A 205079-nucleotide genomic window follows, 5' to 3' on the forward strand; every position below is an offset into this window, starting at 1 on the left:
AACAGTTAAAAAAAAGGCAGATTAAGAAATACAAATAAACTATAAAGTGTCTTAAGTAACAAGTGAAAACCAAAGTGTCTTAAGGTCTTAAGTAACAAGTGAAAGATAAGGAGTGCACAACAGTATGAAAAAATATTGTACATGTAGCTGTTATGAAATATTACACAGTTAAGAACGTATATATAGATAAACTATTACAATTTACAGTAAGTGGGTGAGATTTTTTTTTCTTTTTAAGGTTTTAAGATTTTAAGATAAGAGTATATGATCTTGTAGTTAATAAACCAACCACCCCAAACACTGACTGAATTGTGCACGCCCAAAATTATGGCATGTTTACTTTCTCCAAATCACAAGGATATGAAACTATTTTTCTACTCAATGTCAGTTATTAAATAATCTTTCTTCATGAGTTATTACATTCTTTATTATAACTGGCAAATTGACTTTTTAAATGTTTTTATAACCTCTACAGGAGCTCTGTTTAGGCTGCGGTATCATTTATCATCATTACTGTTGCTTGTTTGTAACAGCACATGAACCACTACCGCCGCTGGTTGCTTTGTTCCCTCAAAAGGCCCGTGTTCAGTGCAAGCACAGCTCCCTCAGGATAAAGTGATATATTTCATAGGAAGACTGAGACAGTTTACAATCTATTGCAAAAAACAAAAAAAGCAAATTGACTCATTTAATACACAGCCAAATTCAGGTTTAGAACTCTAAATTGTCTATTTGATCACAACACTTTCTTTTTTGCTTCCTGCTCATACTAAGATTTGTGACTTATCACAACTGGATGGTCCAAATGGACAAGCATCACTATTTTCACCAGTTTCCCTGAAGTAGCAGGTCTTACAGCCATCCCCAACATTGTGGAGCTGTTACATACCCAGTAACTCTTATTTTGGCCATCACAACAAAGCTTGTAAGCTAAAACTGAATGGCATAGCAAAGCGCCCATTTGGTGCTCTGTGCAAAACACCCACACAGCTTAACATTGAATGAATTTGCCGAAATTTAAATGTCTCCAAATTTCACTCCAGAATTTTTATTCAGTTATTTGATACATCACTCCATAAATCAAAATCAAGTATACAATCAATATTATTATTATTGACATAATATATGCAGCTATGCTGTGGGTATATTTTGGTTAACAAAAGATTTCCATTTACAGTAAATAACCAATTTATTTAAAAACTTTTAAAATAAGATATCTTGTAAATGTATTCTGAGTATATCTGGGGGTGGGTGTGTGGGGCTTCTTGTTTGGGTCTGGACATTTGATGGAGACACACTGAGATAAAAAACAAATAATGTATACTTTCCCAAGTAGAAATATTCTTTATGCTTGCATGGGATTAAACCTTGGGTATTTTGATGCCAGTCAACTGGTTTGGAAGAGATTTAATAGATTTACCTCCAATATATCTCCACATTTTTTGTATAATTATTATGCCTTTGTCTTGTCACGATCTATAAAATGGTTGCCACTGTTTATTGCCCTTGATTCTCCAGTCATATGATTGTCTTTGTAATGCTATCCATAAATATTAAAATTTAATATGAATGTAAAATTATTCACTTTTGTTCATGATATTGCATACACTTTAGCTCTTCATTATCGTAGCATTATCCCAGCAGCTGTTTCATTGCAAACTGAAAGGATAAGGCTCCCTATTAAAAAAAGAAAGTTGCATTCTACATGACACTTTTCAAAGCTTGTTTTTCATCTAGTTGTTTTAAATATGCCATAAATATAACCTTAATGATTTGTATCTATTATGTTTGGGCATACAAGGAGAGGATTCTTGGCTTGATTCTACCATTGAATGATTTCCTCCTCAACGGTGTTCTCTGGCCCTGCTGAGCCCTCTGGCAGCTCCTATCTCCTCCTTTAATTGCTCACCCTGGAAGGGAATCGAGGGAGCTCGGCATTTAGGAGGGGAAAAACGTCTCCGTTTTTATCATGGGGCTCGAATGATGCTCACCCTCAGATGCTGACTGGGGAGGAAAATTGCCACAAGGGTGAAGATAGGTTGTAAAATATTGTAATGATGCTCTGTCGGGCCTCTGAGACAACAGGATTTTTTTTTTAAGATGTAATAAGTGAAAAACATTTTTATATAAAATCCAAAAATACTATGGGGTTCTGTCTCAGTCATGATAAATATTGCTGAAGATATTTTTGATGCATACTGTTAACCTGTAATGACATGAGGACCAGAGACAGCATGTGAGAAGACACTTTGACAAACAAGTTAAAACTCATCTTATGAACAAATGTTCATATTTTGATGCTTTCTGAGCCGCAAATTTTGGCTTGTGATAAGTTGCTGGGGTAATAGGTCAGGTTGGTGAGGTCAGACAAGGCTCAGGTTGATTCACGGTGTCACTGAAGGAACATAGGTTGTTGAGGTAGATGCTGCAGGAGATGCAGGATGAGGAACACATGACCTTACAACCATTTCTCCCACTACTGTCAGGATTCACCTGTTCTAATTAGTGGAAAGATAAAATGTCTCTTTTTGTGTCCCTGAGGATAACTCTGCACAGCCTCCTTTATCTCTGCGATCGTTTACAATGACTTCAGTGATGGAGGAGTATAGGTGTAAGCAGGCCTTTAATGAGAAGCCAAGGTTAGGGGGAAGATGGGAGGAGTCGACAGCCTGCTGTGATTGAGGACAGAAACTCGGGGCTGTGAGGTGGAACTCCTGCTGTGGAGAAATTAATCAGGGTATCAGCCTATTTTGAGGTTTGGCACCAGAAGGAAATGACTGCAATCTTAGTGTGTGTGTAAATATTACCATCTTCCAAACATGATCATTTTATTTTGTAATGTAATGTTATCTGTTTTTAGAGTCAACCATACACACAAATACATGCGTATGTAGCATAAAAACACTATGTAAATTTATATATCTATAGACTCTATAGATATATACATTTACATTATGTTTTTATGTAGATAAATGGTGGTGGGCAATTATTTTGGCTGGCAGGCCACATTTCTTATTTTCATGCACGGGCCAACTAGGTATCATGTAAATTGAACCACATTAAAATTGCAATTTTGAATTTAATTTCATGTCATTTAAATCAAATTACTAATTTCATATTATATTATATTATATTATATTATATTATATTAATGTTTAATGATTTATTTTTTGGCATTTTATTTCATCTTTAAAATCATTAATGATCATATCAATTTCCCGACACCATGGTATGGAATCATCCACACTAAATTAAACAAAAGGAAAAAATAAGGAGTTTCTGAATTCAATATGGATTGAAAATACTTATTTGAATATTCAAAGAAAATTGTTTGGTGAGACGGACAAAAATCAAAACGGGCCATGAAATGCCCAGGTAGAGACACACATAGACATATACAGGATATGTGTATATAAATAGACAGATAAAATATATAGATTTGTACATGGAAGAGGTTTAAAGCATTGCAACTAACAAATATATTAATCTTCATACGAATTATAAGTTGAGAATACTTTTATCAGACAGAGGTAAATATTATCCAGTCAAAGTCAACGTTCAACATGTAGAATGTCTCAACAATCACATTCAAAAGTAATGGGTAAATTTGTGTTTCTCATGTTTCCTATTTATTGTAAGTGGTTACTTGAGGGTTCACAGCCGCTGGTTTGTGTAACTGCGGTTGAACTATTTTTGTGCGTATTTTTACCATTTGTCTGCTTGCTGCTGCGTTTATTGACTCCAAGATATCCAATAATATAATAGGTGGTTTGAGAGGAAGTGGTTGTTCCCCTGGCGACCGATGACAATGCAAGAGCAGGGTCAATGTCAGAAACTATGAAACTGAGGACAAAAAATATGAAGGAACAAGAAGATGGAAAAGAAAAAAATGTACCAACTTCACAGTTCACAGCCTGGATATTGCTTTACAATCCTGAAACCACAGGATGCGACACAAATGTAATTTCAAGTGAAACACACACACACTCACACACACACAGGTGGGGATAATTGCTGCCTGTTGATGGAGCTGATGCTGGGCACCGTGTCTTAATCACAAACTTTCTGAAACAGATCTCCCAGGCAAACATGCTTGGATTAGAGTGTTTCAGATGCAGTATTGTTTACACCACAAAGGGTGTGGCCACTTTAGGTTTCGAGCCTCCAGTCATTCCTGGCCTGATTTTTCCTGAATAACAACAATATCAATATCAAGATAGGTTGATGACTAACAAGAGATTTAAAAGGATTATGTGTTCATGTTTGGTGTAAACTCAAAAATTAATCACCACTTTAGTCAGAGATGTAAATAGGTCAAAGTATCATCAAAACTGAAATCATTTATGATATAACATGGGATAACTGCATTCATTGCAAAATGCTACATAGTAGTCGTGTTACTTTCAGCCAAAGAGCTTTCTTACCTTGTGCTATGATATTAAACAATACATATATGCAAACAACACAAACCTGTGAGACAGTATTGCCGACACATTTATATTTGCTGTAAAAAACAAATCATGGTAGTTAGTTTTCTTTTCGATTGTGTTCTAGTTCTTCAGAAAAATGTTCCATTTTCCTTTTACACTGTTTTGCCAATATCTTTTCATATAACAGCTTATTTATATGTAAATAAATGAATGGCAACTTAACCTGCTCAGTATTTTGCTGACATAAGATAATGCGGTATAATCTCAAAGGGTGCGGGAGATCGATGATACGCTGCGTCACCACTTGCGGTAACGGTCGTTTGTTAATAAACATCCAGTCGAGCTGGTTCATCCCAGTGTGATCCGGCAACCAGAGCAGGGTCAGGGAGCGAGTAATCAAAAAAGTTGATCGGTAACAGGCAAAACGTTTAATTCCCAAATTATAAGCAAGACAGGAATGTGACTTATTGCGCGCCATGGCGAGCGCGCCATGGCGAGCGCGCCATGTCCAACTTCCATCGCACACTTGTGGCTGAGGCTTAAAAGTCTTGGATGTGGAAGGTTCAAGCTGTAATTCTATTTTTACTAATCATGTAATAATTGTTACAATTATTATAGTACTTCTCAGGGCAGTGACGTGCAGTCAGGGGAAGCAGGAGAGGCCGGGCCTCACTTGCCAATCTTGGAAAGTAAAAAATGGTTTAATGGTTAGATTTATCTGTGGTTTGCGCAACAAAGGTATTTTTCATTTAACTTCACCAGTTTTCTTTTTCAAAATTGCTGGATTTACACATTTACTGTTCACTGAGATGAGACGTGCGGTGAGGCTGCGGACTGTTGAGCCTCAACATAGAATGCGCAATGACGGCCGACTGCTAGCATGCTCAGCATCAAGACCGTATTACTGTCTCTCTTAAAACATTTAAATACTTTTGCTTGATGAATAACATTTTTCAATGTAGCGTTTTTTTTTTGTCAACCATTGTGTGTGTGTTACTAGTTTCTTGTGCTGAGCGATCATAAAACGGCTGCGAGGAGCCACTAAGTGAGGCACCCAGTTCTCCTGCCTCATGGTAGCCGGTGCTTCACCAGACATGAACCTCATCATGCGTCACTGTCCCGGGCATCTCTTCATCTGCAAGCCTTGTTCCCATTTTTTGTTCCTCTTTCAGCACCTGTTGATGGACAGCGACATGAAATTTCGATTACACGCTCAGGCAAAACGCAACCCACGCCACACCCCGCACCAGCCAATGAAAAGTGTCCACGCCCTTCCCAAACTTCTCTCAAAGTATTTATTATTATTATTATTATTATTGTTATCAATTTAAATTTTCAAATTGAATCTCCTCTAGTTGTTTTAAGTCGTACAAGTATATAAAGTTAAAAAAATAAATAGTGAATACTTCCATTGATGACCATCAATTCATCAATGACTTTTTCAGTCAAATTAAAGAATAAAAAGGCAAAACGCCAAATTAACAGGACGGGTCAACAAAGAATAATAAACAAGAGTTATTTTTGATACTACTAAATTCACCATGGACTTTCAGCAAGGCGCGCCGGGTTCACTTTTGGTTGTCCAACATTTTCCTGCCGGCACGAATAGTCCCACGCTGCAGTTCTTATCGGAGAAGTTTGTTTAGAGTAACTGGATTATTTTATATGAAGACTTGCTTAAGATTTGGTAATGAGGAGTTTTCTGTTGGAGAAGACCATTTTGTATTAAAGGAGACCTTCGAAAACGTTAGCAGCGAGTTAAAGAGTTTTTTTTCCTGTCTTTATGTGGTAAACAACTCCTAGCAAGAACGTTGTGCCGAAACCCGAACCTGCACAGAATTGTTGAATCTGTTGAACTAGGAGGTAAATATTCGTGTGTTTGTTTTTTAACTATTATTGAAACGAAAGAACAGGGTGAACGACCGTAAAATGTCGAATTTACCTAGTTTTGACGTGGTTTTGTTTGATAATTCCGAGTCTACAGACTTAGCTTAAGTTAGCATAGCCTTTGCTAGCTCAAGGTGAACTCACGTGTAGTTTAGTTGTTTTGATTTGACAGTGTTCGAGATGGTGCAGTTTAGCAGCAATTATCGTTTGGTAGCTTGATTTTGTACGATGGAGCTCACTGATAAAAGTGAGTGTGTCGAAGAGGCTGTCGGCCTAGTTGATCCTTTCTTCATAGAGGATCCTAGTTCTTCTGAAGATGAGGAATGGACTTGTTTCTTGAATCAGAAGCGTCACAATGGTTCTAGACGAGCCTCTCAGCAGAACAGGGAAAGCTCTCCCCCGATCCTCCTTGCTTTTTCCACCACGCCTGTGCGGGGAATGCGGGACAAAACCCCGAGTTTGGTGTCCAGCTCTGAGGAGGAGGATGAGGATACTGATGAGCATATTGAGGATTGGATGATGTTGGATGGAGAAGTGCAGGAGGGAGACTCGAGTATCCAGCTCAACTTGAGCTACTGGAGCGACATCAGCTCTGCAAAGAGCTCTGAGGATGAAGGTTTGTAAACATTTTTTTCTCTCCATTTTCCCCACCAGCACATCCCTGAAGATTTTAGGAGCAGCGAAGCCACAAAGATTATGCTATTAATACGATATTTTCATTTTACTGAAGGTTTGAGTGTAAAGCCTGTTGACGGTGGCTGGGCTGTATCTCAGAAAGACAAGGTAATATGTTTATATATGTACGTCTATACATTTTCAGAGTTAACATAGGGTGATCTTTTACTTCAGAGAAAATAAATAGTCTTCTGCCTGCTTTTCTCACCAAGCATATACTTTGTTTTTGGATGGTATATAAAATTTGATAATATTATTCTCAAGGATTCCGCTGTTCAGCCTCTGCCCAGCCGCTTTTCAATGAGGAGCTATTCCCTGACCTGTCACATCTGCAGCAGAACGGGGCATCAAGCCAGAACCTGCAACAGAAAGGTACTGGAACATATATTTTTACTTGCACTCTCCCAGTATTCTATACTTTTGAACTGTCATTACAGTTAAAAAGGTAGATTTGCAGAGCTGTAATTTTTAAAATGTCATTTTCAAAAGTACTATTCTCTAGATATAAGTTTCCGCTCTGCTTATTAATCCATTCACTTTTGATTGTGTTCACACACCAAAGGGTTGATCAACATGCTACTTAACTGGCAGCCTTTATGTACTAATCCATCCATCCATCCATCCATTTATTTGATGTTGACTAGCTTGATAAATAATTTCCCTAGTCATACTTCATGTACTAATTTGCCCAATCAATCCTGGTTTAGCTGATTATTTTTGTGTTGTCTTAATAAATCACTACACAAAAGAGCACTTACAGGTGGGTGCTCTGTTTCCACTAATCTTGGATACATCAGATCACTTGTAACACATTCTTAAAATCCATTTACATGGTTGCAGAAGCGCCCCACTTGTATCCTTTGTGGAGTCAAGGGACACGTTCAGAGGGATTGTCTGTCCCGCATCTGCTCCAGTTGTGGATTGGCTTCACATGGCGTCAGGCCTTGTGAAGATCCTCCGGTATGGAACCAGTACTGCCAGCGCTGTGGAATAATAGGACACCTATCCCATGTGAGTTTTTATCCCCACATCAGACTCCTGTGAGTTTGAGCATGTATAAGTTATCAAGGTGAGGGAAACCTATAAGCATAAGACTTTTGTTGTTGTCGGCGTCATCATCGTCTTTTTCCTCTTCTTTTCCGTTAGTCTGTTCCCTTTCGTGGTTGCCATGGCGAATCGCCTGCCTCCATCAAACCCTCTCTTCTCCATTCTGTTCGCTAACATCAACTAACTTCATGTCCTCTGTTACATCCATGTATTCCTACCTCAGTGTATCCATTATCCCTCCTCTGCACATGTCCAAATCATTTCAGTCTGACCTCTGACTTATATTTCCATTTACTTCTAACATGTGCTGCCCCTCTGATGGACTAATTCCTAATCCTATCGATCATTGTCACTCCTTCACAGAACCCCACCATTTTAATCTCTTCTACCTCCACCTCTGCTTCCTGTCTTTTTCTCAGTGCCACTGTCGCTAAACCGGACAACATTGTTCATTTTGTCCGTCTTTCCTTTCGTTGTTGCTGATACTCTTTCAAACGAAAATTACACACTATACTGTTATCCACCAATTGTAACCTATTGTGCATACATGTGTGTATTTCAATTTTTACTGTGTTGGTGATATTCTAATTTCTCACTGAATTTGTGCCCATCCTCAGTGATGCATGCATATATAACAAACTCACTGAGCCAAACAGAAGTTATCTTGGGTAAGGAAACTTCAATGGTATTTGCTGAGTGAGACAAAAAGTTGTTGTATCTCAGTTTCATTTCAGTCTGAAAATATTTCTGAGCCTTCTGTCATTTAATCTGAGTTCCTGTTGGGTCACTTCACTGATCCAGTTGTCTCCTAAGGGGTGGATTCAAGACGACGATTGTACAATAACTACTGAGAGAAAAAAAGCCTCCGGAAATGCCAGAAGGAGCATCAGATACTCCCCGAGGCATTTTAGTAAACACAAGATGGCTGCTGTTGCCAAAACAGATTGAATGATTTGGATGGTTTATTTGCCTTAGATTATAAAACAAACAAAAAACATTCTTCCGATGAAAGCATCGAATAAAGTTGTGCATACAGTCCATTTTTTTCTGTACCATGATCCGTTTCTGGCATTGTTCATTCCTTTACCGAGGGAGACCACACCAGTTCTGGGTGATGGCTGGCAAGTTGCTTTCCTCTTGCATGTGTCCAACCTCTTAAATCTTGGGTTCACTGGTGTGCCCATTTTTGATTTCTTTATTTGTGTATCATTACTCAGACGAGTAATTCTCCGCTCTTCTTTCTTCAGGTGTGCCCTGATACATGGAGACAGTATCACTTGACAGTGAGTTGATATTTTAAAACTGATATCCCCCTTTTTTTTTAATTTACAATATTTGAAGCTTCAATACATTAGTCTTTCTGGCTCACTATGTAAATGCAACCAGCTTCATTTTTGGATACTTGAATGATTCTAATAAATGTCATATGTTGTAACAGGTTTTTATTAACGTAGTATATTTTACAGCATGTTAAGTTGTAAGGTGTCAGCTGATATCATTGTTTTGTGTGCATTTTTTCAGACCAGGTCACAAATTCCCCTTAAGCCATGGACAGTCCACACTAGTCGTGATAAGAACCGCTATGCTCATTGTTACAACTGTTCTGTCAGAGGTCATCATGGCTATGTAAGTTACTGATGACAGCAGATCCATGAGATATCACCTTCACCATTTCACATTAACACAAGCTTCTACATGTTTTTTTTCATTTCATCAGCATCCCTGATCTCACTGCTTTGTCTGCCTGCCTTCCTTCTTTTTCCTCTTCTTTTGTATCAGGAATGCACTCAAAGAAGGATGGTTAGTGGGCTTTTCCCCACGCTGCCTTATGTTTGCCACTATGACACTAGAGAAGACATCCTTCAACATCATACCAGGTTGCAGAAAGGAGCAAAAGGTAGTATTTCATAATCGAACCATGAAATGTGTATTTTCCGTAGCCGTAGTAGGAAAACTCAAAGAAAAATCTGTCCACAAATACTTCTTACCTGTAAAACAAAAAGTCATTTTCAAATCACAAAACCTCATTGTCTTGAAAAGTTGTCCCTCGCATAACAGAGCGGATCAGTCTGGGAAAGATTTCACTGCATTTTATTTCAATAAGCAGATACATTCTCAGCATTGTATATACAGTTGAAATTCCTGATAGTCACAGTGCCAGTTCTAATGAATCCCTACTTGCTTGAATGGGGGAACCTGAGAATTGTCATTCTCTGTAATCACTATGCACTTACAACTCTATTATTTTCTGAGTAATTGTGCTGTATCTATTTCTTGATGGCAAATAATGTATTTTGTTTGGCACTGCCTTGAACACAGTCAATTGTTTCCATAGATGACTCAAGTGGATGTTGAGATGCACTGATTACATGGTCAGCAGTTGGCTTATTATATTGTGTAAAGTGAACAGATAAAACACATATTCTAAGAACAGTTTATTTCACTGTTATACACGCCCCTTCATAATGCAGCAGTTTAATTACCTCTGCCATTGAAGCCATGGTTTGTACTGCAGTAATTCAGAAAAAAAGAGCAGAATCCTTGGTGAAATATGTCAGAGTGAGAATTGACCAATCATGTGGTTTCAGTGTTTTATCAGACTGCCTTGATATTTTCTGACCGAGTGAAGACTCGTCCCATTTGGCCTTTTATTCTCAGACCAAAAGTGGAAAATGAAGGATGCATGTTCTTGTTGAACGCTTTTCGTGGCAACTGGACTTGAATTCCTTCCCTTGAAGAACTTTTACTTCTCATCCGAGGACGAAAAGAGAAAGAGAGAATATTTCGACAAGCATTAACCATGACCTGGATGACAGAGAACATCTATAGACATAATATACTCAAAACAGGAAGCCGTTACTTAATCAGTCTAAAAGGAAAATAGGGAGGCATCAGTGAACTGTGACACAACAGTGATATTAGACAGAAACACAATTGAAATTTCAATGAAATTGTGATCGCAATATTCAAATCAAAGCATGGGCGGCACGTTTTTCTCATCAACATATAGAATAAATAATGTATCAATCCATGTTGTTTCCTTTTAGTACCTGTGAACAGCGGATCTCACCAACTATCAGAAGCACGACAGTTGTCTGATGTGACAGAGGGGAACACTGACGAAAAAACAACAATCCAGGGACGCAACAGGAAAAAAGAAGAGGCCCGCAGACAGGCTGTGAGGAAAAAGACCTGGCCAGAAAGGCGCAGAGAAAGACAGCAGGTCAAGAAGCTGAGAAAGGAGGCCCAAGCCAGAAGGGAAGGAGGACACATTGTGAGGTCCATGGGTCAATCTGATGATCATGCTTACAAGGCACATGTACTCAATAGTCATGAACGATTGATACAACCTCAAGGAAAAAAGGAGGAAGGAATTTGGCGGAAGAATCAAGAACAGCAGAGATCCAGAAAGCTATCTGCCTCAAGGTCCCCATGGTGGCTTTGACACAGATGGAAAAACTATTATTTCACCAAAGCAGTGGAAAGTTTCTTTTTTTTTCTTTTTTACTAATTTTATAACTTTGTTGTGTTGTTCAATATTTATTAATTTTAATACATTAAGTAAACCAGTCAAATGATTGTCTCCTGTGTATTTCAATGAATATACCCAGTAACCTTAATGTGGTCATAAGCACATGAACTTTTCTGGTACTCTCCCAGCTGAACACAATATTACAGAAGAAAAACCTTTAATTTAATTCTTAACTGCTCTTAAGGAGATCGGTGTACCTCCCCAAAGTTAAATGTTATTTTTGTAACATAAAGGCTCATTAATATTAAAATTGAAAGCCAGATTCAAGCCCTAGAAGATGATGTGGAGTGGTTGGAATTGATTATAATGAAGGGTAATACGGAGTGAAACGGAAAATTATGCTTTATAAAAACCGTTGTGTTTTTTTTTTTAATTTTTTTCGTGAAACGTTGGATTATTATTGTTTGAAGTTACAGGTAACTAGTGAAAGACACAGCAAATGGATTTTAATTGCTCCATCACGGACACGGCGACTTACAGTGAAGCAACCGTTCATGTCCTATTTTTGAGGATTAAAAGTTAAAATAATTACTGAGAGCTGAAGAGCTGTGTGAAACAATCGTGTCCAAAGAATTAACATTATTTCTGGTATGATGCTGCTAAATTATTAATGAGCCTGAACAGCTGTCAGAGCTGTACCAGACAGAAGCAATCAAACCGGGTAACAAATCCTCACTCAAAATTCATCGCCACGACTTAGTCTTTAATAAATATTATTTTTTTCGCATAGTGTATCAATTGCAAAAATACTTGCCGTTTTATTTTATACCATTTATCCGCATGTGTACAATATTTTGTGTTGTATCGATGAACATATTGCTCTGCTATCGATTGAGAGTGACCTGGCATAGATGAGAAACTCCCATTGATTGATCTCCACTACACTCCCCGCTGACCAGAGAAAACACTTGATACCGTATGCGAGAAGGGATTTAAATTGGGCAAAAAATGTTCATATTTGACGGTCAGGATACCCGTTTTCGTGTAAAAATTTAACTAACCCCTCAGTATCCCTAGTTTTATAGTGTAACATCGACACAGTGCGACGTTTGTTACCAGGTAATGTCGATACTGTAAGACTTGTTTTCCCTGCCAGATCCTGCTTCCTGTTAGCCTAAGGCTAGCTGGAAAGTCGCAATTATGCTAATGAACACGGTAAATGTTAGTCAAGGGAAGGGGGTGTAACCGTGCTACTTAGGGTAGGTAACTAGGTTAATTTTAACTGTAATCTACCATCGCTACTATTACAATAACTTTGTTTTCCAGCCAGTTATCAGCGCAGCTCGTTTCCATTGGTTTGCTAACGCTGGTAGCTAGCCATTTCGCGAGTGTTGATGAATTTAGCGTAAAGTACTAACGCTACCTAACTTGGTGTGCTTCGTGGGGACGTATCTATTTACCCGTTTAGTTCTAGTTATTATTAATGTTATATATATATCGGCACTGAGATTACTTGTACCGGGCACATCTGTTTGTTGTTACTATTCACACTATACTTTATTTCACCACTCCACTGTGAAACACACAAAAGAGAAGCTGAACCTTGTTGGACTGTTGCTCTGGTAATGTTAATGACAACCAATGTTAACTACCATTCCAGAAAATAGTCTTTTCATACCAGCTTGGGGAAATTGTGTGTCACAGGATTATCTTATTCAAAATTACTTGTTAGTGTGTCGAGGCGTTGTAATATATGAGCATTTAAAGTTGACTCACGAGAATAAATTGAGTTTACTGAGCTGATGTAAATGGTGCTTTTGCGACGTATACACTCTTGAATCCTCCGCTGGCCCCAGGTAACGCTACCTCATCTTACACCAAAAATAGCTTTAAATGCAGCGGAGAATACGTACGTGGTCGTTTTCGTAGGTCGTTTTATCTCGGTGGAAGGAAAACCCGTTCTGAACAGGGAGGTTCCTGTCAATTTTCAAACGTCCAGCTTTTGGGTCTACCTCCATCACGTTCATCCCCCTCCGCCCCAGCTATGGACCCCCCGAGGACACGATCGCGGTCTCGCTCGGGTTTCTATCATTTCGGCATTAACAGCAGTGCTGGAAGCAACGGTAGTGGAAACGCAGTCGGTAATGGGAGCGTAATGAACGCTAGCGGAGGAGGGGTGAGCTACCCACAGCAGAGCAACGCGGGCTGGGGTCCGCATCACGGTGGTCGCAGTTACCCGGAGAACCAGCAGCAGCAGGCGAACTACCTGTCCGCAGGGGCACAGCGCCACTCTTCCCACGGAGCTCACAGACACCCTGGGGCTGGTAAGCACTATCACCCTCTGCAAACAGGGCCTGCAGTCCATCTAAATGCTTCATCGCGCACACACACACACACACACACACACACACACACACACACCAAACAACCCTCGAGGAACAAGCAGCCCATTAACAGACTGACATTTTTAAACGAGGGGGCTCAAAATGTCCAATGCTAGCCGTTGCACTAATGGACAGCTCTAAAAATTGTACAGTGATGGAGTGTCTCTGAAATCAGGTAGATAGGTGTAACTTGAGTTTTGAAGTTTTGGGACATTATTATAGTTTGGCTTGCTGCTTACAGTCTTGACTTAGGGGACTCAGTTCGGCTGCATTTTTGTCACAATATGTCCTGAAAATTATGTTCCTTCTTGACCCATTGTGTTACTCTTGCCAAAGTAAGGAAGATGTTCAAAATCAACATTTAAGATTTTGAAATTCAATTGAAGTTCACCATAGCATTGCATGTAATTGGATCTATCAATAGGTGCTGAATAATAGTCACTTAACTTTTTAGCCTACCCAAATAATATATTAACCCATCACCTGTTGTTGATTAGGGATATAATTGGACAGAAAGGTGTTGTAGTGTTTAAAGTATCCAATTTCACAGGAATGGGATGTTTTGTGTTGATTTAATTTTTTTATGACTAGAGCCACATGTATTTGAAAAGTTTTGTATTCTAGATATATTATGTCAGTATGTTATTGCACCCTACCTGGACTTGTTTTATAAACTCTAACACTTGGAGTGTTTAATAGTTTCCCATGTCCTGACCACCGGAGGGTCTCTGGCAAATCCTAATGTGATCACACTTGATTGATTCAAAGGCAATTAAGAATGAATGAAACCAGCCTTTTAGTAGATCCCTGTTGTTATATCAATGCTGTTGCCAAACACCTCGAATAACCCCCACCGAAACATATTTTCCAAATGGAGAGACTGAACTAGTGTTTGTGTAAATTATTTCAACATTGCATCTCCCAGCTGTGTGATCCTCTATTAACAGCAGTACATTCCTCTTCTTTAACTGTGGGGCTCTGTGCATTCTATTTTTGCAGTATGTCCACAATATTCCACGTATGTGTATGATTATGCTGCACATCATGGCATCACTTTTTGAAGATAGCGTTTTGGGGGCATTTTTGAATTCATCCCTGTGTCTTACCTTTTTTGAAATTCATCCCTCAGCCCTTCTCTTCTGTTCATCATTCCTACCAACTTCACATCTTACTGTTAGCTTTGGTTGTCATTTTTGATCCTACAATTTTTCCTGGGAGCACTTAGTTCTTTCAGTTCTTCATTAATCCCTTTATACGTTAGACTGGTTATTGCTTTTCATCATCAAATAGTTTCTCATTGCTGGCTTGTGTTTCATAAGTGGAAATTAAAATTAGTTCTTGTTTCAGTTGGATGAAATCTTAAGTGGTAGCCAATAATCAAGTTTTATTATCTGATGTGGCACTGTCATTAAGAAATATCTTATTCTCCCCCAGTAGCGGCCTTCAGTGGAAAAAATGGTTGACTTTTCTTATAAACAGAAACAACCTAGTCTGCTTCATGATGCCCATGACCCCCAGGAGTTCCAAAGAAAAAGCGTGGTAGATGAAGTAAGATGTAAGCCACCATGATGTCTCACTGTTGGCTGGTCAGTCAATCGCTGTTCCTCTGTTCTTCACAGCCACTAGCAGAATCTTTGAGCTGTCACTATTGAGCAGACTTCACATGGCCCCAGAGTGGCTAAGCAAAGACAAGAAAAGGGTGTGGTGGGGGTGGGGGTGCTTAAGATCTGTTGTTTCCGAGGAGGCAGAAGAAGAGACTGTTTGGGTGCGGGAGACATGAAGGGAGAAAACACTGAGTGATGATGGAATGGGTTTTTTTTCTTCTACTTTTTGGCGATTAGAGTTTTTTTGTGGCCTGCTTAGAAGAAATTTGCGTCAGCTGAGTACAAGGACATCTTGAAAATTGCAGAGATGTCTGTGCATGTGCTGCATCCAGATTGCATATTCGAACTGTCAGATAAATAGTTTGGAGTGTATAGGGTTTTTTTGTCTAAATGTTTTTTGTGAATCACTGAATTGTTTTGGAATGGGGATTTTTTTCTCTGCATATGCTAGAAACATTTTTAGAGCTCCAAAGCCAGGCTCCTAAGGACAGAGATGCTCCATACTCATTCCAAAGATGTATCAGCAATGTAGGCTGAGTGTTTTGTTGTTGTTACCTGTGTCTGTCCAAAAAGTTACATGAACACTGCTAAGATTTCGAAAGCAGCAGTGCTCTTTTTTGCACCTCCTTACCACCAGATGGTGGTATTGTGTATATTTCGTACTTTTTCACATTAAAATTGAAACCATAACTCTAAGGACTGATGAGGATTATGTCATACTATAACTGAAAATTTAGAATAAAGAAGTTATACAGTTAGAAATGATCAGATGAGGTAGAGTTTTGGAACTAACCCTCTCAGGCTCAAATTAAGTTGTGGCGTAATTAGCTAAGTAGCATTTAGCTGTCGCAAATCTGCAACATCTGCCTGGAGAGGGTTAAATGCGCTCTTAGGTTACCTGGATTTTCTGAAGGTGACCTTACAATCAACGTCATTTCTCTCAGAGTTCCTCTACCACAGATTCAAAATGCTCTCTCCAAAATGCCAAAAGAGTTATAGAAGGCTGTAATTTAAGGGGGACACTCTTGTAGTTGTTGATCAACTGGAGAGACAACTATGAACCTGAAATGTGCTCAAACAAACCAAACCAATAATGTAATCATGTGCACAATCTTGAAATGAGACATTGTAAAAGAAGTTTTCATTCTCACTTATCACATGATTTTAGCAGGAATATTACTTCTTGATATTTTGTTGTACTGTGGATGTGTTGGGGTTTGTAGTTGGCTCAGAGGCAAAGACTTTTCTGTGGGAGTTGGAGAGGATGAGAATGTCCTTTGCACTTGTCCTGTAATAACTGGTGTATTTTACACTGTTGTGTTTGAGAAGCTTTGAAATCAGGTCAGTCAAACTGCATTGAAGTAGCCACTTTTTTCACATCTTTTGTTTTTCAAATCCCCAACAAAAGAAATAAATATGAAGAAACACTCTGTATTGAGTGTTGTCTGCCAGCTTAGCAAATGTATGTCAATGTGTCTTGTGATGTTTTTCTCAGCCCTGTCTTATCTGATTGTCTTCTTTCGTCTCTGGCCTGCAGGAGGAGTGCTACATTTCCATCCAGATAATATTTGCAGTGAGGATAGAGACAAAGTAAGCATAAAACATGCTGCTGCCTGTTACCTCAGTTTGCTGTTGGTTTGAATAGTTTTGCATAATTTTTTTTCTCTTCTTTAATCAGTCTTCTATTTTATTTTATTTTTTTTTCTCTTGACAGTCATTCTCTGCATTCCTCATCCTCTTTTGCCTCCGTTTGCAGATGGAAGACAGCCCAAGCCCCAAAAGGCAGCGTCTTTCCCAGCAGTCGATGTTAGATCTAAGCTCAGCCCCTCCTTCTACCCCTTCCTCTCCCATTCGGCCTTGGGAGCTTCCGCCCAGTCGTAGGCCACACCCCCACTACATGCCGGAGAGATGTCACACGCCTGTTCGCAACCGTCGCAGGTATTTGTCTGAATGTTGATTTTTTTTTTTTTTTATTTCTTTTTTAATTAATTGAAAATTGAGAAGAGATGTTTTATTTTGACAAAAAGTTCGAGCGCAAGAAAATATATCAAACATACTTAACTATCAGATGTTCAGAAGATTTGCCACTCTTCTCGTATTTGTCAGAATTACCATTGATAAAAATCTTAATCAGTTGTAGCACATTGGGCTCACTTTCAATTCGGTGTCATCGCAAAAAACACCACTGAGCCCATTTTACTACTGTAATTTAGGACGATAAGCTGCGACTTTTTTGCACTTAAACAACGATGCGGCTAATATATGGATTTTTTTGTGGGGGGCTAACGAGTTTCTCGCCGCTAAAACCTTTATCATCGTCACATCGGACCGATGAAACGACCTGGAAATTCGGAGTCCGTTCAACTCCCACACCAAAGAAGAGGACTTTGACAGTTATAGCGCACAGGAGGAAGCCCAAGATAGCGATCGGCTAGCCGCTGCGGCTTACATTGAGATGCGCTCAATAGTGCGGAAATAACGGTAATTGTGTTGTGAGAGATAATGTACCTGTTTTAAAATGATTGTTGAAAGGGAATAAGTCATTTATTTTTTCCTGGCCAGGAAAGTATTATCTTCATGGATACGGCTTTAATCACTATCCACACAGTGGGACTCATGACATTCGCCTGCCGACCTCTTATGTATGGTCACAATATTGCCTACTCTTATTGGCAGGCTAATTACCCTTTATGAAACTCGGTCATCTGCCCCTGATAGTTACAAAGCCTATAATTAATATTGATGTATATACCTGATCCTGCTGATCAGTGCTTCCTTTTGACTGAGTTTACACATCATTTAGCATTACATTTACCTGTGGTAGTTGTTTACAGGGATATGATGCGCAATACTGTACGTAGCATAACATAGCAACCCCATTCAACCCCATTGCTGCACATCAACTAACTCATTCAAATGACAAACCCACTCAACTTAGACCAATGCCCAACCGCAGCACTTCTGTACTAGAAATTCCCCATAGTCTTTTTAGAACTGAAAAAGGTCTTTGATGAGACGTTTAATGTCTTTTAGGATAGAAACAAAGTCTAGTTGCCATAGTAGATTCTACAATGTCACAGGTCAATTGTTCTTTTCTGCCTCTTCAGTTTTTTTTCTCTTTCCCCTCAGCCCCCCAATGAGACGGCAGCGTGGCCGGAGAGACCGCCTGACCCGCCACCACCACACTCACAACAATCACCATCATTACAACAGCAACGGCAACAATAATCACCACCACCATCATCACCCCAATGCTCACCACAATCACCACCATCACCACATGCACTCCAATCATGGACTGTCGCCAAGCCACCAGGATGAGAACTACCGTCACCCAGCTCCCCCTCAGGGTTACCCACCCTACAGCCAGCAGCCTCCCAGAGGGCTTGGGCCAGGCCCAGAAGAGCGACCTGGGTACCACCCACCGAACCCCTCCCCAAGGCCCCTTCATCAGTCACCGCACCTGTCTCCTAGATTGCTGCACCCTGCGGCACATCCACAGCATCCCCACCCATCCCAACAACAGAACAGTGTTGTGTTGGACCTTCACGAGCAGGTGAATACATTTATTGTATTTTACCATTGACAACCACAAGCAATCTTATACTTAATTGGAATTAGTTTACATTATAAGAAAACAAACTTTATAATTATTTTGTTATGCTTAGAAAATTTGATAGTTTGTAGATTAATAATTGAACTCCAGATTGGTGTTTTATGTTTGTCTACTGTAGTGGTTATTGATTGGTTTACAGGTTACATATGGACTCCAGTATTTGGCAGTTTTCCCAACAGTGGTTTGGTTGGTATGAAACTAGTAAAGCTAGCACCTTCCTGCAAAACTGCATGCTACTTTTTCTCTTTAATATATTTAGTGTTAGACTTTTTTTAAGATAGCAAGGTATGAAGTTGGTCTGGTATCTATAGGTTAGCTTTAATTCGCAGACTGAATAAATAAAGCTGAGAAACTGATCTTCATACTCAGGGTTCAGTTCCAGTATCATATCCTGTGTCTCCGCCGGGGGCTCCACCTGGACTACCACCTCGCTCTGCCCCGCAACAAATCCCAGCGTGCTCAGTGGTCTTTAGTGGACAGCATTATCCTGTTTGTAGCGTCCCTCCTCCTGTGCGTATTTTTATAAAACCAGTATCCTATTTATAATATTTCTACACATCCATTTTTTCTTTAATAACTTATAACATTAGACCATTATACAATGTTATGGTATGTTTTTTGTTGACTAAAATAAAGTGCTCAAATACTCATTGAGCTCATCTGTTTTTACTTTTAACATTGACCTGTTTTCACTTTGTTCTTTGTTAGGTCCTTCAGACTTGCTCTGTGCAACACTTACCGATGCCCTACCCATTCCCATCTCTACTGTCCAGCGACCCAGCCTTTTTGCTTCCCCCTCCTCACCTTCCCCATCCTCCTGCACATCTCTCTCACCACCCACCTCACTTGGCCACACCTGGACAGTTTGCGCCCTATTCAACTCAGCAGGCACGATCAGTGAGTAAACATTTAGCCAGTTCGTTTGTTCTTCATTATGTGTTTAATGGATTTCTATTTCTTACACCGTGATACAAAAATGAATCTCAAAGGAGTTCAGCATTGATAAGTTAGATACATTTTGCCAATATGATCCATTTTATTTTGAGCATCTGTTATATTCTGGTATCTTTTAAACAAAATTCTGTTCAGAAATAAATGCTTTGAGTTCAGTTAAAGAGATCATGTATTGCTCATAACAAAGCAGGTGATATTTAAAAAAAAAATTGTAACTTTTCTCTGCAAATGATACAAATGACTACGTCACAAGTGTCAAGTCAAATTCATAAGAATTGAATTAATGTTGTTTTTTATTCATTCTTAATGTCTGTGTTAGAATAAATTTTTCAGAGGATAAAATGCTTCACAAAATGCTTCGTAAAGGGCTGAAACTAGTTTTAATGCATGAATCCATTTTGTTTTTAGGCTTTAAAGTCTGATTATTTTTTTCTGAAAACAAACTTTCTGCATAAACCTCTCAAGCCACTTCTTGTAACAACAAAAACCTGTCTTCGGTTTGCCCCACACAGCCGCTACAGAGGATAGAGAATGATGTGGAGTTACTCGGGGAACACCTGTCTTTGGGTGCAGGGCTACATTACCCCCCTGCCACACACCCAGCCCTCAACCCACACTCAACACAGCTTCACTTCCTCTCCCATGATCCCCTGCCACAGGAGTTCTTTGGTGTGGTGAGCAAGAGGAATCATTTATCTTTGTTTCTGTTGATTCTCTTCGGTGCATTTTTTTTTTCAAACCCTTTGGCTGCCAAGTGAAGAAAAAAGCTTTTAGGCAATTATTTTTTCAATTGTTTTGTAGTCCTATCCAAACTTCATCCCTCGTCGTCTCCCGGGTCGGCGGTACCGTTCACAGCAACCATTGCCACCTTCGCCTTACCACCCAAGCCTCCTGCCTTATTTCCTGTAAGTAGAATAGTGAAGTTATTTAATGAGTGAACAGAAATAAAAAGGGCATTTCCTTTGGGTAGCCTATCAGTAGTTCATTTTCAAAGTAAATTTGGTGACCTTTTTTTCCAAGTTTGGATATGTTAATAATGATGTAACATAGTTGCATGCATTTCTTTCTTGAAAACTCAATGTTGTATTTCTTCCTCTGCAGTTCAATGCTGCCAGTCCAGCCCACTGGTCCTGCCATCAGTCTGGAGCTGGATGTTGATGATGGAGAAGTTGAAAATTATGAGGTTTTTTTTCATCAAATTTTGTAATTTGGTGGTACTGTTTGCTTGAATATGATTTCAAGCATTTTTTACTGACATGTCCTTCCCAGGCACTCCTAAACCTAGCTGAGCGTCTCGGCGAGGCAAAGCTCAGAGGGTTGACGAAGGGGGACATTGAACAGCTTCCTTCATATCGGTTCAATCCCAATAACCATCAGTCTGAGCAAACACTGTAAGTACCCTTGTTTCATTACCGCAGGGCTATCCTATATTGATAGAAAATGGTATTGCGAATGAACTTTTCTCTGTGTTTTATTAATATTTTTCTGTAAATTTACTGTCATTTTACAGTAGCTCTCCAAACACCAAGCAGCCTAATCATCCTGACTTATGAAAAAAGTGTGAACAAATGTTATTCTTCTAGGTGTGACAATACCTGTTGTGTTGCAGGTGTGTGGTGTGTATGAGCGACTTCGAGTCCCGCCAGCTGCTGCGCGTTCTGCCTTGCAGCCACGAGTTTCATGGGAAGTGTGTGGACAAATGGCTGCGGGTAAGTTCTGTTTGAAACCGGAAGATTTCTTGGTTATTTAGTGAATGCCTTAGCAAGAACTTGGTCTCTTAAACTAACCAACAGTTTAACGGTTTGTTGGTCAACACATTTTATATTTGTAAGTGATCCAGGCCGTCCTTTATTTCGGGATTTCAGAATGCCAATTCTATTTAATAAACATCTTGGTTTAGTGTTGTCACAAAACATGGTTATAATCTGTAAAACCACAAGATAAGAACATCAGAGGAAGCAACACTCATTCCACAGCATACAAATTGCATTAAAATGTTAAAAAAAGGACAATGTTGTTCTTCTAGTATTTGTAATACTTTAATGGTTTAAAAGTATTAAGATTGCAAGTCTGAATAGGACTATCCAAATAGTTGCTAATTAATTATTCTTGCCTTCTGAAAAAATGTAAATATCACCAAATTTAATCAGTCGTCAGTGGTTTACCTTTTGTGATGAACAACCTGTATAAAGAAATGAACTGCCTGTAGATACAGATCTTTCCTCTCGGTCCTCAGGCTAACAGGACGTGTCCCATCTGTCGAGCTGACGCTTCTGAGGTCCAGAGGGACTCAGAGTGACCCCATGATGGGCTAGACATGATCAGCACTGCCTGCTCCTGATCTGATCATACACTTGTGCATGCTTGTTTACATGCACACACACACTTGCACACAATTCACTACTTTTATGTCCTGTTCTTTTAATTAAGTCATACGATGTGACAAATTCTATCTTCCTTAACCTCTTACTCTTTGATTTCTTCACTTTTAGTCTCCACATTTAATACGCCTACAGGCCCATATGTTTTTTGCTGGCATTACCTGATATACTGTGTGCATGTGCGAGTGTGTGTCTACACATGCATGTACCAAAAATGTAAAAACGTTTGGTCAGCCTTAATGTGCAAGGCTGTAGGACACGACTGTGTGTGACTGAGAGAGACATTTCAGATGTCTTGGAGCATGCTTGTGTGTCTGTGCTGTATCAGACAAAGGTAATTTTGCTCTCATGAGGTACTGATTTTACTCCATTTGTTTCTGCACCATCTATGTATAATATGTGTGTTTATAGAATTTAATCCTTCTCTCTAGTTTGACACTAAGGGTCCATGTTGCCACTATACATATTTCTTGGTTGCCTATTTAATCATTTAGTTTTATTATATTCTGATTGTTGTTTTTATTACTCGACCATTATAGGTAATTTTCCTGCCTGACAGTTACCTCATCATTCCGGTTTTGGTCATTGCTCATCACAGGCACTTCACAGCACTACTTTGAGATTTAGCACATTCTCTCTGCATAATTTTTTTTCTTAGCAGAAAACAAGTTTGACTTTGCAGTGACACACACACACACACACACACACATATATATATATATGTATATGTATCTGTGTATATACATATATGTATATATGTATGTGTGTGTATATATATACATATATGTATGTGTATATGTATATATAGACATACATACACACCCACACAAACACCCACGTGTACTTATGTATGTATGTGTATATATATATATATATATATATATATATATATATATATTCGTAATGAAATCTATGAATATCTGAATACCAAATAAAAGGCTTGATATGAACTTTTTAAACATGAGTTTTATTCTTCATTTACTTTTGCAAGAAAATTCATAGCTTGGTTTGATGCAGCTTGTGCAAATTGCACACAGGGGACCCTTGTTGGGGCAGCTTGAGTTTGTTGTGCTAAAGCTTCATTCAGTATGCCACTAGGAGGTGTCGCTGCTCTTCCCGATAGCTATCTGTCCACGGATGAAGACTAGGATCTGTTCTGGAAGTAAGGAAAATCGAAGTCCAAAAGTAAGCATCATTCTTTGATGTTGCTGTTTTGCATGTTTGGTTTCAATCAAAATAAGTAGTTCAGTGTTGAAATAATTTAAAATAAGTAGTATTTCTCTCACATTTTTCTTGCAATCATTTTCATTAAAGGAAAAAAAAGCTATCAATTATTTTTCCAAAATCCAGTGCAATCATTCAGATATATAAGGTTCAACAGTGTCTCAGGGTTTCTTAAATATGTTAAATATAACTTTAGGAGCACAATTATTACACACGCTAGCAAATCGTGCAATTGAATATTAACATTTGCTCTATATTCATAATTAGTCCTGCTACTGAAGATAGGAAGGGCATATTATTTTTCAAATGGTTTAAATAAATTTTAATCAGTAATGATTGTACTAATTATTTCTACTAATCGGTCAGTAATACCCTCTGGAAAATACTTATTTCAATGATTAGAACATTTCATGTCAAAGAAGAAAATCTGAAAGATTTGCTAGAATATATAAAAAAAAGAAAACAAAATCTGTTGGTAATGATCTCAAATCAACTGCTTCTGGAGATACTTGCCATCACTATATATTTTATTGTTTTTACAACCTTGACATTTGAAAGCACCAGAATTTCACAATTCCATGTTTCAATATGAAACATTCCTTCTTTCCCTGCTGGCTGTTCCCTTCAGGTGATGCCACAGCAAATCATCCGTCTCCCATCTCACCCTATACTCCACATTCTCTTCTCATACCAACTAACTGCATCTATACTCCAAAGACACATCTAATCTCACTGAAATCAAAAAACCAAAACGTATCTAATCAGTGACCTTAAGCCAAACCTTATGTGAGGAATTTTGAAACCATCAATTGGAAGAGGCATATGGCAAGGATCCCTTGTTACAGCAAAGTACTGTATAAGTTAAATTCTCTACTGCATGTGTATATTTCTTTGCAGTGGAGAGGGAAGTTAGTGACTTTTTAACCTCGATGCTAACATGTACAGCTGAGTCACTGGCAGTACACACCTGTTACCTATACCCTCTGGCCATACCTAACTGGAACTGTATTTCTGAGAGGCTCTAAGTCCAAAAGGCAGATGTCACCTCTGGGCTCAAGAGGAAATGGCTCCATGTGACCAGCTTAAACACAAATGTCACTTATTTTTGCAGGAGAATATTTCATCAAGCATACTTTGCAGTTAAACTTTGATAAAATCTTTGTTGTTTTAAGTGTAGTATTTGCTTACGTTGTCCTTGGGCTCAGTATGTTCTTTTTTCCAGTGATCTGAGAAAGCTACAGAGAAATTTCCATCACCTCACCTCTGGTAATTACTAAAACAGCCATCTGCAATGGTTTTACAACAAAATCTGTTTTTAAAGATTTTGCATACTTCACACTTACACATCTGAAATCTAGAGTCGGATGTGAACTGCACACCAGTCAAAACCCATGGAATGATTGTCATAAACTTTGAAAAGTCACTTTACATCAGGGGGTCAATACTGTTTGTTTATGTTAAATTAAATATAAATTCTCTGACACATGACTTGCTTTCCTCTCCTTGTCCTTTGCACCATTCAACCTTTACACAACCCCTTCCTGTCTTTCCCTTAGAAGATTTTTTTTCTTTCTCTGATTGCATCTGGTTTCAGTATAGGCAAAGATTTTCAGTCTGGAGGGGATATAAATGTTTTATTCTAGGTAAGAAGACAATGTATTCAATGGTATTTAGGGTAGTGACCGTTTAGTTGTAGGAAGACCAGCATGGATGCCCCCTGCTGTTAAACAAGGATGCATGGCTCAGTCTGAGGTGCTGCATTTGTTATGTGACAACTGAATCAAGGCTTGATATGAACACCAGCACAACTGAAGTGGATAGTCTTTGGATTTTTGCTGATTTGATAACATATTGATTAGCAATGCTTACTTCGCCACAATTATCAGCTGTTCACGGATGAAGACTTATGAGAAGAACGCTGCTACGCATCCTGTGTGCTTCTCACTTGTAGTTCTGAGACAAAACTGAGCAGCTCCATTTGAATGATATGAATAATGTACGACGGTCCAACAAGATCATAAAGAGATTTTCGGGGGAGAAAAAAACATGTCTCGTATCTCATTTTTTGTATTTCCTCGTCCATCTGATTTTGCGATAATGGGATGAGAAGCTTGTACACCTCGGCTGCCTTTACCTCTCTTCTCATGAAAACACACCCCTCTAATGTGTAATTGTGTGTGTGTGTGTGTGCATGCGCGCATGTAGCACAGATTTTCCAAAGCTGACAGCTTACATGGATTCTCCATCCTGACTTTATATACAAAAAAAAAGTGAAAATACTGAACTCTGCCTGCATCGCTTACTGTATATCCACACCTAAACAAAGGAGCTGCCACACATACGCGTCTGCATGCACTATATCTGCCCTCTCTTGTCCCTCTGCTTGTTATCTTTCACTCTTTTGATTGCGTGGCACTGTGAGAGTTAAATATGAAGGCACCAGGTGCTTTTTTGGCATCTGTCCTCAAGTAAAGTGAGCCTGTGTGTGTGTGAATAATATTTATTTCATGGGGATTTCCCCTTCTGCACCCTGGAGGACTGCTGGCCATGCAGTCTTGCTCTAAGCTGTCAGAAGTCATCACTGTCATAATGTGTGTATGTGTGTGTTTCTGTTGAGTTCTGTCTGGACAGAAAAACAGGCTATAATGGTGTTCCAAAGGGAGTGCCAGTATCAGGTGCTGGCTTACCTTTTGATATTTTTATCTATCAAGAAAGAGAGAAGGTCCAACAAACATGTCTGTGGCAAATACAGTGTGCGATATAGGCTGTGCACCGTATATTGACGGAAGAATCCCCAGTCGGCTGGATGATTTCGTCTCGGGGGAGCTGGTGTGTGCCATGGTGAAAGTAACAAAGTCCACGAGGTAGTTATTGTCTGCTGGTTCTTACAGCTCATAATTTGCTTTTTATATAAGAGTTTCAGTCTAAAAGAACTATTTTCAACTTATCACAACATAAAAAATTCAGTATCACAAAGTGCAACTTTTTTTTTTATACAACAACATGACTACATAACCATTTATTTGTATTATCCTATCATGATTATTTACTCTAAATGAATATGATTAGGTTTCATGCAGTAAACATATCATTATGTTTTACTTTAATTAGTTTCTGAACCTTATTCTTCTTCCAACTGAAATGTTTGCCTCGATTCATGTCTTACTGCATATCCAGCCTTGCTTTCGTCGAGCACTTTATTTTGCTTGTAAAATATCTTCACAAAAGCAAACTACCAATGTGTTTGCTTATGGATTTCTAGACTACTTCAGTAGTTGAATAATACAGTATATGATGTATTGATGACTTTTTGCAGAAATTTTACCTCATCTTCTTTTATCCCTGGGATTGACACTGCAACCGCACTCATGCAGTGGACAAATGGCGGAGGAGCAACTTTCAAAACATTTAAAAGATTCATTTTGCCTGTAAATAATCATCAAATTCTTCTCTTTGAGTTTGATAGACCTTTGCTTATAAACCGTTAGATAATCCTCTGAAATTGATGGGTCAGAAGGTGACAGAAACGCATAACTATCCAAGTTGAAACATCTGACCTCCTGTTTTCCATGCTGTACGTAAATCTGTGCAGATCTTATGGGTCTTGCTTGCATCACAGCGTAAAGAACAAGATGTGAAGGAAGTATCTGGGGCAGAACATACAGTATTCTGTAACACATGAGCCCTATGGAATAGGTCAGAGCTGCAGGATGAAAAGGTTGCAGGACCGGTCCAAGTCACAGCCGAAAAGCAACACAACAGATGGGTAGAGCCCTGCTTTAGGCGGGTTGGGATACCAAGTGCAACCAAGGATCCATGACACCCCTTTTGTATGACTACATTTGCCAGCATTTATTTTTTTATTCATCTTATAATTGGACAGTTGGAGGACTCATAGAGGATTATTTCCATATTTTTACTACTCATAATTTCTCATGTGCTGCTGCTTTTTGTTTGACAGCCAACTGTCAACTTAATTTTCCGGAGTTTCAGAGCTGACTTTCTACTGTCTGTCAGAACTGCTTTGAAAATACAGAAAATCTATCTGCTTACTCTTGATTCTGTACTCTACTGTGAGATAAGATGGTGGGAAAGTTGCTCCGAGCAAATTGAATAGAATTCTATTCAAGTTAATTAGGCACAAAGTGAAATTAATGAAATAACAATGCTCTGCACAGTAATTACATTAATGCACTAAAACAGTGGAAGGAGGACTGTCCTTCCGGAGAAGGAGACAGTTATTATTCATATGTGTCTCCGTTCATGCAATTGCACCAGAAAGTACTGTCTAATTGCAGCAAAAGAAGGGTGTGCACACATTTTGTGTAGCGGCTGTATTTTTAAAAATCAAGTCGTGAGAAATACTTGAAAATGTGTAGAATAATTTTGATGTGAATTTCTATCTAGTCTTATAAAAAGAATGCCATCTCAACACAACTACTGATGCATGTCATAAGAAATTGATTTGGAGTCATTTGTTACTTGAATTAATCTCCCCTCAAAGTGTTTCCCCCCTTCATTGACACACATTTCTAGTAACATTGTTGTGTAAAAAACGGAAAACACTGGATCGTGTAACGCTGTCATCCTTCTTTCTGAGAACGTTTGTTTGGGGTTGAATCCTGTCACATTGTTGTTGCCTCCGGAGTGTGTGTGCAGTGTTGAATCTCCAATGCCTGCAGTAAAGACGACATGAGAGGCTTTATGTGGACAAGGACTGCCAGAGAGACTGCGCGGTCATGCATGTACACATTGTTCACACCCTGAGCACTATAGGAACATTTTAAAATTTGATCAACCTGAATACTCACATTTGTATGGTTGGAATCGTCTCCTTTTCGGCGAGAGTTCCTTTACCAGCATGAACAGGAAATCTAAAAGTATTGTGAATGTGCGTACTTGTGAAATAATGCTTTTTTTCCTCCTAGATTTAGCAAAGTTTTGCCTTTATTTTTTACATTTCAGACATTTATTGAATGTAAAAGGGCACGCTGAGAGGGTTGTGACATTAACCAACATTTGCCTCCCACTCACTAGGAGCTGAGCAATGATTTCTGTTCCCCCTCGGTTAAAGGTTCGGATCAAGAAGGACCCAGAAGGAAGTTAAAAAACAGCTACAGAGGTAAACAATGACTCAATGAGGAGGGTGAAATGACTATGGGAGTAAAAAGAGGAAAAGCAGAATATCAATGCAAATGTATTTTGCAATGAAAATACATCAGCATTTGAACAGGAAATAATGTTGATGAAATGCACTTATCGCCACACGTCTTGCAGGTTCCCTCATTTCGATTCTACCCCACCAGAGAGGAACAGTGACCAGCTGTGACAGCAACCCGTCTAGAAATTCCCAAGTGATGGCTCATACTGTCAGTCCAAGAGACAAATATCCTGTAGTGATATGAATTGATAATAAGATTAATGCAGCCCATCCTCTCCACACCTTGTGACTTAGTGCTTGAAGGCAAACAAAAATACTGGTAGATGGGAGGTATGGTGCTGAGGAACAGATTTGCAAAATGTAACATACAAAAACGTAATCTATATGATACAGTAAAAGCGATTCAGTTTCAGGACTCAATACAGATGCTGTGAGTTTGCTGTCATAAACAGTGTGCAGTTCAGGCTGAGGAGTGCATTTGTGTCTTAGTCCAGAGGATACATTACATACTGTAGACATATTGAGTTGTGTAGAAGTTAATTAGATTATGATGACTGAGTGGTACGGCTGTGGGAGATCTCATGTTAAACTTGCTTTAGGGGAAAAAATGAACGACTAAACATGCTTGCTTTAAATGCAAGTTGCTTTGGTTGTCCTTCTGAATGGTTTTACATATTGCCCTTTTTAATTCAGCGTCATTGGACTTGCTACATGAGTTTAAAGTGAACTGACTCCCGGTGACGGTGAAGAAGGTTGAAATCTGAAATATGTGTAAAGGGGATCACATACAGGTTTCTTTTATTTGTTTGGGATGTCAATGTAGCTGTATTTTTCTTACAAAACATTGTAGTCCCTCTTCACCAGAGCAATAACGATATAGTGTAGGACAGGAACAATAGAGGAACCAGATAAATGCTGTCCTTTTCATATTTCTGTCAACGCTTTCCAGCTCAGAGCTTCGGGGACAAAAACAAGTGACTGTGTTCATTGTCATTGGTGACTCTATAAAATTCCCACTTTCTTTCTAGTTGGGGGATTTATAAGAGCGGTTTCATCACTATGTCTCAATTAATTTTCTTATCGAGGTCCATTTCAGGGTTTTTTTTTCTTCTTAAGATCAATATTTGCATCTGTTTGCCAAGCTCTCCTTTTTTATAGAGATTACAAGAAAGCTGAAAAATATATTCAAAGATCCATAACGCTGCATCCAATTAATAAGCTTGTGAAATCCTTCCAGAAACTGTCATAAGACTTTAAAATAAATTACAGTTCTCCTCATTTAGCCAAGGACATGCTCAGTTAATTTGCTCAAAAGCATATATTAAGAGTAAAGCAAACTGGGCTGCCTGTGAGGACGATGACAAGTCTTTTATTTGACTTTGCGATGTAAAATTTTATAAATGTGCAGCATATGGGAGTGGTGTCTGGTCAGTTGTGTTTGTGTGTATGCATGAGGTCATAATCTCTTATTTATCACATTTTGTTATTATGTAAATGACAAGGGAACGATCTGTTCATTCCCTTGTGTTTTACCCCTTTTCAATGTTTTCCCTGACTCCTAAAACCCCCAGCAGACCCCACAGTGAGCTCTAAGTAGCTCTGATTACATTCTGCCTCCCCCTCCATTGCTTTTAGGATGCTGAGATAATGCTCATTAGGAGAGACGGGTGGGGACATTGGGAGGCAAGATGCTCACATGTTGCTGAAGCGTGGCTCAAATAGGGAAAAAAGGAGGTTAATACAATTTGGTTGCATTTGGAGCCATGATGAAGGATAGTTTTTTTTTTTGAGTGTGTGTACATTAATATATGAACCATGAATCATCTTTGGTGATGTGGGAGAGATTGAAGCCAAAGTTCAGATGGAATTTGGTGTTTAATGCTGCCGGTTGCCACATTATGTGAAAGGAGTTGGTACTACGATACGGAGGTAGAATAGTTTTTAAATAGGCTCGAAAGCGATTCGAAACTTTCTTTAAAAAAAACAGTCTTGCAACCATGACTATGTATGAGAGGAGTAGGTCAAAACTGTGGAAAAAAGAAGCTTATTGGTGTTGCAGGCAAATGTCCAATGAGAAGAGTGGTATCAAACAGCTATTCCTGTTCAGGAAAGGCCACATAATAAAACAGGAAAGGTAACTTTCATCATAACAGCAGTAAATTCTGCTTTATTTAATTTAATTTAATTTGATGTGATTTTATTTTATTTTATTTTATTTTATTCTTTTATTTGATGATGTTTTTTTTATTGGGTTTTCCCTTTTCCCTTCCAGCACTTGTATGCCTTTGCAAAATATCTTTGTAAGCTTCTGGAGCTTGTAGCAAAAAAAAAAAAAAGGATCCTCTTTGTAGCATCTAATGAGTCATCTTGTGTGGCGCAATGACCGACTAGCTTGTCTTGTGGCAGCATTAGTAATGAATATCCTCCGAGGAAAGGCTGAAACATGTTTGGGGAGATTTGCTAAATTTGAGAGAAAAAAAATGGGTCGCATTACCAGCTCTATAACATTTTGAATTCAAACTTTAATATGAAAATGATATTTTATTGTCAAGGCATTACCTGCCTGACTCATGTAAGAGAGCATTAACCTCAAGGAGTCCATAAAAACCTAGCGGAGATAAAAATGAAGGGCAAACAGGAAGATTTAGTAGCAGAACCCTCGCTTCAATGGATTAGACTAACATGATCTCACATCCACCCTCTGAAATAATTAGCTGGGATCATTTAAAATCGCATTTAAGATCATTTCTTTGACCTGCCTTCACCACTCATCACCTATGCTCCTCAGCACCCTGACCGGCGGTGCATTCCTTCAACTCATACACACAACTCTCACGACCCTGTATAAATGCTGATCAAAGCGATAAACCCACCAGCTAAAGCTGCCTCATCACATCATGAGTGTGCAATAAAAAATCGTACATGGTGACAGCTGGTTGATCTAGTGTTCCAGATGCTGCAGTCTATTTTATCTACACAGTTTCACTCTCCTTAATGTGACCTGATGCTCGCGTAAAAGTAAGAAGTAATACATATTTTCCCCGCAACTCATGCAGGATCTTGACTGACAAAGGCAGTTGTTGGATTTTTACTAAGTACGATTACTGCAGTTTGTTACTTTGAATTTTTGGTGAATTCTAAATGTGTTTTGATGCTCCATATTAGCCGGTAGCCTCCCCTCCCTCTAAATTTTTTTATTCTTAATATTATTTCAGTCGCGTGTAGTGTATGAAGTGTCCAATCTATTCTGCGGGTAAGTAGTATAATCTTATTCATGTTTTCATGCGTCTTTGTTTAAAGTGTGAAATATATTGCAAATACAAATTCTTCACCCTGTTACCTAAGTGCATCAGAGGAAAACCAGAATTTCAATACATTTCAAAGCTGAAACACGATTGCCGCCGAAAACCGAAAAACGGTGATTCTTAAAGGATCTAGACGGACGGGGGCCGTGACCAGTTCACTGATGGATTTTAAAGTCTGTAATATATTTGCAAAAAAAATGCCTCTCCTGGTTGTGCTGTTGGGTAATGACCCCTGACCCCTGACCCCTGACCTTCCTATGGCACTGATACGATTACCCACAGGAATCTAACACTTGTTTCATGGCCTGCCAACATCTAGAACACTCCACTTTCTCTTTTTTTTTTTTTTTGTAACTCCAACAAAAAAAAAAAAAAAAAACTTCTACTGTGCACCAAGCAGATAAAGCCAAGATATTAAAAAAAAAAAAAAAAACTGAAATATTTCCTGTAGCTGTAATCGATGAAAACATCTGTCGGCCAAGACGATGGAAGTGAAAGTGACGGCCGTCGGGGGAGCGCGCTGGGCGGGCAGGGAGTCGTGAGGACCGGGGGAGCTTAAATCTTTTATCTGAAGAACTGCCGCTTCGACGACGACAGGACCGACCGCTCTCCCACAACCCGTATTTATTCAGGAGGGGGAAAAAAAAAAACAACAAAAAAAAAACAAACACACATTCACTCACTCACTCACTCACTCACTCACTCACTCACTCGCACACATACAACAAAAACGTTTGCATCGCTCAAGAAGGAATCACGTTCTCTGCAACCGGTTTGCGCTGCGCAGAATCACAGCTGAGATCCAGCGGTGGATTCGGTGCGCATCTGTTCGGGCTCCGGCAGCGGCGGTCTGCGCTCCCCCTCCATGCCTCCCCGCCTCAGCCGCCGAGCCTCGCCTGCAGGAAGCCTCGAAATGACACTAGAATAGCCTTTTCTTTGTCTCACTCTCGCCAAATTTCACGCCGGGATCGAGGAAGATTCTTCTTCTTTTTTTTTTGGGCAAGTTTTTTTTTTTTTTTTTTTTGTGTGTGTGTGTTTGTGTGTGTGTGTGTGTTTTTTTTTTTTTTTTTTTTTTTTTTGGTTTGTTTGTTTTGGTGAGTCTGTCGCACTGGAGGGGAGGAAGTGATGGCAGTCCCGGTGAAAGAAGCGCTGGTTCTCCTGGTTCTCACCGTGGCAAGTAAGTAATCTTTTTTCTCTTAAAAAAAAACAACAACAAAAACTGGTGGAGGGGGGGGGACCTATGTTTGGACTTTTCTGTGGTGGAATTCAATATCTTATGTTACAGTTGCACCCCAACAGTGCAGACTGTTAAAAAAAAGCCTTTTCCACATTTATCTCCTAGTTAGAGAGAAATTGATAGAATAGTAAATACTGTATATTGACAAAAAATACAAGTCAATGGAAAAAAAAAAAAGTAGTGGGTTTAGATTGTCAAGCACGTGATTTTCCAGTAAGCATCAAACCAGCTTGACCTTTTACCCCCTTTCAAAACAAACAAACATATAGAATAGTTTTCTATTCACACGGGTGCGTTGGAAGGGCATTCATTCATTGAATTCTGCGACAACTTGACAGTTTGACTTCTGATGCCGTGACTCACCCGGCGCGGGGGTTCGAAACACCACGGTATACATGATGTAGCCCCTAATGGCCTGCGGCGCTGTCATTCCCCTCCACGTCCCGGAGAAGACCAGCAGAAGCCAAATGCACCAAATCCTTTTAAGGAACCTTAACCTCCATTACACTTTATGATGTAAATAAAGTGGAGCTGTCCGTGGTTCTGAATCAGGTTGATGAGGTGACGCTCGAGCTGTCCAGGAGCTGCCAGAGGCAACTTCGACACGAGGGAGAGCGAAATGGATTGACAAATGGAAAGATAGATGTCATACAGTGGATTTTAATGCATTGAAAAGGCATACATCCTTATTAGTTATGCAATATCATCATGTAAAGGGAATATTTTGTGTGAATCAGTGCAGAGAAACAGCTCCATTAAGTTATATTTACAAAGGTTTAAGCAGCAGAGATCCTGTCAGATCCAAAATGTCACTCTTACTTTTAGAAAGAATTAGATTCCCCACAAATAAATTGGTGTCTGGAGGCAATTATTGTGCTTGAAAATGCTCTTGTGTCTAAATACAATCAGTTTTGTGTGTTTCGTTGCATCACGGATTTGTATGGTGATCACACTCAGTCGCTTACACCCAATGTCCGTCTCTCTCTTTCGCAAATGCAACTGTTTTTCCTCGTCCTTCACTTTTTTCCCTTCTTCTAAATGACAATGGGTTACATTTGTATTTGACTTTTACATCTTAAAGCTAAAGCATCTTTAAGTGAGCTTGCCACTGACATCAAGTTATTTAAGGATGAAAGTATCAGCATGTTTCTATTTCAACCTGTCCCGTTTCCCTTTCTTCCTCATTTGAGCTCTTAAATTCTACATTTTATCCAGCAAACCTGAGTTGGTCACTGTTAGTAATGGTCCTTTAACTCTCTCCTAGAAGATCTGCAGCAGAGGCATTGCATGACTCTGTCACTCTCATCCAGAGTCACCCTGCTTGCTGCAGTAAAAAATAACCAAATCCAATATATTCACGCTCGTTTTATCTCCGGTCAGGCCCTCTTCCTCTTTTTTTTTTTTCTTCTTCCCTCCCCACTTATACTCCCGGGTACCACAGTCTTGGTTTTGTCCCTTTCCATCTGTTTATCACCAGATTATGCTGTAATTCATCTGCCATTATCATGCATTCTTCTGCCGTCTGTCCTTTCTGTCTGTCACTATCAGCTGCACGCTTTTGTTGCTTTGTTAATGTGCACTACAGGGCTGATTAGATGTTTTGGTCATTACACATTTGCACAATGCCTAGGAGTGCAAGGACGGGGATCACATGCTCGCTGCTTTTGGTGCGTTGCACGAAAACCCCTCACACAACCCCTAACTCTGCCTCTCCGTAGCCTCGGGTGAAATAGTCCCTGTGGGAGGACGGAAAGGGTCCAACTTTTGTCACAGTATGATTATCTTCTGGTGCACTTCCGCTATTTTAAGATCAGCTCTGTCAAAATGGCAGATATGCTTCGGCGTGACTTGTGTTTGTGTTGAAACTCTCGGTGTTCTTTGACTCCAGTGACTGTCATCGTCACCGAAGAATCGGCGAGAGTTGCAGGTGTTGCACGTGTCGGAGTTTAGAGGGCACTGGTTTATGATCGGTTGCTTTGTCTTTTCTTTTTTGACTGCATTTATTTCACTTATGTTCCGCCCACCACTTGTTTGTGCCACTGACTGGGGAAAGAAGCCTCAGTGTCAATTAAGAAATCACCATAGTAAATAAAAACCGAACATGAGACAAATAACTCACACAAAGTCTACTTAAGAGCTGTCTGATCTGAAATGTTTGGCTTTTTGCAGTAAAAATGCTAATTCTGATGATTTACTGATATTTGAAGAGAAGCAATGAGGTACACTGGATGTCAATGATAGATCAGCATGATGTCTGCCATTTTTGGCCAAATCTCAGTATTTATTTTGGCACGTTGAAGTTTAAAAGGAGGTTCTTTGGCGACAATGAATTACAACTGCAGGTTAAATCTTGGGTATCTTTTTCGTGTTACCCTTCAACCCTCTTGTTTATCAACTACCGTACAAAACATGTATTTCCATGTTATTCCGGTGCGTTTCACACTGGAAACGTAGACTGGGAACCGTAAGAAAGGAATGGCGGGAGATTTAAAGCACAGTTAGGAGTGTCTCTGTATCAAAATTGCCCCCACGGGCGATTTATTCAAATGTGACTAACATTATCCAGCCATTTTCACCAGTTTTGCATGTCACCTACAGACCTGTATTGGATGAAAATGCAGGTTACTTCATCATAATTGGTGTTGAAAAGTGTGCTAACTCAATGTCTGAGTAAAATTTACTTCAGAATAGTCCATATTTATTGATTGAAATATGGCATTGAAATTAACATTTTTTATTTGATGATGATTCAAGGCGATATATATCATCATTTTATTCCTATCAATTGATATTTTGCATAGCCAGCGTAAGAAGGATATGCTGTATATTTGTAATTCCCTTTTGCATTTTTTCAGGACACTTCTGGCCCATTTAATATCCGAATCATCCTCAAAAAAAAGTTTTTTAAACTTTATTCTTTTTTTGTTTCCATCTTGAAAATGGATTTTTACAAAAATCAATTTACAGTACAGCAGATTACTAATTCAATAACTTTGTCAAATCAATTTTCAGTTGCATTCCTTGACCTTTAGTGGAAAAAAAGAATCTGCTTCAAACCAAGAATAAATCACCCCCAAGAGGCTTTACAAATTTTTTTTTACAATTGTTGACATTCAAATGTGTGTCTTTACAGTGTCAACTTAAAGTACTAAAACCTCAAACTCAACTCAACATGAGTTAATCTGACATTGACATCACAACCTTGCTCAACCAAATATCAATGTTTAAAAATATGTTGGTATCCATTGTAATGGCTGCTGGGAATGTGGATATGCCTGATCACAAATTTTTACAATGGATACATGTATTGATAAGTGTTTATATCAGGGAAAAGAGAAACTTATACATACTGTGAAAGGCTTGCAGCCTTTTTTGACAAAAACTGGAAAAAAAAAAAAATGTCCATGTGGCTGAGGATGCATAAGAGGGGCACATGGTTGTCTAGTTAAATGACCAATTTGGGGAGTGTATTAAGCAAAGCGAGAGACAGCTGAAGCCTAAATTGTTTTGGCTTCGCAAAGGCCGCCCAGATGGTGAGACGATGAATAATTCACTTTATGAACCTCGCTATCCTAAAACCCTACAGGATGCAATATTTGGATGCCTTTTCATTTTGCTCTCTGGTGTGATGACACAGTTGCCCATCCATCTGCATCACTTTAAACGTCGCCGTGTGTCGGAGAGGGATGCCGTCACCTCATCCATTCTGGACATTCTCATGGAGAATGTTTTTTTTTTTTTTCAAGGTGAAGAAAGTAGGAGGGATTTTCTTGGATCGTGTTTGAGTCTGTGCTTGTGAGATGATGGCATTCTTATTTTTAGAGGCAATAAATTATTGAGGTGTGGAGAGTGCAGTCAGGCAGACACAACTGTGTATGTGTGTGTGCATACATGTGTGATAAGACCTGCTGGTTGACTCCCTACAGCTCTATTTCTAGGTACATCCAGCCCAAATTCATCTCATTTTAATCTTTATTGTTTTAGTATCTTCTCTCATATCAAGTCCTTACATCAGTTTATTCCGTCTATATTTTACTTCTGTTTTCTGTTATTGTAGATGTTTTTTTCAGTTTATGTAAACGTATTAAAACAGTGAGGTTTTTTTTTTTTTTTAACAAACTTATTTTCTTTCAGATATGTAAATAATGCTTTGTATGACTTTTTAGAAAAATATTTAGAAAACTCTTTGGAAAATGATCCTTATTCCAGCACATCCTCACTCTCAGAGTGAGAAAGTTGTGATTTTTTTCAAAGAAAAACGAGCTTCGTATTTAGACACACATAGAGAAGTGCAGACTTTTGGGCGCAGTGGAGGAACGTGATTTCTCATTTGCAACGGAAATGCGTGGTAAATACAAACCTCGCTTTTATTTGGTCTCGTCACAAAATGACGATGAAAGAAATGTATGAGAAGCGAAGGGAAGTTTTACATTGTGCAGGCGGTTCGGCAAACTTATAAACTTAAAGAAAATAAGGTTAAAGCTGAAAGGATAAAAACAGCAACACTTGGGAAAACAACTTTTTGAGGGACATTTTCAAATGTTGAAAAATTTAAAATATTTTCTGGATATTTCATATTATTGTAGATAATTGGTCATATCAAAAACATAGAACGTTAAGACCCATGTTAAGACATAAAAAATGAAAAATTCTAAAACTGCTTATGGGATGATAAAACTTGTGCTCTTAAAAAGAGCTTCAATTCACTTATTCCAAACACAAGCCCAAATCTCATCTCCACAGGAGTTTCTTTCAAGCGTTATTTCAAACTTCATTTTATCAAATTATATTTACTAATCCTACAGTCAAAATGTCCTTGTTTGTGTGTGTCTATGTTTGTTGTCTGACCTCTTCTCTCATGAGCTTTTTATTTCCTGTCCTCCGACAGACGGAGCTCTGTGTCTCTCTGGATTTTTAGTGTCACGTCACAGGCACTCAGACATTGAACACATCTCCTGTCTTCTCTTCAATCGGAGGTCTTCTGAACAGTAATGCAGAGTGACCAAGTGTGGAATATACCTTCTTGTTCAGCACCGAGCCGTTCAGTTTGAGCCTGACATATCTCAGAACACATTTCCAGCAAGACCGTGCTCTTCTCTGACAGCTGGCATCATGGCTAAAAAACAGTGTAAACAAAGTGCCAAAATGAATACTGAGACTTGGCCAAAACTGCAAACTGCACAGTTTTGAGATGGTCGGAGACGTACATACTGTATATTGCTGATGTTGAGACAGAAACGTTACAGAGCTGTATCTATAAGGATTCTTGACAATGCATAATATCTACACTGGCTTTTGCCTGAAGTAAAGCCACACAACTGTCATATTCTGGATTTGGCAAAAACACGAAGATATTGTCTGCACTCTTTTAACAAAAAAAAAAAAAAAAAAAAAAAATCACTTGCCACAGTAAAGTGATTAGGGCCATATTTAGGTAAAACTATCGAGTGTGACTTTTTTTTTGTTGAGAATTTTGATTTAATCTCATTATTACCAATGGAAGGTTTTTTAATTGGCTCATGAATGTAAGCACAACACAACCTTGCAGACTAGTAGGCAGCTCTTTGGGGAAAAAAAAAAAAAAGCAAAACAACAAAAAACTTGGGGTGGTTGTGGCTCAGTTAGAATAACAGATGTCCTTCCAATAAAAAGGTTGGTGGTTTGATTTACGCTCCCACCTGTCTGCATGCCGAAGTGTCCGTGGGCAAGATACTGACCCTCCAGTTGCTCCTGATGGTCTGGTTAGCATTTAGCATAGCAGCTCTGCCACCATTATATATGGCTGTGTGAATGTGAAACTGCAAAGTGTGAAATTGCTCAATAAGCGGAGACCACTTACATTAAAAAAGGCCCCTTTAAGTTTTTTTAAATAGCCATAAGTGTTCAGATCAGCGACAGATTGTCAATGGTATTGTCATTGTGCTCTCCGGTGCAAGCAAAAAATAAACACAGTACTTCACTTTAAAAAAAATCACTATCTGTTTATTTAAAATGATTTAAGTAAACCTCAATAGATATGTGGTTAAAAAATTTGGGAAAAACTGAAGGCAACTTTTCGGTACACAAGGTTAGCAATCTGATTTGCTTGAACCGGATATTGCCTTCTAAAGTGTAATCAAGTTTTGTATGTTGAAAATAGTCTCTGCACGGCGGTCGACTTGAAAAAGACATCACAAGCTGCAACGTCAGTTCCAGGCAGTTTCGTCCTTCATGACATCAATGCCTGGAGAAACAGTGAAGAGACAAAATTAAAGCAGCCAGTTTGGAACTGAGGAAAAAAACAATTACAGCATTATCATTGTCTGACGGTATCAGGCAGGGTACAGTTTAGAGGATTTTTGTTTTTCGTTATTAGGAAACAGTCTTTTCTCATCATGACATCAGATATGTCATCACTCCAGATCGATGTTTCTGCCCTCAAACTGTAAATGAGTATTTACCGTGAATATTCGCTGTCAGCGAGCTTCTTCGTAAAGTCTCCTATTATGGAAGACGCAATTAATTGACGCCACAGCTGAAATGTTTTGATTCCTCTGAATGTTTGTTAATTAAAATAGTGCTTTGGTGAGGGATTTATTCTCTTATCAGACTGCCAGTTATAATCTTTGTCCAAACTGATGAAGTGTCTAGACTGCCATGAATTTAGCACGTCCCAATCCTCCATATTATTTGATTATTTCCACAAGAATTCGACTCAGGTTGATGGCGTTGCAACATGATGCACGGTGTTTGTGCTCGATTTGAATCCAAGCCAACGTTCAGCTGCTACTCCATCACTGACTCCTTATCAGTCTTTCTAACCGCAGACTCAAACTTACTGGAATTTTCCTTCAAAGTTTTTCCTACACTTGACTGGATGAATGCATGATTTGTTGAGCTGCCATGGGCCTTTAGAAGCTTCAGATGCTAACGGGAGAGATTGCGCGGCGATCGTGGAGATTGTGAGGATTTATTTCATATGTTTAGATAAATCACGTATTTTCCAATGCGTAGCTAGTTGGATTCAACCGTTTAACCTTGCATTTGAAAAATAAAGAAATGTGTTTCAAATCATCTCACGTAAAGGGAGAGCCGACTGCGGGTTTGTAACTGCTCAGTCACGAATGTGTACCGAGAGGCTTGTAATGTGATTTTAAAAACTCATTATGGTGAGGTGAGGACTCGAGATTCATCCTTCAGATTAAATGGTCGGAGTTAGTTTTGATAAAAAGTGTAGTATCAGGCAGGAGGTAAGAAGAGAAGTGAGTAAAACAGCAAACCAAAGAACACACACACACACACAAGTAACCTATATAGGAAATTTTAAAGATGGCTATTTGTGCTGCCAGAATATGGCGTATTGACCTCTTGTTTAATCTACATGTCATTTCCACATTGCTGTCATTGCCTTCCACTTTACATGCTTCTGTAAGCAGGAAAAACCATGGCCAACAGTCATGCCAAGCAAAAATTATTCATGAATCACAAACAAGGCTGTCACAAATGCTTTAAACCGTTGGATATACAAACAAATAAGACCAAAACTGACCAAAAGAGAGTAGAATGATTTTAAATGGGAGCATGTGTGACAGAGAGTTAGGGGAACTGAGAAAAAGGTTGCTTTTGTTGAGAAAGAGGATGCTGCAGTTTAGAGCACAACCACGCAAGGATAATACATCTTAACATCTAGATTTGTGAATATTCAATGTCAGATGGACAGCAGACATATATCAGTGCCTGGTTGTGCAAAGCATACAGGTATGCATTTAAATATTAGATCAAAATAATCAGACCAGTAAGATTATTTTATGGTCAAAAAATAATTAGTTCCCTTAAGTTTTGGATCGTATGAATCCCCGGCAGCATAGTTTAATCCAGCAACTGCCACTGAGACTCTGTGATCCAGTCAGACATTGTTCTTGATTACATGGATGAAATTGCCCCTGCGGTGACTTTCTCTCTTTCTGTGTGTGTGTGTGTGTGTGTGTGTGTAAGTGTGTGAGCGATTTAAATATAGCTCATTATTGTCATATGAATGACAGATCGCGTGTTTTGTTGTCATGCAATGCATGCATTGTATTGGGAGAAGAGTGTTTGTGCTCTACTGATTTTGTGTGCAATCACTTGTTTTTTTTTTGTTATTTTATGAATGACATCAAATGCATTTTCTTTAGTTAGAGTTATATATGCAAGGCGCTGTCACGAACATGCATTGCCTAACTCTTGTAATAACCTATATTATTTCAACTGAATGATAATCTAAAAAAAAAAAACAGCTAATACTATTATATTATTTACTCTTTTGTCCTTGTACAACATTTTAAGAAGGACTTGAAATCACCCCGGTCTACAAGAAAACAATAACACCCCCAAGGTGGGCTCACGGTTTTCACATGTCAAAATTACAGCTAAAATAATCGTAATACAAGGCTCTAATCTCATTTCCCTCTCATCGGTATCATTATATTTGAATTACTGCTCATGTTAAATGGTGGCAGCATGACATTAAAACATCATTTCAACAACTACTGCTCCAGGCGTATGTGTGTGTGTGTGTGTGTGTGTGTGTGTGTATGTGTGTATTTGTGCACACGTGTCTGGACATCAGATTTTTAGCCTGATTCAAAACATTTCTTCAACAAGCACTTAAATCGTCCACACATGTCCAATCTTTCTACACATTGCCGTGAATAGTGTTATAATCTTGCTTGAGAATAATAAAGACGCCAGAATAGTAAAGAAACTTTGAACCCAATCTTCATCTCCACTTGTCTCCTCTCCTCTCCTGGCTTCCAAAACACAAGATAAGTATATTAAATGGAAAGGAAAGATACTTGAATAAATACAAAACAACAAAGTTGAAGGTTGGAAACAGTGCACACATGATATGGTTGTATTTACTTTTATTCTTTCTCTTTTTTTAAATACTTCGAATCACTGATTCTCAACCGTCGTGCCGCAGCGCACTAATGTGCCGTGAGAGGTCATCAGGTGTGCCACGTGAAATTTTCCGATTCCACTTAATTTATCTAAAAGAATGATCATTCGGTGACTGCAAATAATTTGCACTTGTTCGGTGTCTGTGCCTGCGATGTTTTGAGAGGAAGAGGAATTCGTTACTCTTCCAGTCCACCGGATGACAGCTGTATTAAGCTACAAAGTGTACATTTGTAACATTTTTGTTTGGTGTTGTACCTTTCGTGCATGTTTTAATTGCACGAATGCCCTTTTATTACAGTTTATGTCTTATTCTAATTTGTTTTTCTAAAATGTTGCATGTGGAAATAGGGATTCATAAAGAATGTTTCCAAGAAAATGAATCTAATTTTTTTTCTCTGCTAACTGTATAGCCAATGGAACCACTTGCATTTATTGTTTGTTGCCTAAACAATTTAATGCAAAGCTTGGAACAAGGTTAATGAAGCAAAAAAAAACCCTTGGACCTGCTGAGTTTTACTTCTGCCTGGAATAAGATATGTTTTGACAGAGCCAACTTTTTCAGTCGTTTATGTTAGTTAGCATCTCTGCTGGGTGAATGCTCTCATGTATATGTACACAAACTTGTATTTAATACATTTTCGGATACTTTATGAATCTTCCCATCAGACAAAAAAGGCTGGGAAAGTTCAGCACAAGGTCACGAGGCAAAATTTGTAAATAGTATCACTGGCATGAAGATCTGCCCACGCACATCTGTAAGATCAAATCATGTCAGTAGGACATTTCGTTGCCCCGGGAACTTGGTCACCATACGTAACCATTGGAGACACACATTATGCAATGTAAAGCACCCTCAACGTTCTATGTTTGCTCGATAAGAGCACGTAGATGCGGCGGTCACTCTACTGAAATGATGAAATTAGGGACGTCAAAATCAGAGACCTGGAATATTTTTTTAGAGGCACTTGTGCAAAAATTGTAGTTTGACATTTCTGGAATGGTGTCCAACAAACTGAGATTGCATAACAGCCAAAGGTTATTTTTTTCATGGTGAAATGGTATAAGTTGGTGGTGTCTCTGAGATTTAAAAAAACAAAAAAAGCAAAATCCTCAAATTTCTTTTCCATTTTTAAAGAATGATGCTTGAGTGAAATACTGACGGATCACAAACACAGTATTTTTACTTTGTTCTATCATGTTATGTAACATTGAAGATGATTTTGTGGGACTATTTATCAACTTGCATCAAGCAGTAAAGCACTACTTGTTAATTATATTATTCTTGGATGTATTGTTTATATTTCCTTTATTGGAACTGTATTATGTGCACATACGGTATTTATGATGTCAGCATGTACATTTGCATGATCAGAATTCACATTTGGTTAAAATTCAGAAGTATGTCAAAGGTTCCAGTTTCCCACTTTGACAGTCTTGAGGTCACATCAGACAATGGAAAGTTAATACCATCTCATCTACAGGTTTTTTGGTTTTTGAATATCAAAACCACTGGACACATGGGGAAGCTGTTTGCACAGCTGTGAAAAAGTTTAATCATGCTTCACTTGGAATGAGAATTTAATTTACCCATTAAACTACCCCTTTCACACCATTGCCTAAGATATACGGTACAAATGGGTGATTTGGACCAGTAGTGTTTCTGGTGGGATTTAACATCATGCAATTCTGGCACTGGACTGCAAGAGTATCATTAAATAGAACTACCTATGTTTTTTATGAGTCGGAAATGACAGCGGGAAATTACAATTATTGACTGAATAACACTTTTCATTAGTATGCTGTAAAAAATAGTGAATAAAAAGGAAATAAATAGAGACAGTGAGAAGCATATCAAGATGAATTATGTTTTTTCCACTAAACTCTCGCCTGGTTAAAACTATTTGCCTTTCTACTTGTTTGCATTATCTGTCTTGTATGTATATGTGTGTGTGTGTGTGTGTGTGTGTGTGTGTGTGTGCTAATGTGTGTGTCTGATTCTGCAGCTGCGTGGTGTGCAGAGGTGGAGGAGCGGCTGGTGAATCACCTGCTGTCATCAGACCGTTACAACAAACTGATCAGACCAGCTGTCAACAACACCCAGCAGGTCACCATTTACATCCAGGTGTCTTTGGCTCAGCTGATTAATGTGGTAAGGGAAATATAAAAAATCCTCATATGATTTCATTAAGATAGACATTCAATATCAATTTTGATTATTTTTAATTTTGCTCCACCATCCCACATTCGTATGAACACCCTCTCTCTCTCTGTGTTTCAGAATGAGAGGGAGCAGATTATGACCACTAATTGTTGGCTCACTCAGGTTGGCTCACTTGGACTGTTGTATTTTCTCTGTGTGTTCAAACCTTGTTAAAAGTGTCTTTCTCACATTTTTCTAAAACTCGCTCACACAAAATCCAGCTATTTCCCTGTGAGGAACAGGTTATCGTGTGAACCAAAATATGCAACATGTTACCGGTGGAACCAATGTCCAACCTGGTGAAGGTGAAAACTGATGCAACAGCAATTTAGGCTTAAATAACATCATTAAATTAAACTAAATAACTATTTTAATTAACTAAATGCTGTAAACGTGTCCATTTAATGCCTGTGTAAATGAGATGCAGACGATTTTTGGATGCATGTCTACATTTTGACACAACATCTGGACCTCTTTTGGATTATTTGCACATTATCTCAATTATTTATTGTAAGAAATTGAGATAGTCTCATCGATACAAAAGCTTGAAATCAGAAAAGATGCTTCATCATATTCCTGTACAAAATGCCGGAGTAAATTAATTGACCAAATCTTGAGTCTGAAATAGCCCACACAGTTGCGCTCTACCTGTTATCTTATAGACATCGGATTAGGCGCCGCAATCAGTTCACATCGGCTGAATTTACAAAGCACAGAATCCAAAGCGAATTTTGTCAGTTCAAGCGATCAGAGGCAGCGAGATGATAAAGCAGGTCTGGAACCGACGTGAGCGAATGTGTATTCAAGCGTCACTCAACAGACGATACACAATCAGGACCAAATGAATACATGACAAGAATCTGGATAAAGGAATTATGTTAAATATTGTATTTGAAATTGTAATGGAGATTTCTGCAGGAGAGGTATTGAGCGAGCTCTGGACAAATCTAGCACCCTCAAATCATATCAGACCATTACTGAGATTTAAGAAAAACTAAAGAAAACTGGTGATGGTGATCAGTAATACAAGGCGGGGAATAACTAATGACAGACATATTGTAACATGATATCCATTCATTTAACATTTCCCACCTTGGACAACTGCGCAAATTCTCAAATTCATTACAAAATAAGCCCTGCGGTGAGACACTGGACTGCTGTAACAACTTTATAATAAACTGGCTTGTTAGTGTTGCAAAATAGAGAAAGGAAAAAAAAGTAATATTGTAAGAAAAAAAAACCTACCTCACTTTAGATTTTGTATAGGAGTATCAAAAAATACAATGAAACACATGGAAACAAAATAAACATACAAACAAACAAAAAACATTATCCTTAAACGAGCAATCAAAATATACTGCTTAAAGACATTGACTAAATAAAGTATCCACTTGAGCCCTGTTTGAAAATTACAATATCTGTGCTTGTGCTATTTTTGATCTGCATGTATATCATTATCATATTATTTATTTACACATATTTTTTTATGATTTTTTTTTTATATTTTAAATGAATCAAAACAGGTGTGGAATGACTACAGATTAATATGGGATCCTGAAGAGTATGAGGGAATCAAGAAAATACGCCTTCCAACACAACACATCTGGCTACCTGACATTGTCCTTTACAACAAGTAAGGGTGTTTTCTAACAGACAGTTTGTGAGCCCATGTGTGTGTTTATGCGCTTCTACCTATGAAATCACACCAATTTTTCTAAAATGTTTTGTATCCTCTTATTCCTCGCATCCTCCTGGCTTATTCTAGTTTTTCTACTCTCCTCTTTTCAGTTATTGAACAAAATCAATTTCAAAACTACCACGCTGCACAGTTTGTCAGAAGGCTTTGCAGATGGTCTTACAGTGATGAATGGTCTTTTAGGGAATGAGGAATTATAGAGAAAAGGCAATGTGGGGACAGAAGTAATGAAGTCTGCAGGTAGAGAGGGTGACGGTATGAAGGATTTGTTGAATTTTCAGGACTTTTGGCTGCCGATGTCAAGATGCTGAAGGTCATACTTTGGGTGCATCTGCCCACTTTTATAAGGCTGAATGCAAGTTATGTGGTTGTGAAGACATTTCTTTCAGATCATTTGTGTTTTTATGTTCTCTCATCTCAATTTTAATTTTGAGATTACATTTCCCGTGTCGCTTTTATGTGGATATGTGGATGAAATCACAAAATATCATTCATACTATACAAAATGCATTTTTACCCAGATGCTTAAACTGGGCATTACCTTTCTTTGTATTACAGAGCGTATGCACTACTGACAATTTTCTTTTGGTTGGATAAACAACAAAAGTGACCTACAGCTAAAAGTTCAAAAAGAAACAGTGATCATATACACCGGCATGTGACCGAATATCAGGAATAAGGGTTTGCATCTGTACTGAAATATGTGAGCTGCAGAAGTATGTGCTGGAATATTGTATATCAACAAAATGCAAACAGAAAAAAAGATGAAAATTATTCCAATTAACAATTGGAAAAGGTGCACATGCTAATTAGGGTTAATATTGTGAGCATTAAAATCAAATTAAAATCAGATAATAATTTTGGAAACAGAAGTATGTCATTTTATGTTCAATCGTAAAATAATGAGTACCAAAGTACCAAGACTGGTTTGATGAGGTCGAACCGGTCAGAATCAAACCGATGTTTGCACAGTGAAAGCACTTTATGGCTGAGATTAGTTAGAACAAAGTGTAAAAACAGATCAGCTAAAAACAGTGAGAGGAAAAGATTTTGATTTCTAACAAAGAAAAAAAAAAAAAGAAACCGTGCTGTCGGCTGGTATTTCACACATTTTGTTGTGACATAATAGCTTTAGACTAGTTCGTGAAGACAATCTTAGCATAACTTAATCAGACGCCTGCTATGAAAACACATAATCTTTATCAGCAGCTTAAAGGATGAGACATAAAAACAAAAAAATTCATTAAAAATGTGCAAACTTAAATAGCCTCTTCCGTTGAAGATCCTGCGGTACGATCAAAATTTCTATTTATATTTCCAACTTTTAACCTCAAACCCGAGAATGAGATAGTACGATGGTCTCAGCTAATGGATGCGCTGCATTAAAGTGTGGGTCAGCAGAGGTACCGCATTGTTTGTACAGGGGACATTAAAGTTTTACCAACGTATATTGCCGCTCACCTTAAGACTGCACAAAAAGCCTAATGGCTTTAGAGGAAAAATGATAGGACATGATCAGCACAACTTTATGACTTTGGGTTGAGGTCTGGAGGGCTAGAGGTTACAGCAAGCAGGTCGGGCCTCTGCATTTTTAATTAGGCTGCGTATTCATACTGCCCCAAAAGCATTAGAGACATAGTATGATGGCTAAATTCCTGACCTACTTTATAATTGATACAGCACTTATCTATAATGTATCACCTTCTGCCTTGGTTAGATAAAGAAAAATTTAGCCTCAGCAGATTTGAGGCATTCAGGGAGATTGTTGGCATGTTGCTGAAGTTTGTCCTGCTATCCAGTCCTTCACTTTAGATAAAATAACTATCGTAAAACCTTGAATCATGCTTCAGAGTTGCATCTTGAAAAAAAAAAAAAAAAAAAAAGTCAAGAAAGATATGTCTGTGTCTTCAGTTATAGAAGAAACATGATTGTGCAAAGGTTCATTTTGACAAATGGTAATTTACATTTTTGGGATGTAGCAAAGTGTCTCGTATGTGTCTTTTTAATGAGTATTGAATAACAAAATTCAGTTAAAATGATCACGCGGTGTGAATTGGCTTATTATCTGCTTCTATAAAGGAACACATTCTCAGTTTCTCAGTATCTGATGGAACTACAAATTGTGTGTGTGTGTGTGTGTGTGTAGGAGGGGGCGAGGGGGGCTGTGTGTTTTGTGTATTTTCCCGTCCTGCCAGCCATCTGTGTTAGCAAGATAAACAAAGAAACCCAGATGCACATTTTTTACTGTGTTTTGCCCTCATCTATTCCGAGAGGAACCCCAAAGTGTTCCCACCCCAGATTGGAAACAAATCCGTTTAGTTTGTTTTTGAACTGGCTACAGGTCTGGTTTTAGTTGGGTATGCTTGATGTCCATGGGGGATGCATCTAAAAAAAAAAAAAATCAATAAAAATGAGCAGCTTAACTCTGGGCTCCTTCTTACCGACTGAGATTTTCATCATGTATCCAATCCAGCGATAATATTTGTATTTGTAGTTCCTAAAAAGTCTTTTAATAACATTCAATATGGTCTACACGGTAGTAATTGCGTCATTTGTCTCTATCTCCTCCTGCCCTCAGTGCTGATGGAACCTATGAGGTGTCTTTCTACTCCAATGCTGTGGTCTCTAATAACGGCGAGGTGGCCTGGCTCCCACCAGCTATCTATAAGTCAGCCTGCAAAATTGAAGTGCGTGACTTCCCTTTTGACCAGCAGAACTGTACCCTAAAGTTTCGCTCTTGGACTTATGACCACACCGAGATCGATCTTATCCTCCTCAGTGATTTTGCCAGTCGGGATGACTTCAAACCCAGTGGTGAGTGGGATATTGTTTCATTGCCCGGACGCAAGAACGAAGACCCCAATGACATCCGGTACCTGGATATCACATATGACTTCATTATCAAGAGAAAACCTCTCTTCTATACAATCAACCTGATCATTCCTTGCATCCTGATCACGTCCCTGGCTATTCTGGTGTTCTACCTCCCGTCGGACTGTGGTGAGAAAATGACACTCTGTATCTCAGTCCTGCTTGCCCTAACTGTGTTTTTACTCCTTATCTCAAAGATTGTGCCACCTACGTCTTTAGCAGTGCCTCTTATTGGGAAGTACCTCATGTTTACAATGGTGCTGGTCACCTTCTCCATAGTCACCAGTGTTTGTGTGCTCAATGTGCACCATCGGTCTCCCAGCACACACACTATGCCTCTTTGGGTCAAGCGTATATTCCTCTATCGTCTTCCGTCCTACCTGTTCATGCGAAGACCCGGCAGATCCAATATCCGTGAAAAGTTTCGCAAAAAACACCAGCAGCGATCATACTCGGAGCAGAAGTTGCGTGGAGCAGACGGGGGCACGGGGAGTTCCGTTGGCGTGGCGGATTCTTCTTTCTACGTCAATGAGGACTCTGCGAAACGCTACGGCTGGAAGATCAGTGACTTGTCAGAGAACACGGAATTCAGGAAGAGGACGACGCTCAAGAGTAACATCGATGTGGAGGATGCTGTGGATGGAGTGCGTTACATTGCTGAGAAGATGAAGAGCGAGGATGACGATGAAGGGGTAGGTCTTTCGAAAGAAAAGAAACTCCATGTATTTCGTCTCAAAGCGAGATTATTCAGATAAGCAGGATTATGGAAACGTTGCTTTTAAATTCGGTGAAGGGGTGTATTATGATGCCACATCCACGCTCGGCGTTACCAGACGGATGTGCCGGTTTCTCGTATAGTCAGGATGTTTTTGGTGTTTACATAAAAAAAGCTGGATTGCATGGCTGGTCGTGAGCTCGCTGACGAATCTTAAAAACCGACTCGCTTCATTTGTTGAGGACGTTTCGAAATGTGTTCAAGAAATAAGACATTTCCCCTTTCGGAGATTAAATTAATCAGTGACGGTAATAGCCGATGCGAACGAGAATCTTCACTTACGTGACTTTATGGTCTCCATTGCTTTCAATTATCCCTCAGTATATTATGAAGTTCCTTGTTTAAATGATTACTCCAAAATTAAATGAGGTTTATTTAACTTCCTCCGACTGAGTGGAGACACTAAGAATATCAAGAAGTGTATAAAATTGATTGCCTTCAAAATGAAATTGAAACTAATCCGTGAAATAATGCCAACCACAGCCACTTCTAATTCACACTCCATAGTGACACTGGGTTACCATTTTAGTGTTGACAAAAGATGTGTCAGAAAAGCATTCTTAACCTTATATTGCAGAATCTTGGGTTCAGAAAATGTCCATCAGTAACCTCTTAAATAAGGACTAATAATACTATTAACCTCGATACCTTTAAATATGAGAGCGCTATTTGGTCAGTCCGTTATTTGTTTGTTCAAGTGAACAATCCGACCTGAGCAAAAAAGTTGGTGAACCAAATCTCTGTTAAGTGCTAATGTATTAAATGCCAATTAAATGTATTTTATGGCTCGCGGGCTACATCCACCCTGTTTTGTTTCTTTATCCAGCCCGCTAAACTATTTTCTTTGAATATCTAAACAAGTATTTTCAATCAATAGTGAAATAAGAAATTTTATTTTTCCCTTTTGTTTTATTTTGTATGGATGATTACATACAAAATGATGCCGGTCGGTACATTTATATTATCGTTAGTAGTTTCAAAGTTGAAATAAAATGCCAAAAAAAATGGAAATATTTAAATTGCAATTTTCATTTTGTTCACCTAGTTGGGCTGAGCGTAAAAATTAAATAAGAAATGTGACCCGCCACCCAAAATAATTGCCCACCCCTGACCTACAGCATTGTTGTGCCCGCGTAGCACTTCCTGTCGCCGTTAGTGAGGCAAGAAATCTCCGCGCTCTGGCTTGAGTTGAAATGACTTTTTATCCGGAAAGTGTATTAAGTGAGATCTGAATTTGTCTCTTAATCTCGCTCTCATCACAGATCATCGAAGACTGGAAGTACGTGGCCATGGTGATCGACCGCCTCTTTCTGTGGATCTTCGTATGTGTGTGTGTGGTCGGAACGCTGGGCCTTTTCATGCAGCCTTTGTTCGAGAGCTACAACACCCCCATAGTTGAAGACATGGAGCATAACTGAAATGTGATATCTGACCGTAATGCTCCCCCTCCCCCGAAAAAAAACAAAAAAACACCTTGAATCCTCTGAAACAAAGCTCTTCTGACAGTTAAAACATGAACTTTCATGTCGACACCACAACGCACTCTCACTGGGGAAACAATGACGCGTATAGCCATATTTCGTCACCGCCTAACCCAAAAATTTCCAATGACCTCTTTATCATCCTGTTATCCTGCAATTGTCTGCTGGGATCCTTTTCACAGAACTTAAAAGATTAATCTGATTAATAATATAGTTGTTTTCGGGTTTGTAAATTCGGCCACAAATCTTGTCGGTAATAACTTCACCTCTATTGAATATAATGCTAAAATTCAACTCTGGTGATATTGCCGGATCCAAAATGTTCACTTATTCTGGGTTAGGAGATTTCACAGTTTTTTGGATGCCTCATGAAAAAAAAAAAAAAAAAGGATAACGTTCATATAATGTGAAAATGAACTTTCTATGAAAAACTTACCCGAGCTGCACTTATCTGTGACCCCACTGGCCATCATCTCACAACACGTTCCAGCTATCGCCACCTTTTTTCGATGAGGGTGTGTATTTTGGATATCGTGAGTAGCTCAATGCCTTTTCCCAACATTTCACCCCAGACCCGGTCTTTCATTCAGCAATCCTTGTTTACAATCCAACCAGCAACGACGCAAGAGGATGAAATGATTCGTGAAAGGAGAGGTCAACAATCAAACGATTCCACCTTTTTATTTCATTAGATGTATTGAGAATTTGTCAGTTTGTTCAGTCTCTTTCACAATATAAAAGGCCTTGTAACGTCACCGGACGATATTTCCGTGACTGCAAATGAAAATGATAATACTTATGATTCCAGACACAATGTGTTGTATAAATATCTGTTTATACAGGTAAGATATTCAGTTGGCAAAAGTTGAAACTAATCAAACAGCAGCAAACATACAGGCTGTACAAAACAGAACAACACTGTGGCATTAATTACAAAAGAAAAGTAGTAGATGGTTTACTCAGTTTGTTTGTTTTTTTTTTGGATTGTTTTTTAATCAGACTGCTGTCTGATTTTAAAGCTCAAGGTGGATTATTTAAACCATGGAATTTGCATTAATATATAGAAAACTGTTGATTTAAAATATAGTGGTGCATCAGCAATTCAAGACGAACAAATTGTGGTTCAAACCCAAAGTGACTGAATGCCATGAGACGCGGTAATCTTCACATAAAATAGTCTTTCTTTTTAAGATTTTCAGTGGGATTATAAATAATTACTTATTGGCATGATCTTAATAGATATGAATTACTTTGATGAATAAAACTGACATTCCTTTGTATTATACGTTATGTCAACTTGGAAACTCATGACAAATATAGCCATGTTTTGTTAAACAGGAATTATTCTTCAATTGAAAATTTGAAGAGAAATTATTTTTTATTTAGATTTAAAGCTCAATTTTGGCTTTCAATTAAAATCTGCACTCCCTACCTCCACAGAAAAAAAAAAAAAGCAACACATTGGTTTAGCCGAAATGGTGACACTGTCACTAACCTCTTTCAGTGTCCACCGAGACCCAGTTTATACTTGGCATTCAAATGCTCTGTGTCCTTGGATATATCATTTTGGATGGGAGAGTATGGGTTTTTATTTGCAGACAAGTTACGTATAAAACAACAAATACTTTGTGATACCTATTCCTAAACTTAAAGCCTTCTTTTGCCAAAGGGGATTTCTAAGTCAAGGGCATCTCATGTCATGTCCGTGGACATGTCATGTCTGCTGACAGGTGTGACAGTTTGTTCTAACTAAGCAAAGATATGTGGATTTATATTATTATGAAGTTAATAATTTCAGAATACATCCTAATGATGGGGCCAACTGCAACTCAGGATCATTTTCCTTATGGAAAAAGTTTTATTTTCTACAATCCTACTATCGCACTCGCACTGGTGCCATTCAGCATGCATATACTGAGGCCTAACTTTATTTTCGTTCACTCAAAGAGCGAGATGAACACATCCACAGAAAAAAAAAGATTAAATATGGGCCTAAAGAGAAGACTATTCCCCCTCTGTGTAGATACAAAGAAGAAGATCACCTCCGTCTGTCTATCCAATACCACGCATACTGTATGAAATTCTAATATTTGCCTTGAATTTGAAAGGGTATGCAAAAAGACTTGTGGTAATTGTTGTGGGATGGAGTTGTGTGTCATTGAGCGAGGGACAATATACTGTTTAAACTTTAAACTGAAGACCCTAAGCCTGTTTTTATTTTTTTTTTCTTCTTGCTTTTTCATGAGATAAAGCTGGTCAGCTCATCAGCATCTATCACAACGGAAACCAACAGCAATAATATTGTATAGTATTTATACACACTGCAAGGAATCTGTCCGGCTCTTCACTTGCTTTGCTGTCTTTCATATCTACGCTTCATTACTGCATCCTATTCTCAGAGGAGCCACATCGATTTGTGCTTCTCGATTATTTTTAAGAGGTACATCAACTTCACTGTCAAAACACTCATCTGTCACGGCTACCAATATGAGCGAAGGAAGGTTGTATTGAACCACTACAGGGGTTCTGTTTTCTGTCATTCCAAATAATTTATTTTCTAAGTGGGTGAAATGAAACAAGGAATTTTGATGTTATGCTAATTGGATCAATAAAGGGAATTTAAAGCAGTGAGCGGATCTGGTGACTCACATTTACATCGATTGCTTATTTCATAGTGAGAGCAGTCTGTCACTCAACATTTTGATAAAATATTATCTACAGGACTGTCTCAGAAAATTTGAATATTGTGATAAAGTTCTTTATCTTCTGAAATGCAATTACAAAAACAAAAATGTTATACATTCTGGATTCATTACAAATCAACTCAAATATTGCAAGCCTTTTATTATTTTAATATTGCTGATTATGGCTTACATCTCAAGAAAAAACTCAAAAATCCTATCTCAAAATATTAGAATATCATTAAAAAGTAATTTTTGTTTTTTTTAATTGCATTACAGAAGATAAACAACTTTATCACAATAATCTAATTTTCTGAGACAGTCCTGTATAAAGCAATAATAATTTTTAGAATATTTAAAAGTTTCAAAGACAATTATATAGCCACATTTATCATCGACAATGCATATTGATTCCTCTCATTCCTTTATGATTTTAGGAATCTGATTATTTGTCATGATAACTTTTCCTCAGACCGTGGATCATGATCTGTGATATTTCTTGCATGGTTATTTCCCTCCAGACGTAACGTGATTGTGAAACAAACTCATTTCCCAGCAACTTGAACTATTTAAGTACACACACACGCACGTTCTCAACTCAAACAGCAACATAATCCGACAAAAACATTGACACCCATTAAACTGGACTTGATTAACGCTTGCACTCCCAATACTGCTCAATAAATATACATGTGACTCATAATTTAGGTACTTGACATTTACATCAATTGCCATTGGGATATTGACCAGGCGAATACGTGGAGCGGTTGGGGGAGAAGAGAAGCACGAGGACACTAATTCCTATAACTAATTATACATTTTATTTCCATGTTTGTTTCTATGTTATGTATAAACAGTCTATGAGGATTAGAAAATGCATCATAAATATATATATACATACATACCTCATACTGTAATATGAGCCATAACGCCACAATCTGTTTGGATATAAGGATGTATATGTTCTCATGTTAGAGTGTGAGGTGTCTCAGACACTGTCAGGGCTGTTCTATGGAGGGGAAAAAGAAGGGGAAAAAAACAAGTCGGACAATGTGAGTTGGTGTAGTGGTGTCCAGGTCTGATCATTGAGCATGACGGAATAGATGAGACTGGATGAGTGGAAAAAGAGAGGCGTGATGGAAGGAGACAGGGATGATAAAGATTAGTCATAAACTACAGAGACGGAGCTTCTGCTGTTAGCGCGGCGAAAGAGCCCACGCTTCGGACCATTCCACTATGGACTGTGAGATCAATAAACATTTTTGCCTTCAATACAAGAGAGAAACTGATACATATTGATATTTCTTTTGATTATATGCATTTATTAAAGCAAACGCAAACAGCGGTGACATTCAGAAGAACTGTTTTACTCAATTACACTAGAGAATTGGAAAAGATGTATTTTTATGTATATGGTATTTTACTCATACATGGTATTTCTCCTGTTTTTGAAAAAGACTGAGGACAATTTTCCTATGAACAAGCTATGAACATCTTGGAAAATAATTGCCTGATTTTTTTTTTTTGTTTTTTTTTTTTTACAAAATGTGTTGTTAGCATTTGTCACATATTTATGTATCTTTTTTTAAACTAAATATGTAATCACTGAATACAATATAATAAAAATTAATATAATTATATATAACATAATATAATATAATATAATATAATATAATATAATATAATATAATATAATATAATATAATATAATATAACATAATATAATATAATACAATATAATGTAATATAATATGAAATATTTTTCTGTTATTTTCCCTTCTTTTGCTCTTTTTCCCTTTTCTTACACATGCACTGGCGCACTTGGAGTATCAGCATTGTTTTCAGGGCCTGATGATTGCTGTCCATCTCCCCCATTACCCACCACCGGGCAATTCTTTAGGATTTATATCTGCCATTTCAGCACTTAGGTCGATATTTATGAAATACATTACTGCATTACAAAATGTGTAGATGCTTTTCAGTCAAGCCGAGGGAGGACAACAATGATCTAGGAAGCACTGAATTGAATGAAAATACACAATAGGATTTCAAAGTGGCCTTGGGGTTGCTTGGAAATGTCTCTGCAGGTGTGTTAAATCTGCCCTTGTTTTTTTTTTTTCCCTGCAGACGGCTCAGGGTGCCTGCTGCTGCAGACTAGTGGTGGTACTAAACACTACAGACCATAATATTATTTTGTAGTGCTAACACAAGACAACTCATGATTCCTCCTGCAGCTAATCACAAATTGAGCTACACTGCGTGATTTATGAGTGTTAAAAGTGTCAGAGAGAAAGTGACTTTAGGCATAATTACTTCGTTGTTTGCTCATGTTAGGAGGGATCATAAGTTTATAAAGTGGATGTAAATTCATTAAAAATATTTCACTTATTATCAGTTTGCCCTCCTTCGAAGATCACAACACAAATCTAGGGGAACGGAAATTCATCACTTGTGACTCCCACCTGGCAATTTACATCCCCTGTTTCCAATTCCTACTTTTGGAACTCTCAATGGAGTAAAGAAGAGGAGTAGAAGGAGAAAAGTGACGAAAAACGATACGTTTGCGGAATGAGCCGGAGAGTTCTATGTGGAAGAACAGGAGATGGGACAAACATGGTTTACAGAGATGGTGGTTTAATTAGCAGCAAGGTTTAATCAGATAATTATTTGAGCCGTGAAGGGACTTTAATTAGATGCTTGTGTCTCCAACAGGCCACAGCTCAACCAAGCAGACAGTATTTAGTCGGCAGCGGGTGAAAAAAAAAAAGTATGTGGTGGTTTTAATGGGTCTGAAATGAGAGAGAAGAAGAAGAGACAGCAAGCACAATGCTAAGGGTTGAACAGGGTCACAGAGAGTAGCGTGACTGGCAGAGGAGGACAAGCTGTGGGAGGAAAGTAGATACTGAAAGCTTTTAAAAATGGAATATGTTGAGTGGAGAGGACAGATCTGAATGAACACACCGTTAAGACGGTGTTAAAGGGCGAGATGGCTAACTTGGCAAAACGTCAGAAGCAAAATTTACAAAGTTGTATACAGTATATACGTGTATCATTTTAGTTTTCCCAATGAGCACTATAAAGTTCCTCTCAAAATATATACGCCTTTTTCTGTTTGCCTTCTATATTTTTGTTTCTGCTCATTTTACATCTTGTTTCCTGTAACAGCATCCGGCCAAACACTGTTCAAATCCACATAAATAAAAATTTTGGGCAAATTTTATGGACAATGTATAAATAAAGAATACAAGTATATCCATTACAATGAAATTGATTAAAAAAAAACAAAACACTAATATATGTTCAATATTTCAATGCATTGTTCAAATATTTCAAAGTATGCATTTACTATTTTAGGTGTTGATTAAACATATTTATAATATTCTTAACAAAAGAAAATCATATGAATAACTTTAAAATTGCTTACAACAGCAAGGTTGTGGGATGTGCAGCAAATTTGAAAAATTACCTATAGATGTCTTTAAACATTGACATTCATGTATCTTTCCCTAATCCTTTATAATTGTAATTACTGTCTCCATGTTACATTTCTTTCCTTCTTAATATGATAACCCTTCACTCCACTATGCAGTAGCAACAGTAAATGAAGGAATTACTTATTATTCTACATTTCCAATATTCTTATTCTTATTCTTATTCTTATTCTTATTCTTATTCTTATTCTTATTCTTATTCTTATTCTTATTCTTATTCTTATTCTTATTCTTATTCTTATTCTTATTCTTATTCTTATTCTTATTCTTATTGGAGAAATGTGTTGATTGCTTTGAGGGTAAATAAGCAAAAATAGTGGGTAATATTATACTTTACTTTGAGTAAAAGGCAGGAAAGAATGAGCGGGAACTGATTCATCAGTCAGGCAGCCTCAGCAAGAGAAACAAAGATTGTGGCCAAATTCAGCCACACGCAGAAGAAAATCTGTGTGATGTTGATGAAGATGAGCCAGGACAGTATTGTCTAACTACACCTGCCCTTTTCCTTTCCTCTCTCCCTTGGGCCCCTGAAGTCCTTCTGTGTTGTCTGAGTTGTCCAACCACATACCTACTGTTATTTATCAGTGTGTCTGACCGTGATCGTACGGGACAAAGAGGGACAAAGGACGGGAGAAGAAAGTTTGTGAGGATAAAGGGCGACGGAGAGTATTCCCTATGCTCCAGTGAAGGATAAGCAATGCGTGGGCGCCATGTCGGCTGGAGACCTTCCCCGAAACACCAGCTGACAGATTGTGATGTTTTTCCTCGCGTGAACCTGACTAATTCTTGCATCGCTGAACCAGCTCTGCCTCTGAGAACACGTCCCATTTTTGCTCTTCTCTCCTCCCTCCTTCTCCGCCTCTCTTCTTTGCACTTGCAGTCTGCTCAACAAGGAATCTTAAATTAGCAACTGTAAGATCTCATAAAACACGTTTTAATCCGCAACACTTATTTAAACACCCTAGGAAAAAAAAAACCATGTTAATTCTAGGACTATAACAAGGGCATCTTAGTTTATTTCTATCCAATGATTTCATAATAAAAAAAAAATAAAAAAAATTTCAACTCATTCACTCAATCACTCACCCATTCAGCTTTTCTGGGATAAGTCCTTTTTTAATCCCTCAGTTACATTTACATTTAATTTGTACTTTGCCGTATGCTTTTTTTTTTTTTTTTTTAATTTCATTTATTGCTTTATTTTTGACCTTTTCCGTCCTATGCTATTTAAGGTCTCCTCCTGTCCAATATGAGACCTTGACAATAATGACTGCACCTTTAATACCCACAGCATCTCCCTCAGTGGACGCCACTCCCCAACAAGAAGATCAATTGGGGTTCAAACTGAGAACAGATTATTCTCAGGTGTTGTCAGCCTCTGCGCTCTTGACCTGCCGGCTGTTCACGTGCACGTTATTTTGCACAGAGTTTTGACCTATGCTCATCAACTCTGATCCGCCTTCGCCGTCAAACAGCTGCAAACCTGACTTTGTTTTTCTGCACCAGAAAGGGACAAGCCTTGGTACATTGAAAATGACCGCAATAATAATTATTACTGCTTAATTTTTTATTCCTTTCTCCTTTATGGAAAGCTGTGGTGGGGCTGCAGCTGATCCGACCGGGTGAGAGGCAGGCTACGCCCGAGATTTGACGCCTGTCAATCACCAGGACACATACAGAGACGACAACCTTTCCCTCTCTCTTTCACATGTCGGGGAAATTTAGCGTCTTAATTAAGCAACTGAATGCTTTCGGACGGTGGGAGGAACCCAGAAAATCCACACTTCACACTCTTTGTGAAGAGCAAACTTCACAACGGAGTCCCCGGTACGAATCCACCCGGGAACCGTCTCGCAAATATTGGTCTTATCTGCCAAGCGTATTTGTCTTATCTACCAAGTGTGGCACCTTGGCACTCTTAATTATGATAGTCTTAACAGCGGCCTATTTATATTCACATATTCGTCAAGACAATATAATATGTGAATACAGATGCAGAACATGCAGATTTTTTTCAAGTTTATTTTTTTTTTTACCCGCAGCTATCTAGTGAATGCTTTCTAAATTCCAAACCGTATTGCATTCGCATCCGCAAGCCTTTCAGTGCAACCAGACTGTGATCCGTTGGCCCCGAAGCAGCTCCGCAGGGTGGAGCGCTTGAGTTAAGGGTGTTGGTCAAGGGCACCTCAGTGGAAGTGAAGAAGGGCATCGAACCTTGAGGCCAGATACCTAATCTTTAGCCGTCGTCTGGTTTCTGAACACGCTTGTGGAACCGAGGGAATTCCAAAACAGATTCTCGCACTAGTATGCTGTAAAGCGGCGTACAATTTGAATGGGGCTGAAGCTGCAGCCTCTAAAAACACTATTAAAAACAGCTTAGGCTTTAAGCTGTCTGAATGCACAGAACATCAATTCAGTGAAGAAATAGGTCATTTACAAATAAAAAAATAGATATGATGAGTGTCAGACTAAAAAAAATTCAAATGTACTCAGTCCTCATCAGGTTTCACATGGTGAGATTTTTTTTGTTGCTGTTTTGAAAAGCAAAATAAGAAAAAAAAAAAAATGGATGAATACACTTCCGATGGATTTTTATAGGAAGAATGACTTTTGCAGATCCCCAGGCTGCTCGGAACCAAGAAAAGCACTATCTCAAACTTATCACCTCTGAGTCACAGTGGGTGAGTGAGTGGATGCGGGGATGCGGGGACGCGGGGATGCGGGGAGCCGGGAGGAGGAGGGCGGGACATGCCGAGCTATCCAAGTCTGGAGTGCGCACCGCCGCTCCTGCATCTCCACGCTCCGGAACGCAAAGTGGGGGGGGGAGTGTGTGTGTGTGTGTGTGTGTGTGTGTGTGTGTGTGTGTAGGGGGGGGGGGAGGGGGGGTGTTGTTGCACCGATCTTGCGACTCAGCAGCCGTCTGTCGAGGAGGGGTGACCTGCAATATTTTTCTCTCATCATCAACATTTGTCATTTATTCCCAAAAAGCATCGACGACAGTCGAGGGATCCATGATTTTCCTCGGGAAACTAACAGCCGCCCTCCTGCCGGTGCTCCTCGCAGCGCACGGTAAGACAGCGCGTCCTGGACGCCAAAAGTCCCGACTGCAATTTTTATTCCTTATATTCGTTGGTTTTCTGTATGCACAGGTATTATGAAACATGCATGATGTTAAATTCACTATTCATGGGTATTATTATGGAATTCTATACAAACGTTGACGCGGTACAAAGTTTCGAGTTTGTCAACAAAGCTTATTTAAACAAAGGAGACGCAGGTCGGATGTCATATCTAATCGCTGCAATTAGACAACAATAATATATTTAAAAAAAGGCAAAACAAACAAACAAAAAAAAACATTTGTTGCACGATTTCAATTTTTAAATTGCCATAACAAGCAGGAGACACCCGACAGGAGATGATCTTGAAGGAGAAAGTCTTCTAGTAAATGAAGCAACGTTTCCCCCCTGCGTCCCTGTGAGCGCTGCACTTTCCTAAAGAAGAAATACCCGGAAAATAAGGATTAAAAAAAAAAGGTTTATATTTCCTGCCTTGCGTGGTTTTACAGTAATAAGATAACGATGAATGCTCTCCCGACTTGGGAGTTTTAGAATTAACCAGTCATGCACACACGCACGCGCACACACACACGCACATACAATCTGTTGACTGCAACGTTTATTCTCGATTTGTGAATATTCAAGGATTAAAAGTGCTTTTTGCTACATGCACACTAAGGTTCCCGTTACGAGGAAATGATTTCATTTCTGTCTGCAGTGAGTGCCAGTTAGTGTAACATAAGTATTTTAAATATGGTAGACACAGCATCAAATAAATAAAAAACACCAATCTGTCTATCTATCTATCTATCTATCTATCTATCTATCTATCTATCTATCTATCTATCTATCTATCTATCCATCCATCCATCCATCCATCCATCCATCCATCCATCCATCCATCCATCCAAACCAACATTTGTTGGCCATTCAAACATTTGCAGTATATTCATGGCATTGAATAATATTTGGGTCGCCCTGCCAGTTTGTCCGTAGGTTGTTTGCTTTCTGGCTAATCAATCCGCTCGTAATTTTCTATGTTTTATTTTTTAATTATTCATTTCTTTGCGTAAAGCATTCACTTTCCTGTGTTCTTTAAAACTACAAGTATTGAAGCTGGGCCACCGAGTCACTCCCACGGGATCCCAGCAGAGTTTTTTTTTTCTCTATAGCTAAATTTACTCAGCATGCTCATGAAATATTATTGCTATTTTAAGGCTACATGGAAGGAGGTTATTTGATGGATCACTTTTCCAAAGGGAGGCCTGAGCACAGGGAGTGTATTTCTTGATAGTATTGATATATTTATGGCGATGGTTTGCTCTTATTGCTCCCACACACCTACCTAACCCTGAATTCTCATTTCAGGGGACATCTTGTGATATATCTTTTTCTTGTTTTGTTTGTAAAGATGTAATTCTTTCCTCTTTGCTCGGGCAGGTGGGGACTGCTGAACCTGCAAAGTAATCTAGATTCCCTTTTTAATTTTGTCATGGCTAGACAAGAGAGTCAACAACGGGGATTGGGGAAAAAAATTGTACGTTGTATATGCGTCATCTGGACGTTGAAAAAATTGTTGGTTTTTTTTAGTTCCCGGAAGTGGGGCCTGCACTTGTTCTTCTGCCATGTGCCGTAATGGTGTCATGCTCCAGTCATCATGTGCAAGACGTTTACTACTCACGCGCTGTAACCTGATTGACTTGAGTTTCATTGTGTATCCGTATGACACGAGGGATCCTCTCCTTTTCTTTCCCTACATTTCTCTGTCTTTCTCCTCAGCTGGAGTGATTTGTCACAGCTGGCTGCTTTCATGCTTTGCCCTTGAACTGAGCGAATTTCACAGGAACAAGACAATGGTGCCACGAAGGGATGACGGAGCCGATACTTTCACAGAAGAACCGATTTTACCCGAGTCAAAGGAAATCTGCTTGTGTCGTCACTCGTGGAAGGCAGTTCGCGCAGCTATTTGAGATAAAACCCAGGGAAAAATGAGAGGATTCTGCCCTCACCTTTCTCTTCTCTCACACTCCGTCCTCCAACTCCCCTTTCTTCCCTATCGTCAGTCATTCATTGGTTGCGACCAGGACTGGTTATGCAGATAAGTGCAGACCTTCTCCCCCCCCGTGAGGGTCCGATTAGTGGGCTACAGAAGGTATTGTCTTCTGCCACCCAGGATCGGGTGATTCGTTCCCATAAGAGAAGAAACGCTGATCTTGCGGTCATTGGGATTTAAGATCAAAATAGAATCCGATCGGAGTGGCTTGGAGGTGTGCGGGAGAGTTCAGCCGCATTTTTGGTTGTTGATATTCGCAGCAGGATAAAAGCCTGTGGGAAAGATGGTGGTTAAAATCAAGATATTTTAAGAAGAGAGTGGTTTCTTGAGGTTTAAGGATTTAGGTGATTAAGACCTCTAGAGTTGCATAATGCTTCCTTGGCATCATCTTGTTTGCATTATTTCCAGTGAAAACAGCTCAGAGAGATGTCAAGTCACACTGATACAGCAGTATTCGGATCTAAGCTGTATTACGTTTCAGGCTTGCCCCTTTATCTCATTTAGTAGTGCAATTTAATTGGCTGTGGCCAAATGTTGGTTTCCCAGATAAGTTCTTGGCTCAAAGGAATAAACACAAAGAAAATGTTATTATATGTTAAAATAGATGAAGGCTCTGGTGGTCCAACATCAAGCGGCCTTTATTTCATTAGCAACTCTTTATAGCGAGCCCTTGTTGGTTGCTTGTCAGCCCTGTTTGTTCTGTTGCCAGACCAAAATGCTCTTTGAGGTTGGAATAACCATCATCTGCAATCATCACCAGCAATGTAGTTTCATCGAAGTTTGACAGGCAATCAGTGTGAGTGTGTGTGTAAGTGTTTATGTGGCATGAGGACTGACGGGTGGCTCGAGGATCTTCTTAACAGGATTGTCGTGCGATTATTGCAACTGAAACCTCATCTCTTTCCCTGACACACACACACACACACACACACACACACACCGAGCACAGAACATATATGCCTGCATGTACACACGCACACGTAGCACCACCACAGGCAGAAGCAGAAGCCTTATTCCACCCCCTATGGATTGGCTTAAGACATCATCATATTCCCCTCTAACCAACTGTCACAGGCACACAGTCACACAGCCACACACACACACACACACACAGACATGCGCACTGCATAAACAGACATCTTTTTCCAGACAGTCCTGATTCCTCTTGGCCATTCTGATCTTCAGCCTTGGGAAAATGATTGCGTCACACCTCAGGATGCGAGAGTTGGAACCAGAAGACCTGCAAATTTCAGCATTTACTCCACCTCTTTTATCTGCCATAACTCACTCCTATAGTTTTCCATTTTTGACTATTTTATTGTGTTTAAGTGACCACAGACTGATATAGGGGGATCTAATTATGATATGTGAACCAGCCATTAACTACAAGTAAAATATACAATATCACCATGCAAAATATTCCAGTGTAAATCTCTTTGTATCCTTTCATATGGTTAACAAACATGTGGGTCTGGTGAAACACAATACCATTTTCATCAGAATACTGTAACAGGTTGCTCCAAAGAAATATCATTAAAAAGAAATAAAAAAATAAAAAAAACAAGCAAACAGAAATCCCCTTATGTCAATAATTGATTTGGAAAAATATACAGATTAAATTCATTTTATTCACATAACACAGATATTGATGCAATGAATCTCAGTAAACCCTGCTATAACATTTATATCCACATGTTTTAATTTGCTCGCAAAATCAACAATTGTCAGCGTGTCAATCTTCTGAAAAGCTGTAAAGCAGGTCAATTACTTTTTTCTTAGTTGTTTTACTAAATGGGCAAAAAAGAAACTGTTTCTGAGTTGCCAAGATATCTTCACAGAAAATCCTTTCTTTTAAAAGCTAAAATAAAATGGTGAACTTTGGCAAGAGATAATGCACATGGGCACTGTGCTATTGAAAACGTCAAAAATAATGAATGTGGACACTCTTATTGACCACTGAGGTAAATATTCTGCTCATGCAGGGTCAATTGCTTCATTTAGAAAAATACATTAGTAGTGATTACTCAATTATGTCGACTGCAATTTCAGCATTTTTACAGGGCATCTGAGTGGAGTGTGTATGAAAAATCGAGAAACCCACATACCCTGCATTAAAATGGCTATATTGCATTATGTTTGGAGTATGAATATTAAAATATACATATTATGAAATATGGGGAAAAATACACCTATAAATAGCAAGGTACAGCAAAGAAAACATTCAAAGCTGAGCAACCCTTTTGTTGGCTGCTTGATATATAGATATAGAGCAATATAATAACTAATATGAAGGAATCAAATGACACCATAGTTATTGTGTGATCACAGCAGATGAAGCTGCATGAACACAGCACCCTTCTTGTATTACCGTATTTACTCACAGGATCAGCAAAGTTAAGAGTTCTTCATTTAAATCCCACTAAGACACAAACTACAACCTCATTATTCACCTCATTATATTATACATTAATACTTCATGATTGAAGCACGATACAGTGTCACAAACTTTAAGGACTTCTTTTAATGCTTTTTTGCTATATATTTCTGTAAAACACTGCCTCAAATTACAGCTCTGTTGAAGACCTACCTTGTGGGATGGACAAACTATTAGTGCCATTTAAATTGGTACCTATACTGAAATATAAGACGTAATATTAGATCTATATTTGAAAGCCTTTCTTTAATGGCAACAATTTACATTTTTCAGATATTTTCTTTTTCCCTGAATGCAACAAAGATCTTAAAAGTATTTTAAACTTTTTACATGTAAAGACTCCAATCTCATTATTTCAGTAGTATTCTTTCAATATCATTAGATAGGTTGGTTGTCATTGATTGCTTTTTTTGTATTTCAGGAACTGACACAAAGCACTTTGTAGCCTTAAAGGACTCTGTAGTTACACATTTAACACATTTGTGTTCCCATACAGTCAATTTAAAAACCCATTACACTTTTTTTTTCTGCACATTTGCATCAGACTATGTGCGCACAAATTGAGATACTATTGCACAAGGTCTTGTATGCATGTACAAGTATTTATGCTGCAATAATAGCCCTATGATAAGCTACATCTAATGGATCACTAAAATATTAATGATATGCTGTTAGTCGTGCGTCGCAGGTAAAATCACATATCCTAAAAAAAAAAAAGGGAACGTGTACACCCAGAGACTTTTATTTTACACACAGAAATCCTCATGCTTGACAAGCCCCATATGGGATGGTCGGAGCTCGTGCCATAATTATCATGGATCCTCTTGAATGTCATTCAACATGTCAGGACATCAAAAACACTCTGGAGCAAAAACATTATCTAACTATCCTCCGCTTGTTCTTGCTGTCACTCTGCACCCGCATCCTCTCTGCTCTCTTTTCCTTTTGTATGACACTTCCATGCGTGCACCCACACACATACACACACGCACGTGCACACACACGCACATACTTTGCAAGCAGCGTAATATTGGGGGGATAATTACTTCCTTCATAGTGTCCACAACTCACTTACAGGCTCATCCTGTTAAGCACATGGCCGATCAAAGAGCCTCCTATAGGCAGCGGGTCTGTCTGATGCCTTAGGCTCCTGGGCCCATGTGATATGGAGGCGCACTTACTGTTTGGCTTGCTAATTCTAAGACAATGTAGCTATTTAAGGGTGAAACGCATGACTACATGGCTTAGGTCTGTTCATGTCAGTACAAAGACTTGTCAGAGCATCAAAAAAAGATGTGAGGAGGGGAGTGCACGTTTGTTATAATGGGACACGGTAATGATTTCATGTGATTCTTATCATAACAGATCAGCAGACCTGGCCTAAATTGGTTAGACAAGTGAGATACATGTACAGTTATAATGTCACCTTGTTCGACCTTCACGGATTATTCGCTTGTGTCTTGAAACAGTGACTTTTGGCAGCGTTGGTATCGTACCTACTGTAACTCGATCGCTGTAACATAAACAGTTAGGAGATGTTCATAACTTCTTCATGATACATTCGCTGACGCAAATCATTTGCTTCCTCGCTCTCACGTGTTCACTTATAGATGCGCTTTTGAGCACGAAGCACTACGTTATTCCATCCAAGCATCCGCATAAGCCTTGAACAATTACCAGGGAGGGTAGTAACTACTAAATGTAATGCAAAGAATCAACTAAGGTGAAAGGGAAAGGGTTATAATTAACTTCCATTTAATTATTGCTGTTTGAAATCCCCCCCCCGGCAACATGGTGAGAGGACGTTAGGTGAGTGACTATGACAACAGAGGAAAATAATATTGGCTTAACTTATTTTGTGACAGTGAACAAAAGGTCCAATTAATTGACCGATAATAATTGCCTACGTTCCCTCTCGCCCAATTAGGTGCATAGAAAAGGGCTGTGGGATTGCGGCGGATCAGAGAGCAGTAGAGTTTTTGAAGCAGGTACCAAGTGCTGAAATTACACGGGAGTCTCAGGAGAGGGGCCTTTTTCATTACGCTAAAGGCTTAACCACTGACCCCAGAAAACTTCTTCTCTATATAACGCAACTTCTTACCAGTTACAGAACAAGGGAGGAATCACAGTTTTTTTTTTCCTCCTCAATGCAATTGAATGCAAACAAACATCTTTACAGAAAGTTTAAATCCATATTAGTTTGGGATCAGAGTGATAGATATTCTCGGTGCTCTCATGTTATTTAGGTGAATCGATAGAACGAGCAATAACCTGTTTGAAAATATATCTTTTCCAAATTCAAGGGAGGAACAGATTTTAAATACCTCAATTGCATGCAATCTCAATCTCTCTACTCCATCATTCTCTCTGTTTCTTCCAGTTTCGTGACATATCTTGATTCTGGGGAAACGTGACCAAACGTGTTTGGTCATTATTTATGCGCACGGTGACCTAACATTATTATGTAAGGGTTACGGTTAAACTTTAGTCTCAGTTATCTGATGTTACCGCCCTCAAGCTGCGCTAGTCCCCTTTTGATGTTAAATTTAGATTGTTTAAATGGTTGCTGAAGAAAATGTGTTTTTCATTGTATTTCTTTTGTATTGTGGTTTTATAGACTTGAACATTTCTTGACTTGAATCAGACAGCCCCTAGTTGTGCCTTAGCTACCCTTCAAACATACTAAAAGGGGATATAATTCAATTTCCTTGTTATTTCCCTGGCCTCTGTCTGCTTCTGTGAACTCAAACAAATCAACATATCTACTAAAATAAGAAACCAGACCAACTTTAATCTGGGATGCCTGTGTGCTATCAGTATAAGTCCCAATGGCAATAAATGGACATACTACTTTATGAGTTTGTAGACAGTTCATTTCAAATATCATTTTCAGTATGTAAAAATCTTTTTCGATCAAACATACTGAAACTAATCTTCCTAAGATGTTATCATTTTTTAAAAATGCAGGACTCCATGAAAACACAGAACAAATTCTATTTTCTCCCCTTTACATGACTGCAGAAAGTGACAGAATAAGTCAACAAACATAAACCCTGGATAATGGAAATGTCTGCTGTCAAAATAATTAGTTATTCTTTCCTCTTTTGTGTGTTTTAAAGCCCTCTTAGCGCACTGAGTTAACACTTCCATCTATGCAGGTTGACTTGTTTGGATGTTGGCCATCATTCCAATGTGACTTGTAAACTATTTATTCACAGCCTTTTGCAGGATATCAAACTCTTACATTATAAATGTTGTTGCTTTGGAATTTAAACATAAACATTTCAATAAAGATATTTAGATGTGAATTGAAAGTGGAGAAAAAATGGTGGTTTGGCAAATGTAGAGTGAGCTAACTGGCTCGCAAAGACAGAAAAGTGTCCCACCAAAGTGCTATGTTTTATTTAGTTGTTGTCAAGGAAACAGAGTATTTTATGGCACGTGTGTAGTTATTTTCGTGTATATGGAGTGTGCTAATTTTCCCTTTTGGTGAAACGCTCTCCCCAGCATCAGTAGAATGGGTCAGCAGCTCAGTAAGTGCCATGGTTTCGAATGTTGTGTATGATGTGCACGTCATTCTATGACGTATTCTTAAAAGCTATGCTATATCTTTAGCTTTGTACACATACGGTACATGGCCAGTTTTTAAACAATATTTTGATGCCTACCAATGAAACATTTGGAATATTAAATAAACCAGAAAGAAGGATTATTAATATAGAAATGTTAGATTATTAAACTTACACAATTTTCTTGCGATTTGTCTGGTGCTGTAAGTGTCTACTTGTCCTAACTGAGGATTTATTTAAAAGCAATGACAGGGCTTTTTGTACAATTACAAAAACAAGTTACTTGCTGGATTTTTTCCATAACATGACTTTCAGTCTATCCTTGCAAAATATAACCACAACACTGCGGAACTCAACACATTGTGGGTTTCTAGAGTTATAATATTGCTTACAAGCCTTGCCTTAGCATGCGTCAAGGCTCTTGAATAACAAAGCAAATCAATTCGGGGGAACTGCGTGTGGTATGACTTTTTTTAAATGACTTTTTGGATACCAATGGATTGCCATCCCATTTCATTTTCAATATCTTCACATTGTTTTTGATTTTTTATATTGCCAAGCTGTTGAAAGCTACATTGATGTGTAAAATGTTCAGAAATATGGCCGGTTTCAAGAGACAGAGAGGTTGAAAGTTGGACAAAAAAAAAATAAACGTATGAAGTAAAAAAAAGGGGAAAAGACCAGAAATAGCCAGTTTTGCTCGGGTTATTTGGTGTGAAATGTCACTCAACAAACCCAGCAGGATCCCTAAAGGCTGGTGATAAACTGTGGGGTCCCTGGTTGTTTTACTGATTAATTACTCAGTCAACATGTGTATATATACATATATATAAACCAAATAATGTCATAAGTTTATAAGCATTTGTCAGACTATGAAATTCTGATCTCTATTTGTGAGTTGAAGCTGATTTAGATTGGGTTGTGAAACAGGAATCATAAATCTTTTTTGAATCTTCCCCCATTTGATAATCCGGTTCTTTTGGAGGGCTGTTCAAACACCAAGATATGTTAGTGTAAACATTGATAGTGTGTATTTTAGTTTTGGATCATGTGCTTTTTTTTCCTGGGCAAAAGTATAAGGATTTGCCTCGCGCCATCCTCAACGCAAATTAACCAGTGCCACAAATTGACCAGTGAGCCGCAGGGTCATTGTTCATTTAATCCTCAGAGAGCAGAGACCGTCAATCAGAAACTATCAGGTTTAGAGCAGACCTGGGCATTTCATGGCCCGCGGGCCACATATGGCCCGTTTTGTTTTTTATCCGGCCCGCCAAACTATTTTCTTTAAATAGTTTAATAAATCTTAATAAGTTTCAGTCAATACTTAATTTAGAAACTCCTTGTTTTTTCCTTTTGTTTTTCCTTTTTGCATTTTACGGCCAGCGGGCCACATCCGGCCCATTTTTGCTTTTTTATCCGGTACCGCCAACCTTTTTTTTTCTTTTCAATATTTTAACAAGTATTTTGAATCAATATTGAATTTAGAATTATTTTCTTCCTTTTGTTTAATTTTGTATGGATTATTACATACAAAATAATGTCGGTACATTTTTATGATCATTAATGATTCAAAAGTTGAAATAAAATGCCAAAAAATTCAAATATTTCACTTGCAATATCAATTTCTTTCAATTTACATGATACCTAGTTGGCCCCCATATAAAAATTAAATAAGAAATGTGGCCCACCAGCCAAAATAATTGCCCACCTCTGCTGTAATGTAACACAAAAGTCTTGGAATTGTTGAGTTTTGAGTGTTGTGTGACAGAATCAGCCTTAAAGTACGTGCTGGTTAAAACAACAGCAGTACGTTGCAGTATATATTTGTTTCCATATAGTTGGCGAAGAAACTGCCAAACTACTATTTGGCCAGTTCCACATTCAAGCAATGATCCCATAACATTTATTCAATCATGCCATTAAATCAATCTTCCTCTGTCTTTCATAAGGCTGTTTCTCATCTAAAGCGGAGGACAGATTATTCCGGAGGTTATTCCGGAGATACAACCAGTTTATCCGACCGGTGGAGAATGTTTCTGACCCAGTCACAGTGGAGTTTGAAGTCTCCATATCTCAACTGGTCAAAGTGGTAAGAATAATGAATGAATGTAGCAGCTGTTACTTTGTAAACAAAGACATCAAATGTTTAGAGGGAATATGTTATTTATTCAGCCTATCTTTCTCTACAGGATGAGGTGAATCAAATTATGGAAACCAATTTGTGGCTGAGGCATGTGAGTGATTTCACTATCAATTAACATAAAATGTTATGTTTGCAATGAATTAGTGCACTTCGTTCTATTGTAAGGACTTAAATCTGGTTTCAGGTATGGAACGACTACAAACTGAGATGGACTCCTGTCGAATATGATGGAATCGAGTTCATCAGAGTTCCATCCAATAAAATATGGCGACCAGACATTGTTTTATATAACAAGTGAGTGTGAGAATACGTATCCTGCGAATGAAAAGCATCGGGCTCAGCTTTCCTGTTTCTCTTCCAAAGGGCAACGATTATTTAATCTCTCATTCTTTTGAGTTACTGACGTAGTTAAAAGAAGAAGGTTTTAACATTATCTATAGATAAGTAGACATTATCTAATGCGCTGATAAATAATAGCTTGTTTGAGAATTTCACCAGTCAAAACAGATGAAACAAGAAGGGCAGTCTGCAGAGCAAAACTCATTTTAATATCAATTAACCCAGAATATGTAGGACTTACAATACGCTTTAACAAATGTGTTTGTTCAATTATTCTTTAAACTGGGGGACAAGCGTTTGTTTAGAAGTTGAAGACGGTGCAGAATAATGTTTTAGCCATTCTTTACTGATGACGTCTATATTATTTGACAGAATTTGTGTCATAGCCATCACATATTTGGTAGAAAGTAACTTGAGTTATTGCAAATAAATACATTACCTCATTTTTTTTTCCCAGCATGCTAACATTCTCAGTTCACCATTCTCTGACATTTGCTGACTGATATTGCAGTGACCTTTATGTAAAATGTCTTTTACATTCTTCTCTTGCAGTGCTGTGGGGGATTTCTTAGTTGAAGATAAGACAAAAGCTTTGCTGAAGTTTGATGGCACCATCACCTGGATTCCTCCAGCTATTTTCAAATCCTCCTGTCCCATGGATATCACCTATTTCCCCTTCGACTACCAGAACTGCTCCATGAAGTTTGGCTCTTGGACTTATGACAAGGCCAAGATTGACCTGGTGCTCATTGGGTCAAAGGTCAGGATGGTGTACTCTCTCAAAGTGTTTTTTGAGTAGCTTTAGCAAACTCACCTTTAGTTTACCTCTCTAGATCTACACTTTCTCACTCACGTAACCATTTCACTTTAACTAGGTGAACCTCAAAGACTTCTGGGAAAGTGGAGAGTGGGAGATCATCGACGCCCCGGGTTACAAGCATGACATCAAGTATAACTGCTGCGAGGAGATTTACCCGGACATCACGTACTCCTTCTACATCCGCCGCTTGCCGCTCTTCTACACCATCAACCTCATCATCCCCTGCCTCCTTATCTCCTTCCTCACAGTTCTCGTCTTCTACCTCCCGTCTGACTGCGGGGAAAAAGTCACCCTTTGTATTTCTGTCCTCCTCTCCCTTACTGTGTTCCTACTGGTCATCACCGAGACCATCCCTTCGACATCACTAGTCATCCCGCTGATTGGCGAATACCTCCTCTTCACCATGATTTTTGTAACGCTCAGTATAGTAATTACAGTTTTTGTGCTGAATGTCCACTACCGCACTCCCATGACTCACACGATGCCAGAATGGGTTAGGGCGGTGTTCCTCGGGGTTCTTCCCCGGGTGATGCTAATGAGACGGCCTATCGACCAGGGCTGCTCCGTCTCAGCCAGTATCACGGCAACGGGAGGAGGAGGAGGAGGAGGAGGCGGCAGCGGTGGAGGCAACAAACAGCGAAAGGACAGTTTGGGAACAGGAAGTGGATCTGGAAGTGTAAGTATCGGAGGGATCACCGGGGGAGTTGCCATCCCGCCGGCGGATGGCGGCGCAGGGGGAGGAGGGCCGTCGTCGGCCGGGGGCTCCATGAACTGTGTGGAGTACGGCGAGATGAACCGAGACACCAGGCGAGATATAAATAGAAGGTTCCCCTACCGAGGCAAGGAAGTACCGACCCCTGTCCCTCCCCCTATGGCGCCCCCTCCACCCCCGGCACCTCAGCCCCAGGTACCCCCGGAGTCAGAGCTGCCGAAGCTATCGAGGCCTCTCAATGCCCCATCACCGGTGAACGCCGTGGTTGCGTTCTCTGTGGTTTCTCCAGAGATAAAGCAGGCCATCGAGAGCGTGAAGTACATCGCAGAGAACATGAGGACTCGCAATAAAGCCAAAGAGGTACAAAAGAAAACATGACCTGATAAACTGATGGATGTGTTCTTCTTGTGGTGACTATAGCATATGTTGTTAAAGGCCATTTTTGTTGCCAATGGGGTAACGCGGATAAAAAGATGGGTGTGATTCAGAGCCAACTGAATGTCCAGATACATTTGAATATAAAGAATTGTTTGATTCATATAACATTGCCTTAAAAGACAATGATGATTGGATGATATTTCGATTAATTGTGATTAATATTTTGAAAAAAAAAAAAAAAGAAAATTTGAAAAATAAAGAAAAATAAAATTTTGAAAAATTATGTGAAAATAATAGTTTCAAATAAAATTTTGAAAAATATCTGAAAATAATATTTTCAAATAAAATTTTGAAAAATATCTGAAAATTTTTGAAAAATATCTGAAAAATGAATGCAAAATAATTTATATATTTTTTAGAATAATACAAAGTTTATTAAAGAGACAAACACACACACACACACACACACAAAGTAAACTGTATGTGTGTAATCTCTGCCATACTACGCTTTGTGAAGGCTGCTGAGAGCATTTACATGGATCTATAAAGGGAGAGTAAAGCGGCTTGTTTGTAGCAGATGGAAGGGCTTGCATTTGCCTTCCTCACACTCTGGATGGCCCTGATATGTTTGTTGCTCCATCCTTTCTGAACTAAGCTAGGATTTCTCTGCAATGCGTGCAGAATAGCCAAACTGCCTCTTCTTTAGTTCCATAATGGCCATGATCAAATTGCCTTTTATAAATATACATATGCAGTAAAAGCACACACACACACACGCACACATGCGCACACACACGCGTGTCCACAAAGATATGCAGACTCAGAAACCAGCTTCTGAGATGAATAGTTGTCTAAATACATGTCATAGTAAATGTGACTGGATTAATCCTGTAATTCCCAATTAATACATACTAATTCCCATTATTTAAGCGCTGGGTGAAAAGAGAGGGAATGAGGAAGAATTATACCGTAAACAAATCTGTGTCTTGTGGATATTGTCTATTTTTTAATCTTGTGTATCTTCTTTTCTCTTTAGGTGGAAGATGATTGGAAGTATGTTGCCATGGTCATAGACAGGATCTTCCTGTGGGTGTTTGTGACAGTGTGTGTGCTGGGAACTCTGGGACTCTTCCTTCAGCCGCTCATCAGCTTCTTAAAATGAAAGACACTTTTTCATGTTTTTTTGGCGTTTTTGTCTTTCTCATCCCGCCTCTTTAACCCACTTGAACCTCTGTGGATATCATCCCTTCTGCAGCAGTTTCACATCAAACACTGGACTGTAGAGCCTCTCCCTTCCCGGCTTTTTGTCCCTTCTCTCTTCCTTCTGTGGCATTCATCAGTCATCGTTTCTAGCCGCCAGCTATATATTATCTCACATGACGTATCCAGATTTCCTTAAATACCCTTTGCCTTCTGCCATCAATGTGCATGCAGAGCTTTAACAATCACATTTCCCTTTTTCTGTTTTGGTCTGCTCTTTGCCATACCATGACGTCCTGCTGCTTAATAGCTTATCTCACTTCCTTCCCTGTCATCTTTGTCTAGTTCATTAAGTGTCTCCCGTATCTTAGTTTTTATTTAAATAGTCCATTCATTCATTGCTGTTGTACTCTCGTATAATGATGAACAGGATCAGATATTAAGTATGGTAACTTTTATAATTACTACAGTAGACTTAGCAAAATGACAGTCCTCAGCTTCTGATGTTAAATAGAGCCCAGAAAATGATCATCTTCAGTAAGAAATGATCCCATAAATTTGCTCTTAAGTAATTCAAAATGAAGCGCTACTTACTGTGTTTTTTCATCAATGCCAGTATTATTTAAAGGGACCGACATTGTTGTGATCATTTCAAATCTGAATGGGAATAATTTCACCACCTCCTTTCAGGCCCTTTCATTGCTTGTAGACTGGAAGCATTTCATTTTGGTCATTATCATTATCCAAAACAATTGGATTTAGTGGAAAGCGGAAAGCACCGTACATGTTTACCATATAACAACCAAAAAAAAGAATATACTTTGTCTGCAGTAGGTGTCTCTAATCCTGGAAGTTTATCTTTGTTCAGAAACAAACGCCTCAAGCACACAGTCTTTACATATATTATCATGGTAATCACAATGGCCTGCAACTGTTTCAGCCGCAAAATCATCGTGTTCCTTTCAAACAAGAGCAGTCTATGAACATTCAGGATAAGCTCATCCTTTTGTTGACATGATGTACAACATTAACAATACAGACTGATCGATACACTACCTCTATGGCAGCCATCGCGTATAAAAATGACAAGTGACAGGGCAATCTAGAAGACATTTCCATGTCACCGTAGCTATCTGTGCTTTGCCTATTAAACATTATGATGGTGAAGCCGTGGGGAACCGAAGCAAATGGAAAAGAGGTCAGATGAATCCACAGATTGAGATGAAAGTGAGACTGGCAGATTCATCTCGTTGGCCGGGCCAGTGGAAAAAGGTTTCGGGTCAAAAATGCAAGAATTATCTTCCATATCTGTGTCTCATTTCTGACAGCGGGCAGTGCGCACAATCTCGTAATGTTCTTTTACTTTGAGTAGTTTTTCCTTTTCTTCAAACTGCTTCTGTTTACCTGTGTATCCCTTTGTAACATTGTATAAGGGAGCGATGCATGACCTTTGAAAAGGGCACTGACTGCACATGATGACGTTTTTGCCGATCGTGGATCGAACAATTCTATTTATCAATCACAAATTCACAGCGGCGGAAACAAAAATGTACAGAAACACTCTGCATTACACAATAATGATTAAAGTTGTAAAAAGCTGTTAATGGCTATTCCTCTGTTGCCGTTCTCCTGGTTCAGGTTTAGCTTTTGACCTTTTGTGTAATTACATAAATATGTAGAAAGAGGCAGAGGGGAAGGCGAGATAATGAAGGAAGAAAGAATAGAGAGGAATGAGATTGAGACTGGAAAGAAAAATGGAGATAAAACCTAATAAATCCAATAGTGGAGTTCAAGGATTACTGAAAGCTTAGAGGCAAAAAGAAACACATTTTCTAGAGTGCAGTATCAGATAGCATAAGCACTTTCATATTTCACAGTATTTGTGGCAAATGAACATTCAAGCACATAGCAGCAGTAAAATAGCTGGCTGAAGTTCAGTATTTCAGCACACAAGCACAATCTTCACAATTCCAAGACCACAGAAACTTAGTTCTTTAGAAAAAAAAATTCTATTATTCAGTTCAATGTAAATTTTATGAATCTGAAGAGGACTTGAGAAAAAACAAGTGACTGAAAATTTATTAAAAATTGACTCAATTTATGCAAATTTCATAGAGTTCGAATCTGGTGATGTAAAAGATTTTTGAAGATTTTTTATTTTTCGTGACTATGAAGCAGTATTTTTGTGTAAGTGATACACAAGTGATTATTTTTATTCTTGTATCACTTAGTTCACGTAGCACAGCCTAAAAAAACTCATGTAAGTTTACCTGACAAACACCCTTGAAGTGCTTCTAAGATCACCATTTCACTTACCTCTCCGCGCTCATCGTGCATAGTCAACAGAACCCATCTATGTGTTTTTATCAAGACCGCATAATTCTCGATAATATTATTATTTGTAACCATGATTAAAATTAAGGTATATTTTGAAGTGTTACTGCTCCTTTGGTTTTTGGCTCATATTACTGTCTGTTACCTAAGTATTTGTTACTTCCTTCAGAGAACTGTTGCATTTATGCTTTAACGTTGTATAAACACACACACACACACACACACACACACATATATGCATATATATATATATATATACATATATATTTACCCTTGGAAATACATATGTATATGTATATATATATGTGTGTAAATCATTTTACCCTTGGAAATACATTGGATTTTTCTCAATAATATAATGAAGAACCGTGGTCGTAGATATCCAGAGAGTGATTTCTAGGGACTTGGTGTGCAGAAGCAAATCTCCAGTCATTGCAATTCACCTCAGTAAATCTATCGCTTCCCTAATCCCTACTCGTGTGCATTAAACGTGTTGCGTAAATTCCTCCATTAGTGATTGTGTGTTTGTGCAGGGAGGAAAATCGCACACGTCACATGAAAGGGAAAAATGGGTGTGATGGTGGTAGTGAAGTTTAATATGGAGATGCTGCAACAACAGATCTACAAGGTATCCCATCAGTCTCAGCCAACTAGCTGACGGTCATGTCACTGCCAGGAAGAGATCAACCAAGAAACTACATTCAGATCATATGAATATGAGTCTCACTCCTTTCCAACTCACTGAAATGCCATTGGACTTTTGAAATATAGATAAAGAAGTAAATTGCTCTTCTCATTGCTTCAAATGTGTTATATTACTAAGCTTCCTGTCCTGCGCCACCTGTCCCTTGTCAACAATTAAACAGTTTACACTCTTCTGATGTGTTTTGATATTTTTAGAACATTTTAAGAAATCAAGCTGAAAGCTGTCACTGAAAGCTGCAGCTCCCTTAATCAGAATTTGTTCCAGTGTAAATTTGGAATTTTGGTATATGTGAACGCTCGAATGATAGGACTTGCTGGCATCCGGAGCTTAGCGCTGCACAGAAAAGCTATGGGTGCTAAATTGAGTGATAATACATTATTAAGTCTTGCACAGGGATGAATATTTTACACGGCTCTTCAGTGTTGATGTCGACTGTTAGCATCCAGCTTCTGGTTAGCTTTAAAACACTTCAGGCATGGTCCGTGTCTTTTCAGGATTTTATATTATTTTAGATTCGAAGTTTGTTTTGTGATCTTTTCCATTGAAATGTCCCCATGTTTCCTTATCCATAACCAAAATGTGTGAACGAAAACATGTTTTGCCCCTTGCATTCTTTTTTCCACTTTTTTGGGGTCCATTCACGTTCAGGTAGTAGGCATGGTGAAAGGACATCTGCAGTGGACAAGAGCATGTAGGGAAATGCTGGGGAGTATAGTTTAAGCGTAAAAGGGGGTATTCTGAGGAAGGGTTGAATGGTGTATGAGGGTAGTCTCTTGTGTCCCAGTGAACAGAACGGTATGTGCCTGATGCCAGCCGACCGTGGATAAGTTGAGGAGACTCTACTCTAAATAATTCATTCCAATGGGAGACTTTAGAGCACACACATTCAAGGTCCTCTCATACACATAAATGTTTGCTTCTTGAAGAAGACCGTTGAACACACACACACACACCAAATCCACACTACACATGCTCAGATTCAACCGGGCTTCTAATTTTACTCTCTCTGATGAATATTTATAGGTGGAGGAGGAGGTATTGTCTTAGAAAATGAAAATCTTATTTTGGTGTGGCTCTTTGGTAGGTTTGGGACCAAACATCACAGAAGATTAAACATTTCTAGAAGACAGAAGAGAATGAAAAATAATATTTATGGAATATTATATCAAATAAATTAATCTTAAAGTAAATGTTGGAAGTTTAAGGATATAATAACATGAAATATAGATAAAATCTTGTCCATTTAAAGAGGTCTTCACGTGTCACTGGCTCAATCTTAGCACAAATGCAGTTTGTTGGTACTCTTCTGGGCCAGAATAACTGGTGCAATAAAAGAACAAATTAGAGTGGATAAAATGATAGCGTAATTCAAAACCGATTTCCTTTGTGAACCAAATCCATCTGACCATTTGTCCGGCCATCCACTGCATTCTATTGTCAAGTTACATAATGAAGTTGCGCCAAAACCTCATTAATAAACAATGACTGCTGACAAAGTTGATAAAGGAAAGCTCTAGAAGTTAGATGTTGGCAAAATAAGAGAAAGAAGGAAAAAATCAATATAGAGAAATATCAATTTGACTTTGGAACATGTTTTGCAGCATAAACTCAATGGGGTTTAAAAAAATAATATATTTGTCAGTTTTTGTGCAAGATAGAAAAAGTCCCTTTTTTAAAATGTACTCTTTGAATATTTGAGTCACACATTGTAAAGCATATTTCATAACAATTACTATGTTGTGTCTCTATTTCCAACCTGTTTAAATGCATGACTCTTCCAGAAGAACATCAAGACATACAATTATGCAATATACGCTGTGCTGCTCATTTCAGCACCGGGGACAGCGACTGGTCCAAAAAAAACAGAGCAACACCCTGAAATCTCACTTTAGAAGGTTAGTGTCAGAACGGTGACACTAATGCAGCCCAGGAGCAGCAGGGCTTTGGGTCTAGAAAGGGAGAAGACATGCAATTCAAATATGATGCAGGTTTCATTTGTGCAATTAATGTATGGACATAATGGAAGGGTCGTCCAATGGGACAAATAGTAAATGAAAAACTCAACAATTCAATATTTTCTCCATGCATTATGACTCATAGGATACATGATTTGAAAGAAGTCACCTCATTATCTGTCTGTCTCATTGTAACCCAGCTGACAGTTACACAACATTTCTTTATTTCTGTATGGGAATGCAGATGGATTTGTCTTAGGACTGTGAGCCCTGCTAACATCTCATGGGCACTGACACAGAGAGACACACAAAGCCCTTTGGAAGAGGCGTCACACACACACACGCACAGACACACACACAAGCACACAAGCAGAAATACACAAAAATATGCAAATGGAGATTTACATTCATACATACTTCTACAGAGAACAAGCCAACACACCTTCCATCAGAGTGACAACATTCAGTGACAGAATCAAACCCTCAAAAGTAAAAAAAAAACCAAATCTGCAGCTAAAACTCCACCTCCAGCCAAATGTGTTTTTCCTCTTGTCCCAACTGCTGAATGTTGTAGAATGTTTGTCACTGTAACAGTGTTTAAACATTCATTTATGAAAATAAAGGGATTCTGAATCTGATTTAAAGTGACAGTAGCCATGAGGTATGATGCGACTGTTTCTTTAAAAAAAATTAAAATAAAAAAAAAAGCAATCATGTTACAATACTTACTAGACAATAGTAGAGTCAGACACCTGGGGACTCCAGGTCAAAAAAAAAAAAAAAAAAATCAGAATCTACCCTGAAGTGTGAGACATTAAGCATGTCACTTTGTGAAATTGTCCCATTGAATTTAATGATGCCAATTCTTATAGGTATGTATATTTCCGAGACCGTTTGTCATGACTCGTTATATTAGAAAAAGAGGTTTTTTATTCCTCTTGGAAAGACTCATCTTGAGGGCCGAACACAACTTGAGAAAGAGAGGGACAATAAAGAATGATAAAGAAAAACCCAAAGCTCAGTTTGAAATGGAAACCAACTGTAGTCACTTACATCATTCACCTCTTTCCTGTTCTTCAGCTCCTTCTTTCTCTCCTATGTTTCTATTATCAAACCTTTCATTCACTTATTTGCAATCTACCTTTGGCAGGCTTATTTTTGACAAGTGGTTTTGTCACTGTTTTGCATCCTAAAAAAGTGGCATTGCTTAACTAACAATGCAGTTCATTTTACTTTCCATGCAACAGCAATTACATTTCTTTCTAGGAACTTCAGGAAATTCTGATCCCACAGTTGCTCAAACACACACACACACACACACACACACACACATACATACACATACACATTCATGTACATACTCATAACATTCTACAGTTCATTGTTAATGGGCTCAGAATTTGATATTAACTTCAGGTTCAAAACCTGGCTACCTCCACAAGTAAATATATGCAGTCACACGCACACACGTGCACTCATACAAACATACTGTATGTACATAAATACATAGATACACATCATAAATACACATACGTACACAAAGAATCATACATTTATTCATAAGTACAGATGAGACACACTAAGCAAAGCTGACTCGCATCTGATGACAACATCTTTGATTTGCCAGAATTCATTTTCAATTTGCCAACTGGCCGTGGCCCAAGGTGTTCTGACTGACCCCCAACACACACACACACACACATTGAAATGTTTACAATGTAAAAAAAAAACACATCATGCAAACATATTATAGAAAATATATATGCAGTGAGGGGAAAGTAATGGCATCATTAGTTTGATCATGTGTCCCCTAAACCACAATTATGCCTCAATTCCTGCTGGAATAAATTTGTACGGTAGATGACAAAATGTTTTATTGTTTTTAGGACTATTAGACCAGCAAAGACATTATGTTTAAAGTTATTTTATGGTAGGTAAGTGTTTTCTATATTGTTTTTAGATTCCAACATCTAAACACATACACAATACATAATAAGAAATATTATGTAATGATAAGACATTCTGTCTCACCAAAGCCTGTCATAATGAGTTTAATAATACTATGTGGTAAAATATGCTATATCATTTCACAATGATGCACATCCTTGCGTTCTGAGGAATATAATTGAAATTATTTCTAATGAAAAAAAAGATTTGGGCCATTTGCATACATAAGACTAAAAGAGATGTGGTAAATGTCAGAAAGGTGAATCAAAATGCAAATGATATCTTCTTATTGAAGCATTTCTAAAACAAAAATAAGAGTAATTTACATTAAGAGATATGGATTGATAATTGATTTGTAATTTGAATAATAACGTTGATAATAATAATAAATGTTCCTCATGGGTTTGACAGCATGAGGGGGTTTCTTCAAATCTTTCCTTTCCTTTCCTTTCCTTTCCTTTCCTTTCCTTTCCTTTCCTTTCCTTTCCTTTCCTTTCCTTTCCTTTCCTTTCCTTTCCTTTTCGCTCCTTTTTATTTTTGCTTCACATGATATTAAAAAGTAAATTACTTTAAAGAGTTGGGGAGCTTTCCACAGTAATCTTATTGGGCTCCTTGAGGTCCATGGTTTATCGGGCAATTTTTTTTCAAGCAGTGGTGGTAGCCTGATTTGGCTAATAATTTTAATATGTGTGAGACAAGCCACTTTACATTATTCCCTGAAGCTCCAGTGAGATTTGATTTTCTTTGTTGTCTTCATCTTGATTGTATCACCAGTCATTTAAAGTCCTTTCAATAACAAACAGATTAAGATGAAACCCCCTGGCCTTTAAAGACACAGCTGTTTGCTCTCATTTATTAAATATTTCCAAATCACACAAACTGTAATTATACAATAATAAGGATATAAAACAACAAAAGCACAACACACAGTCCCCACACAGGCACAGACAGACACACACACACAAACATGCGCGCGCACACAGACACGACGCGCAGCTGCCTGCAGTTGTTTGGAGGGAACCTGTAGGTTTTTTACCCGTGAGAATTTGAATTTCCAAATGATTAAAAGCAATGCAAAGGGACGATCTCAGAGGCAGCAGCTGCCTGTCCCATGGCTCCAAGTGGAGCAGAAAATCTGGATAATTTCATTGTGATAATCAGCCTCCTGTTATCCCCATCACTTCAACCCATGGAGGAGGAAAGAGTGTGTGACAGAACAGGAGAGATAGTGCTGTGATAGAAGGTGATGAATAAACAAAAGAGGAAAGCTGCATTATGTTTGGTTTGTTACACATTTTGTTTTGCTTTCTGTGTTTTTCGTTCTGTTTGTCTCATTTGGATTGTGAAGCTCCACAAAAATGCTTACATTCCTCATTTGACTCCTTACAAATTGACCAAACCACCCAAAGGTAAACCTTGAAAGAGCACCTCTTATATATGGACATACTGTATGTGTATATGTGAATATACAGAAAACATAAAAAAAAAATTGATGTTACATCAAAATGAAACAACAACAACAATAATAAGAATGATGATGATAATACTACGACTACGTGTATGTGAATATACAGAAAATGTTAAAAAATAATACATTCAAAGTTTAACAACAACAGTAATAATAATGATAATAATGGTAATGATGATGACAATCATGATAATAATAATAATAATGATGATAATGCTAAAACTATGTGTATGTGAATATACAGACAATGTTAAAAAATAATACATTAAAAATATAACAACAATAATTATGATAATAATGATAATAATGATAATGATGAGGATGATAATAATAATAATAATAATAATAATAATAATATTACAACAACAACAACTACTACAACTACTACAACTACTACTACTACTAATAATAAATAATAATAAATAATAATAATAATGCCAGTCTTTTAGATGCTGAAGTTGTACCTCATTAATAGTGAGTATCCCATCTTAGTTAAACATTTTCACACAAGGCAGTTGGTGTTACTTTACAGATTTCTTCAGAAATGCATGTCCCTAGGTGTCAGTGTACTCAGTTTTTGTTTATAAATCACACAGCCTACCAGGACTATCAGTATGTGAGATGTGGGAGTTTTTTTTGCCTTCCACACATCCATTTTTCTGTGTTTACTTCTTCCATTTGGTCAGTCTGTCTCATTTCTATGAGTGTTTTTCTTTAAGTTCTTCAATATTTCCAATGTGTTTGTAATGTCACATGTGGCAGTGTACTCTTGCCCCCTGTTTACTTTACTTTGTCCTTCATTATCCCTATTTACTTTCTTCAGGAATATATCGATTAATATAAAAGTAAAAGTTCTGATTTCACCTAATCCTTGACTTTATCCCATTACTAACTCTGCGTTGTGGCCCCCTCAAAAAAAAAACCCAGGCACTGACATATATACTAAATAGGGATTCGAGTCGCGTTTATTGGCGCCTGTAAGTGGCCACAGTGTGCCAGTGCAACATCCAGCCGGCAGGAGAAGGAAGAAGAAGCTCGAAGTTCATGTTGCCAGGTGGAGATCACCTCCAGGAGAATTACACATTCATCTCTGATGAATCTGTAAATAAAGATTTCATATACTGAACTCCATTCGGTTCGATTGGAAACGGGTATGATTAAAAAAAAAAAAAAAAAAAAAAAAAATTATGTGAAACTTCCCTCTGTTTTAGAGCTCTGTGGTGAGACTTAAGAATAAAAGAGGATAAGAATAAAATGTAAAATGTAAAAAAAAAAAAAAAAAAAAAAAAAGTTTGACTGCGGTGATGGACACGCCTCGGCTCCGCCCGGAGCCCCACCCCCCCGCTGACCCCCCCACCGGAGCCGCAGCACACCGGAGCCCCCGCACCAAACTCCTACCAGAGCGGTGTTTTTTTCCCCGTCGATCCCCGCCGATGGAGAAGCCGCTCCTCTCCTCTCTCCCTCACCGAGTCTTCCTGGATGCTGCCGGAAGCGCACGGATGGAGCGGGACATCATCATGAAGTTGTCGGTTCTCCTCCTGGCCGCGTCCTGCTCTGCGTCCCTCGCCAACATCGCCGGTAAGACAAACGGGTACAAATACAAGTTATCCATGTTTAAGCTGCTCTGATCGGGGTGTAATTTGTGAGATAAAAGAAATAACCGGAATTTGATAGTAATAATATATAATATGTCATTACTCATTAATTACTGAGTGGATGCCAAGGAATAAATCTTCCTAACACATAATATGAGGCTCTGTTAGTGTTCAGAGGAATAGCAGTTATTGCTCTGAGCAGAGTCCTTGAAGCAGAGCAAGAAAATGACCTTTCACTGCTTTGCCGTGGCTTCATGTTTCCATTAGGGGTATTTTACCCTGCACATCACTGCTGGGACTTGGCAACTTTCTCATATGCATATACTTTCTTGAGTATCCGTACAGCTTTGAAGTGCTTGGACGCCACTAAGCTGACATCCATCACTCATGTCAAAAGGTTTAAATGACATTTATGTAATTGTCCCGTGTGTGTGTGTGTGTGTGTGTGTGTGTGTGTATGTGTGTGTGTGATGATGTGATGCTGCACAGTGTTCTCCATTAACAATTCAAATATTCGGGATCACATTACTAACCGATATTTTATAAACTACGACGATAAAGCCGCTTTATTAGTGGTTCCCTCCTTTTTAATGATTTTATGTTCATAATGAAACATGATTCTTAAATAACCCCTAATTATTCAGAGTTGTTTTTCAACCAGTCAGGTGAAGACAACCAGAGGGTATCCCAGGACACCGCTGTCCTTCAGCCGAACCACACACACACACACACCGGATGTCCCCTGTGTGTGACATTATAGCTGTCTCTTGTCAATATCTCTGTTTCTGTCCTTCCAGAGACATCATTTTGCCTGAGGCAAGCTGATGTGCTGACTAACCAGCTTCCAGATCCAGTTATTGTGTCTCTTGAAGTCAGTCTCCACCCCTCCATTTGCAGCTCAGGGCTTTATCATTCACTCCTCATCTTCTTTTGTTTACTGATTTGTCTACAACACTAAAATAGGATTGTATAAGATGGGAGACCTAAAAAGGAATTGAATTGTTGCTACTTTGAAAGATGTTTTAATGGAGATGGTCTTTTGTGCTTACAATTTTTTTTTTTTTTTTTTTTTTGCAACATAATGGGATTTTTCTCGACGCCAAACAAAAATCACGTAACGTCACATTCGTCTGCAGAAACAAACAGAATAGAATGAAGAGAAAATGAATGGGCTAGATGAGAAAAGTGACTTTATGTATGTAATTTATGAAATTTCGTTAGGATTATACAGCAATTTAAGTAGTTCCTTTCGGCTTTTCCCTTCAGCGGTTGCCACAGCTCCACTTCCAGCATACGTCTATCAATATCGTCACTATCCCTCCTCTGTACATGAATGAACCATCTCAGTCTGGCTTTTCTGACCTTCTCTCCTAAACATCCATCCTGGTCACTCCCAAAAAGAACCTCAACATCCTCATCTGTGCAACCTCCAGCTCTGCATCCTGTCTTTTATTAGAAATACTGTATTCATTATTCCAAGCCATTCTGATATCTCTGTTTAAAAGCCAATATCTGCTGATAATAACAATGTGATAATGGTTTGATTAGTTGCTGTTTCAATTTTTCAGATTTCTTTTCGGCCTCCTTTCCTTTTGAAATCTGTGTTTTTTGAGTATTGACACTGACATCAAATACTTAAATACGCACAAAAAAATACTGAGATATTCAAATACTTAATACATGAACTCTCAAGCAGAGACAGTGAGGCGTGGAGGACAGTTCCATCCACAGTCTAATGAATAGTTCCCTACCTTCTCTTTTTATTCCAGCTCCTAATGAGTTTGTGTCCTTGGCTGAGATGGAGGGCGCCCTGCTGAAGAACCTTTTCCAGGGCTACCAGCGGTGGGTTCGGCCAATCCAGCGTGCCAACGACACCATCAAAGTACGCTTCGGACTCAAGATCTCCCAGCTGGTTGACGTGGTGAGAACGAACACACAAGCATGCAAAAATTATGGACGCGCTCTACCTCTCAATGGGTATTTTGCTCTAATCATACCCACACAACATAGGCCACAAACTGTATTTCCATGAAAAAAGGTCTTATTCGATCTCCCAAGCAAATGATCATATGGTATCTCCGTACGACAGTTACATGTTACAGAACATTTGCACCCACCTCTCCAAATTTACCAATTTGTAAACACTTATGCTTGAGAAAAAAAAACAATGTCGTTTAATCTACCTCAATCTTAACCTCAAGTTTCACCCTTGATATATGTAATTAAGTCTTCTGTTTCCGAGAGGGAATTTTAATTAGGGCTCATTAAAATGGTATAACAAAGGAAACATTAATCTTTCAGTATTGATAAATTATCACATTATCTGCTTGGGAAAGTAAAACAATCTCAGCGATTTGACAAAATGAAATTGAACACATCCCCTCTTCGGTGAGTAGTTTAATTCCATTTTTACCCAAATGCTTTGGAGACTCTCCATTCTTTCCATAGATCTAAATGTCCGACAGAATACAAGCAGTTTCCGAGTGCAGAATTCTCTGTGGTCCTGAAATAGATGCGAAGCACTCTCTTTGGAGGCACGGCCACCCAGGCCCTGGACGGTTCCTTAAATATTTTAAAGGCTTACCCCGATAGGTTGAGATGATTTAGGTGTTTGAAAGAGGGAAATACAGGATGCTAATGGAGGAACCACATTTTTTCCAGTTTGAAATATTTATTTGAAGCAATTTAGGCTCAGCTCCTTCAGATGGGGGCAAATAATCTCCTCTGAAAAATACTTCATGTAGTTGAACCGGGTGATATGTGAGTATCTGGGTATTTCTGTATATAAAGTAGCAGTTGAATACTTATCTTGTCAGAAACAAAGCATTGAACAATCAAATCAAATCAAATCAAATCATTATATCATCAATGTTTTGACCTTTAATATATTTTTTTTCTTCAAATTTCTGTGATACCTTGTCATTTTTGTAGAATTACATAATCATTTGTTAATTACAGTTTACCTGATTTGACACTTTTTCTCACTCTGTAACATAATTTGTGTCTCATGAGGAATTCTTTGAAGGGTTTCTTGCAATTCATTATTAATTTGAAAATTTTGGAGTAATACCTAAATAATATTTTACAGAATGTTTTTCACATTATTAACAGAACCATTTATTCCCAATATTTTCTGTTAATTTGAAAAGAGTTCAAGAAGAAAAATTGTTAAGGAAGCCGATTTCAGATTGACCATAGTATTAAAAATGAAATAAAATAAAATAAAATAAAATAAAATAAAGTAAAAAAACAAGATAAAAAATGTTTCTGAATGTAGGCTGATAAGATATTAATTCCACTACACATCACAAAAAAAAAAAAAAAAACAATGTTGGAGAATATTAAGATATTCTTGGTAAATATTTTTATGTTACTCTATTAGTTCATAGAACTACTTTGTATTAGTTCTTTTACATACAGTATTTAAGCAAATGAAAGAGAACAATGCAGGTAAAGAAGAAATACAGTAGGTTGCAATATGTGGGGCATCGTCCCCTGAATCTCGCTTGGATGCTGCATCGCTCAGTATTAGATTATGTTTCACCTCTGCTCTATGTGATCACCAAAATTTTCAACTCTGTCTGACAGCCGAGGCTTATTCTGGATCCACTCAGCTGCTCACTGGTCTTTGTCTCACCCATATCGCTCTGTATGGTTCTATCAAATTCACCAGGCTAATATATATATTTATATAAATTCTTTCGCCTCACATCTTCAATTTATGTCTAGCCATGTGTAAATACACCCTTATGTACAACCCTATGTCTACTTAATGTTGTCCTCCCTCATCTGATGTGGCTTCGGCTCGGTTCAACGCACCCACGTGATTTAATCATTTTAGAAAGAGATTATTATCTCATGAAAATTATGAATTACAACCAAGCTTCTGCAGTAGTTCATTATTCAAACTTAACATCATACCGGATCAGCCAAAGTAGTGTGTTTCCTGATGTGAACAGCAAATGCAAATTTAAAGTTGAGTAAATACCTCTTCCTTGTATTTAGTTGGAGGCTGGCTAAAATCTTTCAACGACTTGTATTTTTACATTTGTAAATATTTATAAACCTTTTATAGCTCCCAGCAATCAGATAATGTACTATCTAATTTCCGCTTGGTCTAAAAGAGGGCACATCTAAACTTGTCCGGGAAGACTTTAGATGATATTATAAATACTAGGGAGTTAATTTGGTTGCATTTTACTCATAAAATTGCATACTTATTTCCACATTTCTCATGCTAGTAGTATATCATCTCCTCTCATATTACTCTCATGTCTGTTGGTTTTTAGGATGAGAAAAATCAGCTAATGACGACGAATGTCTGGCTGTGTCAGGTAAGCAAATTACAAATGTCATAGATTAAAAAAAGACACAAACTTGTTACTTGAAATTAGTTGGTTTTGTAATGACTTGAATGAACTGACATTAAATTGCAGACTTTCAACTTTGCTAGGTGTCATTTGGTGATATGAGAAGCAGCCATACAAACCAAATCAACCATTATTGTCATTAACGGTCGTAGTATAGTAGTGTTCTTTTCATATTAGTTATTCATATTAAGTTAGTTTTACAACTGAGGTCAAATTAGAGATACACATTCTGTGCATGCACGCTGTGTTCAATGTTCACCTTGCATAAGACCATGACCTGGACGACTGAGAAAGTGTCATATTGTGTTTATGTTGAGCAGGAGTGGATCGATTATAAGCTGCGGTGGAATCCAGACAAATACGGAGGAATCACTTCCATCAGAGTTCCGTCTGAAAATATCTGGCTCCCAGATATTGTCCTTTATGAAAAGTAAGGCTGCTGACATTTCTATTAGTTGGGTTGGCGTTCAGGATGTTATTCTAGATAACCTTGTGAGGAAAAAAAAAAGCATAGTAGTCTTCTTTGTAATAATCCAAAGTTTGGTACTTAAGTCTAATATTTTGCCTCAAAAGGTAAGGCAAACTATCGACCTGTTTTCAAATGGTTTTTATCAAGGTCTTCATAGTTTACTGTTAGTTTCACACAGCTGGGCTTCTCTACATCGGAGAAAATTGTTTCTGCCAGTGGTTTGATTTCTGGTTTTGTTTCCATTGTATTGATCTAGACACAATGACAGACATTTTTACTGTGTTTTCGTCTTCTATTTCCACAGTTTCCTCAAACGTTAGAAGACGGGCGTGTCCCAAATCCCTTACGAACTCTAATATTATTATTTAACTGGGAAAAATATCATGCAGAAAGTGTTTCTTCATCGGTGTTATTACTCTTTACTGCTATTCTTTATTCAAGGGTCTCTTTGTTGCTGCATCCCAAATGATTTGAGAAGTAAATAGGTTGAAAAAATACTTCAATTTCATTTATTTGACGCATGAATTAGCCTAAATCTTTATACACAGAATGCTTCAGGCTTTGATATCTTCAATGTGAAAAAATTGTGCGGAAAGAGGCCGAGCACAGAGGAGAGGAACTCTTGGACCGACCAATATCAGGACTCAAAAAACCGTGAATATGATAATGATGACAAACATAGATGTTTCTTTACGATGGATTGTTTTATCAGTGCTGACGGGCGATTTGAAGGCTCCCTGATGACCAAAGCCATCGTCAAGTTCAACGGCGCCATCACCTGGACACCGCCCGCCAGTTATAAGTCTGCCTGCACTATGGATGTCACCTTCTTCCCTTTCGACAGACAGAATTGCACCATGAAGTTTGGCTCGTGGACATACGACGGAAACATGGTGGACTTGGTTTTGATGGACAACCAGGTAGATCGGAAGGACTTCTTCGATAACGGGGAGTGGGAGATCCTGAGCGCCACCGGTGCGAAAGGGAACAGGAAGGACGGCTTGTACTCTTATCCCTTCATCACGTATTCCTTCATTTTGAAGAGGTTACCGTTATTCTACACACTCTTCCTCATCATTCCTTGTTTGGGTTTGTCCTTCCTGACTGTCCTGGTCTTCTACCTTCCTTCGGACGAAGGAGAGAAACTGTCGCTCTCTACATCTGTCCTCGTGTCGCTCACTGTGTTCCTCCTGGTCATCGAGGAAATCATCCCCTCCTCCTCCAAAGTTATCCCCCTAATCGGAGAGTACTTGCTGTTCATCATGATCTTCGTCACGTTGTCGATAATCGTCACCGTTTTTGTGATTAACGTCCACCATCGCTCGTCAGCCACCTACCATCCCATGTCGCCGTGGGTTCGTAATCTCTTCCTTCAGAAACTGCCGAGGTTGCTGTGCATGCGAGGTCATACCGATCGCTACCATTACCCAGAGCTGGCTCCGGAAAGTCCTGAGCTGAAAGCGCGGTCTGGAGGTAGGAGAGGAGGGCAGAGGATGAACAGCGGCGCCCACAGTCAGTCGACCGCAGATCGGAAAGAGGACGAAGCCTGGGCAACTATGTTGGAGAAGGCCATCTACTCTGTGCGCTACATCAGCAGACATATCCGGAAGGAACACTTCATTCGAGAGGTACGTTTGTGTGAAACTGCAGATCAGGCCCTGAAGGTAATAATAATTACAGCCTGAATTGTCCCATATTTGTTTTCAGGTGGTCCAGGACTGGAAGTTTGTGGCCCAGGTGTTAGACAGAATCTTTCTTTGGGCTTTCCTTACTGTCTCGGTACTTGGGACCATCCTCATCTTCACACCAGCTTTGCAGATGTTCCTCAAGGTCTCTCCTCCGCCTACTAGTGAGGATCCACCTTCACATTAACTGCTGCGTTCGCTGACCTACTTTTATGATCTGTGTGAAAATCTTTTGTTGCGCTGAGCAAGAGGAGCCACAAGAGCTTCCCGAAGGGGACCTACAATGCTAATTTTCCAGCCTGCTATTCCTATTCTAGCAGAGAAGCTTGCAGAGTAACTTTGCATTTCAAATGAATCTACATATCTGTATATCATCTTTGCATATCTGCTCTTAATTCTCTGTCTGCAACCGACCATTTGCGCTGACAGTCATCTTTTTTTCCGATTTCACAGCCCCCTGAAGTGCTATGGCCCTGTAATATGTAGGTGTGTTGTACATAAGGAGGATGACCACAGAATGACTGAGAGCGGCTGCTCTTTTCCATCTTTTTTCAATACAAAAAAAAAAAAAATTGTGAAAGAATTTGCTTTTTAATATTGCCTAATTTTTTGTAACCCTGGTGGACCCCTAAAACAAAACATATGATATTATAACTATATATTGAAAAGCATTCCAAGTCATCTTAACAGAATATTTATTCTTCTGTTGCTTAATTTACATCTCTGAGTTCACTGTATAAAAATTCACAGTTGAACCTTGTGGTATATTGCAAATGAATAAATTTTTTTTTTTAGACCAGAAAAAGATCATTTGAGTAATAATATGTGCAGCTATTATGATTCCTCCATTCCATCCTTCAAGAAAAAAAAAAAAGAAATTCATTTTCAATATTTTCAAGAGGCAAACTTTAAACAGCAAGTGGCGGGGCAGATATGAAATATGTGACTTTTTGCCCAGCTGCACTTGATGTTTTGTCATTTGACCGGCACAACTGGCAAAAACGGGTTCCTCAGGTCTAATGTGATGTTTTTACTTCAAAATTAAATCAACTTTGTCACTCTTGATAAAAACAAAACAAAACAATGATTTCACAAAGAGGCCAGAGTATCTCATATTTCCATCACAAAAACCCTCATTTTTTTTTGATAGTATTCATTAGAGTAAATAATTATTAAATCTTTTGGGAAGAACATCTGAACAATTCTAAGGGCTTCTGCTTGGTTGCCTCTTAAATACTAATAATATGTTTTAATAGGTCAGTAAAAAGCCTGTGAGAATAATCTCTGTTTCATTGCTTTGAATTGAGTATTAAATGGTGTATTTGTCTTGCAAAAGGTCAAATTGGCCAGAGCTCTAAATGTCAAAGCTTCATCTTTATTTTATTACACCCACAAAGCAGCAGCTCATGATCTGAAGTGTCTCAAAGAAATGTTTTTAGCCCATTTGCTTTACATTTGCATTTTGATCAACTTTGGTTTGTTTTGTTTTACAATAAATATGTCAAGATATGCCACCGTCTGTAACGAATAAAAATAAATCATTCATTTTCCTCCTCAAAAAGACAAGTAGTTAGAATTATATGATCCATATTTTGTAGATGTTCTTAATCACAGTAAAGCTTTTTTGAACACAACGCTTTGTTTGTCCTGTTATGAATTATGCCGCATTTATCAATATACCCCATCTCAAAATCAATAACTATTACAAAAAGCGCGTCTTGGATAATTGAGGGGAGATTAAACGTAAACATAAACATAAATATTTTAAAGGGAAATAAACAAAAGATGATGATAATGACAAGAAGAATGTTCCAATAATAAATTATTCCTCTACATTCCAAGTATTTATTACTTCACAACAAATCCTATTTTCTCTCCTCTCAGAGAAAAACTGAGGAATTACATCCAGATTGTGTTACATGCAGACATGCAGAGAAGTTAATTTTACAGTTATAAGCAGTGTCTAATATTGCATATATACGGTCTGCTGTTACCCTTCGTACCGATAATCCGTACAGAGCTCATGTGACCTCATGACCAGCAATTTTTTCTCAGCGACTCCATAGAAAAAAACTTGTCATCAAACTTTTCGTTGATTTTGCAATCATTGTCGTATTCAAAAAAGACAATATCTAAAATCATTGCATGTCTATTTTACTTCTATTGTCATGGGTAATAAATGTAGAGGAGTCTTGATATACAGGTGAGATATTAATTTAAGAAAACCCAATAGAAATACATTTCCACCTTTCTAATTCGAACTATCGCTTCCCTGCCTTAGAAAAGCGTTCAGGTATTATAATGCTACCACAGATTCTGATGTGAAATTAGTTTCAGATTCAATAATATGTTCATGTCCCTTTTATTGTGTAGATTTAAACATTTTGACATTGTATTATATCTCTGTGTTCCTTGTAATTGAATCTCTTTTTCTTCTCCGTCTCTACTGGCGGCCACCCGTCTGGCTGTCCAGGTGTGCTCGGGCGTTGCGCAGCATCTCCATATACATCCTGTTGTTTTCACTGCGATATAGAAAGATTTAAAATAAGTAAACTTTTACAATTGGTCAAATAAATTTTTGCAGATTTTTTTTAAAACCGTCTGTCATTTGTTATAATCCAATGATGTATTGAGATTGTGGCAAGTGTAATTCTAGAAAGTATTTCAGTTTTAGGTTATCTGTCTCAAAACTATTCCAAAAGTAATAAAATAAATATTGAAAAAAATTTTTTTTGCAGTTTTTAAACGGACTTCTTTCAATTTTTAAGTTATTTTCAGTTATTTTTAGTTATTTTTATTATCATCTAACCAGTCAAGAAACATTTACTGATCCAAATATGTCATACTTAATCTGACTTAAGACACTTTTAACATTATTAAAATGGGGCTTACAGCTCGGTGACAGCATTTCAAATCAATAAATACAAGTAAACCAACACTCACATTTTTTCATACCCATTTGGCCCAGTGGTAAGAATAGTAGAATTTGACTCTCGATATCCATCTATTTTCTAACAATCAAACAAAATACCGTGATTCCGTTCTAATGTAAGAACTACTGAATAAACATTTGCACATAAGTTGTGGGTTAGTTTACTCACTCTGCCACAGAGCGGTCAAACATCAGGTTACCCATGTCCATATAGTACTGGGCATCTGTTCGAAGAGCTGTCCAGTATTCATTAGCCTGAGGGAACAAAGACAGCCTCTTTAGACACGGAAAAAAAGTTTCAACTTTAACATTCAGTGGCTTCAAGTTGTTTTCTGAATACTGTCTGCACACTAAACAATGTCGTATTTGTCACCTGCTCTTGGATGGTGAAACCCCATTGGTTCTGAGAGTGGTGGGGATCCCAATATCCTGACTGTCTCTTCAGCCTGATAAACCCCTTTGCATGATCTTCTTTCATGAATGGGGCTGTGAAAACCCCTGCACAAATATAAAATACCGCAAAAAACAAATGCTTTTACTCCAGTGACGAACTAATCATTATAATTATTACTTTTAATGAACGTGCAATATACAAGAAAATATACAAGAATCAGATCACAGTAAGGAATGTATGAGAGAAAACGAATGAAGGCTGACATGCATTCATGAAAGAAAATATGTGGGATTTATTCATTTGCTGAATGAATGAATAAAAACAAGCTGAGGAAATCCCAAGCAAAATAGTTAAATTTTAATAATTCTGTTATTTTACTCCTGTTCAGAAGTGCATGCACATTTCAATTGGAGACAAAGATTAAAATGTAATTAGATACATAACAATTTGACTTACCTCCAAGAAGAGCAAACAGAATAATAAGCTTCATGTCTATGAAATGGAAAATCAGTATTTGAGCCTCGCATTTTAAATCATTAGTAATAAACAATGGCAATACATGTAGATCATTTTGTGATCATATTGAAAAAAGACAACTCGTCGTCCTCTACATCTTGTCTCGCATAAAAGTGGCCCATTGATCGGCCAATTTGGATAATAAAAGAAAATGTATTTAGAAACAGAAACAGATCGTTACCTGTGGAGTCAGAAGAGATTTGAGTGCAGAGCTCAGAATCTCACAGATGAATGTTGAAGTCAACAAGAGCTTCTTTCACGGGTTTCACCAAGAACCACTGAGCAACGAATGGAGTCAAACACTGGGCAGCCGCTCAAGGTACTCCTCCAAAAACACACGCGCACACACACACACACACTGATGCAGTCCACCAGGAACAAGCAATGCTCTGAGATTCCACATAAAGGCAACTCTGTACGAACCAACAGTCTGTCTGTGGGCAAATGAATTATAGACTTAATTTCATTGAACGCATGTTTCATATATTAAAGTAATTCATGAGATAATATGTAAAAATTATACTTCTCATACTCAAAACACAGAAATATTTTTTTTTCCTGTATTCCTAAGCTTTTAATTTTTGTGACTCCTTTCACATATTAAAGTAATTCATGTAATAGTATGTAAAAATTATACTTCTCATACTCAAAACACAGAATTTTTTTTTCCTGTATTCCTAAGCTTTTAATTTTTGTGACACTGCACATGTACATTTCACTTCAAATTCTGCTGCATTTAAATGAAACCTGATTTATAAGAGACGGCATATTTATAATTAAGGGTGTAAATCTTCTGCGATATTGCTACTTTGTGCACATCATTGTTTGCACCACTGGGTGGGGTCCTTGCCCAAGCCATGCCAGGTAGACAGACTGGTTTCATCACATGTCTGGAAAAAAAAGGGGCAGTTTAGTGGAGTTCATGGACTTTAGATGGATTCAAAGTATAAGTTGAAAAGTAGGAAAAGCACATCATCATCTGCTGGAACTTGCACTTATGCCAAAAAAAAAAAAATGTGTACAGTACAGTGCAAAATTGTCTTTTTTTGGACGCATTTTGGACAAAAATTCATTCAATCATTAAATGTGATTAAATCAGCTCAAATGTCTACCAAAGTGGGAAAAATCCAAGCGAGGACATTAAAAGCCTTGTTTTACAGTGGCAGAAAAAAGTGCTGAAGAGTTAAGACTGGAATAGTTAATTTCCACCCTTTGAAGAAACAGATAAAAGAGTTCTGGTGAATGTCTTAATGTCATGTAATATTTACATCTTGCTCTGGCAGTATGTGGCATTTAAACAAACTTTGCCTTACAAGCTACAATGAAAACAAGTGTGTATTCAGGGAGATTCAGTTGAATAGAACAAAATGACATTAATTATTTAAACTACTTCCATTCATGACCCCCAAGCATCTTTGACTAATGCTGACAGTATTTTGCATATAATTGTAAAGGACTTTCAGAAAAAATGTATATTTTCTTTGATCAAATTCTCTGTGTACACCCACATATTACATAATAAACAAAAAAAAAATACAATGTCTGTGAGACTATTGTGAGTCTATTCCTCATGGTTAGTTTGCACTGCTGACCTTCTCCACGGTGAACCTTAGTGTGTCATGACCTTTCTTTGACATCCCATAAAGTGGGTAATGTGAAACTGAGACAAATGGCTGGCTAGTTGTGTCTGGGGAAATAAGATGTGCTCTACATCTTCACACGTGTCAGATTTGCTGATGGCTCTTAATTTTTACTGCTTGTGTTTTTTCTGTATTCTTTGAAATGCAACTTCTATGTAAGGAAAATTAATTTCCTTCTTTCCCTATTAATAATCAGCTAAAATCTGTCATATCAACACAAATTAAAAATACACGCAAACAAATTCAGAAGCAATTTACATGCTTAGTGTTACAGAACTGCCGATTCTAATATAAGAACACAGATGTGACATGTTTAGATCTTAAACCTGTCTCTTCATCACAGAAGGACTATTGTGACTTCCACAAAAAAATTGTGAAAACTTAAAACTTTCTGACCCCATTCTATCACACAGATGGGCCGCCACCCTGCTGAGCTAGATGAATATTTGCAATATTTCATTTGAAAATAGGAATAAATAGCGGGAGGAATGTTTCACCAGGCGTTCAGAATCCTTCAATTCATTCTTTTCCTTTTTGTCAAAACACTTGCAATAAATGCTGTCAGCCGCTGAAAGTGTGAATGATTTTTTTTGAATGTTGAAGTTTTGCGTCTCCATGAGGGAAATAATGTATCAGCTGTCAGTAAAAGGGTGGTTTAATATGACTTTAGTGATCATTTAAGGATGTGGATGATATAGATGAGAAAATTCCAAGACACGTTGGGAGTAGCACAACATTTGTTTCCGTTACCGAGCATTTCTCATCTATCAAATACAGAGAATCACCAGCTCCTGCTGGCCTTTGCGCCATTTTCTTCACTTAGTGCGTTTAAAAATGCCAAATGAGGATGCGTATCCCCCCCCCCGTTTGTCCTAATACTGAGAAAACTGGACAGATTGTTGCCTCCAGCTCAGTATTGAGAGATTCAAAATCTGCAGAGCTTAACAGCTCAGTTGTTTCAGATTGATGGAAAGGATTTTAAAGAGTTCCACATTTTTGCTTTTATCTGATGTTTTAATAGACACACTTTTCCAATGCCTGCTTGTCCTAAGGATGGCCATTTAGTATCATTTGATAAAAAAAATGGTTTCGATTCAGTGATTATCGTTCTCTGACGTTTACTAGATGAGGATGACCATGTTTTTTTTTTGTTTTTTTTTGTGAAACTGGTCTGGGCTCCTCTTCTAGAAGTGTAATGTTGTGTTGTTATGGGTTTATGCTTGTGCCTTTCACACAGAAAACCTACGTCGTGACCCTGGAAATACAGGGGGAGGCAACAAACTGAGAGTAATTTAAAAACATATAACTAGAGTAGAAATGAGCAGCTGATGACTGTGACATTATTGTTAAGCGTAAATAGACCACAGCTTTAATGCAATGTGTGTGTCTTCGCTTCAGGCAGGCATGTTAAGATCTCAGAATACAGTGAGTTATTTTAGCCATTTTTCTATTGATCATTTTGTTTTTTTTTCCACAAAATGATAACATTGTGACGGCTGCAGTTCGGCATCTATAGACAACAGAAAGATCGCTACCACTTATGTTTGATTTTGAATGAAACTTTCAGGTTTGAATTGACTTTTTTTAAAATGGAGACAGCAAAAGTTCACACATTCTTTATGGAAGTAAAAGTTTTGAGAATTATTCTTAGAAAAATACAAATTTGAAATACATATATTACTTTATCAAATGAAAAATAGCAGGTGTTCAGTTATGTGACAAAAATATCTCCAACAGAAAAGGTAGCATAAATAAGGGAACATAATAAAGATAATCTTGTAGATGAATGACTAAATGTGAGAAAAAGGTAAAGAAGTAAAAGAAGACACATAATTGAACGGAGAGAACCTTAAACAGAGGGTTTTAAATCTCAATTACTGTAACACAAAAGAAGCATCAATGGGCACACTAAAAATATTTTTTCTTGTTCTTTTTTGAAGAAGTCAATGTCTATACTGAGAAATCCCACAGAGCTGTAAAATTAAAATGGTGTTAGTGGTGTTTAACTAGAAATGATAGAGTGCAGTTACCTGCACATTATTCAGTCATAATAGTGAATTTTTGCTTGTGTTGTTTCATTTGTGAACTCAGCCGTGTTTGGTGGCAGTCAACACAGACCAATAGTGCATGGATATTATTGTAAACAGTGGTATTTTCTTAAAATGTGCGTAGGAGTAACGTGACATCGCAGGAAGAACTCTAGCCTGTGTTCCACTAAGAGGAAGGATCACATGAAATGATATACAGTTCTCCTCATTCCTGATCCTGAACACAAATAAATTTGACAAAAAGGCAGAAGATGAGCCACTTTTAAACACCGGACAGTGATAAATTATGTGATAGCCCAGAGCTGTGATGGGAGAGGGATTGATGATGACGTGTGCCCGGTTTATTTGTATATCAAGGCTAATCCTAGAAAGCGTGCAATTGGAGCAAGGCCACTTGTTGACCACATTAATTGATTTTATGTCTCAGATGAAATATAACTAAAGACAGAGCTGTCAAGTTACCTCTGGTTGATGAGAGAAAGGAATCAGCTAGTAAGGTTACCTTGTAATTTGGGCCAAAAAAAAAAAAAAATCTAATGTTTACAGATGTCGGAGTTTGAGATATTACACATGATTTTTGTTACAGTTTAACAAACAAACAGGTTTTAATTCATTGATAAAAAAAAAAAAGAAGGACAATATGGGAGGGAGGGGTAAAATAGCTCTTTGTTTTGCACACTAAACTACTATTGGCTTAAATTTGATAATATCTATATCTGCATATATTTTTATATATTGTGGCAAGCTGGGGTATTTCAATGTGACTAATGGAGTCAAGGATGCTTTGCTCATGGCCGATTGCAATTTAGAAGACAGCTTTTAAGTCAAGCACAAAACAACCGAGGAAAAACCCAAGGGCAGTATTTCACAATGCCAACAGTTAAACTAAGGGTGCACCCCAACTATCTGCAGGTTAGTGTAACACATCAACAACAACATTGTCCAACTATTCATACAATGGAGTTCTCTAACACAGAACCATGAGAGGATCCCAAAGGTCATTGTAGCCGCAAAGGATTTGGAGGTTCTGCCGAACGGTCTTCCCACCACATGCTACATAGCCCCCACCTAGCAGGTTGGCTAGGCCATTGGTGGGGTCAGCTAGTTGCCCTCCAGGCAGCCTGGGTAGATGAGCTTGATCCAGCAGGGCCCTATGCAGGACCAACCCGTGGTTACCTTTTATCAGCCTGACTGTGTTGGCAAAATACACCAGTTTCCCCAGGATAGCACCAGGCTCAACCCAGTGGCTCATCCATTTGGGCACAAGAGCTCCTTTCCTCGCCGGGGTGTCAATCCACACCATCACCCTGGGAGCCAGATCCGTCCTGACATCCAGGCCGGAAGAACTGGGTTTGAAGCTGTTGGAGGGTCTTGGCTGCCCCAGCATGACCTGCCCCCACCGAGCCATGAACCAGTTGAAGAAGACGGGGTCATAGATTGCGGGGTACCGGGAGCTGGAGGTGATTTTGGTCGCCTGTAGTGGTCGTCCAACAGCAGTTGAGGAGGACCCCACGAGTCATGATGTTGGTCCACTGGGAGTAGAGAGCCTTAGTCTCTGTTTCTAGCGTTGAGACCCTTGGTGGCAGTGAGGCTGATGTCTCTCCAGCCTCCTTGTTCCAAATCAGTAATGCCAGGAAGGACCCTGGGACGGACACGTGAGATGGTGGCCCCTGTATCCACCAGAGCCTGGCATTGGACAACATTAATGCTATAGTCCACGAATAGTCCTTGTGCTCTTCCAATATGACCAAGCCGTGGTCATGACCCCTGGTAGGAATGGTTGTGGACTGAAGTGGCAATCCTCCTTTTGGGCCAACCAGTAGAGCTGGACTCTTTGGCAGCGGTGCCTTGCAGTAGCGTGCGACATAGCCTGGCTCCCCCCGCTGTAGGCGTTGGATAGCTGTCCTCACTCACCATTGCAGGGGTTGCAGACCTGTGCTTGGGGTCTGGTCTCCTTCATCGCTAGTTGCTTCATTTTCAATCCAGCGGGCAGTTGGTCTCCTTGCTTCCAAGATATTCTCCACCTGTTCCACTTCCCCAAGATCCTCCCCCAAGGTCATGGGGGCAAACAAGGAGAGGTGCTCCTGAAGGCGAGCAGGTTGCAGCCCTCAAATAAAGGCCTGGAGGGCAAGCTCATCCTGCCCGATAGCGTCAAAAGTAGGGTATCCCTGCGAGGCATAAGGCCAGAGAATTGCTGCATAAGCCTCCAAGTTCTCCCCCCTTCTCCTCTGTCCAGTAGAGAGCTGGTTCCGAGCATCTCCAGAGAAGAGAGGGGAACCAAATCGTTGGTGCAGGGCCTGAAAACTTACTTATTTCTTGGGCTGGAGGTCAGTAAGGATTTGGCAGGCCTTACTCTCCTTCAGGAAGCTGCTGTTTCCTCAGGGGACCACTTATAGAATTGTGCCGCCATCTGCACCTGCATGACATACGTCTGTGGGAGCCGCTCTCCATTGTTGCGCGGCAACTTCATTGCACCTCACTGGGGGGTGACTTTTAGTTGTGGGGCTGACAACATGTTTATTGTCTAAGTTCATGTTTTCAGCCATTGCGCAGGAGAGCTAGTAGACGATCTTCCCAGCATTATATGAAAACTGACACTGTGGTGACTGGGAAAGGCTTGCTGCCCCTGAAGTCCTCAAAGAAAAGGTTGCTGCTCCTCATGCCACCCTCAGATCATCGTAGGCTTCCCATTCGGCGCTGATCTTTATGCCACTCGTGAACTTCTGGGCCTCAAGGCTCCAACTAGAGTTCTTGCAGTATCGTCCATTTCTGCGAACATAGTTGTTAGTTTACTTTTCCCCTCTCTAACATCAGTGCAGGAAGCTGAAGTTTCACCGAGTAACAAAGAGAATCAGGAATGCTTGACTCATAGGATATTGCTCTTTTGAAGACTCTTTCTTTCTTTTTTTTTTTTTTTTATTTCAATCACCAACAAACAGGAAAAACCTAAGGGCGGCATCACACAATGCCAACAGTTCAACGAAGGCTGCATACGCCGTTAAGACAACTAAAGGTACAGGTTAGTGTAACACGTCAACAACAACAACAAAGTGCACCTATTCATCTATTCATACAACGGAGTTCTCGCACACAAAACCATGAGAGGTTCCCAAAGGTCATTGTAGCCGTTAAGGATTCTGGCGTTCCGCCGGCCAGTTTCCCCCACCACACGCTACAATATATGCATTTTAGTATGTGTGTATAAAATAATAAATTTTGAGCCAATAATAGTTTGGTGTTCAATACAATAAAAATGAGTTGACAGTCCGTTGTGCTGGTCATTGTGTGGCCAACATCTGCATGTCCCTATGCAGTGCTGTGTGTGTGTAAGTGTGAGAGTGCGATTTAGAAGCCGCGTAAACACGCCTGCCTGAACTCCTAACTCATCCCGGGCTGTCAGTCTTGTTTCCCCCTACCTCTCCCTTCCTCTCTCTCTCTCGCTCTCCCTCTCTCTCTCTCTCCGTCCCTCTGTTCTCCGTCCCTGCAGCTCACCGCTCATCCTGCCGCCAAAGCAGGAGCAGAGATCTCGTTCAAGGATGCGGTGCCAGAAGTTTTCGGTTGGATTTTATATTTGGACGGCCATCCTCCTCAAAGGTAAGTTATGTTTATATGTAGTCGCCAAAGTCCATTAACTAGTCTATTTTGCATTGATTCACATTCATAAAACACAAATGAGTCGGATCCAAAAGAGGAAATAAATGGATCGTGAAGTAACATCACTCATGCTGGATTTCTGGATTCCAACCTGCATCTGTTCTTTTGTTGATGTTTTTTTTTTTTTATTTGTGATGGGACATAGTTTGGTCTCCAAATTCATGATCTGGGAGACTTTTTTTTCCTCAGTTTTAGAAGCTTAAGAGTCAAAAACACAGTAAATCATCAAGTATGCCCATGAACTGCAAGTGACATTTGTTTCCCTTTTCACCCCTCACAGTCAGTCAGCGCTTTGAGTCGATTTGTTTTACAGCCGTCGATTTGTAAACATATAATTTCAAACACTTTACATGACTGTGTGCATTTATGCATGATTACAGTGTGCGCATTAATATTTGCTCATTCATGTGCAAAGAGATGTGCAAGCCGTGGCTTTAATTCTATCCTAAGCCCCGTTCCATCATCATCATCAGCTGTAACATCTGGGTTGTTTACTTACCAGTTTCTGGCCTTGCAGCTTTACTGAAGATGTGTCTTTAAACCCTCTATGTAACTGACTCTGTGTGTGTGTGTGTGTGTGTGTGCGTGTGCGTGTGCGTGTGCGTATGCGTGTGTGTGTGTGTGTGTGTGTGTGTTTCGGCAAATCAGGGTGTCCACTGTATGCATCCCCTGCATTGTCTTCAGCTCTCCGATGTAATGCATGTCTCCTCTTAGTGGTGGGAAAAGGAGAAGGACCAAAAGCTTTAAACCTTTTAATGACCAAATAGTTAAACGTTGAGAAAATTGGTGGATTTATTACAAGTTAGACTAAAACAGAGGTGGGGTTTCTTTTGTCATGTTGGGGCAGTAGCCAGTGTTTCTGTGTCTAGAGGTGTGAAGGCACAAGATAAGACACAAAAGCACTTTTAGAATTTCAATGGCCCGTGTCATTTGCAAGAGAGACAAACAATTGAAACATATTTGAAGAACTAATGAAAAATCTGCCAGGAACTCAAATGGCTACATCTATCTTTATGTTTATATTTTGCATTTCTTTTTCGTCATTCTGTATTCTAGATAGTGAGTTGATTGGTTCTTCTTGTCCAAAACCTTTTATTGCAGCTTCACCAAGTGTCAACCTGCATATGACAAATCAACGGATCAGGATATGGACTCTGAATCTGTTGCATAGCATTAGGGTTAGGACGTAAGCAGCTTTATGGAAGAAAAAAGAGGATATATGGGATATTTTGTTTTCGGAAAATTAAAATACAATGGAAATGTGTACTTAGCATTAAATATAGTTTTGGTTGTTCTAAACTGCCACTGTTTACTTGCCTCCTGCCACTGTTTTTCCACCTAAAATGTAATATAAAAGTCCTTAGATTATATTTTTTTCCTCACAACCCAGGATGGTGTGCTGCACAAACGCAGACATTGGAATAATATCTACTTCATTTCAATTCAGGACCTCATCTTGACCGATTTATTTCACTTTCTTTTATTCTGCACCTTTTTCCTCTGGCAGACTTCTGATCGGTCTTCATAACCCTCATATTTTTCTTCCATGTTCAGCAAAATGTGATGTTTCTCAAGTTTTGAGACTCTTTAATCATAGGGCAAATGTAAATTGAACCTCTTTATGACGTGCTCAGAATTTCACACATTAAAATAAGGTACGCTGAGTTTAAATGTTGCCATTCATTTACTGATAACATTAAACATCTTCCCTTGTGTAACCTTAAACAACTGCAGAACCTACAGACCATACAGGCCAATAGATTATCAGAATAATTATCATTCTGTTAAAAACAATTGGGTATCAACAAATTTTTACGTTCAGTAGTATTGAAGTACCAATGCTAAAAAAAACAGATTGTCAGCAGGTTTTCAGCATAAGGATGAATGGAAGAAACAGCACAGGTGAATACATTGAATTTAAACCAGTAGTTCTTGTTAGAGGCCCTCTTGTGTGACAAACCAAAGCAATGCAACACAGATGGATAAACAAACTTTCCAATGTAAAACTAATAACTGGCTTCCTGTTCAATCTTGTATACATCAAGAAAAGAAATGCATATTTTTGATTTTAACTTCTCAGGAGAAAACACAGTGAGATCATACTAATACAGTATTTAGTAGTTTTTCCTGTTAAAGCAATTTGATTTGTCTGATTGAATTATGAATTGACAATTTCAAATAGCTGAGATTTCAGTTTAAGTTTTTTGCCCTTGTTTTTCAAGAGATACTGTTTTGTGCCTTAATATATATAAAAATCATCTGACTTTACGTGTCTCTGTTTTTTCTTTTTGGTGCATAATGGCATGGCCTATCACTTCCTCATGCAGTTTTGTGTTGAATTTTTTTGTGTCTGAAATCTTGACAACATTTTCAGGGCTTCAGTGGCAATTGCACCACGTGCCCTCTTCTTAAAGCCAGATATATGTCAATTAAATTAGTTGTTAACATCAATTTGTCCTTCGCACATATTATTATTATTTATTATGACAACGTATGAGAGATTTCAGATGTTCTAGACATGAACAGCACTCCACAGCAGAGATTTTTGCGACTGGATTAGGATTAACTCTCTAGGTGGTGTTAGAGTTCTAAGCCATAGATTATAAATCTCCTATATGAACCAATCCATCCAGATCTCTTTTAAGACACAGCAGCATATGTTTTTCATCACCGTTCACTATCGGTAACAGTTATTTGGGTCAAGATGACCTGCCATCATTTGGATCATCAGTTCACGTGTTGCACACACAAAGTTTCTGAGATAAATAGATAATCTATATTCTATTTATTCATTTCCACTTTGTGTACAATTAGAATTTAATAACGACAAGAGAAGTAAAAGGTAATATGAGAGGAAAGGTAATGTAGATAAATCAATAGCTATTACTGCATATACTTATCTTTATGTCCCGTAAACAATGTATAAAATCATTATTGTTACTTTTAAGAAAAATGTAAAGTGATATAAATGTTATAAATGAAGTGGGAGTTTGTAGACTTTTGAAAAGATATTTAAATATTGTCCTGCAAATAATGCACAGTCTATAGAGCTCTTGATGTCTAAGCTTCTCATTCAACATTCTCCTTGAGAAACTAGAATATCCATCCATTACCAATCGCTTTTCCTGCACGGGGATGATGGAGCCTATCCATCGCAGGACCATGTAAAGGACATGTTGTTGTCAGGTTACATTAAGAATTGAGCTTGAAAGCAGGCCCCACACAGGGGCAATGTAGACTGTGAACACAGAATAATATAGAATAGCTATTTTCTAAATAGAGCATTATTTAAAAAAAAAAAAAAAAACTAATGGTGTTTATGTGCTTATTTTTAAATATTGTCATTATCATGTACACACAGATTTTTTTCCCCAGTCTCAAGTGAGTGTGACCCAAACTTTCATTTTCAGTGCAATATCTTTATTTTTTTGATTTCATTTTGTGTCCTTGTCCAAAAAATTAAATTTATTTTGATTTGTATGACTATGTGATGGGCAGCACAGTGGCACATGAAGGACCCTGGATCGATTCTGACAAGGATTTCTGCGTGGAGTTTGCATGTTTTCTGCGTGGGTTTCCTCCGCTTAGTTGGAAAAAATTGCGAAATTTGCGCAGACCGAGTGAGTGAATTTTGTCTTTGTGTACAGGGCTGTCTCAGAAAATTATAATATTGTGATAAAGTGCTTTATCTGCTGTAATGCAATTAAAAAAACAAAAAATACTTTTTCATGATAGTCTAATATTTTGAGATAAGATTTTTGATTTTTCTTAAGATGTAAGCCATAATCAGCAATACTAAAACAATAAAAGGCTTGCAATATTTCAGTTGATTTGTAATGAATCCAGAATGTATGACATTTTTGTTTTTGTAATTGCATTACAGAAGATAAAGAACTTTATCACAATATTCTAATTTTCTGAGACAGTCCTGTATGTGGCTCTGAGACTGACTGGCAACCAGTCCAGGGTGAACCCTGCCTCTCGCCCAGTGACAGCTGGGATAGGCTCCAGCTTCCCTCCTGACCCTGAGTGCAGGATAAGCGGCAGAAGATGGATGGATCGATGACTATGTGATGTTTAATTTTTTTTCTGATTATTAAATTCCCTTAGAGTGCTTTCAATCACCACGCAATGACAGTGACAGCAGCTTGGAGGATGCTATGAATGAAAGCCCCTTGCTCATATTTTGGATCCCCTCTTACCCATAATGTGTCTGTTTTTGGCTCACATTTGAAGTTAGGTGTCTGCATGTGCAAACAATGAAACAGAATCATATATAGGCACACGCTTTATCAATAAATCTGATGTGGTGAATGCCTATTCATCTTTTTTTTCTGTATGTGCACACATTTAATAACAACTTGGTGGTCCTCTGATTCTTGGATACAAGCAGCAGCTACAATGTTCATATAACTTCATGATAATTTTCTGGACAGTACCATGGTACAACCACTATGTTGAGCAATCCTTCAGAAAAAAAAAAGAAAAAAACTCTGATGCAGTGAATGGACCATTTGAAACCACCTGTCCTTATTTTTAACATCTGTTGGAATGCTCTGAGATTTTCTGTTCACAAAGTCTGCAATGTTGTGTGAAGATAAATTGAAACTGACATTGATCACACTGGCTTGTCTTATAGTCAACAGATTACAATTACTTAAAGTGGTGGATTCACTTCCCATTTTGGTAATCATCCTCGTCATGTCAGACAAGTTGTCACTGATAATTGACACTGATAAGTTATTTCTCTCAAAAAAAATCATCATGCATCCATGTTATTAACTTCAAGTGTTTCAAACACTGCCACGTTCTACTTTTCATTTCCCCTAATCCACTGATATCTATTTATGGACATTTCAACTACTATTCTCTTTAACTACTGCATAAAATGTGTTCATTTAAAAATCATGGGGCCCCTTCTGCATTTTGAAACGCTTAATTTCCAATACAGAGCCAACTTCAGACAGATATCTCATTAGATACAGATTGAACACGAGATTTGGCCAAAAGCTACCGGGGAATGGACTGTATATTCATTGATGATGAAAATTTGCCTGGAAAAGGGTGTTTGCGAGACTTTTGAAAGCATTTGCCAAGCAACAAGCAATTTACGTTTTCAGCATACCATTGTACATTCAGTAACTTTAAATACATTTTTGTTTCCATTTTCTGTCTTTGTATAGTAGCTATATGCGGTGTCCCTTTATTTTGGCAGGGCTAAGGTCTCGGCAGTTGTGTCAACAGCAGTGTTTGGTTTGCGGCCATTGTTAACACCCAACAGGAATCTGGATTAAATCAAGGGACACCGGACCAATTTACTTTTGTGATCTGGCCTTGCAATGCCAGGAAAGGAAGTAGAGCTATTGCATTCAAAATTCAACATTTTTTTACATCGATCTGTGGCTTATTGTTTAATGTTATTGTGGCACCTGGACTTACTTAATTCGATACCATCCATCCATCCATCCATCCATCTGAAGTCTGGTCGCGGGGGCAGCAGCCGGAGCAGTGAGGCCCAGACTTCCCTCTCCCCGGCCACATGGTCCAGCTCTTCCGGGTGGATCCCAAGGCGTTTGCGGTCAGACTGGAGACATAGTCTCTCCAGCGTGTCCTGGGTCTTTCTCGTGGCCTCCTCACAGATGGACGGGGCCGGAATACCTCCCCCAGGAGGCGTCCAGGAGGCATCCTGACCAGATGCTCGAGCCACCTCATCTGACTCCTCTCTATGCGGGGGAGCGGCGACTCTGCTCTGAGCTCGTCCCGGATGGCCGAACTTCTCACCCTATAACTCCATACCAGAATATGGTTTATCAGCGATCACCTATTTGACTGAGACTCTTCACAGAACCTGATCTGCATCTTGGATTATTTCACAATGTTGCTTATATGGGTGTTCAAATAAGTATCTTACAACAGCGGAGAGCAGAAATTCACAAAGTCCTTCTATTAATATGCTTTGCAAAGGTTATAGGGAAGTCCTGGGTGATATCTCACTATGTGTTTGTGTGTGTGTTTTAAAGTATTTGGCACATTTACACACAATTAAATTGTTAATGTTCCGATAGCATTCACTAGCATTCCCTATTCAATCTCATTACATCGACTTCAGACTTCAATACCCGCCATCTCCTTGTTCCTTATTTAGTTCATTTGAAAAAAAACGTTGTGGGACAAAATACATGTATGAATCTATTTATATATGTATAACACACACACACACACACACACACACACACACACACACACACACACACACACACACACACACACACACACACAAATATATATATATATATATATATATATATATATATATATATATACATACAAATATATATATATATATATATATACACACACACATACATACATACATACATATATATACACATACATATACATACACACACACACACACACACACACACACACACACACACACACACACACACACACACACACACACACACACACACACACACACACATATATATATATATATATATATATATATATATATATATATATATATATATATACATATAGGAGGAGTATATACAGGAGTATATACACAGAAAGTGGTTAGCACAGAAGAAGTGGGATACTGAGAGGACTGAAGAGAACAGACAGGAGAACAGGGAGATACAACGTGATGTAAAGTTAGAGGTAGCAAAGGCAAAACAAAGGGCGTACGATGACTTGTATGCTCGGTTGGATAATAAGGAGGGTGAAAATAATGTATACAGGTTGGCGAAACAGAGAGATAATGAAGGAAAGGATGTACAACAGGTCTGGGTGATTAAGGATAGAGAGGGAAATGTATTGACAGATGCTAGAAGAGTGATGGGAAGATGGAATGAGTACTTTGAAGAGCGGATGAGTGTGGAAAATGAAAGAGAGGCAAAGGTCGAAGAGGTGACTGTTGTAGACCAAAAAGTAGCACAAATTGGTAAAAGATCTGTTATGTAGGACTAGGTGTTGATATCCCTTGAGGGAAAGGCAGTTGGTCCTGGAGGTGTGGTACCCGTGGAGGTGTGGAAGAGGTAGAGTTTCTGACTCGATTATTCAACAGGATCTGAGAGAGTGAGAAGATGCCTGAAGAATGAAGACAAAGTGTGATGGTGCCTATTTTTAAGAATAAGGGGGATGTGCAGAACTGCGGCAACTATAGAAGGATAAAGTTGATGAGCCATACAATGAAGTTATGGGAAAGAGTAATGGAAACTAGACTGAGAGCAGAAGTCAGCATTTGTGAAAAGCAGTATGGCTTCATGCCTAGAAAGAGTACTACAGATGCAGTATTTGCATTGAGAATACTAATAGAAAAGCACAGAGAAGGCCAGAGGGGGGTGCATTGTGTTTTTGTAGACAAAAATCATATGACAGGGTGCCAAAAGAGGAGCTCTGGTATTGTATGAGGAAGTCTGGAGTGGCAGAGAGGTATATTGCCTGGTGCAGGACATGTATGCGAACTGTGAGACAGTGGTACCATGTGCTGTAGGGGTAACAGAGAAGTTCAAGGTGGAGGTGGGACGCCATCGGGGATCAGCTCTGAGCCCCTTCTTGTTCGCAGTGGTGATGGACAAGCTGACAGATGAGGTTGGACAGGAATCTCCATGGACCATGATGTTTGCGGATGACATTGTGATCTGTAGTGAGAACAGAAAACACATAGAAGAAAATCTAGAGAGGTGGAGGTATGCTCTGGAGAGGAGAGGAATGAAAGTTAGTCGCAGCAAGACAGAATATATGTGCGTGAATGAGAGGAACCCGGGTGGAACGGTGAGGCTACAGGGAGTGGAGATCAAGAAGCTGGAGGATTTCAGGTACTTGGGGTCAACAGTCCAGAGCAAGGGAGAGTGTGGAAAAGAGGTGAAGAGACGGGTTCAAGCAGGTTGGAATGGGTGGAGAAAAGTGTCAGAGGTACTATGTGATAGAAGACTATCGGCCAGAATGAAAGGAAAGGTGTACAAAACAGTGGTGAGACCAGCGATGCTGTATGGACTAGAAACTGTTACATTGACAAAAAGACAGGTGGCAGAACTAGAGGTCGCAGAGATGAAGATGCTAAGGTTCTCTTTGGGAGTGACCAGGATGGATAGGATCAGGAATGAGTCTATCAGAGGAACGGCACATGTTAGATGTTTTGGAGAGAAGGTCAGAGAAGCCAGACTGAGATGGTTCGGTCAGGTAAGAGGAGGGATAGAGAATAAATTGGTTGACGGATGCTGGAATTGGAGTTGCCAGGCAAGAGGTCTCAAGGAAGACCAAAGAGAAGATTTATGGACGTAGTGAGAGAGGATATGAAGGTAGTGGGTGTGAGAGAGGAGGATACAGAGAATAGGGTTAGATGGAGAAAGTTGATACGCTGTGGCGACCCCTGAAGGGAAAAGCATATATTTGTAGTTACTGCACTGTGATAAATGCTTTGAGTAGACGGTAAAAAAAGAATACATTAATGTAATCAACCATACTTTTTACTTTAGGAACCACTTATTAACACAAACACACTCAAATGTGTGTACACACACACACACACACACACACACACACAAAAAAAAAAAAAAAAAACAAACACAAACACACACACAAATACACAGACAGCATTTGCATCATAATGACAGCTGATGTATTTGCAATGATGTTGACTCACTGGGTCCGGAGAGATTGGCAGACTGTCAGCAGTTACTTGGTGCAACACTCTTTCTCTTGTACGGTAAGTTAATTTACTTCAGAGCATTGCTCCATCATTGCTGTTATAACACAGAAAATAAAAAAAATTGGACACCGTGGAGCATTTCCACAATAAACACAAAGTATACATTAGACATCACTTTTTACAATGATATTTCCCCCATGTTACAATAGACTACCTTTCAGAAAGAGGCAGTAAAACAAATCCACTATTTCCTTTGCATGCAGTTTATGTGTGTGTGTGTGTGTGTGTGTGTGTGTGTGTGTGTGTGTGTATGTGTGTGTGTTAATGTGCTAGATAGGAGCTCAGCCTTTGTGGATTTAGCTAGGCTCATAAGGAGCACTAAAACACCCTGATGTAAGAGGGGGTGATTTAGTGCTCTACCTAAAATAGCAAGCATCCCTGTTTTTGTTTTTTGGTGTGTGTTTATGGGATGGGGCGTGTGTTTTTGTGAGTGTGTGTGTGTGTGTGTGTGTGTGTGTGTGTTTGTGTCTGTGTGTGTGAGATAGGCAGGGACAGGGTGAATGTTTTCCTCTGGCCATCTGTGGTTAGATAGCTTGTATCTGTTGAGTTTGTTTGGAACCCTTATTCTAATGCACTGACCCCGTTTTTTTTCTTTTCTGTTGAATAGAAACAGTTTTGTATTTCTGCATTTCTCAATATGTAAGTCTGAAACATTGATACGCACAAACAAAATAATAATATAAAAAGTCAGTGGGCATTGCTCTCCTATGTGCACCTGTTGAGTTCACAAAACAGATTTCATGAACTCAGTCATCAGTTAGTCTTTTTTTTTAACCCAACTTGCAGCTGCAGGCAGTTGTTTGAATAGATTCCCAACACATGTTTCAGAATATGAGCCATATTGAAGGATGGAGAATCACCGACACTCTTCTTCTCCATAACTGGAGTGACGGGAAGCATGAGCGACATACTGGATAACTGTCTTGTGAGCGTGTGATGACTTGAACCTGAGGAGAAGGGAGAAGGATGACTGGAAAGGTTATTAGAACAACTAAAAAAAGGATATACACTCAACTAGTAAACATCAAATTATGGAATAAACAAGCATTTGTATTTTCAGCCCTGTTAAGGTTTATCAACAGTTAATTTCTATGGACACTACAGGTAATATCAATTACTTACATTACATTACTTACATCAATTGTTACATTGGATTATTGTGGTAAAATTAATACCTATAATACATATTCTGTGTCATTATACATAAATTCCAAATATTTGTATGAAGATACACATAATTGAATAACAAAATTACAAAATTATAGAAATATCAAAACTGTTGACTGACAAAATTTATAAGGTTGAAAAATGGCACAGTAGAAGACACGCTGTAGGGATAATCAGATAATCGGAAGTATTGATTCAAGGGAAGAACAATGTAGTTGCATAAACCAGGAATTTTATGTAAGACATACTTGTGGCGTAAAGCATTAAGATATAGGTGAAAATTGCAAAATAATAACTTTTTTGTTTTCTGGCTTTGACATTTACAATGCCTTTCTATTCAATTACACCATTACCTTTTTAATATATGACTACTTGCAAATCTCATCTGTCCATAAATCATTAATGATGATTTACATGTGGAAAGTGCCACATGATATTGAATACTCCCCAAAGAAATATTGTTAGAAACATTTTTCAATGCATAATCTTTAGCGACAAGAGGGAAAGAGTGCCATGAGTGTAATATTTTTGCGTTGTGTTGCAAAAGTGAACTTAAAGGTTTCTTGGTCTACTTAGTCCCAGTGGACCCTAACACTATCTCTGCTCGTAAAATTTAAACGAATGCCCCACAGGTATTACAGGCCAATTCCATTGTGTGGTGCAAAAAAATATGGCTCACAGGAGGATTTAAAAAAAAAAAAAGAAAAAAAAAAAAAAAGCAATTACCAGCCCATTTACTTAGTACGTGTTACACATTTCTGCTGCACCCATCTCCAATCCCCAGCAGGAAAGACAACACACCACATGGCTGTTCTGCACAGACGTCAGCAATGACACACATACTCTCTGCAACTTTCATCAAATATATACCAGGGACAGAGCTTGGGATTGTCTTAAATCTCTTATCAGTATCATGATTCTTATCAAACTTACCTTGAATGTTCCATAAATGAGTGTTTATTTTTGTATTTCAAATATTTTTTCCCAAAGGAAACATAATGAGGCTATTCGAGACATTAGATGAAATGGTGAAAGCCGTGATTTTCATTTTACTATACATTTTATGATTTTATTAATAAGAAAATGAGCAGATTGGGGATTTTACATCCCCCTGCAGTTTATTTGTTTAAAATTATATTACGGACCGAGAGAGAATTGCAAATACATAGATTATGCGTCGGATTAAAATGCATTTGCATTTTTCTGCATTTGAGCATGCACCTGATTTTAGTCTAATAAATATTCATAGAGCTCATGTATTTTTGGTCAAAACTGAGAGCAGCTGATGTGAAAAACAGAGGCCGCACCTCTTTTCCCTATTGACGACAGCACTGTGCCCAAAATGAGGGTTATTTAAAAGACAAAACACTGACCTGCCTGACGGGAACAGGATAATAGCTGTCTCGCTGCATTATCCTACAATGCTCCCAATCTGGACATACCATAATGTTGTCGCTCTACCAGCTAAGCGTAATATTTCATGGACACGGTCGCTTCTAACAACAACGATTAGACCTTTTCAATTATTGGAAAAAGAAATAATGATGATTTTTGATGTTTCCTCTCGGGACACATGCATTGTTAGGAGTGATTGTGTATTGATTTAAATTAGCTGCTCATCATTTTAACATCTGTACACATGTCACTTTTTCTCTCTCTCATGTGATTTAATAAAAGAATAATAATAATTTGGACACAACAGGTGCACAAGTACTGGTGCTGAACTAATCTACCGCTGAACAGATAACCTCACAGAGGAGGACGGAGTGTTGAACGGAGATAAAAACCAATCAGACAGATTGAGTCAAAAGGGCAAGGAGTGAACAGATTGATTGGAAGCTGGAAAAGGGCAAAGAGAGACTAATTAGTTGATGAGACAGATGCGATCTTAATAGACCAGCAGGACGCGAAACACAAGATGACCGAGAGTCCAGTGGTCACGCAGTTTTGGTGGCATCACTGTAAGACTGCCCACATGTACATCAAAACAAAGATGTGAAACCTCTATTCTCAAAGAAACTGGGATCTATTTCATGGGTTTCCATTCACTCAATCTTTTATAAATTTAGGTAACATTGCTTTCTCCTTTGCCTTGTGTATGTGTCTGTGTTTGTTTGTTTGTAAGGGGCGTTCGAACCATATTTTAAACCAGGTTGTGGCTGAAAGGGCTAAACTTACAAGACACATTTATTAATTTCTACCCGAAGCGCCGGCCTTCTTTTTCCCCTCAATCAGCCAAAGACAGCAGACATGCAGATACGCTCAATCAGAGGTGGGACAATATTTTTTTCTCCGAGTGAAAATGTCATTTATTATTAAATATTCATTGATTTACTTCACAACTTTAAACAAAAAATAAATAAATCACATAACAACAAAGCTTTGCTGGCATTTTCAACAAAACAAAGCCATCAATATCAGTAATGGTGGTCAGGTGCCAGCTACTTATAATTAATTCTGAAAGTGTTGCATGTTATTGGCTGAAAATCAGCAGTCTTCTTGACTTTCTTTACCACTTTTGGGAGCACCTCGCATTTTCATTATGCTCCTAATCTGAGACGACATGGCTGGAAAAAGGGAGATAAATAGTCTTGATTTACATGACACACATTGTTAGACCTCTAAACTCCCTCCTTCTACTTCTTGCTCTCATTCCTTCCTCTAGAATTTATTTGATGAGATCTTGTGTTGTTGAAGAGAAATATTGCTAGCGTTGTTTATCAGGTTCATTAGTGAAATTATTAAAAAAAATAAAATAGCATTGATCTCTGTTTATCCCTGATGTAGTCGCACATGTTGTGCTAATGAATTGAAGTACACAGTGCATATTTCATCGGAGTATTTATTTCCCTCCATGCATAGTTTTATGGAGAAGACGGCAGTGGGGATAAAACACTCACTTCCTCTTCACTTGATTACTTTTGTTTTTGTTTTCCCCCCCCCCATTCTGTTTTCATACAGAGAACAAAAATGTAAGGTTGCTGATGAAAAGGTCTATAGATATAATTTTTTTCAAAAATATATGAAAACAATTTTGCTCCTTGTGCTATTTATTGGTTCTTTGAAAGTGTTATTGTATTTCCCATTTTGCCAATTAGCTATTATAGAGGGATGAACAGAAGGAGAAAAAAAATGATATGGTAGAAAAGTTTTTTGACACCATTTATAACACCAATGAAAACCTACTGATAATTTCACTGGTTGATGTAAAAGTTGGTTAGATGGATGCGTGAAAAAAGATGATGAATCTTATTGATTAAATCAGGGTTTTAGTGTTCCTTTATGAACATTAGAAAGGGACCCTATTGTGCTGAATAGCTTTCTCTGGCTCTTTTGTCTCTGACCTCAGGTTTAGTCCCGCCATAACTCTCCTCATTACACTCTTAATGAGCCGATCAACATCAGGCTCAGCCAAATTCATACTCCCCTCTCTTCCACTCTTTTCTCCTTTATTCTCTCCCAACTTTTCGACAAACATCATATCTTTCAATACTATCGACGGGCTGTAAAATGTATTTTTGCTGTCATTTCACGCATGCAAAATTTCAAGAAAATTTGCATGGGATACATTGACGTGCAAGTAAATAGTAATACTTCTGCAGGTTGGTCAATAGAAAAGTAATGATAAAAAAAAAAAGATCATTATCTGAAAAAGTCTTCTCTGGTCCAGAGAAACCATAATTTATAGACATGCACCCATTTTGAGGTTCTTCTAAGGTGGGCATGTTGGTTGAAAAAATAAACAAAAAACTTGAAAGCTATTACAATGGCGTTAAAACATTTGGAAGCGCAGTGTTTAGTTGAGGAAAAACTCAAAAAAAAAAAAAAACAGGTGACAACAAAAATGACTCCTCTTTTCAGAAGAACCAATTAATGTTACATAGCAGCAATATTTGAATAGTTATTCAGTAAATGATTTAAAACTTCTTCAATGCATTATGCGACCTATTGACCAGCCAGATGCAGTATGTTTCTCAGACAATACATCAGCTGGCTTAAAACTTGATTATACAAACATTTCCATTCAGGATTGCAAATAAAGTTGAAGAAATTATATAAGCCATGTTTCATATCCTTTGCAAAAATAGAATTGAACGCACTGCAATTTTACGGTCCACAGAGGTGTCTGCAATCTAGATCAACATGATACTGTCTCAAACCTCCTGGTGCTATCCCTCCATGAAATTGAATTTCTTGTTTGTGAAAATCTAGAGTGTGTCTTTTCTTATTTTTTTTTTCCTGGTTGTAAATGTAACAGCACACCAACCAGCTACAGCACCATAACACCCTTATATCAGCATTACACCAGTCACTACACTTTAAGTGACAGAAACATACCAGTTTGAGTGCAAGTTATTACCAAATATTGATGTTTGCAGGAATAAACAGGGAGAAGATAGGCGTTGAATCCAAGAACTTGCTTGCTTCAAGGCGGTGACAGTGAGCAGCAACATGCACACAAAATAAGCTGCACAGGTTGAATCTTAAGCAGATACTTGAACCAAACCAACTATTAAGTTAATTCCGATGACTGGCAAATAGGCGGAAAAGACAGGCATGACATGCAGGCCAGTAGCAACGAGCCCGATACTCTGGGTCACTCCAATTTGGTTTCCCTGAAGACGCACAAAATTCGGGAGGGAGAAATGTCATACTTCTATGTGCAAAAATGACCCTGGAGAGTAATTGAGAATCACAAATTGACAACATCAGCTTTATATGCGCTCAGAAAAAAGAGAATGTGATTTTACCAGAGATGGAGTTTAACTAGTTGTGACAACTACTTATCTTTTGGTGTTGGTTGGTTTTGTTTGTGTCAGAAGCATATGGGATTAATCCTTAGCTCCTCTGCGCTTTTGCCGGAACAACACAATCAAACAGTATTGAAAAGATGTAATTTATACAATAAATAAAAAGCTCATCTACCATTTAAATCCTGGAGGTTAGTTCTGTATAATGTATGATGAAAAATCACGCTTTTTGTTCAAATTAATCATCCACTCCTGTGTTTCTTTCCATTCTTGTCAGGATCCCTGCAGGGGGAACACCAGAGAAGGCTGTATAAGGAACTGCTTGCTAACTACAATCGACTGGAGCGACCTGTTGTTAATGACTCGGCTGCCATCCTGGTGGAACTGGGCCTCACGCTTCTGCAGATTATAGATGTGGTAAGGGAACAAAAAAATGATAATAACCTTGTTATTTGTGTTTTTAGATAATGTTTCAAGCTATGTCTGTGTTTCATCATGATCTGAAATGTATGAAAACTCTGACTCTGAAATAAAATAGTATACACAAAATCTCCAAAATATGGTAGTTTTTGAAAGCGAATATTTCTTGCTAAAAAAAAACAAAAACAGGAACAAACCAACATTGCAAACACTTCAAAAGATATGTCAGAAAAATAACTATAAGGTGACATGACCTATTGTGTCGCATCTGCATGTATTTGTGGAGCAGTGGGAATGAAAGTGGTAAGTTCCCCTCCCAGACGCTGGCCGTTCAACAATGAAAAAAATTAAATGTTGGGAGAATTTCCTGATAATTGACATCTGTTAAAAAAAGACTCTCTGGACTGATGAACTGAGACACAGTCATCCAGTTATTATTGTGCAGGCGCAGATGAACAGACTCTGCACGGTGCCTGCCGCCTCTGGATTCAAAGAGGCAAAATTGTTTTTCAACAGCTTTAACCAAAAGCAATTGCTCATTTAACAGCCTTAATGAGGTGCGTCAAATGATGAGCTTCACATTAGAAAGATGTTTTCCTGCGGGGCCTCGGGCTGTTAAGAATAGAGAAATATTAGCATTGAGTGCCCTTGTTGAGGAGAATGAAGGACTGACACTTTTTTGTCAATTTTTCTGGCTATTCAACATGTTTCATTGCCACCCAGGCATTTAAAGACAGTATGTGGATCAATATCAGGGACTTAATCATACTGATGTTAAAATACATTTCAGTATTGTTATATTGACCAGAATGGTGTTAGGACTTTTCTACAGTAACAATACAATTGTTAATCAAATTGTATTAGACAAATTATGTATTATTCGACTTAGATGTAAGTTCCCACAAACCCAGTCCTTGTGGTTTTCTGGCATCATAAACATGAATAATGAATTTAAATAAATTTGTGCATTTTGTACATTTTGATCCCCAACCACCATATTTAATTTTTTTCTTGTCAACAAATTGCAACACCACAGTGGCATGTTCAACCCACCGAGGTTATTTGAAAACCCAGAGGAGAGATGCAGTATAGCCAGTCTTTTCTTTCAGCTGCACTTTTTCCGGATCATATGGCTCATTTGCTTTTAGAAAATACAACTGTTAAACACATGGGCAACATTTTCAAATCCTCTCAGAAAAGACTGACTCAAAAAATGCAACCCAATAATGGAAATAAAATTTAAAAACTGACATAAGGCCTTCAACTTTGAAGATATAACGTATTTTCGGGGGCTATTTTCCTTCTAATTTATTTTAATTATCCAGCTGGACATTATATAATCATTGATTAAACACAAACAGTTGTTGAAATGCAGTAGTTCCCTCAAAAAAGGCTTTTTTTTTTTTAACCAAACTCATTAAAAAAAATCTTTTGTCTGCGATAAGTGACAGCAAGGAGAGCCTAAAACTTAACTCACCACCATGTTGTGAAAGATCTTTTGTTTGTTTGATGATCGATATGAATGCTTAATTAGATTTTATCTCCAAACCTACTCAGCTGTATCATGAAGATACACAAAAGAGAAAACAAATGAAAAAACAGAAAAGAAACAAAGAAATTAGCCATATTAAATTCAGTTAATCAAATATCGGCCAGGTTTTTAATAAGAAAGGATAAACTGATCTAAGCGTCTAAAACACATTTAGATATGACTAGATAACACCAGTGACGTGCTGTCAGGAGAGGCAGGAGAGGCCGTGCCTCACTTGCCAATCTTGGAAAGAAAAAAATGTAATATGAAAAAGAAAAAAAAAAAAAAAGTCAAATAGTTATTTTTATTGATTTGCACTTTGAAGGTAATTTTCATTTAACATAAACAGTTTTAGATTGGTTTACAGATTTTTTTTTAATTAATTTTTTTTTTTTTGTTTATTTTATTCAATTTTATTTCAGTTTTTTATTCAAAATTGCTGCATTTTTTACATTTACTGCTCAAATACAGAGAAGAGACGTGCAGTGAGGCCTCTGCCTGTTGAGCCTCAATGTAAATTGTACAATGACAGCTGACTGCTGGTCTGAACTAAGACTGTACTGCTGTCTATTGCTCTGTATGTTGCTAATAAAATGTTTAAACACTTTTGCTTTCTGAACTACATTTCCAATGTACGCTGTTTTTTAGGTGTGAATTGTATGTGTGTTACTAGTTTCTTGTGCTGAGCGATTATAAAATGGCTGCGACGAGCCACTAAGTGAGGCACGCAGTTCTCCTGCCTCACCAGCCATGAACCTCACTGCATGTCACTGGATTTCACATCATGTTCTCTCCTCTGTGTGTTTAATATTATCCATCCCTTCTCAAAGGAAAAATCTATTTGTCTTTTTTCCCCTCACTTCTTCTTATCCTCACATCTTTTTTGTCAGGATGAGAAGAACCAAGTCCTGATGACCAACGCCTGGCTACAACTGGTAAGCGGAAAAATAAAGCAGGAAATGTTCTTCTCTACCTGTTCGGGGAATTAATGATCGCGCAACTATGTTTGTTGATACCAATCAGCCATTCACAAGTTAACAACCATTTCAAAGATAAAAAGATAATCTTTTTCATTTATTAGAAGATTGAAAAAGCAGGAAATGGCAGTAGCTCATTATTTTGCACATTCTTGTCTTTCACAATTACCGATGCTTGCTTCCAAAGGAATTGGTGCTAAGAACTGTGATGTACAGCTTTTGTGTTGGTATTATATTTTGCAAGGATGAAAAGTAGCTTAAGTTAAGTGCTAGACCTGCTGTCTCCGGATTAAAATGCCAAATAATCCCAAATATTGAATATGCTTTTCTTATTTCCATCTAAAATAAACAGCCTACCGCAGTTGTGTTCAGCAATGCAGAACAGCCCCCGTGCACTTCTGTCATTACCAAACTGACAAAGAAGCAAAACTTGTTCTCTCAGCCTTAAGATTTGCATCAGATTTTGTAAAACTCTTTCAGTTCCTTCCTTATTTAGCCTGATGTCGTCCACATACACATCTACGTCCACAAAGCAAACTACAAAGAGGAGGCTCTACGTGGAACATGTGTGATGGTCTAAGAATCGCAAAAGAGTGCTGCACCAGTATATATACACTAAAACACACACACACACACACACACACACACACACACACACACACACATATCCATTTTCTTCCACTTATCCTGCACTCAGGGTCGCCAGTCAATCACATGTACATACATACATATATATATATATATATATATATAAACACACGCACACAAACACGGTATTTAAGTTACGGATGAATTAAGATGCCAACATTGTAACCTTAAGTTTAAATGTGAATGTAGGTTTGCATCAAAACAATTGAGACTTTTGTCTAAAATTACAGGTTGTCAGAATCAACATACGCATGCTTTTACTTGCACACAATAATCCAATAACTGGATTGTTGTAAAATGTAAACATAACCTGATTTGGTGGGTTTATATGCAGTTAAGTAATGCTTCATAGATGAGTAGAAACCTGTTTTGAATTGCTGCCCTACAAAAAAAAAAGTGATTTAGCAGAAGTCAAGCCCTATAAGCCAGATAAAAAAAATGATGCATTACTCATTAAATTGAGTAGTGCAACTGGGAATGTCTGCACTGTCAATTTCTTTCCAGGAATGAGGTTTCATGGTGTTTTTGAAACAACTAAATCCTCGATTCTGTTTTTCTTCTTGAGACATCTTTATCATCGAAGTGGTTGTTTCTCATAGAACTTTCATTCAATCATTTAATCCAGTTCAAAAAACCTTTGCGGACTTTTAAGAGGAGGGTTTTTCACAGAAAATATTCCTTCGTCTCTAGTATTGGACTGACATCTACCTAAGCTGGAATCCGGAAAACTACCCAGGAGTCCAAAACCTTCGGTTCCCCTCGGACCAGATTTGGACCCCTGACATCCTCCTTTATAACAGGTCAGAATCGGCTGCTTCTCACCAGCTCCACACTGAGCTTCTATTTGTGAAATCACAAGCAGGTGAAATCGCTGGTGTACCCACCAGGTAGGAATGGATGTATAAAATGTCTTTTAGATCTGTTAAGCATTTAAAAACATTTTATTTGGGTTATTCTCTGTTACATACAAATGAATTGAATTCGTAGAATTACGTTAAAATCCGATAATCACATCTAATGAACAGCAAAAACTGATAATTTGAAAAGCGGGCTTTCTGTTTCCAGAAGCTTTGCTATAATGGTGGATTTCTGTTCCATGAGAAAATGTTGCTCATCGTAATATGTGGAATTCTCTGCCACCAGAGGGCTCTGGACCAAAACAAGCAGTTTGATGACCTTGCTTATGTGATTCCTTCTTAAAATGTTGCACAACCACATTGACAAAAAAAGTTTTAAGCTAGATACGGATCATAAAAGAAAATCATGTTCAAAGACATGGTCAGGATTGTAAATGGATAAAGTATGTAATTATGTTGTCATGACTAAAAGGAAGATAACTAAGTTCACATTGGTTTTGCCGTGGCGTTTTTCTTCAAAATCTAAAAATGCATAATTGGTTTTGTGGCTGGCATTTCTCATTTACAGTCTCCAGACAAAATCAGCCTCAGCCATCATGCAAAATATCACATATTACAATAAGCTCAATAAACTCTCGAAACAATAAGCTCTCTCCTCTGTCTTATTTTTCCATCCCTCTTATTTTTAATCCATCTATCCTACCCGAGCATATTTCCTTTCATTTCTTTGCACTTTCATAACTCACTGTCAGGACATAATTCTTTAAATTCAATTAACTGCTTCCCTCCATATTTTGTCCTCCTAGTCTTAATACTCTGGCATTTAAAGATCACCTACAAACCTGGTGGTGTCAGCAACTTTCTCCCTCCTTCTCAAATAATACCTGTTCTTCTAGTTCTATCATTTTACTTTTTGGCTCCATGTAATTTTGACTGGTTCACACCTGTATTAAGTCGCATAATCTTCCATACATAATGAATCCAACTCTACGAACGGCTTGGGGTTAAACGGTATCATCTTTTCTCACGGTGAGAAGCAGAAACATTTTTATTTAATAGGACCTCCTGTACCCTTTGGCATGTCCTGAAATGGGAGCGCTGATATCTTCTGTCATGGAGATGGTTGGAGAGATCAGGTGTTGCTGTGGAGGTGTTTGCCCGCAGGGGGGATTTTGTCTTTTAAATGGGGGTCACCTGGTAACAAAATGGCTTAAATCACATAGAAGTAAATGAGGAAAAAAGAAATATGGTCACTAAAGATGGAATACAATAATATAAACAATGTTTTGCAGTTTTTGAGTTTTAGTGTTGAGTTTCCATTTCACAATAAGACTTGAGAAATGAGGTCAAAAAGTACATGAATTGTGTTTGTACACTTAATGTCGAAATAACCTTGACGCTAAGCTGGCGTGCAAAAGTTGCATGTTATTTTTAAATAAATAAAAATAAACTTATGAAAATGGCTTGGAAAATAAACCAAGCATATAGACATTTTTATGAAACCTTGTCTCGGGAGTAATGATGTAGTTCATCTCAATGGGTTCTGACCTTATTATGAGAAAAGGTTCTTTACTTATCGCAACAGAGAATCAGCTATTTCATACTGTATCATGTGTACGACTACTGAGAAACCTTTTGTTTTACCACTTATTTTTGCAAATTAGAAGCCTTTCCTTCCAACATTCATAATCTTAAGCACTACATAACTCACAAGCCAAGTCTGTTTAAACATTGTTGAGATACAATTAGCAAGATAGTTCCCTTAGGCTCGGTAAAAATAAATGTCCATGAATTTAACACATTGAATAAAGAGAAAATATCTATTAGAAAGTTTTTTCTTACTTGATTGTGTAGTAATTAGGAAAATTAGAGCAGCTTATTAATATATAAACTTTCACGAACTAGAACTGAAAATGAAAAAAAGAAGAACATGGAAAGAAGAAAACAAAAATTCACAGAAACCTGCATAGCAAATGGAAAAAGATGTTTATGTTGGTGGTTTTCAGCCCAAGGCCATAGGTAATATTGTAGGCGATGACCGCTGATGTGAAACTGGAGGGAAGATTCTGCTGACTGTTGGTGCAGAAGATTTACTTTGCCTCCGGGAAGAGATGGAAATTTACAATTTTCAAGAATGATATGGAACACTGCTGAAACACACACACACACACACACACACACACACCTGAATTAAACCACTAACCACAAACGTCCTCTCCACCACATCCTCTACTGCATATGAAATATGGATGTAAACACACATCCAAATTGAGTAATACAATCCACTGGGGCAGAAAGATGCACAAATACAAATGTGTGAATGCGGCTCACATTTCACCACCACAAATACACAGTTTTGTGCTTAAAAACATGAAATGCGAAGACATTACTCCTGCCATTAAATAGTGAACCAGTGTGTAGCCAATAACTCAGCTTCTTGCTCCGTAGCAGATCAGAGTTGAAGAATGTTGTTTCTATCTATTACTTAAACCCAAGTGTAATGATCTGATCTAAGAGCCTTACAGTCAGGTAGATTTGTTTTCAATTAAAAAAAGATGTAATCTGTGGTGAGTAAATCTTCTCAAATTTTTAAGTGAATTCTCTTTTATTGCTGAATCTTCATTAATTTTTTTGAGACCGATTTATATTGAAATTGTGCTCCATTACGCTTGTCATAACTTACCTTGCATTTTAAAATGTGGGTTTGCAAAAAATGGTCTAATTCAAATTCAACTTACAACTTGGTAAGTTTTTTTTTTTCTTCTTCCCTTTTGTAAAAAAAATTAGAAAAAATAGAAAAATTAAACCCAGCTATTTTGGCTTAGAAATCCTTGAACATATCTGCAGCTTTAAGATACTCACACAATTATTAAGCATAAGAAGTTGCTTAGTTGTGTTTAAACACCTTTCAAAATGTATATTTGACTGTAGTTCTTGAAAATTTCTATTTCACAGAAAAGTTGTGATCAAAGTTAAGTGTTTTACCAGAGTCATCAGTAATTTTCACGATTGGATGAAGCCACATCAAGCATAGTGACATTTGAGTTATTAACATCCATCAGAATAATTGGCTCGTGACTGAACCCTCTACTATGGGTTTGCTCTTTCGCATTTGCTACGACATAAAATGCGGCACGTCTGGTGGAAAGCGCTACGCAGTTATACGCAGAGCCAAAAAAACTGACATTTTAAAAAAAAAATCATTGATACTAATTTGAGACAATCTTTGTGGCCAGAATCAAAAAACAAGTCGGGAGGATGATGAATTCAAAAGGGTGAAAACTATATAGAGGAAAGGTCTTTGCAAAGAAACCTACAGCTATTTTTTGTATTCTGCTGCTTCTTCATATATTACATTTGTTTTGGTGAATTTAAGTGGATGATTGTACTCACTGTCTCTTATCTAATTGTTGCGTTGATACCATGGCCATTGTATTTGGGGACATTGTAGTGTCACCATGCCCAGGGTTACTAAAGAATAGGTTATGAAGTCAATGTCTGCAACAGCAGACACTCAGGATGTCCTTGTTACTTCCTGTACTGAGATTAGATGTCCTTGTCTGATTCAAACTGTATAAGACAAAAAAAAAACAAAAAACGGAAATTTATCTATAATACCCATAATATCTATGTATTGAATCGGTTAGTTATAATAAAATGATTGTATGCTGAAAACAGTAAATTTCCTGAAGGTAACCATTTGAAGACGGCCTTTGACATGGAATACATTAATAAATGAATACAAACGCAATTAGTAAGGACCTCACCACCCTGTGACCATATGTTGAGGAATGATTGTCTAGTTTTTGATCAATACGCAACGACCTGAAACATATTTGAGTACAACTGTTTTATAGCCTTTATGGAAAGGACATGTTTTATGGAAAAATACATAATTTTGATGCAGCTAGTTTATCAGGGCGGATACGTGCGAGTAAAAAAAAGACATTTGTTGTAAGTAAGGTAAACAACCTTTCTTTGAAAATGCATTTGACAACCAGAGTATCAATTACCTGTTGGGACAAATGATGCATCCATCACATTTCACTGCACAAGAACGTACAACCTTTCCTAGATAAAAAAAAAGTCCAGTTCTCTTTCTTCCACCGCCTTTGCAACCCGCTGCAAGGAATTTTGTAACGACTGAATACTCATACTTCAGCTTTTACATAGTTTCTTTGATTACGTTCCTCTTGGTATTAGGTCTGTTTGAATTGTATTTGGATGTTTGATTGGATGAGGTCAACAAAAAAAAATGATCATGTTGCTGTATCTATAAAACAAATACCTTGAAGTAGCTTTGTAGCAATTACCAGATGGATTTCTTCCTTTTCTTTTAAATAACTAGTCAGATAAAGTTAATTGTTGTGCTTATCTTTTTTATTTATCATTGATTAAATCCAATAGTAGCCCATATACGAGCAATCTTAGCTCCAGTCCACCTGTGATAACAGCTTGTATCTGTATTATGCAGTAGCACCATAATATACTTTATAGTTTTGTATTAGTCGGAGAGGAATGATATGGCCCATGTGGGAGTAAAGAACATAACACTAGATATGAAACAGCTGATTTCTGCCTCGTCAAGAGCTAAAAGTCGGCGGTCGCTTGACGGTGGATCGATGGGGCGCATGAAGGACACCTCGACCAAAGTCAACCGTAGACAGAATCTTAATATAGGCATCAAGGACAGCGGATATAAGAATACAGACTGCAAAATGACAAACAGAAAGAATGGGTGGGGGAAAAAAGGAATAAATAGTTTGACTTTTGCAGTTAGACATTACAAAAGCAGGCTGATTGAATTATGTTTTGCTATTAATAATGTAAACAAAAAAAAAAATGGAGCATAAGCTCTCTACCCTTAATGATTTTTAATTTATTTGATTCACACATGTTATCGGCATTGATGTGTACTCATACTACATCGATTGAGATACTATGAAAAACTATCATTTTTGTCAGACAGAGTTTAATAAAAATACACAAGCTGAATTGATCTAACCTTGAAAAAATTTAAAGGCTACATTGATAGATGCCCGGGACTGCCCAGTAAATCAGTTCTAAAATTATCTTGTTAAATTTATTTGCACTTAAGAGGCAGAGCCTTCGGAACAAAACAATTCTGTTTGTCATCCATTATAGCCTTCACTTTCACGGTCCGGTTTCTATATAAAATTCACTTTAAAAGGATAAATAAATGACGACAGTTCAACCAACATAGTGAAACACCATGATTTCCAAGAAAGCTTCCTGACATCTTCTGTTTAGCCCTGCTCATGTTTTAATAACACAGAATACCTTATATCCCATGGGAGATTAGAAATGTTCTGTACTTCTTCACATCACTTTCCACACCTTTGGCTTTACCACTGAGCTTTAAGGCTGTCAGAGAGAATCTAATTTAAAAAAAAAAAAAAAAAAGCAACCTAGCTTGTAGTTTGTTGTATCTCATGGTCCTCAACTGTAACATAATGCATAAAGAACGGTTTTACGGTAACACAGTCTGAGGAGGCACTGACCTGTGCAGTGACAACATCTGGCTGCATTTTGCAAAAGATGTTACCTTTTTCCTCATGAGCTCGATCGGGAATTTCCATCTCACTCCAGTTCCAGTTCCTTGATTTTACCTTTTCTCAAGTTACAGCAAATTGGAATTATTTGGATTCTTGTCTGTGTAACCTCATCCGTTCTTATTTTGCTGCGTGTGTGTGTGTGTGTGTGCAAATTCACCGAGTTGAGTGAAAGAGACAAAATCCTGTTGACGAATGTCCCATGGCGCAGGAGCCTGTGAATGAAGCCTTTTCATAAATGGTCATGCTCCATTTCCCATGCGATGTTTACAAGAGCCCGTGCTGCACAAATGACTATTTTTTATATTCTCTCTGGTCGATCAATTACACGTACAATTCGTCATACATTCACTCATGTATTATTTAAATGATGAGACTGAAATGGCGCATTAGGGATCAATATGTTAAAGTAGTGCAGTGTATATTGGCAGGAAATTAAATGACATAATTGCGAATGAATTCTGTGGTATTTGTTGCAAGGAAGAATCCCTTAGAAGTATTCTAATGTCAGAGAAAAGTCAATTTACAGCTCCAGTGTTTAGCAAACAGTCGGTATAATGCGGGTGAAAATGCATCAAGCAGTTACCGAGATGGTGAATTAATTTTCCTTAATGTGTTAATGCTGTCTGTACAGCGACAAACACAACAACTTTGATGAATCGTAGCCTCTATTTAAAAAGCTTAATTCTGGAAATTAATTGGACAAACACTGGATAGTTGAATTACTTCAAAAAGTGTAGCCACACTATTTATTTAATACTACAGGACGGCACGTAAGCTGTGAGACACACACTGCCTCCCTGAATCACACTGGATGTGATTATCTCACATTATCTTTGCTAATAGATTCAATATTTAAGGCTCTGGCGCAGCGACACAACCTCATGTTTTTGAAGCTTGATGTTCCATTTGTGAAAATATGGATTTTATTTGTATCTGCTTAGCTTTGTTTTTGCACATTTTGCACCACTTGTCAGCTGCCAGCGCAGCTTCTATTCATTGTGAATTTTATCGCAATGTTGAAAGCTGATCCAAATACATACAAACTACAACTATTCCCAACCAAGCAGTATCTTCGGCCTCCTATTTAATGAACTGATATTTCCAATACATTCTCCAGGTATTAGTCAAACCTTAAATCATAAGGCAAATATAGTTATGATTTCTGGATGACTTTGCATTTAATTGCATAGTGTATGAAAGAAAATGTAATTTAAGCTTTTGCATATTGACCTCCATGTACCCCCCCCGCCCCCCACCTGGCACAACTGATGCGATATGTACTCTCCAGCGCATGTTGATCACAATCTGCTGCGATGTGTGTAAATAAGTGCAAGGCCAACGCTTGAATAATTTAATGGATGGACCGGTCTTGGCGGGGGCCAACTCCCACCACCTGGAACCATAACTAATCCAAAAAAAAAAAAAAAAAAAAAAGTTCTGAAACCACTGAAAATGTGAAGCATATGACAAAAGCCCTAAACCAAACAGGTCAATCCACAAATATTCTTAGTATGCAGCGTTCATTTTGTCTAAGCCCTGAATAGCGTGGCTCAGACAAACTGACATTTTTCATTGTATATCAAATATTGTTTTCCTTGTGTGTGTGCGTCAGTTTGTAACCCGATGTGATAGTTAGACCCTTCTGACGTCTCGTTGTCTGACGGTACAAACAGACAAGAGTAAACAACTGATGTAGGCCAAACAGTTAAGTTAAGCGTGAGTTACCTGGTGAGCCGAAAGCAGCCAGGTGAGCGGATGAGTCAGGAATCAGAAGACACACTGGAAAGGTTCACGTTACATAGAAGGAAGAACCGCGAGAAACGATACAAACGGAAAACCTGAGCGAGCCTGATGTGCGTGTTTTTCATCCTGAGTCCTGATTGCTGGTGATCAGGTTCAGGTGAGTGCAATCAGATGATTGAGAGCAGGCGTGTGGGGTGAGAAAGGCTGCAGCGCAAAAGAAAAAATACAGTCTTGGTTATGGAATCCGCAGGCAGAGTATGACAGAGCATCAGAAAATTAGAATATTGTGATAAAAAAACTAATATTACTTTTTCATGATATTCTAATATTTTGAGATAGGATTTTTTGAGTTTTCTTAAGATGTAAGCCATAATCAGCAATATTAACATAATAAAAGACTTGCATTATTTCAGTTGATTTGTAATGAATCCAGAATATATGACATTTTTGTTTTGGTAATTGCATTACAGAAGATAAAGAACTTTATCACAATATTCTAATTTTCTGAGACAGTCCTGTATACTGTTCTCATTTACAGGTCATGCCTTGTATGTTTAGTTATGATTGGTATGGACAAAAATGGAATAGACAAATGATATATAACAAAAACAAACAAGAGCAATAGATGCATGAAATACTATGAAGTAAAAAATAATAATTGTGAAATTGTTGTACTTAAAATGCCGTGCCCAAATATATTGCCCAACATAGGACACTAGTGATGTCTGGCTCACTACAATGCTACTAGTAATCAGCTGTTCCCCTATATGAAGACTTTATTGCCAGGGAAAAATATAATGTAATTTAAAGTGGGTAAATCAGGTTTGTGTCAACACCTAACATGTTTTTCTTGAGCTCAAGCTACACAACTTGGAGAACATATTTTGCATTGGTGCATTATACCATGACGGTTGCAAATTGCAACAAATAAAATCTCCTGTCAGGTAATAATGACAGGATTGCCTTTTCAACTTCAACATGGAGAAAATTGAAATGTTTTAAAGGTGTGCGTAATTATTAATCTTTGTCGATGTCTCTCCAGTGCAGACGAGCGCTTCGATGCCACGTTCCACACCAACGTTCTGGTGAACGCGTCCGGCTACTGCCAGTACATTCCTCCTGGCATCTTGAAGAGCACGTGCTATATTGACGTCCGTTGGTTTCCGTTCGACGTACAGAAGTGTGATTTGAAGTTTGGCTCTTGGACGCATAACGGTTGGCTGCTCGATCTTCAGATGCTAGACGTGGATATCTCAACCTACATACCAAATGGGGAATGGGATCTTGTGGGTGAGAGAGCTGCACGAAACAGTCATGGTTCCCCCAGTGAAGAAAACCCTGAGTTAGATGGTTGAAGGCCGTCCTGTTGGAAATGAGATATTCCATTGTCTTATCGTATAAGTGATACTTTGTACGAGATTAAGAAAACTGTCTTGTGAAGACGTGACTGACTTAAACATCCCTCAAGAGCAGGCCTGGGCATTTTACCCATTTTTCTTTTTTATCCGGCCCGCCAAACTATTTTATTTATTTATTTAATTTTACTATTTTATTACTGTTTTTTTATTTAACTATTTTAACTATAAGTATTTTCAATCAATATTGAATTTAGAAACTTCTTTTTTTTCCTTTTGTTTAATTTTGAATGAATGACTACGTACGAAAAAATTAATGTCGATGCATTTATAAGATCATTTATGATTTTAAAGTTGAAATAAAATTCCCCCCCAAAAATTAAACATTTCAAATTTTCATTTTGTTCAATTTACATGATACCTCATTGGCGCACACATAAAAATTAAAAAAGGAATGTGGCCCGCCAGCCAAAATAATTGCTCAAGAGATATCACAATTAAGCTCGAGATACCTCTGCAGAGCAGGGAGAGAGAAGTTTGCGGCAAATTGTCATGTTTGTAGAAAGCGCTAGAATGCCTTTGTTGGAACTGGCTGATCACTGCAACTGCCCTCTAAACAACCATTGTCACATCCTACAAATGAATGGACTAAGAGGACAGAGAGAAAGCTTAAAGTTTATTTTCCTTCGGGAAATAAACATGCTGAAGTCTCTCTGTTAATGAAAAGAACTAAGGCTGGGATTCTACGTAAACTGACATATTAATAGCGGTCAATGCATATGCATATCAATCAATAATATCAATCAATGGATTTATGAAGTCATAGAAAACCAAATCATTAATGCTGACAACTGTATGACACATTCAAGATCTGAGGCAGGAGCAATATCAGTCGACAATTTACTGGAATAATTTTGAAAAAAGAGAGGAAGGAAACAATTGTATTTGGTTTCAGTGCCAAGTAAAAGAATTGGGCCGCCGTACCAGTATCATTATAATATGGGTTGAGAAAAAAGATACCAAAACTAGTAATTCACTCATGCTCAGCAAACTGATGTCGCTGCCATTTTGCACTTTTTCTTCCAGCTATGTGGACGAATATGAAGACTAATCCCCCCCCCCCCTACATGTGTTCTTGTCCGTCAGGTGTCCCAGCCAAGCGTAATGAGCTTTACTATGAGTGTTGTAAGGAACCCTACCCTGATGTGACATTCACTGTCACTATGCGTCGCAGAACTCTGTATTATGGTCTAAATTTGCTGATCCCCTGTGTGCTGATCTCTGGCTTGGCCCTTCTGGTCTTCCTGCTACCTGCTGACTCTGGGGAAAAGATTTCTCTGGGTAAGAGCACAATGAACCTCCTATTTCTTAAACATGAAGAAAAAACCTTTTTAACATGTTTAACGTTCAATCTAAAGAGGCCGATTGAGTTATTTTGGATTTTTTGGTAATCTACAAGAACAACAAACTTTCCTTAATGGCAAAAATGCAGATTGATGAGTCTATTTGATGAGTCTTCAATTTGTTAAGCTGCTTAGGGCTGTACCTCAAAAACCCGTTTTCGAGCGGAGAAAAGCTTCAAGGCTGCTTTAAATATTACTTACCAAGACATACTGTATTTCCATGTAAGACACAAATATCATAATAGGGACAGACTTTAAAAAGTTTCACTTCCATATTTGTTGAAACGTACCCAGGCAGTGCAGCAAACTATTTCAGGATAAATTGCTGACAACTTATCACGTTTTGAAATTCTATAATCACCATGGGTTTTGATACATTGCTATCTCTGCATTGCTTCTTAGTCAGCTTTTGGGGTATTTCTGCTGAAAATCACCTTTAGACATGTTGGATGTTGTCATGGAAACATAACTACTTTTCTTACATGATGTAATACAACAATTATGACATACCCCGGTGACCCAGATTGACCCATTCTGTGTTTATCTAATGCTCTTTATTTTGTTTTTAAGGTATCACCGTGCTGCTTTCGCTAACGGTCTTCATGCTTCTGGTCGCAGAGATTATGCCAGCGACGTCCGACTCTGTTCCTCTCATTGGTGGGTTATATTTATGTGTGTTGGGTCTAAATGGGTCACATTGAGGAGTGTAAAAATGTACAATCAGCAAAAGCTCAAACTGAATCTAACAATGAACGTTCTTCTAACTTGTGTGAACACACATCTGAACAGAATTTGATTAATTATTACAGTTATGCCTGTTCTCCCTGGAAGTGTCCACTATACAAGGCTGCACATTAAACTGAAATTACGTTACATTACAGTCATTTGTCAGATGCTTTTATCCAAAGCGACGTAAAAGAAGTGCAAATCAGTCACCGAAAAGTACCAGTAGTCGGTCAGAAGCCAGCCAAATAGCCATCTCCGAACCATATACATTCATTTCATTGTTATTTTTATTTTTATTTTTTTTGAGGGGGGGTTGGAGGCTAGATGCGATTAGTAGGGTAGTGCTTGGTGAAGAGGTATGTTTTCAGCTCACTGCAAAAGATGAGAAGCGACTCCTCTGTTCTGACGTTTTTCGGGAGAACCAACTATTGGCCAACTATTGTGGTTCCTGTATCAACTCTGTCAGTCAGCACACAGACATGAGTGACAAGTACACTGCAATAAATACACTGCTCCCATCAAAAACCTCGAATTACCTGACATATAGATAAAGTCATATAATTTTTTTTTTTTTTTCTCAAGAAATAGGATGTCAATTCATTCACAGCACCCCAGAAATTTCTTTATTCAGCATTAATTAGCCTTATCAGAAGGCCCAGAAATCTTAAAACCACTCGGCTATCCAGCTCAGCCAGTAGATATTTGCTCAATGCGTTTCTCTTTGTGTGACACTGCGAGAGATCTGGCAGCACTTTCTTGGCCATTACAAAATCTGTTTATAGAGATCATATGCTCAAAAATATCTGATTTTCAGTTGGAAAAAAAAGGAAAGAAAGGGAATTAAATAATCAGAGATGAACAGAAGAGGGCTTGTAACTTCTTGGGCTAAAGCTTTCATGGTTTGGATAATAAGATAATCCTGTAAGGGGCTTCATAACTTTTTAAAATCTAAATAAATTGCACTACATAGTTTAATAAACAGCTCCTGTATGTTGTGTTAGTAAATTTATGTTGTCTGGACATACTGAACAAAGTTATGTCATATGATTTAGATTGAGGTGTACTGTTATACTTCAAAAAGTCATCTCAAATAATTACATTGGGGTTTGTTACGCAGATCTCGAGATTTTAGTGTGGACACACTTCACGATATTTCCGATTGATTTTGGCTTCAAAAGAAACAAAAATGAAGCAATAAGTCAGGGAGTCAACAATGTTTTTTTGGATCTTGTAAACACTTCATTCTATGACTTCTGTGTTTTGACTCATTTTTCCCCTTAACCTTGTTTTACCATTTCTGCCCCATGCTTTCTAAAACCCCACCACTAGCATGTCTTATTTATCTTTTGTACTGTATCCGATTGAGTGTAAAGCGTGTTTGTGTGTGTGTGTGTGTGTGTGTGTGTGATGTGTGTTAATGCAGCACCAGTTTCACTTTAGTGCGCTTCTTTCTCACAGTTATCCCCCTCTCCTCTGCCTTCTATATTTTTTGGCTTTCTCATCCCTCTCCTGTTTTTGTCACACTTGTTATGCATTTATCTCAGGTTCAACTGTGCATCACTTCCCTTTGGCCAAAAAAGTTATTGTACAAATTTATCAGTTTTCCCTTGAAAGCATGAAATCAACCCATTTTCTCAATTAATGCTAGCATAATTTTACCATTAGATTATACTACCAAAGTGTGAGTGTGATGGGACTGAAAGGGAAAACCCTGAACATATAAAAATAAAGCAACAGCAACCAAATAGAGTAAATTTTCTGTTCACTCGACAGCCCAGTACTTTGCCAGCACCATGATGATTGTGGGAATGTCCGTGGTGGTGACCGTTATTGTTCTGCAGTTTCACCATCATGACCCTCGTGGAGGCAAAATGCCCAAGTGGGTAAGTAACTGCAACTGATTCTATGAAATTATCCAAATTATTCACAAATAAGCTTTTTTGCCCATCTCTGTGTTTGCCTAATTCTGTCAAGTTTTGTTGAAGCAGGTGGTGCCAATTCTAACATGAGCAAAAATTATATATATTTTATTTAAACATGAGTCAGATTAAAAAAATGTACATTTCAACACTGGCCTTTGCTGGCTTGAAATAGATGATTTGACTAAAATATACCGTACACTTGTCACAGGCAATGCGGATGATGCCCCATTAAATTACATGTAAACAAGACTAGGGCAATGGACGCAAAAACAAGGAAGATTTGCTAGCTGTTTTTTTGAATGTGCAGCTAGCGGTCCAATTCAAATAAGAAAAGTTTCTCTTCTCAGGTTCGAGTGGTTTTGTTGAACTGGTGTGCTTGGTTTCTACGTATGAAACAACCCGGCGACGAGCGCAGACGTCCGGGCTACAAGTATCGCCCCACTTCTCAACAACACTCCAGCACCAGTTCCATAGAGATGGGCACTGTTCCAAGCCTCAACGTGCCACTCTCCCATACGTCCTGTCCAACGGGCACCTCAAACGGCTCCATGAGCCTCTATTTCAACTACCATCCCATGGAGAGTCAGCACTTCCCGCCCTCCAGTGATTCGGGGGTAGCATTGGGAGGCCGCGCCCATGGTTCCCCCAGCGAAGAGGCTGAGCCTCCAGGAGGAGTCGGAAGTAGCGCCGGAGGCCTGGGAATAGGAGTTGGACCTGGTATGGGGGTTAGTGTCCCTCCACCAGAAATCCAGCGTATTTTGGAGGAGGTGTTCTATATCGCCCAGCGGTTCAGAGACCAGGATGAGGCAGAGGCCATTTGCAGCGAGTGGAAGTTTGCGGCTGCGGTGGTGGACCGGCTCTGCCTGGTGGCCTTCTCGCTCTTCTCCATAATTTGCACATTCACGATCCTCATGTCAGCACCCAACTTCATAGAAGCCGTTTCCAAGGACTTCACATAGCCAGATTCGGAAGAAAGGAAGATAAATATTGGCTAGGATGAAGGGAAGCGCAGGATGGAAGGAAACCGAAGTAGAGTGATTCCAAGATGATTTGCAGGGTTGCATAATTTCATCCGATGTAATTATCAAAGGAGGAGTATGTACGTATGTATGTGTGTGTCTTTTCTTTCATTTTTGAATCATATTTTTATTCATTCAACTTCAAATTTGGCATCAAGTGAAGCAAATCGCGTGTCCAGTTTTGAGATAATTTGTTTATCCCCCCCGTGCTCTGAATGTTTGGAGAACCTCAGGCACAGCAGGAGAAAGATCTCAAGCATGACCGATACTCTGCAAAAAATGACTAGTAATTGTCAGCAGTCAAAGAGCATCCATTACTAATCATATATTATAACTGCAATAATAACATTAAGTTAAGTGACACGTTTTTCGCAACATCTATCTCCATTCTCAACAGAAAAGAGGTCAAAAGTGATGTATTCATATTCTTAATTACACTCTGCGACAATAATAATTCCTAACTAATCAGGATGTTACTTTCACCGAAAGCAGTGTTGACAAAAATAGCTCTGGTGAGAACAAGTCAATCAAGAAAGGTTGTTTTAAAATAAAACAATGAACATTAGAACATTGGAAAAATAAAATTCACAAGCAATAATATAAAAACATAGCAAGCCCAGACACACACACAGACAAATACACCACATGGTGGTTGGAGCAAATCAATCATTTAATACTAATATAAATATATAATACTGAATCTTTACCATCTGATTAATTAAGAGACATCACAAACATTTCTGATTACATATTATCTCTGGAGGCTAGTTTCTGAAAAAGATATTTAACTCTGAACTTTATGTTCTTTCATTTCTCTCCAGTCATCCATGAATCCAGAACTACCGTGCATAACTTCATTGCTTTTTACGGCAGCAGAGCTATTTTCTGTATTTATCACATCTGAGGCGGGAGGCAAATAACAGATCGCCTTTCACTTTTGTTTTCCACCTGTTTTAATTGTAAACAATCAAAACAAGATTGAAATGGAAAGGGTTTTGAGTAGCATCATTTGTTTGTTTTTTCCTCCGAAAAGACTGTAAAAGATATATATTTACATTTACTGTATATGTCAGTGTTTGACTAGTTTGTGAAAATGTATCCTTTTAATCATTTGGTATCATGGCATACAAACTACTTCAAGTTTTACTGTTTCTGCATAGGAAAGTGTTATTAATCTGCCGTGCAAAAAAAAAATACCCCTATTCTTGTACCTGTGGAGATGAACAAGAATTTGTTGTTGTAATTCCAAGAATAAGAATACAAAATAAACGTTCAGTCTGATTTTTGACAATTTTTAGAGACTTAAAATTAGAGAAAAGCTTTGTAACGTCAACAGTTAGCGAGAGCAGGGTGACTTATTTATTTTACAAAGTTGTCATTGTGTTTGGTTCTCATGTGCTCCTCCCAGGGAATCTGTTAACTACAGTCATAGATGTCTCATTTGTCTCTGTCCTGAAGTGTGTTTTTTCACTACGTTATGCTAATAAAATTATATATTTTCTCTCTGTTTGACATTCCCTGTTTCAATCTGTGGGTGTCAATGAATGAATCATCAGAGCAAACATTCCAACATTTCGTATCACGGAATTTACATCATTTTCCAATGAAGCCAAACTCCTTGGTAGTATAGAATGAACAAATACAAGTTAAGACAGTATTAATGTTGCACAGCTGCTTGATTGTAAAAAAAAAATTGTGGAAACCTTTAACTGATGAGGTTTTTGAGGATTAATATAATGGCACACGGAGGACATTAACAAGATCAGCATAAGTACAAGGTAAGCATTATAGGACCACTGATACATGGCAGAATCTCCTCAGGATAAGGAAAATGCAATAACCCTTTTTTCCATGAAATATTGGGGTTTATCTTCAGTTTAAGGTTTGCTTTCTTTAAATGGAACTGAACTTGTCCTTAATTCAAAACAACAGAGAGAGAGGAGACAGGGACCAGAAATGATGGAAGAAAAGATCGTTACCAATGTCAGTTTTTGTTTTTTTTTGCCAATTTATGCACATATCAATTTGAATTGTTTGAACTTTATTGGAAGGAATCCAAAAAAAAACAGCTGTGTCTGATCATTGGGTTTAAATTCGAGTGCAGATGCAGCATCAAAAACCTTACGCCTGATTTGAGACAAATGGAAAATGGTCTAAACTGACCACTTGTGAAAGAAACAGTTAGTACCCGTATTTGAAATTTTAGACAGATGTTATTTCTCTCTGCCTACCTCAAAAAGTTAAGGATAATGGCGTGTGACTGCACGACATTTTGCAAATTTAAAAAAAGACAGTCAAGACAGAAAATTCATGTCTGTCCAAATTCCAACATCTAAGCTAGTATATGTTTGGATATGAAATAATTACTGAGCAGCTGTATTATATTCAGGAGTGGCTCATGAACCCAATTGCACCAATAAACAGGGATTGGAAATGGAAAAAAGAGGCTATGCAAAACCTGTGAATTTCAGAGCCGTGTGTGTGTGTGTGTGTGATTTTTGCCACACATTGAAAAAGACCTGACCCAGTTTCTGCTATTTCAAAAGCAAAAAAGGTTTCATTTTTCACAGAGAATATACTCACATAGTGTGTCAAGTGAGTAGCATAAATTCAGTGGAGAATAAAGAATCAAACTGAATGTGAGGTACAATATTCTCCTCCAAGGGAAATTCCTTTTCAGTGAAACTCAATAAACGTATAAATAAAAGACACAAGACACAACAGCTGCAAATAAAACAATCATAACAATATAACAACATAATCCACTAAAGATTTCTGGCAGAATGTAAATAGGGCAGTGATGAGACCCAACAGATGGAGCTATAAAAGCAACACACCAATCTAGTAACCTCTGATCAAAACAAATAAGGAACAGAAACAAAAGAAAAACAAAAAGCGATGAAATTAAGGCTTTGGTTGACAGTTGATCACTAAAAATATTATAATTATTTTAAATAATTTTCAAGAAGCTCCACTGTTTGAAGGCCATAAGTCAATACCTGTAAAAAGGGTCCTGTGAAGAAATGGATGGGAATTTATGGTTGCATGAGTGCAGCCAATGAATGTGCATGTAATTAGCTAAAATTATATTATATTATCTAGCATAAATCATCCATAGATTTAAGGATTCAAATTTTTGTGTTGTCCTTGTCCAATAAAGAAGAAACAATGATTTAATGTCATCACTGATCATACCCACTACAAGATATTTCCTAATCCAATCCTGATTGTCATTTGTTAAGGGGCTGGGTAAAATACTTTTTACTGTTAATCTGTTGCTTTGCCAAATCAGCATGTGATGACAAAAGATCAAGCTTTTTATTTATTGATTTATTTATTTCTTAATGAGAAGAAAGGCTTGGCCACCCTGTACTATTAGTAAATCCAAAACATGTTCCTCATCAACTTGCAATATAAGGCAACCCAAAGGTATTTTAACTGAGTGAGAGAGCAGTTCCACCCTCTCACCATTTAATAAACTTTGCTGACACTGGCTTGTGTTTCCTGTCGTCCCCGTGGGTGATTTATGTCGTGTCACTTTCAAACTCTACAGGATATCCACGGAGGAGGAGGGGGTTGGACCTGATTATGTATTGGAGTTAAAATAGCATCATTTAACTTTATGCTGTGCTGGTTGGATACAAATGATGGTGAAGTACATGCAGCTGATTAATTACTTTCTCAAAATATTCAATTATTAATGACAGCAGAGGTGTGAGTGGCAATTCAGGTTACAGGGTTTCTGAGTCTTTGGCATTGGTGTGATTGCAGACATCTTATGTCTTCTGCAACTTATTGATTATTATTATTTACTATGAAAAATTTTATTGATTAATTTATCCTTTATTAATCCCTTGTGGGGAAATTCGTTATCTCTGCAATTAGCCCATCATGGATAAACCATGAGCAGTAGGCTGCAGTTTGGGGTTCAGTGTCTTGCTCAACAACACTTCGACACGCTGGGAGAAGCCGTTAATCGAACCAGGAATGTTCGGTTCCAAAGATGATTGCTCTACCTCCTGCGCCACGCCGCCCCCCAATTACTATAACTATTATTAATAATAGTGGTAGTAGTAGTAGTCCTGGAAGTATAGAAGTGAGAGCAGGGGTAATAGTAGTAGTGGTAACTGAAGTATTAAAGGGAAAACATACAATCTATCTCTGAAAGGCAAATTAAGATTTCTGACTGGACTTTCTTGATGAGGTATGTAGTGAAAATGGTATTCTTTCTGTTACATGCTTAGCCATACACGAGTGCACGAGTTAATCATGAGTATTTGTGCTACTATCCCACCGAGAGGCATGAAAATTTTTTCTGAAAAAAAAAAAAAAAAATGTACACAAGGAGAAAAACAGTGGCATGTGATTATAAAAGCGACTGTATCTGTATTTTCTACTAAGCTTCACTTTTTTTGGTCCAAATATCTTTTGGATTTTCATGGAAAACTTTACCCTTCAGTTTGCATCATTTCTTAATATTCAAACAAACTGTTAACAGCTGGCTATACCCGTAATGTTATGGAAACATGCTGATAACCACCGTGGTTGGCTGAAGACATAATCTCTAGGCTTCTTCTATTCTTCAAATGATCGAAATATGATGAAAACATATGTTGTTGTTTTCAGCGGCGACTCCTGCAGTTTTGAATGTGAGGCTAGTAACTGGATATTCAATAGTGTGAGATGTTGATGATATTGAAAAGGCGGAGAAGCTCAGCAGTCAGACATCTGGATTCACGATACACATGTTCCATAACTTCAAGACGTATGAGCACAAGCATTGCTGTTCTTCAGAGATATAAACACAATGACACACACTGTGCAGGAGGCAGGAGTCTGAGTGAGACCAGACTGCAGGTTCAAAGAGTGTGAAACAGTCAAGACTGCTGAGCTCAGTGAGGAGCAGATCCAAACCTCTGGGCATAATATGATGACGTATGAGCCTAGACAGACAATTGAGAAAAAAATATAGCATCTCAAGTAATTAAATAATTTGAAGAATGGAATTGCAATCCGCTACCTCTATTCAATACAACATCAAGTAAAACAAATCGCACTTCACTGCATTATATGATCAACGGATCTGTATCCGAAATGTTCATTGAAGTGACATTATTGACATTCACATAAGAGTAAAAGGTTAGAAAATTTAGTCTTCACATAGAAAGTTATGACAAGAACATCCTGCTTTGTTGTATAACCTGGTTTTATCGCTTTCACCAATGTCATCGCAGTTTGCCGAAGCATCACTTGCGGTCACAAAAAGGGGCCCTGGAATCTCACACAATCAGAGGGTGTTCAACAATGTGCAGAAGCTTATGTTGTATTAAACTGTAACAAAGAAGTCAAAAATTCCAACCTCTCTTAGAAAATTCAAATAAAATAAAAAGTGATCCACTGGAGGTTCATGTTCTTAAAAAAAAAGAGCAAGCTTTATAAAATTGTCACAAGAAGTCACTCTCAATATTGCTCCACAAGGCATAAGTGAATATATAGAAATAAAAATCATTTTGATAGCGCTCTTTCCTGTGCCAGTATGAAACTTTGGACTTGTACGCAGGAGTATACAAGAACAGCTTTTGTATATTTCAGATTTTATTTTTTAAATCAAAACCATAAATGTGTCGACTGTACTAGACTAAATTACAAAGAGGAAGAGGCAGGTAGTGTTATGTTTCTATACTGAATTTTATTACCACCTTATATGCCTGCCGAACTGCTGGCCCAGCATTATGAATGGAATAATAATGAATCTCATGCAGAATTTTTATGTGCTGCAGGTTGGATATTGTGTGCTTACAGTTCATAGATTGACATCCCAAGTGTCAAGTAATCTATCACTACCAGAATACCTCAGGGGTAAGTGTGGAGAAACAATCCTGCTGAGCTCTGCTTCTAGATTAGCTGCATGTCAACGGGCCACCTGGAAGTCCTCAGGCCCAAACTCACACACCCTTCCATACTATCTCATGTTGTAACGATCTGATATTTATCAAACCCTGAGCTTCAATGCTACATATGTTTGTTCCAGATTTTTACTTTTGTCTCACCATAAGTCAGAAAGTTGTGGTTCTGTGAGTAACGCCTTTTCAATAGACAGTCAGAAAATTTAGTGCAAACAATAAAGCATCCCTCTAAATGAATTAGTTTTCCACTAGTCTTCCACTGTGAATAACCTTGCTGTCGACATCTGGTGAGCAGACTCATCCGTTGAGGCATTTTAAATCAAAATGCTTTTTCTTCGATGAGGTAAGGCCTCTGACAATATACTCAAGTCCCCGAGCCTCTTCCTATGTTTTATCTTTTGTTGTTTTAATCCTTGTTTCACCATGTTGTGATTTATTCAGGTGACGCGACATCTTTTAACCTCCTGTATAGTTTATTTTCAAAAGTTACCCCAAATTTGTGTCTGTGGCAGATGCAAGGCCACATAATTGTTGACTACTTGATGTAAAGGGCTTGAGCTAACAAGCCTTCTCGTATATTTATGAATAGTGAATATTGAAAATGAATATTTTCCCATTGCCCATTTTGGGTCATTCATTGTTGCGTCAGCCATGTGTCCAAGGGAGGACATGTTGTAACATTTAGCATTTTGTAAAGTACCTCTATAGGAATTTTCCTTTGCGGTAGAATTTGATTCAATTTCATAACTGAAGGGGGATTGAAAACAATTTTAATTCAAAAGCTAAATCTAAAAATGCTGTATATGTGGAAACCATTTAATACTACGATTTTATTGGTGGTCTTTATTTTAAGTTTGACTTACTACTGTCAGCTCATTGGCTCACAGGTTGCAAAAATTCAAAATTTCATACCTGAATGACACTTTATAACCGCATAAAATTTCAGGCTGCCCCCCCCCAAAAAAAAAAAAAAAAAAATTAATTATAGTAAAATATTGATATAGGTTCGAAACAAATGAATCTACCAGCCTTTAACTTTACTGTTTTGAAGGAATTGGCATATCTAGCAGGCTATGCTTAAAGTTAAAAACATTGTATGCTTTTTATATAATTTCAGTCATTTCTCATCATGTCTGCTCTATTTTCTTTTATGAGTTCTGTCTTTTTGTTCCATGGTGCTATTTAATGCCAGAACTTCATTAAGACATTTTTTTAAATTAAATCTGTCACGACACTTTCATTACTGTAATAAGATGTGATTCATTTCAGTAGGTGGGCAAAAGGGACACCCTGAATGTTAATGTGATGCATCATCGAATGAAAGACAGTTGGCTGAACCCAGAATACCGTCATCTATCAGTTTAGACTTGCATTTTCGTCTTAGTTTCCTGACAGAGGGGTTCTCTATGACCTCTGGGGGCCACAGGTGTAAATACTTGGCTCCCCCTGCATGCTGGAAGCAAAACATAGTCTTTCCATGTAAAAGGCTTGAAGAGATATGGCAGCAATTAAATGAGTCAAGCGTTATTGATTCATGGCACACACAAGCAAATGTGCAGATATGTACAATACGGTCAGCCAAGAGGTGATTTTGCCAAGTTTCAAGGACAATCACAATCTAGATCCAATCATGATCTGAAACCCAAACACCGACTGTTTTAAAGAAGCTGGGAATGACGCCAAAACTAAAATCATCGCAGTGTTTCAAGTAATCCTCTCTAATATTGAGGCCATTATTTCCATCGGGCTAAGGAGCTCAGAGGACAGCCTGTAGGTCGTGTTTTGCTTCGTTATTATTAGCAAGAATTAGAGGCAGCAAAAACACATGGCAGTAGAAAGACATCTTCATGTGTAAACACCAGGAAAAACAAGTGTTTGAAAGAGAAAAAATAACAGAAACAAAAAAAGTGCAACCTTTAATCTCTCGTACTGCAAATATGAGATGGTGTATGAACCATAATCCGCAGGGATTAAGTAAATGTGCATTTGGATTATCAGTCTGGAACAGTGTAATCTGAAACACCTCTCAAACTGGTTGCCTATGAGGTCAAAAATGAGATGTGGTGGATCAGTATTTACGGTAGTGTTTGCAAGATCAACACTGGAAGAAAAATGTTTTTCTCATCTTTGATTTCAATTTTGTCTTATATTGTCCAGCTCAAGATCGAGCCTCACATCCAGATTATTCAATTTTGGCGAGAAATTTCACATGTCAATACAATGGTACTGATGCATTATGTGATATATGACGCTACTTAAGAATGTTAATCGTATATGAAGTCGAATTAACTGGCATTCCAGACTATTTCTGATAGTCTTGAATTTTAAAAGAAATTATCTGAAAAGAGATTTCATAGATGCCATCTCAGATCCTGGGAAACTCACTGAAATATAAAGGATTTCCTGTAATTTCACGGGTAAAATGACCAAATTATTTTTCCAAGATAAATACAATCCACACATTAATTGATATCCACAATTAACACGAGTATTTCCTGAAAGTAACTGGTCTATCTTGCCCCTTCTGCTTTAGACTGGAGATAATGTGGGAAATTCTCTGATATTACTTGCCATGAAACTTCATTATCCACTCTGAGAATTATGGGATGACCCTTAAGTGATGAATGATGTTCACCGACGTATAACCAGTCGTTACTTTCATTTGTCCAACAAGCTTGTTGCTCATTCTGTGCCCTCAGTAACTGATCCATTTTCTCCTCTCCATCCATCTTGTGAGCTCATTGGCAGGTTTAATCTGCCTTGAGAGAGCAAAGACACATCAAAATCATATTGAGTTATTCATGAATATATGAGAACAGATTACTCTAAAAACAGATTGTGGGATGTGGATGTTAGGTTTCCCAATGAGGACTGCCTTGGTGGTTTCTGTTGCATCAAATTTAGGTCCGTGAGTCCAAATTGAATGAAAACATGGCAAGAGAAGGTAATAAATTGGAACTGTCTAGAGCGTGTCATCTCCTTTTATTACTAATAGGGAACATTAAGGTCATGGGAGTTAAGGCTTAATAGGAAGGTTTAATGGTACATGAGCAGATTCTTGAGACATATTGCATTTTAACTGGGTGACAAGGGCAGGACAAGATGAGGCCCAGCGAGGGATTGTTCAATAAAATCATGTTTAAGATTAATTCATTGACGTTCACTCAACAACGGGCAATGGGGTCCATTACAAGAATTAAATGTGAGTCACATTCCACAGCAGTGTATATCCAGTATTTACTATGACCTGGATGACTGCAAACCTCCACAAAGATTCACAGTGTGTGATTCTAACTGAAGGACATGTGATTCTTTTTTGTGGGAAGGATTTATAAGATACAATCAAGAGAAGCACAAACAAAAACAAAAAAAGAGACACATCCATATAATTTAACTGACGCCATACGCTCTTGGTAGCTAATCCATAAAACAGGCGAATAAAAGAAGGGCTGAGGGAATATTTATGACTTCCTGCCACCTCTGTCAGTGGTGTGTGTATCACACATCCCAGTACGTTCATATTTCAGCAGTGAATACAACCAAATGGGCTCATCTATGAGTGTTGCCATCATAGGAGAAACCACTCAACCCCATCAATATGGTACTTCTACTACTGGTTTCCTTTGAGTTTATCAGTTACCCTCTACCTGCTTTGAGAATTACCTAACAATTTGGACAGAACCCAATGTTCGTTGCTGACTTTTGGAGGGGTATTATCTGCAGAGATGTTTGAATTATTATAATTTTGGTGGGCCTAAATTTAATTTCATGTGTAATGCCAATTATCCACATGACATTACTCTTTACAGTAATTTTGGTTATCTCCAGTTACCAGAAAATGCATTATGGGAGGTTTTGACACTTTGAAGACCACAAGAGAAATTATTCAACTCTTGTGTATTCAAGAGAAAGCAGACAGGATTAGCACTATCAAGATAATGTCACACCACAGCAATATAGAGGCATAATTGTAACTGGGGTCAACAGTCCTTTTAAACAATTTATAAACTGTTTTTGTTTCTTGTCATTCATTTGTCAATCGTCAATCAAAATCTACTGGTTAAAAGGTTTTGTTCGAATGCAGTTTAAGTTTTTCTTGCTTAACAGAGTACTTAGATACACTCAATACCAAAATAATAATATCTATTCAATTTATCATTCTTAGTCATTTACAATGGCAATAGAATAGGGTGCATAGTGCTTTGTAAATATGTGTTGTTACTAAACTATTGTCTTGTTCCACCACTGTTACATTTATTGTGATTATTTTCAGTCTTAGAACAAAAGATGTCCTTCAGCATTTACCCTTTAATCAATCACGTTGTTTCTTCTCTATGGAGTAAAAGCATGGTTCTGTCACACCAACCCAGGGAGTGGAGCGTGCACAACAAAGTAAATCTGGTGATGCCTGGAACCATGTTGACTTCTGTCACTTCAGATAACTGACAGCACAGGGACATCAGAATGAAAACTAGGTTGCTGAAAACAAAGTTGTGATACAAATAGTTGCACAAGGCACAAGAAAGTAGTTTAAATATCAGTACTCATTGAATAAACGGTGTGGGCTCAGCTTTGTCAGCTTTCCAGCTCTTATATTAATCACAAATTGATCTTTTAACCTTAAATTTATAGTACATTTAGATTTCACTAACACGATGTGGATGTGGTGCCATCTGGTGTAGGCAGGGGAACTTTGTTAAGATGATTGGAGTCTCTCCAATTTATCAACCCATCACAAACTGCTGAGACATGAGCAGATTGAAGACATAAATAATAAAGTGGTTCCTTCAGAAATGTGTGTTTTAAAGTTTGTTTAATAGAAGGCATTTTAATTTTGAACTATAGCTCTAGTCTGTGTAGCATTGCAAAGTTGCCAACTAGAAATACAGCGGTTGCTTGTTTAATCCCTTGCTTCTGGCAACTGCAGTACCTGTCTTTATGCATTAATCCAATTGTTATTGTTCCTGACGCTGTTTAGATGTGACAGGACCAAAAAACCCAGTCCAATCTACCATTGTTTTTAAATTTTGTGAAACAATGCGCTTTACATTCAGTTTAATTAACATATATTGTGTAGATACATAAAAATACCAACACTGATAAATCAACAAAAATTCTAACTACTCCCCATAAGTTAAAAGAGCCATAGGCTAAAAATTCCTTATCTTTATTCAACACAGGGCTTATAAAAACAGGAAAGCTAGTCTTAAAAGTTAAGGTTTGAAAATTAGCATTTTCACTGCAATTGTTCACTATAGAATGAGGGGGAACCCTGATTTATAGGCTAAAAATAACTTCTCTTTATTCAACACAGAGTTTATGAAAAAAGGAAAGCTAGTCTTAAAAGTTAAGGTTTTACTTTTTAGTGAGCTCAAGTTTGTTTTTTTTTTATTTTCCATCTGAGAATTAGCATTTTCACTGCAAATGTTCACTATAGAATAAGGGGGAACCCTGAATTAAAGGTTGGATGAATGAAAATAACCACAACAACAAACAAACAAAAAGCAAATCTAAAAGGACAGTAGCAAATTTTACTGCCATGCAGTAAAGGAGGTCAGACTTTGACTTGATATTTAGATGCTTTTTAGCTTCAAGGTGCATTTTGCCATGAATTTGTATTACTAAGCAATGTGGCTGAAGTACCTTCGAATTTTACATTTCAGACCAAAACGTCCAACAACTCCACTGATTGTTCAGACAACACGGAGTACAAAAAATACAACTGAGATATATAAGATACACGAAAAAACAGTTACTCATGACCTGGGATCACTGTCTGCCCCTTCTACTTTCTCTCTTCTCCTGTTTTGTCCTTATTCTTGTCCCGAGGCATGCGGCCCATATTATAGAACTCTGCATTTGGCCGCATGTCAGTGAGGTGTGCAAGACGATTGGACATGGCAAAGAAAGCAGCGATGGCAGCGATGTCCCAGGCATCCTCGCGATCAAAGCCCACCTTCTCTAAGGACTTGAAGTGCTCTTCTGTGATGGTGTCAGCTCGGCACACAGCCAATGCAAAGTCCAGCATAGCGCGTTCCCGAGCGCTCAGCTCTGCATTCTCATAGTTTGCAATAACCTGAGTAAAAGAAGGGGAAAATGTATGCATTTTTTGTAATCCAGAATTGTGAAAGTATGAGGTGAAATTCTTATTACACTTTCATGCAATGCACCAGTTTAACTATTATGGGCAGGTTGCCAGAGTATATTGACGATAAAGAAATAATAGTTATCAGATGTGTTACTCATCTCAACCTTGGCCAATTCTGAGTGCAAAAGTGATTTGAGTTAAGTTACTTCTAAATTTAAATGAAAATTAATCAAGGATGACTTATTCAAGAACAATAGACGAAGCCACAGAAAGTAAGTCTGAGATTATACCTGGTCTGAAAGAGTGGGTTTCTTTGAGTAGATGCGGTGCAGTGCACTATGCGAAACCACACAGTAAAGACACTTATTGTGAATGCTGGTGGCCACAACAATCAGCTCACGGTCTGCCTTGCTTAAGTTACCTGGAAGATAAAAAGTTCTTTATTTAATCTGATGTGAGTGACAGCTCATTTCATTTTTAGTCGCGTGACATTCACCCAAGCTTTAATAAATCTGCCCAGTGGATTGACAATGAGGACAATTAAGGTGAGGAGTTAATGATGCCACTTGAGCAAAAAATAAAAAATAAAAACTTCCTGCAAAAAAAAAACAAAAAAAAACTTATGCATGATATACTACTTTACCCATTACCTCTTCCACAAATGAAGCAGGATTTTGCTAAGAAAACAAGGCCTGCTGTAGTAGGAAGTCAATTTATTATATTTATCTTTCCTTCTGCAATTTTTGCAGAAGTAGTGCAATCGTCCTTCGAAGCAAACATTCCTTGTTCCGGCTCCTCAAAGTGTGTCGAAGTGCTGCTGAGCAAGACACTGAACCCCTAATTGCTCCCCTAGTGCCGCTAGATACTGCCAACTCATGGTTCATCCATGATGGGTTAAATGGAAAGAAGAATTTCCCGCAAGGCATTAATTCAAGTTCAATAAAATCTTGTACCATGTTAAAATTATTCATGTCAAGACTGATATGCATGTCTGTGTCAGTAATTTACATATACAGATTATCACTAACCTGATTTCATTGTCTATATTATAAGACATATGTGGACATGAAATGCATTTCTGTCACTTAACACACACATATACACACCTGTCTCTTTGTTCATGAGCTCATTGTAATATGCAAAAAAGGCTCTAAACTCCCCTGGTCTGTGAGAGAGGACTTTGAACACATTAGGCAAGAAGCCTCCCTGTGAAGAAGCAGGTTTATAATGAAATGTAGAGAATGTGCACTTAAATCGTCACTCAAAACGAATACTTGTATACTTTTGACTCCACTTCTTCCATCAGCTCCACGATGTCATAAGGGAGATCTTTCTTGTAAGGTATTGGATAACGACTGATTTTTTCTGGCTCGGATGAGACGCTTGAGAGAAGTCTGGTCCGGGTCGCTGGCCGACATCCGTAGGCCGGCCGTAGGGACGCCTGGACAGCGGGGAAGCAAACACACGGGGCGGTTTAAGAGAAACCAAAACACGGATCTCCAAAACACTTGGCGTATCCGACAACTTACGAGATGTTGAGACACCGAGGCACGGAGCAACTTCGAGGTGACTTTATAAGCCGTCATAGCAGCCTGAGAAAAGGGGAAATCTCAGGGAAAACAATCTTCCAGGACTCTCACATACGAACACTGGTCCAGGAATTGGAAATCAAACACCGCTCGTTGACGTCGTCGTAAACTCTTTCCGGCTTTTTTAGTCGCGGTTTGTTCAATTTAGTTTAGTAAAATGGACGCTATCACTCTTGTTTATATTTAAACGGCTATTAGAATGGAGAAGAGCTATTTGTGCCAGGGGTAAACATATGAACGACCCCACGGTTCAACTCCAACCCAGGATTGACGAACATTCTCGGTCTCTCGTAACTCCGTCCTCACCCTCCAGGCCGCTGGGGGTCAGGCCTGCTCACGGAATGCGCCTTAACCATTCGCCTACCTTAATAAAAATAAAAAAACACCTTTAAATCACCAATTACTACAAAACATAATAGGCTTGGAATTATTTCGGTCGTACCAGTATTAAGATTAATGTTTTACAGTCACCGTAATTTTGTTTACAAACCGTACTTCCTTGTGTTGCGAAACACCACAAAAGAACTTCCCGTTGAAAGCTGCACAACCCGGAAGCACTTTGCTGGGAAACCGTGACAGCCTTGCTTCACTCAATAGAAGTTGGTTGAAGAGGAGCAAACAAACAGAACAATTGCATGTAAGGAGTACCGATTGAGTTTAAAAGAAGAAATGTTTTACCATGTAAGTATTCGGTTATTTTGTAACTTATGAGCAGTTTCACGAGGTTACGTATTGTGCTTTCATCTTGGCACAGTTCTGGTTAGCATAGCGAATGTAGCTTCATCGACCTTCCTTCTAAACAATGTTTTCTAGAAAGCATATGTTCAAGATTTAGCCGTATGCATGTAACTATCTCTCTATAACATTAATATTTAGATGTAAGTACGAAAGGCAGGATGCTGGACTTTTTCCCCTTCTATTGTTTGCTGTAATGTGTCCACAGATCTCTTTGGAACATGAGATATTACTACACCCGAGGTACTTTGGCCCCAACCTACTCAATACTGTGAAGCAGAAGCTCTTCACGGAAGTGGAGGGTACATGTACTGGCAAGTAAGTGATGAAAAGCACACAATTGCAAACAATTCAATGTGTGTATAGAGTATCTACTGACTTTAGTTAATATTAATCTTCTTTTGTTATGTTTTCAAACATCATGTGTAATACTACACACGCAGTGCTAAGAAGCTGTTCATGTTCCTGAAATATATACACATACACACAAATAAATAATTGTTTGTGTCTTGCAGATACGGTTTTGTCATTGCTGTCACAACCATTGACAACATTGGTGCAGGTGTCATCCAACCAGGCAGAGGGTTTGTCCTGTATCCTGTTAAGTACAAGGCTATCGTATTCCGCCCATTTAAAGGGGAAGTGGTGGATGCAGTGGTGACTCAGGTTAACAAGGTGAGAGGAACTGGTGAATTTGTACGTCGATGCCTTATTTTGTGACACAATTTGTGTACGTTTATGTACACCAATGCATGATAGTATTTGATGAATTAAGCAACTTCATGTCAAAAATGCATTTACATGTACACCAAAAAAAAAAAAAAAAGGCTCATATTTTATTTGCCCATCCCTGAAACACATCTAATTGATAACCTCTGAAAATTTTGTACATATGTGTTTGTAGCTTGCGGAATGTAAACCAATTAACAATTGCTTAATTTCTTTTGGGTTCTGTTTCTTACAGGTGGGACTGTTCACAGAAATCGGCCCCATGTCTTGCTTCATCTCCCGTCATGTAAGTCACTCATGAAAAACTAAAATTTTCAAGTAAACACTTCATCATTTTATTTCAGTCTTCTTCTTCTTTCGGCTTTTCCCTTCAGGGGTCGCCACAGCCAGTCAACTTTCTCCATCTAACCCTATTCTCTGTATACTCCTCTCTCACACCAACTACCTTCTTATCCTCTCTCACTACGTCCATAAACCTTCTCTTTGGTCTTCCTCGAGATCTCTTGCCTGGCAGCTCCAATTCCAGCATCCGTCTACCAATATATTCTCTATCCCTCCTCTGTACATGACCGAACCATCTCAGCCTGGCTTCTCTGACCTTCTCTCCAAAACATCTAACGTGCTGTTCCTCTGATAGACTCATTCCTGATCCTATCCATCACTCCCAAAGAGAACCTCAACATCTTCATCTCTGCAACCTCTAGTTCTGCCTGCTGTCTTTTGGTCATTGTAACAGTTTCTAGTCCATACATCATCGCTGGTCTCACCACTGTCTTGTACACCTTTTCTTTCATTCTGGCTGAAAGTCTTCTATCACATAGTACCCCTAACACTTTTCTCCACCCATTCCAACCTGCTTGGAACTGTCTCTTCACCTCTTTTCCACACTCTCCATTGCTCTGGACTGTTGACCCTAAGTACCTGAAATCCTCCAGCTTCTTGATCTCCACTCCCTGTAGCCTCACCGTTCCACCCGGGTTCCTCTCATTCACACACATATATTCTGTTTTGCTGCGACTAACTTTCATTCCTCTCCTTTCCAGAGCATACCTCCACCTCTCTAGATTTTCCTCTACCTGTTGTCTTCCTCTACCTGTTGTCTGGTCTCACTACAGATCACATTTCAATCTAACATTGTCTATCTTTTTGTCTTTTTGCAGTCCATCCCCTCAGAAATGGAATTTGACCCCAACTCTAATCCTCCTTGCTACAAGACAGTTGATGAGGTTAAAAAACATTTTATGTTTCTCATACATATTTGTACACATTTGCACACACTTTTTATCTGCATTTGTGAAAAGATTCATGGGTTTTTGACATGCTTACCAAGTTCCCTTTACCAGAAAGTGTAAAATTGCATCCAGAATGAAATGCAGAAGAGCGGGGACTGAATTTTTCATTCTTAGAAATTATACATCTGAATTACATACTGTGTAAAGTAGGTTTCTGTTGAAATCAAACATATTCAAATCCTGACCAAAGTGAAAGTATTCAAGTATTAAAACTGATCAAAAGCAATGGCACAAATTGAAACATGCAAGATATACCCTTTTTTTATGCGTCTTTATGCCACTGGTAATAATGGTATATTGAATTTAATTTTGTACTGACTTTCAATTTGTATTTATTTGGAAAAATCCATCTAGATGGACAATATTTGTCAAGAAGAATGATGTTGTGGTGTTCCTAACATGTCTGTTAAGGACCCTCAGTGTTACTAGTGGAAAGAGCAAGTCTAGAACACTGCAATTTTGGATTTATCAAGGTTGACTGTATAAAATATAACATCGTATTAAAGGGTTTATAGCTTGCTTGTTGTTTTTTTAATTAATGTATTTCACAAGTAACAGTTTTTCTCTTTCTTTTTTAAAGGACATTGTCATTCAACAAGATGATGAGATACGGCTAAAGATTGTTGGGACAAGAGTGGATAAGAATGACATTGTAAGTTTACCACAACTTCCACGGTCATTTCTGAATTGACCGGTGAAGTACATATGATTCTATCAAAAATGTTTAACGGCAATTCATTGAAGTTACATACCATGACACTTTCAAAAGTTAATAACTAACCTCTCACAATTTTCTAGTTTGCAATTGGATCACTAATGGATGACTACCTGGGTGAGTGTTATGGTACATTTTCCCAATGTCAGATACAGTAGATGATGATTTATTTGGGGAAAAAAAAAATCTTTTTATATGGTAATGGAAGTTCAGCAAAAAATTTGCATCACTTTGAAATATAAAGGCCTTGCTGAATCGTTGTAGTAAGTTGTTTATCAAAATATTAATTTCCCATGTATGACCTGAATGACTCCTAAAACTGTTTTTAATCTTTATTTTTTAGGTCTCGTGAGCTGATTTGTCCCCGAAAGATTTTACACAGACCATTTCATTTAGTAGTTTTTCTGTTTTATATACCTTTTTTCTATGCTGGTTGAGATATTTAGTTGGTTTTTCCCTGCATAAACATTCTCTTAATGAATAGCCTGCATCTTGTTTTCTTTTTTGAAAATTGTGTAATACTCACAGTGTATCTGGAATGCTTGCTACATTGATAGCAAGATATACTTATACTAATGTTACTATTGAATATCCTAATGCAACCAGGTTTTGTTTGTCAATATGTATCACTTGTTTTATATTTGACTAGAATAAAGTTTTGTTATATGATTATGTGCTATGCAATTTATTAGAACAAATGTAAGAATATTTTCTAAATATTTTTTTTCTTTTTTTTTTTTAAATAATTTGATATGAGTGTGTGTGTAAGAAAAAATGTACACTCCATGACATGTATCGTTCCTGACGTGGCGTAAGGCCGAGCTCCGGTAGTTCGAGACGTGTAACGTGAGCGCGCACAGCCATCGAGGCCGCGCACGTTTCGAGGCCGTAAATACGTCACGGGGACGTACTACCGGTCTTTCTTTCTCTCGTCCTGAAGATGGCGGCAGGGGTGAGTAAGATGGAGAAAGGGCCTTTGTATTCTCTGTTTAAACTTTCCCAGTTCAATCCACTTAAAATCCGTCCGATCGTTGTTATTACACGGCGTTATTGGGTACCAGCAGTACTTTCCGTCCTCGATGGTTTTATTTTGGGGTGTATTTTTCATTCATTCTAACAATCGTTAGCCCGTTGCTATCCTGACGTTGCCTCATTCCGTGTGACGCCCATCCCCTCCAACTGACTTGTGCCACGTTACACTTTTAACTTTTTTCACTCTAAATACTCACAGTAATCTTGATTGCTTCGCTGCGTTACAATATACTGCTTGTGGTTGCGTATCCGATCGAGCGAACTCTAAATCAATGTATCTGAAAATTTCCATTTCTTCCCCTGTGATGCTAACCCTTACTTCACACATACGACACGTGAATTCTTCTAGCATCTGTACTAGCCATTTCCTACCCCTCTTATTGTTAGATTTGAGCGTGGCGTCTCACATCGACCTTTTCACCATTTTGAGTCGCAAAATCGTGCTCCATGGTTTTCATTAAAACCCGGTACTTGTTTTGAATCCTCACATCAGAGATCCATTTTATTTCAGCGCCAGTTAACATGATCTTTGGCCTAGTCAGCTGTGAGTTTCCTTATTGAGTGAGCTGCTACAAATCTCATCTAAACGTGTGCTATTCAATGTCATATTCTAACATTGTGTTCTCCCTGTAGACCCTGTACACCTACCCAGAGAACTGGCGGGCCTTTAAGGCGCAGATTGCTGCCCAGTACAGCGGTGCTCGCCTTAAGGTGGCCAGTAACTCCCCTGCCTTCACCTTTGGACAGACAAACCGTACTCCTGGCTTCCTCAACAACTTCCCTCTGGGAAAGGTTAGTGGGAAGCATTTGGTTTTTTTTTTTTTTTTAAAAAAAACAAGATTTTTTTTATATGCATAAAGTGATAACCGGCAACAAAAAAATGATGGTTTGCAGGTGCCGGCCTACCAGGGAGATGATGGTTTCTGCCTGTTCGAGAGTAATGCCATTGCTCACTACTGTAAGTCTGTCAATCAGTCAAACTGGGAATGAAAGTGTCCTGCATTGAGTTGTAGTCCTAACTTCAAAAATAGAGGGAAATACACCACTACTAAAGTGACAGTACTCCAGCAGTACTATTCTTCCTTGTAATAATTCATCATCATGATGCAACTGAATGTAGCAATCAAAATCAGATCTCTAGATTGACATTTGAGATGTAGTCAACTTAATTGGTATAGGACATGTTGTGTTTGGCCAACATTCAATGAGGGAGCCTCTCTTTATTTACATCCCCTGTCAATGGGCAAGGCAGTGTCTAGTCATGGCACCAAGTCTTAATCTGGCAGGGGTAGAGAGACTACCATATTCATCCCAGTCATCTCTGGTTCAGTGAGTAATGGCTGGTTCATGCTGTGGCCACAAGATGTATCGATTTGGTGTTTATACATTTTGCACAAGTCAACTTCAGGTTGTACAAACCAAGAAATGGAAACTTTTTTTGGTGTGTTTTCTAAATAGTGGCTGGGAAGAAAAGGTAGCAGTTGGCTTAGTTTAAAACTTGGATCAATTGTGTAAAGGAGTCTGAAACTATTCTGATCACAAATTACTACTCTTGTCAACTGCAGTGAGCAATGATGCCCTGCGTGGTGCCACTCCCCAGGCTGCAGCCCAAGTGCTGCAGTGGGTGAGCTTTGCTGATTCAGAGATCATCCCTCCAGCCAGCACATGGGTTTTCCCTACCCTGGGAATAATGCAGTTCAACAAGCAGGTGTGTAGCTCCTTTTTTTCCCCCACGGTCATGCTGTGTCATAGTTATTTTAGATTTATCTGTGAACAGACCAGTGCATACCCCTGTGATTGCGACACGGTTGTATCAGGTGTCGTTCTGCATAGTCATTCTCAACTCTGTCTAGGCCACAGAGCAGGCAAAGGAGGATGTGAAGAAGGTCCTGGCCCTGCTTAACCAACATCTTAACACTCGTACCTTCCTGGTTGGAGAGAGGGTCAGCCTTGCTGACATCACTGTGACTTGCTCCATGCTGTGGCTCTTCAAACAGGTTTGTGGTGCATGTTACAGAATTGCTGATGTTCCCCATATTGTAATATACAAGCTTCTTTTGAGTGCTAAAATCCCTCTCTTGACTGTAGGTCCTTGAGCCCTCTTTCCGTCAGCCTTACCCCAACGTGACCCGCTGGTTTGTCACCTGCGTCAACCAGCCCCAATTCAAGACAGTTCTGGGAGAAGTCAAGCTCTGTGAAAAGATGTCTCAATTCGATGGTAAGGATAGCTGCAGAAAGACACCTTTTAGAGGAGTTAGTTAGAATCTGTACCCTCATATCTACTTTCAACACGATAAGCATACTTTCGGTGAATTTGCTTTTGGGTTTACGTTTTGGAACAGTTAATTCAAATGTTCACTTTTACAATTGGGATGTTGTGAAATTTGCACAAGTCAATGGCTGATATGATTTACTCAACTTTTGTTGTACATCATTTTTATACTGGGTGATTGTTTACATTGCTTCCCAACTCTTAGTTAATGCCTATCCTTAGAATGTAAATTCCGATTAACACTAGAATATGTTCCTCATAATTCTATGACCATAGCCAAGAAGTTTGCAGAGATGCAGCCCAAGAAAGAGGCCCCTGCTAAGAAAGAGAAAGTAGGAAAAGAGGGAAACAAACCCCAGGAGAAGAAAGAGAAGAAAAAGGAAGAGAAGAAGCCAGACCCAGAAGAGGAGATGGATGACTGTGATGCTGTTTTGGCAGCTGAGCCTAAAACCAAGGACCCTTTTGCACACTTGCCAAAGAGGTAGAAGGGCCCAGAAGGCCTCCTTTTTTTTACTATATCAACAGAATAACATGCAATCCCCTGTCTTTGGGCAAGGCCGTGTCTCTGTCTGACATGGTCTTAATCTGACAGCGGAAGAACAAGTTTGCCATATTCATCCCAGTCATGTCTAGTTCAGTGAGCAAATGTCTGGTTCATGCTGTGGTCACATTTTGTTGAAATTTTACAATTAAAAATAAATAGAAATATTATCTGCATGAACAGTAGCCATGTTAATGTCCAATAATGTGAAACGTTACTTTGTTGCATGATTTCCCAATCTTTTCTAAAGCAGTTGACATTATCTTTTCCCCACATATTTGTTCCAGCACATTTGTCATGGATGAGTTCAAGAGGAAGTACTCAAATGAGGACACCCTAACAGTCGCCCTTCCCCATTTCTGGGAGCACTTTGACACCGAGGGGTTCTCAATTTGGCACTGTCAGTACAAATACCCAGAGGAGCTTACACTTGTCTTCAAAAGCTGCAACCTAATCTCAGGTGGGAATAACAAGAGGAGATGATCCAATTGCTTTTTGCAGCGGAGACTTGAGGCCTGTATATGGCAATGCGGTTGTTCGTTAGATCTATTATAACGAAGTTGGCCGGGGAGATTTTGTGCAAAGCTATGGTTTATCAGTAATGCGTCTTAACTTGTTGATTTTGATGCAGAAACAATTCATCTTAAATGCTCAGATGGGGAAAGGTGAAAGAATTAGAAATCTGAGTTTTTCCATTTATTGATATTTTTATGACTGTTTTTGACTTTTATCCAATGAGCAGATGGATTGAATGTAGCATAGCTATGTAGACAAACATCCTCCATTTAGGTTCCTCAATTGGTCTCATCCCTCAATATACATAACAGTTAAATATTATAGCACATGGGGTGTAAGGTTCATTTGCAATGAATGAGTCCCTCTTACATCCCCTGTCAATGGGCAAGGCAGTGCCTACTCATGGCACCGAGTCTTAATCTGGCAGGGGAAAAGAGACTACCATATTCATCCCAGTCATCTCCAACCCAGTGAGCAAACGGCTGGTTCATGCTGTGGTCACATTTTATTGTAATCTCACAATTTATTTACTGATATATATTTTTTTGTAATGGCTGGTTCATCCTGTGGCCACAAGGAAGTGTACTGATTGGTGTTGTAGATTTGTGGCGCTCGAGTCAATTTGAGGATGTGCAAACATGAAAAAGAAACTTATCTGGCTCCATTTGACCATTTTTAGTGTTGGTACATGCTTTCATGGCCAGTCTCAGATGGAAGATAACTTGACATGAATTCAATATAGCATATAAAGTAAGCCTATTGCTTGCTTCTGCAAATGCTCCTATTTAATTTTGGTTTCACCACGTTTAATAATTATCTGCCCCTCCAGGTATGTACCAGCGCTTGGACAAACTCAGAAAGAATGCCTTTGCAAGTGTCATCTTGTTTGGCACTGACAATAACAGCAGTATCTCTGGAATCTGGGTCTTCAGAGGCCAGGAGCTGGCCTTCACCGTAAGCTTTTTTTTTTCTTCAAGCCGAGATTACACTGTCCACAATGTCCTAATAAGAGGTCCCCACCCTGAAGCTAGTTAGTTCTTCATTTATGTGTATTGATAGAAAGTGTTACTTCAGTTTGTGGTTTCCTGAATTGTTCATAATATAGAATAAGAGGTCTGCAAATTTGACATTGGGTAAAACCCAGTTGAAAAATTAGATCATATTAATCTGGGTCATTGAGTAAAGGGGCTGGTTCATGCTGTGGCCTTAAAATCAAACCTCCTAAATATACATTGAGTCAGCAGAGAATTTTTCATTAATTTATCAGGAATGCACTTCAGAAAATTTCTTCTATCATTGAAAATGTTCAGAAATTAAGTTTTAATAGTTTAAATGCACATGTTAATTCAAAATATTTTAAATATTTCCATATGTTAGTTGAACAGTTTTCTAATTGATCATCTGATGCTTCAAACCTGAGGATATTTCACTTATACTAAACAGACGTTTTTGTTCCAAACCCAGCTTTCTGAAGACTGGCAGATTGACTACGAGTCATATGACTGGCGCAAGCTGGATCCAAACAGTGAGGAGTGCAAGACCATGGTAAAGGAATACTTTGCCTGGGAAGGTGACTTCAAGCATGTGGGTAAAGCTTTCAACCAGGGCAAGATCTTCAAGTGAGAGGACACTGGGAAAGTCTTGAGATATAGCACTCTGCCCCTTCAATCTTCAACACTTCAAGCAGCGGACTGTTGGCTACCTTTGACAACAACGGCATTGACACGGCAGTATATGAAAATGAGTTGTCTCAGTGGGCTCAGCTGTTTTGTTGTTTGACCTGAGAAATAAAGCATTTTCCACAATGCCATTCATGGAACTTGGATTTGTGGTTTTTCAGAAAATGTGTTGTGGGCTAAGTAGTAGCCCAGAGCTGAACACTATTTGTTTCCTTATGAGTCTAAAGAACTTTTTCCTCCTCACTGTAACTGGGTGTGACATTGCTTTTTGTTTTGTTATGGTGTTGATCTCTGCAGCTCAGCATTGAGCTAACATAACTTATTACAATTAAATGGTAAAGCATGCCAATTTGTCATTATTGCTTGCATTAACATGCCCTAACAGTTTTGCCTTGAAATGTTACTGCAGCGTTATACACAAAGCAACTTTTTTTTTTGAACATCAGTTTCAAATCCGGTTCGGTTGGAGATTGAATGTATGCATCTTATGTAACCGGTATGATACACACTTCAGTCATAAATGAAGCTGGTTAATAAAACCTAGTAAATTAAACTCAACTTTGAGAACACGTCGGAGAAAATCGCCTGCAGTAGCTTTTGTTGCCTCTAGAGGGCAGTTCAGGATAGTCTGAAGAAACAGGCGAAACAGGTCACTGCAAAAAATAAGTAGGTTGGTCTACAGTGGTTAGCAGAAAAATGATGGGGGTTTTCTTTTTATACCGTAGGTTAGTTGCTTTTGTGTCCTCCAGGATAAGAAGCTGTGGGTGCCTTTTTCCTTTTAACAAATGCACAATGTTTATAATTTTTGAAGTTGAAGTATTAAATTGTTTATTTTATCTTTTGTTTACAAAGTATGATAACTTCAAAATTGCAGGGAACATAACTTTTCTGTGCTCCGCTTTATATTGCATTGAATCCTTGGTTAAAATTGAGATACTTGAACAAAACCTCTTTTACCAGTTTCAACATTTGCATTTGGTCTCACTGAATTCTGGAATAGAGCACAATTTTCATGTAATTTATGTATTCAGCTTGATAAGCCCTAACTCAACCTGAGAGTCTGGGGTGGATCTTTTTATTTTAACTCCAGAGACACACCAGGAAGGAGTCATCCTAGAATGACTCAGATGTCATTTTTTCCACCAAACTAAGCATGAATTTGGCTTGCTGTTGAATCATGGAGGCCATTTTAGTTTGTTCTGAGGTCTCATGGAAATAAGAAAATGGAAATGTTCCCACAACAGCGAAGCGCCCAAGTCCTTGAACAGATGACTCACCCATCCTGCGGATCACAGTGGAAGAGGGCTGTAACTTGAGCAAATAACTCCCAACTTCACACACACAGCGCTAACTGTTACAACACTTCTGACGGCAAACCCCTCCATTTCCAAGGGAGTGGTGTTACAAAACCATTTCAAAACGCAAGCCAAACTGAAATTAATATGAGCATAATACACATCCGCTTTAAGTGCTAGTTTCATATACTCTCACATTATAATAAAGTCTTTACATTATGTTTTGTGACTTTAGAGTTCACAAACTAACTCCAGCAAGCCACAAGAACAATGGACTGCCATGTGTGATGCCAAAGGCAACTTTTTCCTTCCAACCTTTCCAGCCTCCTTGTCCCTAGGTCTCACTTGGCCACACACTGTTTCTTTTTCCTTCCTTTCTACTGGCTCTCTGCACATTTTTCTATGTTCATGCTGGTGCATGTGTGTGTGTGCATGTGCGCACACGTGTGTATGTGTGTGTGTGTGTGTGTAGGAGGGGGGGTTCCTAAAATCAGTTGCAATGAGGAGTGTACGCCTGTCAAGGGAGGACCATAGAGTGCCTGTATTGTTTCACTGCACAAGGTCCCCTGTGTGGATGTCAGCCTCTTGTAGAAGCTTTAGGCATGGGCTACATGTGCTGAGCATCTGGTGGTGCAAGACATGGGGCTGCATCTGGAGAAAAAGGACATAGTCCGGGGATTTCTTGAAATAGCAAGGTGAATGTCTTGAGCTACAGTCTGTAGGATGAAACCCCAAACGGAACCCCAAACACTGCAGCATTTTTTGATGAATTATTACCACTACTTTAATGACGTAGTTATTATGTTTGACAACCTTCGTTCGTAGACACAGACAGAAAAAGGTTGTTGCAGGGCAAAAGCATGTGTGGATTCCGCTGCTTAAATATGAATTGCCCTTTGCTTTAAGACAATGAAACATAAAGAGTAAGCCTCCACTGTTGATGTAGGAACGCTTCCAGGCGGACAGACATAAGACTAAGCTGCTACGCATACACAGTGCCACCCTCTGCGTTTTATGGAGTTTGCCTTCAACTCTCATCTGGGTTTGGGTTTGAAATCTCACTGGCAAACACAGACACGTGAAAATTGAGCTAAGGGAATTAGGGCCGGAAAAGGACTCTTAGTCAGCACCTAAGTGCTTCACCCAAATTGTCCCCTCTTTCTTTTTCAGGAGCAACCGAAGATGTTTGAGTGCTTACCTTGAAGTCAAGCAAAGGCAAGTAAGGAGTCTAGTAGTCTGACTCTCTCTGCTGTTTTTAAAGAGTTTGCGCACATTCATTAGTGTTGGAACGACATCCAGTCACACTTTTTAAAGGCATTCTTGAAAACAAAGATTGTATCCAAGGTTCTGAAGTGAGGGGCGGTTCTCAGCTTTTGTCCAATGGCAGATGTATGCACTCTGCATTTCTCTGTGGCACGAAAATGCAACATAGTAATTCAGTACTGGAATGGAATGAGGGAGGTCAAAGGTGAATACGCTGTGAGGCAAAAGCTAGAAGACAGGGAAATACCAGATGATATGTTACAAGGATCATGCAAACACAGCTACTTAACAATGGGTGCATGTAACATCCTGAAGGACACATGGAAAAGTGACTATTAATCAGTTATTATTTTGTGTTGCCCTGCAACCGAGGTTGCAACAGTGTAGAGAGGAGAGTGCGTGACATGAGGGAGGAGAGGTACAGAGGAGGGAAAAACAGACAGCCCCTGCATTTTTGGACATGAAACCCCAGAGTTGCCTCTGGCTCATATTACCAGAATCTGGAGGTGGAGCATGGGCAGTGACTTGTCAAGTCAAGTGCTCTATCGCTCCGCTGTACATTGATATTGGGTCCTATGCAGAGAAATCAGGACGGAATTTCTGTGAAAAATACCTCGACGGCCATTTAAGAAATCATTGCATCACAACCAGTTTGTGGCAAATATATCAGAGGGGCTCCAGGTTCTCAATTATCCTGTGATATAAGTGCAGTGATCTATTGCTGTAAATTCTTACATTATTAATTAATTCAGTGGCCTGGAAAGGACTTTTAGAGTCTGAAAATATTGACCTGAATCTAACTTAAAGCTGCAACATTTAATTAACAACTCTCATTTACTATTTAATAACGGTTCCAAAAATAAAAATATAAAACCCCTTTTTTTTTTTACAATTCCAGGACTTAATTTGAAAATTCTTATTGTTTTCTTTAGTCTGGATGAAAAATGAATCAACCAATGAGATTAGGGATTGAATGATTATATCAGTGTATTACGAAATTCTGAGTAAGGTAGAGACTTGTTCAACTTACATGATCTCCCCACTGAACCACTGAACTCAGGTTATAGCTGGATTTACACAACTGAACTGTAAAACAAGTATGGAATCTTACGAAACAATTTCCTTATAACTTGACAATTGAGCACTGCACATCTGTTTTACTTTGGCAGTTGCATGAAACCAGTTTTCCAAAAATGAGATACTGTAAATGCAAATGGTGGGGCTCTATTCAAATTGTTGGAACAAACCCTCACTCTGTACAGCTTAAGTTTTGACTGTGTTGGAAGCGACTTAAGTTTATGTGAAAGCTTCTCCTCACAAAACCAGCCTGATGTCGTTTGACGTTTTAAGACGGCGAAATTGGCATCCCTGTCATTTTAACCAAACCACAGACATTTATACTGCTCTCTATGATATCAGTATGCAAACTAATAAGTAATATTTATTCACATTCCATCACTGATCTTCCCCATGAAATGTGCTGGAGCCATAGAGAGGTCTGCTAAACAACAGACGTCTGTACCAAACTTTAGCTTCCGACATGGCTTCAGTTATTTTGAAGACATGTTTTAGGATAAAGTGTTTAAGTGAAAACTGTAGTTGGTTTAGCTTTAAATGAGTCATGTGAACCAACAGGTACCCCAACTGTGTTTTTGGGAGAATTCAGTTCTGCATCATGTCTGATCTTGCCTATGCTTCCATCCCACCCAAGGAAAGTTGTTGAAATATTTACAGCTATGACTGGAATGTGCTGCTCAGGAAGGTATCTACATGTGTTGAGGCGCAACAGATGGGATGTGTTTGACAAGGAGGGGATACTTGCATAACTGCTATCACCCTCCCCCTGGATCAATAGTTCAAAATAGTGAACAGTGAATGATTGTTTGGCTCTGTAAAGAAATGGATCATACAATCAATTGCAAACAGAGCTATCAGTTCCTTCATAAAACAATGACGGTTCTCCCCTGTGAATGTGGGCGGTTCATCATGTTGAAACAGTATTATCCATTAAAGTATGTAAATTGCTGTTTGCTAAATGTGGTGTCAATAATGTTAATCAGTCCATGGGAGATGTTTACAGCATAGGTCACTTCAGGTGTGTCTGATTTACTCGCACATTCCTACATAGGTTTCACTGTTACATCATACGGTTGAGCATCATCTCTAAGTAACAAAAATAACAACTTTGTGTTACACAAAGTCAGTTCCTTATTATGTTAAAAAACTGCTATGAAGCATGTGATATTTATCCATACACACACAGAGAGCATTGCCATGGAAACAACCCAGCAAGTACCTGCCCTCTTGCTTATTATGTTACCATAGCAGCCATCCCAGAATAGTCAGTTTTTCCCCCCTCCCTGCTTCTCCCTCGTGCTTTTGACTCACAACTTGCAGTGGAACCACAATCCAATCCGTCTCAGATTTTTCTTTTTTTTTTTTTTTTTATCTATAACATTCTTTGGTACCAAAGGAGCAGATCGTCTTTCTGAATCATCTGCGTTCATGTCTGTGTGTTCTTGCGTGTCTATGTGTGTTGGAAGAGTGTCTTGAAGTATTCACTGTGGGGAATTCCAAAAAGATTACGAATGATAAGTTGCTATGGTGATAGCAAATGTTCAGGCGAAGTGACCTGTGTATTTTGAAAGATAGTATATCTTAAATAGTGCGCATTTGGAGTCACTGGGAGACTCTAATTCTATTTGGTTCTAATCTGTCCAAGGACACAAGCTTCAAGAGTTAATTTAGCTTCTCTTTGTTTTGAGAAGCACAAGCTTTTGGTCTCTTTGCGCTTCAGAGGCAGAATAGTACAATATCAAAAGTAGCCGATTGAAATGAGGCAAGTGTTCAGGAAAAACTACCACCCATATGTCTAGCGACATAGTGAAAAAGGTGGCTTCGTCTTTGACAGACTCTTTATGTTTGTCTGTTCACACATATAGAGTTACTTATAATTGCATAAAGTTTGGTAAAACAACTTTGCATATCATGGCCCTGTTTTGGTTTCAATGTCCTATTCATTTTCAACAAACATAAATAAAATCCTGTTAAGCTTGCTAATTGAGCTGATGTTAAATAATTTGAAACAAAATAAACTGTGATCATAATCAAGAAATTGAGACACTATTAAGAATTGCTGTGCTTAATTTACACTGTAGTGATATTTAACAAAGCAGCTTTATTTTTTCCTGAAGAATACATGCTGTGTAGTATATTTGACATTCTTCACAACTGACAATGCTCCTTTTTTATCATGTTTATCTGACAGTGTCATCAAAATTGGTTGGCTAAATACTTGTCACAGTGGTGACAATATTGCTTTGTTCAAAACTTTGAATTCAATACAAAGAACTGGCCTCTTTGCAGCTAAAGTGGTTTGTAAAGTGAAATTTCTCCAGTTCCAAAATATATCACGGCATACAAAGTAAACATGTCAAAGACAACTACAAATTTTTAAATAATCAAAGGCAAGGATACCGATTATGTAGAACAGACTTTGCTTAATAGTATAACTGCTTTGATTTTTAAAATTGATTTAGGATACTGTTACACTGGCAATTTCAAAATAAGAATGTTAAAACATATATTCCTCCTTTGAAAAAGAGCAATTTAGAAGTTGTCTCCATTTGGAACTTAAAAGAGACTACATTTAGTTATAATCTCTAGTGTGTTGATAAATAAAAACCTCTATTGAATCTTGTGTTTCTGCGAATTATCCTGATGACTCATAGAGGCCTCTTGCCAAGCACACTGCTTGTGTTGTTTGTATTGGGGAAGGAATTTCAGCAGATAATTGTGACATTTTGCAAATATAATAGAGACATTTCTTATGGCTGATGACACTGTAACCTTTATTTGCCATTTTCAAAACTAGTGTTATTTGTCTCATGATAAAATCATAAATGTGAAATGTGTTAGGGAGTCTGAGGTGGTTGATTAAGTGCTTCACCCAGTCAAGTGGCAACTTCCATCAATAAGGCTTTTTGCCAATAACAGGCGAAACAATTACTCAAGCAAATGTGATATACTTTATATTATCATTAGCCTCAGGAGTGGTTTCTTATAATCAAATCAAAAGACAGTGTCATTCAGGGCGGTGCATGTGACTTCCCTTATCTTTTCTGAACAACTTATCACTCACACGCGCAAGCACGCACGCCAGACACATACACACACACATACAAAGCTATTGGCTATTGTTTGTCAGACATTAAGTTGACTTTAATTTTAACATAGCTTATGGACACACTGATCATTATGTAGCCCATACCAGGGCTAAAAAAATACCCTTTCCAAAATCAGGGCAGGCAAAATTTTCCCTTGTGAATTAGAGGTCCTTATGAGGCTGGTGTTTTTAACAGAGGCTCCCAGGCTGTGGCAACACCATGCCCACACACATGCAAGTATCCCCTCCTCTAATCCTATGATTTTCTCTTCTACTGTTTGCGTTGCCCTGTTTTTCATTGTAGTCATGAGTGTGACTCATCGTGCATCTCAGCCAAGCTATTCGCTCTGGTTCATGCTGGCTGACACACCTAGGACAAGGAAACACACCCATTCCCACATATCCTTGCATTCAACTACAATGACCGTGAAATTGTGACAGGGCAGATGGGGATTGTTAAAACATGTATTGATTGTATTAACATTGTTGAGTAAATTTCCAATTGCACTCACAACACTTAACTTTAACAAAACAAATGTAATTCATACACTTATCTGCTTGTTAACTCCTGCTACTGATGAAGAATTGAATGAAGGTAAGGCAAAGATGCAGGCTTTTGTCTGGATTGAGCTCATCAGTATCAGAGTAAACACTCTCCGGCATCAAACACTATTGACTAGTATCCTTCTGTTTACATATTGACACAGCACAGAGGTTGTCTGTCTGGAAACAGCAATTGCTCTAAGCTCAAACTGTCTTCAAAGGCTAAAACGGCCACACCTCACTGGCACAAAGTCAAACATGCAAGGAGCAGAATAAACAGAGTCACTACACACTTTGTTTGAGAAGGTAGGCAATCCTTTGCACCACAGTAGCAAAGTTTGTTGCACACTTAACTAGTTCTGCAAAAACATGGAGGGGAGCATATAGAAGAAGGATCTAAGTCTATAAGGTGATTCAATCAGTATTATTTACCTGTTTTTTTTCACATGTTATCTTCATAGGCCTGTGTGTTTACCTTCTGAGCAATTTTACTGTCCTTATATAGCCCAATTAATCCAATAAAAGTCACATGTAATTGTTTAGGTTTCCTATTTATCTTTGAGACATGTTGGGATTCCTCACATTCACGCACACACACACACAATACTTTCTTTTCTTTTGTAAGATGGCTCCGCTCTGTTTCTGAGAAAAACAAAATCAGATCTCTCATGACTGATATTGGTGTCATGTGGTAGTATTGAATATGCAATGTGTAACTGTGCGTGCTTGTTTGCGCGCACATGTACAAATTTGTGCCACTCCCTATCTTCCTTCAGAGTCACACTAAAACTTCCTCTGCATGTTTGGGTGTGACTTTTGAGCAAGAAGACAGGAGGGGTTTCAGAACAATGGTGCATGTTGGATAAGCTCTAAATTTCAGGCTAGAAGTATTGAACAACAAATACGTACACGTCCATGAACAGCCAATATGGAATTTCACACTTGCATCAATCTAATATAAATTTAATCACCTTAACTTTTTTAAGAAACTTGTATTCTATCCAGCATTTCATCTCAAGCCATGTGAAGTCAAAGAGTTGAAGCTTAACATTAATGAAAGATGATTTGTAACTATGGGAATGTTCCTGTGTGTTTGCACCTTGCATCCTTAAAATATAATTTATACTGTATATATGTGTTGTGGATTTTGCGCTTTATACCAGATCAGAGATAATCTGCCATGCAGGAGCTTTGGTTTAATGTGAGCTGTGCCAGAGATGGCAGTGGACCAGGAATCTGTATAAAACACCCCTTTTTAGACCAACATATCTACCATGCATATTGAGATGCAGCTGAGTTTGCTACTTTGGAGAGATGATGCACAGTGGAAAAACTCCAAGTCTACCCAACCCTGCATTTAGCCACCTGTAAAACTCAGAAAATGAGACACAGTAAGTTTAAATGAGGGCAAAGTCTTATTATCCAACTGACAGTCAGTTTCAAAAAATATTGAGTGACCTCCAACATATCAGATAAGAGCAACATCTGGAATTACCCTCAGAATGCAGAGCTGACTTTTTTTATGAATGACAATTGAGGATTCCACTGGCAGGGTTCATTGAAGGATAGACCATTCAGTAACATGGCATCACTAGAACATATCACCAAGGCAAATTACACCATATTCCAAGAACAAAGTGCTTTTGTCTCCCTGAGTTCATTTGAGATTTTCCACTGGGTGCCATGCACTGAAGTGGACACAACTTGCAAAAGCTATATGCCATCAAAGTCAGGGAATGAGTGACCCAACAATCATTCCCGATTGAACACATGTTGAAGCAACCAGTGAGTTAATGATGAGACTTAGAAGGATGTAAACAGGCAAAATTTAACTTACGCAAAGCTAAAAACATCTTTCTTCCCAGAAAGTTTCAAGTCGTTTTTTTTTTTTTACAGATTCAGCACTGAGAAGAACAACAGTGACAGAACGTCATGTGGCAACTAACTACACAAGTTTACAGTGTACAAGTGCTCTCGATGATCCCTTATGCTAATACAATTGGTATGATTGTCGGTTTACAATTCCCTCTCCTTCCCCCCTCCTTGAGCTGCCACCTTATCGTGGAGGAATGCCTTGGGATCCCTCAGAAGAGCTAGACCATGTGGCTGGGGAGAAGGAAGAAGGAAGTGTGGGTATCTCTGCTCCGGCTGCTGCCCCTATGACCCGACTTCGGATAAGCGGCAGAAGATGGATGGATGGATAGATGGATGTTTTACAATTCTCTCTACCAATACTGCGGGGCAAAAGGATACCTTACTCTAGCACTACATAATGAATGGAAGAATATATATTTGTGCTGCATAGTGGACAATATAATTATCCTTTATACATTTTTAAAGTCCCAAAATGGGAAGACACATTTCAGGAAACATTAAAAAAAAGGTAATCAAAACTGATATTTATTCATTTTAAATTGACAGTGAATGAATGATCAAGTCAAAACAATCTAATGATTACCTGTGGTTAATAATTTAATTAAACTAAGAACAACCATTTAAGAATTTATTAGTCTCTAAAATTATATGGAAGTGCTTCTACAAGCAAGTTCCACTCCTTTTCTTCTTACTCACATCTATAGAAGATTGTCTGATTCTGGGGCTACAATTGTTAAAACAGGAAGTGGGGCAATGTAATGAGTCAGATAAAAAAATACAGTTTGCTACAGGAAACTGTTTTCAATTACATTTTTAATCAATAAGTCAGAAAAAAATATATTACTGTCAATAGGAAAAATAACAATAAAAGCAGGAGGTTACAGGGAATATATCTATTCTATTGTATTCTAGAATACAAGAGAACTGCAAAATTTACTTTCCTAATACAAAAACTAAAAAAAAAAGTTATTTGTAAATGTTCTGGAGACTATGTGTAATAAAATTACTTTAATTCAAAAGTACCATAAATGTATAAATGCAAAGGCACGAATAAGTCTTTTAGTATAAATAAGTTTCATAACAAGCCAGTCTTATCAAGTGGGACTTGGGTCTAATTTTAAAATACCATGTGAATAAAGACATTTAAACTAGCTGCTACAGAACTTTGCCAAAACTGCACCATTCAATATAAGGGAGCTGATAATATTTTCATTGTAGTCATGGGTGTCACTGAAAATGATGTAGGCAAGAAGATGAGGAAGTTATTTTGTGAGTTGAACAACAAAATAAAAAGCCTTCTACAACTACTACAACCACAACTAGTTCCACTTCTGCCGGTGCTAACAATAATATTTAATTCATAGAAATAATAATGAAGCAAATCTTATTTGCTTTGCCTGAGACAAACTTTGACAGTGAGATGGGTCAAAGAGGTCTGATACACAAAGATCTGGTAGATGCGTATTTTGCCTCTTTATAAAATGAGAAGGGCTGCTTCCTTAGTAATTATAGTAATTATACCTTTTGTCAGATTGTGTGCAGCAATTTAGAATGCTGAAATAACATATTTAGATCTTTTCCATTATATGCTACATTTTTGGTGTGCTTCCTTGTGTCCTTTGTTCTTTTGAAATGTGGAACAATAAATGGATGTTTAACACATTTACATTTAAAAACAAATGAAATACCAAAAAACAAACAAACAAACAAACAAACAAACAAACACACAAATCAGACAGACATAAGATTCTGTGGATTCTCCAAAGGAATGAAATCTGCATGTGTAAATATGCAGGGTTGAACAAGTCATTTATGTTGGGTTTCAATAATGCTTAATGACAGGCATCACATTTCATGCACAATCACCTGAGAAGAAGGACATATATTCCTAATTTGTCTTCTGATAACTAAAGCCAGCTAAATCAAAGCACAAAATCCCAAAAGCCTTTTTTAAAAGTATTCTTTCATTACCACTGTATGATTATGTAATCTGAGCTGAACCGCCGACTTGAAAAGACTCTTAATTCTCTGATTTGGCCTCATAGAAAAATAATCTGGAAATTTGTCATAAATCTTTTGCAAACCTTTGTGGTAGGTGCTATGGCTATATATTGCTGGTAATTTACAGTGACTTGATACTTATACTTGTTTTCTAAACGCACAAGTTACTTTTCCTGTTGCATGTAATTGGAGACCCTGATGGGAAGAAGTGGGTTGTCTCATTAGGACCACTCCCTTGCAGCCATGCCCTCCTCTCCATTCTCCTCCCTCTGCAAACCAGGAGTCCTACCCAACTCCATGTCTAAGCACTGTACTCAGCCCAGAGGAGCAGCCGCACTGAAAAAAGTTTAAATCAACTCAGAGCAAAGAAGGGAGGGGGAAGTAAACGCCCTGGAAACTTTGGTTGATCAAGAAATAGGAAAGTGACAATCCCATCAGACTGCAAAGTTGAGACGTGAGGAAGCGCTCTTCTTGGGCTGGGAAAAGGAAGGAGGACACATTTCCAAGGATGCTCTTGCTTATGTGAGGCTTCTTGGGCGCAAAGTCTGCGCACAGGTAAAGATTTTATATTTATTTATATTCTATCTGTGTTTCTGAATCTTAGAACATTTTCTTAAGACACATAAACAAATTGCAACTTTTTACACAATCAAATCAGTAAATGAATAATAAAGGAACAAGGCAAAAGTTATTATCCATTATTTGAAATGTGTTTGTGTATCAGGAGTGTGTTTATTAATGGTGAGCTTTGAAATTTTTCCTACAGTGTGACACTTGTTTGCCTTCAGCAGGTTTTAAACAAAGATAGGGTTTTGTTGTGTCATAGGACTGCATTTGGAGGAAAAAACAATCGGTATTTAATTTTATGTGCAAATATGGATAGCGGTATCATATGAAGTAAAGTTGGGTAGAGCAGGTTATAGCAGTGGGTGTGTACTTGCAACCACCACATGAATGCACAGGGCTTGACTAGAACTGCGCACTTCACTTTTCCTTTAACCATGCCCAAAGAGAAATGAGGGAATACATTTTTCCCACTTCGATAGCGAAAAGAAAATATTTTTGGTTTAAGGCTTTAGATGAAACAGCAAAAGGGAAAAATTAAACTCTATTTGTGCATTGATTTCACTTTGCTATGTAAGTTTTCTGTGAATGTACACAATCCCCTCTGATGTAGACAGAAAACTTTTTCACACCACAGAATAGTTGCTCACACCAGTCAGATATAACATAAAACAGCTGCAATGATAAGAGTAAAAATGTCAATATTGATGTTACATATCTCAGTGTTTCTCTTTCGTATTCATTTTCCGAGGCTTGGAAGCTTGAAAAGTAAAGGAACGTCCCCGTGCAAGCTTTAAGAAACAAGTTTGGGTGTGGATTCCTGTCCTTCACCTCCTTCCACCCCCCTCCTTTTTTCTCTCTGTGTTCTCCACAGAGGCACACCCATTGCAGCAATATGAAATCTTCAACCATGAATACATGAGGCACACTGTTGTCTCAGTGAGGTATTCCTCAGTATTCTCATTTATATCCAAATGTCTTTCCAGCATTCTGCCAACACCATAAAAAGAGATCAAGGTCTTTTTTTCTTTCTCTGACAGTCTTCATATATACTTTTGGTGTTGTTTACCCCCCAAAATACTGCTTTTAGTTGATTTTGTTTTGCGGGACAGAGATAAAAATGTCCGAAAGCTATTGATACAAGAGTTTGCAAAAAGTGTACTATCTGTTCAGCTGTTCAATAAGAAAGTGTTTCAACATTTATGTGGCTACTATGTGCTGAATGTATTTTTCATTACAGATTTTCTGAACTTTTGAGCAAGACCTTTCCTCTTTGCCTTTTACTCGAGGTTTCTTAACCTGGGCTTTTAGCCAGGGTGTGCAGGAACGGGAGGGGGGTGATGAGCTCGTGAGGGGGATGGGCGGGTCGGGGGTGAGGAGGGGAGGGGAGTAATGGAATGCAGTGGTTTGGAAAGACAAGCTAATTGAAACCAGGTTCGGGGCAAAAAGGGAGCTGGGGCTTTGCACGTTTTAAGGAGAGATAAAACATTTTGTCTGTATTTGAGGAATGATTGAGTACGAAATATAGATTTGTTTGTGAAACATAAACAAAATCTTTCCAGGATAGGATGATATTATAATCATCCCTTCATTTCTTTGCATTGTTGTAAAAGGCTGTTAAATACAGTAAAGAGACATAACCCTTCGTTGGATCATAGTTGAAAGAAAAATTTGAACATGTATGGTTGCCTGGCCTCTGAAGCACTCTCTTGCCACACCCAAAAAGATTTTTCAGGGGGCGTGTTTCAGACAGGGTTTTTTTTTTTTCTACAGTCCACGGGCTTTTCTGTGACGTACCATTAAGTCATGTTGGGTGCTTTACAGCTTTAAATGTCTGGAAAACTTTGAAATACTATTGCCAAAGTGATTGATCATTACTCATACAGCTTCAACAGCCAAATGCTGCAGAGTTACGGCTCATGCGCATCAGATGCTTGACAACAAAGTTACAAAGTATAGTGCTCTTGGAATTCAAAGATTTTATGTGTTACCCGGTTATTATATGGTGTGAAAAATTGCATCGCACATATCATTTTAGGTATTGGGCGTTGGTCTAAGTTTGGGCAGATACCTTCCAGACAACCAATGAATATTTCTTGAATTTCATAAATTTGGTATGAGCACACCCTGCGAAATTATGACATAAATATTTTGTAGTCTATTCTGACACGACTCCCAGTCTTTGTCTTTGACAGTGCAATTAACTATGAATTTCACTCAACAGCTGTGTGTTAAACAGCATGTGTACCCGTCTTTTCAGATGAGTAGACATGTTGACATGCTTCTGTATGGAATTGTAGCTCATCTGTGTCAAGATATTTATCACTACACTCCAACAGAGACAATCGGTATTCTTACCTAATTGGCAGGCAGCACAGATGAGATGTCTTGCTTTACCCTGCTGTGTCTGTATGTAATGGAAAGAAAGTGGCCTCTGGCACGCTTCCTCTTCCATTTCCTCTTGGGGTAGTTGGGGAGGTGGCTGGAAGGTGGTACAACGTTGAGAACTATATACTGCAAGTTGACAGCAGTTGCTAGGGAAGGGAAGGTGACTGCAATTGAACTTTTTGTTTCCATAATTATTTTTTTTTAAAGTCAGTATGGATTTTTTGACATTCTAACTTTCAGGAAGCATAAGTAAATAGTTACTAAAGAGATTAGGTAAATAAAGCAATGACAAATTTACAGATAGACATCTCTTCCAGAGGGGAAAGTTTGTTTTTGTTTTTTGCCAGTTGAAAATACTCATCTAACCATTTGTTTGGTAAGCCACTGAGCGGCCACTCCCTGCCGATCCATTCAGTGTTGTTTTAGAATAGTTCATTTTGTTCTTATAATGCCTCACTGTTGAAAAATATTCTTTAAAGAAATACAATAAAGTAGATCAAACATCTCACAAAAGTTTACTATAACTATAATGACAAACAGAAACTATAAATTTTATATCAAATATTTCCGGCTGTCTTATGCACAAGGTTAGGTTGTTATAAGAAAGGAATAAGGCATTGCAGAACTATTTGCAATTTGCTGTTGAAAGTGTCATGGTAGCAGAGCTTAGAAAGTAAAAATATATATACATTTCTTTTTGGAAGGTTATGGTTGTCTCTGGGGTGATGCTCAAAACAATCCAATATTTCTTCCACTAAAAGATGCTGCATAACTCTTGTGTAGTCGACAAACAATTTCCCATGCCATTCCTTTTCTTACGGTTGAAGTTCAGCTTGATAAGTGTTACACTGCTACAGTTGCTGTTTATCCTGCCTCTTAACTTCATAACTCATTCTCGATGAATGGTCTGGCATTTGCTCTTGTTTAAAAGGTAGCAGTAAAATCCTGACAAGGCTGAATTAAAGTTGGACAGTTAAATGGTATGGCCTTTGTATGGTTGCCATGGATGTTTGGAGCCCGCACATAGAATTTTTATAAATTAATGGAACTCTTCAAATATCAGCATCTATCATCCTAAGTCTTCTTAACTGATGCAAGTTTCTATGTCAGTTGAAAAATCTGTTTCTTCTCATTTTATTTACGACTTGATTCATTGCTGAAGGTTTTCGGGTCTGAAACTGCCTTGAGGCACCAAGCCCTGGATCACCTCCTGCTTCAAAATCTGTTACAGCAAGCAACTCAATTTATACAACATAAAATGCCTCAGTTCACCCCAGAGACCAGTAATAGAACTTTTACTAACAAAAACAACATTCTTGCAAAAGAAAGGAACCACTCCTAGTCAGTGCATAAGGAAAAGATTGCAGAAATTTCAGGAGAGACAATTCACAAAGATCCCCTCCCTCCACTTCAAGGCTGCAACACAAAGCAGTGAGCAATAATGGAAATAATAAGATGAGACTCTTTGCTTTTTAACTATTTTCTTACTGTCACTAGTTTTTTTAACAAAACGCTTTTAATTCACAGGCGAAAAAGCTAAGTTCCCATTCACTGTGGCTCTTACCTAGTTTGTGCTTTTGTAAAAGCAAGACAAGAGAATTATAATTGTTTTCATCTTTTCCATTTTGTGTTTGATTTCTGCCAAAGTCGCAATTGTTTAATAAACAGCAGGCTGAGCTGGCGTCAGTGGGCAGGGTTTTGTCTTATACAGGACTTGTGGTTTGGTTTAGGGCTGTTTGGACTATGGAGTACTGAAAAGAACCATTAATTGAAATGCACATTCCTCTGATATGTGCAACACATATCTTGTCTGCATTTTAAATACCATGTATGCCTCTTGTTTTTCTTTCCCTATTACAAATGAGAGGAACAAAGATTCTGCTTTGTTAGACAACAACAGTAATTCGGTCTTTGTCTCCCTTGTTCTGAGGGGTTTTATTTGCCCATAATCAAATCTTGTCGCTCACTCTATGTCTGTGCTCTTTCAATTATGATTCAGCTTTAATTATTGTCACACCATTCTTGTTTTCTGCTCAGCCGATTGATTGGATTTGGATATCAACTTAATGAATGGCCTGAAACCTCTTTGATCTGATTCCAGATTCCTGTGACATACTTGACCATAGATTATAATAATCAGCCAAGGTATGTCAAAAGGCGTGAGGGCTCTAGGCCAGGTAACTGGAAAAAGAGGGCAGGAGCAATGATAAATGTAAACTTGAATGTCAGTCACGGATAGGCGATTCTATCAGTCCATCCCATGTTACTTCTTCATCTGTGAGTGTTTTCCTTGTAGTAGAAAGGTGAACATCTGTCTGGAGTTGGTGCTCTTGTTCATTTGAGCAGAACCTGGTGTTTGGGGGAGTGGTAGACTTGACTCACGGCAGGGGGTGGGGTGTGGGGTGTGAGGACTCAGGCAGGAATACACGGTGGGCGGCTTAGAATGAAGAGAGAGAGAGCGAGTGAGGGAGAGAGAAAGAGAAAGAGACCAAGTGAGGGAAAGAGAGAGAGCGAGCGAAAGCATTTCTTTTGAGTTAGTCACTGTGGGGAGAGGCTGGGCTCCCTTCCAGCTGGCCCAACATCTCTATCAAGGAATGTGTGTGACTGGAGGCCTGGGTGGGGCCGTGCACTGAGCTGCTCTCAATGCACACAGACCATAGAGCAAAGCAATCTGATCTGCCTCATGCACAGTGGTGCGGTATACCCTTCTACACACTACGTGTTTTTATTAGCCTTCTGCACTGGTGACCAGTCTTCACCTAACTGTGCATGCCTTAGTGTGTTTATGTGTGTGTGTGGTCTCAACACGAGAACAGAAGGTGGAGCTACCTAATCTATTCTCTATGTATTCAGTTTGTCTTCACACATAAGTGACACCTGTCACACACACACACACACACACACACACACACACACACACATACATATATATATATATATATATATATATATATATATATATATATATACACATATATATATATGTATATATAGCCTTATAGATAGATAGATAGATAGATAGATAGATAGATAGATAGATAGATAGATAGATGAGACCAGGCGTCAACTAAGACCTTGTAGCATAATAGTAAATTAAATATTTTATTGAAGGGAGTGAAAAAAAGTGACATATCCACCTTACACTCAGTCCTTTATATGAATACCTTTCAAAATAGGAATCTGATGAATACCTTTGTAACAAAAGGAGGGGCTATAAAGTGTACACAGCTGCTGTGACAAACGTCTCCCTACACAAACAAAATGTCACCTGTGTATTGGCTGACATTCATCTTCGAATTAGCCCATCTATATTCGGCGAAAAACACATTTCACAAAAATAAACATGTTGGACAGAATTTGTGAACAAACAGTGTGACTGTTATGACTGTTAAAGACTTCAATTTCTTGTTACCGAACAAACCATTTGCCAGGAGCCTTTAAAATCTGCTAAGAAATTTTACCATCACAAAACATAGTTATTTAAAGTGATTTTCACGAAAGTAATGAGCTGCTGAGGATTTTGGATGTCAAGCATTGAGGAGGAGGAGGTTAATGAGAGCCTGTCTCTGAAGAATTTTTCGGAGGGACATGTTCCCACTAGTAGATGCCTGTTTATGCGCAGTCTGGTTTGTTTGTACTTGCTGTAACAAAGACGAGCCTTTGTTTCCCAATTTTCTAGTGGGCTGAAGCAATAATCCTTCTACGTCACATAAAATTTTGAGCTAGTTACAACAGGTAGAAGTTAAGAGCGACTCTGCTATGAGCTCTTTCCATCAACACAAAGGCATATTTTTCTGCTATATGGAATGCCATATTTATCTATTTCTGCAAAGTTTTTTCCTCCACATATAGCTAAAAATAACTTTAAAACCGTTAATTCATAGCAGAGGCGATCCATCTGACTTTTTTTTCCTCCAACAATGTCTTGCTACCCCTTTTTTGGAAGTGGGTGTGTGTGTGTGTATGTGTGTGTTTGTGGAAGGGGGGTATTTATCTTAACAGATCCAGACTCTAGAGAGTGCGAACTCAGTTTCCTTACATACAGAAGTTTGGCTCAAATCAAACAACAAGCAGGATTACGTACAAACAGGGTGTGTGTTGGCTAATTATTTGTAATAAATTGAATTACTAATTACTAAATAATTCGTAAGGATTAATATGCCATGTTTGGTCTGGTTATGTTTTTACTTAAATACACATACACCCACAGACGCAAACACACAATTTAGGTATGTGATAGGTATAATGCAGCATATGGCAGAGTAAGATATATTCATTAATAATGATCATTATTCGATTTACATATTATACTTACTGATTACAGTGTCTGTGAAGGTTTTTTGTCATCTCCAATTCTCTCCAATGGGGATTTTTCTTTAATAATCTGAATAATATTTCAACAATAAATCTGTTATGCAATGCTTACAGTGGTTATATAAAACCTGTTGTTATATTCACAGAAGTCAAGCAACAAAGAAACAAATCATCAGATTGAAGCCCGAGGACTTGCTTGAGCAATCCAAGGTAAGTGTCCTCAGCCATAATATTCACTTTAAAGATTTGTTCTTCAAACACAACAAAAAAAAAAAACACACTTTTTTCTGAAGCAATCTAAGCAGAAGGACTATAGACTGGCTTCAGTTTTGCAATAAATTGCAAAATTCTTCTAGAATAATTGTTGAAAAATAGGCCTTTAAACCTGAAAAGGTCATGCCTCTATCAAAAGTGCCCGCTTTGTGGAAACCTGATACTTCTGCTGTCTGTTCTTCCTTACACCCCCCTCCCCCACCAAGCTTCCACCTGTTCAGCTTGAACTGCCATTCCCCTTCTTGTGAAACAATCCCATCATAAGCCTGCCAAGCTCAACCGTTAACTGTTTCTAATACTTAAAATTAATACTGGAGGTTAAATTTCGTGCTAGTGGCACTGTTAGAAGATACCATAGAACCCCATAGGCTATGCTGAACAATTATATTGTGTATGAGAAATGTATCCAAATATTCTGTGTAACTAGAAACTGTTAATAGAGGTTTTTTTTCTGGCTCATTGCCCCTATCCCTTCTCTTCGTCATGCCAAGCTAAAATAAAACATGAAAGATAAAAACGCATTTTTGACATGAGTCATTCAGCTATGCTTTTGATAATATCACCAATCACGTTTAATAACACCTGACATCAAGAATGGTAATCTGAAGCATGTCAGAAAAGCAAAGGACAAAGTACAGAGGACAGCTAGGTTGACTCTGTGCCGCATTGCTACAAGTCTCAGTCTCCCCGCCTGTCTTATGATCCCAAGAACAGAGGCTTACTTATTTAGTATCAGTTTCAAAACAGCCTGTATCTAATCTTCCTATCCTTTTGGATCAGTGTAGTTATACTGGTATGTCCCTTGTCCAAAATAGGTTATGTTGTATGTGAGCACTTAAACTTTATCAAAGATGGGGGATACTTGGGATAGGGAGGGGTAATGGAGTCATCCTGTAAATATTGAAGATATTCTATTTGTACAGTAACATACAGAAGACCTCTGTGATTGCCCTGTGGCATGTTTTCATTAGTATCCGTCTGTTTTCTTCCCTCTCCCTTCACTGTTCATTCAGGCTTAACATTCCACAAAGCAGTTTCAAAACCATTTCTCTATCTGACTTACTTTCATTATTTCATGATTTCCTCTTCGATCCACCCCACCATCATCAGCTTTCTTCCTTTCCCATTGCTGCTCCTTCTTGAATTTCACTATCAAACTTATGTCAAAACTTGGACAATAAGATTGGCCCATATGGTCCTCATCCTGACAGAATGTGAAGCACAAAACACTTGTCAAAGCTGTATCTTGATTTAAATGTCTTTAAGGGAAACATTGCTCTTTTGATTTTGTGTGAATATGACTGTTGTCCTTTTAATTAAATATAACACCTTCTGTGCAAACCACAGACACATACAAAAGTACAATCATAAATACCCCTATGTCCACAATTTCTTTCTTTGTGTGTATTGACAGATTGTTTGAATGAGCTACACTGAGATTTATGGAAATTAAATTATTGCACTGGCAGTTGATCTATGTAAAGTCCAATCAACATGAATGAATTGAGTGAAACTGTACCCTGAAAAAAAAAACAACGTGTTTTCCCTTCTATATCAACATATTTCAGTCTTATACAAAACTCAAACAACCTATAATGTTAGGCTTGAGGTCTTAACGCATTCTTGATTCAAACGTCATTCAAAAAAACAATAAGATTGAGAGGACGGATAAGAGAAAAAGAGGTTGATGATCATGTCTTGGATGTTTCCAAACAGTTGTCATAAACTTAAGCATAAATACTACCCATTTATCTTGTGGTGACCCGGGCCCTTGGTGTGCAATCCTGTGAGCTATTTTTGAATGAGGGCTTAAAATAATATCAAAGTATTTCACACGTTCTGTATTATTCCTAGTCATGCAAGATCAGTCTATTTATGCACTTGTTTAATTGGTGCATTGCTTGTACTGTAACCTTGGATGTTGTTTTAGAGAGATAATTATGTAAATTGATTAGCATTCCAAACTAAATCTAACATTTGATGGAACTTGTGCTTTACTTGGGTTGCAACCTTTCTAGCAGTTCAGGAATGTGTCTATCTTGTTTCCAGTAATTAGGATAATATAATGGGAGAAAAATATAGCTTTGCTAGGAAAAATGTTGATATGATGTTGATATGTGATAAAATATTATATTTTGCAAGTGACAAGAGTTTCAAGCTTATGTAGATCAATGGGTTATCAATGAGAAATACTTGGACCATAATTTTAATTATACTTCTGCAATTTATGTGAACAAAAATACTATTCAATTTAAAGTGACATTTTTTTAAATCCTTCAGTAAGGTACAAAAATACAACATACACCTAATTTGATTTTTGGTTTTGCCCCTCTATCTGAGCTTGCTTGGAAAAAAATTGAGTTAATCCATCACTGGTAATGTTTCTTTCTCTGTAGCAACTCCTTTGTGTTATCAATATATTTCAGGTCCATTGGTAAATGTCTTGCAGTGGAAATTTTAACAGATCTTAGAAAATGAAATGTAGTTTACCTGTTCTGAATCTCTATCTCAGTTGCTAAAGATAGAGACATGACAGGCAACAAGTCCTTGGTATTAGAATGTTCACATGAGCATGATATTAAACCTGTATATTATATTATAGGGCACAGTAATATTTTGTAACTAAGGATGTACTGCTAGGAGAGTGGTTTTGAAATTATGAATGAAACAATGGGTTTTCTGTTTGTGTATGAGCTTAGGGGGAGTAAGAATGTTTGAAAAGCCAGTTTAGAAATATATCAACAAAAATTATTTCTACTTCAATCATAACGCAGTTACAAGTTTATGAACCACAGTACACAAAACAAAAGACAGTTGCAGACAGTTAAGCAGCCTAATAGGTATTTGAATATGACCTGGAAGACATATTATGAATTTTTGTATCTTTATTTGTGATTAAAGGTGATAAATTAATTTGTGCAGCAATTCATGAATAATTACCACACCCAAAACGGAACCTGATTGTTCTTTTTCTACAATTAAGTCCACCCTAAATTTAACACCTTTACAGTGATGCACCGTTTTCCAAACACAGGGTTGTTTCTCAGTGTTTAGGTGTACAGAACATATGGGTTTAGAATTCATATTTTGACATTAGTGCCCATGCAAATTTTTTTACACCTTTTGTTTTGGTGAGAAGGGAAAATGTACAACACTTTTCTTAACTTTTCTGGGCTGCTTTCCCCGGGGCTGGGTGAGGTCAGAGTCTCTTCATTTCCAAAACACACAGCAAGCAGGAGGGAGGGACATCATTACATGATCTGTAATAGGAAATTGCAGCTGTTGGATTTGAAAGGATTCTACCACCACCTAGAGTTAATTTAGAGTAGGTTCTATAACTCAGCCATCGGGCAGGTTCATTAAATGTAAACCTCAGCGGATGCTGATTTTATTTATAGAGTAAAAGGATAACATGTTAGGGAAACAATAGACACAATATATATGCATGCATTTCTCATCATTATCCTTCCCTTATGCAGGAAAGCGGGTAGAACTTTCTTCACGCCAGGGCGTAAAAAGAGGAACATAAAAACAAGGTATTTAATTTTCAAAGATATATTAAAGCCCCAGCAATATGTACAGCACTTAACTCAATATTCATCTGACAACTTATTCAGATGGCTGAAGAAGAGGAAACCAGAGAGGTACTCTTTCCAGACTGGGAGGGCCCAGACAAAACAGGCCTGACAATTGAGCAGTCTGCGGAAGGAGATATATTTGTCAAGGAAGTGAAGGGGGAGTCACCTGCAGCACGGTCTGGAAAAGTCTATGAAGGTGATTTTTAATTTATAATATCTTTTTTTAAATCAGTGATTTTTTTTAAATCACTGTTTAAATCAAGTATGATTATCATAGAAGAGGTGACTGTGCCAACAAAATGCTAATTTGTGTCTAATATATTAAAGATATCTTAAAGTGCTGTTTCACATTAATTCATAGGTGACCAGATTGTGGGTGCAACGATCTACTTTGATAAAATGAGCTCAGAAGAAACAGCTGAGCTGCTGAAAACACTGAACCGTCACAAAGTTGGACTGAAACTTCAAAACAAAGACAAATCCCCTTGCTGTTCACCCCTGAGCACCCCATGCCGTTCACCAATGGGCACCTTGACATGGGAGGGGAAGACCCGATTTGGAGGGTCCAGTCCAGACATCGTTCTTGTAAGATTTTTTTCTATTTCATGCATTCATTTTATTTCAAAAATCTAATCCGATTATGTGTATCAAATGGGGGTATGTAGAGGCAGCGGGGCAACAACCAACTTGTCCAAATTATGCAATGCATGTCACTGCATAAAAAAAAAAAAAAAAAAGACATTCATGACAACAGTTGAATCGCCATTTGAAAATGACTAAGGGAAAAACATTTTTGTGAAATGGAAATTGATTTTTTTTTAGTAAGGTAAAACAAAGACAAAAAATAATCAGATAAGTTTAATTGCTTCACCGAGACAATATGATTTTGATCACACCTTAAAGTTTTGATAATGAACACAGAAGTCATAACAGGTGCACCAGCAGCAAAGGTATGTAGCGTGCTTTGTTACAAAAAGAGGGTCTGCTACAATTTCCATTTTGTTTTGGAAGAGTGCATATATAAATAATATGGAAAGAATTGTCCCAAAATGTAATCATCAATGGAAACAGGTTGAATTAAAAAAGAAATAAAGCCTACCTACGAAGAAATCTCATCCATGCGCAAAAGGACAAGAAAATCAATTAGTTTACACCGAAGAGCATGCACTGGAAAACAATCGACTTAGTTCTACTTTTACCTCAAGGTGATGATGATGTTTCATTTGGGAAACTAAACAGCTCACAAATTATTGCCAGAATATTTACAAAAGGATGAAATTCATCACAAAATTCCAATTATCTTGACATTGCCCAATGTCTCTTTCATCAGAGACATAATAAAGATTTGTGAATTGTTGTGAGTAATTGTAGCAGCCTTCGACAGTAGGTTCTACTATAAGTTAATCTCAGCAACTTTAGTGGTTATAGTATATATAGCTGTGTTTTCTACAGAGCTGAATATTTGCCATAAATCCGCACGTCTTCTAAAATTTATTGCAGGATATAGATATTTGTACTTTTGACATACATTTATTGATTATATATATTTGTAGACCTGTGTTGGTAGAACTAAACATTTACTTTATTCGAATAAGATTATGTGATTTATTGTATGTGACATTACCTGTAAGCTGCAATTGACACAATCTACTGTGAACTATTGAATTACTTTTTTTGTGGAGATGTAACATGGTGATGGAAGAGCAAATTCCATTTTCTATCAGATTTGCACATTGAACAGATTGGAGACATTGGAGACACGGATTGTAATATATTTTGTAAATTGTTTTTCTCTTATTAGAGTGGAGATGACGAGGACTATAAAAGGATATACACAAAAAAGATCAAACCAAGGCTCAAGTCTGAAGAACTTGCGGAAGGAGTTGATGTGCGCACTGAGCGGCATAGCAGCACCAGCAGTGATGGCAGCACGATTACCACCATCACAAGACGTATCACAACTTACACTGTGGATATGCCGAGTGGTATGAGTGAGCAGCATGAGCTTTCAAGCCCAGAATTCAAGGTGATAAGGCATGAATCCGGGGATAGCTCCCCAAGCATGAGAATCACGCATAGCAGCCCGTCAGGTAGGACCGGGGAAGAATTTTGGAGCAAAGAAGGAGTAAAAACTACAGTGATTACAAGAGATTTGGAAAGAGAAAGGGGCACAGGCATCACAATTAAAGGCTCTCAATTTGAAGGGACAGGGAGCAAAGGTCAGGGAGGTTTTGAGTTCTCAAGAGGGGTTGGCGATCATGGGGATGAAAGCATTCAGGGGTCAAAAACAATTATGACACTGAAAGATGGTATAAACATTGACAGAGGGTATGGTACATCAGCTGGTGAGAATGGAGGGTCAATAGGAATGTCTTTACCAGGAAAAAGTATATTCATTGAAAAAACACAAGAGGAAAAAGACACTGGCTTAGGTGATGTGGCTGTGACAGTTACTCATGCAAAGGAAAAAGAGTCAAGTAAAATACATCTTCCTACTGTCACACTTAGTGGCGGCTCAAAAGATCTAGAGACAGGAGGATCAGTGTCCAGTAAGACTTCAGTAAGTGGCATGAAAAAGTCATCAATTATCAAACCAGCCTTAGGAGTAAAGCAAGTTAAGACAGACGAAAGCAATATCGAAATCAAACTCGGTGGCAACGCAGATAAGTCATTAGCACATGACATGAAAACTCCTGAGCTGAGTGTTAAAAGCACACATGTGCAAATAAAAGGTCCCCGTGCAAACAATGAAGGATCCAAATATGACATAACAAATCCCGGACTTGGAGGTGATGTGAATGTTTATGTATCAGGCCCAAAACTTGGAGGCGGAGATATATCACATTCTGATATCGACATTCAAAAAACAAGACCAAATATCAACAGAAAAGATCCCAAGGTAAAAGGTGATGCAGACGTATCAGCTTCAACGATTTTAGGAGGAGTAAAAACATCCGGTATGGATATTAAGGGTTCAATGGGTGAAATTGAAGGTAACTTTGATATTTCTGTTCAAACGACCAAAGGCATAAAATTACCTGATGCTGATATCAAAGGGCCACAAGTGAATGTTAAAGTTCCAGCTAACATAAATGTAAAATCACCAGGTATTGACATAAAAAAGGGAAGTGTTAACATCATAAAATCGAAAGCTGACATTGATATCAAAGGCACAGAAAGAAAGATTGAAGGACCAGACATTGATGTCTGTCTCCCAAAAGCTGAAATTGATGTCAAAGGCTCTAAAATGACTATTGAAGGACCAGATGTTGACATTGACGGTGCAAAAGGAAAGATCAAGGGCCCAAAATTCAAGGTGCCACATGTCTCTGGACCAAAACTCTCCATGTCAGATGCGGACTTCCAACTGAAAGGTCCTAACTTCAAAGGTGGTGTGGATGTATCAGCTCCAAAGGTGGAAGGAGATATCAAAGCACCAGGATTACACATAAAAGCACCAGCTGCCAAAATTGAAGGACCACAGGGTGGATTTGAATTACCTAAAGTAAAAATGCCAGGATTAGATATTAAAGGTCCAAAAGTGGAGGGACCAGATGTTGACATCAACCTTCCTAAAGCTGACATTGACATTAAGGGCCCTAATGTTGACGTTAAAGTACCAAAAGTTGACCTCGAGGGACCAGATCTTAATATTGAAGGTCACAAAGGAGGATTCAAAATGCCCAAGTTTAAAGTGCCCTCCTTTGGTGTGAAAGGTCCAAACATTGAAGGACCAGACATTGATGTGAGTCTTCCCAAAGCTGACCTTGCTGTTAAAGGCCCAGAAATGAACATTGAAGGACCAGATGTTGACATTGACGGTAAAGGGGGAAAGATCAAGGGCCCAAAATTCAAGATGCCACATATTTCTGGGCCAAAACTCTCCAAGCCAGAAATGGACATCAATCTGAAAGGTCCCAATTTTAAATGTGATGTGGATGTGTCAGCTCCGAAGATTAAGGGAGACATTAAAGCACCCGAAGTCAACATTGAAGGTTCACAGGGTGGATTTGAATTGCCCAAAATCAAAATACCAGAATTTGGAACCAAAGGTCAAAGGCTGGAGGGACCAGATGTTGACATCAACCTTCCCAAAGCTGATATTGACATCAAGGCCCCTAATGTTGACGTTAAAGTACCAGAAGTCGACCTCGAAGGACCAGAAGTTAATATTGAAGGTTACAAAGGAGGATTTAAGATGCCCAAGTTTAAAGTGCCCTCCTTTGGTGTGAAAGGTCCCAACATTGAAGGACCAGACATTGATGTCACTCTTCCAAAAGCTGACCTTGATGTCAAAGGCCCTGAAATGAACATCGAAGGACCAGATGTTGACATTGATGGTCCGAGTGGAAAGATCAAGGGCCCAAAACTCAAGATGCCTCATATCTCTGGACCAAAATTTTCAGTGCCAGATGCGGACTTCCACCTGAAAGGTCCAAATTTCAAAGGTGATGTGGATGTTTCAGCTCCTAAGATTGAAGGAGACATCAAAGCACCAAAATTAGACATCAAAGCACCTGACGTCAAAGTTGAGGGTCCACAGGGTGGATTTGAATTGCCCAAAATCAAAATGCCAGAATTCGGTTTTAAAGGTCCAAAAGTGGAGGGACCAGATGTTGACATCAACCTTCCTAAAGCTGATATTGACATCAAGGCCCCTAAAGTCGATGTTAAAGTACCAGAGGTTGATCTTGAGGGACCAGATCTTAATATTGAAGGTCACAAAGGAGGATTCAAGATGCCCAAGTTTAAAATGCCTTCCTTTGGTGTGAAAGGTCCCAACATTGAAGGACCAGACATTGATGTCAGTCTTCCAAAAGCTGACCTTGACGTCAAATGCCCTGAAATGAACATTGAGGGACCAGATGTTGACATTGACAGTCCAAGTGGAAAGATCAAGGGCCCAAAATTCAAGATGCCACATATCTCTGGACCAAAACTCTCCATGCCAGATGTAGACCTCCATATGAAAGGTCCCAATTTCAAAGGTGATGTGGATGGTTCAGTTCCCAAGATTGAAGGAGACATTAAGGCACCAAAATTAGACATTAAAGCACCCGACGTTAAAATTGAGGGTCAACAGGGTGGATTTGAACTGCCCAAAATCAAAATGCCAGGATTTGGTTTTAAAGGTCCAAAACTTGAGGGACCAGATGTTGACATCAACCTTCCCAAAGCTGATATTGACATCAAGGCCCCTAATGTGGATGTTAAATTACCAGAAGTCGACCTGGAGGGACCAGATGTGAATATTGAAGGTCACAAAGGAGGATTCAAGATGCCCAAGTTTAAAGTGCCCTCCTTTGGTGTGAAAGGTCCCAACATTGAAGGACCAGACATTGATGTCAGTCTTCCCAAAGCTGACCTTGATGTCAAAGGCCCAGAAATGAACATCGAAGGACCAGATGTTGACATTGACGGTCCAAGTGGAAAGATCAAGGGCCCAAAATTCAAGGTGCCACATATCTCTGGACCAAAACTCTCCATGCCAGATGCGGACTTACACCTGAAAGGTCCCAATATTAAAGGTGATATGAATGTGTCAGTGCCAAAGATTAAAGGAGACATCAAAGCACCAGGATTAGACATCAAAGCACCTGACGTCAACATTAAAGGTCCACGGGGGGGATTTGAATTACCTAAAGTAAAAATGTCAGGATTAGATATTAAAGGTCCAAAACTGGAGGGACCAGATGTTGACATCAACCTTCCCAAAGCTGATATTAATATTAAGGCCCCTAAAGCCGATGTTAAAGGACCAAAAGTCGATCTTGAGGGACCAGATGTTAAAATTGAAGGTCAGAAAGGAGGATTCAAAATGCCCAAGTTTAAACTGCCCACCTTCGGTGCAAAAGGGGCAAATGTTGAGGGACCAGACATTGATGTCACTCTTCCAAAAGCTGACCTTGAGGTCAAAGGCCCTGAAGTGAACATTGAGGGACCAGATGTTGACATTGACAGTCCAAGTGGAAAGATCAAGGGCCCAAAATTCAAGATGCCACATATCTCTGGACCAAAACTCTCCATGCCAGATGTGGACCTCCATCTGAAGGGGCCAAATATCAAAGGCGATATGGATGTGTCAGCTCCTAAGATTGAAGGAGACATTAAAGTACCAGGAGTAGACATCAAAGCACCAGACGTCAAAATTGAAGGTCCACAGGGTGGATTTGAACTGCCCAAAATCAAAATGCCAGAATTCGGTTTTAAGGGTACAAAGTTGGAGGGACCAGATGTTGACATCAACCTTCCCAAAGCTGATATTGACATTAAGGCCCCTAAAGTCGATGTTAAATTACCAGAGGTTGACCTTGAGGGACCAGATGTTAATATTGAAGGTCACAAAGGAGGATTCAAGATGCCCAAGTTTAAACTGCCCTCCTTTGGTGTGAAAGGTCCCAACATTGAAGGACCAGACATTGATGTCAGCCTTCCAAAAGCTGACCTTGATGTCAAAGGCCCGGAAATGAACATTGAAGGACCAGATGTTGACATTGACGGTCCAAGTGGAAAGATCAAGGGCCCAAAACTCAAGATGCCACATATCTCTGGACCAAAACTCTCCATGCCAGATGTGGACTTCAATATAAAAGGTCCAAATTTCAAAGGTGATGTGGATGTGTCAGCTCCTAAGATTGATGGAGACATTAAGGCCCCAGGAGTAGACATTAAAGCACCAGACGTCAAAATTGAAGGTCCACAGGGTGGATTTGAATTGCCCAAAATGAAAATGCCAGAATTTGGTTTTAAGGGTCCAAAAGTGGAGGGACCAGATGTTGACATCAACCTTCCCAAAGCTGACATTGACATCAAGGCTCCTAATGTTGACGTTAAACTACCGAAAGTTGACCTCGAGGGACCAGATCTTAATCTTGAAGGTCACAAAGGAGGATTCAAGATGCCCAAGTTTAAAATACCCTCCTTTGGTGTGAAAGGTCCCAACATTGAAGGACCAGACATTGATGTCAGTCTTCCCAAAGCTGACCTTGATGTCAAAGGCCCTGAAATGAACATTGAAGGACCAGATGTTGACATTGATGGTCCAAGTGGAAAGATCAAGGGCCCAAAATTCAAGATGCCACATATCTCTGGACCAAAACTCTCCATGCCAGATGTGGACTTCAACCTGAAAGGTCCCAATATTAAAGGTGATATGGATGTGTCAGTCCCTAAGATTGAAGGAGACATTAAAGCACCAGGAGTAGACATCAAAGCACCAGACGTCAAAATTGAAGGTTCACAGGGTGGATTTGAATTGCCTAAAATCAAAATGCCAGGATTTGGTTTTAAAGGTCCAAAAGTGGAGGGACCAGATGTTGACATCAACCTCCCTAAAGCTGACATTGACATCAAGGCTCCTAATGTTGACGTTAAACTACCGGAAGTTGACCTCGAGGGACCAGATCTTAATCTTGAAGGTCACAAAGGAGGATTCAAGATGCCCAAGTTTAAAATGCCCTCCTTTGGTGTGAAAGGTCCCAACATTGAAGGACCAGACATTGATGTCAGTCTTCCCAAAGCTGACCTTGACGTCAAAGGCCCTGAAATGAACATTGAAGGACCAGATGTTGACATTGACGGTCCAAGTGGAAAAATCAAGGGCCCAAAATTCAAGATGCCACATATCTCTGGACCAAAACTCTCCATGCCAGATGTGGACTTCAACCTGAAAGGTCCCAATATTAAAGGTGATGTGGATGTGTCAGCTCCGAAGATTGAAGGTGACATTAAAGCACCAGAATTAGACATCAAAGCACCCGACGTCAAAATTGAAGGTTCACAGGGTGGATTTGAATTGCCCAAAATCAAAATGCCAGAATTCGGTTTTAAAGGTCCAAAAGTGGAGGGACCAGATGTTGACATCAACCTTCCTAAAGCTGATATTGACATCAAGGCCCCTAAAGTCGATGTTAAAGTACCAGAGGTTGATCTTGAGGGACCAGATCTTAATATTGAAGGTCACAAAGGAGGATTCAAGATGCCCAAGTTTAAACTGCCCTCTTTTGGTATGAAAGGTCCCAACATTGAAGGACCAGACATTGATGTCAGTCTTCCTAAAGCTGACCTTGATGTCAAAGGCCCTGAAATGAACATTGAAGGACCTGAGTTAGACATTGATAGTCCAAGTGGAAAGATCAAGGGCCCAAAACTCAAGATGCCACATATCTCTGGACCAAAACTCTCCATGCCAGATGTGGACTTCAATCTGAAAGGTCCAAATTTCAAAGGTAATGTGGATGTGTCAGTCCCTAAGATTGAAGGAGACATTAAAGCACCAAAATTAGACATCACAGCACCAGACGTCAATATTGAAGGTCCACAGGGTGGATTTGAATTGCCCAAAATCAAAATGCCAGGATTTGGTTTCAAAGGTCCAAAACTGGAGGGACCAGATGTTGACATCAACCTTCCCAAAGCTGACATTGACATAAAGGCCCCTAATGTTGATGTTGAAGTACCAGAAGTCAATCTCGAAGGACCAGATGTTAATATTGAGGGTCATAAAGGAGGATTAAAGATGCCCAAGTTTAAAATGCCCTCCTTTGGTGTGAAAGGTCCAAACATTGAAGGACCAGACATTGATGTCAGTCTTCCCAAAGCTGACCTTGACGTCAAAGGCCCCGAAATGAACATCGAAGGACCAGATGTTGACATCGACGGTCCAAGTGGAAAGATCAAGGGCCCAAAATTCAAGATGCCACATATCTCTGGACCAAAACTCTCCATGCCAGATGTGGACTTCAATCTGAAAGGTCCCAATTTCAAAGGTGATGTGGATGTGTCAGCCCCAAAGATTAAGGGAGATTTTGGCAAGGCAGACATTGAGCTTCAGGGCCCAGATATTGATCTTGAAGGACCAGATGGAAAATTGAAAGGAGCACAGTTTAAGTTGCCTTCAATATCTGGACCTACAATACCTGATGTTGATGTTAATGTAAAATCACCAAAGATAAAAGGAAATGTTGCAGTTCCAAAGATTCAAGGAGAAATGAAAACACCAGAGGTTGATATAAAAATTCCTAGGGTTGATGTTGGCTCTATTGAAGGTAATTTGGTTGGACCAAAAATCAAATTACCATCAAAGAAATTACCTGAAATTGATGCACCAGATGTCAATGTTGATGTTCCAGAGATCAGCCCGAAAAAATCAAAATTCAAAATGCCGAAGTTCGGATTCAAGGGTCCCAAGATTAAGTCCCATGAAATTGAAGCAAAACCATTGCAAGGAGATGTAAACATCAAAGGGAAGGCTGGTAGCTTGGAAGGCCTTGATGCTGAGATCGGTATGAGCGGCCCAAAAGTGAAAGGAACCAAATTTAAAATGCCAAAGTTTGGGTTCAAGGTTCCTAAGGTTGAAATGCCAGATATTGACATGAATGCCTCAAGAGCTGGAACAGACATAAAAATTCCAGATGTTGAAACTGAAGGACTAGAAGTAAAAGTTGAGAGCCCTGATGCAAAAATAAAAGGACCAAAACTTAAAATGCCATCAATATCAGGACATAAAATAAATCTGCCTGATGTACATTTTAATTTGAAAGGTCCCAGTCTAAAAAGCGATGTGGATTTGACAGCTCAAAAGATTGAAGGAAATATTAATGCACCAGGAATGGAGGTTAAAGGACCTCAAGTAGGATTTAAAGGCCCAGAAACTGATACAGAAATTCCTCAAATTAAAATGCCAGACTTTGGCATCAAAGGTCCAAAAATTGAGAAAAAGGAAATTGACATTAAAGGACCAAAAGTTGAAATAAAAGGACCAGATGTGGATGTAGAAACCCCTGATATTAATCTCAAAGGACCACAAATAAAGATGCCAAAAATTTCAGGGCCCAAAATGCCGAACTGGGAATTGAATGTTAAGGGTCCAAAAATGAAAGGAGACGTGGACATGTCACTTCCCAAAATTGAAGGAGACATAAAAACCCCTGCAATGGATGTTGAGGGACCAGATATTAATATTGAAGGCCAAAGGCCAGGATTTAAAATGCCCAAATTCAAACTACCGTCCTTTGGTGTGAAAGGTCCCAACATTGAAGGACCAGACATTGATGTCAGTCTTCCAAAAGCTGACCTTGATGTCAAAGGCCCGGAAATGAACATTGAAGGACCAGATGTTGACATTGATGGTCCAAGTGGAAAGATCAAGGGCCCAAAATTCAAGATGCCACATATCTCTGGACCAAAACTCTCCATGCCAGATGTGGACTTCAATCTGAAAGGTCCAAATTTCAAAGGTGATGTGGATGTGTCAGCTCCGAAGATTGAAGGTGACATTAAAGCGCCAGGAGTAGACATCAAAGCACCAGAAGTCAACATTGAAGGTCCACAGGGTGGATTTGAATTGCCCAAAATCAAAATGCCAGAATTCGGTTTTAAAGGTCCAAAAGTGGAGGGACCAGATGTTGACATCAACCTTCCTAAAGCTGATATTGACATTAAGGCTCCTAATGTTGACGTTAAACTACCGAAAGTTGACCTCGAGGGACCAGATCTTAATCTTGAAGGTCCCAAAGGAGGATTCAAGATGCCCAAGTTTAAACTGCCATCCTTTGGGGTGAAAGGTCCCAACATTGAAGGACCAGACATTGATGTCAGCCTTCCAAAAGCTGACCTTGACGTCAAAGGCCCGGAAATGAACATTGAAGGACCAGATGTTGACATTGATGGTCCGAGTGGAAAGATCAAGGGCCCAAAATTCAAGATGCCACATATCTCTGGACCAAAACTCTCCATGCCAGATGTGGACTTCAATCTGAAAGGTCCAAATTTCAAAGGTGATATGGATGTGTCAGCTCCGAAGATTGAAGGTGACATTAAAGCACCAGGATTAGACATTAAAGCACCAGACGTCAAAATTGAAGGTCCAAAGGCTGGATTTGAATTGCCCAAAATCAAAATGCCAGAATTTGGTTTCAAGGGTCCAAAACTGGAGGGACCAGATGTTGACATCAACCTTCCCAAAGCTGATATTGACATTAAGGCCCCAAATGTGGACATCAAAGTACCAGAAGTTGATCTTGAGGGACCAGATCTTAATATTGAAGGTCAAAAAGGAGGATTCAAGATGCCCAAGTTTAAACTGCCCTCCTTTGGTGTGAAAGGCCCCAACATTGAAGGACCAGACATTGATGTCAGTCTTCCTAAAGCTGACCTTGACGTCAAAGGCCCCGAAATGAACATTGAGGGACCAGATGTTGACATTGACAGTCCAAGTGGGAAGATCAAGGGCCCAAAATTCAAGATGCCACATATCTCTGGACCAAAACTCTCCATGCCAGATGTGGACTTCAACCTGAAAGGTCCCAATATTAAAGGTGATGTGGATGTGTCAGTTCCTAAGATTGAAGGAGACATTAAAGCACCAGAAGTCAATGTTGAAGGTCCACAGGGTGGATTTGAATTGCCCAAAATCAAAATGCCAGGATTTGGTTTCAAAGGTCCAAAACTGGAGGGACCAGATGTTGATATCAACCTTCCCAAAGCTGATATTGACATCAAGGCGCCTAATGTTGACGTTAAACTACCAGAAGTTGACATCGAGGGACCAGATCTTAATCTTGAAGGTCACAAAGGAGGATTCAAGATGCCCAAGTTTAAACTGCCCTCCTTTGGTGTGAAAGGTCCAAACATTGAAGGACCAGACATTGATGTCAGTCTTCCCAAAGCTGATCTTGATGTCAAAGGCCCTGAAATGAACATTGAAGGACCAGATGTTGACATCGACAGTCCAAGTGGAAAGATCAAGGGCCCAAAATTCAAGATGCCACATATCTCTGGACCAAAACTCTCCATGCCAGATGTGGACTTCAACCTGAAAGGTCCCAATATCAAAGGTGATATGGATGTGTCAGTCCCTAAGATCGAAGGAGACATTAAAGCACCAGAAGTCAATGTTGAAGGTCCACAGGGTGGATTTGAATTGCCTAAAATCAAAATGCCAGGATTTGGTTTCAAAGGTCCAAAACTGGAGGGACCAGATGTTGACATCAACCTTCCCAAAGCTGATATTGACATCAAGGCCCCTAAAGTTGATGTTAAAGTACCAGAGGTTGACCTCGAGGGACCAGATCTTAGTATAGAAGGTCACAAAGGAGGATTCAAGATGCCCAAGTTTAAACTGCCATCCTTTGGGGTGAAAGGTCCCAACATTGAAGGACCAGACATTGATGTCAGTCTTCCCAAAGCCGACCTTGAGGTCAAAGGCCCTGAAATGAACATTGAAGGACCAGATGTTGACATTGATGGTCCGAGTGGAAAGATCAAGGGCCCAAAATTCAAGATGCCACATATCTCTGGACCAAAACTCTCCATGCCAGATGTGGACTTCAATCTGAAAGGTCCCAATATTAAAGGTGATGTGGATCTGTCAGCTCCGAAGATTGAAGGAGACATTAAAGCACCAGGATTAGACATCAAAGCACCAGAAGTCAATGTTGAAGGTGGATTTGAACTGCCCAAAATCAAAATGCCAGGCTTTGGTTTCAAGGGTCCAAAATTAGAGGGACCAGATGTTGACATCAACCTTCCCAAAGCTGATATTGACATCAAGGCCCCTAATGTGAACGTTAAAGTACCAGATGTCGACCTCGAGGGACCAGATCTTAGTATAGAAGGTCACAAAGGAGGATTCAAGATGCCCAAGTTTAAACTGCCCTCCTTTGGTATGAAAGGTCCCAACATTGAAGGACCAGACATTGATGTCAGTCTTCCCAAAGCTGACCTTGACGTCAAAAGCCCGGAAATGAACATTGAAGGACCAGATGTTGACATTGATGGTCCGAGTGGAAAGATCAAGGGCCCAAAATTCAAGATGCCACATATCTCTGGACCAAAACTCTCCATGCCAGATGTGGACTTCAATCTGAAAGGTCCCAATATTAAAGGGGATGTGGATCTGTCAGCTCCGAAGATTGAAGGAGACATTAAAGCACCAGGATTAGACATCAAAGCACCAGAAGTCAATGTTGAAGGTGGATTTGAATTGCCCAAAATCAAAATGCCAGGCTTTGGTTTCAAGGGTCCAAAATTAGAGGGACCAGATGTTGACATCAACCTTCCCAAAGCTGACATTGACATCAAGGCTCCTAATGTTGACGTTAAACTACCGGAAGTTGACCTCGAGGGACCAGATCTTAATCTTGAAGGTCACAAAGGAGGATTCAAGATGCCCAAGTTTAAACTGCCCTCCTTTGGTGTGAAAGGTCCCAACATTGAAGGACCAGACATTGATGTCAATCTTCCAAAAGCTGACCTTGACGTCAAAGGCCCTGAAATGAACATTGAGGGACCAGATGTTGACATTGACAGTCCAAGTGGAAAGATCAAGGGCCCAAAATTCAAGATGCCACATATCTCTGGACCAAAACTCTCCATGCCAGATGTGGACTTCAATCTGAAAGGTCCAAATTTCAAAGGTGATATGGATGTGTCAGTTCCTAAGATAGAAGGAGACATTAAAGGACCAGGATTAGACATCAAAGCACCCAAAGTAAATGTTGAAGGTCCACAGGGTGGATTTGAATTGCCCAAAATGAAAATGCCAGGATTTGGTTTCAAAGGTCCAAAAGTTGAGGGACCAGATGTTGACATCAACCTTCCCAAAGCTGATATTGACATCAAGGCCCCTAAAGTCGATGTTAAAGTACCAGAGGTTGATCTTGAGGGACCAGATCTTAGTATAGAAGGTCACAAAGGAGGATTTAAGATGCCCAAGTTTAAAATGCCCTCCTTTGGCGTGAAAGGTCCCAACATTGAAGGACCAGACATTGATGTCAGTCTTCCCAAAGCTGACCTTGATGTCAAAGGCCCGGAAATGAACATTGAAGGACCTGATGTAGACATCGACAGTCCAAGTGGAAAGATCAAGGGCCCAAAATTCAAGATGCCACATATCTCTGGACCAAAACTCTCCATGCCAGATGTGGACTTCAATCTGAAAGGTCCAAATTTCAAAGGTGATATGGATGTGTCAGTCCCTAAGATTGAAGGAGATTTTAGAGCACCAGGGTTAGACATCAAAGCACCAGAAGTCAATGTTGAAGGTCCACAGGGTGGATTTGAATTGCCCAAAATCAAAATGCCAGGATTTGGTTTCAAAGGTCCAAAACTGGAGGGACCAGACGTTGACATCAACCTTCCTAAAGCTGATATTGACATTAAGGCCCCTAAAGTCGATGTCAAATTACCAGAGGTTGATGTTGAGGGACCAGATGTTAATATTGAAGGTCACAAAGGAGGATTCAAGATGCCCAAGTTTAAAATGCCCTCCTTTGGTGTGAAAGGTCCCAACATTGAAGGACCAGACATTGATGTCAGCCTTCCAAAAGCTGACCTTGATATCAAAGGCCCAGAAATGAACATTGAAGGACCAGATGTTGATATTGACAGTCCAAGTGGAAAGATCAAGGGCCCAAAATTCAAGATGCCACATATCTCTGGACCAAAACTCTCCATGCCAGACGTGGACTTCAATCTGAAAGGTCCAAATTTCAAAGGTGATATGGATGTGTCAGTTCCTAAGATAGAAGGAGACATTAAAGGACCAGGATTAGACATCAAAGCACCCAAAGTAAATGTTGAAGGTCCACAGGGTGGATTTGAATTGCCCAAAATGAAAATGCCAGGATTTGGTTTCAAAGGTCCAAAAGTTGAGGGACCAGATGTTGACATCAACCTTCCTAAAGCTGATATTGACATTAAGGCCCCTAAAGTCGATGTTAAAGTACCAGAGGTTGATCTTGAGGGACCAGATCTTAATATTGAAGGTCACAAAGGAGGATTCAAGATGCCCAAGTTTAAACTGCCCTCTTTTGGTGTGAAAGGTCCCAACATTGAAGGACCAGACATTGATGTCAGCCTTCCAAAAGCTGACGTTGATGTCAAAGGCCCAGAAGTGAACATTGAAGGACCAGATGTTGATATTGACAGTCCAAGTGGAAAGATCAAGGGCCCAAAATTCAAGATGCCACATATCTCTGGACCAAAACTCTCCATGCCAGATGTGGACTTCAACCTGAAAGGTCCAAATTTCAAAGGTGATGTGGATTTGTCAGCTCCTAAGATTGAAGGAGACATTAAAGCACCAGGATTAGACATCAAAGCACCAGACGTCAATATTGAAGGTCCACAGGGTGGATTTGAATTGCCCAAAATCAAAATGCCAGGATTTGGTTTCAAAGGTCCAAAACTGGAGGGACCAGATGTTGACATCAACCTTCCTAAAGCTGATATTGACATTAAGGCCCCTAAAGTCGATGTTAAAGTACCAGAGGTTGATCTTGAGGGACCAGACGTTAGTATAGAAGGTCACAAAGGAGGATTCAAGATGCCCAAGTTTAAACTGCCCTCCTTTGGTGTGAAAGGTCCCAACATTGAAGGACCAGACATTGATGTCAGTCTTCCAAAAGCTGACCTTGATGTCAAAGGCCCTGAAATGAACATTGAAGGACCTGATGTAGACATCGACGGTCCAAGTGGAAAGATCAGGGGCCCAAAATTCAAGATGCCACATATCTCTGGACCAAAACTCTCCATGCCAGATGTGGACTTCAATCTGAAAGGTCCCAATTTGAAAGGTGATATTGATTTGTCAGCTCCTAAGATTGAAGGAGACATTAAAGCCCCAGGATTAGATATCGAAGGACCAGGAGTAGACATCAAAGCACCAGACGTCAAAATTGAAGGTCCACAGGGTGGATTTGAATTGCCCAAAATCAAAATGCCAGGATTTGGTTTCAAAGGTCCAAAACTAGAGGGACCAGATGTTGATATCAACCTTCCCAAAGCTGATATTGACATCAAGGCTCCTAATGTTGACGTTAAACTACCAGAAGTTGACATCGAGGGACCAGATCTTAATCTTGAAGGTCACAAAGGAGGATTCAAGATGCCCAAGTTTAAACTCCCCTCCTTTGGTGTGAAAGGTCCCAACATTGAAGGACCAGACATTGATGTCAGTCTTCCCAAAGCTGACCTTGATGTCAAAGGCCCAGAAATGAACATTGAAGGACCAGATGTTGACGTTGACATTGACAGTCCCAGTGGAAAGATCAAGGGCCCAAAATTCAAGATGCCACATATCTCTGGACCAAAACTCTCCATGCCAGATGTGGACTTCAACCTGAAAGGTCCCAATATCAAAGGTGATATGGATGTGTCAGTCCCTAAGATCGAAGGAGACATTAAAGCACCAGGATTAGACATCAAAGCACCAGACGTCAAAATTGAAGGTTCACAGGGTGGATTTGAATTGCCCAAAATCAAAATGCCAGGATTTGGTTTCAAAGGTCCAAAACTGGAGGGACCAGATGTTGACATCAACCTTCCCAAAGCTGACATTGACATCAAGGCCCCTAAAGTTGATGTTAAAGTACCAGAGGTTGATCTTGAGGGACCAGAAGTTAATATTGAAGGTCACAAAGGAGGATTCAAGATGCCCAAGTTTAAACTACCCTCCTTTGGTGTGAAAGGTCCCAACATTGAAGGACCAGACATTGATGTCACCCTTCCAAAAGCTGACCTTGAGGTCAAAGGCCCGGAAATGAACATTGAAGGACCAGATGTTGACATTGATGGTCCAAGTGGAAAGATCAAGGGCCCAAAATTCAAGATGCCACATATCTCTGGACCAAAACTCTCCATGCCAGATGTGGACTTCAATATGAAAGGTCCCAATATTAAAGGTGATGTGGATCTGTCAGCTCCTAAGATTGAAGGAGACATTAAAGTACCAGGAGTAGACATCAAAGCACCAGACGTCAAAATTGAAGGTCCACAGGGTGGATTTGAACTGCCCAAAATCAAAATGCCAGGATTTGGTTCTAAAGGTCCAAAACTGGAGGGACCAGATGTTGACATCAACCTTCCTAAAGCTGAGCTTGACATTAAGGCCCCTAATGTTGACATCAAAGTACCAGAAGTTGATCTTGAGGGACCAGATCTTAATCTTGAAGGTCAAAAAGGAGGATTCAAGATGCCCAAGTTTAAACTGCCCTCCTTTGGTGTGAAAGGCCCCAGCATTGAAGGACCAGACATTGATGTCAGTCTTCCCAAAGCTGACCTTGCTGTTAAAGGCCCTGAAATGAACATTGAAGGACCAGATGTTGACATTGATGGTCCAAGTGGAAAGATCAAGGGGCCAAAATTCAAGATGCCACATATCTCTGGACCAAAACTCTCCATGCCAGATGTGGACTTCAATCTGAAAGGTCCCAATATTAAAGGTGATGTGGATTTGTCAGCTCCAAAGATTGAAGGAGACATTAAAGCACCAGGATTAGACATCAAAGCACCAGAAGTCAATGTTGAAGGTCCACAGGGTGGATTTGAATTGCCCAAATTCAAAATACCAGGATTTGGTTTTAAAGGTCCAAAAGTGGAGGGACCAGATGTTGACATCAACCTTCCCAAAGCTGATATTGACATTGAGCTTCCCAGTGGTGATATAAAAGGGCCTGACGTGGATGTCCAGGGAAGAGATTCTAAACTCAAAGGTCCAAAAATCAAGCTACCTTCAATTTCAGGTCCGAAAACACCAGAATGGGACCTAAATGTAAAAGGACCCAGTATAAAGGGAGGGATTGATTTGTCAGGTCAGAAGGTCAAGGGAAGTATCAATCCCCCTGAAATCAAAGCTGAAGGTCCAGAAGTGAAAGGAGTTATTGATGCATCAATTCCCAAATTTGAGGGGGATATAAAAGATGTGAATATGGATATCAATATGCCTAATATTAAATTTGATGGTGTGTCTTCTGATCTGGAAAGTACTGCTGTTACATTTCCAAAATTCAAAAGTCCAAAGTTTGGGATATCATCAATGGGAGGAGGCCCTAAATCCACACTCAGTATTGGCACCAAAGGTTGCAAACCTGAAATCAATGTTGAGAGCCCTGAAGCAAGTGCTGATGCCCCTGCTATTGACATCAACGTAAAGGGGAATAAAGGGAAATTCAAACTCCCCAAAGTGAAGGGAAAGGTAAAGAAACCTGATATTGATGTAGAAGCACAAACAGTAGATCTTGACGTTGCCACACCTAATATTCATCTCAAAGGAACGAAGACAAAGAAGTCTCTTTTTGGTAAAATCAGTTTTCCTGATGTAGAATTAGACATTAAATCACCAAAAGTGAAAGGTGACATGTCTTCATCTGAGGGATTGAAATCACCTGATATAGTTTTGCCATCTGCTAGCTTGACGACTTCAGTTGAGGGTTCTGGTTCTGGTTCAATCCCCAATCTTGATTTGGAAGGAAAAGATGGGAAGTTAAAGACATCTAATTTTAAAATGCCAAATGTCAACGTGTCGTCATCTGGAGTTGATGCAAAAGTAAAGCAAGGTGGGGCAACCATATCTTTAGGCCCAAATGCTAAGGTAACAGGCAGTGGCGAGTTTGACACAACTCTTTCAGGGGTCCGTTTAAGTACTGGCCTTCAATACCCAGAGGGTATGGTTACATTTCCAAAAATGAAAATACCAAAGTTTGGAATTGCGCTGCCCCAGGAAGATGACCTTAAAGTAGTAGGAAAGGTTGAATCAGACTTTGCTGCTGGTGGAGACATACATCTACAGCCCCCGTCTGTCAGTTGTGAAGGCATGTCACAACATATCGAGGTGTCAGGTCCAGAACTCAGACACAGTGAAGGCAAAGTAAAGGTGAAGATGCCAAAACTTTTTGGCAAATCAAAAGTAAAGGTCAGTAGTGCAGGTGACCTACGAGGACCAGAGTTAGAATTAAGTGGTAGTGGAAAAGACAGTCAGGCCTCAAAAGACTTTCGTGTGCAAGGTGGAAAAGTACATTTAGAGGGTGACGCAAATCTCAGTATTTCACCAAAAGGCAAGTCAGCCTCACTGGATCTATTTAAGAAATCAAGGCATCGGTCTTCATCTCTAAGTGATGAAGGGGGGCTTGCAATGAGTACTCCAGCCACTCACTTAGAAGCAGAGACTGGAGACATCGCATTAGACATAGGAGGGTCAAAGGTCAAAGGAAAGAAAGGCAAGTTAAAGTTTGGCACATTTGGAGGTTTTGGTTCAAAGTCTAAAGGCTCGTATGAAGTGACTTTGGGTGAGGACAGTGAAGCAGGAGTAGAAGGAAGTGTAGGTATGCCTTTGCCCCCGAAAAAAATAAGATTATCATCATCTTCCAGTAGTGATAGTGGTTCTAGGGGTGGTTTCAGGTTCCCAAGAGTTGAACTATCTGTTTCACCAAAGAAATGATTCATTGTTAGGCAAGTTAAACATTCTCATGTTTTCCCTCAATCTGCCAAAAATCTTAAAACCCTCACTCTTAAAAACCGGAGAAGTACAACATCATCTCAATGCTGGAAACTCAGTTTTTTTCCTCAAGAGAAACAAGATTACATGAGATTGTTTAAATTACCTTCCAACTGTAAATAAGATAAATTTGTATTGTAATAAATATTTTTGTACATAGTCCAGATTTATTGAGTATACACAAACTCAGCAAATTTTCAACAGTTTATTACAAGATTGGCTATTTTGTCTTACATTCTATTAAATGTATGTTGTTAATGAATGATTGAGGTGAATTTGTATCCAGGGTCATTTTACATCATGATAGTTACAGTAGTTACTTTGAAGGAAAACATTGTTTATACAAACAAAAAAAATATAAACAGCTACTGTTTTATGTATGAACTGAATTTATTTTTAAGCTTTGATATTGAATAATCAGTGCAGAAGCATATTTACGTAACATAGAGCTGACCCTGTATAACATTCTGTAGAGTAATAATGTTTAAAAGATCACAATTGCAAGGACAATCACTTTGTTTGGAAACTATTAATGTTCTAAAGAACCTGTCTCGTCTGTTTTTAAGTATATTTTTCAACAATAAATTATGTAATGTTTATGAAATCGAAGCATTTTCTTAATTTGTTTAATCATGTTTTGTTCATATGATTTTCTTTGTTAACAGTTTGATCTACTTTTTTCACTCTCATTTCACACACATGAAATCATAAAATGTCACAAATAAAGGTTGTTTTTTTTTTATGTAACTTGTTTGCTAACTAAAGCTTTGTTAATAGAAAGTTGCACAGTTAAATCAGTTCTGCCTGAAATGGAGCATGATTCTTGGGTCATTTCTTGTGTGCATTCTGCAAAATAAACTAATTTAAAAAAATATTGAATCTGTTTATTTGTAGTATTAAGTACTATAAATTTTATGTAAATTGTGTTAATCAGATGTTTATCATTTACTAATTGTTCAAATTATAATTCAGTATGTGAGTATTGTGATCTTTATATCTTTTTAACAAAAAATTACAAGAGTTTTGTTGACCACTGAGAGGTCTCATGATTAACTTCCATCCATTATACATAAATCAATGCACAGTTGTCATGGGAGTTTTTATCAATTTGTTGATCTCATGTTCAACACAAGACACAGATGCTATTCAATGTGTTCCTATTTTTTCTTTGTTAATATATTAAGAAGGCCAGGTTACCGAAGCATTCATTCAGTATGCAGTTTTATCTGAAACCAGATAGAATTCACAAGTCAGTGTCATGAATATATGCACTGCCCTGACCGTACCCTGCCCACTCAGAACAGTACAGCAAAATTGTGTCATAATTACAACAAATTCAATAGTTATAATTGACCCTAAATTACAACAAAAAACACTCATTTCATTTATCTTAATTGATTACCAATCACATTTGACAAGTCCCCTCATAGAAGGCTTTTGGCAAACAGGCTATGCAGTGTCTTAACTTCTATGAATGTAAGCAAAATAATGGTGTAATCATCTGCATCTGCAATATGTAGCACAAGGAGGAAAGTTTTTAAATTGAACAGTTTCTCAATATCTTAAATCTACAAATACAAATATATAGACATAAATGTTTTTAAATATCTGTCTTTAAACATTTAAACAAGGGTAAATTCAAAAGTAGGCCTTAAATTTAAGAGGTCTGACCCAAGAATCTCTAACAAGCAGCTGTGTAACAAACTTTGTGTGTTCTGGGTTTACAAACATCCAAACAAACAGTTAAATAAAATTGAGACATAGACTACATTCATTTGTAATCTTTTTGTTTTAAATGGGGTGTGTATCCCTATCGCAACAAAAACTACTCTGCACCGACAGAGTCCAGTTAAATATGAGGGTCAGCCTTCAGGCGAGTAGACTGAACTATGACAGTGCTTCATTATGTCCTCTGGGCAATAGATTTGTGAACTTTATCCATCTATTTGCTCAGGATAAGGATCTTATTTCTCATGGTAGTGGTAGATCATTTATGTCATTGCCATAAGAAAGCAAAACTCAGTTTACTGAAATAGTGAGAAAATATAACCAAGCTAATAATGATACAGACAGATGACACAGCAAGTTCTACATTATCTATAGGAGCTATTAGAGAGCAATTTAAGTCATGAGTCTGGTCTGGGATATTCTGATATGGGGATCCAGAATCTGAAATTGCAAAAAAAAATATTCTAATGACAAGGCAAGAAATTATTGTGAGAAACAAGTTTTGTTCTCCAGATGACAAGGTGAGGAATTATTGGGAGAAACAAGTTTTGTTCTCCAGAGGCAATTTAATGATTGTCTTGTTACCACAAAGAAATCAGAGAAAATAAATACATTAATCTACAGCCCTTGGGGAACTGAAGTAGGTTTATGGTTTTACAAGGTGGACAGTTAACACAAATGTCACCATTAGCAATGTGGGCTTTATGCTGAATGATATTCAACCAAAGAAAATTTGAGTAACGTTGAAAATATCACAGCAGCTAAATCATATTTTGGTACTAGCAGAACACATTCATTTTGATGTAATATTGTCTATCTTTTTAAAATTTATGATGGTACTTTGGAATATGGGATATAGACTAAGGGAGTAATAAACAACTGGGGGGGGTATATGGCAAGGGTTATTCATTAATTCTCTGCTAAGTTGTTTTCATGTTATCAAATGTCTTATTCCTGTCCAGTGAATGCTGGACAGTTTAATGGGCCATGGATTTCATCTGAGTTAGGTGTTTTCAAAATAGAAGGATACAAGCTAAACACCTGTCATAATTTCTCAACAACAAAAACCCTCCACACGGTAAGATATATAAATTAAATATCATTAGCAAAGAAGAGTGATCGCTTAGACACACAAGCTCATAGGTTTGTGTCAGTTCGTCCTTTACCACTGTCTGATGGTTAAATTGCAAAAAGCAACACAAAATAACATAACATGAGAAAAGTGAAGGGTTTACTTCTGAGTGGGAATAATCTAGATTTGTGTTTGACGACCAATATCCAGGTTTCTAACATTGTCAAATACAATGGTGCCTGCTTTTTAACTGAGTAAAATCAAAGAAACCCACTCACCGTTTGCTGTCTTTGAGAGATTTCTTCGCATACAGGACGAACGGATGTTTGAGTGGATTCCCGTAGCTGCAAATGATAATTGTGATGGTGAGTTGTATGCACTTTACACATTTGAATAAATAGAATATTCCACACATCACAATATGTATTGGTTATCCCTAATAACAGTCAGCACTGCGGCAAAGATTAGTTACCAGTAAAAACTGTATGTAAAATTGTTAAATGAATACAGTTAATCGCACTGTAATGACTGTGCTTGCTTTTTCAAAGGTTGACACTGAGGCATTCTTTTTGGTTTTAATAATTATCAAAATGTTTGCTAGTAACCGTTAGCTAAAGGGGGGAGCTATTAATTTGAAACGCAGCTTCTAGCTTAACTTAATAAAGCTTTTAACTAACCACTCATATATTTTTATGGTTGTTGTCAAAATTAAAAAAACTAACAAACATAGAAAATTAGTCTGATTTTCTTCCAGTCGACAAGAATATATAAATAAAGCTGCGACGTAAACGAACTCGTTGAATTGATAACTTAACCGTTTTTTGTTGAAGGTAAGCAGATCGGAAAGGTAATTAATCTTCCGGTAAACGCGTTTCATGTATGAAAACACAATGAATGACTCAATATATTCCAAATAATTTTCACATTACCATTTTAACCTTCATTTATACAAGGATATACTGGATAATGTTTTAAGAGGAAGCTCAAAAAGTACTTTCAACAAGTTTTGGAGGCTCGCTGGATGAAATGGTGATGCAGTGCCCCCCCATGGCAATAACGCTTATACCCAATTCGAAAATAGGTCATATTTGAATAGGTAAAGCGAATAAAAAAGTGCTAAAATTTAAAGGAATGATAAATTGCTTTCAACCATCGGTCCAAAAATAAAGGATGAGCTCCAAACTTTGATTCACTTTATTATTAATTTGTATAATTTATTAATCTGTTATCTGGACATTTAATTCCAGACTGTGTTGACCTCTGCCTATATAATACTGCCAGAGGAGGATACATGAAAAAAAAGAAAATAAATTATAAATAATTGAATTAAAAAATATCTGATCCATTCATGTAAGTCCTTCCAGGTGTTTTGTATACTTATTGTGATCGTATGCATTGTTCAATAATAAAAATAAAAGTGAAAAATATGTATTTAAACAATTACTTACATTTTGTTTTTTTAAGAGATAAATTTCATATGTTTACATTTGATCATGGCCTATTTCAGAATTGTACCGTTGCAAAATATATATAAAAAAAAAAATAGTGATTTCAGTTTTAAAAATGGTACTCTTCTTGATTTCAATCATCATGTTAAAAAACAGGAGTGTTATTAATGTATTTATTAATTTCAAGTGAATAAATGTTGACTTATTGCTGCTGTGGGTAAAAGAAGACTTGTGGGGCAGTTGTAGTGTCTCTCCCATCTATTATTTCCTCAGTTGTCAACTCAAGAATTGTGACTCATGAAAACATGCTTATGAATGTTATTGGATATTATAATTTCTTAATGGTTTATCTTACAGATATACTCCATTAGTTGTAATGAAAGTTATTCAATGATGTGTAAAATAATACAGACATGGGAGGGCAGGGCTTATGAGACAGGGTTTTGCCTCAAACACAGGATGTTATCCCTGCTCTGTTCCTGTTGCTTGAATGCAATTGTTAATGTGGTGTAAAGGAAGGAACTTATCAAGTGCTTCCTTTGAAAGAGGAAAGTGCCCCCTTCCTTTTAGGAGAGAGATTTTTGTTGTGAAAAAGACTCTGCCTACGAAACAGCCGGGTCTGCTGAGATGTATCAAATGTGGAGATATATGTCTAGATAGTCTTTGTTGGATTTTTAATTCTGAAGACAGTTTCAAAGTGCGAATAAGGAGCAGCATCGAAATTGGTTTCTGCTTTTCAGGTGAGAACATAATTCCTCTTTGACTGTTGATATCCATTCCTAGTTACGTCTTGTGAAAACAATATTGATGGTTAAATACTTGTTTTGCCAAGTCAAAAACAACCAACAGTTTTAGATATCATGGTATTATTCAAATATCTCAGCTCTTAAGTAAATGCAACATTGAATTTTAACTTCTTCCTTTCGTCTGCTCCCTTCAGGGGTCGCTAAAGCAAATTATCTGTCCCTATCTAACTCCATCCTCTTCTCTTACACCAACTAACTTCATGTCCTCTTTTCGTACATCCATAAATATCAGCTGTGGTCTTCCTCGAGGTCCCCTGCCTGGTAGTTCCAACCTTAACATCGTTCTACCCATATACTCACTATCCCACCTCTGTGCATATCCAAACCATCTCAGGCTGGCCTCACTGTCTTCAACTCCAAACATCTAGCACCCGCCGTCCCTCTGATGGACTAATTCCTGATTCCATCAGTCCTTGTCACTTCAAAAGAGAACCTCAACATTTTCACCACTGCTATCTCTTGTTCTGCTTCCTGTCTTTTCCTGTTATCGTCTTTTAAATATTGTACTGTACTTAATGACCTTAGAGTGAAAGGAGACATTTCTTTACATGTCAGAACACTTCACAAATGTATATAATAAATGGTATGTAATATTAAAGGCAGTATTTCATGACCCCTGTGATATTTCTTTCAATTCAATCATAAAATAACAGCCACTGAAAAATAAAAAT

At 38.5% G+C, this 205079-nt stretch overlaps 11 protein-coding genes across 12 annotated transcripts; 9 read left to right on the plus strand and 2 right to left on the minus strand.

Annotated features, from left to right (window-relative positions):
* The first annotated feature begins 6414 nt into the window (after positions 1–6414).
* On the plus strand, positions 6415–11603 carry LOC147227687 (zinc finger CCHC domain-containing protein 7-like). Its single transcript, XM_086158300.1, has 8 exons — positions 6415–6933; positions 7048–7100; positions 7257–7364; positions 7833–8003; positions 9287–9322; positions 9561–9665; positions 9819–9936; positions 11087–11603. Exons 1-8 carry the CDS (start codon positions 6546–6548, stop codon positions 11482–11484), a joined length of 1377 nt encoding a protein of 458 aa, XP_086014426.1. The 5' UTR covers positions 6415–6545; the 3' UTR covers positions 11485–11603.
* Positions 11604–12467: 864 nt separating this feature from the next.
* On the plus strand, positions 12468–23381 carry LOC147227688 (E3 ubiquitin-protein ligase RNF38-like). The gene is made up of 12 exons (XM_086158510.1): positions 12468–13835; positions 17037–17089; positions 17256–17437; positions 18629–19055; positions 19485–19625; positions 19824–20012; positions 20582–20743; positions 20871–20974; positions 21171–21252; positions 21339–21460; positions 21679–21778; positions 22306–23381. Exons 1-12 carry the CDS (start codon positions 13556–13558, stop codon positions 22366–22368), a joined length of 1905 nt encoding a protein of 634 aa, XP_086014636.1. The 5' UTR covers positions 12468–13555; the 3' UTR covers positions 22369–23381.
* A 9771-nt stretch (positions 23382–33152) lies between these two features.
* Positions 33153–52772, plus strand: LOC147227689 (neuronal acetylcholine receptor subunit beta-2-like). Its single transcript, XM_086158131.1, has 6 exons — positions 33153–33317; positions 44300–44445; positions 44575–44619; positions 46020–46129; positions 48771–49755; positions 51101–52772. Exons 1-6 carry the CDS (start codon positions 33266–33268, stop codon positions 51254–51256), a joined length of 1494 nt encoding a protein of 497 aa, XP_086014257.1. The 5' UTR covers positions 33153–33265; the 3' UTR covers positions 51257–52772.
* Positions 52773–60393: 7621 nt separating this feature from the next.
* On the plus strand, positions 60394–77401 carry LOC147227690 (neuronal acetylcholine receptor subunit alpha-3-like). Its single transcript, XM_086158503.1, has 7 exons — positions 60394–60560; positions 70556–70695; positions 70796–70840; positions 70934–71043; positions 71641–71848; positions 71964–72980; positions 74035–77401. Exons 1-7 carry the CDS (start codon positions 60503–60505, stop codon positions 74158–74160), a joined length of 1704 nt encoding a protein of 567 aa, XP_086014629.1. The 5' UTR covers positions 60394–60502; the 3' UTR covers positions 74161–77401.
* A 6034-nt stretch (positions 77402–83435) lies between these two features.
* Positions 83436–92361, plus strand: LOC147227691 (neuronal acetylcholine receptor subunit non-alpha-2-like). 2 transcript variants are annotated; one of them, XM_086157718.1, is made up of 7 exons: positions 83436–84186; positions 85973–86124; positions 88493–88537; positions 88894–89003; positions 89755–90670; positions 90750–90891; positions 91181–92361. In XM_086157718.1, the coding sequence occupies exons 1-7, from the start codon at positions 83913–83915 to the stop codon at positions 91186–91188; spliced, it is 1647 nt and encodes a 548-aa protein (XP_086013844.1). In that variant the 5' UTR covers positions 83436–83912; the 3' UTR covers positions 91189–92361. The 2 variants fall into 2 exon arrangements, with proteins under 2 accessions (XP_086013844.1, XP_086013843.1); XM_086157717.1 differs by having other exon boundaries at positions 83849–84186; positions 90750–92361.
* A 659-nt stretch (positions 92362–93020) lies between these two features.
* Positions 93021–94846, minus strand: LOC147227692 (uncharacterized protein C3orf85-like). The gene is made up of 5 exons (XM_086157724.1): positions 94751–94846; positions 94510–94545; positions 94033–94157; positions 93829–93914; positions 93021–93249 (listed from the first exon to the last, which is right to left on the minus strand). The coding sequence occupies exons 2-5, from the start codon at positions 94541–94543 to the stop codon at positions 93171–93173; spliced, it is 324 nt and encodes a 107-aa protein (XP_086013850.1). The 5' UTR covers positions 94544–94545; positions 94751–94846; the 3' UTR covers positions 93021–93170.
* A 6906-nt stretch (positions 94847–101752) lies between these two features.
* On the plus strand, positions 101753–136226 carry LOC147227693 (neuronal acetylcholine receptor subunit alpha-7-like). The gene is made up of 9 exons (XM_086157719.1): positions 101753–101851; positions 116826–116965; positions 119390–119434; positions 120815–120924; positions 129343–129590; positions 130802–130996; positions 131629–131715; positions 133558–133667; positions 134054–136226. Exons 1-9 carry the CDS (start codon positions 101794–101796, stop codon positions 134663–134665), a joined length of 1605 nt encoding a protein of 534 aa, XP_086013845.1. The 5' UTR covers positions 101753–101793; the 3' UTR covers positions 134666–136226.
* Positions 136227–144642: 8416 nt separating this feature from the next.
* LOC147227694 (uncharacterized) lies at positions 144643–148804 on the minus strand. Its single transcript, XM_086157721.1, has 5 exons — positions 148249–148804; positions 148002–148160; positions 147826–147925; positions 147010–147140; positions 144643–146707 (listed from the first exon to the last, which is right to left on the minus strand). The coding sequence occupies exons 1-5, from the start codon at positions 148303–148305 to the stop codon at positions 146417–146419; spliced, it is 738 nt and encodes a 245-aa protein (XP_086013847.1). The 5' UTR covers positions 148306–148804; the 3' UTR covers positions 144643–146416.
* A 24-nt stretch (positions 148805–148828) lies between these two features.
* Positions 148829–152448, plus strand: polr2g (RNA polymerase II subunit G). The gene is made up of 8 exons (XM_086157722.1): positions 148829–148989; positions 149252–149361; positions 149559–149718; positions 150008–150058; positions 150933–150998; positions 151645–151716; positions 151863–151896; positions 152123–152448. Exons 1-8 carry the CDS (start codon positions 148978–148980, stop codon positions 152134–152136), a joined length of 519 nt encoding a protein of 172 aa, XP_086013848.1. The 5' UTR covers positions 148829–148977; the 3' UTR covers positions 152137–152448.
* Positions 152449–152601: 153 nt separating this feature from the next.
* eef1g (eukaryotic translation elongation factor 1 gamma) lies at positions 152602–157950 on the plus strand. Its single transcript, XM_086157720.1, has 10 exons — positions 152602–152731; positions 153445–153603; positions 153706–153769; positions 154377–154519; positions 154665–154808; positions 154900–155029; positions 155360–155564; positions 155912–156084; positions 156970–157094; positions 157605–157950. The coding sequence occupies exons 1-10, from the start codon at positions 152720–152722 to the stop codon at positions 157761–157763; spliced, it is 1314 nt and encodes a 437-aa protein (XP_086013846.1). The 5' UTR covers positions 152602–152719; the 3' UTR covers positions 157764–157950.
* Positions 157951–169271: 11321 nt separating this feature from the next.
* ahnak (AHNAK nucleoprotein) lies at positions 169272–201125 on the plus strand. Its single transcript, XM_086157725.1, has 6 exons — positions 169272–169516; positions 176374–176437; positions 179980–180036; positions 180118–180274; positions 180440–180663; positions 181880–201125. The coding sequence occupies exons 4-6, from the start codon at positions 180118–180120 to the stop codon at positions 199295–199297; spliced, it is 17799 nt and encodes a 5932-aa protein (XP_086013851.1). The 5' UTR covers positions 169272–169516; positions 176374–176437; positions 179980–180036; the 3' UTR covers positions 199298–201125.
* The last annotated feature ends 3954 nt before the right edge of the window (positions 201126–205079 follow it).

The sequence above is a fragment of the Fistularia commersonii genome, chromosome 13, assembly GCF_037954325.1.
Source record: "Fistularia commersonii isolate RoL2024-O1a breed Wild chromosome 13, RoL_Fcom_v1.0, whole genome shotgun sequence".
Classification (NCBI taxonomy): Eukaryota; Metazoa; Chordata; class Actinopteri; order Syngnathiformes; family Fistulariidae; genus Fistularia; species Fistularia commersonii.

Coding starts and splice junctions, on each gene's coding strand:
- LOC147227690 (XM_086158503.1), top strand. CDS start 60,503: ATGATTTTCCTCGGGAAACTAACAGCCGCCCTCCTGCCGGTGCTCCTC. Junction 70,696..70,795: donor TATCTCAACTGGTCAAAGTG/GTAAGAATAATG, acceptor CTTTCTCTACAG/GATGAGGTGAATCAAATTAT. Junction 72,981..74,034: donor CTCGCAATAAAGCCAAAGAG/GTACAAAAGAAA, acceptor TTTTCTCTTTAG/GTGGAAGATGATTGGAAGTA.
- LOC147227687 (XM_086158300.1), top strand. CDS start 6,546: ATGGAGCTCACTGATAAAAGTGAGTGTGTCGAAGAGGCTGTCGGCCTA. Junction 8,004..9,286: donor TAATAGGACACCTATCCCAT/GTGAGTTTTTAT, acceptor TTCTTTCTTCAG/GTGTGCCCTGATACATGGAG. Junction 9,323..9,560: donor GGAGACAGTATCACTTGACA/GTGAGTTGATAT, acceptor GCATTTTTTCAG/ACCAGGTCACAAATTCCCCT.
- LOC147227688 (XM_086158510.1), top strand. CDS start 13,556: ATGGACCCCCCGAGGACACGATCGCGGTCTCGCTCGGGTTTCTATCAT. Junction 13,836..17,036: donor TCACAGACACCCTGGGGCTG/GTAAGCACTATC, acceptor TCTGGCCTGCAG/GAGGAGTGCTACATTTCCAT. Junction 20,013..20,581: donor CAACTCAGCAGGCACGATCA/GTGAGTAAACAT, acceptor TGCCCCACACAG/CCGCTACAGAGGATAGAGAA.
- eef1g (XM_086157720.1), top strand. Junction 153,770..154,376: donor TAATGCCATTGCTCACTACT/GTAAGTCTGTCA, acceptor TGTCAACTGCAG/TGAGCAATGATGCCCTGCGT. Junction 154,809..154,899: donor TGCTGTGGCTCTTCAAACAG/GTTTGTGGTGCA, acceptor TCTTGACTGTAG/GTCCTTGAGCCCTCTTTCCG.
- LOC147227691 (XM_086157717.1), top strand. CDS start 83,913: ATGGACACGCCTCGGCTCCGCCCGGAGCCCCACCCCCCCGCTGACCCC. Junction 84,187..85,972: donor GTCCCTCGCCAACATCGCCG/GTAAGACAAACG, acceptor TTTTTATTCCAG/CTCCTAATGAGTTTGTGTCC. Junction 88,538..88,893: donor CGAATGTCTGGCTGTGTCAG/GTAAGCAAATTA, acceptor TATGTTGAGCAG/GAGTGGATCGATTATAAGCT.
- LOC147227694 (XM_086157721.1), bottom strand. CDS start 148,305: ATGACGGCTTATAAAGTCACCTCGAAGTTGCTCCGTGCCTCGGTGTCT. Junction 148,161..148,248: donor CCTCGGTGTCTCAACATCTC/GTAAGTTGTCGG, acceptor CCCGCTGTCCAG/GCGTCCCTACGGCCGGCCTA. Junction 146,708..147,009: donor AACCCACTCTTTCAGACCAG/GTATAATCTCAG, acceptor TCTTTTACTCAG/GTTATTGCAAACTATGAGAA.
- LOC147227692 (XM_086157724.1), bottom strand. CDS start 94,543: ATGAAGCTTATTATTCTGTTTGCTCTTCTTGGAG. Junction 94,158..94,509: donor TCTGTTTGCTCTTCTTGGAG/GTAAGTCAAATT, acceptor ATATTTGTGCAG/GGGTTTTCACAGCCCCATTC. Junction 93,915..94,032: donor GTTTCACCATCCAAGAGCAG/GTGACAAATACG, acceptor TTGTTCCCTCAG/GCTAATGAATACTGGACAGC.
- LOC147227693 (XM_086157719.1), top strand. CDS start 101,794: ATGCGGTGCCAGAAGTTTTCGGTTGGATTTTATATTTGGACGGCCATC. Junction 131,716..133,557: donor CGACTCTGTTCCTCTCATTG/GTGGGTTATATT, acceptor TTCACTCGACAG/CCCAGTACTTTGCCAGCACC. Junction 133,668..134,053: donor GAGGCAAAATGCCCAAGTGG/GTAAGTAACTGC, acceptor TTCTCTTCTCAG/GTTCGAGTGGTTTTGTTGAA.
- LOC147227689 (XM_086158131.1), top strand. CDS start 33,266: ATGGCAGTCCCGGTGAAAGAAGCGCTGGTTCTCCTGGTTCTCACCGTG. Junction 44,620..46,019: donor CTAATTGTTGGCTCACTCAG/GTTGGCTCACTT, acceptor GAATCAAAACAG/GTGTGGAATGACTACAGATT. Junction 46,130..48,770: donor GACATTGTCCTTTACAACAA/GTAAGGGTGTTT, acceptor TCCTGCCCTCAG/TGCTGATGGAACCTATGAGG.
- ahnak (XM_086157725.1), top strand. CDS start 180,118: ATGGCTGAAGAAGAGGAAACCAGAGAGGTACTCTTTCCAGACTGGGAG. Junction 180,275..180,439: donor GTCTGGAAAAGTCTATGAAG/GTGATTTTTAAT, acceptor ATTAATTCATAG/GTGACCAGATTGTGGGTGCA. Junction 180,664..181,879: donor CCAGTCCAGACATCGTTCTT/GTAAGATTTTTT, acceptor TTCTCTTATTAG/AGTGGAGATGACGAGGACTA.
- polr2g (XM_086157722.1), top strand. Junction 149,719..150,007: donor TGGTGACTCAGGTTAACAAG/GTGAGAGGAACT, acceptor TGTTTCTTACAG/GTGGGACTGTTCACAGAAAT. Junction 151,717..151,862: donor GAGTGGATAAGAATGACATT/GTAAGTTTACCA, acceptor ACAATTTTCTAG/TTTGCAATTGGATCACTAAT.